Genomic DNA, 256,449 nt, shown 5'->3' with positions numbered 1-256,449 from the left:
TCTCAAGGTACTTTAATTTAAAAAAGAACAAAGACAAATAAAGAATAAAGAAGGAGGCATAAAATAGAAATGTGGATTCTAAAAGCCATGAGTGCCATAACCTGACAAATGAGTAGTGATGAAATCTAACTGAGAGAATTGGGAATGGCCTCATGAAGAAAATTTGACTGGATGTGAACCTTAATGATGAGTAGATTTGCAGTGACTAAGAGGGAAAGAGATTCTACAACATAATCTCTCAGTGCATGTTCCATTGAAAAATAACTTGGAGGAATTCTATATAATATGTTTTCTTCTCGAAGTTTCAAATTACACATTGGCAGCATATTCTAAGACCAAGTTCTGAGAAATCCCGCAACCTGTTTTGTTTTATAATAATACAGGTTCTTTTCCCCCAAATTTATTTTAGCAGAGACCTTGCCTTCCCCCTACCCTCATTTAACACCAATTATCATTGAGAAATCCATGTTGCAAGATGTTGTTTCCTGCATTAAGGAGCACTTAGGATTCTAAGGAGAGATCTGGGATCAAAAGGGAGCAGCTGGAAAAATGCCCTCTGTGTAAAACTAACTACACCATGATGACACACTGCTGCTCTCGGAGCAGAGTGCCTGTTGTGTTGTCATCCTTCTGTTGTGCTCCCATGTAGGAACTGCCTTAAGCCCAAGTAAAAATCACGTGACTATCTGCATGTTACTGTACACATTCTCAAATGTTCTTAGTTCAGCAACTCAGGAAAACATTTTTTTCCAAATTCAAATTTTATATAAATGTTTATCATTACATTAACAGATACTTCAGTGACACTGTTGTTTAGACATGCTACTAGCTACCACGGTCAAGTTTAACAATGTAAGAATAAATGAAACTCATTAGCTTCTTAGACTTATAATAATTTCAACTCCAATTTTAAGAGTTTCTCAAACTTGTGTGGGCCTATAAGATTTGCAATTTGAACTCCTTTGTAAAATTTGGGACATAATTATCATTTGAAAACTGTAGGAATCAAAGTCTTGGGGGAGAACTGAAAGGTTTTTTGACATTGAAATGAGAAAATATCCAAATACGGACGAGGGTTGTGTTTTCCTAAAACAAGACAGTGCCTACATTTTTAAAAGATGTGTTTAAAACCATGTGCAAATTAATAGACAAGTTAATACTGTAATGGCATCCCACCAGAACATTTTTTAAATGTATAACAAAGAGGGCTGAGCACAGAACAAGACAAAAGCCAGAAGCAAGTGTAAATATTTGAAAATTAAATCTTCATTGTATAAATAAGACATTACAGGATTAAACAGAAAATATCTGTTTTACATTGGCTCGTCCTAAGCCTCTAGACATTATTTGTATTCCATTATTTGTATTAAGTCCACACTGGCAATAATTCTTAAAACTTTGAAAAGTTAAAATGTATCTTATTAATTGGCCCATGTGCTACAGGAAATATAGATCAGGAATTTTATCATGAAGCGTTCACTTTTGCAGTTATAAATATCTAAGTGTCCTCATGTCCACATGGCAAAAAATGTTTTGAGCTCCAGAACAACCAAGCATGTGACAGAAGTTGGAATTCACTGTTCAGGCAGAGACAATGTCAGATTTCAGATATGAATTTTCAAATGTCTAGTCAATGGGGCTTTTGTTCTTTTTTCCTTTTTTGGTTCTTAGAATACATATTTCTGGCTTTATTTTGAAACAGACACGAAAAAATGGGGGCAGGGAGAATGTTTTTCTTAAATTCTTGTAACCAACTCAAAATAGAGACAATTCAAGGCAGGGAATTTTAGCCATTTCTTCCCATAATTTGGGAGGGATTGATGAACTCAAAAGGCCTTTTCCCTTAGTGATGCATGTAACTTTTTGAGTATCTAATTTCACCTGGATGTTCAGAAGTGCCATTGCACATGTGTAACGTCAACTAGACACCTATGTTCAGGTGGCTTTCCCAGAGTATGCTAAATAACCAGGTTACATTTTTACGTAAAACACAAATTCCCCATTAGAGTTTCATTTGCTGGTTTACCCTGGGATTTATTTTTCTTTTTATGTTCCCTGAAGATGTGTTTGAGCCTTCCTATTCTGATGGTGAAAGCATATATAGGAAAGAGAATTAGAGGTGATAGCCAAATTCTCTGGATACCGAAATTCAGTGACTGCCAGGAGAGAGTGAAAGCTGTCTGTTGTAGCTCATGAGGACTATGGCGTCCTGAAAGATAATCTCCTGAGTCAAGACACAAATGAGGGAGAACAGCCCAATCATCACTCTGACATTCTTGGAAGAGTAGAGATGGCATCTCTCTGAACACAAGGCCACAAACTTCTCTAGACATGTCTAGATCATCAATCTAGATCATGTCTCTTAACTGGCCCTTAGACTCTGGGTGGTGGGTTTATCCCAGAGAAATATAGTCACATCCATAAACATGTAGGATAAACCCCAATTCCCTAGAAAGTCAACTTTATCACCTCATGAAATATCTATGCTGAAGGTATAGCGATGCTTTTTGAACATTAATGCCATATGCTGACTACTTCCACAAGAATTTAGTTTTTAAAAAGTGGACATCTCTGAGTTTTATAAAAATGTTTGCAGGCTGCCATGGTGCTACCCTGAAGTGATCTCACTAGAGTTTGGGGATTTTTTGTTTGCTTTTTGTCAAGTTATTTCTTTAAAGCTTCATCAGGCCTAGAAAAATAAATATGAAAACACAAAACTAATTTAGGCTGACAGCTGATTTTCTTTTAACTTTATATATTTAAATAATTGCAAACTTTTAGGGGAGCTGCTAAACAGTGCATAGAACTCCCATATATCCTTTATTCACTGGTTTAAAAATATTTTCCTTTATTGGCTTTATCAGTCCCATTCTATATAGAGATAACATTTTTAAAATAAATGTAAAAATAATTTTTGGACATAATGTCATTTTACCCCAAAATACTTCAGTATGGTTTTCTAGGAATAAGGTCACTCTTTCACAAAACCGCAGCACAATTATCTAATTCAGGAAATTTAAAATTGACAAAATATTAGTATCTAATACATGATTTATTTATAATTTGTTCTAATTGTCCCACCAATGTCCTTTATGACATTTTCCTTCATGATCCAAAAACTAGTCAAGGATCATGTATTACATTCAGTTATTGCAGTTTCCTTTTGTTACACTATCCCTTAATAATGGGGATACGACTTGTAAGCACGCCTGACATTCAGTCAAGCTGGTTAGAGCTGTCTTGACCTGGGAGGGAACCTAGGGGACATACCAAACTCAGAGCCTTACTGAGTTAACAAGAACCAGCCAAAAGGGGGTTGATGGTTTTAAAAAATAAATATTTCATTTCAATATATGAATATTAATTACCATGATCCACGATAAACCAGATGAGACTCCATAGGTTGAAAATATGTGCCTTCTGCCTTGGACAGTTGTGAGGAAAAATTGTTACATTCTCTTGAGGACATTAGTGTCTGGTCTTTGTGCGTATTATTACAATATTGCCCTTTGGCATTTCATTTCCTATCTTATTTGAATATTTTTCCTAATAACAAACAGCTTGCCTACATTTTGATGACATCTGGGAGATTAATATCAATTAGTTATAAATCAGCCACATAGAAACATTTTAAATAACTTTCCTTTCAAAGTATAATTACAGTAGAAAGATCTTGACATTTAGAGTCAAACAGTTGCTACATTCTGATTCCACCATGAGCTAGTGGTATGGTCATTCATCAATTATTAAATGTTTCTCTTATAGCCTCATGTCATAATCATTCAGCAGATAATGGTGACTATTGATATTTGGGAAGAAATACGTTTTACATAATCTTTAGGTCTCTTGAAGCCAGAAATCTGGTTTCAAATGACTGTTCTTACTGGCCTTGGGATTTGGAACAAAGTATCCAATCTTCCTAAATTTCAGTTTCTTTATCTGTAAAAAGGAATTGATAATAGTACCTATGTAACTGGGCTATTCTACTAAATGAAATAATGTTTGTAAAATGCTTAACAGGGTTCTTAGGACACAATAAATGCCCAGTACACATTACTGACCTACTTAACAAATGTCTTGGCACTAATAATTATTTCAACAAAAACAGTAAAGTGTCTTACAAATACCAAGGTCTTCCTCTTGACCTTGACTTTGTATCTTCTTCCTGCATGCTGTTTCTCTCAGGCTTCCTTTGTCCCAGCTGTTAGGCTAATCTCAGTCAGGACTCCGGAGACCTCATAATTGTGATGATTTGCCCATCCCTTCTATTCCTTTCTTTCTTTTTAAATCATTCCCTTCAGATAAAGGCTAAAATTCACCATCAAAGAAAGAACAGGGTAGAAAAGAATGTGAGCCAAAAACATGGCTTAGAGTTGAGGTTAGAAATTTAAATACATCTAATACCAAAGCAGGGTTAGTTCTAATTAAATGAACCCAACTGCCTTTCACCCAGAGTTACCAGTCATCACAATGAATCTTTACACTAATAGCCAGGGACAGCGGGACTAAGGGAACAGCAAACAGAAGAAGCTGGTGTCAAATGCAGCATAGGAACCCACAATGATGTTGGTCACCCGATGATTGATTCAGAGACTCAGCCCACATGAATTCAATGGGAAGGATTAGTGGATGGAAAAGCACATGGCTTAGCATTTGTGCCCAATGCTCAGTCATCCAACATTCGTGTAACCACAAGATGTCAGAACTAGAAAAGAACCGAGTGTTCTTCTGGCCCAATAACTTCATTTCACAGAGGCATAAAGAAATCAAGCGACACTTGAAAGGCTGCTAAATTATCAGTGGCAGAGTGTAGCTAATACCCTTTGTATTCTAACTCCTAGTTCTGAGCTCCTGCCTTGTCCCATGTGGCATTACAAACATTTACCCGATGTTTGATTAAATATGTAACATCCATTGTTGCATTTTATTTATTACATTTTATTTCTTTTGTCTAAAAAAGAAAAAAGTTATGTAACACCCATTGCTAGATTTCATTTGTATGTATTTTTCCTATTGGAATTTGATCCTTCTGTCCAAAAGAAGAAAAGCTCTAGAAATTATAGCTTTTATAAGCCCTCAATGTAAATTAGTCTCAAGTATTTGCAAAACAGTGTCTTGATAATTTAGTTACAAAAGTTGATAATTTAGTTATAAAAAGAAAAATCTGTTATATTTATTTAACAGTCATTCAATATGGACAAAATACTGGGCCCCTCAAAAGAAACAATGGGCACTGAGTCCTTGTTTTCTGCAAACATAGCTCATGTCCCTGCCACCCTCACCCCTTCCTTAACCCCTGGCAATCTGTTCTGTATTTCTAGAATTTTGTCATTTCAAGAATCATACAATATGTAACCATTCAAGACTGGCTTTTTCTTTTTCTCTTAGCGTAATTCCATGGAGACGCATCCAAGTGGTTGCACATAGTGAAACATAATAAAGACTCACACATGATCCATTGCATTTTGCCACTTGCAGGGGGAATTGTATCAACAGGTCCTAAGACAAATATGTTTAGAGAGTGGTTTACTTTTTTATTTAATAACTCAGAATAGAGTTGAAAAGTCTCACTGTGCCCCAGCCAAGTAGGAATATTGAATGGCAATGCAAATGTGGGCTAGCAGGAGAGTCTGTTGACAGAAACTGAGAATGTTCTATTTCCCTACTTCTGGAGGTGTAACTGCATCGCCTCTGAAGTTCTGAGTTATATGAGAGAAAACAGAAGGAACAGTTCTTGCAGCATACTTGTTAGAAATGAACAAAGCCTTTGAAGGGCCCCCATGTGAGAGAGTATGCGTCTTGTTCTTAGACAAGCGCAGATGGGTCGGGAGATTTTCAGCTGCATGTGTCTCCACTCATAAGTTGTTCTCAGAAAGCCTGAGGCAGGACATGGCTTTTCCCCTGGAACCTTGACATACTCTTCCTCACCCTGCCAAACAGACTGGTCTCCTCCAACATCCCCCTTGTCCAGAAGAAGTTGGGTTGTCCCCACGTGAACCTGGCTGTCTTCACTCCCCAACTGCTGGATCGGGCTAGATTACCCCAGCACTCAGCAGCACTCCCAGCCCCTCCCTGAAGAGTGAAAGGTGCAGCCGTCATGGAACAATCCAGAACAGCAGCACCCCTTACTGCACACTAGTTTATGCCCAGCATTCTTGTAAGAGCACTCAATGTGTTATCACATTTCCTCCTCTCAACTGCCACGTGAGACCTCTGTTACCTCCTCCATTTTATAGGTGAAGAAATTGAGGCTCAGAAAACTTGACAAAGTTACACAGCTAGTAATGAGCAGCTCAGGGATTCAAATCCAGGCAGTCTAACTACAGAGTCCTCCTTATTCTTAGATATTCACTATAATCACTGGGTATCAGGCCCAGTCAAGCAACTACAAACCACAGAATATCACCAGCAAAACTTAATTTTGTTCTTTTGCATTAACGTTTCATAAAAAGTCATTAAGTCTTTTCAAATTTCAAATACATATTTTTTCTTCTTTTTGATATTTAAGTCTGGATCTCTCAGACAACCTCTGTTAGCAAAAAGGTCCATAGCCAGTGACCTTGGCAGAAGATAAACCCCAGAAAACATAAGTGTTGGGGACATCTTTTCATGTCTGTTTATTGCCCATTCTTACAAAAGGGCACATGAAGGAAGCTGTCGTCTGTCTCACGCGTTGGCCCTGCCAGTCATAAGTGCTGCTATGAAGCAGTCATAGGTGCTGCTTCTTTAAGATTTAAGTCACTGAAGACCTCAATCCAGAAGCCTTTCCTACCACCCTTTATTCTCTGCCCTCCTTCTAGCCTTTGGCTCTCCTACACGTCCTGTAGCACACTCAGTTAATCTCTCACCTAGAATTTCTTCTTCTCAGCTGTAACTCTCTGTTTACTGGCCTGCTTCACACAGTGGGCTGAGAAATGACAACCCAAGACTTAAGGCTGTACTTTTATTTTATATTCCTAGATCCAGCACAGAGCCTCACACTTATTAGGAGTTCAAATAAAATTTATACCATGAGTTTATATTCTGACATCCCTGTCTTTTACAAGCTCTTGGTTACACTGCCAAAAAATACTTTCTGTGTAAAGTATATATGTTGGATTTGCTGTGCTCTAATTTTTGCCATTTGCCCTTCCCAGTCCTCTAAATCTGGAGATAATGAAAGGGTATGGATACCAATGATCAGACAGCGGAGGCTAAGGGAGAGCAAGATCCACTGGGTATCTTGGCATCATTTTTCTCATCGTTGCACAGGCTGCAGATAGATGAGAATAATCTAAGCAGATCAGAAATTCATCCTTCTTCACACAAGTAGGCACACCGATCATTAAGAGATACTATAGAGATGTTGGGTAGAAGACCTAACTTCAGCATCACACAGACTTGCTTCAAAGAGCCTGCTCATACTCTGACGTGAATAACTATACTAGTTCAGGTAAGATAACAATTCTAGATTTCACATTCTTCAACTCACCATGAAATGAAGACACAATAATAAAAACTTCAGAGGGTTGTGATAATTAATCTATGTAAGTATTTAATCGATGTAACTAGCTTAGCATATAACTCCCTCAGCCCATAGTACATGACTGATAAAAGTTAGCTGCTCAGTCATCAGCTGCCCAACCATTCCTTACAGCTAACGTTATTGCTGCATTTTGTATGGCACATTCACGCATTACTGTATTTGATTCTTGTAACATCTCATGAGTTGAGCTGGGAAGGTTTTGTTATCCCACTGGCTGTATAAGAAATCTTAACTTCTGAGAGATTTACTGACCTGTCCAAGTTCACACAGGAAAGTCATGATGGTAAAAAGATTATGCGGAACTCTTCTGATTTTATTACCCCAGGCTGCTAGCCAGTGCCCTCGCCTCTCTCACTGTGCTCTTAAAGGCAGGGCATACCGGAGAAGCAGCTATGGCAAAGAACAGTAGTTCAGTGTTGTGGAAGGGGAGGGATGGAAGCAGGCTACAGAAAAGGAAGAAGGTAAATGGTGCTTATGGACAGAGGAAGGGTGACATTTCTCCTTGGTATTGCGCCTAGATTTCACAAGAGGCTGCATGTGGAAGGGACGTGCAGGTAAGGATACCACGCTCACTGCTGTTGAATGAAGTCCACGACACATCGTTCCCAAAGGTATGCTCTGTTTCCTATGTTCTGTTTTCCATTCTAAAGTCCATGTTTGACCTCTTAATGCTTATTTGTTCTTTTACAATTTTTAATACTAAGCAGAGCATAGATCAGGGTTGGGTAGAGACAACGCTGAGAATGGAAGGAGGAGGTTGGAGAATACAGCTTGCACATTACTCAGAGCGCTGGCTGCTCAGGGCCTGAGAACTGATCCTAAATTCCTTTGTATCTAATAGACAGAGAAAGGTTTCACAAGATGATATGAAGGGTGATGGTGGTGAGACACTACAGAAATTTCTGGCTCTTTCATCCAAACAAATATTAAAAGTAAAATGGCCATTATGAATAAGCCAAAAAGTCTACCTAGAGCAGGATTTGCAGTGAGTATTCTGAAAAGTGAAACCTCTGAACCTTGCAAATCAGGGAATCTTTGCATATAACTGAAACTGACAGGTCTGTCATATCCTACCCCCAGGCGGAAAGGTCTGGAACAGATGAAAATGTTTAGCTACAACCTGCCCTTGAGATAATTGCATGTTCCAAACAACATCAAACAAAAAGACGGTCCTGACTTTATTGGCATGCAGTCCTATTAGCTTGTCAAGAATCCTGTGATCTCAAACTGCAAGAATAGGCAGAAAATGACTATTCAGGGGATATTAAGGGATTGCAGGATATTCTCTCCATAGTTGCATTATCACTTTTTTTTTTCCTCCTCCAATCATTTTGAGTCACATTCTGGAGGAAAATAAACGACGTATGATTTTCCCACAAGGCAGATGGTGCAATTTAAAAAAAAGACACTGGTTTTGTGGGGTTTAGGGAAGTCCCATCTGATTTTCCCCACATCTATAAGCTTTTTAAGAAGCAAAGAAATGTAGGCAGCTATGACATATTTATACCCAGCAGGCAAAGGGAAGCAATGAAATTGCATTTCTGTAAATCACCTACATTTCAATTAACTTTCAGGACATTTTAGATGTGATCCAGTATTTAGAATGTCAAGTCCCATTGGTTAGGCCCACCTTTCTTCAAAGCTACAGCTATTTGTCCTCCCCAAACTGAAGCTTGTGGCAGACAAAAGCTTACAGACTGGCAAAGATGAAACACTGGTCTTTTCTTCTTTCTCTCTTTTCCTAACTTACACCTCCACTTCTTTCTTCTCCAACTAAGCAGATTTCCAGATTTTTCCCCCTTTAGGGTCAAATCTGAGAGGGAGGTAGTGCTGCATGGAATGGAAGCAGGAAGAAGCAGGAACGTTTTTACTTGACCGGGACTGGTGGTCTGGCCTTGTGCATGGTCTGACTTTCTCCTGAGCGTTGTCATGGGTTCTTTGGAGACCTCTAATGTTGGGTTCTCATACCATCTATGCCCTCAACCAGATGAATATTTTGTCATTAAGCCTGGAAACTTATTCCTGCTGCAGCCATAAGACATCTGCAATTCAGTCTGTCTATTGGACAGAATCTAAGACAGTTACACTGACAGCTCTTTCCTATATATGTCCCCCACACAGGCTGTTAGGGGCAGAATTATGTCCCCCTCCCAGATTCATTCACATGCTGGAGTACTAACCCCTCGTACCTCACAATGTGATCGTATTCGTTGGGAGATAAAGCCTTTAAAATTGTAATTATGATAAAGTGAGGTCATATGGGTGGGCCCAAATCCAATACAATAGATGTCCTCATAGGAAGAGGAGATTAGGAACAGATATGTGTGTGCACACAGAGGAAAGTCCTTGTGAGGACACAGCAAGAAGGCAGCCATCTGTAAGCCAAGGAGAGAGACTTCCGAAGAAACCAAACCTGGTGATACTTTGATCATGGACTTCCACCCTGCAGAACTGTGGGCTAATAAATTGGCACCCAGCCTGTGATATTTTGTTACGACGTTCCTAGCAAACTAACACATGGTCCAAGGGAAGCACACATGCACCACTGTCAAACTCTGAAGGTACCTGCCTAACAGCAGCAATTCCCCTTTGTTCTGCGTCTAGGGCAGATCATCAACTTTTCTCTTATCCTCTTGATTTCTCAGGAGGAAGTCAGATGCTAGTCAACTGCAGGGGAACCAACTGCAGAGGATACATGTCAAGTTTCCAAGTGATTCTTTTAAACCTCCCCATCCCTCTTTCTCCAGAATAGCTTTCCCCAATTCCTCCTTAATACTACCCAAGCTAACCTTTTTGATAAGGGTGAGAGATGTCTAGCATTGTATAATTTGGTTTGGGTTAACTTTTGTGAATTCCGCATATGGTTTAGCACCTCCTTAGTAAGGCAATAGCTATAGAACCTCAGTGACTCAGCTGAAACTTTTATTTACCAGCCATACCTGAACAGGTTCTACCTTTGCACATCTCAGTTAAGTGAGCTAACATCGGAGCCAGCGTTCTCATTGCTTGTGTTCTCATTTCTAAATTTTCAGTTGAAATAAAACACATCTCTTGGCAGTAGGCTTCTTTTCAAGTGATTTATTATTGATTGGTTTAGTCCCATCATATCGTCGGGAAACTGGCAGTAGCAATTCCAGTAGCTGGAGAGCTGGGTGTGGAGCCAGAGTCCTCACTATTTTGAGGGTCAGGCAGAAATACTCCTTAGAGCTCAGAAGGACCCCTGGGTGTGGAGGTTTGAATGCAGACTGAGGCAGTCTGAAGGAGGCCCAGTGACCAGAGCCAAAAATATTTGAGATTTGAAATTGCAGATTTCTCGTATGACTGAGATATTTGAATCTTTGGTGCTTCACAATAATCTAATCAGTCTTCATTTCCTGATAGCACTTTCACTGTATTATCTTTCATTTCTAAATTTGATTTTCCATTCTATTCAGGTCTATTATCCTAAGTGAGGCTCTCAATAACTCTTGCCTGGGATTCAAGTGCACATTTGTTTATACATGTAATTTTGTACACAATTTCATAGGGTTTACTCACCTCTGAAATCCTTCTGTGGATCTTACAAGTTAAGAATTTCTCTTTTGTAGACTGGCCTGGACTGGCTTTGACTGTCATCCTGAGCAAGGCAAGATGAGTTTGGTGTTATTTTCTATTTTGAAGCCTAAGATGTTATCGAACATTTTATTAAGTGCTCATTATATGCCAGGAACTATGCAAAATACTTTCATTTCGCATGAATGATCTCATTTGTCCTTACCACAACCAGCTGAAGTTCATACTATTTTTATTCCTACTTTACAAATGGATGAGAAAACAGGTTCACTGGTGTTAAAGTCACAGTCACAGTGGCAGACTCTCCACTCAAATTTGGGCCAATCACTTAGGGATGATGTTATATTGCCTTTCTTTTCGCACCCTCTTTTCTCTGCCTGGGGGTTTGTTTCATGAGCACATTTCTAATCTTTCTGAGTTAGTCAGGATAGGCTATACTGTGCTGCAGTAACAGGTAAACCTCTACATTTCAGTGGCTTTGCACAGTAAAAGTTCATCACTCTCTCACCTAAAGTCTCATGTGGAGCCTGCAGCCTTCCTGAATCTTACAGCTATGCCATTTGGAATGTGTGGACTTTAAGCCAGGAATTTCAAGGGGAGAGAAAGATGGAAGAGGCACAATAGCTTTTAACTGCCTCAGCTCAGAAGAAATACATCATGCATACAATCCACCTTATAGAACCTTAGGAAATTTTATCAACTTTACAACTCTTGCCACCAGCATAGTAAAATGCATCATATTTCACGGCCAGCCCAAAGGAATACATTTTCCTAAATATTGTATAAGCTCAGCTGTTTTCTTTGTATAATATTTTTCAATCCTCTCATCACTATAGCAACCCACATCCCGCACCATACAGAGAATTGTTGTCAAGAGTGTTAGAAGAGGAAAGCTTGTGGTGAGTCTAATTTGGTGTTCCTCAGGTGTTCATTTCTTCTTCTTGTGAGCCCTTGTCTTCTTGTGATGTACAACCTCTGCAGTAAACCCGAGAGACATTTGTGTGTTTCTGCCACCTCGATGCCAAATATGACACCTAAATCTGTGAATGACCATGCCAGGATGAGCTTCTGCATATCAAAGTAACATAATTCTATAAGTCCTCCAAAGCAATTTTGGAAAAAGTCAAAAACCTATAACAATCTAACTATACAGTAATCACAAGAAGACACTATAAAAAGCCCAAAGGTAAAAGAAATATGTTTAATAGAAGCTATCAAATGTCCCTATCCTTCAGTAAGAAAATATAGAATGTTGAAAAACTGTCTTACCAAAATATAAATGGAAGTGTAAGACAAGCTGCTACTTTGAAAATTATCTGCCTATATTGATCTTGACAATTCTATCAGGATATATGGTCCTCTGCCTTTTTTTTTTCTCTTCTCAACCATAATAATTTTTTGAGCACTAGGCATGGCACTAGGCAGAGTGTATGTGTGTGTGTGTGTGTGTGTGTGTGAATGTAGGTATGTATTCTATACAATTTCTTATCATCCTGGTAACATAACAAGGGAGGAAAGAATCTCCATTATATAATGAAGTAAACTGAAGTTCAAGAAGGGTAAGATATTTCTTCAAAAGTCTAGTAAGTTGTGAAGCGGACATTCAAACCCTGGTTGGAATGACCTCAAAGGGAACCCCCATCACCACATTTCAAAAGGGGTGCACAAGACCTTCTGCAACACCTCTTAAAGCATTCTGGATACACATAACTGATTCTGCTCCATCTGGACCAGCCACCATGTGATAGGAATAAGCAAAGAGAATGGAAGGACAAGAGCCTGGAGGCTTTTCTGTCTTTGCCAAAGCCCTGGAAGAGAACCCAGCCAGGTTACAAAGGATGGCACAATGTACTTACTCCCTGCACCTTTGTATGCTTCCACTCCACAACTAGTTCATTCACTTACTCACTTGTGAGTTTATTTGTTCACTTATTAACTCACCTTTTTTTTGTATTGTTTGCCCTACTTCTGAATGCTTTTCTGTTTGCACCCGCCTTAGTCAAACCTCCACACCCAGGACTACATTGAAAAGGATATTCGTGCCCAGCCCTCTGAGTACTGAGGACTCCAGACCCACACTTCCACACCCAGCTTCCCAGTAACTGTGACCACAGCTAGTTTTATGAAAGGACAGTGAGACAAAACCAACTGGCAATAAAACACTTGAGAAAAATCTCCTCATCAAGAGATTGGTTTTATTTCGATTGAAACTTTGCAGATGCGGAAGTAGCCTTCAAAGCCTGAAGGCTCTAAAGCCAGGCAGCCCTGAGTTCAAATCCTGATTCCACCAATTCTCATTGTGGGATCTTGATCAAGTTGTCACTTATAATGTGGAGATAAGGATGATGCCCAACCCATAGGATGGGAGGGTCAGACAGGATCATGTAAAACACTTAGAACACGTGGCAAAGCACATGCCAGTCACAGTTCTAGGTACTGGGAACACAGCAAAGAAGAAAACGGAGAAAGCCCATGCTCTTACTGATCATGGGCTGTAAAAGGGGTAGGGGTGGAAATAATCAATAGACAAATAACTATATAATATTCTGAGTGGTGATAAGTGCTAAGAAGAAAGATAAAGTAGGATAATATCTAAAAGTAGCTATGGAGCAATTGGGTTACTCTTGAGGGAATGTAGGGGAGGAAATATCAACCAGAACAGTTCTTTCTTTACCTGTTTCCATGCTGTGCTTAAACAACAGGTTTGAGTACTTCTGTGTTACACTGACTTCCTCATCTAACAGGCCTAAAAGTTTCAGAGTGTCAGGACTCAGCGCTCTGCAGGAGCCTTTGCACACCAGCCCTGTGCCCAAATTGGAGCCCATGAATTTGGCTTCTTCATTCAACAGAGAATTAATAAGAAAAATTCTCTGTGGAGGTGAATCTAAGCATGAAAGGACACCTCCACACTTTCTCCAAAGAAGGCAAGGTAACATAGATCTGCCCTCTTTTGTGTAAATGTCTTAATCCTGGTTTCCAGAGACCAGATTTAAGACCCTAAGATCCCTTAAAAAATATCTCCTAGGAAGCTTTATAGGGCTCGTGTCTGCTGGGCATCCCAGAGGTCCCTGAGGCATGCTGTACATGACAGACTGGGAAAAACTCTCAGGGTTACTAAAACCAACTTGGGGATGTCATTTAGCAAATGTAACATTTAACAGGTGTTTTTCACACCCACCAATAAATTATGGTGTTTTTAAATTTCCCACTTCTCTCAAAAAAGGAGAGTCCCCATGGAAGAGATAATAAACTCAGTCTCATACGACATCAAAATTAGAGAGAGACAGACGACATCAAAATTAGAGAGAGACAGAGAGGACAGGGAGGAAGAGAGAGAGTGTGTGCAAGTGAGCTGCAGAGTTGCAGCCAAACAGAGCTAACAAGACACCAAAAGGTGCATGCCCTCCTCCTGAGTTCTGCCCATTCCCTTAGCAGAGGTAAGGGACAGTGATGTTAAGGAGCCTTCAGTGCACCACTGGGGGTCTCCTCTACTCTCAGATCACCATAGTGAAAGCAGTGGCTCTCAGTCATCCCAGGGAGGACAATTGGCAATGTCTGGAGGCACTTTTGGTTGGCACAACTGGGTGTTGAATGCTATTGGCATCTAGTGAGCCAAGGCCAAGGATGTTGCCAAACATCCTCTAATGCACAGGACAGTCCCCAGCAACAAAAAATTATCTGTCCCCAAATTTCAATAGAACGAAAGTTGAGAAACATTGTTTTAAAGGGAAGACGTTGGGAAAGATGGTTTTGATAGACATATGCCATCCATTTTTACTTTAATGACCAAGTTTTTCACCCTTTGCTTAAGTTTGGCCTTCTTCGTGGAGCCTTTCGTAATGAATCCCAGCCAGAACAATCCATCGTTCCTTTCATCAGACATCATAGAAGTTTTAAAATTAATAACGTTGCTATTATAACCATTATTATCTCCATTGAATGCCAAATATTTTGCATGCTCATTTATTTTGAAACCTTTTAATAAGCACCTACCATGTATAAGGAAGAGTACTCAGAGACAGGACCACAAAGATATGGAAGACAAGTTTCCTGTTCTCAAACAGCCTACAGCTCAGGGGTAGAGGGTGCGTTGGTTTGCTAGGGCTGCAGTAACAAGGGGCCAAAAACTGGGTGGCTCAAATGACAGAAATTTACTGCCTCACAGTTCTGGAGGCTGGAAGTCCAAGATCAAGGTGTGGGCCGGGTTGATGCCTTCTGAGGGCTGTGAGGGAAAACCTGTTCCAGGCCCCCCTCCTCACGTCTGGTGGTTTCCTGGCAATCTTTTGGGCTCCATTGCTTGTAGAAGCATCACCCCAGTGTTTGCCTTCATCTGAGGACAAAGTCATATTGACTTAGGGCCCACCCTAATACCTCATCTAAACTAAACTATTAATAATTATATCTGCAATGGGCCTATTTCCAAATAAAGTCACATTCTAAGGTACTGGGGTTAGAACTTCAACATATGAATTTTGGAGGGGACACACAATTCAACCCACAACACATGGTAAACTGATTATTACAGTTCTGTAATTATAGCATGAAGCAGTAAGTCCTGTGAAGGAGGGCAGTGCAGACCACGGAGGACTCCCTGACTCAGACTCAACCTCAGGGAAGACAGCATAGCAAAGATGACACTACAGGTGAGCCAAATAGGCCCCTTAAATTAGAACTGTCACCCATACCCCTCCCCTAAACTCCAGACTGCTTCCTGCATGTCTCTGCAGGTGTAATCAATATCTCTGTCAGACACACGAAACCTAATATATCCAAACTGAATTCCTAATTTCCACCCTCACTCCCAAACATACTCTGTCTACAATATTCATCTCCTCCTTTTCTCTTATGTGTGATATTTCTATCAGAAAGCCTGATATGATCTACCTCCAAATTATTTTCAGAATATAACCACTTCTTAGAACCTCCATTGATATTACTTTGGTCTAAGGTACTGTCATCTCTGGCTGGCGTAATTGCAGTCACCTCCTAAAGGAATCCCTACTCCACCCTCTGAGATTTCTCATCTCACTCAGTAAAAGCCAAGGTTCTCTGTGAACTGCTTTTCCTACAGCTTTTATATGCTCACTCTGCTCCAGCTACAACAGCCTCCTTGCTGTTCCTCAAAACAGCAAGGTACTAACTCACCCCAGGGCCTTAGCACCAGCCCTTCTCTTTTCCTGGTTCACTCATCCCTAAGTCTTTGAGACTGACTTTCTTCATCTCCTTCTAATCTTTGCTCAGTAAAAACTATTTGACAACCTATATAAAATTGTAACATCACCCCCAGGTCCTTCTGAGATCCCTGCTCAGATTTTTCTTTTTCATGGAATTTATCAACTTTTAACATATTCTATAAGTTATTTATTTTTTGGTGTTTATTTATTTTAATGCTTATTGTTTATTCTGTGTAAGAGCAAGCATTTTTTTACAGATGGGATCTCACTATGTTGCACAGGCTGGCCTCAAATTCCTGGGCTCAAACGATCCTCCTGCCTCAACCTTCTGAGTAGCTGGGACTATGGATGCACACTACAGCGTCTGGCTGGAGCAAGGATTTTTATCAATTTGTTCAATATTGTATTTCCAATATCTACAGCAGTACCTATAGATGCTTAATAATATTTGTTAATATATAAAAGGACAAAGGAAGGAGGGGAGGAGAGATGGAAGGAAGGAAGGAAGGATGGAAAGAAGGAAGAAAGGAAGATCTGAGAGACCAAAATAGATGTCCCTTCATCAACTAAGATGAGCCCAAAGGATAAGGAAACAAAAGTTATCTAAGAGGCAAGGGCTCAGGGCTTAGATGCCATGGCAAATTTCTAAATTCCTATGGCTACAAAAACGACCCTTTTCTTAAACTCCCTAACTATAGGAGCTATCAGGCAAATTATCCTAACTCTAATTTACAATCGAGACCACTACTATGAATGGACAGAGGACTGGCCTTACAAACATTCTTTTCTGATAAGCAACTACAGACCTGAAACCAGTTTCAGCCAGCTTACAGAGGTTGTGCACAAATTGTCTTTGTGTCCTACAGTTCACCTTTTGACTTAAAGAACCAAATTCCACCTCATTTTAATGCTCAAATCCTGCTCCAAAGTGAACAGGGGATGTATGTCACATATCTGTTTACTCATTTCACATGTGCTCAGCTCCACTCATAAATATGTACAGCTTTTCCACAAACCTGATGAATATGTATGACTCTATTGTATGATAAGGACCCTGTGAAGCATAAAAAACCAACCTCACCCCTCTCTCCTCAGAGAGAGAGAGCACTTTCTGTCCATGCCAGAGACTATCCCTTCTAAGTTTGCAAGCTGATACTGACAATAAGGCTCTCCTTTCTACTAATTAGCCATCATGGTGGTCTTTTGGATGACAGGAGACAGAGAGAGCGAGAGAGAGAGAAGAAAGAAAAAGACAGAAAAATTTAGAAGGAAATGATTTAGTGGGCCCCTTCCAGTGGGTACTGTAATCATAGTTACCTAACACTCTGGACACAGGAGTAAACTCCATTCTCCTTCTGGGAGAAAAATAATCTGCCATCCTTCTTCCATACTTCTTCCTGAGTGTTTTCCCCAGATTTGGACACAGAACTCAATCCAGCCCAGGGTCCATCCAAAGGCATGGTTCAGTGAGCCAATAAAGTATCCTTTTAAGTCATATCTCTGACTCTTATAAGAAAAAATAAAGGGAAAAAAAAAAAAAAAAACCTAAGCCCCCCTCTCCCCTGTGCATACATGCATGCCCACATGCGCTCACACACACACACACACACACACACATTCACATAGGAACTATTCCCATATTATGGGAAGTATGGGCTCCAAACCTTGCATTTTATTTCCTCTCCCCTGCACTGCCATATGTTTGATATACAGTCCACCACTTTTTAATGTTTTGGCAGCTTCATCTGGGAATAAAAGAAAGGGATGGGGCAGGAGGCAACAGTAATCATCACAATTTATTTTTTCTTGTCACATGAAAAGGAACAAATCTTTTTGGATAATTCAATACTTTGAAGAATGGCCCAGAAACACAAGTAAAAGCTATCAATGCCTCTTCCAGCCAAAGCGGCCTCAAGAATAAGGGTGTCCAACTTTTCTTTTGAAGAAAGCTTTAAATTCATCTCACTATTTTGGAATATGAGAAAAATATTTTTAAATGCCTCCCTTGTTTTGTTTTGTTTCCCTCCTGCTGCTCTCAGGGAGTATGAATGAAAGAGAAGCCATAAATAAAAAGGACAAGACAGAGAACTATTTTCTTTTCTTGATTTTTTTGCTGCTAAAATGAAAAGATTATAATAATAATAGTCACTATTTATTAAATTCTGCTAGTCACATCATGGTTTCATTTAATCCTGTTAGCAACATGCAAGTAAGTTATAATATTAATCTTTTTCTCCACTTTACAGAGAAGCCCGGGGCTGGGGAGGTGGGCTGGGAACTTGCCCAGAGTCACAGCCCGTCTTAGCTGCTGGAACCATTCTCTAAACTGGGCACTTCACACAGACCATCTTGTGACGTCTCCACAGTATCCCTAGAGTAGATGCAGTATTACCGACATTTTTATAACTTGTGAGAGGCTAAGCCATAAACTCAAGGCAGAATTCAAACCAAGGTCTTTCCAAAACATGTGCTCTGTCCCACAAACTGTCTCACGCTTTGTCAGGAGAAATGTTCTGAGTATTAGCTCAGAGTAAGTACATGGTCACCATGCACGGTGCACAATCATAGATTTAGCCTTTTACTATGTGGTTTCTAAAAAGCAGTTTTAAAACGTCCTTGAACAAGCATTTGCTGAGGCCTCCTCTGGGCCAGGCCTTGGGCTGGACGCTGCAGGCCTGGCCACAACAGACATGACCTAGAACTTTCCCCCAGGGAGCTCACAGTCTAGGAGAGATGGGGGAGGGGTGGAGTGCAAATTAGAGAGCATGACACAAAGTCACACAGTTACACACCACACACTCAGTAATAAAGAGGCCCACTGACCCCTAGAGCAGGGCTTCTCAAACTGAGCACTGTTGGCATTTGGGGCTGCATAAGTCTTTGCTGTGGGGCTGCCTGTGCATTGTGGGATATTTAGCAGCATCTCTGAATTCTACTCACTAGATGCCAGTAGCCCCCCTCCTCCACCTGTGACAACCAAAAGTGTCTCCAGACATTGTCAAATGTCCCCTGGAGGTGGGGGGCAAGGTGGCCCCCAGTTAAGGAATCACTGGCCCAGAGGTACAACGTGGCAGAAATAAACAATGAAGTAAAATCACAGGCTGTTAATAACGCTATATGATTTTTTTATAAGGGCTTATTTACACACCAAGTACTTTAGAAACCTGATCTCATTCCACCCTCATAATGATTTTATGGTGTGTACAAACTGGAATGATGTCCATTTATAGGTTAGGGCACTCAGGCAGAAAGAGCTTAATCGACACATAGCGACAGGATAGTGACTGATACAGCTGGCATTTGAATCCTGGCCTGTCATGTTAATCAGTTCATTGAGGATATGGAAAGCACTTCTAAAGTTTTGCTAGGCTCTGTCATTTTCATTACATGTCCACAGACTGAATCTAGAACCATCAACATAAGAGAATGAATATTTAAAATATTTATAATTTTATATACAGTGTAGTCCTTTAGTGATTATTCTGTTTTATCCATCCCAGGCCTAATGAATCTAGTCTGTTCCAGATGATTTGGTCATGGGAGTCTGGCTTATATATCTAATGAAAATATTTATTAATTCTGAAGAATGGGATAAGTTTCATATCTTGATTTATCTTTTGGCAACCTAATCACTAACTTTGTAGGGGCCAAAAAACTCCTAAAGATAATAATATGCTACTGGCTAAGACCAAACACAGTCAATTATTTCTGTTGGAGTTTCTTAACAAGGCAAAAGAGCAGACCTGATTGCCTCCTTGGTCTTAAATAAAAAACTGCAAGGGACCTAAGTGTTAGTAGAAAGTTTTCATTTAAATTGCTGATTCTGTCATTCAAGCAATGCAAGTAAATTACTATCAGATAAATTTTCTAGGAATTTTTCAAAAAATTCTGAATGGACTATTTCTTTTATAGGCAGGGTATTTAAATAGCTCATTCTCTAGGTTTACATAGTTTGAATAGAATAGTCATTATTTTATATTCAATCTTTTACTCCAGTGGACAATTAGGATCTGTTCCTTGTGACTCAGTTTTTTGGTATCTGTGATCTATTAGCACATTATCCCAAGCCAAGTAAGTACACAAACATCAACATAGGAACAAGAATTGTTGATAAAACGTTAATAAATCAGTGAATTTAACTGTGGTTGTTGTCTGTAAAATCAGGAACTGGGGGTAAGAAAAGCCACCAGCAACATTCGGTGGCAGGCACACTAATTGACAATTAGCCCAGTACATAGGAGGGGTCAGAGAGAATAGAGCTATAAGTCCAACTTCTGACAGTCAGGCATAAATCAGTGCATATAGTTTTGCCAAATGCATGTCACGTGTTGTGTTCTGATGTCAGTGACTTGATTTAAAGGAAGAATAACTTGTAGGTAGAATATCGTTTATTTGCCTTGCTCAAGTTTGCCCTTACACCATTTCAGTGGAGACAAAGAGAGCCAGATCTGCTAGTTAATGTGATAAACCTCCCACAAGAAGCAGGGTGGTTGGCCAACTTAAAGTGCAAGGCAAGTTATTTTCATGCACTTGTAAATTACATTAGGAATAAGTGATGGGAAACGTTGGCCTGATAACAAATTTACAATTGCTACCTTCAATTACTATAAGAAGCAAATATAAAATAAAGAACCATCTGAATGTCATCAAACTATATATATTTTATAGATTCCCACAACCAAGATTTTTCACTAATTTGGATAAGATTTCCCCCATCACCACAGATATACTTACTCTATATTAAAATAATAAGCTAACTAAATAAATAATAAGCCTACCATTCATGTATACATAGGATATAGTTAAATTCCTTCTGGTTCAAACCCTTCATAACTGATCAGAAGTCCTGCCCCATTCTTAATCTGGCCAACTCCTATTTATCTTTTTAGGTCTATACTTAAATGTCACTTAAAAAAGTTTATTACCTAACCTCATAATTGTGAGTTCTCATATATATTCTATCTCTTAAAAGCTGTACATTTCATTCATAGCATTTCTAGCAATTTATAATTTTATGTGCATGTGCTTATTTGTTTAGTGCCTATTTTCCCATTAAATACTTTATCTGCCCCTGTAAATCCATGCCCTACATGGGAGACTTGGCGTGTACATTTAATGAATAAATAATGAATAAATGAGAAACAGAAATAAAAGTGACCATGTGTCCCTTAAGAGGAGCAAAGAGCAGCTCCTGTTCCGGCTAAGTCCTGACGGCATTTTTTTTCTCTTCCATAAATGTCTGTGCTTTTATTTGTTGTGTATTTATGATAAAATTCTTTTTTTCTTGAGCCAGCTGGAATGAGTCTCTGTTCCTTCCAACAGAAGTGTCCTGAGTCATAGTCAGAGAATGGGGGCACGTAGACATAACAGTCAAAGTGAATATGGTAACAAGGTAAGATTCCAACAAGAACATCTGCGGAAAGTATTCCCCTCAGTATTGCTTAAAACTAAAACACTGAACCAAATTGACCTCCAAAGTTTAACCCTTTGATAAACTGGCCTCTGACTCCACCTGGTGGAGATACAGAAACTTGTGGAAATAAACTACCCCAAATGAAGATTAAAAAGGTACTAGATTGTTCATGTCTCAAAAAGAAAAGACATACCCCCAAATTTAAATAGATGACCTTCTGGGATGTGCTTCACCCACTCAGAGGCACTGAAGAGAAAATAGTTCGGGACAATCACTTGACTGTTGCTCTCAGACCCCATTTCTGCCTTTCTATATCTGCTGTGCATTTTAAGAGTTCAGGGGCCCTGCATAGTCCGTTTTCCTTGTTCCTTGCTCCTATGGTTTGAATATTTATTCCCTCCAAAACTCATGTTGAAATTCGATCCTCAATGCGGCAGTATTGAGATGTGGGCCTTTCAGAGGTGATGGGGACATGGGTTTATCGAGTCATGGATTAGTGGATTAGTGGGTTAGTGGATTAAGGGGGGTGCTCACAGCAGTGAGACTGGTGGCTTTATAAGAGGAGGAGCCACCTGAGCTAGCATGCTCACCCCTGGCCATGTGATGCCTGTGCTGCCTCAGGGCACTGCGAAGTGTCTCCACCAGCAAGAAGGCCCTCACTAGATATGGCCCTTCAACCTTGAACTTCTCAGCTTCCATAACTGTAAGAAATGCATTCCTTTTCTTTATAAATTATCCAGTTTCAGGTATTGTGTCATAAGCAACAGAAAATGGAGTAAAACACTTGCCAGCTGGCTTCTGTTTATTTCTACCAAGGGGAAATCCTGGCAGAAGTTTGAAAGGTAGGTGTGGAGAGGACTTGTTTTCTATTCCTGATTCCATCGGCATTTTCCAGGAGCAAGGGACAACTCACACTCCATCATCATCTTTTAGCACTTCTGGCACTCACAGCAAGGACTCCCATTACCTGCTGAGTAGCTGCCCCTCAGTAGTCCCGGCACCTGTTTTAGGCGGTGCTTTCAGAACTGGCTCAGGCAGGTCCCTTCTCCATGGCCCTGGGCTCTTATGGCCCTTTACTACTTCAGCCAGCGGGGCTGTCGCTGTTCCCGGCAGCCACTTAGCACAGTTACCTGAGTGTAACCAAATTCTTGTGTATCAGACTCCTGTGTTTGAAGAACCCAGAGTGGTTTCTGACCCACTTCTGCCTCAAGGCCTGAATATCCTCCTGATTCAGACGGATTTCAGGAAATGAAGAAAAATAACCTGGTGAATAAAAAAGTTAGATTTCTTTTTTTTAGGAAGCCATAGGAGAAAACAGAAGCAACTGAAGTGATATATACATATTTAACTTTAGAAGTGACAATAAATTATAATAGAAGAGTGACATGTTTGCCTACATGGATATTGAAACCTTTAACATTTTTTAATTCAAAGGAAAAAAGTGCACAAACACTAAAGGAATTCTCAGTTTGGAAACATATTTGTAGTCACTGTGTCAGTATAAGCATTTACCAGTTGTGTTACAGCAAGACCCTCCAAACTGCTCGCTCTGCTTTGAGTTTCTTCTCTTTTCAAATCACTCTGCATATTATTGTCAAAGTTCTACTTGGCAGGAAATCAAATGGTGTCAGTACCTTCTTTGAACTACTGGCCAACAAAGAGAGTTTTAGAAGTAGTCAATTTCATAATCAATCAAAGAAATACAGTGAGGTAGCTGCTAATTCTTTTCTCTCTTGATGCAGCTTAAATTCCTCTTCAGGGGAGCCTTTTCTGACAATCTTTTCCCTATACAATTACAGCAATTTTCAAAACAATATTCTAAATACATAAAATAGAGAATAGAAGAACAAAGAATATCAATGAAACCAAAGATTGGTTCTTTGAAAAGGTTTTTAAAAATGGATAAATCTTTAATTAAATTTATAAAGGTAAAAAGAGGGAAGACTCAAATAACTAAAATCAGTAATGAAAGAGGGGTCATTACTACCCATTTATAGAAATAAGTAGATTATAAGATTCCTAAGGAGAATTGTATGCCAACAAATTGGATAACCTAGACAAAATGAACAAATTTCTAGAAACACACAACCTACCAAGACTGGATCATGAAGAAATAGAAAGTCTGAACAGACCTATAACTAGAAAAGGGATGGAACCAGTAGTCAAAAACCTCCCAAAAGACAAAATTCCAGGATCTGACAGCTTCAAAAGTGAATTCTACCAAACATTAAAAAAAAAAAAAAAACATCACACCAATTCTCCTCAAAGTCTTCCAAAAAAATTGAAGAGGAAGGAAGATTTTCTAAAACTACTGTGGACTGAAGGGGAGCAGGGTGCCTTGGAAGGTAGCTTTTTCTAAGCCATATAGAAGGAAGGCAAAAGTTTATATGGATGTGGATTATCCTGTTTTTGTCAAAAATGTACTCCTTACAATGAATTTGAATTTTTTTAAAGTGCTTCTCACAATTTCTAAACCTAAAACAAAGTTTTGGTCCTTCTACATTGCTTCATTTGTTTCATTTTAGAAGATGCTATTTCTAATGACCCTACTAGTAATAATAAAACACTTATATTATAGTAAAAGGAAATTCTACATATTTACAGCCTTGGGCCATTTCATTGCTTCTTTTCTTGAAATATAGGCAATCCCTCTTCTTGTGTATGTAATACATGTTTATGAAATGAGTCACACTGTTGAGTGTATATGTTATAAGGAAATTCCTACTCTCAGAAAGCTGAAATATTATAAACATCTTCGGTATATACATTAATATTTTGGCCTATCACGCATTTGTGGTATATTGGTACAAAGACACCTACAATTCCTCCCTGCTCCTTTGCAGTGTACCTTCCCCATTCCCCAGATTAAGAAGTGGCGTCCGACCTCCCCTTCCCCTTGAATTTGGTTTGGCTTTGTGACATGCTTTGATAAGTTTCAGGCCTGGGTTTTAACACACCATACAGTTTCTACTTTTGTTCTTTTGTAACCCTGAGATCACTATGCTGTGAAGAAGTCCAGCCTCAGTTACAGGAGGATGAGAGATCACATGGAGAAGAACCAGGCACCCGAGCCAGCAACCAGCTCCCACTGCCAAACAGAGACTGATTCCATCTTGGTCCGTCCAGCCCAGCTCCCAGCTGAACGCAGCTGCTCGAGGAAATGTAGGCAAGACCAGCAGAACTACTCAATCCACAGAATCTTCTGAATTAATAAGTCATTATTATTTTAAGCCACTACATTTCAGGGTGATATTTTACACAGCAATAGGCAACACAAATCACAACATATAGATAGATACGGACTGTAACAATTTTTAAAAACTACTCTCCCCTTGATTTAAAATTTTCTCAGTTTACTTCAAAGGACAATGTAGATTTTGTAAGTAAATGAGCAGGAGAGTTTTACATCAGTTTTGATAGAGGCCTCTCAGATTTCTCACAAAATGAGTCAGAAGAATGTGGGACATTGGATTTTTCCTTTTCTTGGTAAAGAAATGTATTGGGAACTGTTTCCCTACCAGCAGACCTGTGAGCTTTTCTGTTTTTGGATCGCTGAAGTACCTTTGTTGGCTATTAGTTTTATGTAGTTTTGTTTTCCTCAATACTGAACCTCAACTCACAAAAATGTCTCCAGTTTTTCTACTGCTAAACTTTAACTTTTAGACATAAACAGAGTTCTCAATTGCGGGCAGAAATAAACAACTTCAACTCTTTTGAGAAAAACAGAAATTTATTGCAAGATAATCAGAGCTCACAAAACTGATGAGAAGCTAGAGGATGAGGCCTAAGGAACCAAGAACTGAACACCTGTGAAGAGCTCTGCAGAAGAAACCAGGGCAAAGATGATGCAGCAGGGTCTGGTCCACGAGAACCATCCTCCTGCAAGACCCCGTGTCTTTGAGGATCACCCACTTGAGAGCCCAAGTTCCCAGAGAGAGTTTCTGATTGGTTGAGTGCAGCTCCTGTGCCCATCCCATGGCTGCCTCAGGGTAGAGACAGAGAGGATGTGGCCCCTTTGTTTGCCACAGGGGAGAAGCTGCTTCCTGCTGAATCCACAGACAGAAGTAAATCTCCCCGATGGTGCTAAAGTCAAGGGGCCTTGACTGCCAGACAGCCACAAAGCAACAATGTCCATAACAATGAATTTTTCCATCATTTTGACCATGTTCTTAAATTTGTTCTTTTCTGTCTCAGTCATACAGCTCATTGAAGGGCTTTAAATAGATTAGAATCTGCCTTTTAAGTACCACTAAAAAATTTTATTTTTAGCTCAATTGTATTGTGACTTTTTTTTTTCAGTTTTCCAGTTTATAGTTTTTCTTAATAAAATAAAATTTTAGATGACATAGTTTTTATTGTTTGATTCTCATTGTACAAGTATTGCCTGTAAAATTAACATTCTGAGTTGCAGGCAGTGCTACAAATTGATGGCTTGCAATGCTCATTTGTTAAGTAGATGAAATTCCACTATGAACATAACAAAAAGTCAAGGACTTCTGGTGCCCCACGCCCTTTCTCATGAGGGAGCTCATTCATTCCTCCTTCCCCTGCTGTAAATCAAGTCTAATGGAAACTGCTATAGTGGGTGAGGCAGGGGACATGGAGGGAGATTCTTCTTTCTCACTAATTCTGTTCCTTTACCTGTAAAGCCTTCAGTACACAAATAAAAATAGAAGAGTAAAAAAAATAAGTATCATAAAGAGCATTAAGATTGAAACTTAAGCTCAATATTCTAACAAGTGCCTGTTAATGGGAGGAGTCCAGGTCACAAGGAAGGCAGGTGTGAGCAGTTAACAGATTTGAAGCAAGATTTTCTCATTATAGGAAAGTTGTCTTTAGTCATACAGCCTGTCTTTTCAATAGCACAGTATAATAAAATATAGCATTTAGTTAAAAAGCACTGATTAATATATTAAAACAATCATTATAATGAAAATGGTTCATTTTTACACAGATTAAAAAAATAAACATCAAACCATTGTTAGATCAAATTACTTACCTCCCGGGCACTGACTAAAGGAACAGCTCAATATAACACCATTTATCTTTAAAGCAGGTGAGAATCTTGCCTTCCCTTCACCCCAGCACTGTGCTTATAAAGGGCCTCTACTTATCTCTGCACTGCAGTAATGAAGTTTGAAAATGGAAAAGCTAAACTTTCATTTCAAGATAGTAGAAAGGACATGATCTTTCTGAAAAATAAAAGCAGAACTTAGATAAGAAATTGTGAGAAATCCTGGGAACATAAAAGGCCAACAGACTAGATTTGTGAGGAAATTCATAGCACAAGATAAGTATGAGAAAGTTCTAGCACAGAAGGCAGGAGCAGCACCCAGGGTATTCTACATTGGTATTTAAATGTGGAAATTTGTTTCCAGTATTTCTTGGAAATTATATGTATTTCAGAATGGCAAGAAAAATTAGTTGAGAAATCAAGGAAAAGGGAAAAGCTATTTAATTTTTCTGTAAAAATTAAAGACAAACAATCAACATGGAGGCATTACTGGTTAGAAAGGATTCACTGATGTCTAGTTGAAAGCAAGACATTTGGGAGCTGAAGATTAAGGCCGAAGTTTCCAGGAACCTAAACAGGGCAGTCTTACTGTGACTGTTGTCACGTTATCAATAGGTGTCCATGGCGCTGTCTGCTGCTAATGGTGAGTTATTCTTGGAAATAAAATGAATATCAATAAGTTTATCTGTATGGTATACTTTAAATAAGTCCTATGACTGGTGTTACAAAAAAATAGCAAGTTTGGAAAGCGAAATAAGTCCTTAAATTAGCAACTTCAACTCATGATTCTGTGCAGTGCTGTTATTTTGCTAGCAGACTCTAATGTTGTATCATTCGAATACTGTCCCAACAACATTTTCTGGCATTTTCCAGTTCTGAATATTTGCTCTGGATTACAGTTCTTTGTAAATATGTGCAGAGACAAAATGCAAGAAGAAGAAGATGTATTACTGAAGCATACTCCCTTGGGAAATCAGAAACTGATCTAAAATCTGAATTTGTAAAAGCAATATTGATTTCAATAGAAAATCAAAATTATTAAAAAAAGAAATGAGCTTTTATGAAGCTATATGTATCCTAACGCCCAGCTTGAAGATGGCTTCGGGTGCATTCTTAATAAGTGAATAAACATCAATGTAAAATAAAAGACTATTGGATAGGGAGACTAATGTTTTGTGTGCTAAAATTCAAGAATGTTAACTTTTAAGCATTAAATATATATGATATAATGTTTAAATTTTAAATGATTTCTATTTGACATTTGTTTTATTTTAATGTTCCCTTCTTTTAATAATGTTTTCTATTGGAAAATGTCAATGTCAGGTAGACATAACTTTAACATGTCATTAAAACATACAATTTTGTCGCAATATATTGGTTTATTATAATAATAAAGAAAGCCTATGAACTTTTACTATATCCTATGGGAGAAAAATGATTCTTAGTTGATTATCATGGTCACTTGTTACTACTTAAAAATATGTAAATAAAGTATTTTTAAAAATACAGAATAATACCATTTCAGGAATTCCCCAGAATTCTTGGAGATGCTGATTATGTGTTCTGAAATCACAAAGACTAATATCTGTTGAAAATAATCTATGCCCACAGGTAGTGAAAGCTGGAGGCAGATGGGGCCCAGAGGAAGAGGCTGCAAAGGCTGCCTGTCCTGGCCAGGCGGCCGTGCCTGGGAGGTGCAAGGGCTGCCACGAGGGGGCAGCAGTGAGTAGGGGAGCTTAAGTTTGGGACGGGAAAGGCCGAAGAGAACACAAGCCCCACACTCAGCAGGTACTTTGGCTAATCCTACTTAGTCTCCTTGTAAACTATTAAGATATCTCAGCTGCCAAGTGCCTTAATTTTCTGATTCTGATTATTCAGCTTTTCACTTGATTTTGATTGGTTAGCAAGAAAATATAAGTATCATGGTCAGATTTATTTTCAAATAAAAGTAGAAAGCACGCCAGTAACTAGAACAGTATCCGACACATGGCAGACACTCAGTAAATATGTGTTAAACAAATAAGTGGATAATGCAATTCACAGAAGAACAGAGAATGCTTTCACCTGGGACTGGCCACTTTCCTGTAAGTCAAAATTATGCAAAGCCAATCAAATTTCCCATAAAGAAAACGTTGCAATTGAAGATTAGATTCTCTATCATAGCCTTGATATACAACCTTCTGCAAAATTTTAAAAGATTGTCATCTTTTTTAACTTCAGCCAATTGGAGAGTGAAGCATCCACTGTAATAGCAAACAAAATTTCTCCAGGGATACTGTGGGAATCATCTTAGCAGAAGTTAGGAGACTCAAAGGTGTAAGAATATCTCCTAGATCTTAGATGGAAGAACAGAGATCAAGAGTAATAGCCTTGTTTTTTTTCTCATTGGAAATTTACCTGTTCTTTTACTGCATATAAAATTGGGATTCAGTTATTTGAAATCTGTGTGGGTTTTGTGTGTTACTCATCAGAGTATTTCCCAGGATTGGAAGTGTATATCACATGTCTGAGTCAATGCCTATGTTATTATTGCTGTTCACCAGTTAATCTTACACCTTCTTTATTCTAAAGATAATTGAGAGTAAAATGTTAACAATTTAGATAGACAATTTTTTTAAAACTTAAAAAGCTGCCTTGAAAACTGAGACATGTCAGTTTGAATCTCTGGATTCTGAATTCGACAAGATTCATCCATATCAAATGTCTGCTCTAATAATTCTCATAGCACATAGAAAGTTCCATACGCCAGACCCTGCATCAAGCTCTTCACAGCATTTAACTCAACCACCTCTCACAAAGCCTTGTGGAAGTACCATTATTCTCCATGCTTTACAGGGAAGAACACTAAGACTAAGGGATAGTGCATCTTTCCTAAGCCCCACAGCTAACGCGTGGCAGAGCTGGGGTTCCACTAGGACCTCAGCCCCCAGAGTCTATTCTTTTTGCCATTGAAACATAACAACTCCCTCCACGCTGTGTGGACAGCCCCAGAGTAAGCAGTGCTGAGCTCACATGGTGATAAGACTTAGCCTCTGGCTTTCAAGAGCTCAAACTCTAACATGGTAAATAGATACATAAGCAGCTGTGACAATGATGATGATGATGATGATAAGTTATAAATGCTAAGATAAGGCCACGAAGCATGTACCTACCAGATAAGAGTCTGGATGGAGATGGGCCCCAGCTCCAATACAGCTCCCTCATCCACGTCAGCCTGTCTATCTGTCGGGGGCCTTATCTGTAAAATGAGGATGCCCCTCACGAGAACTGAGAGGAGAGACATGGGAATCGAATGAGCGGATCTATGCCAGGTGCTCAGAGCAGTTCCCGGGGCCTAGACAGGCTAAGTTAGTACCATTATGATCATAGAAGAAGAGATTATTGAAGCTGATCAAGAAGATCTAGAAAGACTTCTTGAAGAGCTTTAGATTTCAGCTGAGCCTTGAAACAAGACTTTATTTGAAAACAAAAACAAAACCCTAAAACCTGGCTGCAACCAACAAAGCACCTCCGGGACAGCAAAAGCAACCAAGAAATGAAACAACAAACAAACAAAACAAACCGCATCTCAGTCCAGGGCGTGGTGCATGGACTGATGTACTTGGAGAGTGAGGTTTAAAGAAAGTCCAAGCGAGTGGGAGGAAATGAAGCTGGAAGCCTCAGGACTCGATCCCGAGCTGGAGAGGGCTTCCATAGAGACTAGTCATTGGTTTCCTTTACCTACGTGGAAACATATTTCTTCTCTTGGAGAATCATATTTTGTTTTGGTTTTATTTTCTATTTTAAATTTAAAATCTGATTTGGGAGCCTATAGGATCCCAATAGCTCCAAACTCCATATTCTTATGTTCCTTTACCTCTGCCTAAAGCATAGGTCATGGTACAAAGTAAATTAAATTAAATTTATGAAATAAAAACAATAAAAAATAAAATAAAAGTTACACTGATATGCTGTTGCAGTAGGTTTTGGGGGTGTTTGTTAGCTGTTTGTTTTTATAGTTAGTGAGTAATTCTGGAAAAAAACCAAGCCACATGGACAATCTCAGCAGGAGAAAAACTAAACTGTCATAGGATAATAGTTGTAATTGTTGCATTAATTAATATTAACTTCATGTAAAACCTGAAAAAAAGAAAAATGTTTGAGCGCCACCTTGTGGTAGCACGTTTTGAGAGCCAAGCTCAAGTCCCAGGTTCTTTGAGCAGAAAAAGGATGTCTTAGTGAGTCAGCAAAAACATCGCATTTTTTTTTTTTTAAAGAAGAAAAAGACAAGGGATGTCTTGACAAATAGTTTCAGAATGTGCAAAAAGGAGCTGTTTATTTGAAAGGCTTCTTGTATCAGAAATATCGCAGTGTACACTGATGGCCTTTGGGCAGCATCCTACCAACAGATGGGGCATATGTGTGTATTAATTTGTGCTAATTACTAACATTTAAATATTTTGGTATGTGACATAAAAATCCAAGTTTCCAGCTTCCCTTTTACAATCAAAAGATCAGAGAGCCCTAGCTCTGCAGTAATTAGCTGGGACTGAGTAACTGATGACCCCTTAAGACAGTACATGTTGTCCACAGTTCATTATAGTCCCCGCTAGACAACTTCCCTTACTGTTATTCTCTTGGCTGCTGTTGGTATCTGGGGTTGAGATCCCTGTTAAAGCAGGAGGTGCATAGCAACAAGGCTCCAACGTCATTGAAAGAGCACAAACTGTGGAATAAAGAACTCTTCTGGTTCCCAGCTTCACCACTGCCTGGTGGGTCTCCACCCTCATTCAATCCTGCTGAGTTTTGTTTACTCAATAGAGTGATTGATATGTAGAGTAGGTATGGATTATACTCTATAACACTTTTTTTTAAAAGTTATCTTTATGTCTCTAAAACAAGCAGATTAGGGTTGAGTTTCCAACTACAGTCATGCATCACAAAGTTTATAATGGAGCTGCCCTATATAGGTGTACCACCTTTTATATGTTATAAGGTATTTTTATTTTACCTTTTCTATGCTTAGATACATTTAGATACACAAATACCATTGTGCTACAACTGCCTACAGTATTCAGTACAGTAACACGCTGTGCAGGTTTACAGCCTGAGACCAATAGGCTAGGTGTGCTGTAGGAGGCTGTACCATCTAGATTTGCGTAAACACACTCTATGATGTTCACACGACGATGAAATCACCTAACAATGCATTTCTCAGAACACATCCCTGTCGTTAAGCGACACAAGACTGTATCTGGTTTGTAGTAACTTAATCCCTTTTAATGAGGTCCCTCCCACTCATAAGTACAGTAGTCCCCTCTTAGCTCCAGTTTTGCTTTCTGAGGTTTCAGTTGCTCAGCAGTCAACTGTGATCTGAAAATATTAAATGGAAAATTCCAGAAACCAACAACTCCTAAGTTTTAAGTTACATGTCCTTCTGAGTAGCATGATGAAATCTTGGGTCTTCCCATTCTGTCTCAACTGGGTCATAAATCCTCTCTTTGTCCAGCATATCCACGCTGTCTACACTGCCCTGCTGTTAGTTACTAAGTAGCTGTCTCAGTTACCAAATCCACTGTGACATTATCATAGTGCTTGTGTCAAGTAACCCTTATATTGCTTCATATTGTCCCCAAAGCACAAAAATAGTGATGCTGACAATTTGGATATGCCAAAGAGAAGCTGCAAAATGTTTCCTTTATGTGAGAAAGTGAAAGTTCTCAACTCAATAAAAAAAAAGGAAAAAAATTGTAGGCTGAAGTTACTAAGATTTACTGTAAGAATAAATTTTCTATCCATGAAGTTATGAAGAGTATGCTATTGTAATTGTTCCATTTTATTATTATATTAGTTACTGTTGTTAATCTCTTACTGGCCTAATTTATAAATTAAACCTCATCATACATATGTATGTATAGGAAAAAACACGGTATATATTGGCTTTGGTACTAATTGTGGTTTCAGGCATCCACTGGGGCCCTCGGAACGTACCCACTGAGGATAAGGGGGGACTATGGTAATAAAAAACATTCAAAGAAGTTGAAGCCTCTGGTTGTCCCTTTCTCATCAGCTGTGTCTCAACACCAACATCACTCTCTCAGACAAGCCTTTCTGATCACCTTGCTAGAGCAGCCCTCGAGCTTCTCCATCATACTGACCTCATTTTACCTTTTTCTTATCCATTATCAGTAGCAGAAGCTGTTTCATTTATTTTTAGTCACTCGTGCATTTATTTAGTTTATTTGTTTTGGTAATATTTATTCTCTGTCCTCCTTATGGAAAGATCTGCTATGTGCAATGCTGGGTTCCAGAGCCTAGTACGGTGCCTGACACTAACTGCTCCATAGTTTTTCTGCACCTTATGGGTCATGTTTCCTATCTTATACTGAAGACTGGATGGCTCCAGTGCTCACATGTTTTCTCCGATGCAATTAGAAAAGAGAACGCATGAGAGCCATGGAGGTCCAGCTGACATTACCAAGGAAGAAGGCAAAGAGGAATTTCTCAGAATCCAGGAGGCAATAATTAGCCTCCCTGGACTGTGGACCAGCAGTTAAGAAATGCTTCTCAGTGGTCAGCCTGACCTTCAGCATGAGTCTAAGAACCCTCCCAAAAGGTCTTACTGGATTCAATCAGGAGTACTTGCTACCACTGTGATTCACAGATTTGTGGAATTTTTTATAATGTTTCTGATCCAGTTCTAAATTCTAAAATGAGCATAAGAGTTGAATAATTTGGAAAATTGGAAGGAGGACTATTATTGTCTTTATCTCTAGGGGCAGATCTCTTTTATTAATCTTCTACGGTTTATCACAGATCAATTAGCATGTACATTAACAACAGTAACAATCCAATCAAAAGCCATGTGGCAAACGTGTTTAAAAAAAGTTAGCTGCAAATACATGTGACAAAGTGAATAACTGTTTTTTTAAATATTTATAGTCTTGGGAAATGGTAGGACTTAGCATTCAACTTTGTCATTGCCTCAAGAATATTATTTCTGTGTCCCAGACAAAGCAGCTGCTCTGCAACCCCCATGTATACCTCATTGGCTTTAAAACCACACAGAAGGCGATGCCGAAGGGGCAACATCCTCGTCTGTCAACACTTCCTTCCTCCCTCCTCACTGTTCCCCACACCTCACCACAGACAACCCATGTAAGAAACCATGAATGAACACGCTGCCTTCTCTGACACAGCGCAGGACACACTGTGTACCACTGCCCTCTCAAGAAACTTTGATTTTTAAAGGTCATTATTGTTGCTTTTCTTTAAAAAAAAAAAAAAAAAATCCTTTTCCTGGACCTCACCACCAGCCTTTGGTACAGGGAAGGTGCTTATCAACATTAATATCCCAAATGTTATTGCAGCCACGTTTTGGGTCATAGACATTGATACTATCATCTGATTATGTCTGGAAGTTCATAGTTTATGAATTGATCTGTCAGGCTGTGCTTTTACTTTACTTTAGTCCTTTAAATGAGTACCTGAGAAGTGCCTGCCATTGATGCCTGCCATGAGGATACCAGAATCCCTTCAAGTGGGCCATCTCCAGTGTTCCTCAAACAGCCACGTGATGACAATTCCACAGGGGTTTCCTGCTCCATTTCCAGGTGGATGTGTGGGACTTTATTCCCCAACAACCAAAACTGGATACCTGCACCCCACTGTCTCAGGATCCCCCTTCCATGAACAGCTCCATCAGCTTCTGTCTGCAGTCTCTGTCTCCACTGGAATCTAATCCCATCCATTCCAGTTCCTTTCCCTGACTTCCTCAAAAGCTGAACCCCTGCACATCCATGCAAATCAACTGCTATAATCAGATGGGTGGGAGCCACCAGCACTATCTGCACATCAGGAATTTTCCAGAAGATTTGAATCCCAGCTCTGGGTATGATTTAATTGGAACCCTCACTAAAACTTAATTCATAAACTTAGATAATTCTTAGAGCAGTGCTATCCAATAGAGATGAAATGCAAGCCACATGTCTTAAATTTCCCAGTGGCCACATAAAAAAATAAAAAAACAGGTGAAATTAATTTTAGTAATATGTTTAACTTAACCAAATACATCCAAAATAATATCTTTTCAACATGCAATCAAAATAAAAAAAATATTAATGACATATTTTACATTGACTTTTTCATAACGGAGTCTTCAAAATCCAGTGTGTATTTTATACTTAACAGCCCATCCCAGTGCCCAGCCATGTTGCCAGTGCTCAGCGGTCACATGTGGCTAGTGGCTACCATATTGACAGCTCAGGTTTAGAGCATAGGAAGGAATTTTAGAAATGGTCTTGTGCAACCCTCTTGTCTTATAGATAATTGAGACTTAGAGAGGTCATGATTTCTAATAGGTCAAACAACTAATCAGTAACAGAGACAAGCCCAGAACAGTGGGATTTATTGCTCAGTCATGTGCATTTTTATTCATTTATGCCTCTTATTTTAAATTTGTTAAGCCACTCTACTACTAAAACATTCTCACCTAAAAAATAAAGAAGAATGTACCAAAATAATCTGGACAGTTGCTTTTATTGTATCTATAAGTGATTAAGTATTTCCAGTTGGGTAAAACCGTCTTTGAAATTGGTTTTTTATTAATAACTCTCTGAACTAGATTAATTAAAATAATTCTAAATTTTTAACGAGAACATGACTAAATTTTTCAAGTAAAAATATTTGATAGACAAAAACAGAGTAATCGTGGGTAATTTCTATCCAGCTCTTATTTATGTGCTAGGTACAGTGCTCAATAGTTTTCAGCATCATCTCATGTAATTCTTACAGAAACTACAGTGTGGGTGATTATAATCCATTTTAAAGATGAGGCAATGGAAGCTTAATGAGTGTAATTAGCTCAGGTCAAAAGGATAATAATGATAATACAAAAATCACATGGTTAGCAAGTAGACTTTATTTATTTTTATTTTTTTTTTTGAGACAGAGTCTTACTGTGTTCCCGGGCTAGAGTGAGTGCCGTGGCATCAGCCTACCTCACAGCAACCTCAAACTCCTGGGCTTAAGCGATCCTACTGCCTCAGCCTCCCGAGTAGCTGGGACTACAGGCATGCGCCACCATGCCCGGCTAATTTTTTCTATATATATATATTTTAGCTGGCCAGATAATTTCTTTCTATTTTTAGTAGAGACGGGGGTCTCACTCTTGCTCAGGCTGGTCTTGAACTCCTGACCTCGAGTGATCCACCCGCCTCGGCCTCCCAGAGTGCTAGGATTACAGGCGTGAGCCACCGCGCCCAGCCTATTTTTTTTTAATTTTTTAGTTTTTTTCAAAATATTAAGGGGGTACAAATGTTTTTGTTAATGGATACATTGTACAATGCTGAAGTCAGTGCTGCTAGTGTGCCCATCACCAGAATAGTATTCATTATATGTAGATTTTTATCCTTCATCCCTTCTTTGTTTCCAAAGTCCTTTATATCTGTTTGTGCCTGTGTGTTCTCATCGTTTAGCTCCCACTTATTAGTGAGAACATGTGGCGTTTGGTTTTCCATTCCTGAGATACTTCACTTAGAATAATGGTCTCTGGTCCATCCAAGTTGCTACAAAAGACATTATTTCATTCCTTTTTATGGATGAGTAGTACTTTATGGTATATAAATATATATATATGCACTTTCTTTATACACTTGTGAATTGATGGGCACTTAGATTGATTCCACACCTTTGCATTTGTGAATTGTGCTGCTATAAACATTCACATGCAGGTGTCCTTTTTATAAAACGAATTATTTTCCTTTGGGTGGATACCTAGCAGTGGGATTGCTGAATTCAATGGTAGGCCTACATTTATTTCTTTGAGGAATATCCATACTATTTTCCATAGAGGTTGTACTAATTTGCAATCCCTCTAACAGTGTGGTGTATAAGCATTTCTTTCTCTCTGCAACCATGCCAGCATCTATTGCTCTTTTTAATACTGGTCATTCTGACAAAAGCAAGGTGGTATCTCATTGAGGTTTTAATTTGCATTTCCCTGATGATTAGTGATGTTGAGCATTTTTTCATGATTTTGGCCATTTGTCTATCGTCTTTCAAAAAACTTCTGTTCATGTCTTTTGCCCACTTTTTGATGGGGTTGTTTGCTTTTTTCTTGCTGATTTGAGTTCTTTGTAGATTCTGGATATTCATCCTTTGTCAGATGTATAGTTTGCAAATATTTTCTCCCATTCTGCAGGTTTTCTATTTACTCGGTTGATTATTTCCTTTGCTTGTACAGAAGCTTTTTAGTTTAATTCTCATTCATTTATTTTTGTTGTCGCTATGTTTGCCTTTGGGATGTTAGTAATGAATTCTTTGCCTAGGCTAATATCTAGAAGAGTTTCTCCCTAGAATTTTTATGGTTTAATTTCTTACATTTAAGTCTTTAATCCATCATGAGTTAATTTTTTTGTATGGTGAGAGACAGGTGCACTTCTAGTCAGGACAGAATTTGACGCACACTGTGACTCCCAGGTAATCATTGCTCCTTCCCCACCACTCGGCTACTGCAATAACCTTGTAGGTAGTCTATTAAGTTGAGACACGTGGAGCATTTCCTTTTGTAGTACATTTGTTTTCATCTGCTGATGACCTATTCCATACTCATGTATGCGTATTGAATTCCACTGCAAATGAATTTATTAATTTTGTGGTCAATGACTCAAAAACCTTGCCCTTCTGACTCATTCTTCTATTTTTCAGGATTATTCACAGACCACGTATAACCATATGACATCATGTAAAATTTCTCTTAATTAACATCATTCAGTTTGACCTGTGTTGACACATAGATTCATTTCTAAAAATTTGTACTGAATTCCTTTTCTCCATTTACTTCTATTCTTAAATCTGAGCTATATTCATATGGGGAAAAATTGATTCCAAAAGGAAAAAAAAAACATTTTAGGATTTTAGGACTGAATTCAGTGAGACTCTCCTCTGCTCTTCTTGCCTCATAGTCTTTATGCATTTAGCCCAATTATACAATTCCTGCAGGATACCAACCATGGCTATAGAACCTTATACTCTATAAGAACATAATCATTACAGATTGCAAATTCTATGGTTGGATTACATGATAGAGCAAGTAAGCAATTATTTAGAGATTCAACAAAGAAAGGTATATATTTTTTCAGAAAGAAGCTTCTGACTTCAGCGTACATGTACGTTTAGTGTTTTTAAGCTAATAATGTTTTCTTTCAAATAAGATGTTGGAGAGCATCATGATATTTGGTGTGTTCATTCTTGTAAAAATCATAATTAGGCTCTGGCTGATTCTCATTTCAATGGTGCTCTCAATTACTTCACAGAGTTTGTAAGTGTAGTGAAGCAGAAAAACTAATTACACCCCACAACTACAAATATTTAGAACTCCGTAAAAATGAGGATGACAGCCATGACTATTACTGAGCATTAACTATGTGCCAGGCATGGTGCTATGTACTTTGCAAGCATCTAACTCATTTAATCCCAAATAAAACCTTTACAAGGTAGGACTATTTTTAAAGAGGAGAAACATGAGGTTTTGAGAGGCTGAATAATTTCCTTAAAGTCAAATATATGTTAATTTTGGGCAGCTTTAAATATGCATGAAGATTCCCATGTTTGAAAATGTTTGATTGATTAACTGATATAAAAACAAAAAAAATCAAGGTTTAACTTCTAAATAAAATAAAGAACAAATGAATAACAAAGTGCCTTCTGACCTGCAGTATTGAAGAAAAGCAACAGATACCTTCTACGGCTCCATTTGGACGCATTCTCCACTAATGTTGCAGACTGGCACTGAGCCCCATGCCCAGATACATTGGTAGGAACCTATGCTAAATGAGAATGATCCAGCTAAGCTTATGCAGCATCTAGCTCCAAAAGATCCAAAGTTTGTTAAAGATCCCAGCAGTTTTACTGGCCAATTTTCTTTTTTAGTTGCAAATATCTTATTCCTACTTTCAGTAGAAACGATACAGCAGAGAATGAAGCTAGGAAGTTCTAACTTTAGATCCAGTGCTCTGTTGAGTACAACCTTGTCCTGCTCTCCAGGACCTGAGCTGAAAAGTAACTCTGGGACCCTCAAATTCTCGTCCATGGTGTTTCCATCTGCTGCAACAGAAAGGTCATCTAATTTGTGGCTGTCTTTGTTTCTTTCTAAATAAAAGGAGCACATTATCTTCTATCTTAATGGAGATCATACATTAAGAACTTTGCTTTTTCTTTGAAGATCAAGCATCCAAAATAGCTGCTAATAATTATCTGGCTAATAGGTGAATATGTTTTCCTGTCTGGAACACTAAACAATCTCTTAATTCTCTTTCCAGTTCATCCTCACCACTCCCTTAAACATATGTGTTGGCTGTTGCAGAATATTTTTGTATACAACGGAAAGTTAACTCTGAACATGGACTGTAATAATGTGGTCTTATACTGTCTAGACCTTTTTATCCACTGCTCTTAACTGTGGTCATAGAAATGGCTTTGGTGTTGAAGAAGTAATTGATGAGCCTGATGAGTTATCCTCACATGATTTATAAAGAGTTACAATTTTAGGGTTTTACAGGAGGCATGGATATTGAGCACATGGGTATTAGGATATTCTAATCTGGTTTTATGGTGGTACTTTTTCCTAAAATTTCCTGACAATTGGTAAAATCTCAAGAATGTCAGCATGGTCAGTCAGAACTTTCAGAGGCTACATCACCCTGTGGATTCAAGCTGGATACATTTGAATATGCATAATCCACTTGACATGGCTCATTACTGATTTGATACATTATAGGTCATTCTATGACTCCATTTGAATTCAAGGAGTGTCTATTAATTTATATATGATGCAAAGTAAATGATCCAGAAGGAATTTGGTACCCTACCAGTGATGGATAAGAGGCCAAGGTCATGCATGCAGCCTGGGCTTTTCTTTTGAATCATGACAGTAACCTGAGAAACGTGGCCTTCATGAACAGTGGCATGTGTTCATTAAATCCATAATAAAATATCACAGACTCTATTTGGTTTTTTTGATTTGGGTAAATAAATTTTTGTTTTTGTTTTCAACAACTCTCTGGAGACCGAAGGGTTAAAATTTCTCAAAATGCTTAAGTCAGGTAAGTATTTAGATGCTATAAAATCCAACTTATTTTTTGATATATAGAAAGATTGAAACTTGACATATCATGTCTGGATATTTATAATATAAACATTTGTTCTAAAAGTGCATTGTTTTTAGGAGATGAATGTCTTTGGGAAACAGTTTGTCATCTCTCATCATTCTTATAAAGTAGATCAAGAGCGTGGGAGTGTCACCCACATTGTAAATTTGACAACACAATAAATCAATTCTCCAATCTTATTACTACACAGGGCAAAAATGATCCAAGTAGAAATAAACACTAGCTTTATTGACTCATCTGCATTATAATCTAATAAGATAATAAACTCAGCCTATCAACATATCATCTATTTCTTACATTATAGTAACATTTTTCATACAGATAACAGTTTTTGTTTCATAACACAGTTGCTATAAGTTAAATTGATTCAATTTAATTAACAAGCATTTATTCAGCGCCTACCCGTGCACAGCACTATACGAGGCATACAGAAGAGTTAGAATATATGATCTCTGCTCATAGGGAGCTTACAATCTGGATAGGAAAGATGATCCATGCATTCAAGAAATAATAAAGGACCATCACAAATCTTATAAAAATCAATATAAGTAACCGACTCTGGATTAAAGACATTAAAGAACCCCAGGAAGCCTATCAAGGGAGTAATATGATTGGGAATGGAAGAAAATCTAGAAAAGTGACCAGAGAATTAAGTTTAGAATTGGCAGGGGAACAGTGCGATCATTCTATGGCCAGTAGAAGATTGAAAGGAGAAACTCAAAGGCAGGGTAATAAAAATCATAAGTCAATTGCAGGAAATGGCAGGCAAATTGACTTCGCTCTGGAAAGGGACACTGTGACTTAGGAGATGCAATTGCAGTCACACAGCAAGGCTAGTGAGGGCACTGAGTGTTACTATTCAAAGTCAATTCAAACTTTAAATAAATAATAATGCTTAAACACACCTATAAACTAAAGCCCCCAATAAAAGTGTGTTTTCCTAAGCTTAACAAAAAAGCAAAGAAAAATTACAGACTATTAGATTCTAAACAGAGGATATAATCATATCATTGGAAGTCAAGTGGGGAGACTGTGATGGAACAGCAATTACTTGTGGTGTCTTTTTTTTTTTTAACTCCTAAAAATTTGGATTATCTAAGACCGATGTACCCCTTCAAGGTGAGAGAACTTCAACCCAGTGCTGATCAGCTCCCAATTCAATTTAGAATTTTCTTCTAAAAATCCTATTCATTTTCATACAGAATCCAGCAGAAAATACAAAGGTTTTGAGTGTATATTTTGGGGGCCACAGATGGTGAGACAGGTAGAAAAAAAGAGAAAATAAGGTGTTGGTTTCAAAAAGTGAGTTAAGAAATGATTACAATGAGTACTTTATACAGATATTTCTGAACTTAGAGGAAAAAAGAAGGTAAAATATTCCTGCTCCTGGCTGGGCACGGTGGCTCACGTCTGTAATCCTAGCACTCTGGGAGGCCGAGGCAGGTAGATCTCTCAAGGTCAGGAGTTCGAGACCAGCCTGAGCAAGAGCGAGACCCCCGTCTCTAGTAAAAATAGAAAGAAATTATCTGGCCAACTAAAATATATATATAGAAAAAATTAGCCAGGCATAGTGGCGCATGCCTGTAGTCCCAGCTACTCGGGAGGCTGAGGCAGTAGGATTGCTTAAGCCCAGGAGTTTGAGGTTGCTGTGAGCTAGGCTGATGCCACGGCACTCACTCTAGCCTGGGCAACACAGCGAGACTCTGTCTCAAAAAAAAAAAAAAAATTCCTGCTCCCAGTTCAAGAAAACTAAGGCAAAAGAAATATATAAAATGGAAATCTAGGAGCAAATTTTTTTTTTTTAATTAACCCACCAAGTAAACCAATAACCTGTACTGCTGGAGCACATTCACTTTTAAACTCAATTTGTTAGGAAAAATGTCAAGGAAATAGGACAGGGGAGAAAGTGCTTGTGCAGAAACAAATCCTTAATTTGGAATAAAATGGAGATTCTTGTTGCCCAGGTAGCTTGATGATGCCTTGATCGACTGCATGACCTTGATGATTCATCAGTTATTTACGATGCTTGTTCTCTGGGCCGTCACATAACACGTTGCTTTTCAACAGCAAGACGGAGAGTCCTGCGGGGGCCCCAGGGTGCCTGTAAAGTTACTGGCCACCAGCAGCTGCAGCTGTTCCAAAAAAAAGAAAGAGAGACAGAGATGAAGAAGAGGCAAATGAAAATTGAGCTTTCAGTGTGCTTAATGATTCCAAATGAGGGGCCTGAAATCTGTATCATCCAATTGTACTCCACTTAGCCAGATAGTTAGCATTGTTATATTCAAATTTTTTCTTATATTTCTTATTTTACAAAGTCCTTGTGACTTCTAAAGAAGGGCAAATAAAGTTCTGCTTTTTAAAATAACATTATTCCTTTCAAAATTTTTCAGTAAAAGGGTTTCTCATTGTCCAGTGGATATTCAATAGGTATTTACTGAGTGACTATACACGTTATGGGAGAACATCAGATAAACAGTATGCTATATACCATTTTATCATTATTTAAAACAATAGGGGGGAGGTGGGGATGGGTATATTCACACCTAATGGGTGTGGTGTGCACCATCTGGGGGATGGACACTTTGGAAGGTCTCACTCGGGTGGGTGAAAGGCAATATACGTAACCTAAACATTTGTACCCCCATAATATGCTGAAATAAAAAAATAAAACAATATAGATAACAATAAGCCTTAATTAGAATTCAGATCTCAGAAGTCAGAATTTTCCACTCACCATTTTAAGCACTAGTTTGATAATATTAAATTATACAAAAGCAACTGCCAGTATGTGTGATGTACATGCTTCTACTCCCTCATGTTCTGCAAAGACTAGAAAATACTAATCAACTTTCACTAAGGTCCCAAGTTCTATCCCAGGCTCCCTCTAAACACAGTACCCCAGCTAAGCACTATGGAATGAACAGAGTTAAGATGGAGATAAAACCATTGCTCTCCTAGTGCAGGAGATATGAAGATTTGCCTAAGCTGTGGAGGTAAATACATTGAATTGAAAGTTTGCTCCCGCCCAAACATGAAAGCCAAGACAATTGGAGGGGGGGTGCCCATAAACCTATAAAGAAGGGCAGAATGGGAGAATCGACAACAATGATGTCAAATACTAGAAGTTGGAAAGCAGACAAATTAATGATAAGTGGCCTCCATTCTAACAAACTGAAGTCCTAAACCAGCAGAGGAGAAAGACAAGAAGCAACATAATTTCATAGGAAAGGTCAGGTGTGGTGGCTCATGTCTGTAATCCCAGCACTTTGGGAGGCCAAGGCAGGAAGATTGCTTGGAGGCAGGAAGATTGCTTGGAGCCAGGAGTTCAAGACCAGCCTGAGCAAGAGCAAGACCCTGTCTCTACAAAAAATAGAAAAATTAGCTGAGCATTGTGGCTTATAATTATAATCCCAGCGACTGAGGAGGCCGAGGCAGGAGGATCACTTGAGCCCAGGAGATTTGAGTTGTAGGACATCACTGCACTCTAGCCCAGGGAACAGAGCAAGATTCTGTCTCAAAAAAAAAAAGAAAGAAAGAAAAGAAAAGAAAAAGAAGAAAAAGAAAGGGAAAAAAAGAAAAGAAAAGAAAAAAGAAAGAAAGAAAGAAAAAGAAAAATCTCAAAATGACCTTGAAATTGGCAGCGACAGCTTCCTCTGGAAGTGAGGAACCAATACAAAGAGGATACTGTAGTTGCCTATTTAAGAAACAGAGTCCTCAATCTACTCCTTCACTTGGCACAAATGGGTAACTGCCCCCCCCCTTTAGCCTGGCAGAAGACTGGAAGAATTTTTTCCAGAAAGAATAAAACAGAAGTGTTTGTGGGCTAGAAGACTACAAGGAAAGCCAGAGTTAAAATGGGAGCTTACGTGAGCATTTATAAGCTGAAAGCTGAGACCCGCGCCCTCTCTCCCACTCAGGTGCTACAGTTTTGCTAGGCAAACCTTTACTTCCAGCCAGAAGTTTGGAAGTGACTTTCTGAGGAATCTGATAAGCCCAAGAGGAAAAGCCTAAAGATACTGACATGTTCATCAAACAGCCCTGGCAGAGCCTTCCAGGGAAGACCCCCCCACAAGCCCCACCCATGTGCTTAGAGCTTCCAAACTCTTCTTTGTCTCCTACCCTGAAACATGCATTGGGCACCAAGGATCACAAAGCAGCTGAGAAAAGGCTCTAATAGAGAACAGCAGGGGAAAAAAACTGACAAAATAGCTTAGAGGAAACGGAGACTATGAAAGGCAAAGAAACTTCAAAAAGTGTTCTTAATATTCTCATAAGACAAAACAAGCCATAGCAGCCATTTAAAAAAGAACAGGATGCTGTTGTAAAAAGAGTAATTAGAGAACAAAACAGATTGTGGAAAGTAAAATTAATAACAGAAGTGAAAGGGCCAAGAAAAATATTACAAATTAAAGTTAAGGAAATACTTATGGGTAAAGCAAAGAGATAAAGAGAGTACAAGAAAGAAAAGTAAGAAAATTAAAAAACTAGTCCAAGAAGACCAATATCCAAATTATAGGAATTCCACAAAGAAAAAAACAGAGAAAATGGATGGGAAGAAATTATTAACAAACAATTTGAGAAAATTCCCTGCATCCGAAGAGCATGAGTTTCCAAGAGTGAAAGGGCCTATTGGTGAGCACACAAGGAATGAAAATAGCTCCACACTAGACAAGACATCATGAAATTCAGAACACTGGACATAAGAAGTAAATCCCACAACTTGCCAGAAAGGTAAACCAAACAGACAATCAAAAATATGAGTAACTCAAGAAAGATTGACTTTAAACTTCCCACTAGCAATTCTGGAATCTAGAAGGCAATGGGAAGACTCTGAAGGAATATTATTCTGAGGAAATATTATTTTTAATTATTTACTCTAATTGGATGGGTATTTTCTACACCCAAACTATCAATCAAAGGGAGGGTAAAAGAAGGACAGTTTTAGATATGCAAGGTCTCAGGAAATTTACCTCTCACATATCTTTTCTTCTCCAAAACATGTCAACAAACCAAGAAAGCAGAAGTTGGGAAAAAGGGAAAAGAGGATATCCACAGCAGGATAGAGTGACAGAGATACTGCTGGATGGAAGTGAAGAACTCAAAGGATGACATAAAAGGGCAACCACTTGAGATTGGAGAAGTTCAGAAGTTTCTGGGAAAAATGTCTCCAAGGAAATGAAATGGATAGAAAACTCATTACGTCTGAATATATTGAGAGTATAATTCAATAAATAGTAGAGATTTGGAGATTGAATCAATGAAAAATACATAGAAAAATAAAATGCTTAAAAAGAGATAATTATGAATCTTAGGAAAATTAAAAAGCATGAACAAGTAGTCAGTTTACTACATAGCTCAGCTATGAAAACATTATGTTTCCTTAATAATGTGTATTGGCCTAACCAAAATAATAACATAAGTATATAGGTAGAATGTGTGGAGAGATTGGGGCAAGAACATAAAAAAGAGCTAAATCTTTATCTCCATTGTAGTTAATATCATTAATTTTAATAAATAACACTTAAACTAAAAAGTCAAGAAATTACAACAAAAATATGCTATTTTGATATAAATACCTAAAGAATAAATCAAAAGAGTTGAAAATGTTTGTTTTGGGTTAGTTGGGTATGGGGGAGGGGAAGAGAGCTAAATAGTATAGGAGGGGGAAGGAGATGCTGTTTTTCATAATAAACTTTACATAATAAAGTACATAACTATAAAGTATGTGCACCTGTAGCTTGATTTAAAAAGAGTTTTATAAGAAGAATAATCTGATAACTGAAAATCATCACAATATTGAATTAAGCAAGCAGCAATTGACCTTACATTTCAGCCTGCTATTAACAGATAGAATAGAGAAGAAAATAAAAAGGCCAAGCATGAAGAAGGCAACAAAACAATGTGTTGAACATTTGTTGTCTGGTACCAGCCAGCATCCCCTTCTCTCGGGTAGACATGCCCCTCCCAATGCAGTTCATGTGCTTCAGGGAAACTGACAATCCCAGCCCCAAGGGTGGGTCCTGACCTGCTTCAGCAACTCATCACACTCTATCGCCCAGGCAGTGACTGGTTCAGGGGTGGACACGTGACCCATTTGGGGTGAATCTAAAAGGAGGAGATACTGGGGAATTTTCAAAAAAGTTCTCAAGCTTTTCCAAGGGAGCTACTCAAAATTGTATTCTCTCTTCCTCTGGGTATTGCAGTCTAAGGACACAGCGTTGAAAGTTGCTGCATCCATTCCTGCTGCAAGGAAGTCAGCCAACACGATAGGAGGTTGGTCCTGAGAGAGTCACAGAGAAATGGGCTCAGACCTGACCATGTCCTACACTTAGGGTAGAAAGTGGCCTGAAGCCTTGTACACACGCCACTCCCCTGCATTTTGTGGACTAATACATTTCTCCTTTTTAATTGAACAAATTTGAGCTGAGTTTTTTATTACTTACAGGGGAGAAAAAGTCCTGCTAATATTAAGAGTTTTAAAGTTAGGAATGAGGGAAAAGTTGGCAAAGATTTTTATTAAAGTGTTTATGCATCATTTTTCCATGGGGAACTCAAAGTATATTATTAATTTTGGCAAATAAGAGTCTGCTTTATTCTAATATTTTAAAAATTAAGGAGGCTAAAAAAGAAAAAAAGAAAGGTTAGTGATTAGCAAAAGCTTCTAGCAATCAATGATGTTAAGCTCAGAGGACCCTCTTGGGATCTTCTCAGTGTATCCTTCCAGGTATAAAGATAATCAAACTGGGCAAGAGAGACGCTGCATTTGTATCTGCTATTTGTATATGACTACATGGGTGTCTTCGTCTTCATCTATCAATTCTCAAGGTCACTTTTTTTTTTATCACTACTGCTAAGTTCACATTCATGAATTTTTCTTTCTCTTTTTATTCTCCCACTGGAAAGCAACCAAAACCCCTGGATGTGACTGATGCCCAAGAAAGGCTAATAAGGTGGAGAGAAAGGATTGGAGAATGACTTGCTTAGGGCGAGAATGCCTATCACCATCCAATGCCCCATTTGGAGAGAAAACAAAAAAGAAGAGCATAGTGTTTGTACAAAAATAAAAATTGCAAACAGAAACTTCTCCAACCTGCTCGTGCAGCTGCCATTTTCTTGTTTCGCATTTTGTTCTCCAAAGCTTGCTACATGGTACAGAAAAAAAAGGAGCGGAGAAGAAAATTAGACTTCCTGGTATTTTCTATTACTTGACATTAATAAAGACAATATTTCTATGAAGTAAATTGTATCCTACCATTTTCATCTTCTTTTTTAGATCCAGATTTGCTGCCTTCTGCCCCTTGGCAGTAGCATTGAGATAATAGATGGTCAAACTGAATTTAAAAAAAAAAAAAACAATAAATTTATGATATTTTTCAGTTCCTCAAGTTTCTTCTTAAATTTACATTAAATTTACATTACTAAATCATGGAGTGTTAGCCTAGGAATGGACGTTAAGGTATTTTCTACTCTAAATCTCTTATTTTACAGATAAAAACGGAGGCCCAGGGAGGGAAAGAGGCATCCTCAGCGTGACACAGGGGTGAAGCTGGCAAGTTGGGCCCCAAAGCTCCTAATCCACCGCCCGCTGCTCTGTCCACCGTCCACATTGCCTAACATTAGCTGCTGCTTCTTAGAAATATACTAACATCAATTTAAATTATAATTGTAAGTAATATTTTAAATTGATGGCATGGCATCCAAGAGAATGGAAAAATCCACTGAAGCTTGGGGAATATGTCGAATAAAAAGGAAAATGACTTTGTGCCTGAAATCCCATCCTTTGGCCTTTATGACTAAGAATATAATCCTCACAGGCATAGTGAATTAACATGGATATTTTTCCATTGGATATATTCTTTGCATTTCTTCCTCCCTCCCTCAAAAAGAAAATACTTTATAAAGGAATATTCCCAGATTTTAAATGACATTTACGTTTTAGAAAGAGCAAATTCTAGCCAGACAATTCTGCAAAAAAACAAATATGCTTATCTTCACTTAAAGCAAAATGAACAAACAAAGAAAAAAACAGTAAAAATAAAAAGATAACTGATATTACACTTTGTTGCAAACAACTGGAATTGAACACATTTCCTCTACTCCACAATATGCCAGATAATATCCTTTATGAGCCATCTGGTGCTAGCAACATGATTATTGATACGGTTTAGCCTGTTTTGTTTATCTCTTATCTGAATGACAGGAGTTTGACTGAAATTCTACATGCAAAAGTACCCAGAGCACTATCTGGCATGCAGTAAGTGCTCAATAAGTGCATATGCATGAACGTGGGTGTAAGTACAGGTATTATTAAGGATTTTCTTACAAAAGTTCTTGGATTTGGAAGATGAACTCAAAATCTCACAAGTCATTTCCAGTTCTGGAATTCTCTATCCATCACGTTTTTCTGCCTTTTAATACACCTTTAATGAATATTTCTCACAAATCATTTTCTAGTCTCCAAAGGAATGAAACTGCCTGCAGAAAATGAACCTGAACTCTACACAGATACTCAAAAACCATCCAAGTTGGTTTAATATGATCCATTGGGGAAATTCAAAATGCTTGTAATATTCTCTAATTAAAGGTAATAAAAAGCCAAGCCAATTGCCTGGGCCCGTAAAGTAGAAGATGAGATTTCAGGTTTTTAAAAATCACATCAATAATAAATTGAAATTTTCAACGAGAACCTCAGAGCTAACACCCGCCTTCCAGGACACCTATTTGACCCACACTCGCTGCCTGCTTTGCTCCTGGCCATAGAGATCAAGGGCCGGCACACTGGGGCCCCCGGGCCACATCTGACTCCCAGACTGTGTGGTATGGCCCAGGAACTAACAAAGGTATTTACATCTTTCAGTGGGTATATTAGTACTTACAAAAGATTCTCAATTCTTCCTCTTGGCCTAAAGTGTCGCTGTCTGGCCCTCTGAGAAAGGTATGCTGACCCTGGGTCTAGACCAACCTGGACAAGTGGCTTCCAACCCTTCCGACATTCCCACTGACCCTGACCTGATCCCGTCTGATGTGGCAAATGAGTGGAGGAAGCGGGAATTGGGACAGAAAACATGAGTTTGAATTCCAGTTATTAGTTGCTTGATTTGGGGCAGATCTTCAATGTGCTATTGATAATAGGATTTATGAAGCCAACTGCTCAAGGTTGCTGTCAGAATTAAAGGAGTCAATGTATAGATAGTGTCTGCCACAAAGGCAGTATTAGTTCCTTTCCTACACTCTTGGGACAGTTTATTAAATCTTCAGATAGTAGCATTGGGACAATGTTGTTCCTTTGCTTAAAAACAAATTATTTGTCTCTCAATAAATTAAGAATATAGTAACTAAATCTGACATTTATGTTAAGTGTGTGTTTTCTAAACAAGATCTCATTTAGATCACTGAAGGGCCTTAACTCTCAAAGGCCACAGGATACTTATTAACCTGCTCTCAGAAGCTGTAGTATCATGAAAACGTGGAGAAAGAAAATCATGTCAAAGTCCATCTGGAGAAACACTGCATTCAGCAGGTCGTTTTCTAGCCCATCTGTGCCAGAGATTTACTGTGGGATTCTTACCACCACCCATGACCAGGGTTCTGTAATACACAATAGTAATCTGATTCATGTCTAATTATCCCTGCAGGTTATTAGCTCACCCCCTAGAAGACATCCTGGTGTGAAAGAGTGAGCCTCAGATTTACTGTCAAAGGATCTGCTTGAAGTCTGACTGTCACCATTTTACTACCTTCCTCACCCAGGGAAAATCACGTCCCTCCTGTAAGTCAGTTTCTTAACTTGTAAAATGAGGAGGAGGACCCTGGCCCTCAGGGCCTCACACAGCTTGTGACTGTGACAATGACTGTGATGGCAACAATAACGGGGGCAGAACCCCAGCTCCTTTACTTCAAACCACTGGGAGTTTCCTCGTTTGACCTTTATTTAGAAAAATCCAACCCTCTGCGTCAACTCTGCTCCTAAAGCCTCCCTGGGGCTGGTTTGATACTTGCCCTCCTTGACTGAGAGCCCTGCTGATTCCAGACTTTCTGTTCAGGGGGTGCTCGGGGTTGAAAGGAAAGGCCAGGACACTGTTCTTGGCTCTTCCACAGCAAGCACATAGTTTTACTTAGAATGTAGGTTTATCCATGGTGGCCAAGAGTCAGAAGCCAGTGAACATTACAGGGGAACAAAAGTCTACTGCTGAGTTCCCCTTTGGAAATCACTTCTGACTTTGAAGGGACTAAGGGAACTTCCCAAGACCCTCCTGTCCTCTGATTCTCTTACCATGGACACACAGTTATTGACAGCCCTCTAAGAACAAGGACAGGGTGATTTTTAGACCCCTTAAGCCCTTGGCCCTAAAATATAGCCTATAGGACCCCCAAGGGGAATATTAACTTAGAGGCTCATTATTTCTGTATATTCTCAGCCATCTGTTTTATTGAACCAGAGGTGGGGGCCGGGTTTGGGGGAAGCTCAATGTGCTGATTGGATTTAGTATTTAGCATTTATGGGTCCCTTGCTTTAGTTATTTACAGATAATTATTTTGGTTACTTGGGAACAAATCTTATAATCCCGGGAAGCAAAGACAGATGCAGATGGCTGTGAATTACATCCAATAGGATGAGAATATGCTTCATGAATTTTAGCCTCTCACCCCCATGTAATCAACATTGAATTTGGTTAGGTTACAGCACAACCCTCCAGTGAGAGAGTTGGAAAAGATGAAACTCAAAAGAAGCCAGGAAGAATATTACAAAGGCCCTTTCTATGAGTAGAGAAAGCACATACGCCATCACCAAAACGACAGCAATGACCAGTCCGGGGTTAGAAAGCTGTCTCAAGATCTTCGCCATCCAGCTTGGGAAATCATTCTCCAGTGTCTCTCCAATGACTTCAAACATTCTATTTTTGCCACTGGAAAAAAAAAGGGTGGAGGGGGGGAGTTTATTAAGAACATATGGAAAAACCCTGGTTACAGCAAGAAAACTAGCACTCTTCCTCAAGTACTGCCCCTGTACTCTTTCCAGTTAGGAATTTGACGTTTAGCTTCAACTCCTGATACTTTGATCTCATATTGTCAATATATGGATTAGATATGAGGAATGGGACTACATGAACATGCAGTCAAATCAGTTAAGAAATTAACCACAGCTTTAGGAGAGGATTTTTTAAAACTGCATTTCTAAGATTTTGATTGAAATATATTTTGTAAATAGCTCATACATCTACCTCTCAGCCAGCTGTTCTTACAGGAGAATGCTGTCTTTGGGCCAAGTAAACAGTGTACTTGGTTTCTAATTAGCCTTGGGAATGAGCACAAGGAATGACCTATCAGAATAAAATCCACAAATAATCTAATATCTCTTTCCAAGCAATAGCTTCCACCTCATTTTCCACCAGACCTCCTTCATCAGAGATGTTAATAGGTAACCACTTGAATGATGAGTTCATTTTCTCTGTGTTTCTTCTCCTGGACAGGCTCTAATGAACACCAGCTTAGCTCCCCTGCTAAGACCCATTAATGTAAGAAGTACTGTTCCTATAAACTAGAAAAATGAGAGCAAGATGTCTTCACTTGGTATAGGATATCCAGAATTGTATCATACTATTTATTATGTCAAGTTATTTTTTCCATATATGCATATTGATTCTACTATGAATTTCAGAGAAGATTTTGGATTGGGTTTCACCAAATCGTATGTATCATCAGAATAAAGGTTGATGTAACATTTAATATAATGTTTGGCTTTGCTTTTGTTTTTTAATCTTTAAACATTTTCAACTGCTAAATAAAGATGATCCACAACTCTGAAATCAGATGTCTTTTTTCCCTTGCTCTAACTAATACTGTTTCAACAAATAAAGAGCGACTCCAAGTATTTTGTCAGGAGTCTTTGGACTACTAAGGTACAAATTTTGCCTCACAAATTGAAGACCCATACACTAATTTGCAAGACCTGTGATACATAAGGGGGAATTAAAGTTAGAGATAATATAGATTATGTTAACTTATTCCAATAAGGTTCCTCCTTCATCACTCCAGTGTAATCATCCAAACACCTCCACCCCAGCCATATGGAATACAGGGGAAAGAGGTGGATGAAAAGGACCAGGAAAGATAATCCATCCTTCCTTCTCTAGCATCTCAGGTTATGGCTGACAAATGTGGTCACAGTGGGGGGACTTGAATTTTGCAAAAGTATCTCAACCCACAAAGGTCTTCTCAGCATCCAGTGTGAAACAATGCAAAGGTGCTAGTGTCCCGGGGGATTCTTGGGGATCTTTTCTAGATCAGGCCTCTTACCAAAGAAAGGAGTCCAGATCTCCAAATTGTACACAAATTATAAAAGCAACTACAAATCACTAGCAATCTCTTCTCCTGCCATGTTAGCCAAAGTGTGCATTTCAAGGCCTTTCCACCTACCTGCGACTATACATTCAAGTGTTACGCTGCTGCACATAATCATAGGTCTGCTGTAGGCAAAGCTCCAGCCACTCTAGATTAGGAGATTTTATGAGGAGGCCTGTCTTCCCCTCTGGGCTGTAAGCTCCACAGGACTAGAATCAATGCTTAGGATATGGATTTACCCCTACATCTCATCTAGTGCTTGGTGCACGGTAAGAGTCATTCTCCATTCATTAATTCAAATTATCGACCAGCACGGTACTGTGTCCTAGACTCAGAGAGCTAAAAATGCTCTGCTGCCAAACTCTAGAAGTCAGCTAAGCTATTAAGAAAAATACCTAATGGGTACAATGAACACCATTTGGGTAATCAGTACACTAACAGCACTGACTCAAGCATTGTAAAACCTATCTATGTAACAGAAACATTTGTATCCCCTTAATATTTTGAAATAAATTTTAAAAAAGAAAAATGAACAATAAAGTATAACTGCAAATGAGTAATGTAATAGTAGTGTCACAATATAACGTTAACTTTTGAAAGTCTATAAAAACCTGTACCTAGTGTATGGCATGATCTCAGTAATAAAAAATATGCATAAAAGGAAAACCAGAATATAAAATGCCAAAATGTTGACAGTTGTTATTTCAGGTCTTTGCAGTTATGTGCAAGGTTTGTTTTCATGTAAAAATGTTTCTACAATTTCCAGGTTTTCTAGGATAAACACATACAACCTTTGCAGTGAGATAAAAATATATACAAAATAAAATTGCTATTACGTAAGCAGGGAAGTATGTAAAAACTTGGAGAACTACAAATTGTTCAAAATTATTGCATGGATGGGGGACATCAAGTGTCAGGAAATGTGATGAAACAATTAGAATTGTCTTCATCTGGACATCAAAGAGTTTTTAAATTGTCCAACTATTTAAGATAAATTCACTTGCTAGCTTGTTGGAATAATTTCTTGGAAAACTCACCCTCTCTAGCCAGGTCTTATAAAATCAGGACAAACTTGAATATCTCGTCACGTTGCTTTGCTAAATGTACCACAGCCACCTCACCTGAAAACATACCTGCACCGGAGAGCAACTGGCATCACTGTGATGTCTCCACTAACCTACTTCAAATTCATACTTGCCAATTTGCTGCTCACCCAAGCGCCAGATAGGGTCAGACAACCTTCACCAGGCAGGTGAGGCAAACCACCTCAAACTCAGAGTTCCTAAAGATGGCAAGCCATGACGCTCCTACTAATGCATGTTTTCTCACATCATTTCTGGAGCAGAACAACCTTTTCAAACTTTTAATTCCAGACAAATAAACAAAATAAACCTTACTTAGCTCCAAAACAAAAAAAGTGACAGGAAAATAAACTATCATCTGACTAGCATAGAGATAACCCTTTTCCCAGTACTCCTTGACGTCAAACTAGTGATATATATGCAGTAACTTTGCATAAGTTTGCCAATTAGGAAATTCTTAGTCAAAGTCAGATACCATGCCTTAGATACAAATTAGTATTTTTTTTTTTTTTTCGGTAGAAATCAGAGTAACTCTTCATGAGACATAAGGAAAGCCAGAGGAGTTAGGGTTTATAAAACTAAAAGTGTGCAGCTATTGAATCTGTCTAGCACATTTGTATTTTAAATCTGAATGTGTCTGTGTAATCACTACCCAGCTCCACATTTACGCTACATGGTTTCTGTTATAGACAGCTAAGGTCCTTTGCCACATTTTACTGAGAAGGATTAACTTCTAATTAAAAAGTTAAGTGGACACCTAAAATTTATCTGGGGTATTAAATTGTACAGGTAATTTACAATTAACTAAAACCTTTGAACTGCATATCTCTTGAACTTTGTATGCAGATTTATTAAGGATTTATTGAGACAAATGTCTTTCAAGACTGTAATTTCATATTTAGTCTCCAGATGTCACTGTCTGCATTATTTATTTCAGCCCACTTGGCAACACACACACACACACACACACACACACACACACACACACACACACACACACACACAATGAAATGAAAAGAGCTTGTCAACCTCAGTTTCTCGAGTATGACAGAACTCCAGCTCATTTTACTTTATCAGCCGGCTTAACATTTTCTTTCTTTTCTGGTAAACCAATAACTCGGATTATTAGAGTGAAAATGCTTCTTTTATACTTAGTCTGTGGGCAATGAACCTTTTGAATTTAATTAAATAACTTGGGTTTGACGGCATGCAGGGAAATTATATGTGGTCCTTAGAGCATCCTGCTTGTCATTCTCATGGCTTTGCACATTCTCATTTCCTTCACTGAAAAGGAGAAATAGCTCAAACGCATGCCGGCCAGTGACTTGTCCTACAGAGATCCTTGGAGGGACTTGTGGTAGATTCATTTCCAAAGCCCTTTAGGGAGTGAAATCCCATCCTCCAGATCCTGGGGCCTTTGCTTTCTGACATGTGCCACAGAGAGAACTCTGTCATAGAGAACCGCAGAAAAGCACATCTCCCACTTGGATCAAAGAGCCTTCTTGACTCCTGATTGTGCCCTTGAATGATACTTGGGAAGAATATATATGAGGACCATCTTTAATTTTTCTTTTTTACCCGCATGTAGCATCTTGGATCAAAAATTGTGTGATCCTCTTTATAGTAACTCACTATTTAATAATGATTCCACTTCCTGGGTAAACTGTGGGGCATTCTCCTTTTTGTTTTGTTGTAAGGTGGTGGTCCACAGGAGAAGCAGCAATAGCTGGCTACGTCTGGACATGATGGCGCAGCGTCAGAAAAACTCTCACATCCAGACTGGTGTCATCAAACTTTGCTCTTAGCTGTCCCCCAAGATGGAAACAGCTCAGATTCATTGTCCTTATTCACCCAAGCAGAGCCTGGAGCAGCATAAATTGTTTTCTCTTTTGTGATTCCCAAATAAGAAAATACCAATAGATGGAATTTGCCTAAGAATCTCCATGTCACATAATGAGCCTGATTCCATCCAAAGGATCTCATTTCTACAGACCAAAAATGCCACTGTTTGACAAAAAATGAGCTTCTGCAATGAGCAGCCATTTCCACCTCCATCCCTGATGAAACACTATTGCCTAAGTCAAATTTCAAAGACAAGAGACCTGAAGGGGCCACAATCAAAGGATGGCGGGAGGGACACGATCATGTATAAGACAGGCATGGTGGACAGGAAGAGGATGAGCAGGAGCATGCCCAGGTAGAAATTATTTGATCTGGAAGCTTTGAAGACCCTGGCCTCGGGAACGTTGCAACACATCACGGCCCAGCACTGGAAATACATGGATGTGTGGAGTCGAAGGATATTGATGCCGGGGAGGCTGGGAGCAAAGAAGGAGCCCATCCTGGAAAGAAAACAGAGCTCTGCTCAATTTTGAGTCTTTACTCTGTAACAAAGTCACACTGCACCTGTTTATTTCACATCATGCTTCTTTTCTAAAGGCAGAAAATATATTGCCGTTTTCATTCACACAAACTCTTTTTATAAGTAAACCTGACTGATCTATTTCCATCTCCCACATACATTGTACCATTTCCTGCATTATTGCAGGTATTGCAAACATAATTCTTTCCTAGAAAGGATGCTGTTAACTAACTATATCTACTGTCATTAGTAAATTTAAACTACAACAGACTAAACAATATATTCCAATTGTTTTACTTCTTTCTTCTAATTCTAAAATAAATTTAAATTCCCCTAACATTCAAATCATTGATTAACATGTCTATTAATAAAACTTTTTAAAAAATAATTGACCCTTAAAGTCACTCATTCTATTCAAATAAACTGCACATTTCCATTAATCACTTTTGTCATGGATAATTAATTTTTGCTTAATTAAAGAAAAAAATGTTAAAACAATTTTCTTTTTTTGATGTTGAGCATTTTCTCTTTGTAGCTGCTCTGGTGTTTTAAAGCTGATTGCAAAGCTTGTGTATGGCCAATAATATGCTATGTTTTGTCGATAATTTATAGCTAGCCTATATGTTTTTAAGGTGAAAATTCCATGCATCCACTTAAATTTATCTGCTGACTTTCTTACTTTAGTTTGTCTCAGAAATCCTCTGCTTTGTGCATCTGACTTTTAAAAAACATTTAAAATACCACTTTTATATGGGAACCACTGCGGTGAGGTCACTTTTACCTGATGGCTGAATTGATTATTTCAACAAAATAAGTCTCAATTTTCTTGGATGGGAAAACTTGTTAGCACCATAAAACAACAAGAGTAGCAATTTATTAGTCCAAAACCAAAAAGAAGATACATAGGCACTTATTTTATAAATATAAGTGGAGCCCTATCTTTTAAACTGTCTCAACTATAATAAAGCCCTCAACATTTCTAGTTAGGATTAGTATTTTATACTCCGTGGATATGTAGAGTAGTTGTTTAACCAATCCAATTAAATTTGGTACATTACAGAGACATTAGTGATCTAGATGAAGAAATTAATTTCTGCAATAATTGAACTTATGCCAATCGAAAGTTAACTCATCCCTTTGAAAAGTGGAATCTGGTCACAGTTTGGTTTGTCTTGTTGTTAGGATTCCAAACAACAGATTTGAATGAAATTTTACCCTAGTGAATTGACCAAAGACTTTGCGAGAAGATAAGCTATTTTTTTCTAATTGAAGGATAGATTATAAGACAATACAGTATACCTTTGTTACAGGACAGCAAGAGAGAAGATAGAACTGCAAAAAACTCCAAAAAAGTGAGCAGCTGATGGCTCAGAGTTGCAAAACACTAGATTATATGCCAATATGCAGATATTGTGACATAATACACTTGTGTATGATTATGCTTGCCTCCGTCTACATGTCAGATGGCCATGTCACTTGTTTTGGCCAATAAAATATGAATAGAAATGAGGTGTCTCACTGCTGGGTAGAAACTTTAAAAGCCCCAAGTGGTTTTTCATTCTCTTCTCTCTCTGCTACTGTGACTAGCAATGTTCCAGATGGCTCCTATTCCATCAGTCTGGGTTTCTCAGGCAAGGGTAAGTTCTAAGAGCAGAGCTCTCCCTCAACCCACATTGGACATGTTCTTTTTCTAAGCTACTAGGATTTTGGGGTTGAGTTTCATTGCTACATAACCTAATTGATTCTAAAACATAGTTTTGTACATAATTCAAAACCTAGACCACATATATTTCTATCTATATGTGTGCATTGTTTGTATGCATAGATATGTAAACATATATTATTTGTGCATGTATCTATAGATAAATAAATTTTAAAATAAACATCACAAAGATATATTTTGAATAAATGTCTCAAGAGACATAACCTAGAAAAATAGGTCCTGGCAGAGTGTAATCTGAACTTAATGCTGGTCTTCACTTCATTCATGAATCACTGATCAGTTTGGCTCACTCAGTCCTTTACCCAGACTTGATCTCATCATCTATCAGTTAAAAATTATTGCAATACCTCAGCCTTATCAAATGCTTTTCTTCCAAGGAGATCAAAGCAAATGAAAGCTTCATTTATTTAACTCTCTTTACTACTTCAGTGACACATACATGGCAGGTAAATTATTCATATCTGATTAACTGAGAAAATGAGGGGAAAAAATGTCACAAGACTGGCCGGAAGGTACCCAGTGATGCAGTGTTGAAGCAATATCCAAAACTCATCTTCTCCCTCACTGTGTGTTCCCGGCTGCCTCTCTACATCCTGCTATGATACAGATATTATGCACTTTCATCATTTAAAAATATTATCACAGAAAAATATGATGTTTATTTCAAAAAAATAGAATATAAATGAAGGTTTTCTGATCATTCAGCCAAATCATCACAAAACGGATTTTTACCCATAAATGTTGACTTTAATAACGTCTGAGTAAATAACCTCTACTACTCAGCAATTCCTAAAGCAGTAATTGAATGTCTCCAGTCACAAACCAATGGAATTGCATACAAAATACCCATGCCATTTAGATTGTTTCTGTAGAAAATGGTTACACTCCGCCATCAGATCTTCATGCCTCATAAAATAATGGAACTCCCACATGGGAGGATCTTTGTGCAGAATGAGAATACTAATCTTACATTCCACCTTCCGCACACCACATCCCTGACTCTCACCAATCTCCCGGTAGTTAGGAAGAGAGTATTTGTGCAGAGGGTTGACCTGAATGTGAATAATGGACTAATAGCTATTTTACTTCTGGAAGTCTGGAAAGTGTGTGAATATCTTTGTATACTCAAAAACTGCTATCACTTTCTAAAGTCATCTTCCAACTAACCAGAAGCAGGCTTGACCGCTGCCTGAAGAATGAATGCATACAAAGTGGTAGTGCAGTGACAGGGCAGAGATTTTGATAATGGGTCTGCCTATGAAAGAACTGGAAAAAATTTTTAGATTTTTAACAATTTCAATACGAACACAGTGGACTATAATAGTTAGGAAATCACACGTGCAACTAATCAGGACAGTAATTACAACAGCTTTTCTGACAACAAAAATAAATTTCTAGGCCAATCTGTTGTCTAAACTCTGAAAGAACACAGCAGACACGCAGCCTGTGTCTGCACGAATGGCAGCCACCAGGCCGGAGGATTTATGACACTTTGTGTGAAAGCCACTGATACAAGACAGCGGTTTCTCATTACTCCGATAGCCATGTCAACCATTTTCTGCCATGACAGCAGATTCTCCTCCAGGAAATGAAAGCTCAGGACCCACAGAAGCTGCTTTCTTTACTGTCTGTCAGTAGTCACTGCTTGGGCCGCCTTCACTTTCCTCCCTGCATGGAGAGCAAAGGACGCGTTTTGCACCTTCATGACTCTGGACATGCGAGCCACACTGGCAAAATTTAGAAAGGAAGGGAATGGGGATTACATTTTATATATACCTGGAAATAAAAAATAATAATCTTTTTGTAGTATTTTCTTCATACTGATTTACCTAGTGAGGCACAGCAATTTGACAGGCCCTATAGCAGGATGATGCAGCCCCTGAAGGTGGTCTTTAGGTTACTGAAGCAAGACGGTTTTAATATTTGCAGAGTCCCTATTAGCACTCAAAGGTTTAATAATTGAGGCCAGCTATGGTTGAAGGATTTGAGTAAGATTTGAAGATTATTCAAACACTGAGGCTATCCTAGCACTTGTGATTAGATCAATGATGTGATTGGTAGCAAATATTGTATTAGGCACATGTCCACAGGGTAAAGTAGCTCAATCATAACTGCTTGTGGGTTGGGGTCCTCTTAGTTAAGAGTGACAAATTTCCAAACACGTGGTCCCCAGAAGAATCACATGCTGTGATTCAGTTTTTAAACTCAAAAATGGTTTCTACTGTGTCAACTCATCTTAACCTGTCAGGGTTTACGGTGAGAATGCTTTTATTTAATAAAAGATATGACAATCATTTGCACATCAAAAGACATAATTCTGATGTGCAAATTAGTCCTATGAATCAAGTTACAAAATGAAAGTCATATTTTTAACTTGACCTTCCTAAAACATGTATTTCCTCTCTACAAAGTATTGAATTTGGTGAGATATTACTTTCTAAAATAGCCATAAATTATATTTTAAATATATTTAGTAGTGATGACAAAGTAAAATCAATTTCTCAGAATAGCCTTATGTTAATTTATTTCATACTTAACATGTGGTAATGTAATCATTAGTATTTCACTATTCGATCCTGGTGTTACAGGATATAAAAATATAGTCTTCAAATAAATCTACTAGTACAGACTCCCATCATTTGATGAAGGAGTGTTCTGCAAAACAGGAAGATCTTTGAGGACAAAGATTTAAGATTTTTTTTTTTTTTTGAGACAGAGTCTCGCTTTGTCGCCCGGGCTAGAGTGAGTGCCGTGGCATCAGCCTAGCTCACAGCAACCTCAAACTCCTGGGCTTAAAGGATCCTACTGCCTCAGCCTCCCGAGTAGCTGGGACTACAGGCATGCGCCACCATGCCCGGCTAATTTTTTCTATATAGATTTTTAGCTGTCCAAATCATTTCTTTCTATTTTTGGTAGAGACAGGGTCTCACTCTTGCTCAGACTGGTCTCGAACTCCTGACCTCGAGAGATCCACCCGCCTCGGCCTCCCAGAGTGCTAGGATTACAGGCGTGAGCCACCGCGCCCGGCCTAAGATATTTTTAAGAAGTGTGAACTATTCACAGCTATCCACCTTGCAAAGGCAAAGATTGAGTTAGACACAGATTGAGGTCTCCTCTGAAACCAGCCTGCAGTGCCTTATGCAATAATGACCTTGGAGGCTTTTCTACAAGTGATAAACTGTCCAACAGCTGACCTACCAGATCATGCCTTGGTTGAAGATCAGAGCGAGGACGTTGCCACTGATGTCAAATTCAGTGTATGAAGGCTGGAGGAGAAACAAGTGTTCATTAGATTAGCATCTCAATGAAAATTGAAAGGCTAGTGGTTCTGTACAGGCACGATTAGGCTCTCAACCACTTTCCCTCAGCAATAATAGCAGAATAATCAATATGATAAGTAACCAGAGATACATAAAATAATAAAAAAGCATCCTTTAACACAGATATTTTTAAATGCTGCCATTCACTGCTGGTAAAAGTAAAAGCTGTAGCAATCTTTCAGAAAAACAGTTTGATGATATATATCAAAAGTTTTACAAATATCATTCTCTTTGACCCTATAAATCTACTTTTAGAAATTTGTCTTTATAAAATAATCTGAAATGCTGATAAATTTTAATAAGCAAAATGAAACCATCTAAGCCTTTAACATTAGCTAGGTAAATACAATGTATCTATGCCATGATATATATTGCAGCTGATTATAATCATTATGGAGGAATATTTATATAAATAAGTAAAAACTATGCTATAGCATTAAACAAAAAATATATATAATTATACATCCATTATCTTTAATCAACTCTATGTGAAACTATGCATAGAAAAAGACTGGAAAGCAATCAGCAAAATATTAATAGCTTATATGTGGGTGGTGGCCTATTTTTTTTTCCTTTTTAAGTTTTAAATATTTAAAATTTTTTCAACAAAAATGTGGATTAACCTTAAAATAAAATAAATATAGAAAAATAATTGTAACAAAAGTTTAAGAAGTCATTCAACTCAATGTCCCATCCGCATGTCCTGGATAAAGCTATCATGCTCAGGGCAGCAGTGCCAGGCTGCTCTTTGTGCAGAGGGGACATCAATACAATGAAGGAGGACGTCTGTGCTAGGGTGGCCCATGCAAAGTCTTCCTGGTATCGAATCTGACATCCTAGCAAGAAAGTTTCTGTCAGTGGAGTTAATGCTAATTAACAAAGGCAATAAAACTGACTCCTATTTAATTTGGGATAAAGTATTCAGAGGACACTGACTAATTGGCAATAAGAGAATAAATAAAAGAGCAGCAAATATGAAGTGGGAGGGACAAGAAGACTGTGACAAAGAGACCAAGAGATTGGCAGGTGTCTAGCACTGCCCCAGACTCTAATATCCCCAGGTGTGCTTCAGACCACACGTATCCCCATACAAACTCCCTCCCCAGACACACACACACACACACACATGCACACACGCACATACAAATAAGATGTCCTGAGAGTGTCTCTGTTCTTCTCAAATCCAAGAACTCAAATATACATTTGTAAGAACATAGAATCTGTCACTGATCTGGAACTCCATCAAAACTATTCCCAACTTTCTTGTGCTTTGTCTCAAGAGTCTCATGAGTCCAGGCCTCAATCGTACCATTTTCCCAAAAGCAGTAGAACTCTCCTATTCAAGTGAAAGATATGGGCAATCTGCTTTGTAACAGATTCAGGGAATGAACAGCAAGTGTGGTATAATAAGGAGTGGTTAAGCCTCAAGATGAAATAATAATATGATACATAATGAAATAATGAATAGCCCCGCATATTAAACAAGAAAAAGATGACTTGGATAATTGCCACATAATTTTATTCAAGATATTGTTAAAGGATGTATACAAAGTGTTTCACTAGTTTGCAGATTTTCTAGAAAGATAATGTTCACAAGATGCAAAAAAGGTTTGGTTGACAGTCCTTGTTCTAAAATCAACAATGAAAACAATGTGTTCTTCATAGAGAAAAATGAATTGCTTCTTATCTTATCTTGAGAACGTGAACTCTGAGTCTTTCTCCTTCTGTGGGCATGCTTTGCTCCAAACCATCTACACTTTTCTCCTGGAGCCCTGTGTGAACACAGATCAATGAGTGGCCTGTGCTATCTGAGGCCCTGGAACAGCCTTTCTCTGTGTCAGTTCAAGAATCAAACCTTTCACCTTGGCCTCTTTAGAATGGTGTCACAATTGAGCCCACCCAACTAATGAACATGGACAAAACCTCAACCTTTTACATGTCTACTTCCTTTACCATCTCACAGGCACGTAAACCTCCCGAGGGTCATTTGAGATGAGACATTTTACAACTAGTTGACTAGAAAAGCAAAAAGGACACATTGGAAATCCCTGACCCCACACTGTATTTGCAGCAGGGACAGCTGGAGGAATAAAATCTTTAATGTGTAAACTGGCCTGATGTAGAGAAAGCACATAGGGTGGCGCTATTGTACCAGTGGTTTTGTGGTGCAGACGTGTGCCTGGGATTCATATTTGAGTAGTAGACTTTGCCCTGCCATTTCCTCACTGGGTGAGCTGGTCCAGTGTTTAGGCATTAGTTTCCTCCCAGATAAATTAATGAGATGAACTAGATCAAGGTCAACACACAGTGGCCTGTGCCCCAAATCTGGACTGCCACCTGTTTTTGTAAATACGTTTTTATTGGAATGCAGCTACAGTCATTCATTGATGTATTGTCTATGATGCTTGGGACTAAAACAAAGTTTAGTAGTTATAACAAAGACCGTATGGCTCACAAAATCTAAAATGCTTACTATCTGGCCCTTTACAGCAAAAGTTTGCTAACACCTGACCTAGATAATTTCTAAGATTGTTTCTAATCTAAAAATCTGGTCGAAAATTAGACCCAGTTATGAAAGAATTGCTTCTCTGCAAACACCTTAGAAATGGAATGTAATACTTTATCCAATAAACACAAAAGCTCTCCCTCTAAAAATGAAACATATATGTGAAGGGATAAAATTACAAACATAGTATAAAATTTAACATTCATTTTATCAGTAGTAGACTTTTTAAAGCATATGAGATTATATTTTAAGTTTTTAAAGCAATATTTTAATAAATAAATCAATTCACAATATATTTGTTTAATTGCTTCTAAAATAGAAAATGCTTAAAAGAAAATGATGCTTGGGGGAAAAAAAAATCACATTTTCCTGAAACCTGAGATAATAAAATTAAATAAAATTATTCACATGAAATAAGTGTAAGAAGCTCACTGATGGCCGCTCATCCCTAGGAAGATGCCTGGTGAGCTGCCAACAACAGAGAGCCCATTTGGATTTGGGCTGAGGTCCATAACAGTCAAGGGATTGGAAATGGTCTTGTTTTATTTTTGGACCTTTGTTTGTGGTGTGCTAGAGCCAGCCATCTACCCAGAGGGGAGACATATGGTGCTCACTGGACGAAAAAGCCCTGGAAGATCCATTCTTTCTCTGTAAGTTTAGTCATTTAGGGCAGATTGCCAACACATGGATATTGTGAAATGCAATTCAGGATCTCAGAGAGAATTAATTCTGTCATTGCTTGGAGCTGCCTGATCTTCTCCACACAAACCCCCTTTCTCACAGCTAGAATCACACTACTTAGAGGCTCACCTGGGCAGTGGCTCCAGAGCAGTGGCTCTCGAGTGTGGCCCCCAGGTGAGAGTCAGCAGCATCACTTGGGAACTGTTAGAATAGCACATTCTGGGGCTTTGCCCTAGATCTACTGAATCAGAAATGTCACATTTTCACAGGTCCTCAGGGAATTCTGATGTACGCTTGAATTTCAGAAACACTAATTTAAGACAAACTCCAGCCTCACCTGCTAGGATGATGCCGCATTTGGGGCTTTGCACTACGACACGAGTTGAGAGTAGGATCCTGTTAATGCAGACAGACTCTGTCCACATATTCAAGTGGACCTTCAAATACACCCTGTACAGCCCTGTTCCCAAGTTCTCACCCCCTCATGGGATGTCGATGACTCCTTGCTGACTCATATCATGCTGTATTCCTGAACTGCTGCATAATATCTCCACATTCTCAGCCAGAGAACATCAGTTTATCTTCTAATTCTATATCCCAGCCCATCTTGCTAACTCTGTTCTATCTCAAGTAACCTGTCTAAGCCCACTAGCACCTTGCGTTCCAAAAGCCATAGGTTTGGCTCTCGAATTATTCATGTTTTGGCAAATTTGTTGAATTTTCTGAGGTTAAGCATTACAGTGAAAATTCAACATGATGGGAATTTGGTTGATGGCTTTGAAGTTGATCAGACATGGGTTTGAGGCCTCACTCTAGGTTTGAGGCCTACCATGGACCAGCTATGTGTCTCTGAGCAAATTATTTAACATCCTCTAAGGCTCAGTTTACTGTAAAGAAGGAATTATAATTCCTATCTTACAGTGTTCTGGTATGATTACATATAATCATATTATGTAAATTTTCTGTGGAGTTTCTGACACATAAACACCACATAAAATTATAAGACAATATATAATTGGGCATCCACTTGGATGGTCTGTCAATCATATGCCTCTTATTTATGAATAATTTTGAGCCCCTTTCATAAGACCTCAAGGAAATCTCCTATATTTTCCATTTATGTAAATTGAACAAGTATCACCTTAAAAATATAACTGTAAACAAGATGCTGGATTTGATTGAACATGCCCTTATCCCCCGCCCTGCATTCAACGCTATTTCTTCCTGGGTATTCTTTACTTGTTTTATTAATAAATGGTAAGGATGGTGTCACTGGAAATTAAAGTGAAAGGAAGGACATTCTTCACTGAACTGCTACAGAATACAGAAGAGTTTACAAGAGGTCTCACCTCGTGCTGAATTATAGCAGTTAAAATCCCTCCTGGGGGCAAGCCATTCTACTCCCCGTGAGTCCATGAACTCTTTAGAAACACTGAGAACTATCATGCTCAGAGAAGCCTTGGGAAATACTAACTTACATTACATGGTCTAGTAACCTGCTGCAAGCCCGTAATTTTCCCACCTCAGTTCATCTTCATAGGTTTGTTGTAATAATACTTTGGCCATGAATTTATGACTTGAAAAATATACAGGATCACTTTTAACCCAACTTCCTCAGATGGAACCATTATACAATTTAGTCTATTTAACAAAATGTTTTTGTCCAGAAGTGTACTTCATTATCCTCATTTATTCTCTGGCTACATAAGAATATAATTTCAATTTAAAGACTCAATTTTTATGCATAAAATACAAGCATCATTGTTGATTATGTCAAAATTCCACTGTAACATTCTATGGATCTCGAAATCTAATGCTGGAGCCTACAGCGTTTAGCTTTTACAAAGGTGGTTGTAATAAAGTGAATAGGCTATTTGGACTCTTTTCTGGTTCCACATTAAGCGCAGAATTATTTTTTCTAGATCTGTGAAATATGACTTTGGTAACTTGTTGGGGATTGTGTTGAATTTGTAAATCACTTTGGGTAATATGGAAATTTTAACAATGTTGATTGTTAAATATTGTTTAACATGATTTTCCATTTGTTTGTGTCCTCCGCAATGGCTTTCCTCAGAGTTTTGTAGTACTTATAGAGATCTTTCACCTCCTTGGTTAAGTATCTTCCCAGGTATTTTATTTCATTTGTAGCTATTATACATGGTATTGAGTCTTTGATTTGACTCTCAGCTTGACTGTTATTATTAATAGTATATAGAAATGCTACTAATTTGTGTACATTGATTTTGTATCCTGAGACTTTGCTGATTTATTTATCAAATCCAGGAGATTCTTGTTGGAATCTTTGGGTTTTTATAGATACAAGATCATATCTTCAGTGAAGAGCGATAGTTTGACCTCTGCTTTCCCAATTTGGATATCTTTAATATTCTTCTCTTGCCTGATTGCCCTGGCTAGGACTTCCAGCACTATTTTGAATAGGAGTGCTGACAGTGGGCATCCTTGTCTTGTTCCAACTTTTAGGGGGGATGCTTTCAATTTTTGCCCATTCAGTATTATGTTGGCTGTGGGTTTGTCATATCTGGCTTTTATAATTCTGAGATATACTCCTTCTATGCCTAGTTTCTTCAGGGTTTTTATCATGAAAGGGTGCTTGATTTTGTTGAATGCTTTTTTTGCATCTATTGAGATGATCATATGATCTTTGTTTTTGCTTTTGTTTATGTGGTGAATCACATTTATTCATTTATGTATGTTAAACCATCTTTGGATCCCTGGGATGAAGACCACTTGGTCTTAGTGAATTATTTTTTTGATGAACTGTTGAATTCAGTTTGTTAATATTTTACTGAGGATTTTTGCATCTACTTTCTTAAGGGATATTGGTCTGTAGTTTTCTTTTTTTGTTGTGTGCTTTCCTGGCTTTGGTATCAAGGTGATATTAGCTTCATACAACGAGTTGGAGAGGATTCTCTCCTTCTCAATACTGTGCAATAATTTCTGTTTATGGGTCTTCTTGTAGGTCTGATAGATTTCAGCTGTGAAACCATCTGGTCCAGGGCTTTCTGGGGGTTGGTGGCAGTTATTACTGATTTGATCTCACTGATCATTATTGGTCTGTTCAGGAGTTCTATTCCTTCCTGGCTGAGTCTTGGTAGGTTGTGTGTTTTCAGGACTTTGTCCATTTCCTCTCCATTCTCTAGTTTATGCATGTAGAGATTTACATAGTATTCATGGATGATATTTTGCATTTCTGTGGTATCAGTTATAATGCCACCTTTTTCATTCCTGATTAAGCTTACTTGGGTCCTTTCTCTTCTGTTCTTGGTTAATAAGAGGTCTGTCAATTGTGTTTATCTTTTCAAAGAACCAACTTTTTGTTACATCAATCCTTTGTATTATTTTTTTGTTGTTATCTAATTCATTTAGTTCTACTCTGACCTTTGTTATTTCTTTTCTTCTGCTGGCTTTCACTTTGGTTTGTTCTTCCTTCTCCAGTTCCATGAGGTATGACATTAGGTTATCAATTTGTAGGCCTACTGATGTAGGCATTTAAGGCTATGAATTTTCCCCTGAGGAATGCTTTTGCTGTGTCCCAAAGATTTTGATAGCTTTCATCCCATTTGTCATTCAGCTCAAAGAATTTTTTGATTTCCTTCTTAATTTCATTCTTGACCCAATAATTGTTCAGCAGCAGATTGTTTAATTTCTAGGACTTTGTGTAGGTTTGAGTGTTTCTCTTGTGGTTTATTTCTAGTTTTATTCCACTGTGGTCTGAGAAGATACATGGTATGATTTCGACTTTTTAAATTTGTTGAGGCCTGTTTTGTGGCCTAAGATATGATCAATCTTGGAGAATGTCCCATGTGCTACTGTGAAAAATGTGAATTCTGTAGCTTTGGGGTAGAATGTTCTATAAATGTCTGCTTTATGCAATCTTATGCAATCTTAGGAAAAAGAACAAAACTCAAGGTATCACAGTACCAGGCTTCAAACTAAACTACAAGACTACAGTAACCAAAACAGCATGGTATTGTAAAAAAAAATAGAGACATAGACCAATGAAACAGAACAGAGAACCCAGGCATAAAACTATACCTAAAACCAACTGATCTTTGACAAAGTAGACAGCAATATACATTGGGGAAAAGAAGCCCTATTCAATAAATGGTGCTGAGAAAATTGGATCACCACATACATAAAAATGAAACAAGATCTCTGCCTCTCACCACTCACAAAAATTAATTCAAGATGGATAAAAGACTTAGATCTAGGCATGAAACCATAAGAATTCAACAGGAAAATGTAGGAAAAACTTCTAGCTATCAGCGTAGGCAAAGAATTTATGAAAAATACCCCAATGGCAATCATGGCAACAACAAAAATTAATAAATGGGATTTTATTAAACTAAAAAGCTTCTGCACAGCTAAGGAAACAATCAACAGAGCAAATAGACAACCTACAGAATGGTAGAAAATATTCACAAGCTATACATCCAACAAAGGGCTAATAACCAGAATTTACAAAGAACTTAAGCAAATCAGCAAGAAAAAAACAAATAAGCCTATTAAAAAGTGGACAAAAGACAAGAACAGCTGCTTCTCAAAAGAAAAAAGACAAATGGCCAAGAAACATGAAAAAATGCTCAATGTCACTAATCATCAGGGAAATGCAAATTAAGACCACACTGAAATATCACCTTACCCCAGTTAGAATGGTTTTTATTAAAAAATCCAAGAATGACAGATGCTAACATGGATGCAGAGAGAAATGAATGCTTATACACTGTTGGTGGGCCTGCAAATTAGTACACCTCTATGGAAAACAGTATAAATATTCCTCAAAGAACTAAAAGTAGACCTACTATTTGATCCAGCAATTCCACTACTGGGTATTTACCCAAAGAAAAATAAGTCATTTTATCAAAAAGACATCTGCACTCAAATATTTATTGCAGCGCAATTCACAATTACAAGGATGTAGAATCAACCCAGTGCCCATCAATTCATGAGTGGATTAATAAAATGTGGTATGTGTACACCATGGAGTACTACTCAGTCATAAAAAAGATGAATTAATACCTTTTGCAACAATCTGGATGGAATTGGAGAACATTCTCCTAAGTGAAGTATCACAAGAATGGAAAAACAAACACCACATGTACTCACTACTAAATTGGAATTAACTGATGAGCACAGCTGTGCACAGGGGGAAATAAAACTCAGTGAAGAGCAACCAGGGGGATGGGGCGGGGGGGGGGGGGGGGAGAAGGGATGAAAGGGGAAAGGGGAGGGGGTAAAAAGGGAGGGGAATAAACCTACCTAATGGGTAATGTGAACACTATTTGGGTGATGGGCATACTTACAGCCAGAACTCAAGCGTTATAAAAATGACCCATGTAACCTAAAACATTTGTACCCCCTTAATATTTTGAAATAAAAAATGTGAATAGGCTTTTTAAAAGGTACCTTCTCTGTGATTAAGCAATTCAATTTAATATAAATTTATTATAAATCAATAATAAAAATAATTTGTGTATTTCACTATGATTTATCAATGAAGACATTTATTTACATAGATATAATTAAATGCTGTCATAATATTTATCATAAAAAATTAGGCACAGTTGGACTGACAACAAATTAAAAACTATTAATCATGGTATATCCATATGTAAAATATTATACAACCATTAAAAAGCCTGGGAAATGGTCACTGTTAGGTAAAAAAAGCATGTAACCAGTCTATATCTATTTGTATACACACACAGAAAACACATATATAAATATATATTTGTATATATTTAAAAAAATCTGTAATACTATATATCAATATATAGTACTTATTTATCTACATATAAATAATATTAATAACTCTTTGATGTAAATAATCCACATCATCTCATTAATGGTGGAGATTACCTGTGATTTTTACTTTCATATTTCACATTATTGTGTTTTTCAAATTTTCTACAATGGACTGGCATTATTTTTGGAATTCAGTAGGAAAAAACCCAATATGCTTTTTGTGTATGTGTATATGGCAGGAAGTCCACATTTTTCTCTTTCATTTCTGAAAATATTCTCAAGAATCTTCTCCGCCCATCTCAGGTTCTCCTTCCCTTCATGACAGATACTTTCTACACCCATATTGTCGACTCCAGCAAGTCCAGCAGAATAGCAGAGAAATATTCTCATCAGCCCTTTCTGCTCCAAAACAGCCTCATTTTAATTTTCTGCATCTACACTTTCATTGCCCATATTTTCTAGTTTTCTGTCTCTGTCTTACACTTGTCCCTCCACCAGGAACTCCTTCTTCCATCTCTTGAAATCCTGATCATCTTGCAAGACTCTACTCAAATGCCTCCTTCTCCATAATGTCTGCATTTCTACTGAAGCATACCTTTCTCTCCCCCCTTCTCTCTGTCTCCCTCTCTCCACTCCTTCTCTCTGTCTCTTTTCCCCAAAGTCCCATAGCAGTTGGTTTACCCTATGGATTAAAGGATGGTCAAGAGAGTGAAGAACTGGAGCACGAATATCCTGACTGCAGATGGCAGTGGTTGCTCAACTCTAGTCAATTTCTCCCTTGTGGGATTATGGGTCTAATGTTGCCAGGCCTTCCCATGTCAAGAAAAACAAGATATCTGCACTTTTTAAATAAAATCTCCCAGTGTTTAAATATTAGTTTATATTTAAAAAAAACAAAAACAAAAACAAGCAACAACACTGGGCAGACTGAACCAAAAAATATCTGTTAGTTGAGTCTAGCCTGCAGTCCTCGTTTGTAGGTGTACAACTTCTCTGTAGGCGTACAACTTCTACATCTCTGTTTCCTTATCACCTAGCACAGAGACCTGCTCATAATAATTTGCGCCTAGTAGGCACTCACCTGTGTCAGCTATGCATTTGGTGAGTCAATGATAATAGGATCCACATCAAATATCTTTCATTCAACATTAATGTTTTAAAACTTGTTTTGATTCTGAGCTTTTTTCCAAAGAGCCTTCCAAGGGTGACGTGGGAGAAAATTCTTTTTCTATGACCTAAAACAGGAATTTGTCTTTTTCCTTTACTTTGTACTTACCGAAGAGCACTGTCAGCACTCAATAAATAGTAAATTACAGTGATTTAATTACAGCTTTTATGCATCCAGATCATGTTATATTGACTTCATATTTGCAGTCAAATTTTCTGCCACTTAAGAGGAAAGCAGCAAGGAATAAAAGGCAGACAAAAGCCAAGCGATGGTCTAAGAAATAAATGGCCATTTTTATGCGTGTCTCAGAGGAGCTGAATCAGGCAAGGGAAATAGAAATGAAACCGAGCCAGCTGAATACCTCATAGCAGAGGATGGGAGGCAACACGGCAGCATCGGATGCACAGCATTACCTCACTGTGTCCACCAAGAGCATTACCTAACTGCTTCCGGCTAATCCGGAGAGGCACTTGCCATGAGGGTGACAGAGATGATCTCATACAAGGTATGCTCTCAGAGTCAGAGAGCCAGACGGGGGATCTAGCCTGGACGCGTCCAGAGAGTAGAGGGCATGAGACAGAAGGGGGAGGAGCTGTAGAGGATATTCCTTCGCTGGTGAGGACAGAAACATCACTGGCTCAAGAAAACTAAGCCAGAATTGACTCCATGGCCACATCCCTGGAAGAGATACTGCTGTCTTGACGGAGCTAGAATGCGCAGGTTCAGTGTTCAATTGGCCGGCCAACCCGTCACACCTGCCATATGCCTCTCATAGTTCAAATAACAATAGGGCAAGAGCAAAAGTGGCAGCAAATGAGCTGAGAGAGAAGGAAAAGCAGATCATACAGGGCACTGAAGGCCTAGAAAAGGATTTGGAATTCATTCTAAGTGCGTAGAAGCCACTGGAAGATTTTAAGCAACTGAGTGCCAGCAACCCCCAGGTCATATTTCCTGGGATGCCTGGAGCCAATTTCATTTTCAGAGAGGGACAGTGGAAACCCTGTGACATGCTAGACCACAGAGTGATGTGTATGCTACTGCTGCTCTCAGACTTTGTTGTTGGACTTGGGGTGGAGCAGAGGGGGAAAGCTGGTGACAGAACCAGCACCAATGCGGGTCCCAGAAACCTGGAAAATTGTTTCAGGAAAAGAAGCCACCCCTGCCAGCATTCAGCTCCACCACCTGCCAGAGCCCTGTCAGCAAATAGGGCCTTCCTTGAAGCCTGCACAACTGCCTGCACATGTTTCTGTTGAGCTCTTATTGGACTGTGAGCTTCAGAGAGCAAGCTCCATATTTACTGAATCCTTTTATCCACCTCCCCCCACCCTGACCCCAGGTCTACTGCACACTCACTGGCACATGGGCATTATCTAGGAGCCTAGTAGAATCCAAAGGAATTGACAGAATATGCAGCTGACACTAGCCATCTTGCCCTGCTTCGAGAAATGCCCGCGTGGGCTGAGGGGAGGGAGGTGCTGACTATGGGGCCCAGATTTTCTGAGCTCAACATCTTAACTAACAGGTTGAGGTCCGTTGCTTTAGCCATCCTGTGCTAATTTGACTGGAATATTGTAAGCCACGAAATTCAAGTCTACCCGCTTTTGAATTATTCCCATACTCACTGGTCTTCATTTATTGACATCTAAAAAGGCGATCCCACCCACAGAACTGTGCAGTGCCTTCGTTTTCAATAGGGTATGCAAATGAATCTGATAACAGAAAAATTAAAATCATACTTACATATCCATATTCCAAATCCCAGCACCAGCAGTAATTGCAAAACCTTACAAAACATGCCCTGAGAAAGTCCCCGATGAGGATTGTGACGTAGGTGGTCAGAACATCAGAGACAGTCAGCCGCACAAATTCCTATTGAGACAATATCTCTGTTAACACACACAATTCTGTTTTCCAGTGGGCCTAATGTTGGCAGCAAATTTGTCTTATTTCTAAAACTGTATTGGCTTGAAGACTGAAATTAATAGCGAAAGAAAAAAAGACTAGGCATATTTAGTAAATAAAAAATGTATCACTCCTATTTTATATTATTTGTATTTTATATATAAAGTTTTATTTCATATTTATTTATTTTATATCATTTATATTTAATAGTTTAATGATTAATAATTATTTATATTTACTAATTATTTTCCATGCACTGTATCAAAAGTCTTGTTTTGACTGAGAAACTTTTATTAGAATGACACAAGAACCAAAACCAGATAGGAAGATATTGACCATGCAGAAGTTTAAAACTGTTATGTGATAAATAACCCTATATACAACATTAAAAGGCAAACTTGGAAAAAGCACTTGCAACATATATAATAGAGGGTTAATATTCCTAACACATTAAAAAAATTTACAAATCAATATGAAAATAGATGGGCAATCCAATGAAGAAAAAAATTGGCAAGAAATACAAATAAAAAATTCACAGAATAAAATACACAAATAGTCCATTAAAACATTGAAAAATACTTACACCCCACCTAATCAAAATGCAAATTAAAACAATGAACTTTTACCTCACAGAGTGATAATATTTTAAAATCCATGCCTGTCCACGTTGGTGAGAACGTAGTGAAATAGGCACCATCGTAAACTGATGGGGAAGTTAAATTGGCACAGTGTTGGGGCAAAATTTGTTAAGGTCTATCATATTTTAAAGTGTTTGGAATTTGATCAAGGAAATCCACTTTTAGAAATGTATCTTACAGCGATATTCATACAAGTGCACAAATCTGTCTGTACAACTATGTGAAAATATCACTTCTTCCAGATAAAAATTGGAATAAATTCAAATATGCTCAAGAGAAGATTACAAAATGAGTGTTCACACAATGGAATATTGTAAGCTCTTAAAACGCTATTGTGGTGATGATAAATGCACAACTGTGAGAATATACTAGAAACCATTGACTTGTGTGCTTTAAATAGGTGAACTTGTGGTATATGAATTATATCTCAACAAAGTTTTTTAAAAAGTGCTAAAATGCTATGCTCTGAGAGAAAATATATTTTTAAAAAATTTACAAAACAGCATATGTGGTATGAACTCATTTGTTGTTAACAAAACATCCTATGTGCATATTCATATATACATGTAATATGTGTATATACATGCCAAGGAAAGGTCTAGAAAATCAGAAACTGATTACCTTAGTGGTATGAACTTGAATTTACGTACAAAATATGTTCTGTGGGTGAGAGGGGAATTCACTATTTCTTCATGGAACTCATAAGGCAATAGGCAATAAATATAAGACTAGCCATACAATTATAAACTTTTAACATGATAGTTCATGTCAGTTCTTCCCTTCCTGTTCCTTCTCAATAATCTGTGCCCTAAAGCTAAAGACACTGGACATCTAAATTTTTATTTTGCCAGAAATACAGAGTGCTCTTCCATAATATGAAAAGTCTTTACTTTTTATTTGCAGCTACCTATGCAGTCTCCCCTCAAAAATGACTAGTGAGGGAGAATTTCCTCATGGGGCAAAGGGCCATTTGTTTGACTAGGAGTCAGTTAGGTTGAGTTCCAGGCTCACACCTCAGAGCAGTGTCTCCTAAACTTCAGACAGTCACATAACACCTTCATGATTCTTGCCATGTCCAAGTACCATCTGAAATATTTATCTGATAGTTCTTTTAATGTTAATAAGGTTTGTTTTAAAAAAATAATTGTTAGTATTATAAATGGGAAGTGTGCATATCATCTACCATAAATATACATTAGCTGTAAAATAAATACAATAAAAACAGAAGAAAACATTGAAACTTAAAAATAAATAGTTTTAGCCTTGGCTCCCACCGAAAGTGGTGCCTGTGACAAAGGCTCGAAGGCAGCAGTACATTTTGGGACATGATCACAAAGAACAGGAGTGGGGAGCGGGAAGAATGACGCAGCAAAGGAGGCAAAGCCTCTCCCCCAAGGTATGGGAAAAGCTGTCACCACTGGGGCAAGTGGGTCTCAATACTTCTGGGGACCCACTTAGGAGACATACAGAATAAGCCTCAGAATTGTCCACTATGGAGACAGAAGAGGGACATATTTATCCACCAGCTCCCATTTCCCATTAGTCTAAGATGGTCCCATAAGGTATTAACACTCCACGTGGTGACAGCAGAGGATGCCAGGAGTTGTTTGCTGCAGAAACAGCTGGAGTAAAATGCGGGCCAAGAGAGTGTGAGGTTTGCGCCTAATCTGAAAGCTTCTGTGTATCTGATTCCTGCCTGGCTCTCTCTGTTCTTCTTGCATTGCTCTTGCCTTTGTCTTCTCTCTTCCAGTCCCACTGGCCTTTTGCTAGACCTTCAAACTCCATATTCTTTTAGCCCACAGCATCTTTGCATATGGTCCTCACTGAACTCAATCATTCTTACTTCACTTCTTTCTTGACTCAGTTTATGCCAACTAATATGCATCTCCACAGCATCGCTAATTTAGCAAAACCTCCCTCATTTCCCAGACAAGGGCAAGCTCCCTGTAAAAAGTTCTCAGAGTCCATGCATTTCACCCTCGCAGTGCTTGTTGGCATTGTAAATTTACAATTTGGGGGCTATATTTTCCCCATTGTATCTCCAGTATCTAGCACAATGCCTGGCACTTAGCATGCACTCAAGATATGTGGAATAAATATGAAGTTATTTCTGGACATAATTTTTTCTCTATCTTACTCTTGTTCTCCTTTCCTTTCCCCAGGTAATGTTGTGTTCAGATTCTAATAATGAACATCAGTCAGAGGTAGGCCATGAGGGACAGTTTTAGGTTTCCACCGCCAGGTCCGGAAGAATTCCTCAGGTGAGAAAACATCTCAGAGTAGTTGGGAAGTCTTCCACCTCCTCCTAATCATCCTTACTCCAATGGCTGAAATTCTGTTCTTTCCCAAGCATAGAAATTTATGTGACCTAACTTTCACATAAGTTACCTGAAGAGGATTCAAAAATTAAAATTTAAAAATGTTTATTCACATACCATAGAAAAAACACAAGTTAGAGAAAAGAGAATCCAAAAAATGCTGACCCAGCCCATCTCGGGGACATCATCCAAGCCCCCCGTTCCTAACGAGCTTGTCAGGATGTCAGGACGGGGAACACAGCCTCTTATAGAGCGTCACGCCTAAAACCTTTGCACTCGTGACATCTAGTCGAAATGTCTGGGCAGCTGTGATGAGCAAACCTAAGGGAATCAGTCATTACTGGGTAAAGGGAAAACAACAGGCAAGGGGCATCAGCAAGGGCCACGGACGGAGGTGTTCCAAGGCAGGAGTTCAGAGCGTGTGTGTTGATGCTAATTATGTTTCTGGGGGACAATTCAGCCCTGGGAATAAGGACACAAACTCTGTAAGCAAACTATGTTGGCTCAGTTTGGGCACCTGAAATTGACTTCCTGAGAGGTCTTGAGCAAATTGCCTTTCTGACTCTCAGTCTCCTTGTTTATAAAACAGGAATCATAATAGAATGTATCGCAGAGGGTAATTTTAAAATTCAAGGAGGTAATTAGAAGTATTCAATACATTTTAGCCACTGCTGTGATTATCTTCAGCTGTTGCTTGCTCTGCTTCTCCAAAATGCAGAGCTCAATGTCCAGCTTCAATAGCTGTCCCCCAGCAATGGCTCTGCCGCCTACCCATCAAGTGCCATTGAAGATGAGACTGAATGACTACTTGGGAATCTTTGAGAGGTAAAGAAGCAGTTAAAATACCTTTTTTTTTTTTTCCAAAACAAGGTCTTGCTCTGTCACTCAGTGACAGGATCATAGCTCACTGTAACTTCTGGGCTCAAGGGATCCTCTCACCTCAGCCTTCTGAGTAGCTAGGACCACAGGTGTGCACCACAATGCCCAGCTAATTTCAAATTATCTTATATTTGAAACAAAGAGGTTTTTGAGTCCTACAGCATCCTTGAGGAGAATCAAAGCAGAGGGCTTCCATGGAGGAGAAGAGGAAACGTCTGGAATGTTCTCACAGAACAATGAAGGAGCCTTTAGGCTGCATCTCCAATATTATATGCAAAGAAGCTGCCTTTACTATTTCTTCTGGAGTCATTTTTTTAAGTAATTAAAGGCTAGAAATTTCCCAGATGCACAGATATAGATATTGATCTCTTAGAGGACAGACCTTGCCAGCACTCAGAGTTCTGTCCGGTACTGTTTTCCTTGTTCCCAGCGATTCCACCTGCCTCATCAACATTCCAGTCAGAGCCAACCACCCCCACCCCCCACTGCTCACCGCCCCTCTTCCCAGCAGCTCCTGCAGACCTTCCCACAAGTGCTTAATGCTCCTTTGGAGGAAGGAAGGTGTAAGAGAAGGGGGAAATCCAAACAGTAGTAAGGAAAGATGATGAAGCCAGGAAAATCACTACAGGCAGGAACAACAATAAAAGAATACAAGACAAGCTGCATGGCCCAGGGGCTTCCAAGAGGAAGAATTAAGTATTAATAAATGGTATTCCCTTTATTTTAAGTCAGTATGTGAGGGAATATCGCAAAAGCTTCTGCATGTGAAACATATATATTCTCCTAGATTGCACTGGCGTTAGTATCTAGTGAATCCACGCCTCCTCTCCAGAAGTGGCCAAGCCAGGTCTCATTCTTTACAGCTAATTCTATTAATCCTATGCAATAGGTGTCTGCCTGTCGAAGGGTAGGTTTCTTAGTCCTTATACCAGCCTTCTAGGATTCACAGAAGAGAACACCTCAAATCTTTGAGTTTGTGAAAACTGTACTTTTTATTTTTCATTCCATTCTTGAATTTTGTACTCTAGATTTAGGGAGCAGCTTAGATGTGATAAAACAGACTCGTGTCAAGCACCATGACAACACTTCAAAGAATGTTGAAACATCAAAATTTATGAACCATTGTGCACACATCTTCTGTTGTTGCTGTAACAAATTATCACAAACTTAGTGGCTTAAAACAATGCAAATTTATTTTCTTACAGTTCTGGAAGTCAGAAGTCTAAAATCAAAATGCAGATGTAGGCGTAGAATCTATTTCCTGCCTTTTCCAGCTTCTAGAGGCCACTTACACCCCTTGGCTCTTGGTCCCTTTCTCCATCTTTATAGCACATCACTCCAACCTCTGATTTCATTCTCGTATCCCAGTTTTATGATTTTGAACCTTTTGTCTCCCACTTATAAAGACCCTTGTGATTTCATTAAATCCACTCAAATAATCCACAATAATTTTTCCAACCCAAGATTCTTAACTTAACCTCATCTACAAAGTCCATTTTATAATGTAATATAACATATTCATAGTTCCAGGGAGTAAGATGTGAACAATTTTGGGGGGCATTATTCTGTCTGCCACACCCTGAATCACAAGCACCTCTCTGCTAAATACAGACAGCTTTTATTCTGTCTCATTTCATTTATTATGTTATACATAATATGTTCCTATAAACATGTATGAAATTTGCACATCTGCAAATCAAATAGTTACTAACATATAAAAAGAGTAAGGGATTTAATCTGGTCCCTGAAAGCTTAACAAATAAAGTAACATAAAATTCTTAATTATATCATACTTTTTGTACTCAGTCTTCAATGATATATGTCTAATTATATACAGTTACCTTGTTTTTTCTTCCACAATTGAAATCACAATTGAGTGGCTTAAATTTGATAAACGTCTGATTAAGGCTAAAGATATCTAATGATATAAAAATTTGTCTAAATTATATGAGCTTTATAAGACTAATATTAATTCTTCAATTTTTCTTGTATCTTACAAAAAATAATCACACTAAAAATTATTCAAATAATTTCACAAAGACCACATTACTCCTGAAACAGAACTGTTGTCTAACAAACAGAAGCACTATGACATATTTAAAAATCTCTGTTCTCACTGAGGAACTAAAGCCCAAAATAAGTTCATGAAATGCACATTAGGGATATCAATTCTAATGAGATAAAATCATAAGCTCTTCAAAATATGAATTAGATCTATGTAGAAATAAAAGACTTGAGGTAGATTTTTCCGTGGTTTGTTTGGTTTCCCTTATGGGACAGAAAGCCACATGAAACACTATTTCTATTTTCTTTTGAAATACCACTTAGTCTTGGACTGGGGTCCTTTACAAAATCGTTAAGAATGCAAACATCTTGAAATAGTATTTTCTTGAATTCTTAAGAGAAAATTATTTGACAAAAATTGACATAATTAAAATTAGTATTAGTGTGTGCTCCTAAAAGAATTCATTTTTGTTTTGTCTGTCTTGCTTTATAACAAACAAGTAACAATAGAGTTCCATTTAAATATTTGTTTGAGCCTGTATCTAAATCTGGGTGCTTTATTATAATGCAAATAGGTAGTAAACAGCTCTTCACACCATTTTAAACTGTCCTTTTTTAATATGTAACTGTAAAAGGGATATACAATAATAGTATTACCTCAAGGGATGGATGTAAGAACTGCTTGAGGTAATATATATGAAATTCAGAGCCAGCACTCAGTAAATATTCAATAAATCACAGCTATTTTTATTAATAAGCAATTAAAAAAAGACCTCCTTTTGGAAGAAATATTGACTCTGCTCTTTTGAATTCACTAATTGCCACACACTTCTGTTGATAGCATTACCTGTCCTACCATTGTCTCCCAGCAGGGGCCTCGAGGCACATCTGCAGGGTGAACATAAAAAGGTGGCCCAGTGCTATTTCCAGAGAGCGATGCATTGTAGGCCTTGATCATGTTGGCCTCCCACAGGGTAATATTGGCCTTTACTAGCTTCTCCTCTTCAATCTAGAAAGCAAAGAGATGGAAACAAAAATGAAAACAACAGTGTTCAAAGGCACTTCTGACAATCTTGAGACTGGGAATTTAACACTGATGGCAACGACAATCCAGACACAGGCTTACCTTGTTGTTAATCTCATCCATCAAGGCAAGAATAAATACGTACAAGTTGCCTAAGAGAAGAGCAAAAATACGTCCCAGTAGCCATTTCAAAGCAATGAGAGGATGGTAGTCTTCCAGTTCAGCAAATAAGTCAAACAGTGTCGGGCAGAACATCCCCAGGAGGGACATAACCATGTTCATCTGCAAGGAGACATAAGGAAGAAACTAGATTAAAAGTGTTTAGAAATTATTACTGTTTTCCCCAGAATTTTGGAAAATTCTTTGCTATGTTACTTTAATCTTTTATAAGACTAAAAAAGGATTATTTCATGCATTTTTAGAATTTGATCTAAATAAAACAACAAAGACAATATTCAACACATATTCTCAAGATATACATGTGTAGGAGCACTGTATGTGCCAGTAGTAATACTCTACTTCCTGGCATAGTGAGGAATGCAATTCACTCTCTACCCAGAGAACACCTACTGTTCTACATGGCAACTGATTCCAATACGGTGATGCACTTTACAACAAGATTTCCAAGGGAAATAGAAAATGATTTGCTTGAAGATGAGATCCAAATTGGAAATACTAATTTTATAGTCATCATCCTATGGGCTGATTTAATCAGTTAAAATTGTTGAACTCCCTGAGATGGGCTCAGTACCAAATAGTGAATCTTTGGGGAATGCAAACTTTTAGGGACAAAAAAAAAATGTGATGGGTTTTATTGAAGAAAAGAGAATAGAGTCAGAGAAACAAATAGAGAACACATGATATAATGTTATAGAAGCCAAGGTAGAAATGTTTTAAAAATGAAAGACTGATCTATATGCCAAAGGCAAGAGAGTGATGCAGGAGAATGAGAGAGAGAGAGAGAGAGAGAGGGAGAGTGAGAGAGAGAGAGAGAGAAGGAGAGAGAGAACATGAATAGGAACATAAACAGTAGGAAATGTGGTTCTTATGTCTTGACTGTTCACTGCCCTTATGATTATATTATTAGGCTAAATTAAGTCAAAGGAAAGAATCCAAAACATGCACTAATTTTATAATGGGGGGAAAAAAAAGATTTCAAGAAACTCTGGTGACTGTCTTTCCCAATTTGGCTCAAATTGTCACCACTAAACATTTCCTATTTTCCACTGTGGACTCCATGTTTTGAATGACTATAACTACAAGGCTATATTTAGAAAATAATTGCTAATATGTTTGTGTCATTTTTATTGAGAACATTATATAAGTATGACCAGCAGGATTCAAACTCAGCATGACATAATGTAAAATCAGCATGATATAATTGCAGTCTAATGTAAAAACTTGGCAGATCCTGTGAAATCTTATATAAGGTAAATTTAAATTTGGTTTCATCAAATATGTAAAGTTATTCATGAACCCCCATTGCTACCTTCATTGGTCCCTAAGACTCAGGGGCTGCCTGAAGTGGATGTTAAAGAGGTTCCTACAAAGAGTGATTCTTTTAATGATAATCAACTACCCATCCTTTAATATGGTTCATTTATACAAAAACATGATCAATGTGAACCATGGCCCAAAGCTGCATGATAATTTTGCCTACACGTACTATTATAATTGTAAGAGAGAATTTTGAAAGCAAACTTAGTAAATGGTTTGAGGTGTTCCTTTGTTTTAAATAAATAAAATCCTTCTGCCCCATGACTTATTTTATAGGTTTTCATTAAGTGACTATGATATTATAGTCTTTAAAATATATGGACCCTCGTCTTTATTGCCACCACTTTAGAAATACATATAATGTTTTTATCTGGAGCCATTTTTGGTAATTATTATAGATTCTATCATTTGCTTTTCCAGATATTTTAGGAAATTCTATGCGTATGAAGACTTATCTTAACATTTTGATCTACAGGGCTCTGCAAAAGTTTGAGTGTCTTCCCACAGCTTAAATATGCACATATTATATTTTGAAAATGCCCAAGCTCAAAATGATGTCACACTGTATGCTAGAACACTTTATGAAAGGGAGCAGGCCCTAGCAACAACTCATGACCAGTGATTTCCTGCTTCTAAATATCTACCTCAAGCCCCCTTTCTCTGACCTGCTAAATGGGCAGATACGATAAAGGCAAATAACAATCATAAAGTTTAATTCCTGGCAAGGAGCTGGCCTTCCTCATCTGCATAGCATTTGGAGGGAGAGGAAGTCAGTCAGGAGAAGAGGAGATGGAGAGGTACAGTTAGGCTTCTAGTGAAAAACAGAGGGAGCCCCAAGTTGCCCAAAGTTGGGGAGGCCATCTGAATGATTCCAGTGGAATCAATGTATGGACCAAAGGCTGTATCATGGCTGCTTCAAAGAATTCAGTTAACAACTGGATCTTTCAATGATGGGGGATTTAGGGAGAAAGCAATACAGGGTCATAAAAAGAGTCTTGGACTTGAAATCAAGACTCCAAGGTTCTTACCCTGATGCTTCTTCTAACTCTGTGACCATAAATACATCATGCAATCCCCTGAGATTCATAATTTCCTTCTGTAAAATGCAGTGGTTGGACTGTATGTTTTCTAATATCTTTTCTGACTCTAACTTTTCATCAAATTACAAAATGAAAAACTGATAGACTTAGAATTAAGACTGGAATAGAGTGGAAAATGCACAATAAATTTGGTTAACTGTAAGGTAGGATGGGTGGTAGGCAAAGAGTGGCCTTATTTAATATTCCATCATAGAAGCATAACCCACAAAATAACAGATGTCAGGTTCTAAGCACATAAAAAGCATGCAGAAACGAACTTCATTTTTTTCCCACCACCCAAGGGTGTCAGGATCTTGCTGTGCAAATTCCTGGGATCGCTTCACAGCCCAAAAGATGAGGTATCCACTCCCGCCAAGTGTTAGAAACACGAAGAAGTTAGCAAGAAACCTCAGGAATCTGATCAAGTGGACATTTTCTTCTACTTGGGCTGCTCTTTCTTCTATTATAGCTTCCTGTGCCAAGGCAAAACAAAATAAAACAAAAAGAAATATCTTAGCTACAAAAAGTATCATGAACTCAGAAATTATTTTTGCAAACATCAGAATGTGAGGAATGACAACATAAACTAAACCTGAGATTTCACAAACCAGGTGAATACAGTTAACAAGTGATGGCAAGTGAGAGAAAAAAGAAAAAATTCTTGCAAATTGATCTAACACTAGGATCGTCTTTATTCTAAAAGATATTTCCTTCCAGTAAAATTTTTTAAAGCTACATAATAATGTTTTAGAGTCACTTTAAATATTGTGCTAGCTCGTTCCTATAAATAATTAGTGAGCATTGTTCTATTATTTAAAGTATCTGATTTTGATTACTGATGGTCTCATGTTTCAAGCAAATAACATTATTTTATTACCAAATATAAAGAATAAAAGTCTTTAAGTTATAATAGTGCTTTTATGGTTCATTGGATATTTTCCAGGCATAATCAGAACCAAGCCCTAATCCCAAGAAGCAGAAATGATGAGTTAATCTTTCTTTTAGTTGTCACAATACTTCACTCACTAGACTATATGGAAAGCCTCCAATTTTACTCTTAGAAATACAAATAACAGGCTTTTTAAGTTTGAATCTTTACCTTAAAGTTCATTGTGATAGAATTAAATTTGTTGTCTGCTGTTTCAGGATTGCCAATTAGGTAGTCCCAGCTGGTGAACACCTTCCAGCTGAAGTTAAAAGTGTTGTCGTCACCACCTCCATCATCACCGATGTTTTTAGTCATCCTGTAAAGACAGGGAATTTAACCCATCAACCAGAATTAAAAGAAAATAAAAAGAAAAGAAGGGAAAAAAAGGGGAGGATAGAGAGCAAAAAAAAAAAAGATAATTATAGGTAAATTGGAGAAGCAATATCTAAAAGACATTTTTTAACAAGCTTGTTCTAATGAACAGAAAATAGTTTTTTAGGTTTTTTTTGTTTAATTTTTAAATTGTTCATTTTCCAGGCCTTCAAAATTAAAAGACTACTCAGCATTGATGATTTTAATAAACAGGCACATAAAAAACACTTTTTTAATTATTTTACTTAAACTAAGACATTAATGTCATATAAATTGTTCTTAAAGGGATAAGGATCCCTTTAAGAATCTGATGAAAACCACTGAGTCCCTCCTGAGGAAAAAAAAAAAATATGTGTAGACTTTTTTACATATTAACCCTGTTCCACAGAACTTTAGTTAGTTCCCAAACCACCTGAAGCCTATGGACGGACTAAACCAGGCCGAGAAACTCCTATGTGAAATTTAATTCCCACAAGAATCTCCTCCCAAAGAGCAATTACATTGAATGCATTAAATTTCCGTCTACTCTACAATTCTTGACCAAAAATCAAGATTTGCATACAATTTTAATGTCAAGTGGTTACATATATTCTAATCAGTGGTTTTTATTTATTTCTTTATTTTTTGCTTGAGGAGTTTAAAATGCTTACTTATAGGTTTATTTTAGTGGTTGGAGATCTATATTCCACCTACTCCACTTCCTTTCTTCCCCCTATCACTATAAATAGCAAAATTGAAATTTCTTATGACATATATCATAAAACAGTTCCATGAGGTTTTTGTTTTTTAAATATTATAGTCATATGGAACCAAAAGAAGAAAGAGGAGCAGTGACATATAGCTGACATTGTAGGTTGACAGGCATCTATCTCTAAGGTCATCTAAATTCCCCCATCATTAGCTCCACTCCTATGGAGGCTTATATATTTTAAACAGGCTAACCTGTTATGAAAAATAATCACAAATAATTATTCCTTTCTTCCTTCCACCACTTTACGCTTTGCAAATGGTGATTACGTGTATGCACTTGTTCTCCTCAAAAACTTAGCAAGAGGTCAAGGTAGTTACTCTTCTTGTTACAGATGGGGAAGCTGAATCTCAAAGATATGAAATGATTTGCTGGACATTGTCCACCAGTACAGCATGGAGACAGGTCACGGGCTCAGGTCTTCTCACTTCGCTGCAGTGCCCAAGGTAGGACACCATGAGGTAGGCTGAACCATAGAAAATGCCTTTTTGCAAGTCAAAAAGTTTGAAATCAGATATTCCCTATGGAATTAACCTAGGTAGAAAATGATTTATTTGATTAATATACCATGGTCCATTTTTTGCACTGTCATTGAGCCAAAGTTAGGACCACAAGTAAAAATGGCCACTGGACCAATAAGTTTTCAATGGAGTTTTGTCAATGACAATGTTTTATAGCTGAAGATGGCCTCCCAGGAGGGTGAGCAAATTGGGATCATCTAATATGTGGAAAATAACATGAAAAGGGGTGGAATAATGAAAGGAATGAGGAAGGATACCAAAGACAAACTTCTGCTGACAACATTTTTCTATTGAGATATAGCCCTGATAGCTAAAAAATATTCTGTGTACAGAGCTACTCTTTATCTATAGAGAAAAAAATGTGCATATGAAAATTTCTCCTCTTTCAAGGGAGCTGTAGTTTCCAACTACTATGTCTATGAGTAGCAAGCTCAATATATCATTTGCTTTGCCAGGGAAGTTGGCGAAGACAATTGTAGCATTTATACTGTTGCCTAAGGTTTTCATACTCAATTTCTTGCCTTGGACCACAAGTTTGAAGCTCCATTTACAAACTGGGGTCATTTGGTTATTTTATGGGTACATGGGGATGTTTTTAATAAATCAAAGAAATACCTCCATAAATCCTAAGCCAACAGAGTCACTATAATGTAGTCTTTCTCTGCTAAAATGGAAATCAGAATGAGGAAAGGGATTGAGAGGGAGGTAGGAAACAACTTTCTAGAAGCTCACAGGATAAACCACTACACAAGAATAAGAAAATTATTGCAAGGATGATACTAACCAAGTAGTCCCCCCTTATGTGAAGTTTCAGTTAGTAGCAATCAACCTCAGTCCAAAAATATTAGATGGAAATTTCCAGAAATGAACAACTCATAAGTTTTAAATTGCATACCATTCTGAGTAGTGCCGCGATGGAATCCCATCCCACTCCATCCTGCCTGAGATGTGAATCCTCCCCCTGTCCAGCATATCCACACTGTCTATACTCCCCACCCATTACTCACTTAGTAGCCTTCTTGGTTATCAAATCCACTGTTGTGGTATGGCAGTGTTCAAGTCTCCCTTACTTTACTTCCTAGTGGCCCCAAAGCACAAGAGTAGTGATGTTCTTACTTGACTTGTGAATTGGCTAAATTTTAGTAGTTTTCAATGATTCTATCTCCCTATTTAGCATAAAGAATGACTCATAAGTGACATAACTGAAACTTCTTATAAAGACTTTTTATTGCAATGTGTTCTGAGAACACAATATGAAGCCTGCAAAAACTGCCTTATTCACATCTTTAGCCTTGCCCTTTTTAGTGCCCTTCCATGTTCCATCTTTTAGTATACGTATCAGAATCTTTTCACCACCTACATGGATTTAAGAATGCCACCTCTCTTTCAAATTTTCCACCACTGAATCACTGTTGTTTGTTTTGACCTCCAACAGCTTCTGACAAATTTCATTCTATTCCCTCTTTTATCTAAAATAAACCTTACTTTGCACCAAATTAAAAAAAAAAAAGAATAGTGACGTTGGGAATTTGGATATGCCAAAGAGAAGCCATAAAATGCTTCCTTCAAGTTAAAAGGCCAAAGTTCTCAACTTAGTAAAAAAAGAAAAAAAAATCAAATGCTGAGGTGGCTAAGATGTATGGTAACAATGAATCAATGAATCTTCTGTCCGTGAAACTGAAAAAAGACAAAAGAAATTCGGGCTAGTTTTGCTGTTGCACCTCACACTGCAAAAGTTATGGCCACAGTGCTTGATAAGGGCTTTTTTTAAGACAAAAAAGGCATTAAATTTGTGGGTGAAAGACATGAACAGAAACGTGTTTCAATTGACAGCATTCACCAGGGGTCTTAGAACATATTTCTCTAGGATAAAGGGGGACTACCATACTGAATTCTTGAGAAAGAAGAAACTTCAGCAAATACTAGTTCATTAAATATGAAATGTGCAATTTCAAATCAAAAGGGTACTTTATTATATCTCAAACAAGAAGCAGTACAATTAATCAAAGTGTGGACCTAAACTATCGACACAGTTTTGCCATCTTAACAGAGGTTTGTTTATGCCAGCAGCCAAGGAGCCTGGAGAGCGAGTGGCAATGAAATCACGAAAGGCATTTTCCACAGCTTGTTGAGAATTGAATATTTTTCCTTGTAAGAAGTGTTCCAATGCCTGAAGAAGTGATGGTCAGTTGGTGCAAGATCTGAGGAATACGGTGGATGACAGAGAGTTTCCAAGTCCAGCTGCTGTAGTTTGAGCAATGTTGTTTGTGAGACATGTAGTCAAGCATTGTCTTGCAAGAGGATTAGCCTATCTCTATTGACCAAGCTCAGCTGCTTAATCGCAATCATGTCATTCAGTTGGTTGCAGTAGACATCCACTGTAATCAATTGACCTGGTTTCATGAAGCCATAGTGGATAATACCAACACTGGACTACCAGACAGACACCATTAGTTTTTTTGATGAATATTCAGTTTTGGACTGTGTTTCAGCGCTTCATCTTTATCCAACCATTGTTCCAAACACTTGAAATTGTCAAAAAGAATCCATTTTTCATCACGTGTAACAATATGGTGTAGAAATGGTTCACCTTTATGTAGGGACAGCAAAGCAAGGCAAGCTTCCAGATGATTTCTCTTGTGATGCTCGTTTAATTCATGCGGTATTCACCTATCCAGCTTCTTTATCTTGCTGGTTTGTTCTAAATGGTCCAATATTGTTGGAATAGTTACATCAAACCTTGCTGCTAATTCACACGTGGGTTGAGATGGATTCACTTCCACTATAGTTTTCAGCTCATCATCATTCACCTTGGTGTCAGGTCGCTCGTGTGGTTCATTTTCAAGATTAAAATCACCAAAATGGAACTTCTCAAACCATTGACATACTGTGTTCATTCATTAGCCACATCCTTCCAAAACACTTCTCTGATATTTCAAGCTGTCTGTGCTGCATTAGTTCCACAATGGAACTTACATTCAAAAATAACACGAATTTTTTGACTTATCCATGGTTTCACAAAAATTGCTCTAAAAAATTGAAGATAATCACAAACCAAAACATATGTTTGAAAGACTGAGGATGTAACTTCACAATAAAAACAAAACAAGAAGTGTCAAGCGAAATGTCAGAGATATCAACTGTCAAACTTAGTACTTAAGGAAATCGGTCATTTTGTACTTAACAACCTAATATTGGAGTGCAAAGGATAACACAAAAGTAAAAATTCATGGTATATTGGCTACAACCACTGGTCATTCCTTTCTTTGTCATCTGTTTCCCCAACTGAGCACCACAAGGACAAATACTTTATTTTGTTCACCATTAAATCCTCAGATATTAGATAGCTTCCTAGGTTGCCCATAGTATAATAGGTGATCCATAAATAGTGATTAAATGAATGAATAAATACATAAGTTTTCATTCTGGAAGTAAATTTAGCGCTGGAAAGAGCATCACCAAATAAATACATGCAGCATAAATTGCTTTTGCATGGTACATAACATACCATATATGCTTATTATGCCATTACTGTTCAATTCTGTCCTTGTCATCATAATAGGTTTCAACAATATCATCTCATTTTGTAAATAGTTGCCATTAATTCTGGACTACCACTATCCTTAGTCTATGCATGTAAGAGGTCAATTTTTCATGTTGAATATCATAATCATAGATGCGGTTCATAAAGCAGTATAGGAAATGGGACATGGTGGCTTTTAGTCTTTCATACCTCACTGCTTTTCTGCTCCAAGCATTTTTGAAACAAGTCAACTGCAGCTTGAGGAAGTGGAAAAAATCATATGCTTTGTGGGACTTGCCAGGACATCATGTCCTGTAGACCAGTCCCACTTACCCTTCCATAGCCTGTGATATGGTCTGAAATCCATCATTAGAGAAATCAAACACTGTCATTGTCAATGAAAATATCTTGGAGAAGTAAAATATTAGATTGGGGTCTATGAGGGACTCTGATTGTTTTTCTCTAATTAGGTAAAAGACATTTCTTCAACAAAGAAAAATTAATTGGGGGTAGGGGTAGGAGGGTGGAAAGAGAAACAATTTTGACTCTAAGATCCCATGTAAGGATATCAAGAGATACAGAAGATGTTTAGGCAGGGCATTAGGTAGGTCACAGCTGTCTGGGTAAACAGGTACTAAAAAAGTGAAAAGAAAGTTTGCAAAGGCACTGACAATCCAGGTAGAAGGGAGAAAATAAAGTTTTACTCATTTAGAAGATTTGCCATGATTTTAATGTAACTTTGGAAGATGTGAGGGTCTTATAAGACAAAAACTTGGTTTTGATAGGTTTAATTTTCTTTCTTGTTTTTTTAAAAAATTTTTGGCCATAGGAGTCATTTCAAGGCCATGAAGCTCCAAACAAATTTGACAAAAGATAAGGAACAATTTTAATGTAGAATTTAAAGGAATTGAAAAGGCTACCCAGGACAAGTTAGAGCCAGGCCCTTGTCATCACCAACATAGGATAAGTCCATATCAGAAATTAGAAAAAAATAAGTGCAGAATTAGAGAATGGTGCTGTTCAAAGCCACGTTCTACAATTTACTGGCTATTTGAGCTTAGTGAAATCATCAAACTCTGCTGAGTCTTAATTTCTTTATCTGTCCAGTAGGAATAACTAATACCTACTCAACCCAGTATACAAGATTGATGACAGGAACAAATTGACCCATGTAAGGAGAAGAACAATACAGAGAGGTGGCAAGGTGTGGTGGGCAGAAGATACTTTCTCTTTTTCTTTTTCTTTTTCTTTTCTGTAGAGATGTGGTCTGCTATTGCAGAGGCTGGCCTCAAACTCCTGGCCTAAAGCAATTCTCCCACCTCAGCCTCACAAAGTGCTGGAATTACAGGCCTGAGTCACCATGCCCTGCCTGGTGAACATACCTTTTGAACTAGAAAAATCTAGGTTTAAATTGGTCCTCTGGGCAAATGACTTGGGCTGGTCATTTAGTACCTCTGAGTTTTATTTTATTACCTGTAAAGTGGTGAAATTAATACCCACTTTGTAATGTTTAAGGGTTAAAGGTGATGCAGTTTAAACTGATGCATGGTAGATGATCAAAAAACGTTAATTGTTATTATTATTTCAAATATAAATTAATATAAATTATAATTATTGTTTCAGATCCAGAAATTTGGATAAAATATTTTAATTTTGCCAAATATGAACATGTGTTGAAGGCTGGTTTACAGTATAGGTAGGTTTATGATCTATATATAAAATAAATATATATGATAGTCTATGTAGACAAAAATTTTAACACCAGTTGGGGTTTCATATGACACATGATTTAGATATTTGAAGATATTATTAGCCTATTCTATGAATATTATTATGGCCAGGCTTATAAACAGAAAAAATATAACTAATCCCAGGGAACCCTGCAATAGGGAAAAGTCTTGAAAAGCCTATTGGGATAAGACACCAAGGAGTTTCTCATCAAAGCATGCATTCCCTGAATGATTTGGCTGTTTCCATTAGTTCAGCTTCTGTAAAATATATCAGTGAATTTTTAAGTTTTAGCTTAGACAACTGTTTTTAATGGGAACAGTTGTGTCTTGATATCAAACCACCTTTACATTGGGATATAAAACTTCAAACTCAGGAGGACAACATATGAAGGAGCTGGTGGTTTCCATGTCATGTAACTTCACAACATTATATTGTGTTAACTTGCTTTTAATACTTACGTGACTACATTTACTATGAAGATTTCTAAGCTTTTGATGTGGTTAGGAATATACAGTGACCTGGAAAGAAAAGGAAGAAAGGAAGGGAAAAGGTAGGAAAGAGGGAAGGAATGGCACAAGGGAGGGGGAAAAGAACTTAAAACCAAGGTGATGAGCCATCCCTGTTTGCCAGGGACTGAGGAGGTTCCCAAATGCAGGACTTCCAATGCTACAATGGGGGAGAGTCCTGAGCCACCCTACCTTAAAACCTCAAAGTACTTTCTTGGGATTTTTTTTCTCATTTTACCTACCAATTTCTTTATTAAGTAATTAAAAATAGATATTTGCCCCATTTTATGGATGAGGCTGCTGAGGCTAACAGTCTGGGCAGGATGACAAAGTCCTGATGTAGCCTTGTTGATTTTTGAGCTCAGGTTCTTTTCTATTCAGTTTGAGTAATGTGTCTCATAAATTCACTCATACTTATTCCAAGAGGATAAGTAAATCATATATATTTATAAAATAAATATATATGATAGTCTATGTAGACAAAAATTTTAACACCAGTTGGGGTTTCATATGACACATGATTTAGATATTTGAAGATATTATTAGCCTATTCTATGAATATTATTATGGCCAGGCTTATAAACAGAAAAAATATAACTAATCCCACGGAACCCTGCAATAGGGAAAAGTCTTGAAAAGCCTCATTGGGATGGGGGTGGGAAGAGGTGATAAATGATTATATACAATTATTTGTATCTCATCAATTCTTTTTGTTATCAGATATTGTCCCCAGGGCTGGGGTGAGGTGAGAATCATGTATAGCTTCTGAATTATCTTGTTATATGAGCTGAAGGGCTTAAACCACGTGCCAATCAGGTGAAGTGCAACCAAAGGTTCATGCCAGAGTGAGAGGCCAAAGCCAGCCTGGTTTGGTTGGCATAACATGGACGACAATGAGGGGGAGATGTAGAGTTGGTGCCTTGCAGCTATCCTAAATGGCATTTTTGAGCAAATTGGAAAAAGCCACTACTTCCTCTGGAGCTTCCCTAGCCAATATTGTCACCACCAGCAATAGGTGGCTACCGAGCACTTGCAATGTGACTAGTGAAAAATACACATCAGATTTCAAAGACTTGGTAACCACCCTCAAAAGACAGAGAATTTCTCAATAACAACTTTATATTGATTATGTGCGAAAGTGATAGTAATCTGATATATTGAGTTAAATAAAATATATGATTAAAATTAATTGCACCTGTTTATTTTTTACTATGGCTACTAGAAATTTTTTAATGATATATGTGGCTTTCCTTGCACAATGATGCTCTAGATGCTTTAAATTCATCTGCCAGAAAATTGTTTTATTAAATATGCAAATATATTAGTGGGCAACTGCACAACCATATGTGACTGCCCTGTTTTGGGCGGGCTATCATGTGGCCTCAACTCCTCCCATGCTGGCTTTATTTATTTCATCGATAAGCCTATGAATTATAATCCTAATAAAATGGTTAACATTTGTTATACACTTTTCATGTGCCAGATGTGTTCCAAGTGATTTGTATGTATTTACTCATTTGCTCACTCACACGTGCTACATCTCTATGGGCAATGAAAAACAGAAGAACAGAGCAGTTGAGCAATTTGTTGGTGGTTGTGTAATTACATATACGGTGGAGCTGGGATTTGAACCTAGGCACATGGTTTGAGAGCCCACTGGGGTACACGGCCTCTGCAGAGTCACTGAAAAAATCTGAGCAATTATACATGAAGAAACATTCTTCCCCAGTGACCAGAGACTAAAGGACCAACATAGAGATGATACTTATGAGGCCTCAGTAATGTAAATGGTATGACTGACTTCAACCAAAGTAATATAGTCAAAAGAATACGAAATATCTTATTTTTTGGAATGTGGTAGTACTTTAGCCAATGGACAGTTACCTTATATAACACTGGGACAGGTTAATAAATATCTTGGATATGGGGTTTCCAATAAGAATTTTTTCAAGTCTTGAAAGAGCTTGAAAACTAAATATGAGAGGAACCAGTGAGTCAGGTCTAGGACACAAAGTGTGTCACAGACTGCCGTAGAGAGCTCCTACTTAGGGTGACTGTGGACTTTTCCCCTTTTAGCCCCTCGGGCAGAGGGCCTCCAACAGTGAGGCAAAAGGCTGATTCACCTGTGCACAGTTAAATAAAAGAATGAGGACCTTACATGAGATGTTTTAACTCTTCTTCCAAACTAGTTCAAAAAATCAGCTAAAGGGTAGATTTTTCATAGCCCCAAATAACTGTGCTAGGTTTTCTGCAATGCCTTTAAGTGGGGTATTATAAATATATTTCAGGCAGAGGGAAAAATGAACTGCAGTATTAGTTCCCCACTGAAATTCTTCCCCAGACTCTAATAAATCCTTTCCCAAGACAAAGCATGATTATAGAGTTGAGTGTGATGGTCTCATTGGGAGCCATTTGTTTTTGCTGTCTTACACAGCTAAAATTTTTTGGATGAGTGATTATTCTTCTTTGTAAAAAAAAAATAAAATAAACAGATAACAACAGATTTTGCCTATTGAGGTGATTCTGCAAGTTGCAAACCTCTCTGCTTGCAAAAGAGGGGTCAGCAGCTGTTTCCCTGTCTTGTTGGCAATGTTGATTCACACCTGGGAGTACAAAAAGACATGTTTCAAAAAATATGTTTAAACACAGGATAGCCTTGCAACTATCAGGCTGACCCAGTGAGATGACCCAAAGGCCTGTGTTTGTGTTCAACTCTTTTGTTTTGAGGATGTAATAGTCTAACATTAGTGTCAGTATTAAAACTACATTTCAGCTCCTACAGGCTCTGCATCCTCTAGACATAAAATAGCAACAAAATTATATCCAATTCTTAAATTTACACCCCCGACATTCCATTCCAGAAATCATGGCTTGCTTTCCAAAAGGCAAATGAAACTTACGCTCTGAGGACAACCAGAAAGCTGTATCCAATGCACATAATCCCCACCAGAAAATAGGAGAGCGGCAACCTGAAATTCATCCATCCGATCGTTCTTTTATTGTCGTAATAGCCATAAAAGAGGACGGAATATTGTGCCAAGCCCTAAAATCCAACAACAAAGCCACTTAGCAGATGCTGTGAAGAGCAACTCAAAGGAAAACATCAACTCTTAAGAGTAATAACAAAATGACATTAATTTTCAAACTTGGGTCATAGTTCTGACATGAGCCCTATTGTTTTGTTACATAAAGTGAATGTGTCAGCTGCCACATTGATTGGCAGCTTCAGTGATTTCTAAATAGATAAAATTTTTAAGCAAATATAGGCTTGCTCAGCTGTGGAGCCATTACCATGAAATGCCCGTTGATTTTAACATCAAAACATACTTCACGGTATCATTAGATTTACAATTTTAAGAGCTTGCTTAACATGGGGTGGGGGGTGGGGGTGGGGCGGCAGGGAAGCTGAAATGTGCTTCCTCCAAGTGCTGTGGCAGGTTTCCATTTCCAGTCACCTGATCCATAATTAGATCATTCTCCTTGCACCACAGGGGCTATGTCTCAGCTCCCACTTAGCAAAAGTGAGGAACAGATGAGATGACATTGGAACCCATCTGCACAATCTTCTATTCATCCAGACCATTATAGAATTCCCCCATAACAAGCATGTTTATTTGTGCATTACATTCTCTTTCTTAAAAATTATCTGTGAGGGTTGGAATTACCATTTCCCAAAACCACCTGAATAAGTTCTCTCTCTACACAGAACACTGGCACATTCTGATGCTGCTTCCTTTACAATATTCACCTTTCTCTCTCACATTCACTGTGTATTTCACTCTCAGCATTGAAGCACAGTTTCCATATCACTACAGTATATATCCATTCCCCAGTGCCTCTCTGACTTCTTTCTGGCAATAACTAAAAAATTAGTATGTTTTGTGAAATGAGAAAATAATAACTTGCCAATATGGGGCTTCCTCTTGAGATCAGGTAAGTTACCCTTGAATCTTACAAAATCCAACTGGTTGCTTTAATATCATTTAAACCAACCCAGTAACCTTGAAGCCCATTGCTAAGGAAGGGAGAAGTGGGAGAGAGGGGGACATGGAGGAGGAAGAGGAGAAAATGCCTGGGATACTAATTCCTAGAGGAAAAATTAATAGAAGTAATTTGGAAAATTACCTTCAAAAAAGATCCATGGCTACCTCAAATCAGAGGCCAATAGAGATCTGAAAAAATCTCTTGCTTTCAAATTTTCAAACTGCTGCAAATTTATTTTTTAACGTTGTACTCTTTAAAAACTAGCTGGAAATAAAATCTCTAGAAAATCTCAGAGGAGCTTGTGAGCTTACCTAGGGACAGGATGGGATGAAAGGGTTGTAAGTAGATACCAAAGTGCTGAGGTCCCCTGCACCACACCAACCTGCATCTGCATTTTTCAGTTTACAAAAAAATAAATCCAACCTGTGATGCTTAATTTTGTGTGGCAACTTGAATGGGCCTTGGGGTGTCCAGATGAAACACAGTCTCAGGGTGTGTCTGTGAGGGTGTTTCTGGACAAGATCAGCATTTGAATAGATGGACGCAGTAAAGTAGATGGCCCTTCCTAACATGGTTGGCATCATTTCATCCACTCAGGACAAAAGGAGAAAGAACAAAAGAAGGAAGGAGGTATTTGCTCCCTTTTTCCCTGCCTCACTGCTTGGCCTGGGACATCTCATCTCATCTCCTCCTGTCCTCAGAGTGGGATTCACACCGTAGGCTCTTCTGGTTCTCAGGTCTCCAGAATCACACTTAATCACACCACTGGCTTCAGTTTGCAGATGGCAGATCATGGGACTGCTCAGCCTCCATAGCTGAGTGTGCGACTTCCTCAAAATAAATCTCCTTTTATATATATATATATATATATATATATATATATATACATAATTAATCTATTATTTATATTAAATTGTAAATTATATATATCAAGATTTATATATATAATAAATCCAAATAAATTATATGCAATAAATTTCTATAAATATATACATATATATACATATTTCTCCTATTGGTTACGTTTCTCTGAAGAACTCTAATATTCAACCCCAAAGAACATTTGGAGGGCTGAGGCAGGAAGATCGCTGAGCCCAGGAATTCAAGATCAAAAGAACATTTGGGGCTAAATGACTAGTAGAAACCTCAGATAGAACAGGTAGGCTAGTCTCATGTCCAAGATAAGGAACCAAATAGAAGTGGATTGGCCAACAAGACTCAGAAATCTTTATCACAGGAGGATCCTCTTTGGCAGGATTTCCCAGCTCCCAGTTCCATGCCATCTTGTTTCACATTCATCTGGTTAAGGGCCCTGCATCCTTCCACGTGTGTTAAATCCAATCTCTTTCTACCCTGCCTTAAACCTTCATTCAGGTCCTTCTGTCCCAGGGTGAAACAACAGTATCTAACAGAGGAAATGGCCTGAAAAAAAAAAAAAATGGCAAAAATGTTTTCTGTCTCTTTAAAACATCTTCCACTCCTTTTGGAGAACTAGGACCTGCATCCCTGCCTCAGGCCAGGGTTGGGAGGGGCAGGGGAATATCCTCTATTCTTTGTGCTATAGGAGCTGGCTCAGCAGAACTGTCTGGGCAGAGGTACTGGCCAGAGGACATGGGATTGTCTTCAAAGGAGATAGGACAACCAGAATCATCAACTGTAGCTGAACAATAATAGCCCAGAACTGAAAAGCCTCCCTTTAAAAGCTCTGTATTTCTGCTTGTGATTAGGACACAATGGCATTTTAGAGAGAAGTCTCCATCCTCCTCATTTGCTGATAAATTAATAAACTTCTCTTTCTTTCTCCTCAAACCACTTGTCCTCATTCTTCTGATGCAGCCTCAGGGACAAGTGCCTAGCTTTTGGTAACATATTTTGGAATCCCTACGTGGGTCCATCAGCTCCTCATGGAATGGCACTCTGCAACTGCTGGAGGAAGCAGGGAGCAGCCCTGAGACAAGCTATGGGTCTTCTCTGGTAGGAGAGGCTTCTTTTCAAAGTGAGAGAGTAGGAGACTGTTTTTGCTCTGAGGAACTCCCATTTCTTCACCCCCACCGAAGTAGATGCAGCCTCCCCACACCAACATGAACTGAGTTGAGGGGAAGAAAATGGATTAGGGAAGTGTCCAGACACCATGGCCATTTGTTTCTTTGGTAAGTTCCCCAGCATGCATGCTGAGACCCTAATTCCTCACATCTGGGGAGGGTTTTGAACCCTCCAGCTCTACAGCAGGGCATCTGTTTGGAGGTGCCGTTTGGGGGAGTAAGTCATCATGAGATTGATTGGAGCCAGGGAACCTGGTTTGAATTCGGAACTCATTTGCAGTTCCCAGGGAATGGGGGGGAACTAGGCCACCATTTTGGGAGGGTTTTGAACCTTCCAGCCCTATGCAGGACATCTGAGGTGCCAAGGCACCATTTGGGATGACATCTGTCCCCTTTGGATTCCCATTTTTTTGATAGGCCTGGCATTTTATGTTGAGAATTCTCTGTATTGTCTGTGTTTGTTATTTGTTAGTTTTGTTGCAACATAAGGAAGTGCGATCTAAAAGTCCCTTGGGAAAAATTTTGGCTCAATGGTCAACTTATAGTTATGAACCTCTGTGTAAGGAAAATCATGTTGTAGTAATCCAATGTATATGCTGGAATGTGAGAAGTGGCTGTTAAATGAAACCTTGAATTATTATACTGTCTTACTATTGGAATTATTTTGTCAAAGGTCAGGTAAATTGGGTGAGATCCCATATGTCTTGGGTTATTGGGTATGAAATGTCCGATTTCCTTAAGTTTGATTCGAGGTCGGACATTTCATATTTAATGACCTAATACAATGTTAAAGGCCTGGGATAAAGTTATTGGTACAAAAGAGACCTCTACTGGTGGTGGGTGGGATACTCATGATACTTTGTTTTGTTGATCCACACCAGTTCTGGGTCTGCTGCTGGGCTGGCCTGGGGTGGGGGGGGGTGGGGGCAAAGCACCATCTAGGACTGCAGCCCTGGGGGGGACCAGCCACTACCTGACTAATGAGGGGGAAATGGGGGCTGGGGAGGGAGTACCTGCTGCCCAACTAACCCCACCCCACGCATAGCACACAAGGCAGTGGGGAAGCTCCGGGGCCTGCCAGCTTCTCCGGGCAGCTGAGATGCCTGTCACAGTCGGGGCAGTATGGGGCCCCATCACAGACCCACAGACATCCCAGGGCAAATGCTGCCCACTGCCACCACTGCCATCTTGGCATCGTGAGGGAGCAGGGAAGGGTGCGACTCAAACTCTTCAGTTCTATGCCCACTAATTATGACTCTATGACTCGGAGTTTGGAATGGTCTCTCCTGGCAGGAAGCTCAATTTGGCCAGAGGACATCCATAACGGGAGCAGGACAATTTATGCACAATCAGGGTGCTTTTTATAAAAAGAAAGGAGGTTGAGAAAAAACACTGCCCAAAATTGCAAAGGACTCCAGGTAGCAAGAAGCCCCTAGGAGAGAAAATGTTTTTTTTTTAAGTCCAGGACTCAGATGACAAAGGGGGGGTGCACCAACTCCTGCCTCACTAGTAGCTACAATCCAAATATTCCCCACAGGAGCCCTGGGCAAAATTGACAGTGAGGATTCAATTGGTACCAAGCCTTGTGGACAGAAACAATCCTGGGGACTCCTTTCCCCAGCTGCCACCCTGATCCTGGCACCAGCCACATCCAGTGCTCTGTGAATGAACCAGGCAGGGAGTAGTGGGGGAAGGGCCAGGTGGTGGTGAAGCAGCTTTAGGCAAGCTGAGGAACTTAAATGGTACTCAGTTGCATTTAAATGACAGGATTCTGGGACTGGGGAGGCCTTGAGGTGCTCCTGGGCTGTGTTAGGGATTTTAAAAGGGCTCTCCTGCCCTCTTTGATGGGAGCTTAGTGGGACTTGGAGAACCTGAAATCAGACAGATTTGCAAACCGCAGGTTACTCATCTGGAGTTCCTAGGAATGGCATCTGGATCTCAGACTTTAGACTGATGGTAAAGCCCTTGTATGGGGCCCCTAAGGGGACAGCTTAGGATTGCCCCTGCTTTGGGTTTGCCTGACTCTTAAATAATATGAAAAACAAGGAATGAGCCTTGGAGTCTTAGCATAGATGCTGAGAGACATCCCAGGCCAGCGAAATGCTTCTCAAAGTCACTGAACGATATTGTGAGAGGACGGCCTCTTTGCCTCCAGGAAGTAACAGCTATTTGTGAGTCGTTATTAAGGACTGTTTAGACTGTTTATTCTCAATTCTGCCATGCTTTGCCAGCCAAAGATAATGAGCCTTTGCAGCATGACTGTTTAGAGGTTCTGGAGGCTGTCTATTCTAGCACGATGGATCTGTCAGACTGGCCGATGCCACAGCCAGGTTGGGATCTTTTCACCGACAGGAGCAGTTTTATGGACAAGAAAGGGCTGGATATGTGGTGATCATGGCAGTGGCACTGCCACCTAGGACTTTGGCCCAGAAAGCTGAGCTGACTGCTTTAACCACAACAGTTATCCAGAGGGAAAAAGGTAAACATTTATATGGACTCTCAATGATAGTGCACGCTCATAGTGCCATTTGGAAGAAAAGGAGTCTCTGGATGGCAGGAAATAAGGATATTAAACATGCCACTGAAGTAATACCTTGATACAGGCTGTGGCTGAGCCCAGGTGGGTGGCCAGCATGCCAAAAAGAAATCAGGCCACAGGCAGAGCTGCTAAGGAGGCCACTGGAGGTGACCTGTTCCTCGGGGCCTCGCTAGACTTAGATCCCCTTTAAAACTAAAGGCTGGGGCTCTGACATTTGGGATGACACAGCTAAATGGAGACAGAATTCTCATGGACTTGTTCTCCTACCCAAAACTTTGGTTCAGCCTATCATGAGGCACCTACATGAATGCAAACATTAGGAATGTGACACCTTAATGGATTTAGGGTGACATCACTTGGGAGGAGTCCATTTGCAATGGACTGTTTGTGTACTTGAAACAATCCCAAGACAGAGAGATGACCTGCTGCACACTGGGGGCCCTACCCTTTCAATGATTGGCATTTTCACTCAGATGTATAAACTTGTATTAGTAGATGCCTTTTCAGGCTGGGTAGAAGCTTGTCCTACCCGAATGGAGAAAGCATCTGAAGTTCCAAGATGGGTTCCTACCAGGAGCTGCTGGCACAGGACAGGGCCTTCACTGAGCTCCTGCACACATCCATCAGCGCAGAGCAGGAACAAGCCTCAGAGGGCAATGGAATGATAGTCATCAGCAGTCCAGGGAAAGAGGCCAGGCAGATGGAGAATGGCATGCTGGTGATGGACACCATGGACAGGCAGCTGCAGAGACAGCTCGACAGCTCAAGTTATCACCATGTTTGGCTTCTCCATGGCAATGCCCATTGGGGGAATCCTTGCTTCCTGCCATCTGCACCTGGATCTGCTGCACAATGTTCTGTGGTCACCCATGAACTTCTTCAAGTGGACCCACAGTGGGAACCTGGTGAACCATTTCTCCAAACCTGGACATGGTGGACTCAATGATCCCGCAGGGTGTCAAGATGTTCACAGGCTCTGCCCCCTCCATACAGAGTGATAAGGAACCTTATTTGAATTGGAGGTAACCCGCAAATAAGCAAAGCCCTACATCTAGAATGGAAATTGCATGCACCCTGAAATTGATGCAGGAAAGTGGGATAGGATATTGCCATTTGTCCTCCTCCGGATAAAGATAGCCCTCAGAAGGTTAAGCCCCTAAGAAATAGTTTATGAGAGACTCTTCCTAGCACCCTGAGGTAAGTATGGTAATACAACTATGAGTAAAAAAAGCAGAGTAAAACAATCAGGTGCTAAACACTATACACGAGTTTGCCTCTTTCAGGTCCCCACCCTGGTTGGAAGCAGAGAAGTAAAAGACACTCCATGAAGTACCTCTGACAACTCACACCTCATTGAAATGGTCAGCAATGAAAACCTTGAATCCATAATACCAAAATAAAGAGGTTTCCCATGGAAAAAGAGGACCCAAGCCCCCAGAGGAGGGGCCAGCATTTAGGCAATCTAAAGTATCTATTTAAGGAAAAGAGAAAAATGAAAATGGTGATATTTTTGCTAACCTTTCTTTAATTGTGTGTTTTGTCTGTAGGGTGGAAAGACAACTCCTTAGTGAGGATTTCCCCAGGCTATCATCTCTTCTGTTAATCTGTCTTGTGGCTGGCTTCGTCATCTTGAACCTGTTTGGTGCAAGTATTTCTGTATATGAGTTCTGAATTTGCTGAAGCCAGTCTCTTGGATCACCTATAGGGTGCAACTAATACCTCTGCACTCAGAGGTCCCTTATTTCCTTCTAACACAGCCCTGTATCAGACATTGTACACAAGGCGACAGTCTACTTGCCTTGTCAATCTTCATTGTTGCAGTTGTTGCTTGTGACTTTTTTCACCTGGTAATATGTTGTTGTAAATATACTACCAAAACTTTGCAATGGCATACATAAGTATAAACTTTCCATCTAAAACATTGCACCAACTCAGCAGGAAGTAGCTTGATGACTACATCTCCCCTTTTCCCATAGATATGGAAGGGTAATATTGACAGTAGGGAATATGTAACAGAGAGAATGGCCTAAAAAGAAAAATGGCAAAAATGTTTTCTGTCTCTTTAAAACATCCCCCACTCCGTTTGGAGAGCTAGGACCTGCATCCCTGCCTCAGGCCAGCAGTCATGAGGAGCAGGGGAGTGTCCTTTGTTCCTTGCTATAGGAGATGGCGCAGCAGAAATGTCCCAGTGGAGGTCCTGGGCAGAGGTCATGGTCTTCAAAGGAGATGGGATAAACAGAATAATCAACTGCAGTTGAACAATAATAGCCCAGAACTGAAAACCCTCCCTTTAAAAGCTCTGTATTTCTGCTTGTGATTAGGACTATGGCATTTTAGACAGGAATCTCCATCCTCCTCATTTGCTGGCAAATTAATAAATTTCTCTTTCCTTCTCCTCAAACCACTTGTCCTCATTCTTCTGATGCAGCCTCAGGGACAAGTGCCGAGCTTTTGGTAACAAGCAGAACATGGTAAATGTAGACACTTTAAACTCTTTGGTTTAAAGGTTTAAACTGTTTATTTTTTTCCCCATGGGACAATACATATCTTTTCCAAAGCCCCCTGTTTTTCCTTACCCCATTCCTTGCCACAGTGCCGACACTCAGTTATAATGGTTGCAGTAATAGGCAATATCAGTGCATACATTTTGTTGAATATTTAGCACTTGTGGAAAACCTTATTTCATCTCACAGAATCCTCACGAGAATCCTGTGAAATTGCTACTCCTAGGAATGATCATCTCTCCCACTCTTGATGTTTCCTTCCATGTTGAGAAGAACCATAAATGTAACACTCCCCACTGCCCTCCAGTGCCTGACTCTAGCCTCAGGGAGGAGAAACTAAATTGACAGTATAGCATGGACAGAGAAATGCAGACCTCTCTTGCTCCTGTTGAGAGAGCATGTGCTCTGCTCTGCCCCTGCAAGGGGAGGCCTGTCCTGGCAGAAGGGTCTGGCTGTGAAGCCCGCTTGTCCATAAAGATATGCTACATTCTCTAATGTCAGCTTGAACAATAATAAAGATGACATGTTGACCTCTACCTGCCCTACCCTTTGTTTTATTTCTGGTTAGCTCACAACCTGGTTTGACACTGGAGAAGGTGTTATTTACCGTGATTTCCCCACTCACCACACACCCAAAGATTCAATAGCTACTGTCCCTATACCTATTTTACAGATGAAGAAACTGAGTCTTAGGTTACATAACTTGTCAGGTTCACATAGCTGGTAAGTGACACAGTCTGAACTTAAATGGGGTGTAATTCAAACTCTATATACTTAACCACTGTGCTATATGCTTCTCCTGTGTTTTCTTCACCTCCCAAGGCTTGTGTCATGCTAGGGCCGTACCTTCCCAGTGAAAGAAAGAAACCAGAACCCCTAGGAACCCAGCATGGACTCTGATCTATACCCCTGGATTGGTCCCTGGTGGTGCCAGGTCCTCTTGGAAAGGATCCCAGACATCCTTTTTGAAAAGATTTCGGAGGGTCTCATCTCCACATCCATAAATCCTACAACATGACGTCTTTGTCTAATTCATAATGACAGTTTAAGAATTAAAAGACACCCCAAAAATAACATGAAAGGAGAAAGTAGATATATAACAAGCATCTGGTGAGCTTGTTAGGTTAGTACAATAGCTACTGGGGCAGCTAGCTCATCTGGCATATGTACCATTCAACATATGTTCAATGGCTGGCACTTCATAAATATTAGATCACAACCGAAGAGGGGGAAGGGTTCTGTTTAGGAGGGTGGGGAGAATACTGATTATTTCACAAATGTTTCTTCAGTTTGCCTATTTGCTATATATGTAGTCAAGTGTAAATGAAAGAGGTATTATCAAAGAGAACAGTTTTAAAAAGCTTTATTCAATCCACCTTAGTAGCATATTGAGGGGTGGCTTTAAATATGATTTGAAAAGCTTAGAAGGGGAACACCCCTCCTCTTTCACCCAGTGGGCATGCCACACTCCACATGTCTTTCTCCTTCCCTTGAAACTACAGCAGCAGACATCTGGAAGGGACTAAAATAGCAATGACTCCTAGCCTAGCCAAGGTTCTATTCAGTTTCCATGTCAGCGCATGCTGCTTTCCCTGTGGGAGCACTCTCCCACCTCAAAATCTGTGACAGAGAAACCACAGCCAGAGCCAAGTTTCCAATGAGCACAGAAAATTTCTTTCCCACTCTGGGGTTCCATGCTTGCATATCATCTACTAAGACTCTAACTTCTGTTCAAATGTTGCAGGGGGTCTAGTGCATAGTCGCTGATACATTTCCACAAGAAAGAGAATGTTTTGATTATGTGGTCACTAGGAATCAATTCATGCATTTATTTACCTAACTTACATTTATTGAGAACTTATAATTTGCCAAATATTCTACATAGATGCATTAGGAGACTGGATTACAGAAGTCTTCAAAGGAATTCTGCATGCAAAATATCCCCTTCTTAAATATTTTTCACCTGAAATTGTTAGAACTTCATCTTTTGGATGTTTCTCATAATTAGAAATAAATACTCACTGTGAAAGAGAACACACTATCCCCAGGATGGTGAATGAGCTCCATTATCCTTAGCAACTTTTTTTAAAAATTTGTTGTAACTGTCAGACAATTATTTTAAAAAAAATTGTGAAATCAAAACTAGTGGAAAAGGAAGATATAATTTTTGAGGGTATGTGAAGGGGAGGAAGTAACACAGGAGTCGTGTTGGGATAGGGTTTACTTTTCTCTGAGTTGTTATTGGTCATTTATACCTTAGTATTAATGAAGGTTTCAAGGATGGATGAAAGATGGGGGATATCCCTTAACACAGAATAGAGTGGGACACAGGAAGGAAACAAAGAGTGAAAAGACAGCCAATGAAATGACAGCCCAAACAGCTTCAGCTCACTTCACAAGAACAGCAGCCAATACAGTACTCACAGGCAACACCCTCAGGCCAGCCTGTGGCCATTCTCCTTCTCTCCAACCAGACCCACCAGGCCTCTGCCTAATGCTTTGCTCACCCCTCAGTCTCCTTTCCTTTTGCTCCAATCTAGATCCAGAGACATGAAGCAGATTCTATATGGTTCTTAACAGGGAGTGTGTAGATTACAAAGAGGAAGCTGGGCTGAGCCTTACCAGATAGTTCCATTTTCAGTAGAGGGAATAAAGCTGTGTCAGGGCTGTAAACAGTGGCTTCTGCCCCTCAAAGAGCTGTGAAGTAGACAGTTTCTTTTGGTGCCCATCCATGTATTGGTGCTCATGTCCTCCTGCCTCCTGTTAGACAGGGGTCATTGCTGCTGTCTCCCTTCTCCTTTCTGGCTAGGGATACAAGCTCTTTCTTCCTGTTTCCTTGTCCCCAACAAACAAGAATGTTCATGAGCTAAGTATCCTGAGTAGGAACTTAAAGAAAGGAACATTTGTTAAATACCTACCATGTGTCCGGGATTGTGCTAATACTTTACATACATAATCTCATTTATTTTTTTATATTAGCCTGGTGGGTAGATATTAATACTACTATTGTACACAGATGACAATTAAAGTTTCAGGGTGGTTGTCGAATAGCTCACAGCCAGTATGTGGCAGGATTCAAACCCAGGTCTATCTGAATCCCATGACTAAGTTGTTTTCATTATGCTGTGCTGCATTGTTAATTCTGCTGGCTTCTGTAAAAAGTAATTTTATTTGCCTTTTGTGTCATGGTCCAGCCCTGACACTAATGGTGGAAATTCTAGACCCTATGCCTAATGTCATTACACATCTCACTCAACTTGGATATTCCCTAAGAAGCATGAACATAGCACATTCAAAAAAGTTCCCCAAACCTGCTTCTTCCTCCCATCTCAGGGAATGGCACAGCCTCTCCAGTCACCCCAACTAGAAACCTGGATATTTTCGTTGTCTGTCCATTTTTACCCATGGCCCATATCCAGTCACTTGCTAAGTGCTGTAGCTTCTGCCTTGTTAACATATGTGACACTGAGCCGTTGGAATACTCTCTGCGTAGAATGCTGCTCCCAATTGCTCTCCCCATTCCAGAGCCTAATCTATTCCTACTCATTAAAACTAATTCAAGAAACTGGATCCTTATCTCTCACCATATATAAAAATTAACTCAAGATGGATTAAAGACTTAAATGTAAAACCTGAAACAATAAAAATCTTAGAACAAAATCTAGGAAAAACTCTTCTGGACATTGGCCTAGGGAAATAATTTATGACTAAGACTCCAAAAGCAAATGCAATAAGAATAAAAATGTACAGATGGGACTTGATTAAAGTAAAATGATTCAGCACAGTGAAAGAAATAATCAAAACGGTAAATGGACAACCTACAGAATGGGAGAAAATGTTCACAAACTATGTGTCTGACAAAGGACTAATATTCAAAATTTATAAGGAATTCAAACAGCTCAACAAGAAAAAAAACAACGCCATTAAAAAGTGGTTAAAAGACATGAAAAGACATTTCTCAAAAGAATATATACAAATGGCCAACAAACATATGCAAGAAATGCTCAACATCACTAATTATCAGAGAAATGCAAATTAAAAGCACAATGAAATACCATCTTACTCTAATTAGAATGGGCATTATTAAAAAGTCAAAAAACAATAGATGTTGGTATGGATGTGGTGACAAGGAAACACTTAAACATGGTTGGTGACAATGTAAATTAGTACAATCTCTATGGAGATCCGTATAGAGAATTCTCAAAGAATTAAAAGTAGATCTACCATTTGACTCTGCAATCCCACTACTGGGTCTCTACCCAGAGGAAAAGAAATCATTGTATCAAAAAGATACCTGCACTAATGTGTTTATCACAGCACAATGCAAATACATGCAATCAGCCTAAGTGCCCAGCAACTGATAAATAGATAAAGAAAGTGGAGTGTGTGTGTGTGTGTGTGTGTGTGTGTGTGTGTGTGTACATACACACACACACACATACACCATGGAGTACTACTCAGCTATAAGAAAGAATGAAATAATGTCTTTTGCAGCAACTTGGATAGAACTGAAGGCCATTATCCTAAGTGAAGTAACTCAGGAACACAAAAATAAATGCTGAGTATTCTCACTTATAAGTGGGAGCTAAACTATGGCTATACAAGGGCATGAAGAGTGGTAACATGGACATTAGAGACTCACAAAGAGGGAGGGCAGGAAGGAAAGAGAGATGAAAAATTACCTATGGAGTACAATATATACTACTTGGGTGATGGGTACACCAAAAGTCCAGACTCCACTGCTATACTATATATATATATATATATATATATATGTAATGGAATTCAATGTGTACCCCATAAATACATTAAAATAACATTTTTAAAAACCTAGTTCAAGATACCTCTGTAAAGACTTTGCTGACCTCTCAACCAAAGCCAGTTGTTACAGGAAAAATGAATGTTCATTCCTTTCTCTCAGTATTTCCTTCTGGGGCACAGAGCCCCACTAGGTGCAATATTCCTCAGCCCTCCTCTGTCCCTGTACTCCACTCCAGGGGAGGTGTAGGGACTTCTCTGCTTGGTAAATTGGGAATTAATTAACTGGGCTAGACCAGCCCAAACGTAACTTTCTTCCTCTAGGAAACAAGCTGCCCCCAGGGGAAACTGGCCTAATTTGGGGTTTCAGATTAGCAAGACCATTTGGCTAAGGATCCCAGATTGGTCTCCCAATTTGGCTTCTATTATAGTAATGAATGTGGGATTTTTTGCCTGTCTGCTTCTCATTTTCAAACAAATTATTCAGAATTCATAGGGGAAATAGAGTCACTGTTTACTGGATTCTGTCAGGAGTCAAGTAAACTGAATTCCAACCCAAACACGGAATCCTCCCTCCATTGTGCTTCCACGTGCCTAAGACATATACCTATTAAATATTAGCTTGAGATTGTCACTTTGTATGGCAATTGTTTGCACATCCAATTAGATCAGAAGGTCCCTGTGGGCAGGGAATATATATTAGCTGTCTTTGTATTCCCAGCATCTGACATTCAATTTACGTTCGTGGAATGATTGAATGAATGAATAAAGAAATTGTTTCTGGTGATCGTTAGCAAAGCTTGGTTAGATTAAGCTCCTTCAGATTGTCGTGTAAACTCACTTTTCTATTCTGCTTTCTACTACCCTTTTTAATAAAATAAAGTAAATCATTCAAGACAGTAGCATGACGATAATAATGTTATGTTGAGATTTAATGGATCAAAATAACACAGAAGTATCTGAGAGACACTAAAGCTGGAAAAACTCTATTTTTTTTCTACCATTTAATTGCCTAAAATTCTTACAAAATGAGACAGACTTAGTGCTATAAAATGAGCTGCTGTGTATGATTTTTTTTCCACATAGAAAAAAATGGTCTTCTTTCATTTCACAAGGTGAAGATTAAAAGCACTATAGTAAGGGATTTTGTTGGCCAGTTGACTTCTGAACTTATAAATCTGCCTCTGTTTCTTTAAAGTCATGCAGAGAGAAGCTTTGTGAATTCATACATGAAATGAGATGTGTGTGGTCATCTGGATACAGCCTGTGTTGGGAAATACCTTAATATCATCTATTTAAAAAGGAATTTTTCAACAAATAAAAATTTTAAAAATATAGAGAATATATTGTGACTACTTGAAAAAAATGAATTGAGTTCAGGAATTTTCAATCCTATATAATAAGCAACATATATTTCATTCCAAATATTTAAGATTAGTGAATGTAATTAATTTCAAGTACAATTTACAAACAAATGATGTCTATTGGAGAAATATGATGCTAGCACATAGGATAGAGTTTTTACTGAATTGCTTTCAAATGTTTGTAGATTTAAATAGTCTATTTGTCACAGCAGATGTATTAGATTCATGATTTGGTGCTCTGTGTCTCAATTATAGACTACAATTTAATAAATTATAAAGTTCAATGCCTCAGCCTTTAACCAATTAGTTTGGCAGCCAGTATTTAGATACAGCAAATTTCTGCCAGGTAAATTCAGCTCTTCTGAACAATCGTAGTCTCTAACCTCATCATGTTGATAGACTCCTCCGTGGTCTCCTGACATTCATCTTGCCCTTCTCCAATCTGTTGATCTTTTCAAAGTCCAAATCTGATAATATCACTAATCACTCACCACCCACTTAAATTACTTTCAATTGTTCTGAGAAAAAAGTAACTATCATGGTCTAGATCTTGGAGGATCCCACATGGTTTGGTTCCCTCCTGTATCTCCAACACCATGTGCGCCCGCTTTCCCTTCACACTCTGAGCTCTAGTTTCACTGGCCTTTACTCATTCCCTTGGTAAGGCAGTCTCTCTTCCCCACAGGGTCTGTGCACTTGCTGTTCTCACTGCCGAGAATAACTCTTCCTTCACTCAAACTGGGACCTCGTACTTATTTTACAGAACCGAATTCAAATGTTACTTTTGCAGAAAAAAATTTTGCTATTATCTGTCTCCTTCCCTTAAGCCCTAAACCATGTCAGGTCCCCTGCCATTAGTTTTATTAACATGATATAGCTTCCTTTCATAGTACTTGCCACATTTGCAATTGCTTTTATTTTTGTGATTGTTTAACTACTCCAGTAGATTTTATGCTCCGGAGGGCGGAGACCTTGTTGTGTTTTGCTCACCTTTGGTTAATGTCTGGCATTTGGCAAATGCTCAAATTTTGGCAAATGTTCACTAGATTTATGAAAAGACTTGTTTCTGTAATCATATCCAAAGAAGGAATACAGTTTTCAAATCGTATGTGTGGCATTAGGACCACATGCATCCCAAATAATTGCGAAAAGAACGTTTACCTTTGGTTTGGCCAGGGGCAGCCTGAGGGAACGGATGAAAACTGGAATTGTTTTCATAGCATTGTTTGCTGTAGCAAAGAAGGCACTGATAGGGCTTCAAACTCTAAGAAATCAACCCCCAAGCTTAGGATACCAAGAAAGCTAAAAGTAGACCCAGGAATCTCTCTTATCACAATCTATGATTGTGTCATAAAGATGTCCAGGAGGAACAGGTTAAGAAGTTTACAAAGCAAGAGAAAGAATCTAGGGCCTAGAATAGAATACATGATGCCTCTTCTTTTAATCAAACTCAATGAGCCTATTGAACCAAAGGGATCTGCTCCAGACATTGAAGAAGTGAAGCAAATGTGGGAACTAGAGACAGACAGTCTGTAGACACTGACAATCCCAGTGTCACATGCCTGAGTGACACTCTGCCCCTGCCCAGCAAATTCGTCAGAGGAATCTCACTACATATGTAGGTGGGAGCATCCTTCCAATCTTATGATTTCTGCTCCTAAGAGAAGAGACATATCTCTAGGTAGGCTTGAAAACTAACAAGCCTGGATTTGTCCCCAAGAGGCTTTGTAGTCTGGCTTGGGGGTCATGTCCCAAAAAGAATCATTTCTGATCTAGGAGTTCTATCTCTACTGACTCAGCACTGGACTAGGCACAGACAATGGCTGTGGCAAAGCAGTCATGCCGGCTATGTTGAAAATCTGTTGAAACTAACAGCAACAGCAGCAGCTCTGATCTAGAGTGGAGGATCCGAGTTACATTTTCAGGGTCAGCAGACCCTGTGCTGCTCAGATCTCCTCCAGACAGGCTCCAGCAGCCACCCCTTTGGCTCCACCAGAGTGGATCATAATGCTTTCAAGTTGAAGTCACACACACCCCAAGCTGTACTTAGTATACCTGTGTACCTGAGCACAGTGGGAAATACTAGAGCTGGGTTACAGTGGACCAATATGGAACTTCTCCGATGGACATACTTTGTTTAGAGACACATCATTAGCCTGGCCAAGACTTTTTTTTAGAACTGTGCTGTGATCTGAGACTCTTCCTAAATCCCTCCTTCCCTCTCTCCTTTCACAGGTGTCAGGCCTGCATGGCCATCTGAAGGCTCTCCCCTTTATCCTTTATAGGCCTCCCCCCTCCAATATCTCCTGCACTTAATATTGTTTTGCTGTCTACTTCTCAGGAGGGAATCTGCAATGACTTACCTTTTTCAAAGGCCTCCCTAAAAATAAAGATTCATTTGAACTACTGAAATACTCATAAAAGAAAAGATGTCTTATTCCATGTGTGAATCACAAAATATCTTCCCTACATGTGGTCAGGGCAAATAAGAGACGAAGGAACTTAAGAGAACTGAGGTATGTTCCAGAGGAGGCACCTACTCTACTAAAGGCAGTCTCTACCTGCCTCCTTTGAATATAGACTTCAAGAACACAGATGTGAAGTGGGCAGGACAGAAGGAATAGTCTGGGATGATATGCTCCATTTTGAAGAGTTGTTATAACAATAAAGTTAATGTATGTGCCACTTAAGATGTAAGTGTTAACTCTCTCCTCCTGTGCCAACCTCCTACATCTATGATGACCAGCAGAAAAGCGGGGACAAAGCGGGCTCACCATTTATCCATCAGCAATGTACAAAACGCCCTCAAGCTGGAAAGCTGAATGCATTTCTCTTTATTCCCAACTCAAATCTTTCCCCATATGATCTCACCATCTGATATCAGCTGAAGCTCCTTCCAAATTTCACCTTAGTTCCCTCTTTCTCCTCACAAGACTATCAAAGCTGTACAGTTTCTTACTGTTCATCATTCCTACATCACCCTTGTGCCTCCAAGTACCTCGCCAACACAGACATCCTCTTCTTACTAATTTAAACTCATTCTTCTAATTCTACTAGTTCACATGATACCATTCCTGCCAATTCGATTCATAGCATACATAATAGATAATCTCCCTAGTTCTTACTCTTTTAATAAAATAGATTTCTCTCCTAATCATTAAAACCCATCACTAGGCACTCAATAAAAGGATCAAAAATATGGTGCTTTGTAAATAGCAAATTGTGACTTGGAGAAGCCATACAAGTAGCTGACCTTGCACATTTCAGACAGTACTTTTCTACTATTTATTATAAAGAATTTGGATGAGTTGTGATACATGCTTATAAGTGACAGATAACTGAGCTTTCATGAGGATGGAGAGAACATTCCAAGGTTTCCAAATGAAGCTCAGGAGATTATAGCTCCTCACAACCTCCCCCACCTTCACCCCAGCAGTTTTCTGACCGTTCCCCTCCAATAGGCTCCTCTACTGTAAAGGTCATGCTTGCATCTATTTTACAGTGTTCTGTAAATGTAGACGTTTAATCTTTTTCTGCTTCTCTTCACCAGCCTCTATATGGGATGGCTTAGCTAAGCTGACACATTAACCTTCCTAGAGGAAACAAATCAACCCACGGCCCAATTAGACTGCTCAGCTATCACAGTCATCTCTGCCCTTCGCCTGAAGCATGTCTTTTCCTGCTGGCATCTCTGGGCTCTTTAGAAGTCAGAATTGTGAGTTTTCACAGAATTTAAAGACATTTCATCAACAGTTCCTCCATGGTGCCATGATAGATGGAATTCTAGGCTGTCTACTTAGATCATCTGATAATACAGAGTGGGTACCTCTATAAGGTCATTGTTCAGAGGATCAAGTAAGGAACTCAGCCAATATATACAATTTGTATTAGTCTATTTCAAAAAATAATTAATAAAAAACCAAAAACAGAACATTGCTGACCAACCAAAGCAAAAAAAAATAATTTTCAAAGTATTATTTTTCTTTATAAATATATTAATAAATCATAAGTCAGATATAAATGATTAAAAAAATTCAGACAAAAACAAACATGGAACTTGTCATTTTATCTGAGAAGCTGATTTAGGAATTGCAAGTTTATTATGAAAGACGAAAATGAGACCCAAACTTCTTCAATTCCTTCTCCCCTTCGGAAGTAGATACAGCACTAAACGGAGTCACTCAGTGTTTCAGGAATAGTGAGAATGCTGCTGGAAATCATAGCAGGACAATCACCGACAGACTACAGGACATGGAGAGGACACTAAATTAGGAGCCGCTTATAGCCATAAGACCTGAACATGCTTCTGCAACTCAAAATTTCCCTGACTTTGCAATGTGGGGCATGGGATGGAAGATGTCTAAGGGCACTTCCATTGCTAAAAATCTTTTATTTTTGTGAATTCTCAGTTTAAAATTGTAGTCAACTCATGGGCTCCTGACAGTATATGTAGAAGCAGCTTGTTCTAGGCTTCAGAGTCAGACAGAGATGTTAGACAGAATGGATCAGAATCCCAGACACGCCATTTACCATCCATGGAACTTGGGGGCAATTATCAAATCCCACCGACTTCAGTCTCCCCATCTGTAAATTAGGGATGGTGAGGACTACCTTAGTCAATTTAGTAGAGTGAGGATTAGATTATAATATAAATAGCATAGTGTGCCAGTTATTAAGCTGTTTCAGTTTTATGATGCTGGAAATGAGACTTGAAGAATTCCTTTTCTCCTTTGAAAGTGACACCCTGTAAGTTCTTCCAATAGGAGGCACCAGAAGCAGAAGTGAGAGAAGGGATTTGCTCTTTCCTGAGAGCATGGCTCCAACAATGCCTCTTCACTCTGCAACAGTATTTCATTCCATTTTCAGCCTAGGAGAGCACACCCCAAACCAGCCTCATCACACACCCTGGTTAGAGGTCTGGAGCCCTGCAGGCCCTTCCTCCAAGCTCCTAGATCCTAATAAACCCAACCTCCCCTTTTTGTTCTCCCAGATGTTGGAGTGAAAACTGCATTCTGTATTACTTGTTACTGTTTCTGTGTTACCTCAGTGGCCCCTTTTGTTTTTATAGTCCCCAATGCTTATTTAACAAATTTCTTATATTAAATTCTCTCTGTTGAGGTATCTGTTATTTCCCTTTTCCTGATGGAAACTGAACAGGAAATGAGTACAATTATATGAATACAATTATATTCATAAACAAATAGAAATATGAGAGCACCAAGCACAGTGCTTGCCCATATAGGTACTTACTTAACATTAATTTTGATAATATTAGCAAAAACGACGATAAAAATAAAGGCAATATAAGCAGAAATTTAGATTCTCTCTTCTAGTTACCTGATATGAGGCATTCAGATCCTTGAGTTCAACTAGATTTTATTTTCCCTTCTTTATATGCTTTCTTATTGTATCCAGTTCTAACGTGCTACAGAGGAACTCTTTACCCATTCCGTTGAAGTTCCTAAGGGGACAGTTCACAGCTGTCTTTGGCATCTGATTCCTTCCACCTGCACAGGCTACTCAAGACAGTCTGCACTCAGGCAGCCTCTCTCCCTCTACCACAGAGGGGACCACGTCCTGTTCAAGACAGCACCTCATTTGAATCTATGATATCTTATTACCAGTGACTGTTTGGCTTTATTCTTCTGTATTCTTATTGTGAAATAAAGTTTCCTATATTTTAAATTAAGTTTTGCACATATTTTTTCTCGTTGTTATCTTGAGTTTTATAATTAAAGGTCCTGCACTCTTTCTTATTGATGTACTTGTGAAATTATTTTGACCCCAGTGTAGAGAGTATGTCAATCATTTGGTTATTTTGGAATGGACTGAATTCCTTCTTCTTACTAAAATTGAAAAGCAAAATGTCTCTAACATGAATCAACCTATCATCCTCTGCTAAATTTAGAATGAAATCAGTGCAAAAAACAGAGACAAAGCTCTTCAAACTACAAAGTCATAAAGCTCGTACGTCGTATAAAATTCCTTAAAGCAGCAATATTTTCTCTGCAAGAATAATTCTATTCACTGAACAGTTTAATAACAACTATGTAATCCTATCACTTTCTTTCCCTGAATCTTTCGATGACTCCTCTTTAAAGTCAGAATACCTTTCTTTATTTATTCATTTATTTACTATAATAAAAGTCCTTTCATTATCTTGTCTTTATCCACATACATGGCCTTCCCTAATAATGCCATCATCCCTGCATCCCAATTCTGTCTCCTAATAGCTGTTTGCCTCTGGTCAAGTTATGGCTCTTTTAGGAAGGAATATTTACAGATTGAGCATCCCTAATCAAAAACTCCAAAGTCTTCAATGCTCCAAAATCTGAAATTTCTTGAGTCCCAATATGACCCCACAAGTGAAAAATTCCATACCTCACCTCACGTGATGAGTTGCAGTCAAAACACAGTCAAAATGTTGTTTCATGAACAAAGTTATGTAAAATATTGTATAAAATTACCTTTAGGCTGTGTGTACAAGGTGTATACAAAACATAAATGAATTTTGTGTTTAGACTTGGGTCCCATCTCGAGCATATCTCATCATGTCTATGTAAACATTCCAAAATCCAAAAACATCTGAAATCTGAAACACTTTTGGTCCCAAACATTTTGGATAAGGGATACTCAACCCATACTATGTGCTATACACTCTGTGCTGTCTACCCTTTCATGCATTACCTCACTTAATGCTCTGTGAGGTAGATACTATTATTTTCCCCACTTCACATATGAGAAGAATCTGAAGCTTAGTCTCAGAAAAAAGTACCCCCACTGAAGGGGGCTGTGAGGCGAGGGGCCTTCCTTACCACTCGCAGTTCACTGCATGACGCAGGCATTGAGGAAACAGAGCTATTACCACTGCTAACCCAGCAACAGTACATGCCAAATAAATGCAGAAAGTGAACAATATCAGTTTAATGGCTTTCTTACATTTTCTTGGCCTTTTAAAATAATCTCATTGCCTTAGTTTTCTGGCAGGCCTAGAAATAAATATCAGAGGATGCTCTGGTTTCTGTATTCCTCTACCCACCACTAAATAATATTTCGCCAAACTGGACATGAGAGAGCTGTCAAGGGCAGGAATACAATCTTGGGGAGCCCAGTTGTTATCCAAACATTTCCCTCTGCTTCCCCCTAAATTTGCCCCTCAGATACCCTTGTTCACCCCTTACTAGCTCTCCTACAGATTATGCAGTCCACCTACAATTTTATTCTCATTCACTGCCCTCCAGAAAGTACTTGAACTATTAATTCCCCAATCTCTACCTTTGTACTTTCTCATTCATATGCTTCCAAACTTCTCTAATCTGGTCACTATTTTAAAAAATACGTGTAGAATTCCATTGTTGTCACATACTTGAATCATATTCCAAAATGATTTTTCAATGGCCAGGAATAAGTCTCTGCCATAGTAATAATCCCCACCCAGGGGAGTTCAAACAGCAATGCTCATTTTAATACTATAATGGAGTAATACTCATTTTAGTATTATTTAGAGGTAAGAATTTAGTATTTCTTAGTTTTCAATATTTAACTTTATTTAGTGCTGACTATTGAGTAATACTAAATAGGAGGCTTTTTTAGGAAGTGAAGAGGTTAATAGGTAGTGTAAAAGTTTTAATTCCCTAAGAATCCAATAAGATTTCCCAAAAAGCACATTTGCAAACTCTTTGTTCTTTTCAAAAGCCAGAGATAAGAATATTTTCTTCAAGTCTTTGAACTCTGAGCTCACTTTCAATTCAGTAGTCTACGTTCCCATTTAATCATATTATCATATTCCTACAGCCTAGTCACATTTACACATTGATATATAACACATATATTATACATATATATTTTCTTTCTTCTTTTCTTCTTTAAACAGAGGGCAGGGACATTCAGCCAGCCCTGGCAGAGAAGGACACAGGGTTGCAGAACAAAATAAAATAAGGAAAAATCCCGTTCTCCCACCAACACGGTATGAGGACACTTACATTGAAATCGTACAATACACCGAAGTTCGCTGCAGATGCCTCTTCAGCCCTGGGAACTGTTTTCCTAGGTAAACTGCCATATGGCAAACCCCAGAGGTACTATATGGAGAAGCAAAGAAAGCAGTGAACAATTGGACACAAAGTCTGAACCATACATGTGATCACAATGGTTTTGTTTAAAAGCACTTTTGAAACTTTTTCCTGGACATTCTGTGGGTCTCCATGTGGGGTCTCATTTTCTGGGAATCGACTACTAACTCCAGAGTTTAGAACAAAGGAAGTGCCAGGGACCTTTTGCTCTGAGTTCAGGGGACCACCAGCAGTTGGACCAGCCACATTCCCCAGAAGGCTTGCTGAGAAATTCCACTACCACCATCACCTCCAAACTGCTCTGATTTAGAGGAAGTTTGGAAAGAAGAGAGATAGCCTTTTGGGGCACTGTAGTGTTCAAAAAAACCAGCCTGCCCACATCTTCCTATGAGAGTACCCTGTACAAGTGGGGGTGGAGGGGAATTCTCTCCCTCATGCCAAGGAAGAGAGAACTCAAGAAAATCAATCATGTAACTTCAGGGTGTCTACAAGGAGGGAGCACTTGCACCCTGCTTATGGTGTCTGCTTCATCACTAATTCAGGGGTGCTGCCCTGAATTTGTGCTACCAAATTAGGAGAGATGCACACTGGGGGAGAATGGTGCAGCGAAGCGGCACTCGGCCAGTGAGAGTGCAAGCCCAGGTCATAGGAAGGGGAACTGAGAAAGCACCTCTCTAGCCCCAGGGCTTGCCAAGCAGATATTGCTTCTTCCGGGAGATGGAAACTTCCCTATCCTGGGGCAGGCGGCAGAGGATGAATGCAGTTTGAAGCCTGGGTATAGACCTTGACTGGGCAAGGGTGGGAAATCAGCCCCTACTCACTCCCTCTGTACAAGCTGCACAGTCTTCCTCTGCAGCCCTGTGGCCTCTCTGGCTTCCTGGTCTGAACAGGCTAGACGGTGGGTTCTACAGGTGCTGTCTCACCCCAAAGTTTGAAGGCACAGAGGTCAAAGGAGATTAAGGTCTCAGGCTTTCCCAGAGACATAGGAGCTTAGGGCAAAAGGGCATATGCCTCAGGGGAGGATGCTGTGTGAGGCTGCTGGGTACAGGCTGTGAGAAATACATAGCCTTTTGGCCAGAGATGACCAGCCCCGGCCGCTGGTGGTTCGGCACAGTTAGCACACAGGGTGTCCAGCCTCTTCTGTTCCTTTGCTGGAGTCGGTAATCATTGCCCAGAAAACAGGATGCCCGTCAGCATCTAACACAACCTATAAAAATCATCCAAAGCCAATATGCTTCCTAGCTCTCGGAATACTTCCAATCAAAAACAATTTTGCTCCATCCTGTAATTTCATATAGTTCAGATGAATCCTTTCATTCCCTCCACATGGAGGCAGCATGGTGTGAGGAAAAGAGAAAATGCCACTGACACAACCTCATGTATACCTGCATCTGACACTAAGCAGTGTCACAGTAGCCAGTGATGGCTGGAGGAGTTTCAGGTCTCCTTAGAGAAATGAGCAAAAACAAAGCTGGAATTAATTTGAAATAGATGAAATACACACATTCAGCTGCACTGCCTGAAAGCGTTCACTTGGGAGATTAACTATACAGGACTTCTGATCTATGTCTGCCGTCTTCGATGAGCCAGACAGCCTTAGAAGTCCCAGAGTTATCTCAGGGATTATAAAACTAGTGGATTCAAGAGTGTAGAATCTTGGAACAAAAGATAGAATCATAAGTCCTAGTCCTAGATCAATTTAATTAAAAACAAAACAAAAACAAAATTCACTTTGAGACATTAGCTAAGTCACATAAGCACTATGTGACTCAGTTTCCACATGTTTTAAATTAGGGGCGGGTACCTTTCTACAGTCTACCTCGTAAATTTGTTTGCGAGGCCCAGTAAGTATTAAATAAAAGAAGTGCAAATGCTTTGTGCTATGAAAGCTCATACCTCTGTATGAACGTGAGGCACTGTTATTACATTAACAGGGAAACCTGGTACACAAACAGACACCGATTTGAAGCTGTGATGATAAAAAGTCACTCCAAACACCAAATTTTGGCTGTTAACAATGCTGTATTGAATAAATTGGCTTTGAAATACTGATACCTGAAAAGGCCCTTTGTAGATTAAATAAAACCTAACCCAACTTCTGTATGGTGAGCATCCAAAGAGGTCAGAGTCATTTAACTTCATGTAGGTGAAAGTCCAACCGCAGTCTGGCTTTTTGGCCTTAGCTAACCCTTCCCCACATTAGCTCAGGGCTTTGCTGCCTTCTTCAGTCTGGGCTCTCATCCTGTTTTGCTTTCTGACTTTAGTCCTAAAAGACCCCACCCTGACCTAGACCCATTGTATGTGTGTGTGTGTGTGTGTGTGTGTGTGTCTGGGTTATCTTACTTCATATCTGGAAAAAAAATTGCTCATTTTGTGTTTCTTAAGTATAGAACAGCTGGATGCTTTGAGTTGCATTAAGAAGCATTTCTTTTAAAGCAAACTTGGCAAAATAAATACAACTCATGAGATGCCACGGCCTTTCTCTTGAGCAATGTTTCTTAACATTTGGGCACAGGCACCACCTTGCGAACTTCACAGAAGCCATGAACCTTTCTACAGAAAAATGCACATGTAAACACATACACGACATTTTAGGTATGATTTCAGAACGCTCACACACCCTTTGGAGCAAGGATTAGGACCTTTGGCTCCTGGGCACCATCTTAAAGGTTAACTTTGTTACAAATCCTATGACTCTAAGAGGTGAATGTAGCCAGTTAATCATTCCCCCCCCCTCAATCTTAAAGAAGAAATAAAAGCTTTTGTAGAAGAGCGATCATATAAGAAACCTTTTTCCGCATGTTTTGTAAACTGGACGTCAGAGCTCACCTCTGGCAACATGATGAGGCTGAACGTCAGGATGAAGAGAACCATGTTGACGCCATACATCCACCTCAAGAACAGGAAGTATGAGGCCACGGAGGAGCCGAACTGACCTATTACAAAGAAAACAGAAAGGTTGAAGGGACGTCAAACAAAGCAGCACAAAGCTGTGTCTTGCTGGCACTCCAAAATAAATCTATGAACTGTGGGCACTGGTCCTCTTCACAGTTACAGGCTCTGGCATTCCTCTTTCTCTCTTCAGGAGGAGGAAATGTCAATCATGCTGCAAGGGTTTCCCGCCATGCAGAATGCAGAAGGTGTGCAGGCTGTGGTTGTGTGGACTGTGACCTGCCCCTTCAGCGTCCACCCAAGGGACAGCTGCCTTTTGCTGAGCAGCATAATTTCTATCTGTGGAGCCCATTTTATTCCTTGAGTTAATACTTACTATGGGTAAGTGAGCAAATGTATGTAAAGGTAACTACAGTGCCTAGCTGGTAGTTAGCTACCAATATAATTATAATTACTGTCCTTCTCTCTGCTTTTTCTCAGGCAAACAATGCTCTTCTCAAAAAAGTTTACCACACTCTTTATGGATGGTCATCCTACAGACCATCCTGTGCTGTTTCACCTCATTCCTGGCAATTTAGAGGGTAATGTAGGAGCTGAGATTCATCCATTCTCTCCACACATCTTACTAAGTATCTTCTGCCAGGATTCTCTTAGATCCAAAGCACAATGTCATAGCTAGGGTGGCTGCTCTAATAGAACTTACATCTTAGTGAGGTGCAGAAACAGCAAACATGCATGATATATATCTCATAATAACACCAGCCAGATAGGTCCTACAGTGAGAAAGGTGAAGTATTGAGAGGGGTTGCTTTAGATAGGTTTGTCGAGGAAGGAATATCAGAGAAAATGACATCTGAGCAGAGAGATCTGAAGTTTGACGAAGAGTCAGCAATACCCAGAGCTGGGGAAGAGCAGCCCAAGCAGAGGAAAAAGCCAGAACAAAATTCCCAAGAGAGGCAAGAGCGTGGCGCAGTTGAGGAAAAAATTCAGGCCTGTGTGGTTGGAGTACAATGAAGACGGAAAGTGGCCACAGATGAGGACGGAGAAGACAAACCACAGTGTGTCCAGCTTCTTAAGGCAAGGCAAAGAGAGAGGATTTTATTTAAAATGGCACAGGAAGGCTCTGACAGGTTGTAAAGCAATGGGGCTGGAGGGAGCGGGGACGGGGAGGGCTTTTAAAAAGCCATGTCACTGTTGGGGGATGAATTGGGAGGCGATCGGTGAGAATGTTCAGTCAGCTCACACCTGCCCCAAACAGTGAAAAGCAAAGTGATTGGTCCAGTTCTTACTGACTGAGAAAAAAATAAGTGCATCCTCTTAAAGCAGAGAATGGAAGAAGAAAAAAGAATAAAAATCAGGAATTTGAAGTCTTAGGTTGAGATTCCATAGATTTAAAAAAAGTTTCTTTGATGACCGCTTAACATTCAGCATCAAGTTGCTACCTTTCCCAATCTTCCTAATTATCATTTTCAGTTTCCGAAGAAGAACAATGAACAGCCTCAGCCACCCCGTGCATCAGCCCCCTTGTTCTGTCTCAGTCAGTGAAATACCTCTAGTGACCAATGGTTTTCTCGGGCCCTCTGGCTTTGAAACGTTATCAGTGGGGAAATATTATTACAAGAAAGAGAAAGTTTCTTTTGCAAAGCAAATTCTAGCCTCTATCTATTAAGGTAATACTAGCCTCACGTGAGAGTAATACCTCTATTTCTGGACCTTGGTCTATTCTTTACATACCATCTTATTCTCATAACACAGTGGCAGTTCTTTTAGAAATTTATAAAAAGAAGTCAATCTTTAAATGGATATTTTGGAAGAAATCAATGATTTTTGAAGTCTATTTGTCTTTAAGTTTAAATGAGAAACTTGGATTCATTTCACACTGTAGAAGGGTGTAGAGTTCTGTAAGATTTCTGAGAGTGTGTAGTTTTGCTACACACGTCCCCCCAGGTATATAACCAGGTGCACTGGTCCATCTGCAGAAATTCTAAAACAGATCTGTCTCTCCTAGGACATCTGATCATCCACCTGGCTCCCAGTCATTTCATATCGTTTCATGGCTGTTATCTGTGTTCTCTGGCAACGACTACCCAAGGACTGCTCAGCCAGGTTTGCTCATCATGTTTTATTGAAGGCAGTGGACTTCTAGGTTATTAGGCATGACAGTTACTCATTTACTGGAGGAGAGCCTCTGCCTCTAGGTATCCAGGGTAAAGGGTAAGTTTTCCCCTGGAAACACATGTGAGACACTCTGGTATAGAGTCCTGAGCATAGCATACTGACCCTCCCTCTCTTCCTTCTCTCTTTCTTACAGTTTTGCTCTTCTAATTATTGCTCTCCCAGCCCCCATACATAGTCCCTGGCAAATGAGTTTCTGAAGTTGAATATGGAGTATAAATATACCTAAATGCAAAACAGAGAAGTGGATTAAGATGTTGCAGAAAGTATTCCCACCTCCAACACACTCATATTCATTATGCATGAAATATACAAAACTTCCAAACTCCAGTTTCCAAACTTCAAAGTAGTTTCACAACTATTTTATTTGGCGGTAGATTCTTTACAGCATCCTAAGTGTAAAGAAAATAAATTGCAGGAAAACAGATTTCACAAAAACTAGAATGATTATAGGAAATACCCAGACATAGGTCAAAGAGACTAGGGAATCCAGAAGACAAGGTTTCCTCTACATTAGACCTGTAAATGGCAGACGAGAAAACATAATAACAAAACAAACAAAAATCTTAAAGGATAGAAAATGAATTAAATGATTGTCATCAAAGCTCCATAGGACTTTTCCTTGTATCAACACAAAAATGAATAGTATATCGTCCCTCTTCACCTCTGTTATTCTAGTGATGCTATCCTACCAGAAGTTGTTGACTAAAACTGTTCACAAAAAAAAAAAAACAAAAAAAAACCACCTTAGTATAGTGGGGCTGAAAGAGCATGAATGAAAAGAACAGTCATTTCTACAAGCTTAGTCTCTCAGATAAAACTGACTTGTTCTTGTAAGGAACAAGGATGGATAATAATAATAATAGTAGCTAGCATACTGTGATGTCAATTATGTGTACTAAGAACTTTACCACCATCAACTCATTTTGCTGTCAGTAGACCAAATGAGGTTAAGTATCATTAGTTCTTAGTACCAACGCATGAATCAGGCAACAAAACCTTCAACACAGTAGTTGACTGAACCAAGACTTGATTAATAATAGCTAACATTTAATGAATCTTTGCCTCAGATACCTATCTGATCTCTGCATATTAACTTATCTAATTATCATCAAATCCCTATGAGGTAGGAACTATTGTACTTCCATATTACCGAGATATAGGCATCTAGGTTACACAGCTGGTAAATGATGAAGCCAGGCTTCTGAACCAGGCAGTCTTGATCTACAGGTGTTTGACTCCAAATCTAGATCTCTCCTAACCACAATTCTATGTGGTCCCTCAAGTAGAACCATAATTAAATTAATTTTTAAATAACTATGGTGTATATAATAAATATGCAATGAATGTATGTGAAAGAACAGCTGTAGGTAATGTCCATCAATCAGCTAAAGACAGTTAAATTCATAAATTTGATGTCCATAAATAATTGATTTTTTTATTTAACTAATAAATACTTCTTCAATAGTAAATTATTAATGTATTAAAACAGTCTTTGATATGTATTAAAGTGAGGCTTTAGGCTTATGCATATTTTTGTTCCTGAATTTTCTTGTATTTCTTTCAAATTAAGGTTAAAGTTTCACCTCTCCCTCTGGTTATTTATTATTAAGGTGAAGTAATTTGCAGTCTGTCATGATATATAACTTCCTCTTGAACAGATGGGTAATAAGGCAAGCAGATAAATTTGAGCATTTCTAAATGGGAAAAGATCAATTAAATGGCCTGCTGTATGAGTGCAATATAAATACCATCACGTTAGGCTAGGATATGAAGCAGAGTTTTTTCAGACTCTCCAGGGGTAGGGAATTAAATGTGACAATTTTGATTTGTATTTGCTGGAGGCCTTAGGCCAGCAGAGAAACATGAGGTTTAAATTCTGTGCTTTAGGTTGCCTATCTGAAGCTATTTCCAGTCTGAGAAAATAGGTCTCTTACACCATACTTTTGATGATGTAATTTATTATTAGGAAAAAGTAGATTATGACTCTGACAGTGCGATGTGGTTAATAAGGTGTACTCATGAGGGTAACCCTGAGGTTTTAAGCATGATCCCTTAACAAGGCTAACATGACAGTCAAACCCCGTGGCATTCCCATGTGATACAGAACTTCACAACAACTTCTAGGACAGAAATTAGCAAATCTATTTTTTTAAGTAAAAAAATGTTGGGAGTCATCAGGTGAGTACTGAATCCATACCAGTAAAGGGATTCAGATCTTACTGGAATCAAAATGGAAATAGCATGAATTTTAGACTGTAACTTAAGTTCCACTCGTGATTCTGCCAATTATTAGATGGAGCTTTGGGGATACTCAGTGAAGGCTGGTAATCTGGGACTTCTTTAAAACCACATTTAGAAAATATCTGTTTGGTATTTATTTAGAGATTGATCAGAGAGTGAGGGTAAGGTAGATTAGAAAGATTTTGGAGAGTGGAATGCAACCCTTCCTCTTTTGAACATGCCACTTACTATAACCCATAATCATCTCCATTACTTATTTGCTTATATTTTATTATATGTCTTCCCCATCCAACCATACACACATTAACACATTTGAGTGTAAGATCAACAAGGGTAGAGTCTCTGCCTGTCTTTGTTAGCAACAACAGTGCCTAGAAATATACCTAAGGACATAACAGGCATTCAGCGAGTGTTTATTCAATTAATCAATGTCAAGCTTATTCTGAAAATTAAACAGGATATTATATGTTAGATGATTATGATGTTGAAAAAGGATATAATAATATTTCTGGAGCTTTTGTAAGATTACATTGTCATTTCTTTAAGAGAAAAGCATTTATATTAGTTTTATAATTAAATATATATTTTTAGATAAATGGAGTATATATTTAACTAATTTTATTCTGAAAACAATTTGAGAAAGTAATTATAAAAGCATCTCAGTATAAATCTGTTCTTCATTTAATTTTTTAAATAATTTATTGCTCAAAAGTATAAAGTAAAGAATTTCATTTCCCTACATATATATCTAAAACTAATTGTAACTGATACATCACAGAAAGTTGAGCTGGAAATTACCTTGTATGGTAATACAAACCCTGAATGTGGAAACAGATGGCCAGAGGTTTAAAAGAACTGTCCAAACTATACAGCTGATGGGGGCAAAAAGGCCTCAACCCTTAGAAAACCTATTCCACATCCTATTTCTTCCCATTTTCCATTCAGTTCGGCTTCAAAGACCATCACAGATACACACTTTCCCTATCTTTGGTGGAGTACTCTGTACAAGACGATTAGTCCCATCCAGTGGCTCTAATATTATATGCTTAGATAAGTTTCATAGTTTTCAACTAATGCAATAGCCTAAAAGCATATGGTATGCTTATGATTATGATAAAAATCTTAGTATATTAAGCATCTTGTAAACTGTGAAATTATAATAAATCACTCACTCAAAAGGAAATACATGAGAAAATGGGAAATCATTCTCTAAATAGGATGATTCTCAAGGAAATCTATAACTACTGACTTTGCCTTTGGCCTGGTAAAATCTTCTCTAGGAAATGGTACAAAACATATTTTTTAAAAAGGTTTATAAAATCTTCCTCAAAGTAAAAAGCAGCATACCACATGGAAAAGCATAAGCTTTGAACCCAGGCAGACTTTGCCTTCTATCTCAGCTCTGCTGCTTACTAATTCTGGGACAGTTACTTAACCACAACTGAGAAATAGGAAGGTGAATGTGCACATTGCAGGGAGATTGAAGATTAAAATGTTTGTGGAGCATTTGACTCAATAAAAATGGTGCTTGTGGTGATTGTTGATAGAATAAAAAATAAAAGTCAATTCTTCACCATTGAGGCAAAGCACCATTAACAGTGAAGAAGTCAGGACAACCTAATCAAATCATAAATTGCATACAGAAAAAAAAATAATTCACCTTTCCTTGAATTGTCCAGTCTGGCTTTTTCAAATTTACTGGAAGAAGAGGGAGAAGTGGGCAGATAACTTAAGGTATTATTGTGTGGATCTCAATCTGTCTTTTCCACTGTGATGCTCATGATGGATGGTGGTCATATGTGTAACTCATTCCTGTGTGAAATTTCTTCCAATAAAAATAATCCCATCTGTTTCTCTCTCACTGGAGATACGCTAGTGGAACACAAGTGAGGATAACATTATTATTGGGATAGGCTGGAATGTGCTCTGGTATGCTTTAAAAATAAATAATTTTCAAATGTGTATATTTTAACTATCATTTATTACAAATTTTTTGGAATACACCTCCAAACTGATCATAATTCACCCCATCATTTCACAACTTAGTAGACTGAGTCTCTGAGAGCTTAAATGACTGGCTCAAAGTCAAACAGTTAATCGGTAGCAAAGCAAGGATCAAATCTGGAATTCTTTCCACATGTATTGTATCAGCATCCTAATGCTCCAAGGAGCCTTCTGTTCCTCAGTGCCTTTCAAGATACTATATTTCAGCTGTACAGTTGAAACTTAAGGATTCCATGACATCTGCTCTTTCTTGATATATCTAAATTCCTTTCTCTATTTCCTAATGGTAGCCATTTGGAGAATTTGTCTATAATTTTATTCAACACATATTTATCAAGTGCCAGGTGGGATCCAAACGTGGACAAAACAAAATCCCTGCCTTCCTGGGCATTGAGAAAATTTAACATAAAAGAAGTGAGATTACATCAAAAAGTTAAATTAAAAATATAGTATTTTAGATAGTGATGTGTTAAGGAGTAAAATAAAGCAAGAAAAGGATGGCATAAGGAATATGTGGGAGGGAATAGAATTAATGAGCTGATGTATTTTAGTTCATTGCCACTTAATAATTGCCATTCAATAATGAGAGACAGAGAACTGAGGATGAGCCACTCCTAAAACATGCCCGATCATGTCAGTGAAATATCCATCAGCTGTGTTATCTCCCTATGGAGCCTCCATATTAATTATGCAACGCCACATTTAACCAGCAGGAAAACCTGCCTCCGATCTGGAGAGGCATAGATGAAAATCAGATCTTAGTCAAAACACTTAGAAGCTAGAAAATGGCAAGATGGTACTCAAAATTGTTTCAAATGTCACTCCTTTTTTTTTTTTTACATTCTCTATTATTTTTAAAAATAATTTACTATTTTTATTTACAATATTTTAAATTTTTTTACTTGCCTTATTCTAAGCCTAGAGCACTGAACTAAATAGGTTTTTGATTGGGGACATTCTCCTGCCTTCATTGTAAACTATAAATATTCTACAAAATGAAGGCAAAATGTGGATATTCAGATAGCCAGTTCCTGAATGACTATTGTTTATTCTACTTCAGAACTTTGAAAATGAGGTTTTAAGACTTCTTCACTCTTTTTTAACATTGTTCATTTTGATTACTGTCTAACATTCATGACAGTATATATTTTCAATGCCAAACGGTATGACTCAGTGTCACTGTGCACAATAGTGATTTCCCTGTGTAGGAGAGAAAAACAGTTGAGAATGGGAATGTTTTGGTCTAAGACAGGACAAGAGAGTGGGGTCTCCCGTGCTGTCCTTGGTAAGTACATTAACAACGCTTTTGTTTGTTTACTTGTTTTGTTTTTAATCTTCCCAAGAGTCTAGAAAATGAGAAGGCATCTGGTAAGCTTTTGAGACATTTATCCAGGACAAGCTTCTCCATCTGAGTTCTGATGAGCACTTACTTTCAATTGCCTTGATTTTATTTTCCCATGGGACACAAGCAGCTTTGAAGTTCTCGAAATCCCGGAGGAATTTTGCCCATTTCTGAAAAGGAAGCCAGGTACAACAGTAAAGCCCTGCCTCTTGGTTTGTCAAGATATTTATCCCTCACTCCAAAACAAATACGAAAGTTAAGATATATGAACTCTATCCACAAAACTCTATCTTCATGGGAATACATTTAGCTTATAGTTAGTATAACATTTGTAAAAGGGATAATAGCACTCATGTTCCTACTTTACTGTGAGAATTAAATATAACATCGTAGAAGGATTCAATTCATGCTTGGCACATAGTAAGTGCTAAATAAGTGTTAGTTTCTTTTGTATCTTTCCCAAAAACCTATATTTTTATCAGTATATCATTTTTTTCTTATGTTCCTGATAGAGAAAAGCTACATGGTCCTGCAACTTACAGATATTTTGAGAAAGAAACCTTGACCAGTACCCTTTCACTTCCAGAGAGTGAAAATGAAAGAGGCACAAACTTTTATATTTGGAAGTGATAAAATTACACAAATAAGTCTTTTGTTATAAATTATTTTTCATTTTAACTTCTCTAAGGATGATTTTTTTTAATCACTCCTGCAAATTTTAATACCACAGATGTATTGTCTATATACCGTATGTGTATCTGTGGTTTATAAATATGAAGTGTGAGATTTTCTTCACCCCTTCAGGACAGGGCTGACATTCTCCCTCTTGGGAGCAACATGGCATAAACCAGCCTGAGTTATGAAAATACTTACCTTGGCCATCATCATCTTAAATGCAAACCACCGTTTTCCTTTTCCTTTCCCAAGAGCCCCTTCATTTTCACTCACAAATTTTTTTGCTTCCCTGAGAAAATAAAACAAAGTAAGAACTAGGTGGAGGTGGGTTGAGATGAATAGAATATAGAGGTAGTGGACATTTAATCTCACTGAATTTGCAGCCTTATTTCTTCTAGATCCTCTAGACCTTAACAAGTGAACCAAAGCTATATTTCATAACCTAGACACTTTTAACACATGCTTGAATTTTTTTTTAATTCTGGCCAGGAAGAGTAAGATATTTTAGTCTCACTTACTAATCAGCTGGAGTCATTGAAAAGCAAGGAATTTATGCTAAATGTCAAAATAGAGAATCCTAGTTCTTCTCATTTTACCACATATGAAATTGAATCTGAAGTTTATGTCAGATTCTAGCAGTCAGAATGTTTATTTTAAAATACTTTCTTTCCTTATTTTTCAGAATTCCTTTTGAAAGAAAAGAAGGCAGAGAGTTTAGGACAAACTGACATAGAATGCTGTTACTGACCTGATATTTAATCCCTCAGAAGCAATTATGACTTAAAACAGAAAACTCATATTACAAAGCAGATGAGGTTGAGGGAAGAGAGGGAAAGGAAAGGAACACTTTGGGCCTCCCATTTAGAAAGGGCTTTAAATTTAAACTTTAATATGATTCCCAAATATTTATACATTTACAGTAGTCACATTAGTATCTTTGTGCATGTATTAAAACACATTAATTCATCAAAAGGAATAATATGAACATGTTAAATTTAGATGTAATTTTGTTTGGTCATTGTTATGCACTGAATGTTTGTGTCCCCCGAAAATGCACATGTTGAAATCTAATCCTCAATGTGATGGTATTTGGAGGTGGGGCCTTTAGGAGGTGATTAGACCATGAGGGTGGAGTCCTCACGGATGGGATTAGCGCCCTTTTAAGAAGAGGCCAGAGAGCTAGCTAGCCATTTTTCTACCATGTAAGGATACAAGCTGGCTGTCTGCAACCATGCTAACACCTGATCTTGGACTTCTAGCCTCCAGAACTATGAGAAATAAAATGTTTGTTGTTTAAAAGAATTTTAAAAATAGAGGTGGCCCAGGCGTCTCTTCACCACTCTGGGGCTGGAGAGCATATAATCTACGTGATGGAGAGTAGCCTCTGTCGTGATAGAAATGGATACCCCAAACCTGGATTATGGTTCCCCAGTTGCAATGTTGTTGCTGTTGGTTGGCCAATGTTGTTGCTGTTGGAATGTGTGGCTTTACAGAAAAGACCCCTCAACACACGACTATAAATAAACTTCTTATTAACACACGAAGTAGACCTTAAAAAATGAAGGGTCAGTGAAGAATTTTTTTTTTTGTAAGCTGTTCCCTAGTATCAGTGTTAAACTCAGGACTTTACAATCCATAATAATCAAAAAACAGCGCACACCTGCTGAGTTAACGGATACCAGGGAGTGGGGCCTCATTACTCATCTGTGCATGTGCACCCAACCCATATTCTGGCATAAAAACACAAGCACAATGGTGAAGATTGTCTTTAGTCATCAGACAGAACCCCCAAATCAGTTCTTTGGTTGCAGGGACAATATTTTGTTTGTTCTTTTGTATCTCCCAGAGCATTAACCACTGCTTTGACCATAGAGGGTGTTTAATTAAACATAAACCTTCTGGGAATAGAGCTGACTGGCAGGACTTGGGATTATCTAATAATTGTATTTTCCACATCAATTAGTGCTTGAAGGCGAAACCATTTTCAGACTTTTGGATTGCACCCTGTATGGTTAATCTTCTCTGACACTCAGCAGGCTGCCTCCTAGAAATGGAGAGGAGTCACTAAGGTGGCCAATTGTCACATGCCCTGATATTTGACATGACCTCTGGATTGGAAAGATTAGATGAAAAACAGTTTTTAAAACATTCTACACATGCTAAAATGTTCCATAGAGCCATGGCAAAAATTATAAACTGAGTTCTCATGGCTGGGTTTTTAGATTCATGCAGTGAAGAAAACATATCCCATCTAAGCATTACCTATGTGTTGTAGCAGTGATAAGACAGGAGGGAGGGTGGCACCTAGTAGACACTATAAAATGTTCAACTGAAAATTGGGTAACTTGGGCTCTAATCCAGCCTCTGCGACCTATCTTGGTGACCTTGCCCCTGTGTTTGATGCCCTCTATACCCATGTTCATGCACGTCCTGCTTTTTGGAGGAAAATACATTCACCAAGGACTCACACAGACCTGGGCAAAGTCTGGCACAGGTTCCTTCAACTACTGCATGGCTTTTAACAGGTCAGGATTTCCCAACAAAAACAAAGGGTCCGACAATTTCTTCCCCGCTTGCTGGAGTGGTGGCAAGAATAAGGTGGGCTGTTGGATGTGTGTTAAAGGGATTATTTCACAGTCCATTCTACTGTGACACTTGTTTTGAAACTGAGAATTTGTTCCAACATGATTGATACATTACGGAACAATTTGCGCATAACACAAATACGGGGTTTGCACACATGTGATTTTATCTGCAAGAAATGCTAGATGAATGCAGAAAACTGCACTCAGCTAAACCAAGCCGTGTAGGAAAACACACAATGCACACACCTCATCTACTAGCTACCTCACTTCCTCATACAGATTAGAAAAGCCACATCTGTTCACAGCTGGTATTACAATAACCCTCCTTCCACACGCCACAAAAACTCACAAGCTGCAACACTTTTGAAGGCTACTTCCACAAGCAACTTCAGGTCTTTTCCAAAGTAAACTGCCATGTGCATTGTAATATTTATGTATTGCTTAACCATTAACATGTGTAAAACATTGCTGCCATTTTTATTAAATTTCCCTTTTTTGTAATGTGTCACTAATGATGTTTCTGAGTATTGTGCTCCATCCCCATTTTTTCTATAAATCCTGTGTTTTTTATTGACCGATATAGAATTCTATCTACACAGCATTAATAAGGTTTTTGTCAGTTATTATAAATATAATTTTCCTTTGAACAATAGAAATACATTTTTATTTTTGTCCCTTCAATTGCTAATAGTTTTCCCTGATGCTAGGTATGGTTACATATTTCTCTTTCAATAACTATCCCATCCCACCCTCAACATATATTTCCTAACTCTGGTCTTTGGACAAAATTCCAGACTCTACTGGATATTAAATAATCTCCAGTATGAATTTCTTCTCATCCTTAATGCCCTACCCCCCTCTTTCATTCTCTGAGAGATCCTTGCCCCAAGTTTCCTATAAAAGGCACTCCCTGCTCCCCACTTCCCCCCAGCCAAAATGGCCACTAGACTCAACTCATCAGGGTTGGGAATAGCTTTAAAACAAAGCCAGGGGCCACAGGGTGGGCTGAGAATAATTGTTTGGCAAGAAGAGATTCTTGAATCCCCAAATCTGATGTTTGTGGGATGTAAGGAAGTACTCTTGCAGCTAGCAGGCCTAGAAGAAGGGACATTGGGCTAGAAGACATCAGTGACCCAGTGAGAGGATGTGCCGTAATACTCTTTTCAGGGCTGACCTTTGCAGTGATTTCGGGGTAGAAGAAAACTAGTATCACCGAATTCCATAATAACATATTTCTTAACCAATTACAAACAAGGTACAAAAAGAAAATATCCAATATGGAGATAAATGTTGATCAATATATAATACACTAAAGTACCCAGGACAGATATCAGACTGTAAGAGAATTAAGAACAGAGTCTTTAGAAAACTAAGAAGCAAAAAAAACTCTTTCTATTTTTTCTATAGTTAATCCATTTTCCTACCCATTTGTATTTATCTGGATAATGTAAAGGGATTTTTCAACATGGCTAAAATGAAATAGGCTTTTATGAATAAACTTTGAATATCTTTTGGCCTCAAACCATCCAAATATCTGACTGAAAAATGTGTGTCAGCCCCTTGAATTGCATTCAACAAAAGCCACCTGCCAAGACTGTGATCTGGTCTCCAGGCCTCAGAGATCAAGCAAACCCTGTACAATATGCACAGCTCTCTGAGCTGTAACCCCAGACCCGGGGATAAATAATTGAGCGAGGTCTATTTAATGACAATAATACCTGGCCTCATCATTCATTTATCAACCCCTTGTGTTGGTAATTAGAATAATAAGGTTTCATGGGCTTTCAAGAATGCTTTCACAGTTAGTTGAAGGAGCACACTTTGCCCTAACTTACAAAATAGATAATTTACCCATAACACATGATACAACCCTGATCACACAGAGGAGTTAGGACATGCTATGCTGCCTTTGACACGTTCTCATCCCAGGAAACATGTTCCCCTTTTGGATTGGGTTAAGTTGACTTTTCTTTCCTCTTGTTTTCAGTTTGATAGTATAATTGAACAACCAATTTCTTGCTCAAGTAAATGAAAGAGACATTTCAAAACTGGGGTGTAGGGCAACTGTAATCAAAACTTGTACTCATGAGCACTTCCCAGTAAAGGGATTAGAAGAATGAGAAGTGTTTTCATAATAAGCATTGCCATTTAAAAAAAAATTAATCAATTGTCCAGAGAACTTTTGACTTTTCCTAAAAATCTTACTATAATTGAAAGAGGATTGCAGAGGTAAGAAGCTACTGGAACGTACAGAGATTGAAAATACGGGCTATAGACCTCCTAGATAACTCCATAATTAGGCTGGTAGAATTCTTTAAAATCATCCCAATACTGGAAGTAATGATTCAAAACACATGTTTTTTTAAGGGGAATGCTGATAGCAGTAGCTGGAATGGTTAAGATGCTCAGTTACTGCATCTGTAAAATGGAGACAATAATAGCTACTCTAGGATTGTCATATATATTATAGGAAATTATGTAATGTGTTTAGCTTAGTCCATGGCAAAGAGCAAGAGCACTATAAACAATAACCATTATAGTAGTCCTGCCTTATCAGCAGTTTTGCTTTCCATGGTTTCAGATATCCATCATCAACCACAGTGCAAAAATATTAAATGGAAAATTCCAGAAATGAACAATTCATAAGTCTTAAATTGTATGCTGCTCTGAGTAGTGCGATGAAACGTCACTCCATCTCACTCTGTCCCACCTGAGACATGAATCATCCCTTTGTCCATTTGTCTATGCTCCCCACTCATTAGTCACTTAGCAGCTATCTCAGTCATCAGATCAACTGCGGTGGTATCGCAGTGCTTGTGTTCAAGTAAAACCCTTAGTTTACTTAATAATGGCCCCAAAACACAAAACTAGTGATGCTGGCAATTTGGATATGCCAAGGAGAAGCCATAAAGGGCTCCCTTTAAATGAAAGGTGACATTCTTGACCTAATAAGGAAAGAAAAAAAATTATAGACTGAGGTTGCTAAGATCTATGGTAAGAACAGATCTTCTATTCCTGACATTGTGAAGAAGGAATAAGAAATTTGTGCTAGTTTTGCTGTTACACCCAAAACTGCAAAAGTTATGGCCATAGTATGTGATAAGTGCTTTGTTAAGATGGAGAATGCATTAAATTTGTGAGTGGAAGACATGAACAGAAATGTGTTCCAATTGACAGCAATCAGGTTGGTACAATCCACGGTTTTAGGCATCCACTGTAGATCTTAGAACATATGCCCAGCAGATAAGAGGGGACTACTATATATTAACGGCAATAGTATTAATAGGCTGACTTCAATTTTTATATTGAGTCACCAAATTACAAAGTTGAGAAAGGACTAGATACTTCCAGGCAAAACCCCAGTTCATTTCCCCTCAGAATGTCACCCCAAGGAGAGTGGGAATTACTCCTGTTACTAAGTGGGCAGGAGAGGATTCAACCCTGCTTTTGAGGCCTTAGGACAGGGCCCTGGTGTTGGGCTGCAGAAGCCCCAGTTATGACACAGACTGAGAGGAAGCAGCCAGGAATTCTAACCTGAGTCCTGTGCTGCTTCAGAGAGCTCAGACCCATGGGCAGCTGGAGAGTCTGAGATAAGAGACAAAAGAGGATCTCTCTCTCTCTCTCTCTCTCTCTCTCTCTCTCTCTCTCTCTCTCTCTCTCTCTCTCTCTCTCTCTCTCTCTCTCTTTTCCCCTACCAGAGGATCAGTTCTCCAATTGTGCTTTCCCTTAAAACCCTACACACATTCTCTGTCTCACTAAATTGTAAAATGTTGTATTTGGACTACATTCTATTAAATTCTGGGATCCCTATCTCACAACATAATTAATTGGGACATGGTTTGAATCCTGGCTCTGTCACACACTAGCTGTGTAATCTTGGGAGAATTACTAGATGCCTTTAATCCCAAGTGTCCTCACCTGTAAAATGGGATAGCAGCAGTAACAGCAGTGACAGCCAACATACACTGAGTGTTTGCTATATCCCAGGCACTATTTCTGTCCCACTTAAATATCCCCGCCAAATCCTGCAAGGTGGGAACTATTGTTACCACCACCTCAGAAACAAGGAAACTGAGGATTAGATAAGTAAAATAAGTATCCAAGGTGACCCAGTGAGTAAGTGGGAAACTCTACTGTTTTGAGCTCAATGTCCTCAGTTTTCCCAGAATAACACCATTGTTTATCTCAGGGGATTGGGATAAAAACATACAAACATTGAAATAGCATGAGCAAAGCAGTTCCTGGCACACCATCGGTAAAGGGTGCTTTTGCCTAAAATTATCCAAAGACATTTGTTATTTTTCTTAGGAAATGTTGATGGTATCATGTCAGGTGAAACTTCAGAATACAGAACAATTTGTACCCTATCCTTATAACTACGTAAAAGTCGGATGCATGGATGGCCAAAGATGAGGCAATTATGCAAATGTTAGTTACTCTATTTTCCAAACTCATTATAATATGGTCATTCAGTTTAGTTCTCAGTAATAAAAATATAGGTTTTTGTTTATTAAAAGCCACTGTGCCATATGCAGAAAGAGAAAAAAAAAAAGATGTGGTTCTATGCTTGTCTGTGGAATGGGATTTACAAATCCATTAGAAAGTCAAGATGCAGATAAATATTTAGGGCATCACCTAGTTACTAACAAATGAGTAGTAGTAAAAGGAAATGCTACAAGATTGAGATGAGAGAGTAGAGTGGCTTGAAGTCACCTCGAACAAAGAGAGGATTCAGCTATGTGGCCAAGGGACTAGGAAGGACATTTCAGTGCCAGAGAATGATGTGAGCAAAAGTGAAGAGACAGAAATGTACCTGGAGTCTTTAAGTGGGCAATGAAGATGACAGTTTAAATGCTTTACAGGGAGAATTGGCATCCCCTAATGTCAGGCTGAGCAGTGCAGGATTCATTCTCATGTCAATAAAGATCCACAGTATTTTTGAGCAGGAAACTAATATGCGTAATACAGTGCTATAAAAAAAACTAAATGTCATAGAAACTAAACAATGATATACAAGATGAATTAGAGGAAAATGAAATAAGAGGCTGGCTATAACGTGACTTCTACTCCATGCCTTTATGCACGCTATTTCCTTTCTCTGAAATGTCCTTCCCCTTTGCCTCCACCTGTTTTCTTCCTTTTCTTAATTTTCAGTTCAAGAGTCAGGCCAAGATTACAACTCCTCCATAAAACCTTTCCTGATTCTTTCTTTCCAACACTCCCCTCCACCCTCAGGTCAGGGTGATTTAACCTCTGCCTTTTCTGTAGTAGTTTTCCCAGTGTATTGTTTTCTGGTTCATTTTAACCATTGCACTGGGATTTCCTGAGGGCAAGGTTTATGTCTTTTGTTCTGATTTCCCATATTTTTCTACTTAATATAGCTCCTGGTGCAGAGGTGAATTTCAACAAATGCTAATTGAATAAATGAATACCAGTAAGAAAACAAGATGATAGCTGGGTCGTGGTTCCTAAACTACCTACACCTCAGAATGACTGTGGGATCTTTGAAAGTTCCAAAGCCCAAGTCTTCTCAACCCCAGATCACTTAAGTCACAATTACTAGGGGTGGGATATGGTGTCAATATTTTTAATCTCCACAAATGAGTCCAACGTGCAACCAGTGGGGGCAAAATTTGGAAATGTTGAGGCTCAGATCACGATCCCTCACAGTACAGTGCTTTGGCATGCTGAGTACTTTGAACTGAAGGACATTGGAAGACCTCAGAAGTATCGTAAGAGCCAAGATCTCTCTGACCTTCTCCTGCCTCCCTGCCTCTCACCCGTCATTCTCCCCTAAAACAAGTCATAGAAACCAGAATTCCTCTTCCCCGGGCAGGTCATGGAAACTAAAACCCTTTATCCCCAAGTCAGTCATGAAAACTAGAATTATTACCCTAACCTTCCTCCACCCTTCTGCCTAGGGCCTGGCCATAAAGAAATTCCCCGACCTGGCCTTGTCCAAGAGCAGGTCGGAAGACCCTCTTTCAATAGAGGTCCTGCTCCATACATGGGAGAAAGAAAAGCTGCACAGAGAAGCCAAGAAGAATTTGGACAGACAGGCCTTGCTGGGTGACCACACTCAGCCTGTTACTACTAGATCACTCCCTTCTTGTCCGATCACATTTCTGCACAGTTTTCACTCTTCTTTGAATCTAAGCATAAAAATGGACAGTGTTAATGGAAAAAACTACAAACTCTGTAAAATAACTTAAAGAGATTTATTCTGAACCAAATATTTGTGACCACAGCCAGGAGAATATGGTCTCAAGAGGTCTTGAGAAAACATTCCTAAGATGACAGGGTTACAGTTTGGTTTTATACATTCATGGAGGCAGGAACTACAGATAAAGCCATAAATCAATACATGGAAGGTATACATTGGTTTGGTCTGAAAAGGCGGGACATCTCGAAGCAGCGCTGGGGGGCGTGGCTTATAAGTCTTAGGTGGGTTTTAAGGATTCTTTAGTTGGCAATTGGTCAAAAATGTTAACCTTTGTTTAAAGACATGAAGTCAGTAGAAAGGAATGCTTGAGTTAAGATAGGGGTCTGCTAGGATGTTTCAGTTAAGATAGGGGTTGTTCTATCTGTCATGTGATGCTATACCAGAATCAGTTTGGAAAGTAAATCACATTATACCAGAATAATAAAAACTTGTTTAATGGGATTTTATCATTTGTAGGCGTGACTCATCAGGCCTCTTAGAAAGGAATTGAGCAAGAGGAAAAAAAAGGTCAGAGTTCAATCCTCAGTAGCTTTTCCTTGGGTCTTTGGGTCTTCATTCTGAAAGCTCTCATGTCACATAAAATTTTGGTTAAATATGTTATGTTTTTCTCTGTTAACCTGCCTTTTGTTACAGAAGTGTCAGCTGTGATCCTTATGATGGGGAGAAAAGGTATCACATTTTCCCACCCCTACAGTACTAAATCAAATTTTGTTTGCTGGAACTACTAAATATAAGAGATCTTTATGTTGGTCAAGCAATTATTAGAGAGCTGGGCTAAAGAAAGCTACTATATCATATATAATCGTATTTGTTTCCTTGGATTTGCAGTACCCTACATATTCATATATTGAGGCTTGATATTTTACTTTGGTTAATAACTTCACTTTTCATGTCCATAGTTCACTCTTTATCTTATTTCCCTAAAGGGCAACTATTGACTGACCATCAGAAAACAAACAACAAATAAGCAAATAACAAGCAGAAATTTGTGCATTTATATTACCTCTTGTCTTTCATGTCTGGCTTATTTTAGTGCAGTTCCTTTTAGATAGTACCACTTCACATATAAAATACATATTTTTTTAGATTACCAAGACCTCTAAATTTTTATCAGCAACAAATATTAGAGTGATCTGTGTACAAAGAGTTCTTAAGGAATTTTTTTCGTGACTCTGATGATACTCATGGAGATGCGTTAAAGCCAGACCCTAGTGCTGGTAAATAACTAAAGCAAAGCTTGGACAGGTCAAATTTGTATTCAATTCAAAGTTACTACACAGAGAAATTCTTCATATTTAGTATGACTTCTTTGTTCCCTGGGGGTCTAAAACTGCTAATTGTCATGGCTGGCTTAAATGTCAAATAAAGACTCAAACACATTTTAGTCATACCCTAGAGGTCAGTCCGGCATCTCAGGTTATTTTTAGAAGAATTAAGGGAGAAACAACATGGCTGGGCTTGGTTGGTTTCACAAAAGTTTTTTTAATTAAAATAAAAAAATGCTAGACTCTCTACCTGCTGATTGAGTTTTTTTCTAGCTCTGCTCTGTATCTAGTTGCTTTAAAAAAAAAATCCTTCCTATTATATTATAGTAGCAGGGGAGAGGGGAGAGAAGACCATATGGATTTTCCTAGGAACTAAAAGCTTGTGCTGATTTTTAACTATTGGTCACAGCACAATTGGCTTTCCTCCATAGAAGAAAACCAAAATATCTGAAGATTGTACTATTGTTAGCACAGACAATTAAAGGGTAGTAGAATATGACACTGTAAGATATGCCCAATAAGGATTGTGTGCCATATTATGCCAAAAATGTGCCAAAAATATAACACAAAGATGATTTTGAACTAGAGGCAATTGAGAAGAAGTAGATACAAGAAAAGCTCTCTTTCCAGCCCCTATTTGCTTAAAAGCAATAAATTTGTAAAGGTGACCTACCTCCCCTCTCTCCTGGAAGGACAGAAGTTAATCACTAGAGACAACACTAGACTGACGCATCAGTCCAGAGAGGACACCAGAGGAATCTACATAACAAATCTTACTAACTAGTCTTTATCTCTTATTAGGTCCCCCATATATTTGCCTTCCCACAATTTGCCACCCTAGAAACTCAAAAGTCCTTTTTCTTTGTCTTGTCATTTCCCTAAAAATGTATTGTTCTTTTGTCAAGATGCTATGTAAGCCCAAGTTCTAGCCATGTCTAAATTACTCATCACTGAAGGGTCCCATGTTTAGCAGGATGCACATGATAATAACCTTATGTTTGTTTTTCTCTTGTCAATCTGTCTTTTGTCAGTCTAACTCACAGGGCTCCAGCCAATAAACCTAAAATGGGTGGAGGCAAAAAGAATATTTTCCCTCCCCTACACCATGTACAACCAAATTACTGTAATGAATTCTTTCTCAGTGTGAAGCATTTATTTCATAATGGTAACTTTATAAATTTCTCTTTGGATATTCTTATTAAGCTCTATAACAACGATTTTTGTAGGGTTTTTTTTTTTGACTTTTGTTTTAGTGACTCAGTTGAGCATGCAATTAGCAACACTGTTACAGGGATAGTGTTATGAGGGCTGCAGAGTTCTGGGCCATATCCCAAGGCATCCAGGTACAGCCCAGCCAACTGTCTCTGCTCTGGTATTTGAGCAGAAATAAGATTTGGGGAGAATGTGACCTTAAAGCCACGAATAAACCTTAAAATCAGAAGCCTAAGAATAAGAAGAAAAACTCAATCTAAAACTTGACCTTAACTACTCTCATCACCAAAGATTTGGAAAATGGTAGCATTTTCTCTCCCCCGTTTTACTGTGAGAAAATTACTCTCAGAAATAGACATAGCACTGAAAATGTAGATTTCTATACACAGCTATGAGGTGGACACATGCAAAATTCTGGTCAATAAACAAATTAACTTTATTTCTATCATTTTTTCATTTATTTAGTAACTTTTTTCCAAAATATTTACCGAGTGTGTTTTATGTTTTTAGCAATGCATTAAGTGTTTGAAAGAAATCAAAGAAATAGGTAGATTCCTTTCTGAAGCCTATATTCTACTAAGAAAAATGAGATATAGGCCCATAATGAAGTTACATCACAATTCAAGCCAGCCTTGAAGTAAAAAGAAAGAGGACAACAGGAGGCTTGAGAGTTGGTGAAGATACTATAGATGAGATAAGAGTTCAACGGGATGCTAAAGGGTCGATGGAATTCAGGTAGGCAGAGAAAGTCATTCCAAGGCATTGGATGCAGGAATTTCTCTGACAAAGGTGATATTTCCACCATGAATCACACACACAATCTCATATTCTTAGAGATATTAACCTCCTGCTCTTCACAAGGCCATTTATGTGGCGTGGTAGACAGACTGTGCTAATTTTGCTTGGCTCATGTGCATTCTAGTCAAACACGTTCTAATGAATTCTGAATACTGCGAAACAGAAATTCACAGGGTGCTGCCTCAGAGCGAAGCAGCACTCTGCTTTGAAAGTTTGGGTACGATGTTTTTGCACAATACCTGCGTGTTCGTATTTACACTCTTTAAATATTTCTAAGCATTATACATTTTATTTTTCAAAACGTGTGGTGATATGGTGCCAGATCTAAATTGTTCCAATAGAAAGCCTGAGTTTCCTTTTAGAACTGTGTGGTCTGCCTTTTGAAAAAGGATGGTTTAAAATGATGTCAGTTCAGTCGGCTCTGCAAATTATCAGGACTACCTGATAAATGTGGTTGTTTGCCACACTGTCCTAAGCACTTGGGAAACACAACTTAGGTGAGGTCACTCACAGAGCACTATGTTCCCTATCTGAACTGCCTGTTCTGCAGAACTAACTAGAGTGTTAATATTTCACAGTGTCCTTCCGTAGCCTCCCTTCTAACCTTTCCTGATCCCTGTGACCAAGCAGCAGTCAAGAAATACAATGACAGGATATGCATAAAATATAAAAATTAATTCATCCAAAGAATCACCTATCTTTATGTAGATATGAATGCCTTTGTATATATATACATTATATTAATATATACACAAACATATATATATATACACGTGTGTATATGTAAACTCATGCATATATATTACAAAAACATCAACACAACTATTTGAAAGAAGTGGTTGATATGATTTAAAAATTTCTAATTTTTATGACTGCAGAAGAGAATCTTAGACTCATTGTATTGGAAACATGAAACTATTCCCCTTTCTTCCTCTTATGCAATTTGTTGTGATAGCCTAATACAAGTTTCTCCAAAAATTTATTTTAATATGTGCATCTTAATAAAGCTTAACTATTTTTATCTTACACCATGTTTATTTAAGCCCTCCAAAAAGTATCCCACTTGCCATTTCTTGGTCATATATATAAAGTCATCCTCAAAATGCCTTGACTGTTAACTTATTACAAACTTGATAAAACAAAGGATTATCTTCACAAGAAATACCCTACCTGAGATCTGGATAATCCTTCCTCAAAACAGCAAGGATCCATTTCTCTAATTAATCTCATTTTGTGCTTATTAGATGCATGTTTGCTTTGCTTTTACTGTTAATATATTAAGTTAAATGTATTTAAGAGCATTCCTAGATAATTTTGTGATAACTAATGTGTTTCTCCTTTTAATTATCTTTCAAAGAAAACATTACAGATAGTCTAATAAAAGTTGTGAAAATCTGCTGTTACTGAGAACTAAAATTCTAAAGAGTGCAAGTTAGATAAATTGTGATTTATCGACAATTTGTTGGGAAGTAGTATGAGTAAACTGAGTAAACTGATCCAGTGGATCTTACTGTATATAGTACATTGACTGGTATAACCGTAAGAAATAGGGTATGAAGAAATGCAATTAAGATGATAGTAACCACACTTTATCTACCTGGAAGAAAACTTTAGAACTTTCTTTGCCTAGTATTTATTTATTTATTATTATTATTGTTGTTATTTTGTACTGTACTGTAAAGAAAACCTCTGTTTACTTGAAGTTTGGGGTTTGCTGTGGTTGGAATATATCCTCCAAAGTTTATGTATTAGAAACTTAATTACCACTGTAACAGTATTAAGAGGGTGAGACCTTTAAGACAATTAGGCCATAAGGGCTCTACCCTCATGAATGGGTTAATGTTGCTATTGCAGGAGTGTGTTAGTTATATTGGGAGTGGTCTCCTGATAAAAGGATAAGTGTGGCCCCATTTCTCTCTGTCTCATGTGCTTGCTCACCACATGATGCCTTCCACCATGGGATGACCCTCACCAGATGCCAGCGCTATGTTCTTGGACTTCCCAACTTCCAGAACTGTGGGGTAAATAAATCTCTTTCTTTATAAATTATCCAGGCTGTGGTATTCTGTTATAGTAGCAGAAAACTAAAATGGGATTATTTAAATTCTGGATAATTAAATGTTTGTAGAAGTTAGTGAATAAGCCTGATTGCCAAGAATACTGGAAAACATCTTTGAATATTTATCATTTTTAGACTCATTTTTCCAATGATTAATACATTTCCACTAACCATCTGGGCAGAACCTCAAGCTGATTTAACTAGGCCATGTGCGTGAGATTTTGAGGTAGTTAGAAGAGTAATAAATGCCTCCACAACTTTCTAAAAGAAATAAGAACAGTATCCCTATGGGCTGCCTGACAAGCCAAGGTGAAGACAAGAGCATCTTCAGGTAACTACGGGAAAATGGTGCAGTACAGCTAAGAAAGATTAACACATTGACATCCATGTGAGTTGTATTCAACTCAGGCTAGTTTTGAGCCCAGGGCTGCGTGAAGCAAAACCCTGAAGTTGGTTCATGAAAATCTTTCTTGTTGATGTTCTTATTGTTATAATTAATATTGACCATTTATAAAACGTGGATTGCATTGCCTATAACTCATGCCCAGAAAACAATAAAAAAATAATAAGTTAGAAAGGATCATTTTGTTTTAATAAAACACTGTGGCCCCAGGGAAACTTTTTTTTTTGTAGTGTGGCAGTCAATGTGTTAAACAAGTCCTGACACAAGGAAGAAGAATTATTGGTAAACAAAAGTTATATTTATCCCATGTTTCAGAGCTGACTTCCTTAACAGTTCAGAAAGTTTCTAAACCATGCAAATCCCAAGAAAAAATACTTTTTGAAAAGCATTACTAAAATTGATCACAATAATTTACTACACACTCATAATAGTACAGCAAATACCAATAAGCTAAATCTTAATAAAGAAAATTGTCAGGAACATTGTTCTTGTTTAGTAGAAATGTATAAGATGTGGGCTCATTATTAGTTGAAAAGATGTATTTTAGTACAATGAAAATAATGAGGCAGGCAATTGTGGCAGATGAACTCTAAAGTGAATGACTAGAGATTTCTGATCTCAATCAAGAATTGATTTTTGTTGAATAAAATTTTCCTCTTTAAGATAAATTTTTAAAACGAGAGAAATGGGCAGAAGAGGAGGAGGAGATAAGAGAAAGACTAAAATTCTCTAGGCATCCTAACAGATTTGGGAGAAAATTCTAAAACATAAAATGAGGCCAGGCATGGTGGCTCACGCCTGTAATCCTGGGCGGCCTCCTGCACTCTGGGAGGCCTAGGTGGGTGGATTGCTTGAAGTCAGGAGTTCGAGACCAGCCTGAGCAAGAGTGAGACCCCATCTCTACTAAAAATAGAAAGAAATTATCTGGCCAACTAAAAATATATATAGAAAAACTTAGCTGGGCATGGTGGTGCATGCCTATAGTCCCAGCTACTCGGGAGGCTGAGGCAGTAGGATTGCTTAAGCCCAGGAGTTTGAGGTTGCTGTGAGCTCGGCTGACGCCATGGCACTCACTCTAGCCTGGGCAACAGAGCAAGACTCTGTCTCAAAATAAAATAAAATAAAATAAAATAAAATAAAACATAAAATGAAAGACATTTAGCAGAGTGGTAAGATAGACTGGGATAAGAAGTCATTAATGCACTTTGGGCCTTTATCTGGAGTCCTGAAATTATAGAATATTGCTTGTCCTTTTCACAGGAAGCTCTAAATCAAGGATTACATAGTTGATTACAGATTAAGTAACAAACAGTTCTTTTACTTTAACCTCTGCTCTCAGTGGTTCCAGATTAGTTCCCTCCAACATAAACCTAGTTAATCAAAGGGCATTATTAGATTCCTCCAAAGGGGTGCTGAAGTTGACCATACTGGTTCACACAAGCCACTGATTATTAAATTTCAGGAAGTTTATGAGCTGGCTCTTAACTGTTGATTGCTTGAAATTGGCCATAGTGGAAGTATTTACACCATGGAAATGGGCAAACCCTACAAATCAGGGCTTTTTACTAATACATCCCTGCCCTTGACTCACCTATTCATGCAGGTGCTTTAAACAACCCAGTCATGTTAATTGTTCTCTTGCCTCAGGAGTGAGTGTCTAGCAAAAAAAGAGATGATGATTAAGATTGTCACCCACACATGAAACGTTAATTGACTGTTGATAATGTACAGAGCACTGTGATTGGCTCTGAGAAAGTAAAGAGCTACAAGACACCTTTTGTGTCCTGAGGAGCTCAAAATCTATTCTGAAAGGGAAAAGATTTACTTGCAGTTTAAAAAATGCAACACAATGCAGCATAACCAGAAAGCCAAATGAATAATAAGGAGAACTTATTTGAGTTTGATTTTTACAGGAGCTGGCAAAGAAAGAACCTCAGAGGGGAGATAAATTCAAGCCTAGAAGAAGGATAGGACACCAAAAAAAATTGGAGAGGAGACTGGAATGAAGTGATAGAATGTACCTGGCATGCCTAGAGAAGATTAAACTCCTGTCACTGGGAAACATGGTTCAAATGAGAAGTATGGCACTGTAGGACAAACAGGAGGTTTTGGAAATGGAGGAATCAGGATTTTAATCTTTACCCTCATCATTATTAGCCATGTGAAGCTATTTTACCTCTGTCAATCACAATTTTCTCATCTGTGAAATGGGGATAATTTTCTATCTTCAAGTTTAAATAAGGTAATAAGTTAAACAAGGGTTAAATAAGTTCATGTGTACAACATCTGGCATAGAATCTGATCTGGAGTAAACACTCAAAAAAGTTTGGAGATGGTTTTGTCCATCTCCAAAAAGTCTCATGGTCAAAATCATCAATAACTAATGAGAGGTCAATTTGGAAACGGAGCTGGAATTCAGGTTGTGGAGCTCACTGATCTTTTAAGCAAAAGCTTCTAAACTTTGTTAATTACTGGGCAGACATTGAAGGCTTTGAACATGGAGATCACATGTTCAAATAGTGTTTTAAAAGAAAACCATGGTTGTAAGTGCATGAACACTGTCTTGGAGTTACATAGAGTTGCATTGTGTAATATGCATTTGCTAAATTATTTGAGACCATTGAATTCTGCTATTGGAATAAATGTAACTTATTAAAAGTAATAATTTATCAGCATAGATAATAAGTAAACTCTTGGCTCATAATATTCAGGCAAAACTGAGAGGCAGGGACAATTTCACAGACCTGTGACCTGTGCTGTCACACAGGGCCCCACACTGAGATGGGCCCTGTATCTGGTTTACTGCTTTGCCATTGCCACCACTGTTGAGGGGAAATTATAATTTTCCTCAACCCTCATAAGTTTGTAACTGGGACAAATGCCTGCAGCAAAAGACAGATTAACAAGAGAAAAACAAGCAAGTTTATTAATGTGCATATCACGTGGGAAAAAAGTAACTCAAGGCAGTGGCTTAGAGTCCCAGGTTACATAAAACCTTCAACAGAGAGCAACACATGGTAGAGAAGTGACAGGACAAAGAGGAAAGCAGTCCCAGGTTCCCAAAGGAGGAAAAACAGTGGGAAGCAGTAAAGTCTCCTCCAGATCTTTCTGGTGCTGTTTCTGAGCTGATAAAGGTTGTAAAAGACAATTTGCATCTTGTCTTTAGGTGGGAAAGGGGAGGAGAATGGTAGAAAGATCTTTTGCTTTTGTAATTCTCTGTCCTGCTTTTAGGCAAACACAAGGAGGCAGGGAACTTTTCTGCATCTGCTTCTTAGTTGCTTTTAGCTCAAAAAATTATGTCAAAGAGGCATATATAGAGGTGAGACATTCTGGTTTCCTTCACCATCTTGAAATTTCTAATTATTTTTGAACAAGGAGCCCCGCACTTAGAGTTTGCACTAGATCCTGCAAATTATGTACCTGGTCTTGCACATAGGATGTGTTAAATATAGCTAATAAGTAAACATGCAGCATGTGCCACACAGGCATAATTGATGTGTCCAGTGCAGACAGTGGATGAATTAATAACCTGTAATACCTGCCAAAGAAAGACAGAAAATAGAAGATGTGATGAACAAATAAGAATATTAGAGTTAGAAAGTGGTGGAAAGACCAAGCCATTATCCTTACACTTTGGGACCTATATACCTGTCACTGCCAACTTAACTACTCGTTGATGTCATCCGGTTTGGTTCTTTTCCTCTCACATGTGCTCTGCCCAAGAAATCCAGACACAACCTATGGCATTTCAACAGGTTAACCGACAAGCTACCGCTATGGTCCGGTGTACCTGTCTTGTGTCATTCCAATGCAGCAAGTACCTATCATTGGCTCAACTCATCTTCATTCTGTGGGCCCCTTTGGGACGTCAGTCCTCTTAGCCACATCATCAGCAGGATGAGACAGACAGGGAAAGAACACAGCAAAACCCAGGATGCAGAAGTGTCATTCTATTGCCCACGATCTTACTCTATTGCCACTTTCCCAAGTGTCTTAATGTACCTGTCTCCCCTCGCTTCTCACTGTGCTTTAAATAAACTTAATAAACCATGTGATCTGAGCATTTTAATTTGGTCTGTGCACCTTTAGTCCTGTGACTTCTGGGAGTGCTTGCCTGTTAAGGTACTTAGAGATGGCCTTTGTATCGAGGTAATTTTCCACACGACAAGTTTAAATCTTAGTACTAGCACTTATTAGTTGTCTGATCATAAACAATCACCCATCCTCTCAGAGCTTCAGTTTCCTTACGTGTAAAGTCAAAATAATAAAACCTACCTTAAAGGATGAGTTGAGAGGGATAAATTAAATTATGTTAGTAAAATAATAATAGCTAATGTGTATAAAATGATTACTATGTGCCAGACACCATTTTATGTGCTTTATGTCTAGCTGAATAAATCCTCTCACAATGAATGACTCTAGGAAGAAATACTACTTTTATCTCCACTCATAGCAAGGAAACTCAAGGATGTCGGGGTTAAGAAACTTGCCCACAGCATGATGCTTGACACCCAGTATTGACTTATTAAATAGTAGAAAAATTGAATGTCAATGTTACATTTTGATTGACACAATCCAGATGTACTGATTGACTATAGCTTCTCCATTCTTCACATAAAAAAGCAGTATACTCAAGACACCTGTAATGTACAAGAACTGAAAGCCTATGCTTTTGTGAGTTACTGGTTAAAAGGAATCCAAAATGATTGAAGGTTGTGCTGGTGATATTTTCACATGTTTAAAAGTCCTCTTGTGTGGAATCTCTCATTCCTTCCCAATGACAGATGAAGGAAAGAGCTTTGTGAACTAAAGCATAAACCATGAATCTTGCCCATGAAAATCTTCAACTGGAGATCAAAACTAGAGACGAAGGGGTGAGCATGGGCACCAAAAGGATAGTTTTCCCAGAGTTTTCCCAGATGGCTCCATTAGAGGAACTCAATCGTGGTCTGTTCTTACTCTCCTAGAAATGTATTAGTTCCCCCAACCAAAAGTGAAAAACAAAATAAAATTTAAAAACAAATTAAAAAAAAAGAAGTGTGGAAGGATGAAGGGAGATTGAGTAAGGAGGAAAGTTACCTTAATGGCTGGCTGACAGTTTCAAGCACCTGCTTAAGTGTAAATGAAATCCTAAGGATATCTTTCTTGGCCTTACTGGGTGTCTCATTAATAAATCACCAGGCCTAGTCAGCCAATGGATAACTCCCAGAAACATCAGATCAGGGTGCTACAAAGCTCAGAAATTAAAGCAGTCAGTTTAATAGCTAAATAAACATTTTCGTCATCAAAATAAAATCATTTTAAAATGCTGTCTACCCAAGAGTCAATTCCATGCAAAGTATACTTGGAGTATTTCTTATCCTAACCTGTGAACTCATGAAATGTTAGTACTTTCCCCTCTCCAAAATAAGCTTCTTTAAATATCCAGCTAAGTGGGTTTTTAAAAACTGGTCTTTATTTTAATAGCCACAGAAACATTCTTTCTTCAAATGAATGCTTTATATGGAAGTGCATTGTGTAGGTCTGTTCCCGAAGCTGGCATCGTGGCTGGGTGGCCTTCGCTCTGAGCTCTGCCTCCCTTGGTCTGAATTGATTTCATCAAACTACTTGCCTTCAGAGGATAGCAATTTGAAAAACAGGGGCCACAGTCTGGTCTATTGTTTTATAAATAAATAAACTGAGGCTCAAAGAGAAGTTAGAGATAATGCTTCAGTCAAAGTCCAAGTCCCTTGAGTTTCAGTCCAAAATCTATCCTACTGTAACAAAACAAGGTGGTTGCTTATTTAGGTTCAGACGTGGGGCTTTTAATTTACCACATACAATGTTCTGATATAGTTAAAGGTTTAGGTTTCAAGATGAGTAATAAGTAGACCCGTTCTTTTCAACCTGAGTATTTTATTTTACCCATGGTGCCTGCTACCAAGTTAGTGCCGCCGTCTCTCATAGGTAGGAAAGACCTAGTTAGTCATCCAAGTTCTGAGTTAAACCCGTAAACAACTTCAAAACACATTATACTTAACATTCTCACAGGTGGATATTTTAAAATTAGTTAATTAATAAAAAATAGGAATTGACTTTCAAATAATTGGAAAGTCCATTTCTCCTCCTGCCCCTTTGCCCATATTCTCACCCATTTAATAAATCATCCCCAGAGCAGAATGTCCTGCTTAATGAAGTTTTCTGTTTCTTAAAATTGTAAACAGTGGCTCTCAATCCTGACTGTTTATCGGTATTTTTAGAACAAAAAAAAATACACATTTCTGATCTGGACCATACATATCTGCCCCTCCACTCAAATATTAGTATTCAATAGATTTAACGCTACATGAATGTGTGAAACTGTATTAATATACAGTGAAAAATAGAATGGTGATGGTAGCAGGGAGGTGGCTTCCCTTTGACCCTCTAGAGCCAATTCTCCCACCTTGAAAATGCTGAACTCCAGTTCCTGAGCCATGTTTGAGAGTTCACATGGATTCACAACCAATTCCTAGAGCTTCTTGACTACACAGCAACTGCCTATAGTAACCCACTGTAGACCCTACACCCCCAGCATGCTCATGTTCCTAGTGGTAGACATTCTTTAAAAATGTGAAAACCATCCTCAAGTGTCCCACAACATCCTCAGAACCATGAGCCATCATTCCTGAGGCTTTGTTCTAAAACATCTTTTAAAACCCTGACACTCTCTAAAATCCGTTTTAGATGTTCAGCAAGTTTTTATGGCTCCCGAACGAGAAGGAAAGCCTTAGAACCCAGACACAGATCCAAACCTGTGATCAGAGCATCTGTTCCAGTTATACTGAGCCGAGTGTCTTCAATTTCATAAGCAGCCAGGAGCAACGACTAGAGGCTAATTCTGAGAATAACACAATCCTTAGAAACACTCTCAGAGTTAGATATCTCTGAAATAAATAAAAGGTAGAGGGGCAAGCTGCCTGACTCCCACGCATTGGTAACATTTGGATAGAAAAACATTTACATTTACATATCTGTACCATGAAGTACTGACCACTTGTTCTGATAATGTGGTTGAACTCTATAGGTGAGGAGCTCAATACAGCATTCAAAAACCTACAAAGAGAGACAAGTCGGGCACTTTAGTACCAACAACTTCATCACAGAGGCTGACACCAAGAAAATTAGGCTGGTCATAGCCACTGGCACCAGCTGGAACCCACAGATGCAGCCACAAAGCAGGAACCACTGCTAGCCGTAGAAAAACATCCCAATGGTGAACCTTGCTGATAGGTGAAAAGCCACAGTTGTTTCTCTTCTGGGCCTAACTTTCTGATTCTATTCTGTAAGCTGACTTTGGCTTTGAAGGTCTGAATCACTGTCTTAGTAACGTACTGAACTTGCCCCCCAGCTATCCTGGCAGGAGGCAGCAAATTCGAATGCCTACAAACTCCAGCCAAGTAGCATAAACAAGTGATATGGATTGTTTGGGAACGGTGCAAGCTGAAGAGTGAGTGCCCTGTTAACAGGGGCAGTTCTTGCTTAGCCCCAGCTATTATTTTCTTGTAGGAATGTGGCACCAAATATTCCACTTGCCCATGAGAAGCTGGACATCTGGATTTTTTTATGTAAAATCTCCCACTTTTCAAAGGTTTACAAAAGAAGAAAAATTATTATTATAAAAATACATAAAATAGTTAAAATGATAAATTTTACATTAGGTATATTTTGCAACAAGAAAAAATAATAAAATTTTAAAAAGAAACAAAAAACATATAATGTCTTCCTTTCTTTTGGTTATGAGGTAGCTGAGGCTCCAGGAGGTTAAGCGATTTCTTTAAATAACACACAAGCTCTTGCAGAACTGAGACGCAAAGTGAATTATCCTGATAGCTATTCCAGTTTTTTTTCATCATCAGAGACAGTAATACTATACTATCATTTTTACAGCATTATTAGTTAAATAGGCTCATAGGGGGATATAGTTTTGGAAACTTGCCACTATTTATAAAATTGGTTTATGGAAAAATGCAATCTAAGACAAAACTGACAGATGCAAACAGGGCTGTTATCACAGACATGTTCCCTTTTTCACGTCCCCTTGTCCCCCAGCCACAAGGGCAAGGAAATACAGTGTGATCCTCAAGGGTGAATCTGCTCCCAACAATGGGATAATCATTTGACTTTGCATATGAGGAATTCATACATCTGTGTGCTCTGAGTGTGTTTGCACCCACATCAGCAGTCAACACAAGACTGAAATTGGGTCATTGACATGTTCAGGGAATAGCTATTAGCATAACCCTTAATTGGAATCCTATTTGTTGTTCTGTTGGCTTAGCATCCTCCCTGCGTTTTAATGTGAGCTGTCACTTGAAAAGATCGTTTGAGACCGGGATCCTGCAGAGAAACAAGAGTGTGCAATTCACACAAACTTGTAAAATTCAAATATAGAATTTTCTTCAGAGAGATGGTAATGAATGTGTCAAACTAAGGAAACTCCAGTTTAAGGAACAAATGATTAAAGGTGACCACAGAAGTTATAAGACGCCCAACAATTTCTCATAGCTGTTTACAACTTATAATCATTAGCCCAGTCTCTCAGTGATATGAGACATATATATGTTTATACATGTATGTATGTATGTATGTGCAGAAATATGCTATATGTGTTCTTATGACTATGAGCATTATAAATAATGATATGAGTATTTTATACATATGTGATACATACAGTGCTATTTATAATATATAAGACTCGGGGGATTTAGGAGCTCAATATCAAAGGAAGTGTTTCTACTTATAAAAGGTGATACCATACTTGAGAACTTCAATTTTCTTCTCCATCTTCCAAGGTTTACATTTGACAGTAGCAATCATTTGTCTTTTTTCATCTAACTTGGCCTTCAATCGTTCCAATTCCTCTTCATCAATTTCTTCTTCTTCTTCCCTTTAAAAGAAAAAAAAATCTTAATAAAGTTAAGCTTTGCTTGACTTTCAAACTTAAGGAAGATTGATATCAGATATTTATCCCATTTTTCAAAATTTGGCTGTATTTAGTCAGTGCTAAGACCTCATATAATCCTCATAAGCATTAGAACTGATATCTGAACACCAATGCAAGATTACTGGAATTATTATGACATTGAACAATAGTGTTTGCCTTCTGATTTCCTGGAACTAAGCTGTTCTTTTATGTCGAGAGCCTCAAACTCTCAGACAGGGAAAATCTATGAAAAGAATAATTACAGATCTATCAAGATATTTCCCTCTCCTCTGTTCCCTTGTATAACTTCCTCCACCAATTCTATACTTCATTTAAATACTTTATTTTTCAATAAGGACAATAAATTGGAGGTGAAGATGTCTTTGAAGTACCCATAAAAATTTTGTTAGCCCTGTCTCAAGAGAGAGAGAGAAAAAAATTGAAATAGGGAAAAATAAAAATCTATTTCTCAAAGGTAAGCTAATCTGTTAATTAAACTCACAACTTCAAGTGATAAAATTCAACTTGAAATATATTTAGTGGCAATGAATCCTTTGAAGAGACCTTCAAAGGAATTGGAGTTCCTTATTGAGCATGAAATGTATTTTCTCAATTCTATGTTCCTAGTATTACAAAAATACCATCAGGTCCAGGATTCAAAGACAACAAAATCTAAGCATTAGCAACATAATTGTAAATTGAAGAAGGCTACACCATATTGTAGAGATCAATTTTTTTGGCAATAGATTGTCTCAGCTATTAAGCTATTGTCTCTTAACTTCAAACACATTCTTCTAGACCTAATATTGTGGTGTTGGGACTGGGACTGGTGGGCTGGGCACCCGACTGATAAAGAAATTGTAATCCAATTCAGTCTTACTCAGAAACATGTTTTGTTCTGCACTAAGCTCATGACTAGACACAGTTGGAATATGATAAAAGCTATTTTTTAAAGTTCTAGCTGAGGAGCAGGAGGACACGTCCACAGTTTTACAGCCCACCCTACAAAATGGCTTTCAATTCCCTTTGCCACCAACCCATAGTTTTTAATTATGCCATGATTACCGAAACAAAAATTCATATGAACTCTTTAAAACAACACTTCCTACAGATGGTTTGTTTTTAGACAATTCAAATATTTTGCTTAGAATTATAATCCTAGTTCAAAAGAACTATGGAAGTACACTGTACTAGGACACAGCTCTGATTACCATTAGTTTGTTACTGTTTTAATTATTTGGTGTTCATTATATAAAAGCCTATGATGCTCTACAGCATGGCATAAAATACTTGAGTATTTTTTTCCTATTAATACATCTATATTCACTGAGGTTTTTTTAATTTGCCAATTACAATGGCATGTGGATTGGTTTGTCTAAGAGGAAAAGATATGTTTTAATAAAAATGATTAAAATTTTTTCCATGCAGATATAGAAATAACTCTAAATTATATAGATAATTGTTTCACTAAAATCTTTACAAAACTAGCAAAAATAAAAGAAAATAGATGCCAAGAAATTATCAATAATGGAGTCAATTAGAAAGCAAAAAAAGCTTTAAGATTAATAATTGAATTGCTTGATATTTTAAGCCTTTCAATTGCCCACCCTTTCAAAATAACTTGTGATATTTACATATAAGTACCTTAAAACTTGACATCACTTAACTTCCATTAAGAATCATATATAAAGCAGTATCTCATTTAATCTAGCATCATCAAAGAATGAAACAGATGTATTTGATGTGTGGATTTGCCATGTAATTAAACCTATAATTATTTTTAGAAATCATGTAATGGAAACCTTTCTGACACTAATTAAACACTGTGTCTGTTTAGCCTATCAAATTCAGATTCTTTTAAAATTCATATGAAGTGTCTTTAATAATCCCTCTTCTAATTATCTCTCTGAGAATAGTTTTCATTTCTCTGAGACACTAAAACACTTTGTTTGCACTTCTCTGGCACGTATATCCTGTCTTATTTCATAATAATTTATATCTAAGTGGCCTCTCTCTTACTATTAATATATTATGGACTTTCAGAGATTGCAGACGTATTCACATCCAAGTGTCCCAAAGAAATTGGCAAAGACTACCTTCCACAGAAGTGGACCTGGATAAATAATTATTGAATAAATATATATGTACAGAACTTTTCTGGGTGACTCAGGGTTATCATCACAAACCCAGTCCTCAAAGTATACTAAAATATGAACAATGCCCTCTAAGATTATCATAGCTTGGAAAGACATTTATTCCTACAATAAATGATTCATAACTGTCTATTTTTAAGTGGTTTTTGTCAATTGTTGATTTCTCTAGGTGGATCATACTGTGCTACGGGGTATAGTTGTTGACAGATAAGTTACCTTCAAATACGCAAGTAATGAAACTATTACTCTCTCTAGCATTACAGGGATCCTGCTTTTCTAGAACCACTCAAAGAAAGGGCTAATCATATTAAAAGGCTATAGTATAGGCATGCTTCATCTAAAATTTCAGGCTAATCTGTGCAAGAATGACTTTCTATCTTAAGTTTGATTTATTTAAACAACAGTTGTTAGGAAAAAGAAGGCATAATATGCTGAATTTCACACTGCTATGAATATTTTACTTATTCACTTAAAACTGGGTCAGCAAAAGCCTGTAATATTACTGGAAATACTCCAAAATGTCTAACAAGGCAGTGTTTCTTAACTGTCTCCAAAGATAGTTAGCATTACAACCCTGGTTTTAGTTGGTTTCAAATGTTGTGTCAGTGCAAGGGAAATTCCCTGAGGCATTGTTTGAACATTTAAATAAAAAAGACCTTGAATTAATTAACCTAAATAAATGTGCCCTGATTTGCCTACGAATCTTCCTCAAAATATATTTGCTAATACATTTTCTTAAAAAAAATGCGTATCTTGAAAATGAACAATAGAAAGTAGACCCTAAAATAGAAAATAGAGCTATCAATCATCACAAACAATTTATGATACAATTTAGAAAATGTATCACCACAAATTGTGGCAATAATAATATGATTTGCAAAACCTGTGGGAATGAAATTTGGTGATGTGAAAGAGTGGGAGGTAAGAAGGCACAAGTGCCTGTGGATTTCTCAAAATCAGAATGAAAGTGGGCCCAGCGAAGGAGAGACACTATCACAGAGACGGGACCCAGCTGCTTCACATGGCACCATTTCCTAGAGATTGAGCAGGTGACAAGAGGGCCCCAAGCAGACACAAGAAGGCAGAAAAATTCTTGCCCAATTCACTTTTTTAGAAGGATTTTTCTGAGGCATAAATGGAAAAGAAAAGCAAATTTTGGAACATAACCTATATAATGCACACATGTCTATTGGTGATAGTTTCTCAATGAAATGCCACTGTGGAAAGCTTTGCTAATAAGGAACTATTACTACATAATAATAGAACTAACAATCATAATAATACATGGGATTTCAAATTGTGTTTCATCTTTTTTCTGAAAGGAATAAAGCATAAAAATACTTGAAAAGAAGATATAAATAAAAAATACCAAAGTCAAAATTTAAAAGCAAGTGATGTCTTGATAATCAAAAGAGAAAGAAGAGGAGCTTGAGGAGGAAGTGGAGGAGGAGGAAAAGGAAAAAGAGGAAGAGAAAGACAGGAGGAGGAAAATTCAAAACTTAAACTAAAACAAGAAATGGATGGGAATATTCTATTATTCTAAAGGCAACTATCATCTGTTAATACCAAGTTTCTCCACCCGACAAAATTTTCATACAGTTGTTTTTAATAACAATCATTTATAAGGAGTAATATAAATAGTTAGAGCTATTGAGTACTGAAGTATATCATTTGGGGAGGACATATGAGAAAGTTCTTCATCACTTAAAGTTTTAGAGTGTTTGGAGGAGATTCCACCACCTCATGGTGATTCACATGGCCCTACTATCTGTGAGCTGTGGAATAGGTTGGCTGTCTCTTTAATCCTTTCTAGTGGGTCTAGGGCTTCTATTATTAGATGTGTTTTACATGCATACTTTTCCTACTTGCCTGCTGTCTGCAAATTTCCAAAAAAATTGCAAAGCAAAGACAAGAAAATTATTTTCTTGGATTTTTCCTAAAGAGCATTTAATATATTATTTCTCACAAAGTCAGTGTTCAGGAAAATGTTGTCCTGGTGGAACTGAATGATGCTGGGTTTTATTAAAAAAGAAATGACAACCCAAATCCTTTGTAACAGAGGCCAAAACACTTTCTTTCTGTAAAGGGCCAAATAGTAAATATTGTAGGCTTTGAGTGCTACATTACTCTGTCTCATATTCATCTTTTGTTTATATTAATGACCCTTTAAAACTAATAAAAACCATTACTAGCTCTTGGGCTGGATTTAGCCATAGTTTGCCAACTCCTGCTCTGTAAGGTAAAGTAATATGAGTTCATTATTTAGGAGTTTCTACTTAACCTAAATAACAATTAATGGTATAATTTTAAGCTAACTATATTATCTTCATGACCTATGACAGTTTAGATCTTTCATAAGAGAATTTCTCATGGTCCATTTTTAATATATATTCATTTTTAATTCTATTTTAATTATGAAAATATGTTTAAGTGGAGAAAAATGGCAGCATCAGATTAAGGCTGTCTTTCTAAAAGTAGTTTTGACTGCTAATTTTAAAGTCACAGAGTGTCTGAAAAGTGTGGTCTTCTTTCAGCGTTGAAGCTTTTGAATGAGTAACACTTTCAGATATATCTGAACTAACTTACGCTCCTCTCTTCAACCTCCTCCTTCTCTCTTTTTCTCTTGCCTTCCTTGTTTCTTCATCCTCTGGTTCAGGTTCTGGGTCATCCTCATTGATGACATCTCTGGTCCGTTTCCTCTTTGGTCTCAAGCTCTCCCTTCGAGGTAGTTTATCTTCCTCCTCTTCCTCTTCGCCTAAACACAACAGTTGATGATTCAGTGGGCGATACCAGAAAGTGTTCTCTGTCACTACCAATTTTTATTCTTACTTGTTCATAACTAGTATCACACATCTGACACCACAATCTAACTAACATTTCTCCACATCACAATAAGATGCATCATGAAATATATATTTCATTGCCTTTCATTTAAATAAATTTATCTAGATTTTTACTTCCTTTGTGGTTCATCTACTCAAATATGTGCGTGTAGATCCCCAAATTTTAATAGTCCCTATAGTTCCAGTCTTCATTTACTTAGGTAACTAATTGGGTTGGAATTTAGTATCATACCATGAACTCTAAGACCATTCAAATCAAGTCCACGTTTAGAGGTTACTATTCCAACATGTAATTGTTGAGTGATTAATCGCTATGCATTTATTATCACTTCTATCTTAGAATGAAGGACAGGAATGACAAAAAAAATACTACAAAGTAGAATAATTTTAGAGAAATTCATTCAGCCCTTGACATTTTTCTCAATTCAAATTTTCTTCATTCTTGATTCCAAATATTTATTTCTTTTATTTCCTAAATTTTCTTGTTACTTCCTTAAAAAAAAGGGCCAGGCATGGTGGCTCATGCTTGTAATTCTAGCACTTTGGGAGGCCAAGGCAGGAAGATCACTTGAGCCCAGAAGTTTGAGACCAGCCTGAGCAACATAGCAAGACCTTATCTCTACAAAAAATAGGAAAATTAGCCAGACATAATAGCATGCACCTGTAGTACCAGCTACCAGGGAAGCTGAGGCAGTGAGGCAGGATTGCTTGAACCCAGGAGTTTGAGGTTGCAATGAGCTATCATGATGCCACTGCACTCTAGTCTGGGCAATAGAGTGAGACTTTGTCTAAAAAGAAAAGAAAAGAAAAGAAGAGGAGAGGAGAGGAAAGGAAAGGAAAGGTAAAATACACATTTGCTTGATCATTCTATCCTTTATGAATAGAAATAGATAACATAAATTTAATGTAAAATGGAGACTAATGGCAGCATTATTTTGTTTTATTCACCAAACTAATAATTAATGCCTACTATGTCTGCAACTTCTTAGGAAGATTCCAGGTAAAGAATAGAGAAATAATTCAGTCCCTTCCTTCACAAGGTCTGTAACATACATTCCTGCTTCGCTTTCATTTCTCTTGCTCCTTAATGTCTTTTGCCATTTAGAATAAACTGTGATTCAAAAAATCAGATATTACTCACAGTTATTACTATCCTCTTAAATAGAAGCTACTGTAGGAGGAAAATGTACTTCAATGGAAAACTATGAATTGTCTGTAGCATACCTGTTTGTGTTATCTGATTGTGATTTATGGCAGCTCTTTTACACTCCAAAAATTTTAGATATTTATTAACTAGCAATTCAAAACACTTCTTATCTGTAGACATTGAGAGATTCAATGGAGAGATAAGCCCCCTTCCAAAAAATGTTCTGCCTCCATTTCCACAATCATTTTAATAACTATGATCTATAAATGTCTGTTCTTTAGGTTTCCCTTTGAATGGATTATAACATCTCACAAGTTTCTTCATTAGTCAAATACATTCTTTTTACATATGTGTTAGTCATAATTTTATTTTTTTAATTATCTTTTAATACCACTTATCAAAACTTTTTTTTTTTGAGACACAGTCTTGCTCTGTTCCCAGGGCTAGAATGCATAGCATCAGCCTAGCTCACAGCAACCTCAAACTCCTGGGCTCAAGTGATCCTCCTGCCTCAGCCTCCCAAGTAGCTGGGACTACAGGTGGGAGCTGCTACCACGCCTGGCTAACTTTTTTCTATTTTTGGTAGAGACAGGGTCTCTCTCTTGCTCAGGCTGGTCTGGAACTCTTGAGCTCAAGTGATCCTTCCGCTCAGCCTCCCATAGTGCTAGAATTATAAGCGTGAGCCACCGCGCCTGGCCATATCAAAACTTTTTAATTGGTATTTCAGGTATAAGATCTAAATATTATCTATATTACTAAATAACAGATAAATGGGGATAATTTTTCTAACTGGGCTTTGATAACTATACATACTTTTTCATTCAAACTAAGAATGACTTTCTGCTTGTTAAGTATTGTGGCAAATGTTATTTGAACATTCTGAAAATTTGCCCAGCTTTGATTAGTCATATTAGTTACTAATTACAGAAAGGACAAGAGTCTGAGAGGGGATGAGAAACAATTTCTCCCAATAAAACCTCAAGCAGCTACTTAGTACTCTGATTTCAGTATTTTTTGTATTGAGAATAAACTACTGGGATGACATCAGCAAGATGGCAGAATAGGAAGCCCTGGGCCCTTTTTGCCTCCAGGAACACAAAGGTTCAACAACAATATAGAGACAAATTCTCTTTGTGAGAAATCCAGAAACCAATTGAAAGGTGCCTGCACCCTGGGTAAGCACAAAATCAGCAACGTAGCTGGTAGGAAAACCTGAGACCCGCTCTCATCATAATCTCTCACTCTGACACCACCATACAATTAGGAGGAAACCATCAACTCCCAGTTTTCCCCTGGGGAGGGAAGGAAAAGACTGGAGAGTCCGAATTAAAAGGATTTGTTCTATAAAATTTGGAATCAGTCAAAGGCTGCACTCAATGATACAGAAGATCACATGTGGACACAAGGCTGCAGGTTCCCCACCCCATATGTCCACCATTCTGATTTTTCTGAGGGTTGCCTATGGGACTGGTTTCTTTCTCTCCAGAATCTGAGTACTAACAGGAAAATATCCCTGGTTGGGAGATAAGGAGAGCAAAGAGAGCAGTTAGGATAATATGCTACCACTCACAATAGCCACTCCCCAAGCTTAGCCCAGAGTGAAAAGATAATAAACCCCAAATCTAAACTTCTCCCTGGGGGAAGAAAAGAGTTGGACAGTGCATCCAACATTTCAACACTTGGAGGGTCTGTTTTGAGAAACTGGCTTCTGTCTCACCTGTCTACCAAAGAGCCAATGGGACTCAGAATATTCTAGATGCCTCAGGACCATAAGGAGCAAAGGTGAAGGTTTGTACTAGATTGCATTCTGTCACCAGAGTCCCACTCCCAGCTCAGCACAACATGGCAAGACTTCCAGCCCCTGACTTACCCCTGGAAAGGGAAAAAGAAGACTAAAATATATATCCAGTGTTCAGACTTTTCAGGAAAATGCCTAAGGGAATGGCCAGTCTCAGAGCATGAACAAGACCCAGCATACTTTTGACGCCTGGGAACCACTGAGAACCAAAAAAAAAGGAGAGAGAGAGAGAGTGCTCAGGACATGCTGCTGCCCCAGAAGATGTGTTACTGCAGATAGACACCAAAGGAAGGGAGATATTATGAGTTATTGGAGGGCGGGGGGGAGGAGAAAAACTCTCAAATCCCTCTAATTGAGAAGAATTTACATACAGATGTCCAGAGAAGATACATACACAGGGAAGTTTTGAAAGACCCAAGAATCTCTAGCCTGACAGATTAGTGAGAATCTTTTCCTGTACAAGGCTGGTACATGAAGACTGGGAGAGGTGTGTTTTGTGACCACAATGGAATGAAACTAGAAATCAACAGCTGAAGGAAAACTGGAAAACTCACAAATAGCTAAAAATTAAACAATACATTCTTAAACAATATATAAGTCAAAGAAGAAATCAAAAGGGAAATTAGAAAATATCTTGAGAGAAATAAAAATGAATACACAACATACTAAAACTTATGTGATGCAGTAAAGCAGTACTAAGAGGGAAATTTATAGTAATAAATACCTATGTTATAGAAGAAGAAAACTGTTAAGTAAACCACCTAACTTTACACCTCAAGAAACTAGAAAAAGAAGAACAAACTAAGCCCAAAGTTAGCGGAAGAGAAATAACAAAGATTAGAGCAGAAATAAATAAAATAAGAACTAGAAACACAATAGAAAAATTAATAAAACTAAGAGTTGGTTTTCTGAACATTGACAAAGTTGTCAGAACTTTAGCCAGACTAAGAAAAAAGAGAGAACATACAAAGAAATATAATAAGAAATGAAAGAGACGTGACAACTGATATCACAGAAATAAAAGGTTCATATGAGACTATTACGAACAATTAAATAACAACAAATTGGATAACCTAAAAGAAATGGATAAATTCATAGAGACATACCATTTACCAAGAATAAATCGTGAAAAAACAAAAAATCTGAACAGACCTATAACTAGTAAGAAGATTAAATCAATAATCGAAAACGTCCCAACAAGAAAAGTCCAGGAACTGATGTCTTTACTAGTGAAGTCTACCAAACATTTAAAGAAGAATTACCGCCAATCTTTCTCAAACTCTTCACTAAAATTGAAAAGGAAGGAACACTTCCAAACTCATTATATGAGGCTAGCATTACCCTGATACCAAAGCCAGCAAAGACACTACAAAAAAAGAAAACTACTAGTCAATATTCCTGATGAGCCTAGATGCAAAATTTCTCAACAAAATACCAGCAAATCAAATTCAAATAATATACCATGACCAAATGAGATTTATCCCTGGGATGCAAGTACGGTTCAACATTAAAAAATCAAATAATATGATACACCACATTAACAGAACAAAGGATAAAAATCACACAATCATCTCAATAGGTACAGAAATACCATTTGACAAAATTGAACATCCTTTCATACAAAAACATTAAACAAACTAGAAATAGAAGGAAATTACCTAAACATAATAAAGACTATATAAGAAAAGCCCAGAACTAATATTATGTTCAACAGTGAAAAATCGAAAACTTTTTCTCTAACATCAGGGAAAAAGCAAGGATGCTCACTTTTTGCCACTTCTATTCAACGTAGTACTGGAAGTCCTAACCAGAAAAATTAGGCAAGAAAAAGGAAAAAAAAAAAGGCATCCAAATCAGAAAAGAGGAAGTAAAATATTTGTTTGCAGATGACATGATCTTATCTGTAGACAACCCTAAAGACTCCACAAAAATCCATTAGAGCAAATAAGTGAATTCAGTAAAATTGCAGAAGACAAAATCAACATACAAAAATCAGTTGCATTTCTATATACTAACAACGAATTATCAGAAAAGGAAATTAAGAAAAAATTCCTTTTATAACAGCATGAAAAAGAATAAAATATGTAGGAATAAACTTAACCCAGGAGATGAAAGACTTATACACTGAAAACCATAAGACATTGATAAAATAAAGAAGACACAAATAAATGGAAATACATACTATATTCATGGATTAGAAGACTTAATATGATTAAAATGTCCATACTATTCAAAGCATTCTACAGATTCAAAGCAATTCCTATCAAAATTCCAGTGGCATTTTCGTACAGAAATAGAAAAAAATAATCCTAAAAGTCATATGGAACCACAAAAGATTCCAAATAGCCAAAACAATATTAAGAGAAAGAACAAAGCTGGTGGCATTATACTACCTGATTTCAAAATATTTCACAAATGTATAGTAATTAAAACAGTATGGTACTGGCATAAAAATAATATAGACCAATGGAACAGAACAAAGAGCCCATATTTATGCAGTTAACTGATCTTTTATAAGGTTGCCAAGAATACACAATGGGGAAAGAATAGTCTCTTCAAAAAATAGTGTTGAGAAAACTGGATATCTATATGCAAAAAAAATAAATAAATTGGACCCTTATTTTAAACCATACACAAAAATCAACTCAAAATGAATTAAAGACTTATAGGTAAGACATCAAACTGTAGAACTAGAAGAAAACATAAAGACAGAGCTTCATGATACTGGTCTTAGTAATGATTTCTTGAATATGACACCAAAAGTACAGGCAACAAAAGCAAAAATAGATAGGTGGGACCTTATCAAACTAAAACGTTTCTAACACAACAAAGGAAACAATCAGAGTGAAAGGCAACCTATAGAATGAGAGTAAATATTTGCAAACCATGTATTTTATAAAGAGTTAATATCCAATATATATATAAGAAATTCCTACAACTCAAAAGCAAAATAGCAATAATAATAACTCAATTTAAAAATGGGCAAAGGACTTGAATAGATGTTTCTCCAAAGAAGATGTACAAATGGGCAAAAAGTATATGAAAAGATGCTTGACATCATTAATCAACAGGGAAATGCAAATCAAAACCACAGTGAGATGATCCACTCATATCTGTTAGGATGGCTATTGTCAAAAATACAAAATGCAACAAGTGTTGGCAAGTACGGGGAGAAATTGGGACCCTTGTACAATATTGATGGGAATGTAAAATAGTGCAGCTGCTATAGAAAACAGTATGGAAGTTCTTCAAAAAATTGAAAATAGAACGACCATATGATCCAGCAGTCTGACTCTCAGAAATTTATCTAAAAGAATTGAAATTAGGATCATGACAAAATATTTTTACTCCATGTTGATTGTAGCATTATAATAGCCAAGATGTGGGAACAACCTAAATGTTCATCAACAGATGAATAGATAAAGAAAATGTGGTATATACACACAATGTGATATTATTTAGACTTTAAAATGCAGGAAATCCTGCCATATGTGGACAATATGAATGAACTTCAAGGACATTGTGCTAAGCGAAATAAGTCACTCACAGAAGAACAGATACTGTGTGATTCCAAGTATATGAGGTATCTAAACTAGTCAAACTCATAGAAAGATAGAGGAGAATGGTGGTTGCTAGTGGCCAAGGGGAGAGAAAAATGGAGAGTTTTTATTCAATGGATATAAAATTACAATTATCCAAGAAGAATAAGTTCTAGAGATCTGCTCTAAACATTGTACCTATAGTTAACAGTACTATACTGTATTAATACACTCAAAAATGTATTGACAGTAGATCTCATGTTAAGTGTTCTTATCACAATAAAAAATTAAAGATATTGAAGACCTAACACTATTAACCAACTTAACCTAATTAACATTTATAGAACACTCTACATAACAATAGCACATTTAGTGCACATCAACTATTCAGCAGAATAAATTATATTCTAGGCCATTAAAACAAGTGTCAATACATTTAAGAGGGTTGGCTTCATACAAAGCATGATTTCAACCACAGTGGAATTAAATTTTAAAGTGGCTCTTAAAATTTTTTAAAGAGTAATTATAGATGTATGATGGGGATGGGAGGTGGGCGAGGAGAGAGGGGGAAGCCAGAAATAAAGTAGTTTGAAGTCAATAAAAAAAATCTAAACTATTAAACTTGCATAGTTTTACCACGGACAAAATGTGTGTCATTAAATTTAGCTCTCACCATTTAGAAACAAAAAGCCGTCTTTAGTCTTTGTCTAGTTTCCAAACATGCAAACTCCAAAAAAATGAACATTTTATGGTTGCCTACTAAATGCACATTTGTGTACAAATCCTATCTTTTGGAATGGATTCAATTCACTATTCAAGTCATGAAACTCATGATCTGTGTGAGACTCTGGGCTGTTTTCATTTAGGAGGCATCAAATTAATGAAAACAATCGGCACTGTGAACATTCATTTGCTGCCACATTGTGATCAGGGTATTAAATTGATAGCATCGATGTCCCTATATTGAACTCCTCTTTGTTCTTTTTTTCTCTTTCTTTCTTTTTCTTTTTTTTTTTTTTTTTTTTTGAGATGAGGTCTCACTCTGTCATTCAGGCAGGAGTGCAGTGGCATGATCATAGCCCACTGCAGCCTCGAAATCCTGGGCTCAAGTGATCCTCCCATCTCAGCCTCCCAAGCAGCTAGGACTATAGGTATGCATCAACTATGCCTGGCTAATTTCTTTTTTTTTAATTTATTTTTTGTAGAGACAGGGTCTCACTATATTGTCCAGGCTGGTCTCTAACTCCTGGCCTCAAGCAATTCTCTCACCTTGGCCTCCCCCAGTGCTGGGATTACAAGAGTGAGCCACAGTACCCAACCCGAGCTCTTCTTTAGATGCTGTTCTTTCTTTCATTTTTGGTAAAATCAAAGCTTTTGCTCATATAATGGTCTTTCTCATGTTCTTGAGTGGTCTGGGTGCCTAGAAAAAGGGCACAATTCAGTCTCTTGAGCTGAGCCTACAGAAAGGAAAAGCCGCAGAGCAATTTGGACAAAATACCCATGATTTGGTACAAAAGACCACATTTATTCATTTTCATTGAACCACCTGGTTGGTTCACTCAAAATAGCCAATCTGTCCTATTATATAGACTCAGTCTTGGAGAAAAGCTTTTAGAGTCAAAGGCTTTTTGGGGGGAAATAGGAGAAAACTTAAAAAGCAAAATTTCCTAGACCACCATATAATTGATGATGGGCAACTTATCAATGGGGTGTGTATGTATGTCCCAGCTGAATAGAAGCTAGAATGGGGATTCTATTTGCTGGATTGATCCCTTTTGTGAGACCATCAGAAATTATCTACACATCTACACCTGTGGTAGCTCAGGCCCACAAGCTAAGAGGATGAATTCTCTGAGTTTACTGCTGTTTCACAGAAAACATATCCCACGAGGGCCCAGCACCACTTACTTGAGCTTTCCTCAGTGTCGTCTTCTTTTTCCTCCACTTGGATTTGTACTATTAAAGAAAGAAAAAAAAAAGTATAGCAATTATTTAAATGCCGTACCAATTGTTAGTAACTGGTTTTTACTTTTATTATTTTCCTCATCATGTTTTTGTGCAGTTAATAAAAATATATTTCAATAAGCATGTCAAAATGAGCATTACTTATTAAAGATATACAGCTACAGCATACTATACAATACTATGTAAAGATTCTTCTGTTTCATTGCCTTCCAGGATTGGCAGAACATATGAGCTACAAGCCTATCAGCTCACTTCAAAATAACTTCAACCAAAACAAATTCTGTATTACAGTAGGTAGACTTGGGGTTTGTTGGGTCATTTCATTTTACAAAAAATTGAATTTTTAAGTAAAGCTGTAGCCACATGTCCAAATCAATTAGGTTATTATAACCAAATTAACTACTTAAAACTTGAGAATAATTCATTCCAACCAGTTTGCCAGGCATCCAAAAGTCTTTAGAAAAAAGCTTAAAGTCTGAACTTTTCTATTTTAATCATTTTTATAGGTATTATATTGATATAGCCTAAATTTCCCAATATATGATTCCCCTTGACAGAGTGAAGACAGGCGATTTTACAGTTCTTTCCAAGACAAAGGACACATCTTCTGTTTATTCCTCACCCTATATTTCTACAGAATCTTGTTTTTCATTTTTCTTCATTTTTATAAAGTCATATAAAGGCTTTATAAAATTTTTAATGACACAGTAATATGGAAAAAATACATTAATTGGCAGATTTTTTGCCCTTGTCAACCTAATGTCCATTCACCACAGGTTTAGACACTCGAGCTTGTCTTGGTAAAAATTAGAGTAGACGATTTCTTAAAAACCAAACTCATTTCTAAAATATTAATTTTATCATATTTTTATTTAAGTTGGAATGGCATATGTCCAAAAAAGCAAAGATGACAAACAATGTTGCCATGAAAAGACGAAACAATCTCTGGTTTTGTTTCTGCTCACACACTGTCAAGGGTTATTATTCAGAACTTGATAGGCATATTGAAAAGGCAACACATGCCAAGAGTGTAAATTTCATTCACAAAGCAGATTATTGTAAAACCACATTTTCGCTTTCAAACAGCATCTGCATAAAAATTTTTAGGATGCAAAAATGTTATCACTCAACATCAGCCACAGAATGTGAAAATAAATGTTCTTTTGTTCAGAGTGGACATATGCCTTCTGTTGCTGGTTGTAACTTGATCCAGACAGAACAAAGATCTTTATGTCACTACTGAGAGTTTGCAATAATGAAGGCAGACACTTCTAAGAAGATATTCCACATTCTACAATAGGTCATGGTATTTTATTTGCAATTAATGCCACCATAAGCTTCTTTAGTCAAAGAAGAATTCCCTGGGAAGGCATTTTAATGATATAAGATTAGCCTTGGAGTGGGGTCTTATCAGTTATGTAAAACACAGAAACAGCTGAGGACAAATAGCAAATGCTCACCCACAGCCTATTTTACAACATGCATAGTCAAAGCAAATTTAAAACAAAATTTTGCACAGTATCTTATACTGATATGTAATGACCAATTCACTAGAATGTGATTAAGTAAATTAAATAAAATAGGAAAACCTACTTAATGAACAAAAATAGAAACAAATCTTTAGGAAGGATCATATATGATAAAAACAGTAGAATCAGAATTAAGCCAAGGAGATAAGCAACAATTCAGTTTTCTCTAATAACCAGGGGAGAATAACAGTAGGACTGGTATCATGGATCATCTTCTCTGGCACAGAAGGGATAGTTGTAAATGATCATTAAATAAAATCTAAAAATCCATAAGGGAAGCCATTCCCTGCAGTGGCGAATACAGAATTAAAACAGAGCTCTGATTTCTAAGTGATGCCATGAAGAGTGCTGCAGAAATAACCCATTCCCTCCACTTGAGTTGGCTTCCCAATCATGATGCTGGTCTGAGCGTGATCATCTCCACATGTCATTAGGTGCCTCCTTTGCTCAACAACAATCCTTTGGCCATGGTACAGTCATTTTTTATAGCCATCGTGATAACACTTGTTTTGTTCTTGATTCATCAGCAAAGGCATCATCAGCATCAAGAACTAAACAGCAGCACCATGACCAGGAGATTTAAGACTCTATCACTATCCCCAGACCAAGTTTGATTTTAATGTAATATTATTTGGCCTGAAAAGTAATTATCAACACTGATCTGTATCTCCTTCAACTCAAGGCAATGCTAAGGAACCAAGCTAAGAACCCCCTCAAAGACAAAATCCTGTGCAAAGGAAGAACTCAGAATGCTTGAATGGGAGCTACAGACTGTCTTTCCTTTCTCCATCTTTGAGATGGCCTGTTGCCATCGCTTCTCTCAGCAATCCCTAGTAGCTTATTCCCAATCATATGATCCCTCATGCTCTGGCTGCTTCCCAATGCCTATTGATCATGCACTTTAAAAATAACCTTCTCTCCTGTAGAGTGCTGGGAGGATAGTGAAAGAAGAGGAGGGGAAGTCTGTCAAAATGTTGGAGGCAGCAAGCAAAACAGCAGTGAAGTATGCGTATTTAAGAGAGAAATATGCAGTGGGAGCAGATGAACTCCTAGGCAACCCAGATCTTCATTTCATGCAAATAGACTCAGTAATTTAAAACAGCAAAAGGAAACAACAGCAAAATGTCCCATTTCAGAGGCATTGGAGTGGTTCAGAAAAGTGGATGTTGTTTCTATTTTAATCTATAGCGCTGAAAGTGGTTTATGGTTCTTCAGGATCACACAATAGCCAAGGCGCCAGAAGAGTTGAATGGTATCACCTGTTCTGCTGATCCACATTTTGCTCTTGAAGCAACATCTGTAACATCAGGTTATTATTTTGGAAATTGAAAATTAATTTATTCAAATAGCACTGATTGTGTGCTCACAAAGGTATACAGAGCGAATGCTCTGGGATAAGAGTTTGTAGATTGTGAAAGAATATACCACTGCCTTTATTGGATCTTGCTATTTGATGGAAAAGAATGACTTTCTAACAGTAAGGTTCGAGATTAGATATGAATATCTTAGCCAGCTTACTCCAGCTATAGCAGAAATCTATTAGATATGTTTACTAGGCTTTTTTGTGTGTTTCTTCTCAGGATTCCTTTTTGTGTGTGAAGAAATCAGCCCTTCTCATACAAATGGGGTGTCTTTTAACTCAGACCAAACTTCCTTGACAAGGATGTTAATTATGGCATGACAAGCACATTTCCAAATCTTAGCTAATAAATCCATGTCACCCTTGTCAGGTGTGACATGGGATGTGAAAGAAAGAGAATAATCAAAGGAGAACCTGAAGGTTTTTGGCCTGGGCAACTGGAAGGACGGAATTGCAAGAAATGAAGATGAGAGACCAGAGGGAGAATAGCTTAGGTGGGAGATATTCAAGATCATGAGTTTAATTTGATGTGGTGGATTTCAGATACCTATTAGAGATTCAAACATGATGTTAATTAGAGCCTGGAGTTCAGAAGAAAGGTCTGGGCTAGAAATACAAATTTGGGAATTATTAACATATAGATGATATTTAAAGCCATAAGACCAGGTGAGATCACCAAGGAAATGAGCATGAACAAAACAGAAAAAGGAGACTCCAAAATTGAGAGGACAGGGAGAAGAACCAACCAAAGTGACAGAGTGAACAATCAGTTAACCAGAAGGAAGATAAGAGATTGTAGAAGGTAAGTGATGTGCATCAAAGAGATGTATCAGAGGCTGCTAAGTCAAGTATGGTGAGAACTTAAAATGGACCACTGGGGTTGACAATATGGAGATCAATGATAATCTTTGCAGGAATAGATTTGATGAAGTTTGTAGACAAAAGCATGAATTTGTGTGGCTTCAAGAGAGAATGGGCAATGAGGAATAGAATGCTAGTTTTGCTAGTTAGAATGTTCTTATATGCTGATAGGAAAGATCCAATGAGAAAGAGAAATTGATGATGCAGGTTATAAAATGAACCCCCCATAATGTTATGCAAACAATGCAAGTTAGATTATTAATTCCTTAATTTCATAGTTGCTTTTGCTTTTGTTCCTGGGCTGTGCTTCTCTGACTGAGACTTTGTTAAAAGACTGAGCAACTTACGAATATACCCCCTTGCTTATATTTGGGTCCACTGTATACCAATTCAAAAGTCTGAAACTAAAGGATGGGAAATGGGAGAAGAAAAGAAAGAGAAAGAGGAATGGAAGGAATAAAGAGAGCAAGAGAAGAGTTTACAAAAGAAAGGAAAGTAAAAGGATAAAAATGGGGTGAGAATTACAGTAAACGATAAAGGAAAAGAATAAATATAAAGCTAAATATAAAGGAAGCAAAAATTTGGATTTTTGTCTTTGCTACCTGTTATAAATAGATGTTTTCTATTATATAAATTGTATTAAATATATGTGTAACCTCAGTTTAACAAAAATTAGACCATCTTCAGCTTATCTATACTATCAACATTTTGTTTAAACAAAAAGGTGAAGGTGAGGACCTAGAAAATGTGAATAAAATAAAGGTACTTTTTAAAAACATGGTGTATTCCAAAGAAAAATTTGTCATGTTCTGTAAGGAAGGAGAATTGTGAGCCCCTTAATAAAAACATGAAATCTCTTCTCTGAGCGCTGGGGAGGGAATAAGAGACAAGAATGAAAACAGACCAGTGAAACTATAAAAAATAAGCTATGATTTAAAAATTAAAATCTCTTTAAAATTCAGCATCCTTATGAATAGACCCTGTGTGATTTTATGCTCTGAAAATTCTATGTCTGAAGCCATCCACTGCCCCTCACATTGTTAAGTTTGGATTATAGCAATTTTAATGATGATGGTGATGCATATTATAATATGGAGAAAATTATACATATGTATGCATATGTGTGTGTGCATGTGTGTAGAAGCTATACCCAAGGACAACATTTAGATTCTCTGCTTTTCTAAAAACCAAACAAAAAATAAATAAATCCAAATTTCAAAAGGAATGATAAATTTAACCATAAAGAAGACTAAAGAATTATCCAACAGGGAGCCACTTAGATGCCCGATTGAGTTACCAAACCACATTCAGGTAATCATCTCCATATAGAGATTGGTCCACCTCTCTGCTTCCATTCATTTATGATGAACACTGCTAGTGAATGTGAAGTAGGGAACAGAAGCCACTGTCTACAAAATTGAATAAAAATGATGGGGTGCAATTCTTTTTACTCTAGAATAATATCTACTCAAGACAGTAAATCGGACTCCGGTTAACAAAGCAGCTACTTTTCCTTTTGCTACTTTTAGGTAAGAACAAGGAGATGCTCACAGCATTTGTTTATAACAATCTCAAGTCCTTCAAATGACAGAATGAAGCATGATATTTCAGAAGCCATTGCATGAGGAGAAGAATTATTTAGTTCTTTTATCAATCAAATACTTTAATAAATCTGTAAACTGTAAAACATTTTAAAAAATATTAGGAATAGGAAACAGAGAATGAGATCATGATACTTAAATACCATCAAAGTATCCGGGGGAAAGATTCGATTTGACAGATCTGGACTGATATTCCTTCTGCATGTGCCACAATCTTTCTTATCATCCTTAAAAACAGTTGTTCAGAAAACAAGGGGGCACACGTATTCCAAAACATTCTAATGGAAACTTGCATAATACATGCCCAAAAAGCTGGTCATATTTTCAAACATTATAATTTCTTGGAGAAACTAAATAGTTATTTTCAATCTCTGTGGTTTTAAAATTGCAAAGAGAATAATAATTTTGGCTTTTGGTAAGACTCACCCACCCAAAAGAAGGGGGACAGGCAAAAATTACAACTGTTACAATAGCTGTCATCCTCCAGTGTTTTTTCTTCTAGATTATACCCATTTTTGAAGCTCTAGGGCCCCTGAGAAGTAGGGACTAAATAGCTGCTGATGCCTGCTTTATTAAAAGCACGATATAAAATACTGTAGTTGACAAATGGAATAAGATGAAGTCTGTGGAGAAATACATTTTACTGTGAGGTCACAGAGAGGATGACTAACTCTGAGCCAAACAGAAAGGAAATAAAAAGAAAATCCACACAAAATAAGGATCCCCATTCTCTCCTTTTACAATAGAAATAAATATTTTTTTATATGCTTAAGAAGGAGGGGAAGGAGATGCACATCAAATTTTCTTGCATTTTTTTCCTTCTACTTTTATGGTACATGAAATTATAATTAAACACAGGCTGAGCAAAGTGGGTAGCTGTTATGTTTCCAAATTCTACCACCCCTGTGCTGGAAGAACAAACCTGAAATGCTGAAGCATAGTTCTTCAAATGGCGAATTACAGGCCAGAGTATTTGTGAGAAACTGCAATTAGGTATTTCACAACACCATTGGTCTACAGAAAGAACAAAAACAGCTCTTACTCTATAAAGTTTGGAGGGTTGGCATTTTTAAAAACTATACATATTCAATAAATAAATAGCTATTTATAAAGGCATTTTAGAACTCTCTGTAGTTACAAAATAAGTAAGTGGTGAGACTTGCATTTTCTTTGCATTTAGATTATTTGGAGGGAGAGAACATTTTTTTTATTTAACCATGCTGTCATAATATATATTCAGGGTGTGTGCTCTCATCCTGCAATTACCACCATAAAGGGCAATCACTGTAAATAAGTGTGGTGAAATGAAAATACATTCTCTTGTATGAGTTTCTGTGGTTAAAATCTTTTATAGTAATAGGATACCAAAATAACAACCAGATGAAAATATAAATGTGTGTGATAAACCCTTAGCAGCTATACTTATATCCTTGGATTATTTAGAACAAAAAGGAATCTTTCTGTCCACCATAGCATTTCTGCAATATTCCAAGTCATGAAGAAGAACGGTTGTCAGGATACATGCATAAACAAACAAAATGAAACAAACAACACTAAAGAATTGTGAAACAACTGAAACAGAGGATTGTTCCTAAAGCATAAAGAAGCACAAAAGGCTGGCTGAACTCTGTACACATCTCTCCCCCTCCTTTGTAGCACTGCTTTTGTTCACATCAGAGATGCTAATGTTTCTCATTAGCATACATTAGCAAATGTTAATGAGTGTCTTCTAAAGAACAAAAGGTGGTGGGGGCAGGGTAGAGGCACAATGAATGCTTAGTGGTGAAGGAAGGGCTGCCAGAAGACTGAGACAAAGAAAATGAGAGCAATATAAGACTTGGATTTGTATGTTCCTAAAATTTGGAAGATCTGTCTTCCTGACAAAATAGTAATGGCACCAAGAAGGATGAAATGATTTACTTATTTTTTTTTTCTAAAAAAGAAAAGAAAAATAAAAAGCAAAGCAAGTCAACAAACAAAATGAATCACTTTTTTCTGCTCTTTAGCTCTTCAGGGAAAATCACACTTTGTAGGATTTGCTACCCAACTAGGGGTAGGAGTTCACGAAATCATCACTTAAAGAAAATGAATTCTGAATTTTAGGTGTACTCAACCCATCCAGGTTTTTTCTCCCACAGAGTCAACTTACAATATTCAGGAAGAATAAACCTATAAATAATTTGTGTATGATCTGGAATGTAATTAAAATAGATTACATAGAATGTGATATGTGTTTTTATTTATATGCCATAATTTTGTTATGGCAGCTAGTTAACATTTGAGTACTCTATTTAGTAACCCACAATGTTAGAAAGACTCTAGTCAGAAGTACTTCAGCCATCTCTATCTCAGATTAACACCAGATGATTTATTAATCAGAATAATGCTTGTTAGAAGTAAGTTTTGTGAAATTAAATGTAATCAAGATGTGTGGATTGGCTAGAAATATTATTTCTGCCCCCATCTTTATATACCCAGGGTCAGAGAATATATTAGCCTCAATATTTTTTGGGGAATGGTATGCACTCTAGATGTAGAAGTCCCAAATGACTGTTTTGGTACTTAATGGGGGATTTTGTTATTTGATAATATCCATATGAAATAGTATAAATTATTATCATTTTCCAAATGAGTTAGATCTGCCATCCCCAACCCCCAATACTGGTCTGTAGCCTGTTAGGAACCAGGCCTCACAGCAGGAGGTGAGCAGCAGGTGAGTGAGCAAAGCTTCCTCTTTATTTACAGCTGCTCCCCATTGCTCACATCACATAAGCTCCACCTCCTGTCAGATCAGCAGCCCAGCTGCATCAGAGTCTCACAGAAGCACCAACCCTACTGTAAACTGCACATGCGAGGGATCTAGGTTGTGCACCCCTCATGAGGATCTAATGCCTGAGGATCCAAGGTGGAGCTGAGGCAGTGATGCTACTGCTGGGAAGCAGCTGCAAATACAGATTGTCACTAGCAGAGAGGTTTGACTGCACAATAAATCCAATGTGCCTGAATCATCCCAAAACCATCCCCCACCCCCCCTCTGTCCGTGGAAAAATTGTCTTCCATGAAACTGCTCCCTGGTGCCAAGAAGGTTGGAGACCACTAAATTAGAGAATTAGAGAGTAAGAGTGTGTAGATATTCTCAGCTCACACAGATAGTAACTTAAAGAACTGAGGTTTGCCTTGAAGTCCTCTAAAATTTCATCACAAAGGCCTATTGATTTTACATCCTTGATCTGTCTGTTTTTCTCAGTCACTACTGTCAATGCCACAGAAAAACTACCATCTCCTTTTTCCAGGATACTGAATTAGCCCCTCTTGACCCAGCCAATTTGTTTTCCATGCTGTATCCCATTACATACAGAAATGAATACAATTTTACATTTACTTGTTAGATTGTGTTTAATTTTTTATTTGTTTGGTCAGTATAGACACTATAAACTTTCAAGACAGCATCTTAAAAGCCACTTCATAACACCCAATAGGGTAAACATTATCATCTCTCTTTTTTGGGGATGCCTTGACAGAAGATTTAGAAATAAAATAAAATAGAAAATACCATAGAGCATTGATATTCTCAAGGAAATATGAGGTTTTTCAAGAATTACCAAAATAGCCATCTACTGTAGAATGTCATAAGAGTAAAAGTTTTTTTAAAAAATATTATTGCTACAGGTTGAATGTTTATGGCCCTTTGAAATTCATATTTTGCAACATAATCCCAATATAATGGTATTAGGAGGTAGGGCTCTGGGAGGTAATTAAATCATGAGCTGGAGCTCTCATCAATGGATTGGTGCCCTTATAAAAGAGCTGAACATGATGAGATCTGAAACCCAAGGGAAAAAAACCCAACCCATTTGTCCCAATTAAAAGATCATTGTAAATATAAGACAAAAATAGGAGTCATTCATTGGCATAAGTATGCTTCTGAAAAGCAAGAGCAAAATGAGAGCCTTTTGGGTGAAATATATTGGGAGCTTGAAATGGAATAACACTGGTTAAAATATAATGAATTTTGGAGGAAAGAAAAAAAATGAGAAACTAAGCCAATATAGACTTTTCTTTAGTGGGATGGGAGTTGGGAATGTTACAAACAAACATACTAATAATTTTTTAAATCCCAACACATAAATATGTGCCTAGCATAGACATTAAGGGTAATATTATTAGAATAAAGAAAAGAATTTGTGTGTGTGAGCCCATTCCTGGCATCATTTTACCCATGATTGTTAAATATTTTACATGAAGATTACAATCAGGCATTTCTAATTATTTTACTTTCTGAAGAATGTCACAGTCAAAAGTGGTCAAACCATGTATTTCACTGGAGTTAACCATCTCTTGGGAAAAACTGATAACTCTATGAAAGACATAGTGGATATAGTCTGCACAAATGAAACTGAGAGAATATATATATATAAACTCTATTATATATAAACATATATAGCTTTTTTTAAAAGCTAAAATTAAGACCCTTTTTGTGCCAAGTACTAACTATTCTCATTTCATTTAATGCATATAATAATGTAATAAGATAGTTACTACAAATATTATTTTACTGGTGAGAAATCTAAGGCTTAGAAAAATTAAATGACTTGCTAAAGTCTCCACAGCAAGAAAGTAAGTAGCAGAACTAGAATTCAAATCCAAAGACATGAGTATGTACACTAAAACTCATGTTCTTGATGAATATGATCCATTATACCTCTAAGATGGATGGAGCATTGCCTTCAATGTGGAAAGGGACAATCTAACTCAGGATACACATCCAAGATTTATCTGTGCCTAAAAAGACTGATTATTGAGACCAATACATTCTCCCTCATTATTCTATCAAAGAGAGTCTGGATACACACAGGTCAAACGACTTGACAAAAATCATATAACCATTAAGTGGCATAACCAAGATTTAAACTCTGATCTTCTATTTCCACAGTGTTGTTTTCACACCATGCTTCCTCAACCACATCCATTGCAAAAGTTTACCCAAAAGATGCAAAAATCTCTGTTATAAATCAACAATGATGAATGCAAGCCATTCATTTCATAGCGGGTCTGAAACAGAACACATACCTAGATCCAAATTCACGTTCCTGCCATCAACTTTATTCTCTACACAGGTAAAAGCTGGTGAAAATTAAATGCACAGATGCCACACATTTGCCTTCATTACACTAAACCCCATTCGTCTCAGCACCTCTCACAAGATCTTGTTCAGAGTGTTAACATAGCAGGTGCTCAGTGGGTACTTTCTCCATCAGTGATTTAGGCCAGAATGAATGGCAAAACAGAGACAGGGAAGGTCAAAACATCAGTTCATTTCTAAAGCAAATTGTACTGTGAAAAGAGGTAATCTCAACAATTTCCATCAATAGTGGTTGCAGGCAGAGTGGGAAACAAGGATCAGGTATTAATATTTGATTGTCTATATCTGAGCCTGTTTTAAAGATAACCCATTCAATGTCATTTAGTAAACTGACATTGCATCAGAGCATCTACTCTGTGCAAGGCCCAGTGCCCAGTACTGGAGGGGATGCATGGATTAATTTTGTATGTCAGTTAGTCACAGAGTGCCCAGCTATTTGGTTAAACATATTCTGGGTGTGTCTGTGAGGATGTTGCTAAATGATATTAACATTTGAATCAGTAGACTGATTAAAGAAGATTCTCTCCCTAACGTGGGTGAGCCTCCTCCAATCCACTGGAGGCCTGAATAGAACCAAAGGCTGAGCAAGAGAGAATTCGCTCTCTCTGCCTGAAGGTCTTCAAGCTGGAACATCAGTCTCCTCCCTTCAGACTCTGATGGGAATTTACACCATTGGCTCTGCTGGTTTGCAGGCCTTTGGGCCGCAGATCTTGGAGTGTCTTAGACTCTCCACAAGCCAATTCCTTATTTTGTATATATAATTATTATTATTTCTGTTCCTCTGGAGAATACTGGCTAATATAGAGAGTCTTTGCCTTCAAGATTACCTTAATGGAATTAAACAAATACAATAGAAACAAGACACAAGATATAATAATTTGGCAAATTCCACCAGAGAAATACAGTCAAAAGACATATGAGAGAGGAGAGAAAGAGAGAGAGAGAGATCAGGTTCATTAGGGAGTTTTAGGATATTTGCTTTTTCTACATTTCTTCAAATATTTCTGTAAGCAAGCAGAAGATTATTAAATATAAATAAATATATGTTTCAATACCTGATTTCCTTTGGATTAATCCCAATTTCTTCAAGATCATGGCCATGAAGAACAGAGTTTATTTCCATGACTGGCCTAGTACTAAGAAATATGAATAAGAAAGAAAGACTTTTGTTCATCTAGTTCCTAAGACTATTGCATTCATACCACAGAACAGAACTCGAAAAGACAACTCAGAGCTTTGGGGTTGGCAGCTGGTTCTGGTAGAAAGAGCCTGTGTTTTTGAGGCAGACAGAGCCATGTTTGAGTTTTGACTCTGCCACCATTTTATGCTATCTTATACTTTGGATAATTTGTTTAAACTGTATGCCTTAGGGAAAGGAAGAAATTATTACCATCATATGGGGTTGCTATGAGAACTAAATACAATAATAAATACATGCAATATATATGATACAGTACCTGGCATAGAGCAAAGGTTGTGATAGTCTACAAGTGCTGTTCAATGCTTTAACACATACCAACATACACGTTTTTGACATCTTCCATCTAAAATTCTAGGAAGATAAGGAAAACATATCTAGTTTGAACTTTACCTTAATACCTTGGACTCTGCAGGTAGGAAAACTGCCATAATATCTAGTGTGAGATAATGTTAAGAGCCATTTAACCAAATGATAAAGACTAGAAACAAAATATTACTCTAAACTCTGTCTCCTGGTGCTCTTAGCTCCTCTGACACCCATGCCTGTTTATGATGCCAAGCAATGTTGAAAGTAGATGCAGCCAAATTCAAACTTGTCATGCTACTTGAGCCAATGGTCAGCTTCACTATCCAATTTTTTCTTGTTAGCAATTGGAGGAGCAATTGTAGCACAGGCTTAGGATGATCAATAAACAAAGGACTGGCAGCCATTTAAAGTACTTATACAATCAGTTCTATATATACAAAGAAAGAAACAGGAGTAAATAGAGTCTGGAATGAGAGATTTACACGATCGCTCCCACCCACCTTCAGAATTCCTTTTCATGACAGTACTCAGTACTCTGGCATCCAGAGCATAAATTGTCATGACTGTGAGGCAACAGAAAAAAGGGGGGGATAGGGTGGGGTCACCCAGTAAGAGCTTGACAGTCTGCCAAGTCCACTAAAAGTTGGGACTTTGTCCTTGCCAATGTATTTGGTATCCTGATTATAAGTGATTTTTTGTTTTCAGTTGAGGGTAATTAACTTTATCTTCATAAGCGCCAGAGGGTTGAGACTGTAATTGTGACTATCACAATCCGAAGGGAAGGACAGTGGTCTAAGATCTAAACCTAGTCTCCTAACAGCATGGTGGAAAGTAGAAAAGAAAGCTGATGATGAAGAGAGACCCCTCTAAAGGAGCAACTAATAAGTGCAGGTGCTCATTATTTTTGAATTCCTCATTGTCCCTTCTTTGCCTGGGATGGAATCACTTTGATTATTGGGACAAGCCATATGCTAATTCCAGAAAGTAAGATCAGACTACAATAAACCCAGTTTCCTAATGCAATGTAGTATATTTTTCCGTTTGATAGGAGGTAGGAATAAAATTCTGATGGTAGCCTCAGAAGCTACTTGATCTCCCTAATGTGTGCAAGTGTTCCCCGAGAAACTAGTTCATAGCTCAGGCCCAGCTAGAATAGACCTTCATCTGTGGCTGTTTAAGGTGATCTTACCACTAGACATTCATTAGAACTCTTTAGCTCCACATCCTGTCTCTTGTGTCATGAAACCTCACTGTGAATATATGTATGCATTTATTCGTGTCTGTGTGTCTGTATGCGAAAAAGAGAGGGACAGACAGACAAAGAGACCAAGAGAGACAAAGAGAGACAGAAAGACAGTATTTTAAAACATGTAGTTGAAAGGTTTCAGAATCCTAGATTTTTTTTTTCACAACTCCTGCTTTCTTCCGAAACATCTATTTACAGTAAGTTTGTTCCAAACAACAAATTGTGTCAAATGTCTGTGCTTGGGTAAAGCCATTTGCTCACCCTAAAACACAATTATCATCAAGAGCCTGACAGCTGGATATAAGGTTACCTTATTTCTTATTCATCAGCTCAGCCTGGCAGCACTGAGTATATATTTTAATGGATTCCATGAACAAAGGCCATCAAAATTCCTCTTCATTTGGTGGTGTTGAATTCTGCCACTATCTCCGAACCTTTTCACCTGTCTTTCCAATTCTGGAGGATTTCTAACAGGGAGAGGCCAAGGCAGTGCTTCCCACACTTGAATGTGTATCAATATCACCTAGAGAGCTTGTGAAAACAGAGATTCCTGGCCTCACCCACAGAGATTCTGGTTCAGCCCAATAATTGACTTTCCTAAAAAGCTTCCAGGTTATGCTAATACTGCTAGTGGTTCTTTGGAAATGACTGCTTTAAGGCAGCCTGAGGCAGTAGGGAAAGTTAATAAGCTCCTGCCACCTTCTTTTAGGAAACAGCTCTCATGACCGAGAAATTGTCTTTGCCTTTATGCCAAACTCACACTGTCTGGATTACTATAGCTTTATAATAAGATCTGAGAACAAGTATATGTCTTTCAACTTTGTTCTTCTTTTTCAAAGATAGTTTGCCTCTTGTAGGTCCTTTGTATTTTCATATAAATTTTAGGGTCAACTTGTTAATTTTTGTGAGCATTTTTTAAAGTCTACTGGAATATTGATTGGGATTGTGTTGAATCTCCCATATACCAATGAATATATCAACTTGGAGAAAACTGGTATCTTAACAATACTGAATTATCCAGTTCACAACTGAGGTTATCCATTTATTTCTGCACTCTTTAAATTTCTTACAGCAATGTTTTGTAGTTTTCAGCGTTCAAGTTTCACATCACTTTTGTCAGATTTGTTCCTAAATACTTTGTAATTCTTTTTTCTGACATCGTAAATTATATTTTTAAAATTTTAATTCCTGATGGTTGCTTGTATACAATACATTTGTCTGTGGTTTTGTTTTCTTGGGATGTCTTTGCCTGGTTTAGGTAGTAGAGCAGCACTGACCTCAGAGAAAGTTGGGAAATAGTCCCTCCTCTTCAATTTCCTAGAAAAATTTGTGCAGAATTAGAATTACTTTTCCTTAAATACTTGGTAGAATTCTCCAGGGAAGCAATCAGAGCTGGAAATATTATTTGTAGGATAACCTTTAACTATAAGTTTAATTTCTTTAATAGATAAATGGCTATTAAGTTTATCAGTTTCTTCTTGAGTGAACTGTGGTAGATTGTATCATACAAGCAATTTGGATGATTCATCTAAGTTCTTAAATTTATTGGCCTGACTTGTTCATCATATTGACTTATTACCCTTTAATTATATACAAAATTTGTAGTGATGACACTTCTCACATTTCTTTCTAGCATCTGTTATTAGGTGAATAAATGTTTAATTAAAATTGTTATTTCTTCTTAATAAATTTCTGATCAATCTGGTCAATGGTTTATCAATTTTATTGATTTCTAAGAACAAGTTTTCGGTGTCATTAATTTTCTCTATTATTTTTCTGTTTTCTACTTCATTGATTTCATCTCTGGTCTTTATTACTTACTTTCTTCTGCTTGTTTTAAGTTTTATTTGCTCTTCTTTTTCTAGTTTCTTAAGGTAGAAACTGAGATCACTGATTTGAGACCTTCCTTCTTTTATAATATAGGTGTATAATACTACTAATTTTCCTCTAAGTATTGCTCTTGCTGCATCTCAAAAATTTTTAAATGTGTATTTACTTTAATTCAGTTAAAAACACTTTCTAATTTCTATTTTGATTTCTTATTTGATCCATGGATTGTTTAGAAATATGATATTTAGTTTCCAAATATTTGGGGATTTTTCAGATATCTTTTGCTATTAATTTCTAATTTAGTTCCATTGTGGTTAAAGAGTATACTTTGGATTATTTGGATCCTTTTAAATATATTGAGATTTGTTTTATGGCCTAGAGTAGAATATAGTCTATCATGCTAAATATTCTGTGTGCACTTGGAAGGAATATATATTCTGCTCTTTTTAGGTGTAGTGTTAAATAAATATCAATTAGTTCAAGGTGAAGGATAACATTATGGAGATTTTCTATATGCTTACTAATATTTTGTCTGTTTGTTCCATCAATTATTGAGAAAAATGTCCTAAAATCTGACATTAATAGTGGATTTGTCTATTTTTAGTTACAGTTACATCAGCATTTGTTTTATGCATTTTGAAGTTCTTGTATTAGGTGAATAAATGTTTAAATTTATTATTTCCTCTGGATAAACTTACCTCTATCATTATGAAATGATGTTCTTTATTCCTGGTAATATTCTTTCCTCTAAAATTTAATCTATTCAATATTAATAAAAAGAAAGCCACTGCAGCTTACTAAGGGTTAGTTTAATATAGATCTTTTTCCATCCTTTTACCCCTTACCTATTTGTATCATTATACTGAAAGTGTATTTCTTTTAGAGAAAATATGATTGGATCTTGCTTTTTTATCCAATTGTACCTTTTATAACTTTTAATTGGGTTGTTTAGACCATTTACATTTAATGTGAATATCTACATGGTTAGGTTTAAATCTATCTTCTTACTATTTAATTTTTATTTATCCCATCTCTTCGTTGTTTTTGCTTTCCTCTTTTCCAGTCTTCTTGTGGATGAACTGACATTTCCACCAATTCCATTTTATCACTTTTTATGGCATACTATTCTGTAACTCTTAGTGTTACTGTATTAAGTAGTTGGTTTAGGGTGATGGGAATCAAGATATACTACCCCAAAATGTAGCACCTTGGCATATTAAATATTTTAAGCTGTATGAATTTGAGAAAACTGCAGAAGCAGGTAGGTCATGCTCCCTTTCCCCTGCCCTTCTCCGCTGAAGCAGGTCATAAATCCTAGCAATGATTTTTGACCTTCCCCTGAAGCAAGAAACATCCTTATCTCTGAAGACAAAGGTCATGGAAAAAAATCTGAACAAACAAGCCTTGCTAAATTTTTCCCAGTTTATTACCATTAGATCATACCCGCTTTGTTCTATTATATTTTCTCAATGACTATCCACTGTTCATCAAACCTACTCAGGTTTGTTTCTTTGGGACTTCTTTCCTTATGAAGCCTCCCATGTCACATAACACATACTAAATAAATGTGTATGCTTTTCTCTTGTTAATCTGTTTTTTTTATAGCTAACTCAGCCATGAACCTAGGAAAGGTAAAAAAAAAAAAAAAAAAAAGAGAAAAAAAATTAAATGTTTCCTCCCAATGAGGGTAAAGTGGTCTTTAGTTACAGTCTACCTTCAAGTGATATTATACCATGTTTTGTAGAGCATAAAACCTTTTATGGGTATGTTTCCATTTCTTTTCTTCCGGACTTTGTGCTACTTTTGTCATACATGTTTTCATTAATCTTTTCTTCTTCTATTTCTAATCTGCTGCTAATTCCATGCTTCCTATGCCTTATCTCAGACATTGTAGTTTTCATCAGTAGAAGTTTGATTTTGTCTTTTTAATTTTTTCTATGTCCCTATTTAATTCCTCTAGCCCCTTGAACATGTGTATGCTATTATAATTAGCTGTTTGTCTACTAATTATATCATCTCTGTCATTGATGAGGCAATTACATTTAATTGATTTTTCCCCAAATTATGGGTATTTTCATGCTTTTTTATATTCATGGTAATATTTGGGTGCATGATAGACATTAGGAATTTTACATTATTGGGTCCTATATATCTTTATGTTCCTATAAATATTTTCAGCTTTGTTCTGACATTCATTTAAATTATCTAGAAACAGTTTTATCCTTTAGGGTCTCACTGCTAAGATTTGTTAGGTAGGATCAGTGCCATATTTTGGACAAGGGCTAAGTCTTCTTCATTGCTTAGACAAGACCCTTCTGGGTACTATACCTGATGTCCCATGAATTATGAGGTTTTGTACTCTTGCCAGTGAGGAGCGGAACTATTCACAGACCTGTGTGAGTCTAGGGATTTGTCCCTCAAAAACTTTTGAGTGGTTCTTTCTCCAGCCACATGCATGCACTGATCATCACTCAGTTAAAGATTCAGCAGGAATGTTCTGCAATGCCACAGAGTTTTCTTTTCTCTGGAACTCTTCCTTGTGAATTTTAGCTGCCTCAGTCTCCCCAGACTCTCAGCTCTCTCTCCTCAAGTCAGAGAAATCAATGGTTTCTGTTTGCATCCCTTCTCTCTGCACCTTGGTTGGGAAACTCTCCCTAGAGGTAAGCTGGGAAAATCACAGGGGTCACCCACTTTGTTTCCATCTCTCAGACATCATCCTTTGTTGTCTGAAGTAGAATGTCTTGAAAACTGTTGTTTCATATATTTTGTATAGTTTTTTTTATTTGTTTCACACAGGAGAGTAAACTCAGTATCTGTACTCCAGCTTGACCACAATGAGAAATCTGTTCGTGCTAAATGTTCTGGAGGTCTCTAAGTTCTTTTTTGCAAGCCACATAGGAAAAAAAACATTAGTCAAAAGACTGGCTGCCTCCTATCCACTCTCTCTTTTGTTTCACAACTGATCATCTCCAGGTATGTGGAATTACCAATTTTAAGGGAAGGGTTATATCAATTAGTATGCATCATTAAATAAAAATAATGTTTATAAATATTTTAATGATATGCAGAAATGTTTATGATATATATCATGCAAAAAGATTATAAAAATTCTATAAATCAAAAGATTAAGATATCCAAAATAAATGTCTTATGGGAAAATAAATACATATACATGCCTACATAAAAAGCTGAGATGAAATATGCCAAAATGTTAGCAGCCGCATCTCGATGTTGAGATTGTGAGGTGTTATTTTCTTTTTCTTTGGACTGTTTTCTACATTTTCTAAATTGTTATAGTAGGTGTGTATTATCTTTTAAAAAAGGCAAAGTTGTGTTTTGTTTTTGTTTTTTAAGAATGAGTTGTAGGGAGACAAAAAGTGAGGGAAAATTTTTACAAAAAGCTACAGAAAGAGGTTACTGCTTAACTCTCTCTCCTAGGAACTCATACAAGCTCTTTTTCTCTTGACCCTTGAAGTTATAAAATATATCCCTGTGCCCCTGTAAAGAAGGCCTGGACTATAAAACATCATGAAAAAACAGGAATAGAACATCCAGAATTTAGCAAACATCATTTTAATCTCACAGTGCTAGGAAGAAAGAAGCTAGCCTTCATAAAATGTTTATAGTGCTCTCTTCAATAGTGACTAAAATGTTCTGTCTTGTAATGGAGCTCAGGACCAGGCTTTTGAAACGTTCTGAAAGTTTAGAAAGAAGAGGGTTTTAGTTAATTAACTACTTTCTCTTGGTTCTCAAATTAAGGAAACTCAGTTGGATTGTTTTATTCTTAGATCAGGTTCCCATTATGATCCTCATTTTACAGAGAAGAAAACAGAAGCAGAAAAGGGGTCCAGATCATTCATTCATTAATTCACTCAACCAAGAAGAATACACTTAGTGTCTATGCAGACAAAGCACTTACAGGCCGATATGGCTCAGTTGAAGGAACACCATATTATTGTTCTCAGAAGCAGACAAACCTGAGTTCAAAGTCACCTCAAAGCTTGTGACCACAGACAACTCTTTAACCTCTCTAAGCATAAGCTTTCATTTCAACAAATTGTGAAGCAAATAATTTCATAGGAGTGTTGTAATAATTAAATAAGTTAAATGTATGTGGCAGTGCCTGGTGTGTAGAAGGCACTCTAATCTATATTATTAATCCAACGAAATCTGGGGAGCTATAAAGTAAGAAAAAAAAAAGATATTCACAAATAAAACAATTGATGCGAGGTAAAATGCAATTAAGTACCCTGATATTTTATGTCAAGGAAGCGAGGCATTCTAGGCAGCTGAAAATGGTCGGAGAAAGTGGCATGAAAGACGTAGACTCAAATTAAGTCTCTGGATGGAAGGAGCTTAGCAGTTGTCACTCCCATCCTAACAAGAACAAGCTGATCAAACTAAAAATCAATCACTTTTGTTAAATCAGTTAGCAGAATTGATAGGAAGGATAGTCCCATTGGGGTGCGTGGGGGTGTCCTTATAACAATAGGTGCTGTTGACTGACCATTTTATTGCTAAGCAGTTTACAAATTACAAGGGTTAAAAATGTCCAGCATCCACAGAGAAAACCCAGTGATAGCCTTGTTACTATCTCAGTTTTAAGCACACTATGTGAATAAGTCCATTTAAATATGGTGGATCATATTTACGAGTTTGTCTACTATACCCCAAGATCCAACTACACATAGTAGGGAGAAATTTTAAAAGGTATAAACCCCCTAAGACAAAAAGAAGGAAGGAACATCAGCAGATGACAGATTTCTACATCTTTTCAAAAATGAGAAGCCAAAGAAGAGGTTTCTGGTTTATCCAGGCAATAGAATGTAGTGAGATGGCAACCGAGAGGAAGGAAGCTGACTCTCATTGCAGAATCTGGGGACTGGAGTTTAGAGGTCCTGGGGAGGGAGATGGAGAAGATGAGACATGGGGTGGAAAACTGCCCTAGCCTGAAGATCAACCTGGAAACGACCTTCGCCATTCTCACCTTACTAAGGATGCAAAAGCAGCCAGAGAGACAAAGAAACCAAAGCCTACCTGTTATCGCTAGTTCTCCTACCCTGCTTCAGTCTTCACAGCACTGCCACCATCTGACATTATGTTATCTAGTTATTTGTTAATTGAGCCACTGTTTATTTTCCCCACAAGCAAGTAAGCACCAGGCAGGCAGGGGCTTTGTTGGTCTTTAATTCTTCATTGTGTCAGTGCTTGGCAAATAATAAGCACTCAGTAAATATTTGTGGTACTGATGAATGAGTGAACCAATCAATAATATTAACAATAGTGATATATTGGATAATAATTTCCTTCCAGTCTAGGATTTACCACATTTACCTCTGAGTCTTGGGGCCTTTGGATTAATATAGGAAACTGTTCGGAAAGGAAGGAAACACAGGAGCAAGGTCACAAGGAAAGAGGAAGCACAAGGCATGACAGGAATAACGTGCAGATGTGCCCACTGGTTAGGAGTGCTTCTGCAGGGTGTTGCCCTGATTTCCTCAGAGAAGATCCTATGTTACGCCTCAATGTATCTCTCATGTCCACAACATCAAAGCACTTTTTAATGTAGCTATTATAAGTCTTTCTTTTGCAAATTTCTGATGTTTTAAATTTGCTGCCTTCTGACTAAAGCCTTTGTGCAGTCTGGCAACTCTGCCTTTCGCATCACCCCAGCCTCTTCCAGTCAGAGATGCACCCACAGGATGACAGAGTGGAACAGAGCAGGTCACTACAAGGCGTGTTCGCCACTTCCGAAAGCCATCGTGCAGGTCATTCCTCTTCACAGAGAAGGCAAAGGTCACTTGCTTTCAGTGGGATAATTTTCCCTCCTAGCAAGGGGGAATCCAAGCATCTAGTGCCCTCACCTACATCCAGATATAGCCCCAGAGAAACTTAGTGGGGAACAAAAGCTAAGAAGATTTTTAAAAGGAATAAACTCATTGAAGGCCAGTTAGATTAATCTCCAAGTCTATAAACTAAGGTGGTATCACGGTGCCAGACATAACACATTCAAGTCTCCCAACCACAGCCTGAGTCACCAGTTACCAGACTCGTGAATTCCAACGAGGAGCTTGCCCTGGCTTATTTCAATTTGCAGGTGCTTCTACCCATCCATCCCAGGCCATTTGAATGCAGTGCTAAAGCACCCTAGATGTGAAATATCTTTGTATCACTTTCTATAGCAACTTACCTAAGTCAGTCACCAAACCTAAAAATAGACCTATTTCCTTAAGTTCTGCCTTTGAGTCCACATAACCTATGAAGGAAAAAGTACAAAGACCAACCTCCTTTTCTAATAACCCCATTAAACAGGAGCTAAAAAAAAGGCCCCAGACTAGAAATGCCTCTTAGTATACTCACTGGAAAGCAGGTCTCAGGTGGTGTCTTATAAAGCCTAGGTTCACTCCACTCATCATTCATGTACCTATTCATACAGTTGACCATCCATTTAATAAACACAGTTATGCACAGTATAATGATGTTTCAGTTAAGGATGGACTGCATATACAGTGGCGGTCCCATAAGATTATCATGGAGCTGAAAAATTCCTAGTGCCTAGTGACGTCATAGCCATCATAGATATCATCGCCATCTCAACATCATAGCACAATGCGTTACTCACATGTGTGTGGCGACGCTGGTGTAAACAAACCTACTGCGCTGCCAATCATATAAAAATATAGTACATACAATTATGTACAGTACATAATATTAATAATGATAACAAATAATTATGTTGCTGATTTATGTATTTACTATATTATGCTTTTTATCATTATTTTAGCATGTACCCCTCTTGCTTATTAAAAAAAACTAACTGTAAAACAGCCTCAGGCAGGTCCTTCAGGAGATATTACAGAAGAAGGTATTGCTGCCATAGGAGATGGCAACTCCATGTGTGTTATTGCTCCTGAAGACCTTCTAGTGGGACAAGATGTGGAGGTGGAAGACAGTGATAGTCACGATCCTGATCCTGTGGAAGCCTAGGCTAATGTGTGTGCTTGTGTCTTAGTTTTAACAAAAAAAGTTTAAGAAAGTAAGAAAAAAAAGTTAAAAACAGAAAAAAGCTTATGAATAAGTAAAGAAAAAATTGTTTATACAGTCATACAGTGTGTTTGTGTTTTATGCTAAGTGCTATTATGAAAAAGTCAAAAGTTTAAAAAATTAAAATGTTTATAAAGCAAAGGAGTTATAGTAAGTTAAGGTGAATATGCTACTGAGGAAAGCAAAATGTTGTTTATGAATTTAGTATAGCCTAGGTGTATTTGTTTATGAAGTCTTCAGCAGTTCAGGAATGTCCTAGGTCTTCACATTCACTCACCAGTCACTCACTCACTCACCCAGAGCAACTTCCCATCCTGCAAGCTCTATTCATGGTCAGTACTCCATACAGGTGTACCATTTTTTATCTTTCATACTCTACTTTACTGGACATTTTCTATGTTTAGGTATGTTTAGATACACAAATGCCATCGTGTTACAATTGCCTGTAGTATTCAGTACAGTAAAATGCTGTACAGGTTTGTAGCCTAGAAGCAACAGACTATATTAACAACAATAGCCTAGGTGCATAGTAGGCTATACCATCCAGGTTTGTGTAATACGCTCTATGATGTTCACACAACGACAAAATCGCCTGATGATGCCTTTCTCAGTCGTTAAGCAATGCATGACTGTATTTACTAAGTCTTTTTTTTTTTTTTTGGAGACAGAGTCTCACTTTGTTGCCCGGGCTAGAGTGAGTGCCATGGCATCAGCCTAGCTCACAGCAACCTCAAACTCCTGGGCTTAAGCAATCCTACTGTCTCAGCCTCCCGGGTAGCTGGGACTACAGGCATGCACCACCATGGCCGGCTAATTTTTTCTATATATGTATTTTTAATTGTCCAGATAATTTTTATCTCTATTCTTAGTAGAGACGGGGTCTCGCTCAGGCTGGTCTCGAACTCCTGACCTCGAGCGATCCACCTGCCTTGGCCTCCCAGAGGGCTAGGATTACAGGTGTGAGCCACCATGCCCGGCCAAAGTCTTAATCCACTATTATTGTGGCAGTAGGGATATATGATATAAAAGGTAAACTATATCCTTACTTTACCAGACTTTTCAGTATAAGCAGTGATTTAATGATACATCCTGAAATTTCTAGAGCATTCCTGATTACAAATATTTTATGGGTAAGATAAATTGTTGCAGAATTTTCTATCTTTCTTTCTTAAAAAAGGCAACAAGTTTTTAAATATGCAGTTTATTAATTGTTGAGCACACATATCATTTAAAAAAACAAAAACAAAACCTTTGAGTGCTATTAAACATCAAAACATAAAACAGGAGATTTAACACATACAACGACTTCCTAAACAGACAGAATACAGAAGAACAATCCTGGCTAAGACCAGAAAGAGAGTGCACAAAATGGTGACTGAGCCACCCTGTAAAATTCCTTCACTAACTTGCTTAAAGTTTCTAATTATTAATAGTTCTCTTAAGAAGAAGAGCTAGGTATTTTTATCCAAACCTATCATGTCCCATACTAACTATGATTATAGTTCACTTCAATAAATGTAGGTCATTTGTTCAAAGAATAAACAAACACCACCTTCAATCTGGCCCCATTAAATTTCACTTTCCCACCCCTAGGTAAAGTGAAATCTCAGGAAATCCTGTAGTTTTCTGGTCATTTTCAGTTGTAAGAACCACCTGAGTTTGATAACTCGGATTCGTTTTCAGGCACCCAAATATACGATCCAGGCCGCATTAAAACTGCAATCTTACATCCTATTCCAAGCTTCTCTGCTCTACTTACTCATACCAAGAGCCAAGGCTTGGAGACCTATGTAAGGAAGGGAACACAGGCATCTTTTTGACCATTTCTTCTGACTTATGCCTCCTTCTCCATTCATCATGTGGCTTCTGGTTCTTACATGGTCCAGAGTAGTAAAATGAATATTAGAAGGAGAAGGGCAAATGGTAAACAGCTTTGCTCACATTGGGTGGCCACCATGCCCTGTGTCTAGCATCCATGGCTATTGCCTGGGAAAATCTGTCAGTTTTTCAGAACCATTCCCTTTTGCCTTGAGGGAATTTTGGTTTCTTGACTTGGATAATGAGTTCTCCTGGGGGCCTTTTGTAACACTCCCACAGATACTACCCCTACAGCTCACCCCACAGGCTGCCTCTGCACAACCCTCACCCCAACAAGCAACCTTCATGGAAGAACAATCATCAAAACTACTTAATCTTTGTTACTTTCTATTGCACGTACTTGGCTCAGAAGGAATATACAAATCCTTGCCTTGAAAAAATGGCAGAAATGTAAGCTGTTTTCAGTCATTCTGTTCTATAAAACCATATTCCTGTTTATAGGTACTAAATATTATACACATCTCACAGAAAATTGTCTAGGACAGAGAGTGAAAAATTACTGGAAAGAAAGTAAGAAAGAAGAGAGTTACGGGACAGAACCAAGGATTTATGGAGTTTCTCCTGTATGTTAGAACCTGCACTGCAAAACAGGTCTCCATTGTACAGGTGAGTTGGACTAAAAGAGAGGAAATGGTTAGTTATAGTGAATAACCATCATTTTGTTGTCCCAGTTATCCTACTTTTCTGGGAACTTTTCTACCGCCTCCTCAACATTTTCTGTGAACTGAACCCTGACATAAAGATACAAGTATGTATTTATCCAAATAGCTGGGAAAATGAAAGCTTTGGGCACTCTTAGCCTCAGCCTTACCTGTCAGGTCTATCATACAAGGGAGAAAAATTATGCATCCAGAAAGAAGAATGAAGCAGATGAGCAGAGGTAAGAGACATGGAAAATTTCCTGGCTCTGCTATAGTGTTTTCTGGTTCTCGCTGATCCTGAGGCTCAATTTCATCCTTGCCTTTGGATTCCATGAGACACTCCCCACTGTCTTTTAGCTTAGGCTGGCTAGACTGGAATATATTGTTTTCAACCAAACTGCCCTTAACTAATATATCAGCTCAAGATCTAAAGCTTATAAGAAGTGAAACAAGGATTCAAACCTGGGTCTGCATGATTCCAACATCTGTTCCACTATCCACATTGCCAAGAGTGTGGCTGATCAAGAGCAAGCGCAGGTCTGGGACACACAAACAGAACTGTAGCAGCCAGAACTTTGAAGTAATCATCCAAAAATAATCAGGACTGATTGGATTCATATCTACTGAGTGTTTCAGCTCTGCAACTAAGACATGATCTGGATAAATTGAAGAATGTTCACTACAGAGTCATAGAAGAAGATTAAACATTTGGAAATAAGAAAAAGTACATAGTATATATCGCCTCCGCAATTCAACTGATACTTCATATCCTGCATCCAAACATCTTCTTTTCTATGGTCTGTACTGCTTATCTATTTTTCTACGTACCTGTTTCATCTGCTCCAATAGATTATGATCTTCTCAAGGAATGTCTATTATGCTTTTTGTTGTATTCAATAATTAATGATATTGGATATTGTGCCAAATGAATTAAAATCAAAGGTACACAGTTTGTTCAAACACTAGGGGATAAGAAGATAATTTAAAAACAGTGTTTGTAGATATGAATCTGCATTGATGGGAATTGATTTTTCTCCATACCACAACCAGAAAAAGAATTCTCATATACTAATTGGAAATATTCAAATTAGTATTAAGAATAAATTTACAAGTTGAAGCAATTGTTAAACTGTGGAATGTGTTAAAGAGGGAAAAACCTAAAAGAATCAGCTTCTTCATTGGGATGTTTTTCACTGTGTAGGGAAAGTTTGGTTTGGATTCTTTTTTAATGTTGTCTCACTTAAAATAGAGTTATGGACTTCATGACCCTTCTTCACATCTCTCCAAGACCTATAGAGACATGAGACAAAAGTGGAATTTCATCTTTCTTTTCCCATTATAACATGCCATATGGATACACCCAAGACTTATGGATTTTGGCATAATGGAACTCAGATACTAAAAATCTATGCTTCTGGCAAAACCAGTACTGAGAGAACTACCCCAAAGCAGAAAAATATGTTTGAAAGATATTCTCATTTACCTGTTTATATCATCTAAACATTATGATAACTAAAGGGAATCCTTAAAAAATTATGTCAAAGAATATTATAAAAACAGTGTTGGAATTTTGCTTTTAGCCTCAAGGCACTCACTAGGAATGCATTTACCTTCTTACCTTAAGCAACGAGAAAGCCAAACAAAATATATGAAACATCTCTTTTCAAACATTGTTCAACAGGCAACCCAAGACAGTGACCTCTAAAAGGGAAGTAAATGAGATGAACCCTGATGTTGTTTGATCTTTTTGTCTGAGGACAGTTTCTAGGCTGCAATACAGGCAGGGGAAACCCAAACAGCCGTGGTCTCACTGAGTTAAGGAGATATAGTTCTGATTTCAGGGATTCCAACGCAGCTAGAATTTGTGGGATAAGATAATAGAAGCAGCTACACAGAGAGAGAGCCCTGGAGATCTTTAAATCCTTTCAAGAATGAGTGTGACTACCAAGGCCAGAGAAAGAACCACCAGAAAAGAGGGGACAGAACAGTTTCTGGAGCTCACAACAGTCAGGAATAATTTAGGTTATCTACCAGTCAGAGGAGAAAGACTTCCTAATTCACAGAGCATTGGTTAGACTCCTCACGAGGCTATTATTACCTAGACCAAATTAGCCCCGCTGTGAACTTGGCCTAACAAAGCTTAAAAGCACATCTCCACACTTCTGAGATCTAAAACTTAAAAAGAAAAGGCAAATCTCAAAAGCATCCAGCTAATTCCAAGTAACTTAACTACACTCCAGAAAAAAAAAAAATCAACAATATTTAAGGGAATACAGAAAATTCTAGGACACAAAGATGTAAAATTCAGCATGACCAACAATAAATAGCAAGCTACCAGGTAAGCAAAGAAGTAGGGAAAATAATGCCTCCCACCCAGGAGAACAATCAAACTAATCAATAGAAACAGATCTAGAAATGACACAGACAGTAGAATTAGCAGACAACAACAGTAAAACAGCTATTATAACTGTACTTCATATATTTAAGAACATGCTGAGAATGATAAAAAAAATCTTTGAAAAATACAAATCAAACTCTACAGATAAAAAATACAGTAGTTAAAAGGAGAAATATACTGGATGGGATAAACTTTAGATTAGACATTGACAAATAAAAAAGACCTAAACTTGAAGACAGATTTTATATAAAATGAAGTATAGGAGAAGAATAAGATTTTAAAAAAATGAAAAGAGGATCAGCGACCTTTGGGATGATATTAAGCAGTCTAGTATATCTGTAACTGAAGTCCTAGAAGGGAGAGTCAGAAAAAAATGAGGAAATAATAACCAAAACATTTTAATGTCTGATAGCAACTATAAATCAAAGATCTAAAAAGCTCAGTAAATTCCAAACATGAAAACAAGGTGACTAAAACTACACCAAGGCATAGCATAAACAAATTGCTAAGATAAACAGTAATAATGGCACAAAGATAGACATGATCACAGATGTCTCATCAGAAACTATGGAATAGAGAAATCTTTTAAGCACTGCAGGTAAAAAGAGACTATCAACTTATAATTCTATATCCATCAAAAAGGTCTTTCAAAAATTAGGTAAAGACTTTCAGACATACAGAAGTTGAGAGAATCATTGCCAACAGACCTGTATTACAAAATATATTTAAGGAAGTTATTTTGGCAGAACAAAAATGATAGAAGTTTGGATCTGAAACATGAAAAAAAAATGGAAATGATAAATATATGAGTAAATATAAAAGACTTTTCTTATTTTTCAAAATCTCTTTTAAAAATAATTGTATGTTTAAAGCAAAAATAATAATGATAGATTGTGGAGTTTATAATGTATAAGGAAGTAAAATATAAAAAAACAATAATTCAAAGTACAGGAAGGGGGAATGACATACAATAGTAAGTTTCTTGAAATATATGTAAAGTAGTATGCCATGATTTGATGATAGACAGTGATAAGTTAAAGATTTACATTGCAAACCAGCTAAAATAGAATGACAACAAAAAAATTATAGATAATATGCTGATAGTGGAGATGAAATGAAATAAATAAATGCTTAATCTAAAAAAAAGTTAAGAAAAGAAAACGAAGAATAGATGGAGACAAAGGAAAAAATATTAAAAAATGCTAAACATCATTGGTCATTAGGGAAATGCAAACTAAAACCATGGTGAGGTACCACCATACACTTTCTCAAAAGGCTAAAATTAAAAAGATTCATTCATAATACCAACTTTTGGTGAGGACGTGGGTCATCTGGAACTATCATACAGTACTGGTGAAAATGTAAAAATTATATAGCCACTTTGGAAATAAATTTTTCAGTTTCTTATGGAGTTAATCTAACATTTACCATGCAGTCTAGCAATTCCAATCCATATGTTGTTCACACAAAGACTTTTATTTAAATGTTCATAGCAGTTTTATTCACAATAGCCCCAAATTGAAAACAACTCTAATGTTCATCAACGGGTGAACAGATAAACCAACTGTGAAACATCCGTACAATAGAATACTAATCAAGAATAAAAAGAAACAGACTATTGATACCCCTAACAATGTGGATGAATCTCAAAAGCATTATGCTAAATGTAAGAAGCCAGACACAAAAGAGCACTTACTGCATGTTTCTGTTAATATGGAATTCTAGAAAATGCAAACCAGCAATTGCTAAGGTCCAGGGATGGCGTATGGGGTGGAAAGGAATGTGTGGATTTATGCCAAAAGAGCATGAGGAAACATTCTGAGATACTGCAAATCTTTATTACAGTTGTGATTATAATGAATATACATTTGTCAAAACTTGTCAAACTGTACACTTTAAATGTGTGCAGTTTATTGTGCATAAAGTATACCTCAATAAGGCTGATTTTAAAAATGGCATGAAAGAAAAGGAAATAAAGCAGTGTCAACATTTTATCAAAGGGATGGCATAATGCTTTTGAGATTCCCTGCTTTGTTAGGTGTATCAGTAATTTGTTTATTTTTATTGCTTAGTAGTATTCTATTATATGGAGGTTTCGTGGTTTGTTCATCCATTCACCTGCTGATATCCATTAGTCATTTCTGATGAAATGACTTCAAACCCAAGAAGTGCTGTCCCCTTCAGGGGAATCCCGGAAGCACAGAAACAAATGCATGAATGATCCTAATTTTCACAGGCCCTCTCTAGCTTATACAGCAATGTTTAAAAAATTAAAAATTAAGTAAAAAAATATCTCCAATGTGACCCTAAATCCATTTTTTTCCCTTTTCATGACATCTGGGGGGCAAAAAGGGGGAGAGAAAGAGAGCATCAAAGACCCTGGGCTCTTCCCAAGACCCAACTCAGAACCCAGATTAATGAAAATACAGCATATGAGAATTCCCACTAGCCTTCTTGTGGACAATAGAAGCAGGTGAAGACTGGAGCTCTGGTTCCATTCCAGGAATGAGAAACTTGTGAATTATTGACTCTACTTTCATACAACTTTTAGCAATTCCTTCCTTTTGGACTCAGCCCATGCTTTATAAATGGTAGCCCTTTCAACATAAATGAGAGATATGTAACTTATATATCAAATGTATATGCTCCACTTGATTTTGCTATATGACTTGGCAACTTGTCCCCACAAAAGGAATGTCCATTTCCCTACCTCTTAAAGCTGGGCTCAACTTATGATTTGTTTTGTCAATAGAATCAATGGAAGTGACACTGAAAAGTTTTGAGTCTCAAATGCCCTTGCTTGCTTCTATTCTCTCTCTTGAGACCTTGCCTCTGCCATTTAAACAAGTCTGGCTTAGACTGTTTAATGCTAGATGAAGAGAGCTCACCTGTCCTTAGCTGAGATCCCACAGATCTGAAAGAGTACAGCCAAGATCAACAGAGCCACCTATTTGTCCCATGGCTGACCCTGAGTACTCTACTGGCACCAAAAGAGCTGTCCATCAGAGCCCAGCCTAAATTGCCAACCCACAGACTTGTTAGGTTAAGCAATAGTTGTTATTTGAACCCAGTAAGTTTGGGTATTTTGTTTCACAGCTAATAGCTAACTGAGACAGAACTATATGGAGATACTGATAATCAACCAAAGTGAAAGAATGGGTTGGTTTGAGATCAGGGATTCAAGTATGTCTGAGTTTCTGCCCCATCTCTTGTGATACATTAAAAACTTAAATCCATATCTAGCATTAAATAAAATATTTTATAAAAACTTCAAAAAAAAAGAAAAGACCTTATAGATAATCAAACTATTTCCCAACCAAACTTTTTTCTGCTGCCTCCTTGTTTTATTTATTAGAATTTCCTTCTACTCAGTTGACCAAGCCAGAAAGTTGGCTGTCATTCTTAACACCTTCTTCTCCCTCATCTTCCCACATTCAGTCTCACCAAATACTAGTTTCTATGTATAAAATGTTTTTGAAGTTCTTATTTTCTGTATCAGACACAAACCTCGTGCACATCATCAAATTCCCTAGGATGCTCCCTTTCTTCCTAAGGCTCTGACCCAATCCCAGCCCCAACCAAACACTTGTCCTGAAGTGCCAAGTATACAGCAGAGGTTCCCACCTGCACGCCCAGAGTTTTTAGGGCTTCTGCCAACTTTCAGATTTGGCTAAAACACTACACCACGGAATTGAGACCTGGCATCTTACAGTGATGCCCCGTTGAAGGTGCTGTATAACACAATGCAGAGTGTATTATGTTGACTTTCCATGGGGTAAAAACAGGAGACAGGAGTGATCCAGGCAGATAAATTTGCCTTTCTTCATTTCTTCATGGGCCACCCCAAACACAGTGTTTCCTTGTGTGCTGTGTGGGGTATTTCAACATATTGAGCAATGCACTTGTCAGCTGACTTGTTCTGTCCCTTCATAGCTTATTGAAAGTGGTAGCCATCGTAGTAAGACATCCCTTGTCATTGTGTCACATCTAGCTGTCATGGTGCCTCATCATTGCACATTGTGCAGAGCCTAGCACGTAGTAACCACTCAATAATGGAAGCTATTGTTAGGATACTATGACATTATATAAACCAAATCAGACAATGCTATTATTCTTTTCTTTTCTTATAAAGCCTAGACATTATATAAAAATTACATTTCTTATGTATCAATTTTTATCCATTTTATCAAATATAAACTGAACATAACTATCATATAAAAAGTTGGAAAGATATACCCAAATGTTAATAATGATCTTTCTGTGATGGGATTCTGTGTTTTCACTGGTACATCATTTAATATATTTTTTTGTAAAATTTATGCATTTTCTGCAGCAACATAGATTACATTCATAATTAGAATAAAGCTATTAAACTCTAAAATGCCTGTTATTATGAAAGCAATAAGATTAATAAATGATAACAGACAACATTAATAAACAGCAAGGGTAATCAATTCTAATCTTACTTGTTTAATGGGATGGTTGGCATTTAGGATAGCTTGAGCAGCTTCATTGTAAGTTTTTATAAGAATTTTTGGAAATTTTAAAAGATTTTCCCAAAACCGTAAGTACCTAAATAGTCTGAAGAACTTGAAGACCCCAGGGTTGAGAAATCCTAGAGGTGTTAAAGTCCAACATCATCCGTAAGATCTGAACCCTGTCCTTATTCACGGAAAACTACCCCACCCTGTTATGAACTAATATGCAATTTTCCAATAGCTTCTTTGGAAAGGTGTGTAGTGCCTCAAAAGAAGTAGTTGCTTTTGTTTTTTGAAATCAATGACCTACTTTAATAATGATGTTCCTAAGACTCTCCAGATGTTTGAAGTTAATAAAATGACTGAGCATATTAAATAGGAACTGCTCAGATTCCCAAGATACAGGCCTGAAGCTGGATGGCTTTACTAAATTATCTCTAAATGAGGTCTCTGTCTCCACTTTCCATTCTAAGATTAAATAAGTCAACTAAAGGAGTGCCTGATAGCAAGACGATCTGGATTAGATGTTCTATACTGAAAAGCAACTTTGTGTGCCCAGGTTTTTCCTATTTGAAAATTCTACCAGTTTGTCTTTGAGGGACTGAAATGTTTTTGAAAATAGATCCAAATGTAAGCTACATAAATGTTACCGAATGACTGATAAAAGACCATGCTACAGATTATCCACATGGTACCGAAAATGCACCCTCTGTGAAGCCACGGTAAGCAAAATTGCGTTTCATCCCATTGCTCAGCCCTTCACATAAATACTCACCAAAATGGGGTTTGATGTCTCTTTTCTTCACTTCCCTTGCCTTAACCCATCTACTCTCCTCCTCAACTTTTCTTAATTCAGAATTTTAATTCATAAAATGAAGCAGAATAGGTCCCCTTCTAAAAGCTGTCCCCCACACCAATGTGACAACAGGTCACTGCTATGGGCAGAGGCCCGTGTTTGAGTTGCTGTCCTGGAATCTCAGTGGATTTTACTTTCCTCTGTTGTCTTCCTTAATAAAAGAAAGGTAAACTCGACCACTTTCCAGTGGATAAAATCATACATCCATAAAAGAAAAGAAGTTGAAGAAATATTAAAACTGTCCCAATTTCTCAAGGAACAAAGGGACACAGGAAAATAAAAAGAAGGAAAGCCCCCAGAGAGGAGACTAAAACTGTGAAACAAACTTCTCAAAAATTTCAAACAATCTGCTACCTCTCAGAAAGGGATAATATCTTAGAAACAGTCTTTACTTTGAAATACCTTTTTTGGGCGGCATCGTGGGGGTGTCTTGTCTGCAGGTCTCAGTGGCTGGCTGACTCGAAGAGGAATTGCAGGTTGAAGGGACAAATGTTTCAGGTTTGAGCTAGCAGGTCCACACACTTCTGCCTGCCACTGAACGTGCTCCCCTGGTGCCATTTCACAGCCTGAAACTTAAGAAGGTACTAATTTCCTCACCATTAAATTTTCATGAATGTTTAGTTTGCCATTTAAGGGATGGAGTACTCAGGTCAAAAGGGTTGTATTTGGGGCTCATGTTAGAAATAAAACTAAACTGATCGTGCAAGTCCTATTCAGAGCAAATCTGGCTTCATCCCACTCTGCATGTGCTTGCTGTCTTGTTTTTAGTGCCTTCCATCCTAGGGCTTTATCCTAATGACGTACACTGAGGGCAGTGTAAGTGAGTGCTCTCCTAGAAAGGTGAGAAATACCAGCCCCTAAGTATACTTGGTAAATTCAATGAGTAAATAAGGAAGATACTCCTACACCTGGAGTTTTGGGTTGAAGCAGAAAAGCTATAGCACGTTCAACTTAGCAATCAATTTCCAATGAAGGGAAACCTGGAGACAGTTGTATTTATTTTCTCAACTTCTCTGAAAATAAAACTTGCTATAAGAAAATTTCTGTTTCTGAGGAAATACAACTTTTTCCCTCTGTGTTGAAATTTCTCATAGGAAAGTAGTAATCTTTGCTTTGGAATGATAAACTAAAAAGATTTTCGTCATTGAAAAGAAAGGAAGGGACGCAAAGCACCAGAATGTAACGTTGCAAAGGAGGCTGCGTTTTGAGAGTGAGGAGACTGGCATTCTCTGGTTACTTCAGTGATAGCAGGCACGGCTGCACTGACCTTGGCAAGAGGAAGCGATGTTTTGAAATGGATCCTGGTGGCACATTTACACCAGAGCAGCTTTTGGCTTCGCATATCTATTTGTGCACATATCTGACCATTCTAGAATATACAGACTAGTAGATAGGTTTTAGCCAAATGTAGCACACTCCAAATTATGGCTCAAAATAAACCTCTATAAGAGTGATGTTCACCTAGTTTTTCCCTATTCTAGGCACTAGATAGATCTTAACTGGAATAGTAAGATAAACGACAGCTCATATAAGTACTCATATTTAAAGATACTCAGAGTGCTTTATTAACTTGGGGATTTATAAAAAGACAACATTTTGTTGCAAATTACTGAGTCTATAATTTAGAGCAAGAACAACATGTAATTTGATTTTTATTAGCTTAAGTATAAATATATAAAATAACCCAAATACTATTCTGACAAAAACCATAACAAACCTATGACTAAATTAACAATAGATGTTTTGCAAGCATTGTATCCAGAAACTCAAAAAAAAAAAAAATACTAAAAACTGGAAGACAAATCATAAAAAAGAATAGATGAATTAAACTGCATTAAAATAAAAAATTTCTATTTATTAAAAGATGTTTCAAAGAAAACTAAAGTTGAAGAAGATAATTGTAACTTATATAACACTTTATAGGACTAGTATCAAAAATAAAGAACTTCTATACAGCAACAAGAAAAGGACAAACACACCTACAGAAAAAGAAAATGGCAAAAGATTTGAACGGATACTTTATATAGTAGAACATAAAATGACCTGTAACCCAATAAAAAAATGAGCAAAAACATAAACAGTAATTTCATAGAAGAGGGAAATATATAGGCAATAATCCTATGAAGAAAATTCCAATCTCTTCTAAGGCAACGGAAATCAAGATCACTACAGGTTTGGGTATCACTTTTCACCTATTTTTATGACAAAACTAGTAAGTCTGCCAATACCAAATGTTGGAAAATGAGGGTAAATAGGATCTCTTATATATGACTGATAGGAGTCCAAATTAGCTCAGCCACCTTGGAAAACAATCCAGCAGTGTCCTGTAAAGCTGAACTTTTGCTAAACAATGACTCAGCAAATTTAATACTAAGAATATACACAAGAAACTCTTCCACATGTTCATGAGGAAGTAAATACTATTCATGTTAGCAGCACTGTTTATGATAGGATAACAATAACAAAAACATTACAAAAAAATCATAAATATATAAATTATGGAATAGTCACAAGTATAAAATTATGGCATATAAGAATTTTGGAAGGCCAGGTGCAGTGGCTCACGCCTGTAATCCTAACACTCTGGGAGGCTGAGGCGGGTGGATCATTTGAGCTCAGGAGTTCAAGACCAGCCTGAGCAAGAGCAAGACCCCGTCTCTACTAAAAATAGACAGAAATTATCTGGACAACTAAAAGTACATATAGAAAAAATTAGCTGGGCATGGTGCCCCATGCCTGTAGTCCCAGCTACTCGGGAGGCTGAGGCAGGAGGATCGCTTGAGCCCAGGAGTTTGAGGTTGCTGTGAGCTAGGCTGACACCACAGCACTCTAGCCCGAGCAACAGCGTGAGACTCTGTCTCAAAAAAAAAAAAAAAAGGAATTTTGGAATATTCACAAAACAGAATATTATATAACAGTAAAAGTGATTAAATTGATAAGCTGATTCCAAACATTCATATGTATAAGGGGACTTCAAAAAACGTTCATGGAAAAATAAAATTAAAATAAAAAATACAAACTTTATTTCTCAACATAAGCTCCATCAAGTTCAAGACACTTTTGTAAGTTATGATACCAGCCATTTAGTCCATCCCTAGAGAACTGAGGGAGCTGGGAATTTAACCATGTCAATGCAGTCTCTTTTACATTATTAACTGAAGAAAAATGAGTGCCCTTCAAAGATTTTTTAAGACTAGGAAGCAAAAAGAAGTCAGAAGGAGTGAAATCAGGACTGTAAGGTAAGTACCTAATGATTTCTCATTGAAACACTCACAAAAGTGCGCTTGTTTGGTGAGAGCAATGGACAGGAGCATTGCGGTGGAGAATTCTCTGGTGAAGTTTTCCTGGGCATTTTTCTGCCAAAGCTTTAGCTAACTTTCTCAAAATACTCTCATAACAAGCAGAGATTATCGCTTTTTGGCCCTCCAGAAAATCAACAAGCATAATGCCTTGTGCATCCCCTCAAATTGACCCTGATCTTTGCTTTTGTCCAGTCCACTCTTGCTTTGGCTGGACCACTTCCACCCCTTGGTAGCCATTGCTTTGTGCTTTGTCTTCAGGACCGTGCTAGTAAAGCCATGTTACATCTCCCTTTATGATTCTTTGAAGAAATGCTTCAGGAGCTTGAGCCCACTTGTTTAAAATTTCCACTGAAAGCCCTGCTCTTGTCTGCAGCTGATCTGGGTGCAATGGTTTTGGCACTCATAGAGTGGAAAGTTTGCTCAACTTTAATTTTTCAGAATTGTGTAAGCTAAACGAATTGAGATGTCTGTGGTGTTAGCTATTGTTTCTGCTGTTAATTATCAGCCATAAGATGAAGTTTTTTCTCACAAATTGTTGTGGGTGGTCTGCTGCTGTGGGTTTCATCTTAAAACTCATCTCATCCTTTCTTAAAATGAGTTATTCATTTGTAAACTGCTGATTTCTTTGGGGCATTGTCCCCATAAACTTTTTGTAAAGCATCGGTGATTTCACCATTCTTCTACCCAAGCTTCACCAATAAATTTGATATTTGTTCTTGCTTCAATTTTAGCAGAATTCATGTTGCTCTGATAGGGGCTTCTTTCAAACTGAGGCCTTATCCTTAGTGCCTTAAACTAGATCCTGGTTCAAATATGTTATAACAAGTTAGTACAAGTTTATTTTGGTGCAAAACATTTTGGAAAATTCTAAAATCCATGCATAGTTAATTCATAATACACATTTTCCATGAACTTTTTGATTAAAGCAAATTACTTAGAGTAGGTAAAACAACATTGAAAAAGAAGAAAATAGTTGGCAGACTTAAACTACCTAACTTCAAGACTGTACTAGAAAGTTATGATAATCAAGACAGTTGTAGTATTGGCACCAGCATAAACAAATGAATCACTGGAATAGAAGAAAGAATTCAGCAACAAACCTACATATATATGGTCAAATGATTTTCAACAAAGGTACAAAGAAAATTTCATGGAGAGATGATAGTCTTTTCAATAAATAGTGCTGGAACAATTGGTTTTCCACATATTTTAAAAATGATCTTTAATCAGCATCTTATAGCATATACAAATATTAACTCAAAATGGACCATAGACCCAAATATAAAACCTAAAACTATAAAACCTGTAGAAGAAAACCTATGGCCATCGGTTAGGGAATTTTATTTTAGACATAACATCAAATGTCCAATACATAAGAGAAAATAATGATAAATTAGACTTAATTAAAATTAAGAGCATCGACTCTTCAAAAGACTGTGTTAAGAAAATGAAATGACAATCCCAGACTGAGAGAAAATATTAATATTTGCAAATCCCGTATTTGATAAGGGACTCATATCCGGGACATATATGACAACTCTCAAAAGTTAATAATAAGAAAACAAACAGCCAAATAAAAAATGTGCAAAAGATTTAAACAGATACTTGACTAAAGAAGATAATGATGGCAAATAAACCGAAGTAAAGATACTTAACATAATTTGTCATTAGGGAAATGCAAATTAAAACCACAAATGAGTTACCACTACACATTTATTAAAATGGCTAAAATTGGCCCAGCACGGTGGCTCACACCTGTAATCCTAGCACTCTGGGAGGCCGAAGCAGGAAGATCACTTGAGGTCAGCAGTTCAAGACCAGCCTGAGCAAAAGTAAAACCACCCCCCCACCACGTCTCTACTAAAAATAGAAAAAAATTAGCCAGGTGTGGTGGTACACATTTGTAGTCCCAGCTACTCAGGAGGCTGAGACAAGAGGATCACTTGAGACCAGGATTTTGAGGTTGCAGTGAGCTATGATGATGCTACTGCACTCTACCCCAGCCAGGAGAGTGAGACTATGTCTCAAAAAAAAAAAAATGGCTAAAATTAAAAAAGCTGCAAGTGTTGGAAAGGATGATGAAGAACTAGAACTCTCACTCACTGCTGGTAGGAATGTAAAATGGTACATACTTTGGAAAACAGTTTGGCAATGCCTTGAAAACTTAAACATACATGTACCATATGACTTAGCCATTCTACTCTAAGATATTTACCCAAGAGAAATGAAAGCATATGTCCCTATAAAGACTTTTACATGAATATTTATAGTAGCCCAAACTGGAAACAATCCAAATGCCCATTAATTAACAAGCGAATAAATGCAATGCATCCATACAATGGAATGCTATTTTATTATAACACAGAATGAACTATTGATACAAACAACAACATACATGAATGGCAAAATAATTATACTGATTGACAAAAGCCAGACAAAAAAAGAATACATGTTCTATTTAAGTTACATAAAATTCTAAAAAATGCAGTGACTGAAAGCAGATCAGATGGAGGGAGGAATTACAAAAAGGCACAAGGAAACTATAAGATATGTTATTATCTTGAAGGTGTTGATGGTTCCATTGTGTATACAGATGGCAAACTTTTCAAGTTGTACACGAGTATGTCCAATTTACTGCATATCAATTCTATCTCAGTAAAACTATTAAAATGAAAGCCTGGCATGGGCCAAATGAAAATGAGTTATGAAATAAATATCAAGATTAATTTACTTTTGTACACTTGATATCCAGAAAAGCAGGAAAATAAAAAAGACAAAGGAAAGAAGGAATGGGAGGAGGGAGGAAGGAAAATAAAGAAGGAAAAGGGAAATAGAGAAGGAAGGAGGAAGAGAAAGAGAAAGGAAGAAAAAAAACACCTTTCAAAATTAGAAAGAATCTAAATACATACAACAGGGATAAATCTCATTTTCTTTAAGCTAAGTGAAAGAAGCCTGTCTCAAAAGGCTATATACAGTATAATTCTACTTATATGACATTCTGGAAAAGGCAAAACTATAGAGACAGAAAATGTATCTGTGATTTCCAGGAGCAGGATGAATTAACCACAAAAAGGCTTGAGAGAATTGGGGGGTGGTGGAGGGTTGGATAAAAGAACTGTTCTATATCTTGCCTGTGGTGGTTATTACATTAATGTAGGTGTTTGTCAAAACTCATAGAACTGTACACTTAAACAGGGAATTTATTGCATGAGAATTATATCTCAATAAATCTTACAACAAAGAAAAATTAGACAACTGACATTTCTTGGGTATCTTTGGGCTGCAGTTATTTTTCTCTGCCTATATTGTCTTTTTAAAAATTGAATTAATTGACAACAGAATAAGTGAGAAAATTTCATGTAATTTTTACATTTCTAACTTTTCTTTAGAAAGATTTGACACCACGGTACCCATATTCTTCCACGGCAATAATTCTCTGTGGCTAAGTAACCAGCTTAGCTTCTGCAGCCAGGCTGTCAATCCCTATAAGATGGGTTTACTGTGATGGCATATTGCCCGTCCAATCCCTAGAGATATTTGAGTTTAAGCCCTGCCTTAAACTCATCTCAACTAACACCTTTACTAGCATGATCTGTTCCCTAGCCATGAATAAATTTGTCTATAGGGATGGAATAGGCAAAGTGACAACAATAGCACCAGGACATAGAGAGTGCTGGGGTCCTATATTATAAATATAGTTTGGATATTTGGTCCTCCCAAATGTCATGTTGAAATTTGATCCTCAGTGTTGGATGTGGGGTCAGGTGGGAGGTGTTTGGGTCATGGAGGTGGATCCCTCATGAATGGCTTTTTACCCTTCCTGCAGTAATGAATGAGTTCTCATTTTATTAGTTCATGCAGGAGCTGGTGGTTTAAAGGAGCTTGGTATCCTCTTCTCTGTCTCTCTGTCTCTCTCTCTCTGTCTCTCTCTCTCTGTCTCTCTCTCTCTCTCTCTCTCTTCCCCGCACTCCACCCCCCTGCAGGCCAGCGCCTTCTCTCACCATGTGACTTGCCTGTTTCCTCTTCGCCTCCTGCCTTCATTGGAAGATCCCTGAAGCCCTCACCAGAAGCAAATGCTGGCTCAATGCTTTTTGTACAGCCTGCAGAACCATGAAGCAAATAAATCTCTTTTTTAAATAAATTACCCAGCCTCAGGTATTCCTTTATAGCAACATAAAATGGACTAATACAACTATGTATTCAATACACCAATCGTAAGAACCTGGAACAGAGGATTTGTAGCTTGAGGCGAATGTATAGAAAATTATATATTTCTGAGTGATCTTAATGAGAGAAGAATATAGCCACATTTTGTGTATTAGTTCATCTATCTCATGGAGGTCTGAATCACCAATATCTAAGAGTAGAGACCATGTTGTAAGCATATTTTTATTTCCAATAATGAGTGTAGTACCCACACATAATAAACAGTCCATAGTTATTGGCTGAAAAGAAAATGAAGGAGACCAATGATGAAAGATCCAAGCAGGGATGACTTCATGAGCATGAGATCTCTTCAGTTGTTCAGGGCTTCAGGGACAGAAGGTCTCTGTGCTTGATTAAATGTTCCACTGTTGCCATCTTGAAACTCTTTTAACAATTTTTGAACAAGGGGCCCTACATTTTTAACTTGCACTAAGTGCCACAAATTATGTAGCCAGTACTAAATGCAGGAGCTTGTAGAGCCATCATTGAGCTTTCTCTAATGGAGGACAGTGAAGAGGACGTTTTTTGACATCGTGTATACATTTGTCATAACGACACGACACATAGTGAAACACAATTTCAAGTTATAATACTCAACTGGGGTGTCTTGACAAACCACAGCAGCAGCAGATACACCAGCTTGGAGGGTGACAATCAAACTCCATGGCTATTTTTGAGTTGATGGATTAGACAGCCATTGAAGAGAGAAAAAAAAAAAAACAGAATCAAAAATAGTGCCTACAAGCTCAAAATAAATCACAAGTAGTTGGCATGGAAAAGACTGCCACAAAAGTGTCATTGGTTTAGGCTATGAGGCTATATCTACAAACATAATCATAACTACCACAATTCCAGCCTGTCTTGTCTGCCACATGAAAAGATGGACATGTCTGAGAAATTTCTTTACATTTCATCCATAATCAAATCCCAACTAAAAACTATTTCTAGAGGCAAAGTAAAGAGAGATAAAGACTTGTAGTTTCACTTCCTTAAATGTCACCTGATTTTTCATCTACACAATGTAAGAGAAGATAGGCATTGGAATAACTAAACCCATTTCAAGGGCTCCTCTCCACGCTTGGAAACTACTCTCATTCAGGCTACTCACCTTCTCCTGAGGCTCAGATGGTCATGCCTAAGTCAAGAGATGAGTGATGACTCCACTGGGGACTTCCCATCACAGTTATTGATAGTGAGAAGTTGGTGACCAGACAATTCATGCTCCAAATCATGATACTTTTGAGTGCTAAAATGTTACATTGGAAAAAACTGGAACAATAGACATTAAACAGGATTCTCCCAGGCTAGCAATGACCTATGGTCACCTTAACTATAATATTATCACACCATAATGCCAGCATCCCATTAACAATATGCATTCTCAATAAAGATGAAAATCACAAAGATGCCATATATGTATCTAGTGCTTTTTCTGTGCCGGGCACTAAGTTAAGCACTTAAATTTTTTTTTTCAATCTTATATTGACAATATCAGAAATATATTTTACTAATGCTCTGTATTGGTAGAATAACGCTTTTGAAAATTGAGCTATGAAAGTGGTTCTTTGATCCATTTCAAATTATTTTGATGCAAATTGGGATTAATTTTGATTGTTGGAGTGGAAGATTCATAGTGCCTAAAGAATTAAGGGAGATGACAATGAAAAACACTAAGATCACTTTAAAATGTAGATAATGGAAAATTAAATTACATTTGAAGGCAACTTGGGTATGACATGTAATTTTAAAATAAATACAATCCTTCTTATTTAATTAAGAAAAGGGTAATTTTGGTCTTAGAGTTTGGTGTAGGAGTTCCTTTAATTTATTTCTCTTTGTATTAGGTAAGAAAGCTTATTGTAATAATACATTACAGAGTCATAAAACAAATTTCAAGCGTTATTTCACTTGAGTGACTCGGCCAACATATGTGAAGACCATGGATGAAATATATAAATTACCTCAGGGCTTTACACAATATAGCCAAAAACAGCTCCTGCTAGAAAATCTTTAGAAAGGTGTCAATTAGTTTATATATAATATGTGTGTGTGTGTGTGTGTGTGTGTGTGTGTGTGTGTGTGTGTGTATATATATACATATTTGTCTTTTAAAGATAGACATAGAGTTATGCGTTGCTATCTTTAATAAAAAATATGTAAAGTTTATTTTTCTTTTCCAAAGGATTTTTCTGAGAAATAATTAGGTTTCTAAAAATCTGTGAACATCTTGCAGTTCTTAAAAACATTTGCTATAAAAATTCAAGGGATTAGAAGTAGAGCGCCAAATGTCTTATATTTATTAGTTGTATAGACAATGTTTAAAATTATGAAGTCTACTTTCTTAAAACCTATGGTTAGCATTTGCTAAAATATCTTTCCACATACTATGGAAATTCATATCACACAAATTGCAAATAAACTCCACAAAATATTAGAATAAATTACAGTACATTAAAATATCACCAGCAGTTATTTCCCAGTAATGAAATTCTTTACACATCTATACAACTTTATATGTTTCCTGATTATAAAAATAAATGTGTACATATGGTAAAAAATGTAACAATGAACAAAATTATAAAAATGACAGTAAAAATTCCATGCATGGTGAGTTTATAAATTACTCCTTTATTTCTTTATGCTCTTCAGTAATTTAACATTTACAGCAGTAAATAGGTATCAATTTTCCAATCAAAATTAAAAATGATTGCAAAAGTGAAATGAGAAGAAATGAACAGATATGAGCCTGAGCAAGTGAGACTCACCTCTATAAAAAAGTTTTTTTTTTTTACATTAGCCAGGCATGGTGGTGCATGCCTATAGTCCCAGATACTCAGGAGGCTAAGGCAGGAGGATCACCTCACCTGAGCCCAAGAGTTCAAGGTTACAGTGAGCTATGATCGTGCCACTGCACTCCAGCCTGGGCAAAAGAGCAAAACCCCATCTTTAACAAAAAAAAAAAAAAAATTAAAAAGAGAGAAATGGCAGCCTGTTTTCTATTGACCAGCCTCAGAAAAACTGGGTTTTAGGCCTAAATCTGACATGTGGTATCTTTGTGACCTTTGCCAATTGTCACTAGCCCTCTCTGTAAGATATGGCTGAGGAAGGCTTTCTTCTCCCTGCTCATTTCTTTCTTGCTGTTCATTCACTCCGCCAATACTCTAGAGAAGCCACATATGGCAGGCCCTGTCCAAGCAGGCAACAAACAGCATGATCTGCAGTCCAGATCCTCTGTGCAGAATGGGCTCTAGAAGGGGTGCAGTCCAACTGGACTCACAGGCAGCCTGAACTAGAATGAGGGCAGCGAACACTGTGAGAGGTGGATGAGTTCAAGACACATTTGGAATTCGAATAGTTGAGATTAGCCAATGAATAGGAAGAGGAGTGGGAGGAGACAGCCAAGAGAATTCGAAAGTAACTCCCTGGTTTCTAGATTTCAGTTACTGAAGGCAGACATTACAGTGTGTGGGGAGCAACAGATGATTAATGCATAAAGAAATAGATTAAGATCTTTTAAGTAGAAAATAAAGCAGAGTAATAGGACAGAGAGGGACTGGGGCAGTATGGGTAGGTGATGGAAGAGGAGAGAAGGTATGTTGCTAACAGGAGACCAGGAAAGGTCTATCTAAGTTGTGTTTGAGCTGAAATCTAAAAAGAGGTCTCTAGAATGAGGGAAGTGGGTGGTGAGAGAAGAAGGCATGATCACCATCTACACATCTTCAGGAGAACACTGAAAATTACAGCAATTTAAAAATTGCCCTCAGACTCCTCTTTAAAACTTACTGCGCAGCTGGTTCTGTGCCAAACTATACATTATTTTTCTAAAAATCCCAACAACATAGTCAGTGATTCCTTCTTATTGGAATACTCATTCTGTTGCTACTTTTCTAGTCCGGAAGAAATCTGAATCAACCACATCCAAGAATGTGGCTTGAACAACTTAGAATAAGTGAGATGTTACCATTGACTTTCCAGGATTCTTTAGTAAAATAATATTTGTCAACTTATTTTCAGACAAACTGTCAAGACACATGTCTGATTTACTTTACAGATGCTGGGTAGGAAACAGACTCTATTTTCTACAGCGGGATATCCATGAGGCTTTCTTTGAGGTCTTTGGGAAATAAGTCTTCAATATTATAATAACGTAGTCTTCTATACTGACACAGGAAGAATGACTAAGAGTCGAATGGTTATGACTAACTATGCAGAAACTAACTTAAAAAATTGAACAGCTCAGAGGAATACAGTGTTCTGTTCTACCTGTGAGACTCTTAGGAGCTCTTCCGTCCAAGGGACACTGGTGAGCTTGTGGAAGGCCCACTTACTGGGGTAGAAAATGCACAAGAAGGTTACATTTGATGTGAGCCTAGCTGTGGGGCACTGTACCCTGGGAGATATAGTTCACAAAATGAAGTGTCATACTATTTAATAGACCCTGTGATACATAGTAACTTGTAGATTGTAATTTTTCATGATTTCTATCTTTCCATAAAGTCAAAAATAGAAATGGCTGTGGGGGAGAATATCTCATTCCAGTTCAGCAGAGCTATCCCAAGAGAAATCTTGCTAATGTTGGAGGTTTTTTTTTAAAGAATTATCCATCTGCTGCCCATTTGTAGATTTGAGAATAGGAATTTACTGGACATTGGAAAACAAAACAAAATTGGACTCTGCAATGCATGTTTTCTTATTCACTAATAAAAATATTTAGTCATTTTAATTTTCATTTGTAATCTTTATTTGTAAGTTAAAAAATTATTTTTTTTGTTTTTAAAGTTAAAAACATCATTAAAAATGTGGAAAATACAAAGAAATAGAAAGAAAAAAATATCTATAGTCCTACCAACCAAACACAACTACTACCATTAACATCTGTAGATTTCTTCCCAGTTTCTTCTCTTAGTGTATAGTTTTAATTTATAGTTTTTGACTTATAGTTTTACAGGAAGGGGAATATATATATAGATATGAGTGTGTATATGTATATACATATACTCACAAAAAAGTTTTAGTATTCTACTTTTTCAGCTAGAATTGTATAAAATGCATCTTAAATGTTATTCATAAACATATTTTTGATGATACATTAAGCTGCATCATGATGTATTGTGGCTACGTAGGCTGATTCTCATGACTCACTATTAAAGAAACTCTGCAATAAATATTTATAATAACTTTCTGTTATAGAGTTCCAAAACTAGTGCTATTGAATCAAAGGGCATAAATATTTAAAATAGCATATGTATAGCTTTACAATAATGTTGAACCAATGTATAGACCAATCAGCAAAATACAAATATGCTTATCTCATCTTGTTCTTATCAATATTGGATATTTTCATCAGTTTTATTCTTTGGTGGGGTTAATTTTTCTTTCTTCACTTTGATTACCAATAAAACCTAGTTTTACCATACATTTGTGCACTAACTACATTTCTTCTTTGGGAAAATACTATGCTTATTGCAATGTGTCTTTAAAAGATAGATGCCCCAAAACAGAAGGAAAATATCTACTATATCAAGGCAATTTTGAAAGGTTACGATCATTCCAGAAGGTAGGATTTCTATCTTTTATTCTCATTTCTCACTCTGCCACTCATGACCACTATTTTCTAGTTAAACCAAACAATTTTCTGTTTCTCATATAAGCTATATACTCTTACCCCCTTGACTTTGCACATGCTGTTCCTGTGCCTGAAATGTCCTTTACCTTCTCCCCCTCTCCCCCCCTCCACACACATACATGCAAACTGTGGCCTTTTTCAGTCTCCAACAGTACCTTATTCTTACCTCTTTGATAGCACCTAACATTCTGCGTCATAATCTTTAGTATTTTTATGAGTCTTCCCCACTAGTGCTAGGTTCTTTGAGGGCAAAGACACCTCATCTTTGAGCTCTAGATTTCATATCATTTGTCACAGTGACTGGAGGAAAGTAGAAACTCAATAAAAGGTTTTTTGAATATGGAGTATTGAATGACAAATACAGTTGCCTTCCTAACAGAACTGAGTGCCATTCTTAGTTATTGTCATGACTTTGAGGGGCAGCTTGAGTAGAAAGACTATAAGCTTCAGTGAGACTTAGTTTCAAACTCCTAAACTCTGCCACTCACAGGCTCTATGTCCTTGGAATAATTACCTAATATTTTTGAGCTCTCTATAGCATATCTGATGGGATTGTTTTAAATATAAATGAGGAAATGAACATGTGTAAAGAATCTGGCATATAGCAATGGCTCAATAAATAGTGGACATTTTTCTGGTTATTGCTAATTAATAAGACTATTTCCATAATAATAAATATTAACCAATTCAAACAATTTGATTCTTGTATCTTTTTCTTTGCATCATCAAGGCAAAGAGACAAAGCCAATTGTATTACACATATTTTTGCTGCCTAGACAAGGATATCCCTTTTAAGTAAATCTTAGGGAAGAATTAGATCCAATCACAGTTTAGAAAAAGAAGTTTTGTATTTTCCAAAGGAAAGAGAAATAAAGTTCTCTATAAAATAACACATGATCTAATAATCTGCTGCTTAATTTTTTTTGTTTGCCCCATTAATATTATTGAAGGTATTTGGGGACCTGAAATTACTATAAATGAAAGTACTACTATCCCTGGTGGCAGAAGAGAAGAAATTTTGGAACACGCTCTACTTTCCATTTCTAAAAATATATTCACTTGGGCCACACTAAAGAAGCATGTGAAATCTGCCTCCTTGAAAATCAGGTTTGAACTGGTGGCACGTTCACCACAAAGTCGTGCCTGCACACATGCATGTGTGCACGTACACATACCAGAAACCATCTGAAACATGGCTTCTCTATATACCACACAGCCATGATTCATATGTACCTCTCTGTGCCTTCCATGAGGTTAAAAGGCATTTTGCATCCATCTGCCAACCAGACGAACCTGGGGGAAGAGTCACAAAGACTACACAAATGAGGATGACACAAGTATTTGTGCAGAATATATTTGCCAAGATCTTTCTCCCTCTACCCCTACCCCAAACCCTACCACACATTGTTTTCAAGTTCCACATGCTGCAGTTTTCCCTCCTGATGACAGCTCAGACAACGTCCCCCAGGATTTCATGGTTCATTCTGTGTAATTCTGCACGACTAAATGTAGCCTGTGACAGTCCCTAATATAATGCTAGGCACCAAAATGTGATCAATATGTAACTGCTTTGTTACTACCTTCCCAACCCCCTCTGAACATTCACCGGATTATCCTCCACCAGATAGCTCCCTCCCCAGAAGGTCAAAGTTGCTGCCCCAAGCAAGCCTTCTCTGATGCTGAGAAGCACCCAGGATTTTTTCATTTTAGAGGCTTCTGGCATCCTAAAATATGAATAAATGCCAAAACAGATTTTCAAAAATACCAGTGCCTTTGAAATGTTTATATCTAACAAAAGAATGCTTTGAAATACAATATACTCTATGATGATATTTACAAGGTAACTATGGAATTTGTAAAAAAGATGCCACAGACAGTGTAGCCCAGGAATACAACATGAGTTTACAATGCACACTACACGTCCTCTTCTGAATCTGTTGTGTTTCTGTCTGTGTGTACAGCCTCATGCGGAAGTGACATTTGAAATATAACTTTCAAGTCCTTTGAAATATTAATACAAACTCTTCGTTTCAAGGCCTTATTCCCACTCACTCCCATCTTTTCATAGTATTTGCCTCCACCCATTTATGGCAAGGAAACCACAAGCAAATAATGAAAAACACGGGGTAAGACTTGCCCTGAAAAGAGGTGGAAGGAGAGGCTTAGAGAAGCCAAATGAGGCCATTGTAAGTGGGATCTACTTTTAGGTTGAGCAGAGAGGAATTTCTCTCCACAACCCTCTAGCAACTCATTCATGCTGCCAAGAGGGCCTTGACCCCACGTGGAAAAGCAGAGTCTCACACTAACCTCCCAGGAGGGTGACTGGGATGAGAGCCCTGACAATCAAGCCAATGAATTAACTGGGTATGGCCAGAACAATGTTGCCCAGACATCTCTGGCAAAAGTAAACTCTTCCTCCTGCAGAGAGGCATCAAGAGCTTATAACTTTTAAACTGAGACTGTTTTTCTGAAGACATGACAAGGCACCAATGAACACTGAATACTGGGTAGGATTTTAGATGATGAACTATTTTAATTGCAAGAGAAATAAACAAGAGATTTAAAGTGATTGCCATAATGACAGACCCAAAAAACCCAACAACACAGTAATACATTTATAACTGGAAACTGCAGATTAAAGTATAACATTAAATATACACCAGGATATGATCTACCCATGCTTTTGTAGAATTGTAGGGTTCATGACATGATGTGACTGTTTTATGGGTTATTAAATTGTAGAAAAAGAATTATATATGCACAAATAGTAAGGAGAAAGGCCCCCTGATGTAGTAAAACAGCACAGGCTCTGGCATCCTTCTCATCTTCGATTCCCTCCTTAAGCCCCTGCAATCTGGCTTCTGCCCCATCACTCCCTAGCACCCAATTCCCTGAACTTGCTTTTTCCAACAATGAAAATTCATTTTTGCTAACTCCAAAGGATACTTTCCAGTCTTGCCTTATTTGATCTTCGTCCATAGTACTTAACTCTGGACAATATTCTCCTTTCTAAAATATTCTATTCTCGGCTTCCTGGACATCATCCCTTGGATGTCACCTGATCACCTTATCCAGTCCCCTTGCAAATGCCAAATGCTTCTTTCTTTCTTCCTGGTCCCTTTAGTGTTGTTACTAAAGGTGCTACTGTCAGCACTTTTTTTTTTTTCTTTCTCAATTTACTTTTTTGTTTTTTAAGATAGAGTCTCGCTCTGTCGCCGGGGCTAGAGTGCCATGGCATCATCATAGCTCACTGCAACCACAAACTCCCAGGCTCAAGTAATCCTCTTGCCTCAGCCTCCCAAGTAGCTGGAACTACCGGCATGTGCCACTACAACGGGCTAATTCTTCTATTTTTAGTAGAGATGAGGCCTTGCTCTTGCTCAGGCTGATCTCGAATTCCTGACCTCAAGTGATCCTCCCACCTCGGCCTCCCAGAATGCTAGGATTACAAGCATGAGCCACTGCACCCAGCCCTCTCAATGTACTTTATCTCTCCGGTAATGACATCTATTCAAATGACTGCATGTGCTTTCTCCTTGCTGAAGGACTTCCTGATCTATGCCTCCCAGCCGTATCTTTCTCCTGAACTCCAGACCTTGGAGCCAACTGCCTGCCAGACATGTGTATCAGTGATCTATTACTATGTAACAAACCACCCCCAGAACAGTGACTTCAGTCAATGATAATTATTTATGTTGCTTATGAATTTGGAGGTTAACTGGGTTTGGCAAGGCAGTTCTCACTCAGGGTTTCTCATGCAGTTGTGGTCAGACAGCAACTGAGCCTGAGATTATTTCAAAGTTTTCTTCATTCAAACGTCTGTCATCTGGGCTGGGAAGATGTGATTAGCTGGTGACTTGAACTCCGGGCCATCTCTCTATGTATGAGTATATGGTCACTCCATGCGGTGGCCTCAGAGTAGGCAGCCTTCTTACATGACAGCTGAAAGCTCTGAAAAAGAAAACAGCAGCCACTTACGTTCAGAACTGATGTGACATTCACAGGTAAGCCATATTATTCTCCTGTTGGACATAAACAATCTTATAAAATGCCAATCTCAGACAAACTTCCTTTGAAACCATGATAGAATGAAATGAAATAGCCTATTTCATATGGCTATGATCACTATGCCACCCGCTAAATATCCAATCCTAGAATTCCTCCCACTTTCTGACAGCATCCAATCTAGACCAAACCTCTGCCTTCTTAAACCTTCTCCCAAATCACCCAGCCAAGGTCCAAATCTTCTAACAGGTCCTTTCTAATACCATCTTACTGATTCATCCCCTGGTTCCCCAAGATGTGTATACTTCTTTGCTACCATGAGCAATAAATCCAATCTGTCTAACTACAGGAGTGTCCCTGGAGGGCTTTGATTGAAGGCCACTGACAGCTCGCAAAGCAAGAGTCTCTAGAGAAACCAACATGGCCTTTTCTAAACTAGCCTTGGACATCACACAGCCTCACTTCTGGGGTATTCTACTCTCAGGGCTGTCAAAAAGGCCAGCCCAGATTCAAGTGGAGACAAAGACTCCACCTCTTGATACAAGGAGGGCCAAAGTATTTGCAGACATGTTTTCAAACCACCATAACAGCTATATTCAGATGCCCTTCATGCACTCAGTAGCCATCATTTCCAGTACGGAATTCATGCCTCATTCTCCTGTTTCTGTGCTTTTCCTCAACATTCACTCAGTCCCACCTGTTCCCAAGTCTTGGTCACTTTCTCAGTGGAAAATCCAGGTCATTCTCACTATTTTCCAGTCATCTCATCACTCACCAAATTGGTTTTTCAGGGTAGATGCACTTGAGCCATATATAGGTACTGTTGTCAGAACACACTGCAGGTGAGTGATGGGTCTGGGTAGCTGCACCACCTGGGCCTGCTCCTGTGGTTCACAGGAAGCTGCTGCAACAGCTACCTACAAACAGCCAATGGTGGAGGAAACAGCTCAGGCCTGGTTCATATCTGGGCTAGTGTGATTTATTGCCTCTAGCCAGAAATAGACTGCTGTTGCATTACATCCCTACTCTGGTGGCCCTGAGAAAGAGAGGTGAAGGGAAATCCTCGCAGTGAGCAAAACTATGAGCAACACACTTGGTTGTCCACATGACATAGAAGGAAAGATCAGATCTTCAAACATACGCTAGATTCTAAGTAGTAGTGAATGGTTTGACCACTGGATAGAATAAAATAGATTTGAGGATCAGAGAAAAAGAAATCTGGACAAGAAGTATGTGGATGAACCTATGGAAATAAACACAAGGCAGATCTGACATTAATGCTTCACTGCAAAGGAGACTCTCAACAACCATGTGCTCAGGATGGTACATCCTGTGACTTTCAGCCAGCCTCTCTATAGCCACCCCAGTGCTTGTGCAGAAAAGCCCATAAACAGTGTCTTTAGTGCTGCAATGGAGGCTATGCATGGTCCAGAAATATGGGCTCCCACTCACAAAATGTGATATAGCTACTGCCAATGCTGAATTCCCAACCTGTCAGCAGTGGGGTCTGATGCCAAGCCCTTCATACAGCACCATTCCTCTGGGAGGCTAGCCATGCAAGCCACCTGGTGGAATATTAATTCTATCAGAACCATCTACCTTGGAGGTGACAACAATTTGTCTTCACCAGAATCAACACATACTCTGCTTATGTATTTGCTTTTCTTTCCCACAGTCCCTCTAATAGTGCTACCATCCAATGTCTTATGCAACACCTGGTCTATCAATATGGTGTTCCTTACAGTATTAACTAGGACCAAGGAACCATGTTATAACAAAGGAAGTGCACCAAGGTGCTCAGTATCATGGGAGTCACTGGTTTATCATTTACTCTGTATCTCAGACATACCTAAAATGACTGGAATAGCCTGATAAAGTTTCAGCTAAGGCACCAGGTTGGGAAAAAAAACCTTGTGGGGCTGGGAAGTGTCCTTTAGGTTATAGTATATATACAAAACTAATAGCTGATGTATGGCTCTTTGTCCAAGAGCTAAAATACCTGGGTCCAGGAGTTAAAGGGTAGATAAATGAACCAACATGCTAATTAGAACTCCCAGTGAACCACTCCAAAAGTTTGTGTTTTCTGTTCCTGAAAAGTCATATTTTTCTGGATTAGAGATTTTACTTTCTAGAGTAGGGTGATATTTCTACCAAGAAACACATTAATGTCCTCACTGACCTGTAAGCTGAAATTACCAACTGATGACTTTGGGTTCCTCAAGCCAGTGAACCAGCAAGCAAAGAAAGGAATTACTGCTTGGCAGAGGTCATAGACCATGATTTCCTTAAGGAACCAGGGTTGCAATACCATAAAGGCAAGAAAGAACATGTCTAAAACCCAGGGGATTTCCCAAGGCACCTCTTGGTACTTCTGTGTCCAATGACACTAGCAAATGGGCAATTGCAGCAAATAGGAGTCGTAAAAGAGAAGACAAAACCCTTTCAAACAAGGATCTGGGTCACCTCACCAAGAAATCAATAGATAATCAAAACAACACTACACCAGTATATGGATGTATCCTCATTTATTTAGCTAGTCCTTTATTGTTGAGCCTTTAACTTCTACATCATTCAAGGTCCTGGTGGGAGACAAAAACAATGACAGTTATTTGAACAGGGAAAATTTAATACCACAAAAGTTTAACTACTAAAAGAGATAAAAGAGGACTAAGGGGTCTAAGGGGTCCCTAGACATCACAAGCTTAAAAAGCAGCTACTATCTCTAGGCTGAGGAAGGACGATAAAGGCCCTAGGAATAGGAGATGCCCTCCTTGACCCAAGCTGAGATTCAAAACCTCTTCAAAGAGGCAGTGGTTAACACAGACAGCCTGGATTAGCAAAGAAACTTGACTGAGAGCACAGGCTGGCACTGGTCTGTAAAAGCAGCTTATCCCTGCTGTTGAGTGTGGGTGGGTGGGAGCTAGCCTGCAGGGGTGACCTTCCTTTGCTGGGTGCAATGAGTGGGCCAGACTAAGCTGGTCTGTAGAAGGGACCACCATTGCTGGAGGGTATGGTTTGCCTGAAGCTGCTCTGAAGTGACTGGTGGTAGGAAGTGTGGCCTGTGGGTGCAACCGGAGCTTCTATTGCATTGCAAAGGTCTCTCCAGTGCCCTCTATTGGTGGAGCTGAATATCCTACCTGCTGGTAAAAGAAATGTCTATCTAGGCTCCAGCTCCAGTAACAATATCAAGCAGGACAAGGAAGAGAGATTTGGAGCTCAAAGACAATAACCTGGTAACTGCCACCATGCAAATTTTCATTGTTATAAATAATATTATTATCAACATTCACATAATTCTCTGTGGATAGCTTATGATTATTTTCCTTAGGGTAGATTCTAAGAGGTAGAATTAATGAATCAATAGATTCAAATAGTTTAAAAAACTTTGGAAATATAATTTAAAAATTTCTCCATAAATGCTGTGCCAATTCATGTTCACCCCAGCAGAGTATGAATACATGAAGCTTAAGTACAATCTGGCAGATTCTAGGAGACTGATTTACTAGAACAAATTGTCAGACAGTGAGTGATCTTAGCTGACTGCCCAGTTTAGCTAACTCTTGTTCTCTATTCATTTCCTGGATAGTCTTTCTGTAAAGACATTTTATTATAGTTTGGTTATTAAAATGGCTCTCAAAGCAGAGATAAAACTAAAGTTTTAATGGTTGAGAAAAAATTTTTAATGTGGCATGAGAATATTCACAAGCAACATCCAGTTCTTGAAAAAAATACAATTCAGAAAAACCAACAGCTATGTCTACACTTTTGACTTGAGTACATTGGAAATACTCAAAATGTTCCCTTGCAAATGTCAAAGTTCTCCTCTAATACACTAACTTGCAGGGTTGTTGTGAGGATCAGTGATAACATGTTGAAGGCACACAGGGGAGCCAACAGATAGTAGCTTTATTCCCTGGGAGCACTGCTATTAAATTGCTAAGAATCTAGGCATATATGTTTTCCATTTTCCCAAAGTTTTTTTTTCATTATGTATGTAAATATACTCTTCATGGCAGCTAAAACTGTTAAAGTGTTCTGCCTGATGACTACTGGTCAGAGATTGCATTGCACCTCCAGAGGTATTTTCTATACGTTGATGTAATTAGCTTTGAAAGGACATAGGGAATTAGGGCAACTCATCATTTTAAAGAAATTGACCTCAGAGGGGGATTCTTCTCCTAAGTGTCTCTCACTTGGTTGTCAAGGAGACTGACATCAGTCTATCCTAACGCAGGAAAGTGCTTTGGCACAAGGGGGCGAGTGCAAGTATTTACATCAGGCATATTAAACTCATTTTCAACTAACTCAAAGCATAAAGCTAAAGTATTTGAAGGGATGTTTAGGAGCAGTATACCCCTCTAAGATCCTTTTCTTTAAAATGGTGAATTGCCCGTATTCTTTATGCTCTTTCATAGCTAATTACACCAAAGTATAGAAATCCCTCTTGAGATGCAATGCCATCACTCTAAATCTACACTGGTCAGATCTTGAGATCCTTGGAGGTCAATCTTTAGTCACTAATTAATCAGCCCATGATAAATTTGCCTGTACCCAATTTGGCCATTTTTCTCCAGGTTTAAGTGGTAAGTACAAAACTTTGCGCGCACAGATGAAGTACCAAGTTAAAAACAAAATAATAAAAATCTAGTTTTTAAAATATAACTATGTTTTGTACTTTTGGCTTTTTTTTTATTTTCTTGGTCAAGATGGCCTTGGGAAAGTCACCTCACTTTTTTAGTGAGTTTAAAATGAAAAACGTTGAACTAGATCGGTAGTTTCCTACCCTGGGCATCAAATCCTTGAACAAAGGCACAAGCATTGTCTATAGTCTGAAAAATAATATATCCTTCCATTCATATGCTATCATTCAAAAAAATTTGAATTCTTAATTTTATTTTTTGTTTAATAAATGTGTTAAATAATATCTTTATTATTATTATAAGAAATATAAAAGTATACATGTTAACTGTAGAATATGGGAAAATAAAGAGAAGATAAAGTAAAACTAAACACCTGTAATCCTGCTACACAGATATAGTAACTATTCAAATTTCACTGTATATTCATCCACTTTTCTTTCTATGCATATTTATACCTAGATCATTTTTAACAAACTGGAATATACTGCATGCATAATATTTTGTGACTTGTGTTTTTGGTTTTTTTACTTAATAACATATTGTAAACATCTTTCCAAATCATGAACTTTATTCCTACAACACGGTTTAAATGACATTCCTACATATGCATACTTACTGCTAGTTTTGCATATTTAGGTTGTTTCTAATATTTCATTATTTTAAATAATGCTGCTATGAACATCTATGATATGATTAAATTTATATCATTATGAATTAAGAATTATCCTTTTAGTGCTCAAATTATTCCATCTCTGGACAAAGGGAGACTCTTCACAGTGGCTCCTGAGTTCTCTTGATAAAATCACTATATCCTTTTATAGCATCCCTGCTTTCTAGTATGATAAATATTCCAGGCACTTTTTGTGTTCTGCTCTGTATCTGAAAACAGCTAATTCTCCAAGGAGCCCTCATTGCTTTTAGTGGAAAATGGTATTTAGAGAGCACCATCTGGGCACTAGCGCTGCTCATTGCTATTGCTACTGGCTTGGTAATTGTTGCTAGGACTTTTTAGGAGACTGAAATGGAAAATAAAATTTTAAAAGAAAAAATATGATGATGAGTTTATAGTGATGTTTCCAGTTTCAATTTAAGATAATAAGGTTTGTACTAATTTCTTTAATTTTATATTTTCTCTCTGTTTTTTTTACTCTGAAATCTTAGTCCCTAATAACATTAACATACTCATGCTTGCACATTATCCTAATATCTATATATCCATATGTTAAGGTAAAGTATAAACATGATTATGTTAATATATGTATTATATAAGTAATAGTTTTAGGATAATAATATCGAAACTATTAACAGTATAATTATTGAAAGTTATTTAGGATTGTTGCAGTTCTTTTTATCTTTCTGTGTGTCTCACTAGGAATGCACAGTCAAATCACTATGTTTTAAAGTCACTTGAAATAACTCCCCTTTGTGTGTGTGATTATGCTATCAACTCAACTCAGTTAGGTTAATGTGTTTATTTTTACTTCCTTTTTAGAAATTCTTCTTTTTTCATTCTATCTTCATTTCTTTAAATTATGGGCAATACTAACTTGCTTCCAAAGTCAAATGGACTAAAAAAGTACACCCGGAGAAATCTTGCTCCCATCTCTGTCTTCATCATCCTGTTCTCTCTTAAATAGTGATGTATCCTTCTTTTGTTTCTTTTTACTACACACACCCCTACACACACACACACACACACACAAACACACACACATACACACACACATGGATAAACGGTAACCAGTATTCTTCACATGTCTTCCATCTTGCTCTTTCACTTAACAATCCGTCCTGGAGATGACTCCAGTCAGTGTATAGAAATAGACCTTGTTCCTTCTCTCAGCTGCGTTACGTGGATAAACATCATGGGTTCAAGCAGTTTCGATTGGTGGACATTTGGGTTGTTTCCAGTCTTTTGCTCTTAAAAATCATCCTGTAATAAATAGCCGTGCATTCACGTATTTTCATCTTTTCAGGCGAAATCACTTTTAAATGTACGTAAATACATACGTGATGAATAAAATACAAGCTACTTTTGAACATTACTGAATTCACAGCGGTCTCTTTTACCATTTGGCATTGTCTCAGTTAATATATTCAACACTTGCAGCTCCCATCATGCGAGGGTAAGAAAAAATCTCTAACGGAGGGGTGGCGAAACTGTGGCCTTAACGTGTGGCCCTCTAGGTCCTTAAGGGCAGCCTTTTGACTAAGTCTAAATTTTACAGAACAAATCCTTTTATTTTTATTAATACATTTTTGTTCATCTTTTATATTTTAATTTTATTTTAAAAATGAACATATTTAAAATACCAAAGAATAAAATAAGTTTCAATGAAACAATCCTCCTAGATTGACTGGCACAATTAGAACATTAGTAAGCCATACCTAAGAGCTAAATTGACGGCTGCTACGCTTATGATTTAGTTCTAACTTCTCCCACCAGCCTGTTGCCTCTACGGCAGGAGACTGGTTGGGAAAGTTTATGGGGGTCGAGTACACCAGTCTGTTATCAGCTTTTGACAAAGGTGCGCTGTGTTTGTGTTTGAAGTGGAATTTGTGAATAGTTGCACAGCTCAACAGTATTTCTTAATTCTGTCTGCTTAACAGCTCATCGTGTCAAAGAAGACCAAGAGAATGCTGAAGGAAGAAGACAGATTTTTTAGTGAGGATTGGGAATTGCAATATTATCTTGTTTCTGCTAAAGATAAGATGATTTGCTTGCTTTGTGATACTGCAATATCAACATTAAAGAAATTCAATGCTCATTAGCATTATAACACTCGTAAGGACCACAAATATTTTAAATTAGAGGGAAAGATGTGAAAGGCTATATTGCAGAAAGGAAAAGATGAAAAGCAAAAGCAAAGACAATTTTTTCAAGCAGCAATAAGACCTGGAAATAATGCCACTGAAGCAACTTATAAAGTAAGTTCTATACACCAGAAAAAAGGGAAACCATTCAGTGATGCAGAAATTATGAAAGAATGCATTGTTGAAGTTGTAGGATGCTTAGACTCAGATAACATTTCAAAGTATAATAAAAACACTGCCTCTTTCAAGAGAACCATAACTGATCCGCAGGCTGAATCAGCTTTCAACTTAACAGAACTTCACTCAGTACTTCAGAATGAAAATATATATTATTCAATTGCTTTGGATGAATCAACTGATACTACTGACTCAGTGCAGGTTTTATACTTCATTTGGGTCATAACAGATTTTCTTTGCTACAAAGAGTTACCATTCCTGTGAACAGAACACAGAGAATAGATATATTCAACAACTTTCAAGATAAACATCGTGAAGTTGGAGTGAATTTGGTAAACATAGTGAGTGTATGTACAGACAGTGCATCTTCCATGACAGGAAAACATGAAGGGTGTATAGCACAGATAAAAAAAAGTATTAATAGATCCAGATGCTCTCATTTCTTTTCATTGTATTCTGCATCATAAAAATCTCTGTGCTAAAGTTACTATTTTAAGTGAAAATTTGCAACAAGTTATAAGTATTTTTAACTATATTTATGCAAATACAACATGGCATCATCAGTTTCGTAACATGCTAAAGTTGAACGATGAGGTATTCAATGTGCATTTGCCATGTCATTCTAAATTGCATTGGCTGTCACAGGGACAGGTGTTAACCAAAATTTTATCTCCATGAGAACAAATAATTAAATTTTATGAAGAACAGAATCAGCAATGTGAATTACTAAAAGATTTCTATAGGAATGCAGCATTTCTGTGTGATATGTCAAACCAAAACAACTTGAATATTTCTTTGCAATGTAAAACTAAGTCTATGGGCCGGGTGCGGTGGCTCACGCCTGTAATCCTAGCACTCTGGGAGGCCGAGGCGGGTGGATCGCTGGAGCTCAGGAGTTTGAGACCAGCCTGAGCAAGAGCGAGACCCCATCTCTACTAAAAATAGGAAGAAATTATCTGACCAACTAAAAAATATATATAGAAAAAATTAGCCGGGCATGGTGGCGCATGCCTGTAGTCTCAGCTACTCGGGAGGCTGAGGCAGGAGGATTGCTTGAGCCCAGGAGTTTGAGGTTGCTGTGAGCTAGGCTGATGCCACAGCACTCACTCTAGCCCAGGCAACAAAGCGAGACTCTGTCTCAAAAAAAAAAGTAAATAAATAAAACTAAGTCTATGTATTATATGTAGCAAAAAATGCAAGCATTTTGAAAAAAAGCTATCTTTTCAAAATACTTCTTCAAAAGAAAATTTCGGATGAACATTTTCCCCATTTAGCAAAGGTCATTGATGAACAGGATGATATGTGCAAATCATTTGAAGAATATGCAGCTGTTATGGACCTATTAATCAGAGAATACAATGAAAAGTTTGATGACTTTGAGACTCATGATACCACACTCAAATTAGCATGTCCGCCTCACCTAGTTGATGTCACCAAGGCACCTAAAGAACTACAGATGGAATTGATTGAGCTCTCAGTAGATGACATTTAAAGTCAGTGTCTGATGCTAAGAAAGATTCAATTGAAATATGAAAAAATGCAGAATACCCATGTCTTTGGCAACATGTCCAAAAAAATGCTTTCTTGCTTTTCAATGACTTATTGCTGCGAATCTGCATTCTCCTACCTAACCCAAATCAAGATGCCCTTCAAGTCACAAATGACTTCTACCCATCTAGAAGACCAACTGAAACTATGAACCTCCACACTGTAACCAAATATTCAAATGGTTTCCAACAAAAAGCAGACACAACAAAGTCATTAAAAGGTTATTTAACTTTAAATAACAAATAGTTTTCATTTTATGAAATTATTAAGGACACAGTAGTTAGATTTTTACAAAATAATGTACATTTTTAAGTATGCCTAATTGAATTTTCTAGAATGTGGCCTTATTTGATTATAGATAAATTAATGGGAACTCACAACATGAAAAAGTCCCCCACCCCTGCTCTAACATTTAAAAAGAGACCTCATACCAGACTACATAAGCATTTTTCATACTCAAAAGAAAATATATAAATGCCTCTTTAAAAAAATTCTATATCTCTCTAATTTTTTACTTAATTTTACTTCAATATGTAATGCAAAATGAAATATAAATGCTTTACAATTATAGTCATTATAAAATTGAAATACTAAAGAATTTTACAAAGTCAAAACAAACAGACTTACAAAGGTAATAACATTCAAATCAGCGACACTAATTTGACTTGAGGGATGATGTGGCTTTTGTAAAAGGTAGCCAGGTCCTTCATTGTGAACATGGTACTGATCACAGGCTGGAGGGGGAACCACAGTGGTGGGCGAGGATCAGGTTTTTTGGAATCTGGTTCATTCATCCTCTTGGGGTGCCCTTGTATTGATTCATTCTCCAACAACTTTCCTCCATCTAAAGTACTGCCAAACTCCAACATTACACTCCATGCCATTATTTGATCTTTAGTTTAGGAAGATGTATCCATTCCAAATTAGATTGACTTCTGCTCTGTTCCTATGGGACTTCAACAATTAAAGATAAACCGCTCAGTATTAACACAACGTCCATTGTACATTAATACTAAGTTCTGAGATTCAATCTGATGATCCTGAACTGGGATGTCTGTCTGTTAGGGTTAGGGTTAGGGTTAGGGTTAAGGTTGAGGTTGAAATCTCAAATACTCATTTGAGATTTCCCCAGTGTTTCACTTGAGTAAACAGTAGAGCTGAGATTCACACCCAGGTGTTTCTGTTCTACTACACCATTAGACTAAAACAGGCTGGTGGTCTTTCATGGTTTGGAGATATGAAGGCAGAAGTGATTCATTAGGAGAGGTCCTGGATCTGAACCCAGACAATTAGAGTACAGCTTTGCTACAAATCAGCTTTGTGAACTTGGACATGTCCCTGAAGCTCTCAGGGTTTCAACTTCCTCATCTGTAGTGTGAGGGGGCTGCATTAGGGCATTGCTAATGCCCTTCACAGTTCTAACTTCTGTGAATTTTGTATACTGGCAAAATACCCATATATGACAGAGGAATGACTCCAGTGATATGCTCCCTTTTTTCCATGGAGTTTCTGATTTCATCATTAAGCATCAACAAATGGGGTCGAAGCAAAGGGAAAGACTGGGAAATTTTTCTGTGAATTTGGAAAGCATGTATTCCAAATAATTTAGTGCTAAAAGGATGACCATTTAATTGAAGGAAATGATTTTTTAAACTCCTATCCATTATTATAGACCCATCACACAGAAGCAGCTTTGTGATTTCCCTAAGATCACACAGCTTATTTGTTTATAGATAGGATTTATTACCTGGGTTATTAAGATTTGACGTATCATGTGCCCTTAAAATTATCTTCTCATATTTACCATAAAAAATACAGAAAAGGTTGGACTTGACAGTCTCTGCAAAATGAAAAAAAAAGAAAAAGAAAAAAAATACAGAAGAGGAAAGCAGTTTAAGAAAGTGGTTAAAAATAGGCTCTGAAATGAAACTGGGTGCAAATTCTAGCAGCACCACAGGCTGTGTGATTTTGAGCCAATTAGATAATTTCTTTATGCCTCAGTTTTCTTCATCTCTAAAATGGGGGTGACAAAAATTGCACATACCTTTAATTTATCAGGAGAATTAAAATAGTAATCCACATAAATTGTTTAGTACACTGCCTAGAACATAGAAAATAATAAATATTAACTAGAATTGAGATTAGACTGTATATTTAATACACCTGCTAGATTTGGATTAATTTTTCAATGACATTTCTTTCACCAATATTCAGGACCAGAATTATTCTAAAATGATCACTCAAGGATTGTCAGACCAGATGTTAGATTATGATTTTAAAAAATGCAGCAAAAATGAACTGTAAAATTAATTTTAAGAAACTTGGACCCAGGTATAAAGTTGTTTTCCACTAAAGTATTCTAAGAGCAAGTTATTCCCTTGAAAATCCTGCAAAATATAACCACAAATCACATGTAAGTAACATTTCATTCGCTGCTTTTCTCAAGATTTTTGTCCCTCATTAAGCAGCTGATGATTTGATTTTTGCCAGGGTACGGACATTGCTTTAACATCCCCATATTTAACTGACAGCAATTAAATCCATTTAACACACTGTGTATGAATTTCAAAATGCCTTTATGACTGTTTATCTCATCTTTATGGACCTTTAAACTTAATAGCTTTGGTTGCAATAAAGAAGTGATTTCCAGAAGTTAAGCATCTCTTCAAGGCCACTGCCAGGCTGTCCAGTTGATCAGAATTATGATGTCATCCAGGCACAGACCTCCACGTGTCCTTGCTCTTCAACTTGTACACCAAGTAGCAATGTGTGGGGGTGGAGGTGGGAAGTGTCATGGTCCCCTGTCATCAAACAAGGACATTAGTCAACGGAAATACTAGTTCAGTTCAAGAAATACTCATGTTGCAGTTTTGCTCAGGTTCAATAGTTTTAGGATAATTATATAGGTTCACTTAAAACTCACAGTGCATTTATCTCCCATCAGAGTTATCACCCATTCCTCTCCCTCCCCTTCTGAAATGTTAAGGTATCCATTCTTAAACCCAGAGCTCTAGGAGAATATAATGAAAAGGACTAGCTCAGGGGCACATTCCTCAACCCACCTTTCCCAGCCACTCATTTTCTGAGCTGTCGTTCTTCCTCCCTCTCCCCTTCAGTAAAATGTCCCCATCTCTCTCAACTCCTGAGACCTTCATTAACCCCATCTTCATTAACCCCTTCATAACCCCACACAGCTCACTCCTCTCCCACCACACACACACAGACACACACGAGAAAGCAACCATAGACTATAGTAAGTCAATGAGTGTGGCTGTGTTCCAATAAAACTTCGTTTCCAAAAACAGGCAGCAGGCTTAACTTTTGGTTCATGGGCAATACCTTAAAGACTCTTTACCTAGGACAAGCAGTTTTCTGTTTTAATCTATGAGAGTGGTTCTCAACCTGGGATAATTTTGCCCCCTAGGGAACATTGGCAAATGTCCTTTGCAGTATTCTTATTTTTCTCAGGTTCAGTCACTCATCCCCCACCCCACAGCACCCACCATAGACACTCATACTATACTCACATCCATTCCATTGGGCCAAATCTGTTTCATTCGCCAGCTAGTCCTTCTTAACCAGTAAGTCAAGGAAATCTGAGAGGACACAGCTTTTTGCTAAAAGAGGAGTGAATACTTTCACTACCCACTCAAAAGATACTTAGGGGGCAAAAGAGTAAGTTAAGGTGAATTAACATGACTAATGATTTGAGGGATGACAAAATTACTGAGGAAACCACCAGATTTCCTAATAAACACAACTTAACCCACTTTTTAAAGATGTATCATTAAAAAAAAATTAAAAAATAAGAACTAGAAAAAAACAGCTTTTAACAGTCCTTAATAGTGATAAAATTAATTCTGTGATTCTTTTCATCAAGCCACGAAGACATGATAAACAAACTGACAATCTACTTAAATATCTTCAAGACCAGCATTTCTCTACCTCAGCTTGATGGATATTTTGGGCAGGATAATGTTCTTTTGTTGGGGCCGTCTTATGCATTGTAGGATGTTTAGTAGTATCCCTAGACTCTACTCACTAGATGCTAGTAGCATCGTCCTCCAGTTGTGACAACCAAAATGTTCCAGACATTGCCAAATGTCCCCTAGGGGACAAAATTATCCCAGGTTGAGAACCACTTTCATAGATAAAACAGAAAACTGCTTGCCCTAGGTAATGAGTCTTTAAGGTATTGCCCATGAACCAAAAGTTAAGCCTGCTGCCTGTTTTTGCAAACAAAGTTTTATTGGAACACAGCCATACTCATTCACTTACTATAATCTACGGCTGCTTTCTCACTAAGACTCCAGGGTTGAGTAGTGGTAACGAAGATTGTATGACCCACAAAACCGAAAATATTTACTGAAATGTTTTGAAAAATCTATATGGAAAAATATGGCTACTTACAAAAAAAAATAAGTTTGACAACCTCTGTCCTAGTCTACTAGTTTCAGACATTTTTTTTTAAGTGATGGGAACTTTTGATAATGAAAGCTCACCTAAAACTTATGTCGGACAAGGTCCAAAGGGAACATTAAACTTGGGTAGTTTGAGGAAGTAAAGCACATGCTGAATACTTTATGTCGGCCATATCAAAGGTGTGGCAGGGCACAGAGAAATGACCAGGGGCTAAGAAAGCTGGGTATTATTACCATCTCTAGGCCTCAAGGGCAGAGGGTCCTCAGTACCCTGTGGGAAGGAGCCAGCGGAATGATACGTCCTGTTCTCCTGCATCCAAACAGAAGCAGGAGGGCAGAAAAGCCCACTGATGTGGTCCCTACAGGTCAGCCTCCCAGTCACAGAGCAGGGCGGAGGAGGAAGGAGAGTGCAGCTGGGAGCGGGGAGGGGCAAACCGAAGACATCCAGAGCAGAGCCTGCATAGACAGCGCTGCTCAAGGCAAAGGTTCTGTGACATTTAGTGAAGAAGGTTTGGAGATCAGTACTAATTGGCCTTTTCTCTAACCCACCGACCCAAGACTCCGGGAAACGCAGTTTGAAAATCCTGTCCTAGATCGTCTTCCGGTTTTTAACTTCATTTGTTGTATCTTTTCCAAAACAAAATCCCACGATCAGGTATTTTACTGCTTTCCTTTCTAACAAACCACGATCCTTAAACCCATTCCCACCATTCAAGCCTTCAACCCAAGTCACCAGACATTGCCCCCATCCTTTCCTGCCCTCTACGTTCTCTGCTCATATCCTCAAGCTGCTAAGCATTAGTAGAAAATTTTACAAGACTCTGATTACTGAATCTACTACAATGTCATAATATCAGAGAACAAGGAACTAACTACTGCTCAGCTTCCCATGACTTCTAGCGAATGGCCAAAACCTCCCTGAATATCGTAATCCTAAAATCTGATGGCCTCTTCTCCAAGTCTTATCAACCTTCACTTCTGTAGCAAAAACCTTTTCCATCATTTCTTCCCTCTCAATTTCCTTCTTCCTCTGGCTCCCATAGAGCCATATAATCTATGATTTCCTCATAGTTCCCTGACCAGCTCGTCTTCACATCCTCCACAGGTGCTTCTAATTGAAGGAAGGAAGTTTCTCCAAAGGACCTAGTAATAAATCATGATCCCCAACAGTTCAATTAAAGCTGTATATTGTAGAAAGCCAATAATGTTTCCTGGAGGAATATACATAGAATTAAAAATTTTATGAATAAGTAGTTTCCATGCAACTAATAAGTAATAAGACATCAATCCCCTCGAAATCTTCTTACACAATCCATTTCTCTTAATGTCCCCCATTTAACCAGTCTTGAAACCCTAACATGAAAAGAGAATAGAAGTTTTACAACTCAAAGGATCTTCAAAATCTAGTTCATTCTCACCCCTCTGTGGATGAGAACATTAACTTCTTCATTCCTTGGCCTTCAGATGAGGATGCTAGGGAAATATCCTAGCTCTTGCTTTTGCTAGCCTTTCTCTCTTGGCCTTAGAGACATTATTATAGTTTTAACTTGCTCCTCTGTGAGATGCTACCAGGTCTTTATGTACAAGCTTTAGTCTTTGTGATATTTAATTTTATGTGTCCACTTGATGGGGCAATAGGATTCCCAGACATCTAGTTGAACATTATTCTGGGTGTGTCTGTGAGGGTGTTTCTGGAAGAGATTAATATCTAAATTAGTAAACTGAGCAAAGCAGATTGTCCTCCCTAACGTGGGTGGGCTACATCCAATCTATTGAAAGCCTGGATAGAACAAAAAAGCTGGGTAAGAGAGAATTCCTCTGCCTGACTGCCTTTGAGCTGGGACACTGGTTTTCTTTTCCCTGCCTTTGGACTTGAACTGAAACATCAACTTCTTCCTGTGTCTGAAGCCTGCTGCTTTTCAGACTGGGACTACATCCTCAGCTCTCCTGGGTCTCCAGCTTGCTCACTGGAGTTCCCAGGACTTGTCAGCCTCCAAAACCACATAAGCCAATTCCTTATAAGAAACTAGATAATAAATGTATTTATCCTATTGGTTCTGTTTCTCTGAAGAACCCTGACTAGTACAGTCTTCTCTGAAGCTCTAGTCTAACATTTTTAAAACCAAGTTTAAAATCTCCAACAAGGTGTACTGTTGGGAGCTTCAACTCAAATGCAAAACGGATTTTTAAAAAAATTTCATTCACCCATTGATTTATTCAGTCAATAAGAGTTTATATGACGTGTACTATGTGGTAGGCATCCCGCCAGACATGCAAAATGGGGTCCTGGTCTCCAATAGTTCACTGAGTAATAGGGTCAACAGACACAGAACAAAAAATAAAAGTCACAATTTAACAGAAATGTACAAGGCAAAGTGGTAGTCCAGAGGTCACAAAAGTGGGTTTGGGGACTGCTATTAAGGAAGGCTTCCTGGGGGGTAAGGCTTGAAAAAGAGAGAGTCGCCATGTGGACAGGCATGTTGATTTGATGGAAGGAAATAATATTTCAGGCAAAGGAAAAAAACATGTACCAAGGAAATGTGTGAAACAGATGTGGAAATGAAAATAGTTAGGTGTTCAAGAAGAGCAAGAGCTAATCATGATTTCCAAGTATTATCAGAATAAAATTATTGATGTATAAAGTTTCGCAATTTTTTTCCTGTTTGCCTATTAAAAAGCATCTTGTTGTAACTGTCCTTGGTCTTTTCCCTTCCCTGCCTTTTAAGGAAGTTTTGCCTTGCAGCTCCATTTTGTGGGATTTTTAATAGAAGGAATGTCCATGTGTCATACAAAAGCATTTATTGAGGACCTACAATGTATTGGGCATTGCACCAGGTTTGGGGTGAAAGAGGAAACAACTAGCTTTTCTCAGCATGCCCTTTGTGCCAGGAGCTATTCTACGCATTTTGTGTGTATTAACTCATTTAATCTTCACAAAAACCATATGAAGCAAATATTATTTGCTTTTCCAATTTTACATATGAGAAAATTAGGGAACAGAGATTGAAAAAATTGTTCAAGTTGTCCCAACTTGTAAATACCAAGTAAAGATTCAAAGCCAAGCAGTCTAGTACCAGAGCCTGGAGTCAATCATTATACTAACTCTTGGTGTTTTTTATTTAGAGGAATAGATCATCAGGCACTAATATTTGCAACATTTATAAATTTGTTTGACAAAAAACATTCAAATATCTCTTTGGTAAATATAACTCAATCTCAGAAAACTCTCCTACTCAGTTATCACAGTAGCTGAAAATATTTCAATGCCATATTTCACTAATTAGTTAAAATATTTAAATAACATAAATGCATACAGTTTTGCTGTCTGAATTTTTGTTTTTGACTTATTTGCTGTGGCCAATCTCAAAAATCACCACTAGTGATCTCATTTCCTGGTATTTACGTCCGTATATGGTTCTCTCCTGCATTTTGCCAGGGTTGGTTTGTGTGACCAATAGAATATGGCAGAAGTAATGATATGTCACTTCTAAAACTAAGTTATAAAAAGACTGTGCATTCTGTCTTGGGTTCTCTCTCCCTCTCTCTCTCTCTCTCTCCGCTCCCCGCTTCTCTCACATATCACTTTTTCTGGGGGAAACCAGCTGCTACTGTCATGAGGTAATTTGGGAAGCCTGTGGAGGAGCCCACATGGCAAGAACTGAAGTCTGCAGCCCTCAGGCAGAAGGAACCGCCTGCAATCATGTGAGTGAGCTAGGAAGCTCATCCTTCCCCAGCCGATCCATCAGATGAGACTGCAGCCCCAACTGACAGCTTACTGCAACCTCGTGAGAGACCTCTATGGGCTGAATTTTGTCCCCCAAAATTCATGTGTTGAAATCCTAGCCCCCACTACCTCAGAATGTGGCTGTACTTGGAGATAGGGTCTCTAAAGAGATAATGAAGCCTAAATGAGGTCATATAGGTGGGCCCAAATCCATGTGACTGTATTTGGAGATAGCCTTCAAAGGGGTGATTAAGTGGAGTTGAAATCTAATCTCACTGGTATCCTTATAAAAAGAGGAAATTTGAACTCAAAAAGAGACACTGGAGAGGGCACTGTGGCACATGCCTATAGTCTCAGCTACTTGGGAGGCTGAGGCAGGAAGCTGCTTTGAGCCCAAAGAGTTCGAGACCAGCCAGGGTGATACAGCAGGACCTAGTCTCAAAAAAAATAAATAAAATAAAAAATTAAAAAAATAAAATAAAGAGACTGCAGGGTGCTCGTGCACAGAAGGAAGACTATGTGAAGAGGCAGCAAGAGGGTGGAAACCTTGATCTTGGACTTCCAGCCTCCAGAACTGTGAGGAAGCAGATTTCTGTTGCTTAGGCCACCAAGGCTGTGGGGTTCTGCTATGGCAGCCCCAGCAAACTAATACACAGACCCTGCACCAGAACCACCCGGTCCATCTGTTCCTGGGTTTCTGACCCACAGAAACTCTGAGATAATAAATTATTGTTGTTTTAAGATACTAAATGTTGGGGTAATTTGTTATGCAGCAATAGATAAGTTGCTTAGATTCCTTGTGATATGTTGATAACTTATTTGTCTTTCTGAGTCCATGCCACGATTAAATGCCATATTGTTTTTGACATAAGTTAGAGACAATTTTTTTTGTTATTGTTTGAATCGTCCAGAAACTTATTTATTCATAAAGTTTATTTTTCCCATCCACAGTATTTCATTTTAAAGGGAAGAAAATAACATAAATAAGAATTAAACCGTACGTATTTTGGAAATAATCTAGAAGTTTACAAAATTTCCATTTAATATGTGTTGACTATTTTCCATAGTGTCAGTCTTTTCCGATATTTAGTAGAGCATATGTAAGTACTTTTTATTCTATTTACCTCATTAAATGGAAGATCTCAGAGATACAGAAGAATTGCCTTTGACTCTTATTACTATTCATCGTACATAACTCAGTAGGGGTTCTTTAAACTGTTTTTCAGTTCTGATGATGAATATTAAACCAAGATACTTTATCTATTCACTAATTCATTCATTATTCATTCATTCAGCAAGCATTTATTTAATGTCTGCTATATGTTAGGCACTGTAATAAACAATGAGAACATAGCAGTACACAAAGCACATGAAAAATCTCTGCTCATGAAGCTTATGGAAAGAGGGAGTAATAAACAAGACAAATAAGTCAAATATATAACAAGCAAGGTGGTGATAAGTGCAGGAAAACTGCAACACAAGAGCCTAGAAATGTTTCTGGCTACAGCCAACTGCCCTTAGATAGTAGAAGTATAAAGACATTGAGCTGGTAAATAGCAGAGTCTCTTGTAAACAATTCCACATTAATAATTTTTATTAAATCTCACAAAGTTTCCAGGGTGTGGGATATATTCTTGTTTTAGTTTGTCTTATTTTTAAGCTAATTTTCATGTTTTTTTAAATATGTAGTTCCTTTTTGCAGTTATGGTCAGGATTATAATAAAAGCTTATCAGCAGAAAAATTATATACATTTGAAATGTCTTCGATTGTGACAAATTAACATTAAAGATATTATAAAAGCATATTAGGTATCGATGTTTTCTCTTTGAGGATAAGATTATAGTTACAGGAAACCTTATCACCAAGTGATGATAGCCCTTTCTCTTGTCATATTCTAAAGTAACAGCTTTAAAACTAAACACGACTCCGTGTGTGTGTGTGTGTGTGTGTGTGTGTGTGTGTGAGAGAGAGAGAGAGAGAGAGAAAGAGTAAGTTACATTGCTGGACATTATATGTGCATGGTTATGGGTAGGGAGAGGAAAACAGACAAAGAGCCAGAAAAGCAAGCAATAAAAAGACCTTGGTGTGTGGTCAGACATGAAGTTGTAGCTTGGGCCTTCGGTGACTCCAGCAACGAGTTAATAAGCCAATAAAATGTGTGTCCATTTTAGGAGTTCAGAGGCCAAAGCACTTGAAATAAAGTCATTTACATGACCAATTTCCCCTGAGTCAGGATCATACTCTTGTTTCCCAAGATGCCTTAAATATTTATCAGGGCCATCTGTACTATTGAAAAAATAATCTTCACAAAGCGCTCAAGACCACCTCCATACACACTACTGTAAATGGCATTGAATAAAATGATATTTAGTGGGTGGTAATCTATTTTTCCTCCCACCACCTCCCAAAACTAAAAGCCATAAACTGAATAGTAGATGCTCTTTATTTTTGTTATGAGTCAGCAGGTTTGGCAATTTCTCTATAGTCAGAAATATTCGCAGGAGATGAAGTAAGTTTCTATCTAAAAATATGAATGTTTTCACAAAGAACAACATTCATCTCCGAACAAGGCCAATATTGGTTACAAAACACACCAACAAAATGTTCTCAGGGTTCCAATAGGTGACACACTTAGGAGATACGAATTCACCAACAGGGAAATCACAGCAAGTCATTCGCATGTAGAATTCCGGGTTCAGTCCTCACCCACCACTTATTGGTTGCATGACCTTGAATGTGTTGCCTCACTTTCTCAAATCTCGGTTTCATTTGTAATAATAAGATACTAAAAGTGCCTGCATCCTACGATTGCTGTGAGGATTAAGTGAGCTAGCATGAGCAAAGCACAGGTTGAGCATCTCTAATCTGAAAATCTGAAATCTGAAATGCTCCAAAAATCTGAAACTTTTGAGCACTGACATGACTCCACAAGTGGAAAATTCCACATCTGACCTCATGTATGCAAACTATGTTTCATGCACAAAAATATTTAAAATATAGTATAAAATTTTCTTCAGGCTATGTGCACAAGGTGTATATGGAACATAAATAAATTTAGTGTTTAGACTTGGGTCCCATCACCAAGCTATCTCATTATGTATATGCAAATATTCCAAAATCCAAAAAAATATGAAATCTGAAACACTTCTGGTCCCAAGAATTTTAGATAAGGGATACTCAACCTGTATTTGGAATACAACATAGAAAGTGCCCAACAAAGACTCACCTGACAGAGTTGGTCAAATCTGATGTAAAATAAAACTGTGCCAATATTATTTTACCTTAAAAAAAATTTTCAGGCTATGCTAAAGATCTAGATTAAACATGGGAAAATCATTAAAATTTCTGGGAGTTTTTATAAAGACAATGATGTGTACAAGATCTTCCTAATGATATGATTGTCTTGTGATACACTGGAAACAGTAATAGGCTGCAGATGAAAAGATTCAAGTGTCTTCATGCATGCATAACACAATTTATGAAAAAATAATAAACATTTGGGTTTTTTTCCTGAAAATTAAAAAAAAAAATTTAGTTATTATTATTTCAGAGCAATGGTTCTCAATGTGTGGTCTCTAGACCAATGTCTAAGCAACCCCTGGGAACTTGTCAGAAATGTAAATTCTCAGATTCCACCAACTAAATTAGAACTTTGGGGTGGAATCCAGAATTCTGTTTTGACAAACTCTCCAGGTGATTCTGGCACACGCTGACATTGAGAACCACACTTACAGAATATAGGGCAAAACAGAAAATAAATTTAAATACAATTTGTTATTAAGAACTTCAGTTTTGTGACTATTTAAATGTAAGAGAATGCTTGATTTTATTTTTTTCTAAATAACTAAAAAAAAACAACTTTAAAAAGTAGCTTGAGAGCTTAGGATTTTGGTAGGATAACTTTTACCATCTTATTTTTGACTTTGCCACATAGGATACTTAATGCCACATAATCATGTTCCAAAAGATCTATTGTTAAATTGTGGTAGTGTATTTTGCAAAGCCAAAGATACAGTGGAATAACTCATTTAAAAGAGGGAATGCCTACAGAATGGGTGATAATCATGAGATTGTACATTTGAACACAGCCTATTGGTCCTCAGCCTTCACTGTTTCCATAGACAATACTGAGTGACAGGCTAGTTTGGGCATGTAACACGGGATTTCCAAGCGTGCGTTTTGTTGCTTGAGTCTAATCAGTAAGATGTGTACACACTTAAAGGTGAAATTGCCATGTAGAACAAAGTGAACCAAAGTGTATATTTTTGTCATTTCAGCCTCCACATTGCTGCCATAGAGATTTTTCTAAAGTACATATGTAATCATGTCGCTGTATAGCTTAAAAGACTTAAATGGCTCCCTTAAACCTGGCATGTGAGGGCCTTTGTAATCTGACACCTGCCAACCTATTACATGGACCCTAATCCTACAATTACACCGCCTCCATGAAGCCTTCCTTGACAGCCAACCCCCCATCACTGGGGAGTTGGTTCCTCCTTCCTCTAAGCTTCCCAAGCACTCTATGCATACCTCTCATAGTAATTTTTACATGCCATTATAATAGTTATTTACGTGGCAGTCCCTCAATAAGACTTTTGCTTAACTTCTACTGACAGCAAGAAGTGCATTTTCATTTTTAGGTTCTCCGCAGTTGGCATAAAGCCCAGCATAAAAGAGACACTTAGTAAATAAGTAAAGGCTTTTCATGGGTCTAAAATGTGAGATCTATGCATGAACCAGAGATCAAGCCAGGAAAACACAGCAATCACCTGCCTCTTCACCCATATAAGGACCAAAATCTTTGAATTTTGAGAAAAGCTCTGCCACTTCTAAGGTTCTGATAGCATCTCCTTATAGCAGACATGCTCTCCAAGACAGAGCATCCTAGCTGTTGTCACTGTCTTCCGACAGCTGCTAAAACTCTCATTTCATTTAAGATATTTTGACCCCAAAAGTTGACATTGGACTGAAACCCCTGATTTTTATCCTGGGGTTTACGTCATGAGCTTTGTAGCTTCAAAGACTTAAGTCAAAGCAAAGTAAGCTGAGTGTAGCAGTTTAAAAGCAGCCTCCCCCATATTGTCCTACTCAGAAATCCTCCTGGCCTCTGCACTCAAGGATCACGACGATCATTCGCTCATCCACCACCCACCACCCTCCATCTGACTTCCCTCACAGCCCTGCCACCATTTCACACCCTCTCAGATTGGCAGCGTGGAATACTATTCCTTCACAACTTGGCTCTGCTCTGTGCCCTGGTATTTTATTCTTGCTAAATCATTTAGCCGGAAGCATTTGGCCCTGGGTAGCTGGAACACCCAGCCAGCTATGTATCTAAGCCAGTTCCCTCCCTGGAGCACTCAAGGCTTAAGAGTTACACCACCATGACTCAATTGCAAACTGTTTGAGATTGTCCTATTTGTTTGGTTGTATATGCTTTGTCATGTCCCTTAGACCTGCTGTCCCCAACCCTCGGGCTGTGGACCAGAACCATTCTGTAGCCTATTAGGAACTGGGCCTCACAGTAGCAGTGAGCAGTGGGTGAGCAAGCGAAGTTTCATCTGTATTTACAGTTGCTCCCCATCGCTTGCATCACCGCATAAGCTCCGCCTCCTGTCAGATCAGCGGTGGCATTAGATTCTCATAGGAGCAAGAACCCTACTGTAAACTGCCCACGTGAGGGATCTAGGTTGCACACTCCTTCAGAGAATCTAATGTCTGATGATCTGGTGGAGCTGAGGTGGTGATGCTAGTGCTGGGGAGTGGATGCAAACACAGGATATCATTAGCAGAGAGGTTTGACTGCACAATAAATGTAATGTGCTTGAATCACCCTGAAACCCCACCACCACCACCAGTCCATGGAAAAATTGTCTTCCATGGAAACAGTCCCTGGTGCCAAAAGGTTCACCGCCTTAGACCAAAAGATATATTTCTAGTTTTTAAGTGAACCAGAGCAATGCACGGGTACAGATGGAATTATAATAACTCCTCCAAGTACTCAGCCCTTCAAGTTCTGTCTTAAGAAATTTATTGACAGTTCCCTGTTACTGATTCTGAGATGTCTGAGGCTCCTCCTTCCCTGAAGCTCTTTTTCAATGACCAATGGAAGCTTTGCCCTTGCAGGGCTTCTGTAAGGATTAGTTCCCATAATATAAATAAAGCACTTGACATACACCACACACATTGTAAATACTTAAGAAATGGTATTCATAATTGTAGTTGGATTTTGGAGGCTGTATTAATTTCCTAGAACTGCCAGAACAAGTACCAAAAACTAGCTTAAAGCAACAGAAATATATTGCCTCACAGTTCTGGAGGCCAGAAGTTCAAGATCAAGTAGGTCTAGAGCAGAGTCCTTCCAGGCTCTTCTAGAGTCTGGGGGTTGCTGGCGATCCTCGGCATTCCTTATAGATGCAACACTCAGTTATATAACTGTCTTCTCCCTGTGTTTTCACATTGTCCTCCCTTTGCACACGTCCATCTCTGTGTCCAAGTTTCTCCCTTATCAGGACACCGGTCATATTGGATTAGGGCCTAATGACTTCATTTTAACTTTATTATCTCTGTAAAGATTGTATTCCTAAACGATATCACATTCTTAGGTGCTGAACTGGGATTTCAGCATAGCTTTTTGGGGGGACCCAATTCAATCCTTCACAGAGGCATAGCAACCCATTGCGGTAAAAATATAGAATGGTATTTTGTTTTTCTGACATCTGAAACAATTTTTTGTTGCCCTCCCTTTTCCTCTGAGAAGCAGGATTTCCTCATTTAAAGATTTTTCAATCTCCTTTGGTTACTAAGACGGTCCAGACGAGTTGCCACCTCAGGTTCTTAGTGTCTCCCAAGACCAACTGCCTGGGGTGGGGAGAAAGCAGTGGCGTGCTACTAAACCGACTCTCTAGGGGAGAAAAAGTTAAAAGGCCCTGATTTGTAGCATTTGCTGTTTCCCAGTGTATATCGAATGCTATATTGAGTACTCCCACCCCGGCTGACTCAGGCTACCAACGTAACAACTGGCAAAATTCCTGAGTATGAACCATTTCCAGCACATCACTTGAGGCAAGATCTACTTTCTCACTACTGCCTCCTCCCTTTCTCCTCTCCAACTCTCCAAGCTGTGCCTACCCCCAGAACTTCAGGCAATGGGTAAGAGAGAGAAGAGCAACGTGAACTTATTTGAGGAACCGCAAGCTGCTGATGGCAACTCTGATATCTCCTTTCTGGTGCTTTCTGCTGCTTCTTCTGCACCCTTGGTCCCCTATGTGTGGCAGGTGTCCAGGTGCTGGACTTGCATGTGTTGGTTCATTAGAGGCTGCTGAGGGGGTCTTCCTCTGTACAGTCTCTGATGTGGAAATTTAGCTTCAACTTGGTCTCCTTGTACCCTCTCCTCAGTCAGCCCTTTCTTTAGAAAATTCAACCTACTGGGTTTTTGTAACTGAGATCCACTTGCCCACTGGTCAACTTTGAGAGGTATCTGCAGGAGGGCTTTCATCCCATCCATCTTCCTCAACATCTACCAAATGGAGGGAAATCTCAATATCTTTGCCAATCAAATGGTGGGAAATAAAAGTATCTCCCTTGTAGCCCTTCTCTTATTTAAGCCATGTATTGCCTACAACTTTCTCCTTGTACTTGTTTAATCATTATCAAACACTCTGCTGATCTAGTCATGGGCAACTTTATTTTTATTTTTAATTTTTATTTTTTGAGACAGAGTCTCACTCTGTTGCCCAGGCTAGAGTGCCGTGGCATCAGCCTAGCTCACAGCAACCTCAAACTCCTGGGCTCAAGCAATCCTCCTGCCTCAGCCTCCAGAGTAGCTGGGACTACAGGCATGTGCCACCGCGCCCAGCCGTGGGCAACTTTAGGATAAGAGATCATTGTCAGAACCTAACTAAGCGGAGATGAGAGAACAGACAGTCCTGACATTCCCAAATACACAGGAAAGGAAAGGAACAAGTCCAAAGTTTTTCTCCCCCATGGGAAGAAAAGTAGGAAGCTGTGCGTTCCTAAAACTTCTCGACTCTCTTACAAACACCCCTAGACTCGATCTGTCAGACAAGCCACTTCCTACAGCAGACTTAACTTTCTTTGTTGAATACTTTCCATGGTGTGATTTCTGTATTCCTAAAAGATATTATTTTCTCACCCGGTCCCCCTTTAATATGGTTCTGTGATAAAGATTCTGAAATTAGTTTGGCCTTTCTAGCAGACAGAAGGCAAGGATCAGGAATCTCATGGCCTAAAATCAGACCCTTGACCTTGGAAAATTTAGCAATTTTATTATCAGGGTTCTGTGTCCACTGTATATGCTACATTATTCAGCAACCCGTGGGGGCAAAAAAAGATATTAGTAATAAGAGATACCATTATGAAACAGAGAACAGTCAGTACCTCACAATGTTCTGTTACATCGTTATTCTAGTGAAAGAGGAAAAAACTTGTTTTTAATCAAAACTGACTATAATCAAGTCTGCCTTCCAAGGCAAAGGAACAGAGGAGGGACATAATTCGCATCACTGGGAAAAGAAATCTCTTGTATAGCCTCCTTTCTATCATGGAGATGTGGGCGAGGAGGGATGAGACCCAGCATAGATGATTTATCAGAGCAAGAGCACATTAATTTTGCCTTTGGATATGCAAGAAGGTCTCCAGTGCAGAGACTGAGAATAGGATCTATTTCCACTTCCAAGGGGAGAGCTATAGAAATACAGGGAGAGCAAAAGATAATAGTAAGCAGGCCAGGTATGGTGGCTCAAGCCTGTAATACCAGCACTCTGGGAGGCCAAGGCAGGAGGATCACTTGAGGTGAGGAGTTTGAGATCAGCCTGAGCAACAACAAGTCCCTGTCTCCACAAAAAAATAAAAAAAAATTAGCCAGGCATGGTGGCACACACCTGTGGTCCCAGCTACTTGGGAGACTGAGGCAGAAGGATCACTTGAACCCAGAAGTTTGAGGTTACAGTGAGCTATGATGATGCCACCACACTCTAGCTGGGGTGACAGAGAGAGACTCTGTCTGAAAAATAAATAAATCAATAAATAGATTAAAGCAAAGCAGTGGTAGCTGAAGATTGTTTTTTGTGTTTTGTTTTGTTTCCATTTACGATGTCTGCTCTGCTAGGATACAAATCTCTACCAGTGTTCTCAAACATGCAGGGAAGACTGTTACACATATATGCCCCACGAAGGTATTGTTTTTGTTCTGGTGTAAAGAAAAGGGAATGAGTATGGCGTTGGGTTCAGCAGCAGGAGGTACAGAGAAGGGAACTGGCACGGGAGCTGAGTTCTCCCACAAGCAGGAGCTAGAAGCCAGCCCCGATCAGACATTAATCCCCGGAATGACACAGAAATCTTAGAGAAGACAGAGAACAGAGGGCCTGTGCTGACATCTGGGTTTTATTGCTAACGCTGTTGTTGTTGTTCTTATTCCCCGTTAGGGAGCCAGCAGAACACAGGCAGCACAGCTCCCAGCGACATCACAGGCGTGGTGGCCCCTTCTGTCTGGGCGAGGCACTTGTGCGACGTATCTCGCAAGCTCTGTGTACGCCCCTAAGAATCACTCGCCTTTATTCCTACTCAGGGCCACGGGGTGAGGAGCTTGGAAAATGCTGCCATTTCCTGGGGCTGGCACGTGGGCGGGCAGGATCGCCTCGTGCCAGCTGCTACAAATGGCCACTCTGTCTTCATCCTGATTCTAATACAGGGTGAACAGCAGGAGCCCTGAAGGTGGCCCTTCCTTTTCCAGAAACTGAAATCTGTCACAGAGCACCGTGACTCCGCAGAGTGCAGTGAGTCGGAGCCAATCTGCACTGTTGGGAGGAATGCGGCCTTCGTGCCCCGCTGACCCGCTTGGCAAGAGCGCCTTTCCTGCCCCACGGGAACAGCACTTGCATCACTCTTTCTTTTCTGTGGGGGAACAAACCTTGGCTAGAACTTTGGACGATCACACATGTAAAATGTGCTTCTCTAAAGAGGCAGCATTAGAAAGTCTTTCGTAATAAACTTCTTTTATTAGGAATTGCGTATCTCCTTGTCTAAGAAGTCTCCCGCGTGTGGTTTTGTGATAGCTGCCCCAGCCCTTTGATGTTGGCAGCAAAGCCTTCGGCAAGCTGTGTTTCAATTTGAGAAATTCAAATCTGCAAATATTTACTAGGGTTGCCCGTGGCCAATGTGCCTTCCACACTGTTAGAAAACGAAGTAGGAATGAGAGATTTTCATGGTACATACGTACAAGCCACTGATAGGCAAGTATCTCACACACTTCTTATCAGAGATCCTAGTGGGCTTTCTTTTCCTTTGTTCTTTTTCTGTACTTTTTTTTTTATTCCTTTAGTTATTTATGTATTTTCCTCAAGGTGGAATGAAAGCCTTAAACATCTGAGTGCCACGGAAGCTTGCTGATACACACCTCTTAACTGCTTAAAGATGCCCAAAGCAATGAAGTTAAATACACAGTATACTCCATTTCCAGAAAGAACAGCATGTACAATTCCTTATCAGATGTTCTTGGACTATGTGACTTTGACCATTTTTCTTCTTGGTTGAGAAAGCAAGTAGCTCTAATGGTTAAGGACACAACCTGGGGTGGTCAATAGCTCTCTTCACCAAATATTTCCCCTTCCTTTTTTCTGGGCACATGGTTGGTAATACAGTGGCTATGTCATGTATTATGTGACCCCCTTCAAGAGCCATCTCTGAATGGAAAAAGACAGGGCACCAGGTCATTGAGCAAACAGCATGTAGGCTGGTCAGTGGTCTATGAAGTAACCAGACACAAAAGCTCTGTCCAATGGGGACATCAGATGTAGGGAAATGACTGGCCAAAATCAATATCATTTGGTTTCAAATCCTTCAGTCGGTCTATTGGCAGCAGTGAGCATGGCTGAATCAGAAGCAGAGGAGAACTGCACATCGTAACGAAGGTGTGGAGGGAATTGAGGAGTATGTCTCTCTCCTCCCCAAGTTGTAGCATGCCCTCAAGTCATTTCAAAATTTTCCCAACATTCCAGGGAAAAATTCATCGAAAAAGTTTAATTGAATATGAAACAGACATGATAGCACATTAAACCAGTCACAGAAATTGTGGGACACGGTCAAAGTTTGTGTTTTCTATCATAGAGTTAAAAAAATCACATTTCTTTCCCATTATGATGGTGATACAGGCCACATTGCCCCAAAATATGCTGATTTGACATATTGACTATTTTGAGTGAAAGGCACTAGAGATAAACAGCAGATGCAGCAAGGGCCATCTGACCTGCCCCCTTCTACGTGGAGTGAGCCATAAAGATGCCTTTGAGAAAGATGCCCTGCACCAGGACAAGAAAATAACCCGTATTCAGAGACTGGGAATTGATGCTGCAATGGACCTGCACAAATAAGCTTACTAAACCAACCCTGTCTTCCACTGTCTTTACACCTCCCTAGTGACTTTCCCACAATTTACTGCCCCTAGTGCAAATCCCTTTGTCTTGTCCTTTCTTCACAAATTTACCATTTCTTTGTCTAAAAGATATTGAAGCTTCCTGCTTTTGCTATTTCTTTGGGTCTTCACTCTCTTGTGAGGGTCCCCATGCACATGTACAAATTAATGAGTCTCATGTTTTTTCCCTGCCTTATGGTAATTTAATTCTTAGACCCAGCCAGAGATCCCAAGGGGGCAGAGGAGAATGTATCTTTCTCCCCAAAAAAAGAAATTAGAAGCAAATATTATGTGTATGCTCTGGTGCCCCCACCCCGTCATACTGTGCAGCCCCTGCCCCTGCCATTTCCATGTTAGGAACTGGAGGGAGGGGCCTTAACAGAGGGGCAATAAGGAGTAAGTGACTAAGGTCTGCACCTGCCACCAACAGGGCTAGAAGACAACCAGCCAGAGATAAGCGATGTCCTCGCTGGCTAGTCAGTTCAAAAATACAAATCAGTCTCTGGGAAGCCCAGCTTTTTACCTGTTCCTGTTTTTCTGAGATGCTGGCTTTGGGTGGAGATCTCCAACTTCCCTATTCCACATGTGTCCTTTCAATAAACCCCTCTTAATTACAGTGATTCAAATGTTTTTCTCTTCTTTGAAAGCTGAACACTATTTTAAATAAATATCCAATTTTTCCAACTGTCTCAAAAGAAAATATATTTTCCCTCTAAAGAACTTTACTAATGTTTTATAAGTGTAAGAAAAAAGTCTTTTCTCCCAAAGCAACATTGTTTAAACTACCGTAAATGTATCTTCCTTCTAAAGAACTTTACTCATGTTTTTTAAGTGTAAAAAAAAAAAAAAGGAACATCGTTTAAACTACCGTGACCCTAGTCTGCAAGATAATAGTTGTATTGTTTGTTTCCACCAGATGGCGCTGTTGCCAGTTCACACACCAAGTGTCCTGGGAAATTTAATCTCATTCCTGAATAAACATCAACCAGCTGCTTCACAAAGGCAACTGTTTCTACTCCTACCTGAGAAGTCACCACTGTTTTAACAACTACCATCCCCCTAACCGACCCACTGAACACTTCACTGTCTTTACGGGTTCATTAAATGTCAGACGTTAAGCTAAGTCCCAGGGATGCAATGGGATTCTCAAGTCACTCCAGGCACTAAAATCTATTAGGTCATTGAGTATGGAAGGTCCAATTTCCTTAAGTGCTAAGTTTGACAGTTGATATCTCTGACATTTCACTTTGACACTTCTTGATTTTTTGTTTCTTTTTTTATTATTGTGAAGGTACATCCTTGTTTTTTCAAATGTGTGTTTTAGCTTGTGATTGTCTTTCAATTTTTTTTTTTTTTTGAGCAAGATTTACGAAACCATGTATAAGTCAAAAATTCGTGTTATTTTTTAATATGAGTTCTGTTGTGGAACTAATGCAACGCAGACAGCTCAAAATATAAACGAAGTGTTTGACAAGAACGTGGCTTATGAACGCACAGTAGGTGGATGGTTTGAGAAGTTCCGTTCTGGTGATTTTAATTTTGAAAATGAGCCACGTGGGCAACCTGAGACCAGGGTGAATAATGATGAGCTGAAAGCTCTAGTGGAAACACATGCATCCTTGCCTACACATGAATTAACAGCAAGGTTTGACATTATCATTCCAACAATATTGGACCATTTGAAACAAATGGGCAAAGTAAAGAAGCTGGATAAACAGGTACCACAAGAATTAAACGAGTGTCAGAAGAGAAACCATCTCAAAGCTTGCCTTTCTTCGCTGTCATGACATAAAGGTGAACCATATTGTTCTGTATCATGAAAAATGGATTCTTTTTGACAATCACAAGTGTTTGGCACAATGGCTGGATAAAGATGAAGTGCCAAAACACAGCCCAAAACCAAATATTCATTAAAATAAGCTAATAGTGTCTGTTTGGTGGTCCAGCACTGGTATTATCCACTATAGCTTCATAAAACCTGGTCAATCAATTATGAGGGCGATGTCTACTGCAGCCAATTGGATGAAATGATGAGGATGCTTACGATTAAGCAGCCAAGATTGGGCAATAGAGACAGGTCAATCCTCTTGAAAGACAATGCTTGACAACATGTCTCACATACAATGCTGCTCAAACTACAGAAGCTGGACTTGGAAACTCTCTGTCATCCACTGTATTCACCAGACCTTGTACCAACTGACTACCACTTCTTCCAGGCTTTGGACCACTTCTTGTAAGGAAAAATATTCAGTTCTCAACAAGCTGTGGAAAATACCTTTTGCAATTTCATTGCCACTCCCTCTCCAGGCTTCTTTGCTGCTGGCATAAACAAGTTACTGTTAAGATGGCAAAACTGTGTGGACAGTTTAGGCACATACTTTGATTAATTGTACTGCTTCTTGTTTGAGATATAATAAACTACACTTTTTATTCAAAATTGGACATTTCATATTTAACGACCTTAATCGTAGGAGAGACAGCCATTTAGCAAATAATCACCAAGACACATAATCACAGCTCTGACTTGTGCTTCAGAAGGAAACAAAGATACCAGGTTGCTAATGCCACACTCGACCCATAGAAGGGATCCAGAGGAGCAGTAGGAGCTAAATTATGGAGGGAGGGAGGAGAGGCAGCCTCCCAAGCAGAGGGAGGCAGAGAGAAAGGCGCTGAGGCTGGAGGATTATAACCCCTGGGAAAGACCAAGAAAAGGAGAGACTAGACCTTTGAAACTGAGGGTAAGAGTGAAAGAAAAGAAAATTGAGTGATCCCATTGGTAAGTCCCTGGCTTCAGTGATCCCCAAATTTGTGTCTGTAATTATCTTCCCTTCCAAGTTCCATAGACATCCCCGCTTGCAATTCCATTACTTTAAACCCACCTTGATACAGCCCACATTTCTTAACACCTGCAAAGCAAACATTTAAAGCCATACACCCCTCAGGTCTTCATCACACCGAGCTTCCCTCTGTCCTTTGCAGGCTCCACACTGCCTCCTGCCTTAAAGTGTGCACAGCTACTTGCCCTCGTGGCCTACCCCACTCTGCCTTCTTCTTTTTGCCTGGCAATCCCCACTCATTCCACAGATTCCGGTCTCATCTGACCTTCCCCGGGGAAGCCTTCCCCAGTCTTCCCTGACCTTCCCTCTCACGGTCAAGGTGGGGAAGGGGGGCATTGGGGAGGAGGAACATGTGATCCAGTTTGCCCAATAAGTCCAGATTTATGCCTGTTGTTCTAGCTCAATTAACAATACCTCCTTTCACTTCCATACATGTCCCATTTGGGACAATAAATTGTATAATCCCCTCACCTGTTATTCCCTCTCACACGCATTCTCATATACCTCTTCTTTGTGACTCATGACAGATTCAATTTTACATTGTTTTGTGATTGTGTGATTCACGTCCATCTTCCTCACTGGACTGTAAACTGTAACAGTTTGACACAGGAGGCACTCAGCAAAACTTTGTTGAATGACTGAACAACCTTTTGAGGTGGGCGCTAATTAGCATTCCCATTTATAGCAGTGAAACTGAGTCTAGAGAGTTTTAAGTATCTTGCCAAGATCACAAAGCTAGGAAATGGTGTGGCTGGAATGTGAAGCTATGTCTGGTGTTTTTCAAGGTCACAGCCATGAAACTGTGCTTGCAGAGAGATCTTTGAGCGACTGAGATCCCACAGTCGCCCAGGATTGAGCTTTGCTCAGTCCTTATTAGAACTGAACTCAGCTTGAAAGCTACACAATTATTTCCTTTCCATTGAAATTACAATCTGCTCCAAGGAAATGGAGCTTAGGGCTGTCAGAGTATAAAGGGCAAGTGTATGGGAGAAGCCAGAGATCAAACGGTCAAATATACTTGTTATAGAATTTTTCATGAGCCGCATTCAAATGCTATCACTTGACTCCAAGCTTCTCCCCCTTGGATTTGAAAGAGAGAGAACAAAGGGTAAGGGGAAAGGCAGCTGTCAGTGGATAATCAGGAGGCAGATGGAATGGCTTAGGCCTAGGGCCACGGAGGAGGCTGCAGCCAAGGGCTGGGACAGAGATCACAGAAGTCAGTGCTGCAGAGGCTGAGAAGCTGCTTCTCCCTTATCCCAAACACAGGGCTACACTGGACTCTCCATAGCTTATCAGTAGGTCCCCTCAACACGCACAAGCTGCACTTCTTTCTGTATAATAATAGTGACTTGTAACTCCAGAGGTCACTTTACCTCTGATTCTCAGTTTCCTCATCTGCAAAACCAGGGAGTTCAACCTAGATGACCTTTAAGGATGCTCTTAGCTCTAAAATTCTATGGTTTTATAATCCATGGCCAATGCTGTTAGGATTGACTCAAGAAAAATAGGAACTCGCCAGGGGTAGTGGCACCTGTAGTCCCAGCTACTTGGGAGGCTAAGGTGGGAGGATCACTTGAGCCCAGGAGTTTGAGGCTGTAGTGTGCTATGATTGTGCCTGTGAATAGCCACTGCACTCCAACCTGGGCAGCAGAGTGAGACTCTGTCTTTAAAAAAAACAAAAACAAAAACAGAATGCAAGAAAGATAGGAACACACATGGATATTGGTAGTAACTCTTTTCTCAAAATCAGAAAAAAGATGACTTATTTATGTTATTCCTCAACCCCTACTGCATTTGATTCTTGAAAAAGTGCTTCAGGTCAAGTCCAGGATGCTTTGAAATCTAAACTGAACCATGAAGTTCAAAGCAAAATGAATTCAAAGCAGAGTGAATGCCACTAATGTACTAAATCTCAAACTGAGGTAAACTAAGCTATTATTACAAAAATATACATCTAACAGAAAAATTTGCTGGTGGTAGTTTTAATTTCTTAATAATTTTATCTATTTGCACTAGAATGGATTGTGTAATTCTAGACAATTAAATCAACATAAAACCAAGATGCAGTTTACATTTGTGAAACATAATGTATTTAATGGACATTTCCTAATTAGATCAAAACATTTTCTAAGTTTTGTATCAGCAGTAGGATTAAGTAGATATGAGGCAGGACCAGCTAAAAAATTGAGATGAAGTCAACTCTGATGTTCCTATGCCTTGGTTCATGCTATTTGCTTTGTCTAGAATACTCATTCCCCAAACTCCACTTAAAGAAATCTTGCTTTTCTACTCTGTCACCTAACTGGGAAGCAATTTCAAAACATGCCCCCATATTCTTTGACCTTCCTCCTATTGAAACATGGGGTCTATTTTTCCTCCCCTTAGAGTTGGCCTGGCCTGTGTAACTCCTTGATGAATAGAATATGGTAGAAGAGATGCTGTGCCAATTTCCAGACTTAGGCTTTAAGAAACTGGCAGCATTTCTTTCCTGCCTTGGAACCTGGCCACCATGCTGTGAGGAAGCCAAAGAGCCACACGTAGAGGACATGAGTAGGTGGTCAAGCTGACAGTCACAGCTGAGGTCTCAGTCTATGACCAGCACCAACTGCCAGACACTCGAGTGAGCAAGCGTCCAGATGATTCCAGCCTTTGAGTCACTCCCAGGTTTCAAACTGCCCCAGCTGATGCCCCGTGGCACAGAGACGAGCTGTTCCCTCCCAGCCTTGTCCAAATTGCAGCTTCATGAGCAAACAAAATGATTATCATTATCTTCAGCCCCTAAGCTTGGAGCAGTTTGTTATACAGCAATAAGTAACAGGAACAGAAAAGCCTTCCTTAAATTCTCACACAACCCCACGACGACGACTGCCATCACTATGAAAGTCATGAAGATGGTTCATGATTATTCCATCCTCTCCTCCTTCTGGTACAAGTCAAAAATCCACTCTCCAGCAAGCCCTGTTGAATTTAAGCATGGCCTTATGATGGATTATGGCCAATGAAATGCAACTGGAAAGGATATGTGCCAATTCTGGGCAGAAGCTTTAAAATCCAGGGTGTGCTCCACGAAGTTTCCTCCCCACATCACAGTGACGGTGGAAGCCCACATGGAAATGCATCTCCCATTGCCCAGACTGCCTGATGAGCAGACAGCTATGCTGTCAAAGCATGCTGGACATACAGCATGAGGAAGAAATAATTATTTGTTGGGTTTAGCTGAAATTCTAAAAAGTTGTTTGTAACCACAGCATATGACTAGGTTTGTCAATGGCAGTGCTGTCGACATTTTGGGCCAGATGATTCTTCTTTGTGGGAGGCTGTCCTGTGCCTTGTAGAGTTTTCAGCACCATCCCTGGCCTATACCCACTAGATGCCAGTAGCACCACCACCCCCAGCTGAGACACTCCAGACTTTGCCATATGTCCACTGGTGGTGGGTGGGAGGGAGTTGAGAACCACTGATCTGGACTACTTCAACTGATGCGACTGCCACCACAGAGAATGAGTTCTTCCTCTTCACACTTTGAGAGCCCTTAATAGATACTCTTCTGTAGCACTCATATCATTTGCCACATTGAATTACAGATAGTTGCTTGGACTCTTGTCATCCTGAAGAAAACTGTGAGGTCAGATGAAAAAGAAGGGCAAGTGCATTGATTTGCCTAGGGCTTGGGTTGTCTGTTAGCGATACACCAAGTGAGGGGGGTGGAACTCACAGTCTCCCCCAGCAAGGTGACCAAAGGACCCAGTTCAGGTACTCTGCAAATGGTTGTGCAGTGCACAGACTGTACAACAGTACCCAACCACAGTGATAAGTGGCAACTGAAGTCTATCTAACTTTGCTCATTAAGCAACTTTCACACAGAAGGAGTGAGTTTTTCTCATTCATCTCCCTGAATGAGAGCCATTTTAAAAACTTCGCACCAAGGCTAGCAACTACTCTGACCTAGACTGTGAGGCAATCAAGGATACAGATTCACATAGCACAGGGCTAGAAACTCAAAGCTCTCCTGCTTGATGTTGACATGGGAATTCATCTTGTCCTAAATCTTGGGAAAGAGATGGAAAGGTAGTTAGTTCAAGCCACTAGACAAGAGTGAGTAAAAGAAATTCAAGTTACGACTGCCTAGCTCGTGTCAGGCAAACTTCAGTGGGATTCCCTAAAACTGGTTATTTATCTGAATCAAATTGGCATCTCCATCAAATGACACAAAATCCCCAAGCCCTAATGTGTGGGCCTGTGGAACTCTCTAATCAATGTAAATTAAGCACCAGTTGGGACCATTTATTAAAGTTTCCATATAAAATGCCAGCTGTATATATTAGTGCATGTTGAAATCAGCCCTTGTATAAATTGTTTCCAAAAGCACACACATCCAGTAGGAATCACTGCAGCTGCTGTTTATGAAATTTACCCCTGGTTCTGCTCAAGCAGCTCTTCTTGCTATTGTAAAATAGCTACCAAAGTCAAACAGTGCAGGGTGACATGGTCACCCTGTGACCAACATCAATATGGGCAAGGCCCAGTTTGCTCCTGTCTCTCCACCTATGCTCCAGCCACTCCACAGTCACCTCCCCATCTCTACACAACACTCGTCATAGTGCTTGATGGTTGAATGGTCTCAGACTTTGTTCCTTGTCAAATCACCACCATGTTCTATCCTGACAGCATCTCTGTATAACCCAATAACTTCTTCACTGACATCTTTTCCCAGAAATTGCCATATGCTATACTCACTTCACCTTTCTTCCAGAGAAACTCCTTATCTTGCACACTTCCATATATTCTTTGTTCTCATGACCTCTCCCTGCCTTAGGAAAGTCTAGTTGATCGCCATCGCGGTGTTTTTTCCTTCCTTTTTCTTCTTGTATTGTCTTCTCCTTTCCTTTTTTGCTTCCTCTCTTCATTATGATTGTCAATTCAGAAATAGCCCCCATGAAGACTGATAGGAATAACAGACATCCCAAGGACACCTTTTCATCAGGGGAAAGGAGAACGACAATTTTTACATTGTAATGCATGTGAGCAGGACCAGTGGTGTGAAATTACCCAGAAGTCCCCTTTAAAAAATTCTACTCACCTCTAAATAAACTAGTCTTCCTCAATGAGCAATATTAATGATAATCTTATGGTTTATTACTAATGCTCTGCAGTGACATTGTCATTTCTTACTGCCATTTAGCAACATCATACTTTCTTCCTGAAGCCTCCTTAGCTTGGAATGACCTTCCTTCCATTGTTTGCCTTTGAAAAACCTCTTCATTCTTTAAGCTCCTGCAGAATGAATTATTCCTTCCCCTGTACCCCTACATCAAGTTTCTTTTGATGCTATTTAATACCTATTTTATTTTGTCTTGCATTACTTATACTTCTCTCTCTTCCTGCAGTCTCAAAAGCACGTGAGAGAATGAGTACTGTTAACGTTTATAAAACACCTTCCAGGAACACTTTTGTCCAGGACATGGTAAATCCATATGAAATGTGTATCCAAATGAAATAGACTAGGAACCTAAAGAGCATTCACAAAGTTATCACCCATAAAAATGCAGTTTGTCAAACAATTATCTTATTGGTTTCTTTATAACCTACTTTATTCCATAACAATTTCAGGCAGCCTATAGATAATTTTATAATGGCATATTTTGTAAACCAAAGTCAGGGTTGAAGATCAATATCAAAGAAAAAAGAAGAGTCCAGATACATGGGTCATATAGTCTTACATAGCCATAAAACTTGGGCTACAAATTTGTAGTGAGCTTCCTGGCAACCAGAGCACAAAGGAAAATGTGTTTAATTACATGATTCTCACTGTCCCAAAGGAGAAAACATGCCATTGCTTGGGGGAAGCAAAATTTTCCTGGCACCTAGTTCTGAAATAAAAACTCTTGGGTAAGATTTCTCATAGGGGATGTTGAATAGGCAAACAATTGAGTCTCAGTTGGAATTTTGGTGCATAATTTGTTTGTTTTGGGGACTGCTAATGAAGTGTCATATGGAAAGAGGCAGAGCAAAAGAGATTAGTTAATACAGTGAGGTTATTTCATCTGTTCTTAAATAATAAAGATTAGAACATGTCTATTAAATACAACCCATGCAAAGCCTAACATAACATCCTAGAAGTAGATGTAGAAACTATTTTATTGTTGTCATTGGTTTTGTTTGTCTGTTTATTTGTAATGATAATGAAGACATTTATATTTCTGCTTTGTGGAAATTTCGAGTAGGAAATTACAGATCATTGACTGTATATTTCTGTGGTTTAGCATGGATTTAACAAGTGGGATATTGAAAAATATATTGAATAACTAACATTTAATCATTAAACCACGGAGATTATTAAAACAGAAATAAATGAAAATGATTTCTCTTCAAAACATCCAACACAAAAAAATAAACTTCTCAAAATCAAGGGTTTTATTAAATTTTTATTCTCCCATGTATATTGAGGTAGAAATTCCAGAAAATCGGGATTCTATACAACAAATTAGCATACAAGTAGAGAATGGCAAGGCCAAAAAGAAAGGGGAAAAGATAAATTTAAAAAGGCTCCCTTAGGAACCTTCCAAGGAGGTTATGTGAGTCTCACTTTGAGAAGTAGATTTGCCCTTGGATATGAACTGAATCCTAGTTAACATACAAGCTACCTACCCAAGCCAAGATCAACTGTGCTTTAAATTTCATATTAAACTTTCAGGGAAAAAAAAAAAAAAGTAAATTAGCTGTACAGCCAGGACATCAAAGCATAGCATAATTTTCTAAATGTGTTTTTCTTGCAATTTGCCAACATTTACAGACCCTTGTATGTTTATTGTTAAGTATAAGTGGCCACGATTCCCTCTAAAATTATTCAACATAATAATTGATAGCACTATTTTACTAATTCTGTTTTCTGCCAGTAATCTCTAAAATATTCTTTTCACCCCAATGAAAAAAATTCAGACGTATTTTCAGTACTGTGGGGCATGAGAATGTAAAATGTGGAGTGTTCACCCCTAAAATAATTTACTAATAAAAATAACCAGACTTTTGAGTCACCCCACATTATTGGGTTTTATTTCTAGAGTTTTGCACTGTTACTCATGAAAAACAGTGGAGATGAGAAGGCAATAAACTGCTAAGCAAAATATATCAAGAATATATTTGAAATTTGAGCAGAATTTGAAAGTAAGCTGCACTGATACTTCCTGAAAGGTCATTGTATAGTGAAGCTATAATTCTCCTTTTAGTAATAAAGCTGACCCAAGAGTACTCACGACTGGGAGCTCTAATCCAGTGAGGATCTATTTAGAAAGAAGAATGAAAGACAGAAATGGATCCAATGCATCTCAATAAACTAACTACAATTCCAGTTAGGATATAATCCCACGAGCCACACATTGAAAAGACTAATGTAACCATTACAGATGATCAGAGACACAACCTAATATTTATTCATGGAATACCCTGGGCATTGAAGAAACAACCTAGGAAGGTGAATGTAATGAAATAAAAACAAATAAAGACCCCTAAACTAAGTTTTCCTTGTCAGCCTTCAATTTCTCCTTATTCTATGTAACAATGATGCATTAACTAACCAAGAAAACTATGTACTTTGAACTCCAAAATGCTAATCTTTCACCAATCATTATGCATTATTTATGAGGCTAAAGATATCGGAATAAATTCATTTTATGTATTCCAAATAGCATAAAAATTCTTTTGAAGTTAGGATCAAACTGATTTACAGTATAATTGAACTTTTGCAGAACAACCTGGACTTTCTGCACATCCAAAGATAGGCAGCAGAGAGTCAACAAGAGTTATCTGCCACCCTGAAACCTCTAAGGGCAGAGCATTACAGGAATATCTCTGGTTTGACTTGGACATCATCCAACCCTGAATGAGATTATAGTTTTGAGAAGGTGCCATGTTATCAGTAGATCCACGTTCAAAAATCTCCCCACCCATTTCACTTTGAAGAGACAGTTTAATGTTAAATGGACATTTCCAAGGCCACTAGATGTTTGCATTTCTTTGTCTGGGAATCCAAACTTAAAGAGAATTGCCAGTATGGATTTCTCAGCTGTGGTATGCATAAATTAATGAAGCAGGTGTGATCAAACTTAACTGTGTGTATGTGCATGTATGTGTAGTGTGTACACACACAGCCGCTTACCAATTTAGAGAAAGTCAGTGTCTTCAATATATTAAATTTTGGAAGTCAGTGTCTGCAATACATTAAAATGTACAAGGGAAGAAGAAATTAAGAGAATGAGGTAAGACAGGGCAAAACCTGAAGCCAGGTTGGATCCCTGCACTCAGTCGGATACTGTGAGTGTTATGAGGAAATGAGAAGGGTGTGTGTAATAAAACTGCTGGTTGAGAAAGATATGAGTAAGGCTGCACAGTGACCTGACAGTGAGGTTTCTGGGAAAGAAATCAAGCAATCTTCCGAGCAAAGAAATAAGGAAAGAGACAAGACAATATCGTAGAGAAATACATGGAAATCTCTGTTGGTGCTTCTTAAACTTTGGAGTATATCAGAATCACTTGGAGGGTTTGATAAAATAAGTATTTCCAGACCCCACTCCCAAAGAAACTGATACAGTAGGTCTGAGCTAGCGCCTAAGTATTTACATTTCTACCAAGATCCCAGGTCATGCTATTAGATAATCCTGCTAGTCCAGGGACCACTTTCTATTAAGTAGCAAAGCCATAGATGCTGACAGATCTGCATCAGACCCCTGCGTGGCCATTTCTTAATTGTGTACCTCTGGGAGAATGACCCAGGCTCTCTGAATTTTGTTTTCCTGATTCTTAAAATAAAGATGATAGTATATACTTCATAAGATCGTTGTGAAGATTAAAAAAAAAATAACATAACTGGGGAGCCATTGAGAAGTGGCGATTTCTGGGCCCTACCCTGAGTCAAAGGACCTAGCGGGGTCTGTAGGACTTGCTTGGAGCCTGGGTGACTCTGAGGCCAGGCAGAGTTGGACCCCAGTGACCTAGGGCTGTGAGTCTGGGATTTCTAAGGCAGAGTTCTGGACAGTAGAGGCCAAACAGGAAAGCAGGCAACTGGGAAGACAAAGTTTCAAACTCGTGGGCTGTAATAGAGTTAGGAGACACCAAGAAAGAAACCTGCAGATAAGAAAGGGGAGTGTTAGAAGGCTCAGTTTGAGAAAGTGCTGAGGTTACCAAACTTCATATGCCTTGTAACTTTACAAAGATAGATGAGCAGGCTGTAAATCATGCCTAAACAGACATGTGATCACAATCCCTCACTCTGTAGAAAGCTTCAGCCCCACGATCAAAAATGGATGATGCTGATTTTTCAAAGTAGACAAGATATAAAGAAGAGGTTAAAAGGAACTGGGAAAATCCCAGAAGCCCTGGATTCTCCAAAAGCAGTCCCCAGTTCGGGCTACTCTCCCCAATCCAACTATAATGGTAGAAACTGGAAAATTATCCATCAACTCACATCAAAAGGAACTACAAGTCGGAGAGTTTTCTATTCTGAGATGCCCCATTCATTCTATTCTTCCTTCTCTAGACCCTAGGCACCACTAAAATGTGTTTCTCAGAATGCCAGACTCAAAGAAAGGCTGCCGGTGACATGGTTTCATGATAAATGTGAAACATGATGTGTGTTAGAACTCTGCCTTGACTACGCCCACGGCACATTAGCATGGTTAATACCTTAAGAAAGTTCCCCTTTTGGAAATGCTTATTTCAATAAACGCTTTTGTAACCTCCCTCCCGTCACCAGCTCCTCAGAGCACACACCATAGAAAACACAGCCCTGTGGCAAAGTCTGCAGTTGCCACTCCCTCGGCCGGCCTCAGCGCCAAGATCTGGAACTAAAAGCTGCACTGTCTAAAGGCAGAGTTGTTCAGACTCCAGAACACTTCCTGTTGAAAAGAAAACTTCTCTCAGCTTTCAGATTCCCCCCCTGCAGAGGAGGGATAAGACCACGGCTTGTTTGTCAGTTGGTGTTTGTCACTGGTGCGGTTAATAAGCAGATAGGATGTTAATAACATGGACATACCTACTTGGGGCTGTCCACCTCCCTGTAAGGAGATCAGAAAACACACACACACACACACACACACACACACACACACAAGGGGAGCAGGGTAGAGACAACTTATTAGTGTTGAAGAGAAAATAACACACTCAAAGTCCTGCAGGAGGAAAGTAAAATTGCAAGAGACGAACATGAGGGCACTGCATGCTCGCTGCGTGAGGGCCCATAACTCAATTGGCTTGTTTTCCAGCAAGCTAATACTCCCCTCCTTTGAAACTCTGGCTCATAAACATATTTATAGCTACTCCACACAATATGCCGGATGCTAAAAAAAAAAAAACACTTAGTCATTGTTCCTGGTGAACCAGTTTTGCAAGAGTTAACCTAACTCCTTGCATAAAGCTGAAAATAGTTTGCCAAAAGCTTTGGCAAGGAAGAGTCACACTCTTGGCCTAAAGGTTAGCTGACCTCAATCATGCTGCTACAGAAACTCGCATAGGATTGATTCAGAGGGTGAACTGTTTTTGATCTGACAAGAAAAGGGGGCATTCTGGGGTTCCCTGGCCAGTCCTGGTGTTAACTGATGTGTCATTCACACTATCACAGCAAGGGTTCCGTGGCTGCACCCGTTCCCGGGTGCCGAGGCACAGTGGTCAGCTGAAGCGGGAGTTTCCAAATCAGAAGTCCCAGCTTTCCCTATCTACTTCCAGAGTGATCAAAGAATTTTAAAGTCAGTGATCTAAAAGTGACACCCCCAGGTCATGAGCCGCCCGAGGACTGGAACCTCAGTGGCTCTAGAAGTTCTACTAGGAGGAGAAATGGGCACACATTTCATTGTGCAAGGAGCTTTTGGAAGCAGGAGCTTTTGGACTGGACCTGAGACAATGGCTGCACAGTGAATACATTACTTATCCTTAGATTAGATGCTAGAGCTCAATAAAAAATAGCGAACTTCTCTGAGGATAATTTGAGAAAAACCCCAATTGCCCATATCACAGAGTAAGAATGCCAAGGCTGGTGAGTGGTGTGTTCCAGGAGGGAGAAGTTGAAGGTGCAGGGAGGGGCTGGTCAGAACCCATCAGGCCATCCCTTGCACTGGGCAGGAAATGCACCTGATTCATCCCAACAGCCCAGCCTATAGCACAGTCATTAGCACACGCAGGAGTTCAGTACAGGTCTGTTGAATCAAAGGGACAAGTGGGCACTTAAAGGAGGAAGGAGAAAGGAAGGGAAGGTCCCAGAAGACTGAGGAGGGAAGGGAGAGAAGAGAAAGAAGAGGGAGAGGAGAAATATTAATAGAACGGAGAAAAAAGAGAAGAAGAAGGGGGGAGGGGAGAAGGAAAGAGAAAGAGGAGGGGCTGGAA

At 38.1% G+C, this 256,449-nt stretch overlaps 1 protein-coding gene across 1 annotated transcript; it reads right to left on the bottom strand.

Moving 5' to 3' along the window:
* Positions 1-41,935: 41,935 nt before the first annotated feature.
* Positions 41,936-196,905, bottom strand: TMC1 (transmembrane channel like 1). Its single transcript, XM_045562137.1, has 20 exons — positions 196,740-196,905; positions 163,919-163,966; positions 155,270-155,432; positions 150,366-150,494; positions 127,240-127,330; positions 126,455-126,536; positions 118,539-118,645; positions 115,620-115,718; positions 93,347-93,489; positions 83,217-83,361; positions 82,396-82,590; positions 79,644-79,823; positions 79,365-79,526; positions 72,517-72,645; positions 60,534-60,601; positions 55,353-55,592; positions 50,608-50,733; positions 47,079-47,157; positions 46,917-46,968; positions 41,936-41,958 (listed from the first exon to the last, which is right to left on the bottom strand). Exons 1-20 carry the CDS (start codon positions 196,903-196,905, stop codon positions 41,936-41,938), a joined length of 2,427 nt encoding a protein of 808 aa, XP_045418093.1.
* Positions 196,906-256,449: the final 59,544 nt, after the last annotated feature.

This window comes from Lemur catta, chromosome 10 (assembly GCF_020740605.2).
Source record: "Lemur catta isolate mLemCat1 chromosome 10, mLemCat1.pri, whole genome shotgun sequence".
Taxonomy (NCBI): domain Eukaryota; kingdom Metazoa; phylum Chordata; class Mammalia; order Primates; family Lemuridae; genus Lemur; species Lemur catta.
This window is presented reverse-complemented; position numbering and strand designations above follow the sequence as displayed.

Coding starts and splice junctions, on each gene's coding strand:
- TMC1 (XM_045562137.1), bottom strand. CDS start 196,905: ATGGCACCAGGGGAGCACGTTCAGTGGCAGGCAGAAGTGTGTGGACCT. Junction 83,362..93,346: donor TTTCTGGTTGTCCTCAGAGC/GTAAGTTTCATT, acceptor CTGTCTTTACAG/GATGACTAAAAACATCGGTG. Junction 50,734..55,352: donor TTTGATTGTGGCCCCTTCAG/GTCTCTTGTCTT, acceptor TTTTTTTTCCAG/TGGCAAAAATAGAATGTTTG.